We start from the raw sequence: 288,358 nt of genomic DNA on the forward strand, positions 1-288,358 counted from the left end.
CATATATATCTTAAAAAGGCTTTGGGAAATGAGTTCAGGTTATCAGTTAGGAATCCTTATTACCTGGTCACTGCGCATAAGTTGTTTTTGTTTTTTGTTTTGTTTTGTTTTGTTTGAATAGTGTACAATTAGTACCAGAATTAGACTTCCAAGTATTGTTTTTAAATTCAAAGCTAGCAGGCTCTCTTAGTTGAACCACAGATCAACTTCTGCCCCATTCTCTTTATCTTTTGGTGGTAAATAGGACAGAAGTGTCCCACAGGAATTCAAGGGCACTACACAGTATCCTCAAATCTGAGGACTGTGGTTCACAGCCAGCCTGGGCAGGAAAGTCAATGAGCCTCCTATTCCCAACTAATCAGCAAAAAGAAGTGGAACTGTGGCTGAAGTGGCAGAGCAGCAACCTTGAGCATAAAAAAAGCTAAGATAAAGCTAAGAAAAAAAAGTTTTAAAAAAGGTAAGTGAAAAACAGATCTAGCACTAAGACAACCACAAAATAAATTTTTAAAAAAGTACAAGAGAGCACAAAGAGTCTTAAAAATGATAAAAATTAACAAGAAACTGGTGGCTCACACTTGAAATTCTAGCTACTCAAAACACTGAAATTGAGCATTACTATTCCAAGCCAGCCAGGACAGGAAAGCCCATTGTGTGTGTGTGTGTGTGTTTGTGTGTGTGTGTGTGTTTGTGTGTGTGTGTAAAAAGCCCATTGTGTGTGTGTGTGTCTGTGTGTGTCTGTGTGTGTGTGTGTGTGTGTGTATGAGTGTGTGTGTGTTCCTTTCTGGGATATGATCTAGAAGATTTGCTTGACCATTTCCAATCTTTTGGAGGTTAATTTGAGATAAGAATCTCATGAACTTTCCTTGTCCTCTGACAATGAACCGCAATCAGTATAATTCAGGACCTTGTGGGAGTGTCTATACTTACCTCCTACTAACCACCAAAACCAAAAAATGAACCAAATTGCAACTGTTACTAAACTTTTAGAGCATTCTATCCTTCAGCAAGATTGGTGAGGCCCTAAAAACAAGACAGAGAACCAACAAATAAATAAATGTATGTGAAGAAGAAAAGAGCCAATTAGTTTTTTATAATATAGACTCATATCTTTAATCCAAGCTGAAATGTAAAGATTACAGTTCGAATCCAGCCTGGGCAGGAAAGTCCAACTAACTTCTTTTTGAGTGTGCTAGACATGGGCTTGAACTTGAGGGTTTTTACTCAAGTTTAAAAATACTACTTCCTGTCTCATGTGGTTAATTGGAGATGAGTCTGATGGACTTTCTAGCCCAGGCTGGCTTTAAACAGTAATCCTTAGATTTTAGGATACTGTGTAGTGCCTTGGTTCCCATGGGACTCTTATCTACTATTAACCACTAAAAGAAAAATAGAGGCGGAAGTTGAGCTGAGGCTCAAGTAGTAGAGCCTGCTAGCTTTGAAATGAAAAACAAAATACCCAAAATAAAACAAAACAACCCTCATAGAGAGTCACTAGGCCATGAATTCAAGCCTCCCCTCCCCCCCCAAAAAAAAACCCTCAGGAGTTGAGTGTTTGTTCCTGCTAGCTTTGAGCAAAAAACAAAAGGCCAAAAATCTCATGGACAGTGAAGTAGTGTGGCCTAAATGTAGAGCCTGCTAGTTTTGATTTAAAAAAAACAAGCCAGGTGCCTCTGGCTCATGGCTGTAATCCTTGCTACTCAGGAAGCTTAGATCTGAGAATCACATTTGGAAGCCAGCCTCGGCTAAAATGTCCCCTGGTGACTGTTTTTTTTTTTTTTTCCAACTAAATAGAAGTGGCACTGTGTCTGAAAATAGTAGTGTACCTGCTGTGTCCCTGACAGACAGTTCCTAGGCATTGAGTTCAAGCCCCCAACTGACAATATCAATAAATTAATTAATTAAATACTGAGCATAAATGAGTAGGCCCTAATAATAAAGGACATGAACTTTGAAAAAGGGGGAAGGGACAATCAAATAAGTGAAAAGGTGGAAAAGGAGCTATTAAGGCTTTCTAAATCAAAACTGTAAGTCTACCTGCTCAGATTACTGAAAACTGAGGACTGTGGTTCAAAGCCAGCCCAGGCAGGAAAGTACAGGAGACATATTTTACTGTGTTCAGTATGGGGGCTTGAACTTGCTATGTTTTGCTCATGGCTACAGGTCTACTTCTTCCAACCTCTTGGTGGTTATTAGAGATAATTGTCTCATTGACTTTCTTGCCCAAGACTGGCATTGAACCATGATTCTCAGTTTTCAGTCCTTTCTGTAATGCTCTTGACTTTCTATTGATATTCTAATCTCCTATTAACCACAAAAAATGCAAAAGTTGAGCTGTGGCTCAAGTAGTGAAACAAGCTACTATTAAGGTAAAAATAAATAAACCTCAAGGAAAGTCATCTTGACTTAATTTCAAGATCTAAGAACCACCACTCAATTAAAAAAAATAGAACCTCAGTCACTGTGACCTGAGTTTAAGCCCTAGAAAAAGAGCTGCAAAAAAGAAAAACAGCCTGTAGTTTACCTGTGGTCAAAGTTGTAGGGCATGGTAGTTTCAAGGGAAACAAAAAAACAGCATAAGAGCTAGCGCCTAATAACAAATGTCAAAAGGAAAGAAAGAAAGAATAAATAACTGAAAAGGTGAAAGAAGAGGTAATTAAAGACTTGTAAATGTTGACTCACACTTATAATTCTGAATGCTAAGGAAACGGAAATCTGTAGGTCATGGTTCAAAGCCATACTGGACAGGAAAGTCCATGAAACTTGCTTCAGTGTGTTCAGTTGAGGGACTTAAAATTGAAGTGTTTTGCTCAAGGCTACAGCTCTACTATCTTCCACCTCTTAGGTTGACTGGAGATAAGAGTCTCATTGACTTTTCTGCCCAGGCTGACTTTGAACTCTGATCATCAGATTTCAAGCCTTTCTGTACTGCCCTGGACTACCCATGGAATTCTTGCCTCATATTAATCACTTAAAGAAGGCAGAAGTTTAGCTGTGGCTCAAGTAGTAGAGCCACCTACCCTTCAGTTAACTAAGTAAATCAATAAAACCTCAGAAAGAGAGGAGAGGAATGAGAGTGAAAGACAGAACGTCTTACAATAAGCAAAAGGAAAGAAATGTATATATCACCTGGAAGAAATAATTGTATTGTCAAAGCTTATAGAATTGTATTGTCAAAGCTTATAGAATTCACAAACTTTATCGACCATAATAATGACAATTTGCATTGTGAAGGTTAAAATATGTTTGTGACTTCAACTAAATATCACTATTCCACAATATTCTGAAATAAGAGAAATTTAGGTAATCACCTAATCTCAATAATAGTAAAAATCTCAAAAAGAGTCACCAGGCCTTAATTTTAAGCCCTAACACCAACGTGCCTAACTCCGGCCACACACACACACACACACACACACACACACACACACACACACACACACACACACACACACACACACACACACACACACAGAGCAGGAGCTGAGTTCTCATGCTCTGAGCAGAAGCCAAATGAAACAAAAAGTAGACTGTTGTAGACCTATGGCTTAAGTAATAAAGCAAGCTGCTTTTAAGAGAAAAGAAAAGAAAACCTGAGTATGAAGGCAAGGCCCTAAGCCCCTGACTCTTCCCAGAATGGAAATCAGTCATGGAATCCAACAGTTTGTGCTTGTTCTTGGGATCACAGCTGAACGTGCCCCTTCAGTTCTAGGCCCTCCTATCAAAAATAGAAGGTAGGCTTGTTCTTGGCTTCTGGCACAAGTACCTTGTGTAAAGGAAGCCCCTCCTCTTGCTTCCTGGATCCCAGGGTTCAGCCTCTCTTGTGAGTCAGGGTGGGATGTGGATGGCAGTGTGACAAGAGGTTCCAAATAGAGTGGCAGCTGTGCTAATTGACTTGAGGCTGACAGCTGGATGCCAGGGCTAAGTGATAACAGGTAGCTATCTCTGATTACCCAGCAGTAGGGAGAATGAGCTGGAGCACCTACTGGCTCTGCCTATCAAGTCCACCCCATCTCCTCTGCCCCTGTAACAACCAGAGGTTTAAATGGGGATCTGAGTTGGCTGTGTCAGATTCCTGCTCCCCAGCCCTACCTGTTTGCCTCTGTGTACACCACTGCTGAGGACACGCATCCAACTGCTCTGCAGCCCTACACTGTGAGGGAGATCATGTACATACAGGCAAGCCACTGTGGCAACCAGATTGGCGCAAAGGGGAGCATGACACTGGCCTAGGATCCTAGTCTCAAATTTAGGGGGATGAGGAGGAAGAGGATGGGGTTGGAGGGTGCAGGTGGTGGTGGTCATGTCTAGGCTGAGGTAGATGGGGCTCCATAGTAGTCCCTAACCTCCTGGAAATCAAGTCCCCCAGATAATTTCCCCAATTTCCCTAATTTGTGTGGCCCAGGTGGGTGTGGTTTTTTAAGCAAGGCTTGCATGTCTTTGTCTTACCTGAGACTCAAGTCATTGTACTTAGTTTCCTGGGAATAGACTAATGCATTTTTGGTCTGATTTGAATGAAAGGAGTGCAGTGTCTTTGAGCTGACAGATACAGAGGATTCCCTTTTTGTCAACTGATGAGTATCAGATAATTGAGAACAGTTCGTCCACCTTAATGCAAATTTCTCTGAGTTTTCATGCCCTAACTCAGTTCCCTTAAGTTGGGTGTTTTCTAAATCAGTGGTTGTCTAAATCAGTGTATGCTCTGAGGACCCTTGGGGTTCTGGAGACCCTTCTAGCTGAGTCTTCAAGTTACTGCTTTGGCAACTTAATGTTCATATAAGACCAGGTTCTGGTCATAGAATCCAAACAGAATATGGTATCCCATAAGATAGAATACTCATAGGAGAACCCAGATGTCTTCTATTCAGCAAGATAGCAAAGAGATTAACAAAACTAAAATGCTATCAATTTTTGTGCTTTTTTAATTTAAAAAATCTAATTTTTTTACAAAAATAGTTGTGTCAACAGGACTTGGGTTTCTCATAGTTATTTTAAAATCCATTGTTTGGACAGTTAACATTCTAGGCCATAATACACTTATATTTCCATCTCAGTTTGGGGAAATGCTAAGCAATGAGCACAACATTGACTGCACGGGAAACTACTATGTAGACAGCAGCTTACAGCTGCAGAGAATTGAGGCAGCTAGTGAGTGTCTCCTAACTGGCTTCCAATACCGTGGCAGAATAGGTCCCTAGGAATACTAATGACAAGGAAGGAGTTCCTGCCTTTCTTAGGGTGGTATTGTAGTTCGAATTTGGGGCCTCCATCTTGTAAGTCAAGTGCTGTATCCACCTGAGCCACTCCACCATATATTTTGTTTTAATTTTTGAGTATACACTTGTGAATTCCTCAGGAAAGCCTTTTACTGAATTCCCCCTACCTGTACTTGCTGACTAGCCACACCTGGATTTTTTTTTCTTGTCATGGGGTTTCAACTCTGGGCATAGGCATTGTCCTTCATCTCTTCAATCTTTCTTTTCTTTTTATTATCAGGGGTTCCTTTTTTCAGAACTCTCTAGGCTTCTGGGATAACTCCTTCTAGCTTAGTTTAATTCATTAATTCTGCTTGTTGTAACATATTTGGAAATTTTAAGTTTTTATGTTTACTATGCATGAGCTGCAAAACCGCTTGTGAAGTTGTAGGAGTTTTTGGAGGCAGCGTCACATCAGATGATAGATTGATTGGGGCAAGGCCACATTTAATCTTTGGTCCTAGTCTTTATTATTTAGAGAAGTCATCTCCATTGGACTGGAAAGAAACAACATGCTCTGTTCACGGATCAATAGAAAAATAGCCAAAACGAGAATAAAAGCAACGAATGTACAGCCAAGAAGAATATAGTAAGAATAAAGGTAGTAGAGGCTATAAAGGTGCAGCCAAGTGTATGGGATGCCTTGAACCAACACCCTCTTCCTGCAGGCATGCTTCCTTAAAGCTCTTTGTCTAACACGATCTCATGCAGACTCCATAGGAGGTGGCATGGCACCAACTATTTCAGGTAGTTTCTTGGAGATAAGAGTCTCCCAGAATTTCCTGCCCCAGCTGGCTTCAATCTGCGATCCTAAGATCTCAGACTTTTGAGTAGCTAGAATTTCACCCTTCAGCAACCAGAGCCCAGTTGCATTGCCCTCTTTAAAATACAGATTAAATTTCTAAAAAAAATTTTTTTGAAATTGAAAATTTTAAAATTTCAAAGAGGGATGTTCAGTCACTAATATATATGTGAATAGTCCAAATCACAAAGCATAAAGTGTCTCACCCTGAAATCTATAACACTTCTGGACTTCAGCATTTTGAATATGAATACTTAGCCAACAATAAATTCTTTTTAAGGTTTTTAAAGTAAAAAACATTGTTGTGATGTAGAAAAACCCAATAATAATGTGTAAACACTGCTTTTAAATGATTCATATTGTCTTTCCTAATACAAACAACCTTACTGAAGTCTACAGAGTAGATTTTCAGTTTTTGTAACTGTCAATGTGAAATTCATTTAATTTTATATAAAGAGTTTCCGTTCTACATTATTGTATACAAACAGAATCGTAGATAATTGGTTTTCCTGTGTAATAAACCAATGAAAAAGTGCAAACAAAAGGACAGAGCTATTTAATGTATTTGAGTTTTATGGATCTACATTTGGGGATGTCCTCACCTTGGTATTTTGTGTTGATATTGCTTAAGTAAGATATAAGACTTTAATCTTGTGGTTCCTTGGTTGAGAGTTGTTGTGTGGGATTGTGTCACTCCTATGAACAGTATTTTATGTTGTGTCTTTATTAGATCCTGCATATCAGGCTGGTTTGTTGGAAGAGGCAGAAAAATGCTCTGCTTTACCCAAGATTTTGAGATCCCCCTCCCAGGTTAGTTTTCTGGGAGGGTGATCTGCTTTGAGAATCACAAAAGAGGGGGATGTGGTGATGAGGCTAGGTTCTGAGTAGAGTTGAGGCCTTTCAACAAACAGTAGCTTTTCCCTGGGGCTATTTTGTGATAAAGCTCACAGCGCCCAGCCTGGAGCCATTCTCAGGGTTTCTGTTTTTCAATTGATTGTGGTGGCTGCTAGAGGGAGGGGCAGCCTCTGGCTCTGGTTACCCAGTGTGGCGAGCCACTCCAATGGCTGGCGCCTGAGCTGGGTGACTTTTCCCTGGATGGAGCTGAGTCTGGCAGGTCACTTCGCCGTTAAGTTCTTGTGACCTGCTAAATGACTCGTTTTATTCCAAGGCCTGAGCTGGAGCTAGCAGCTCCTCCGAACTTTGTCGGTATCCAAGATGGAGATCACCGGTGCTGGGGGGGGAGGGGTGGCCTTCCCTCCTCTGCTCCCTGAGAAGGGGTGAGGACGTCGGGCTTGTACTCACGCCGAGTCTTGGATCCTGGGTCGTCTCTGGTCTGCAAACAGCAGGATGAAGATGTCCGCTCCTTGTCGGTTCTTGTTGGTGTTGAGTAGAATCCGCTTGTCGGCTGCGTCTGGCTCCTTCATCCTGGACTCTCTGTGTCTCAGGTATGGCCCCACGGCGGTGGTCGCCGTCGCGACTCTGCCGCCGCAGCGGCAGCTGCTGGCTGGCTCAGATGTGTCTCCTTGGTTTCCCCTCTCTTGTCTAACTCTCTGTCCTGTGATGGCACACTTGGTGTGATTCTCTGGCTTAGGACTGTTCACTGGAACTCTAAAACTGCTTTCTATTCGAGAGCTTGTTCAGATTCCAGCTTCTCCTCCGCCATCTTCCCGGAACCCCTGCATATCAGGCTGGATGGCCAGTTTTCTTCATGTGATTGTTTAGGAAGGGGGCAATCTCAAACTCATGTTTATATCATTTTAACTGATATCCCTTTTGAAAAATCAGGTTAAATGGCAAATTGCAAGTAATCGCCCAAGGTTGCTCTGAGTATTTGCATACAGGGAAATGTGCTATTTGATAACAATTATTGAAACATTATAACACAAGAAATATGTATTTTATGTATTTCCCTAGGAAAGCATTATACTTGAATTCCTCTACAAAAGAGCCACACCTGGCTCTTTTGTTTTGTTTGTTTTTTTTTTTTTCGGCAGTGGCGCTTAAACTCTGGGCCTATGCACTGTGCCCCAACTCTTCTGTTCAAGACAAGCAGCCATACCACTTAAGCCACAGTGCCATTTCTGGTTTTCTATTAGTTTATTGGAGATAAGAGTCTCACAGACTTTCCTGCCGAGGCTGGCTTTGAACAGCGATCCTCTGATCTCCAAATCCACAGTTGCTATGATTATAGGCATGAGCCAATGGTGCTGTGCACCTAGCTACTTTTAATTGGGGAAGGAAAGGGAGAACAACAAAGGAGTGGGTAACAATGTTCAACAATAAATGTTCTCTTTTCCTTACTCATGTAACTATAACTCCTCTATACAGCACCTTTACAATAAAAATAAAATTAACAAAAAAAGAGAAAGGTTCTTGCTGTTAGGCAATGATGACTCACACCAGTAATCCTAGCTACTCAGGAGGCTGAGAAATGAGAATCATGGTTCAAATTCAGCCTGGGCAGGAAAGCCCCTGAGACCCTTATCTACAATAAACAACTCAGAAAACTGAAAGTGGGACTGTGGCTCAAGTGATAGAGTGCTAGCCTTGAGCTGAAGAGCTGAGGGACAGTGCCCAGGCTCAGAGTTCAAGCCCCACCATGAACAACAACAACAAGAAAAGGTGTTGTCATCTTTCTTTTGCCCCATTAGACTCAAAGCCTGATGCTCATCTTTGCCTCCTGAGTAGCTGAGATTTCAGCCACCATGCCCAAAGCAAAGGAATGAAATGCATGGAAATAGACAACTGCAAACGTCCTTAAAGTTGCTGAAGCCTCTTGCATGGTGATTCATTCTCAAGATATCTTTTCTGTTTCCATGTCTGAAATGCTGTAATTTCTGTAATGAATGCTGAGAGCCACTTAGAATCATAAGCTCTGCCCCTAAGTTCCTTGTCAAGTATAGGCCTAAGTCAACTCTTGTTCCCACAGGCAACAAATATGTTCCTCGGGCCATCATGGTGGACGTAGAGCCTGGCACCTTAGACTCAGTAAGATTGGAACCATAGAGTTTCAGACCAGACACTTCATATTTAGTAGGTCAGCATGGTCCATGGAAGATGGCTAACAGGCACTCCTCCTTCCTAACATCCAGGCACTCCAGTTCCCAGAGCTGAGCTGAGCCTTTATCCATCTAGATATCATCCTCACCTAACCTACCTATTTCAGTCCATGGGAGTCATGTCCCTGGCCACTCAATCAGCACAGATAAATGCCAGTCTGCAAACAGCCTCTGAAGGGAATGAACAGTGAGCAGGGAATGCCTCCAACAAGGTTTCAGCGCTGCTGGCCATTTCAAATACCTGGCAATAACAGGGAACCACTTCAGGACACCAGAAATCAAAGCACAGCTATGTATGAGCAAGGTGCAGACACGTGCCTGCAGCTTAGCTTCCCTCTTACCATTCTGTTCTCCTGTTCCTCCTGTGAAAGTAAGTACTTTTCCAGTATTGAGGCAGGCTCTGTTCATTTTTTTTTTTGGTTGGTCGTGGGGCTTGAACTCTGGGCCTGAGCACTGTAACTCAGCTCTTCAGCTCAAGGCAAGCACTCTACCGCTTGAACCACAGCATCTCTTCTGGCTTTTTCTGTTTATGTGGTGTTGAGGAATCGATCCCACGGCATTGTGCATGTGAGGCAAGCACTGTACCACTGAGACCCCTTCCCATCCCCAGGCTCTGCTCATTTTTAGAAGTACGCACGTGGTTTGGGTTAAAATGTATCTTCCTCCACATTGTCTTTACTTTCTTTAGAACCTGGGTGATTTGTAGGGTCCCAGACACATTGAAAACATTTCCTGAGGGCTAGGAAGGTGGCTCAGCAGTACAGTGCTTGCCTTGCATGCATGAGGCCCTGGGTTCGATTCCTCAGCACCATATAAGCAGGAAAAAAAAGCCAGAAGTGGTGCTGTGGCTTAAGTGGTAGAGCACTAGCCTTGAGCTGAAGAGCTGAGGGACAGCACCCAGGCCCAGAGTTCAGGCCCATGACTGGACCCAATAAAAGAAAACATTTCCTTTATTTCACCAAAGTGTATCTAAAATAATAGCCAAAGTTGCTCAGAGGAGCCTATAGTCTGCACAATGTATATAGCACAGTCATTATTCCTGGAGTATGTGTCTTTGTGTCTGATAGGCCAGAACAGGGCAGGCAATAACTGGGCCAAGGGCCACTACACAGAGGGAGTTGAGCTGGTGGAGTCAGTGTTGGAAGTGGTGAGCAGAAAGGTGTGGCTGTCTCCAGGGTTTCTAGATGCCCTACTCCCTGGGAGGTGGCACCAGGTCAGGCATGGGCACCCTGATTCTCAATAAGATCCGAGAGGAGTTCCCAGACAGCATCATGAACACCTTCAGTGTCATGCCCTTGCCCAAGATGTTGGACACTGGCACCTTAGACTCAGTGAGATCGGAACCATTTGGCCAGAGTTTCAGACCAGACAACTTCATATTTGATATGTCATCATAGTCCATAGGAGATGGCTAACAGGCACCCCTCCTCCCTAACATCCAGACACTAGTTCCCAGTGCTGGGCTGAGCCTTTATCCACCTAACCCTATCATCCTCACCTAACCCTACAACACCATCTTGTCTGTCCACCAGTTGGTGGAAAATGCAGATGAAACATTCTGCATTGACAACGAGGCCCTGTATGACATCTGCTTTTGCACCCTGAAGCTGCTCATGCCCACCTATGGAGACCTGAACCACCTGGTGTTGGCTACCATGAGCAAGGTCACCACCTGCCTGTGCTTCCCTGCCCAGCTGAATGCAGACCTGCGCAAGCTGGCCGAGAACACGGTGTCCTTCCCCTGCCTGCACTTCTTCATGCCTGGCCTTGCACCCCTGACTAGCCGTGCCAGCCAGCAGTACAATGCTCTTTCACTGCCCAAGCTCACCCAGCAGACGTTTGACACCAAGAACACGATGATCACCTGTGATCCCCACCATGGCTGCTACCTGATAGCGGCTGCCATCTTCCGAGGCCGCATGTCCATGAAGGAGGTGGATGAGCAGATGCTCAACTTGCAGAACAAATACAGCAGCTACTTTGCAGAATGGATCCCCAACAACGTGAAGACACTTGTGTGTGACATCCCCCCACATAGCCTCACGATGTTGGCCACATTCATTGGCAACAACACGGCCATCCAGGAACCCTTCAAGCACACTTCAGAACAGTTCAATGCACAAGGCATTCTTGCACTGGTATACAGGCAAGGGCATGGATGAGATGGAGTTCACTGAGGTTGAGAGCAACATCAACGACCCGGTGTCCAAGTACCAGCAATGCAAAGATGCCACTGCTGATGAACAGGGGGAATTTGAAGAAGTCTTGTGGAAGAAGAGGTTTAAGACTTCCCATTGCTAGCAGTGCAACAGGAATGCCAGAGCATGCCTACTGCTTCTCAAATAAATGGTGCTTTCCTGAGCTACTGTTGTCCTGCAGTGGGACCTTGCTATGTATCATCATGCTCAGCCTTCTCTGTCAGGAACTCACTGATGGTGAATGTAAAAATGCAGATTTCTTTTAAATGATTGTTTTAAAACCCTATTTGTATAAATAAAGAAGTATACATTTTATACCCTGAGCCCTTTTTCTTCTTTAGAATCCTTTTTATTCTTTCAGTGTATTTGAAATATAAATTTGGCCAGAAGGATTTAATCTTAGCAATATAGGACTGGTACTGAAGAGGAGTATTAAATTCATGGTTTTTCTGCTATTTTGAAGAAGAGGATGACAAGTGCCAATGTTGTTGTTTTTCCCCCTGGCCCAGTTTTATAGTTTTCAATATCTCGAAAGCATGCAAGTAGCAAAAAAGCAGTTTGAAGAAAAAGAAAACTAGATCCAGATGCTACTTCTCCTTCAGACAACCACAGGTTCTTGTCTCATGTCCCATCAGAGGGATTTCAGTCACATTCCCCAGAAACAGTATCAGGAACACTGATCCCTGTGTTTAGAGTTCAATTGGCAATGAAGCAGTGCTCACAGGATGAGTGCAAGTTCCTGGTTGCCAGGGAAGTTTCTCAAGTTGTCTGCCAGCTTTAAGTACAGAAGTGACTCTAGCTGTTTGAGGGAGTGAGAGGCTGAGAAGCTGACCAGTCCCATAGTGTATAAAGAACTGCTTGACACAGTACTTCCAAGTCAAGGAGAGGAGGGGAAACATGGCCTGTCCCAATTACCCATTCTCATGTTCATTTTTCCAGCAGTCAAAGCTGTCTGAGGCCCACAGGGTGTTGTAAGGATATAAGGGATGGATGGATCTAGCCTGTTGGGTATGTTTACTTTACATGAGTGAAACAGAAATCTCAATTGCTTAGAATCTACAATAGCCAGGAAGAGGGTAAACACTTCTGTTTTCACTGGAGGCCAAATCAGTCACTGGTTCTTTTTGCCAGAATCTTTCACTCTTCTTTCAGTGAGGCTCCAGGCAGGTTGTCTGTGCCAAGCATTCCTCCATGGCCACCAATAACCTGTAAGAGTACCTTTTTCTTCAGAAACAGGGCTATGGGAATACTGCAACTTATAGAAAGCTCTAAGGAAAAGGTACTTCTGGGTGAGGTGCAAGTCCCTTGTTGCTAGTAAAGTTGGGAGATGGTAAGTTCCGTAAGTTTTCCTCTACCAGGCCTGAGGTTGGGGTAGGGTGGGGAGGGGTGGGATAGAGATCTTTAAGCCAAGCTGATCTCACTCATTAGAAAGTAAACTGTCCCAGAGAGTGATCTGTGACTAGAAGCAGGTTGTTTTGTGTCCTTGCCCCAGGGAGATCAAAGTGCAAATAGCTTCCATTGTGGGAGTTCTAGGGAGGAAGTGTTGACACTCCTGGGTCTCTAGTCCTAGAACTGACCAGGTTGGATGACCTCAAATCTTCTAAGGCTGCTGGGTCAGAACTGAAGGCAGGCCTGGCCAAGGCACTCTCATTCCTCAGTGGGTTAAGGATTGAGGCCAAGCTGTGATGGAGGCACCACCCATCCTTTCTACCAGTGTTTGACTAAGAACATTTTTGTTTTCTCTTAAGTACTCATTTATGAGTCTTTTCATGAGTCTTTTCTGGTGGCTTTGGCTTATTTCTTTACACTTTTGAAGAAGTAGTTCTTGGTTCATAATTAATGACTAATCCCTCACTCCTTAGAAAACTCCTGTTGATAATTTTACCAGTAGACCAACATGTATTTCTCAGGCATGACTTTTGTTTTCTCCTAGCCAGAGCTCTGCATTCATTGCCACACAAGCTAATGTGGAGGTGATTCCTATAGATAGGTGATTTTTTGTCCAATTGCTAAGTGCAGCATCTCCCTTATTCTCATGTACCTTAGTAATTGTATCAAATACTTAATAGAGTTCTTGACAAGTATGATAAACAAAATTCAGAGGTGAAGATGCAGCTCAGTGGTAGAGTACATCCCTGGCATGCACATGACTCTCAGTTCAGTCCCCAGCACCAAAAGGAGGAAAGGCAACAAATGTTAGGCTCAGGAGAGGATACATTAGAACTCATAGAAAAGCAGCACCCAGATTGGCAATGAAGAATTGTGAAATGAGGGGACATTGGTAGAATATTTGTAGGGGGAAAGAAGAGAGCCCCTTGATATGTGTACCTTTTAGAAAGCAGAGGTAGAAACAGGGAATGAACCTCTGGTAGTCAGCCTAGGCCATGGAAGGAAGAAGCCATGACATGTATGTTACTTTAATGGGACCAGAGTGTAAAGTGGCACTACCATACCAGGCCATGGCCCAACAAGAACAGGTTTGTCAGAAAGACATTCTTGCATTGGAGAGATGTCTTTTGACCACTTTGGCCATGTTAATGATATTTCCTTATGCTGTTTCCCTTTTCCTTCCAACTTGTCGTACCTATAGCAGATCCTGTCCAGGAGACCCGTTCTCTCTAATCTTATTCTCTAAAAGTCTCCCAGTTTATAGGTGCACATATCCAAGACCAAAAAAGTATGGGGTAGATACTCTGTCAGACATAGATTGAAACTGAAAGGTATCTTTGAAGTAGACTTTGACAAGGTTCTGGTATTGACAGTCTTGTGTTGATATGTGCGGTGATTGCAACCAGCTTCTGGTCTAATTCTGAGATGACAGTGGGAGAGAAATGGTGATAGGACATCATGGACCACTATGGTTTCAAACCCTTTGCAGGTACATCTCCATTCATGGATGTGCTATCAGCCAACATACAAATGTCTGTTAAAGGGGTGATGGCCGGGAAAAGGAAATTTATTGGCCACAGATGAGACCATCCTTTGGACAAGTGGTTGCCTTTCAGTGTGAGGCAAAGAGTACCTACCTATACAGAGATATTTTTCAGGAAGCAAGATGATTCACTCACATCTTCTTATCCACAAAATAATCTGAGAATAACTCTGGAATCCCAGAGGTGAGAGTCATGTGCTTTGCATTTCTACACGACTGCTTTGCTTCATGGCTCTTTATGCTCTTCTGAAACCTCCTTCTGAGCTGGCCCACAATGTGCCCAGGAGGCAGGAATCAAAGGGGACTTGGAAGCTTGGCTGCTAATCACTCTGGCCACACTGACTTGGGGCTGTAGGCATGTGCTGGGGATCTGCTCTATTCTAATGGTATGGGCTCCAGTGGGAGCTTTGGTTCTTACCAGGAGAAGGTAACAGTGCCTCTGTTTTTGAGCCATCTCCCAGGTTAGTATGTCTTTATATGCAAAGGCTTGAGCTTTGCCATATCTCTCATCATGACAGGTTCTTTCTTTCTTTCTTTCTTTCTTTCTTTCTTTCTTTCTTTCTTTCTTTCTTTCTTCCTTCCTTCCTTCCTTCCTTCCTTCCTTCCTTCCTTCCTTCCTTCCTTTCTTTCTTCCTTTCTTCCTTCCTTTCTTTCTTTCTTTCTTTCTTTCTTTCTTTCTTTCTTTCTTTCTTTCTTTCTTTCTTTCTTTCTTTCTTTCTTTCTTTCTTTTTTTATTTTGTTGGTCATGGGACTTGAAATCTAGGCCTAGGGGCTGTCTCTCTGTTCTTCAACTCAAGTCTAGCTTTCTATCACTTGAGCCACAGTGCCACTTCCAGTTTTCTGGTGGTTTCTTGGAGATAAGTGTCTCAAGGCCTTTCCTGCCCAAGCTGGTTTTTTACTGGCATACTCAGATCTCTGCCTCCTGAGTAGCTAGGTTTACAGTCAAGGGCCACTGGTGCCCAGTTTGACAGGTTAATTATTTGCTAAACATAACAATGGCTGCATTCTGTCCTGGGAGAAGTTTCCCTATCATCCTACAACACTGATGGTCTTAGTGTTGTGGCAGAGCACACAGCAAGGGGGCTTTCTATGCATGCATATTGACTAATACCTGAAAAGGCAGCTTGCAAAGGCCAAGGAGATTGTTGTTGAAGAGATTGTTGTTCAAAAGCCCCTAGTGCTAGGAAGGCTCTGGAAATGCATACATCTCAACTTGCACTGGGCATTTCCAAATTTTAAGTTCTAGTGTTGTTTCTTTTCCTTTGTACACAGCTTGAGTAGGTTGTTCCAGACAAGGAAAGCTACCTACAGAAGGTCTGTGTGCTAGCTACACTCATACAGAACAAGCAGTTCAGGGCTTGATTTTTGGTACATTTTCAGACTTCAATCTCTTCACTAGTGAGGTTTTTTAATGTTTCCAAGATCATTTTAAATGATTTTTTGCCCTCTCACCATATCACTTAGGTTTCTATCCTAAGCTAAATCAGCAACAATAATAACAAAAACAACAGACTGGACTCACTTGTAAAGTAGTTAAAAGTGCCACCTGCTGTTCAAACTGCAGAAATACCCATTTCTTGTAACCTTCAGAGAAACAAAGGCTTTCTTTTTATTATTATGATTATTATTGTGAAAATACCATACAGAGGGGTCTTTAAAATGCTTATAGTAGTCTGTACCCAAAGTGGTCCTTATCATTGGAACTTATGGTGACTTCCCGGTGATAAAAGAAGTCCTGAGTGCCCTGAAAACAGCCACTGCCAATGACAGCAGGTCTATCTCAGTGCACACGGCAGCATCTTCTATTGTGGCCTGGACTTAATTTACTTCATAGACCATCTCACAGATGATAGAAAGAGAAAAGGCACCAAGATGGCAGATGCAATCAGGTTTGCAGAGCCAATGTGTTTGCATCGGGGTTGGGGTTAGTTTTCCAAGTACTAGAACTGAAGATCACAGCCCTGCATAGGCTTCAATGTCAGTCATTTAAGTCAGTTGACTCAATTAACTCATCTGCTCTTTCTATGAGTCTGACATTAATGACTGCTTATCAGAGGCCAACAACTGAAACCCAGCAAGTGCTCGGCATGTTGGATAAGAGTGCTGTATAGATAATGTACAGCTGCATGGTACTTGTGCTGTACACTTCTCCTATGCTTCCCCGAATTCTAAATATTTCTAGTAGAGAGGAAAAAAGCTGAATCAGCTAATGAACACATCTTACATCTGTTGGGTTGTTTTAATAGTACTATGGTTTGATTGGACTCAAAGCCTCATACATGCTAGGCATGCATTCTACCACACCTCCTGCCCCCTTCTTGCTTTAAGTATTTTAAGTAATTTTTGGGCTTTGCTCTTCCCTCACATACACCTCCCACAGAGCTGGGATTTCAGGAATGAACCACCTAGCCAGAATAATTTGTTGAGATAAGGTCTGCTTGCTAAAACTTTGCCTAGACTAGCCTTGGATCTCAGTCCCCCCCATCTCTGTTATTCCCCAAAATAACATACCTATGGTTTGAAATATTATAATCCCATTATTATTCTGAGTTCTCAGATGTGGTGCTAGAAGGCATTGCCTTCTTACTTGACTTGAAATTATAAACCTTCATCAGTGGACATAATTCTGCTCTAGACTATCAGAACCTCATATCAAAGTGTAGACACTGCTCATTGTTAAATCATAGTTCAGGATATGTTGCATGTCTTTAAGCCTCACTTTTTACACACACACACACACACACACACACACACACACACACGCACACACATACACACAAACACACACACATACCATTGTCTTCAGTGGTGACTTTGTACATCTTCTGTGAGACCTCCTGAGTCCTCTCTTATGCATCTTAGAGCTTTTCTTACCAATCTTGCTGCTCTCCAGTCTTCTCCCTCCTCAGGTGTCCAGTCTCTGCCCTTGACAGTGGCTGAGGCTTGTAGTACTGGGATTAGAGAAAGAGAAAAGATAGATACAGATATTTAAGTAGAAACCTCATCTCTTGCACTTTTAGGTGATTTTAGATGCTTGTTTTCATCAGATCCTCACTCCTATTACTTCTCCCAGCCTCCCAATGCCATGTCCTTCTCCTGGATTCCACAGAAGGCTCAGCTGATATTATAGGAAACTGAAACATTGTGCTTCTGTTAAACCTGCATTGCTGCTGCTTTGAGTAAATGTATTTTTATCAGCAATAATTTTGCTTAATGGAATATGGGAGAATCAGAAAAAACTACTTATTTAAAGCAGTTTCACTTAACCTTTCTCTTACTCAGTTTATTTAAATTAACTTTATATGCCTATGAGGGACATTACACAAAACAATCTTTCTATGTATTGTATTTTTGCTTGTTTCTGTGGTATCATGACTCAAATTCCTTAAACTTTTTGAGGCAAAGATCTTCATTGTGGCAAATATTCAGAATGGAAGGAAAGGGAAGTCAGAATGGAGATCAATTAACATCTTACATCATCCCATCATCCACTGTCCAGGGCTGCTATTTCCACTATTGGAATTGATGATACCCAGTTTGCAGATTCATTGTCATGAAATGGCCCTTACATCATTGATAAAACTGAGTATTTTGGGTTCCCTTTATAGCATTGGACTTTTGATGTCTGCATACTATGTGTCTGAAGGACCCAAGAGCAAGCTTATCTCCACAGAAGTGAGGTCTCCTCTCATGATAGAGTGAGATAATGTGCAGACTTTCCAAAGGAAGAGGCTATTACTCAGCACTCCTATATTACAGGATTTGGAGAGAGAACAAAACAAACCCGTAAACTGGCCCTAGAACTTGACCTCTTCCTACTCATTCCTTTCTTCTTCAGATAATAAAGTTGAGTAAGCTGAGGAAGGAAGCACACTACCTCCTAATTCAAATTTTGTTGCCTGGTTTCCCCAGACAATTCCTACACCCTTCCATGAGGGTGTGACCTAACATCTGATCTTGTCAAGTGTCTTCTCAGAAGGAATTCTATTGAATAATAATGTCTTCAAAAACTAACTTTGTGGAAAATCTTTCCTTCCCTTCCATATCTAAGACAGCCTTTAACTCAGTTCACAGATAATCCAGTGGGAACAAATACAAATTGAGTATGCTGCATTGTACACCTATTAATGTTTATGGGCTTTAATATTAAGTTTTAAAAGATAAGTATAAAAACCAGGAGCCTGCTGGTTCATGCCTGTAATCCTAGCTACTCAGGGTGCTGAAATCTGAGGATTGTAGTTTGAAGCCAGCTGAGACAAGAAAGTCCATGAGACTCTTATCTCCAATAAACTACTAAGAAAAAGCTGGAAGTGGTGTTGGGATTTAGTTGGTAGAACACTAGCCTTGAGCACAAAGAGGCTCAGAGACAGTGCACAGGCCCTATGTTCAAGCCCCATGGCTAGCAAACACAACCGTATGTATACTTAACAAAACTGTACACATTTCCTCTTTAGGTCCATCATGATCTCCTACCACTAGCCACACTGCTAGTACATGATCGTACAGCTTTGTGGACTGGAGAGGTCTCTCCTGACAGGTTATTTCTACAAAGATTTGGTGGGTGGCTGTGTTTTAACAAACTGAGTTTCTGTTCAACTCATGTTTACAAATGAGTTTACACATCATCATTGCACCCTTCCTCTGAGCAGGGCTGCTGATGAATTTAGCATGGACCTCTGAAATAGAGACATAATTTCATTTGACATTATTATCATTCCAGGCAAAAATTGAAATTCCAGTTATAAAACAATGTATCAATCCTATTGAAATCCTGGTATTGATTTTCCTCAAAGACTTTGAAACCAGAATTTTTTTTAATCTTGAAAATGTAGTACAGAGGGGTTACAATTACACGAGCAAGGTAATGAGTACATTTCTTTTTGGGGGGGTGGGGAGTCCGGTCGTGGGCCTGAACTCTGGGCCTGGTCGCTGTCCCTCAGCATTTCACCTCAAGGCTAGCGCTCAACCACTTGAGCCACAGCACCACTTCCAGCTTTTTATTTCTGCTTCTGTGGTGCTGAGGAATCAAACCCAGGGCCTCATGCATGCAAGGCAAGCTCTGTACCACTGAGCCGCCTTCCCAGCCCAAATGAGTACATTTCTTATCAAGCATTGTTCCCTCCACCTTTGTTTCCCTTACCATCCCTTCCCATCTCCCTCCCCATACCACGCCAGAGTTGTAAAATTCATTTTTCGACATAACATCTTGTACATCTCATTGTTGCAATGGGTTCACCTGTATCCCTGTTTAAACAATTTGTTTTTTTCCCTTCCCCTCCACAAATTATAGCAACATCAAATACAGTGAAAACAGGGATTATACTGAGGAGGAGGGACATAAAAAAACACAAAGCAATCATCTTATAAATATGTTTAAAACAATAGCAAGAAAGAAAAAATATGAGTCCTTATCTTGGGATTCATTTCACCTAACATCAACTCCTCTGAACATTTCTGCTTGTCTCAGACATATACTAGTCATTGCAAATAAGGGAAACCATGGGACCTGTGTTTCTTTGGGCTTGAGATGAGAATTTTTTATGTATGTACAAATATATCATGGGAGAAGCATGGAATCATGGACAGTTTTTTTATTCTTATGTTTTCATGTACCACAGCTTTATCGTTAAACTCCATTGTGAGCTTTCAAATAATGCCTTGGGCCATCTCATTTAGAAACCTTAGATATTAGTGTGGCTTATTCTTTTAAAGGATCAATTCTTGCATAATGCAAAACATTACTTACCTTGGGGGCAATTGGCAAGGCTGAGATGAGGTTGGCCTCACTTAATGGACTACACCTCACACCAATTGCTGGAATCTGCATCTGCAAGCCCTGTTCTCCTGTGTTCCTTACAAACCTCCCAACCTCCCTCCTTACAATATAATCTAGCTGGAAGCAGTGACTCACATCTGTAATTCTAGCTACTCAAAAATCTGAGATACATCCAGAGGATTTGTGTTAAGACCAGATCAATTAGAAAAGTCTGTTAAAATTGAGCCTCCAATGATTAGTACAAACAGTACTGAAAGTGTGATTCAAGTATTCAAGTGCCAGCCAACTAAGCAGAAGACCCTGAATTCAACTGCAGGACTTGCACATGGGTGGGGGGGGGAAGGGAGGGGGAGGGGAGATGCAGCACTATATTCCATCTTGATAGTATTCAGAGGATGAGGAACTAGTAGGAAGTGCCTCAATAGCTGTTGTCAGTCAAGCTCTGGCTTAGAACTCTGTATATGAAAAGTTTTAGTTATTCTTCAATGGTCAGGCTCAAACTACCTATAAAAAATCACTTTATATGTATGTAGGTATAAGTTTATGCTTTGATCTACTCTGTGAAATCAGAACAAGAGACTACCTCTGAAAACAGAATCAGCTGTATGGTGGGGAGGAAGAAGCAGATTCCCTATATAGTATAGCATCAACCTCCCTGGAACTACAAAGCCTATAAAACAAACTCCAGCAAAGCATTGGTTGTGTTTTATGGCAAGTTCTTGTCCCCTGCAAAGGCCTCCCTCTCCCATGTCTGCTTTGCTCTCCAATTTCCTGTGGCAATAGCATCCAACAACACATAATGGGATACAGGCATTGAGATGCTTGCTGATCTTTATTTCCAACCTTATGTCTTAAATTAGCTTATCTCCATGTCCATAAGTTAATTTAGTCCAGTTTATAAGACCTAAGAAAATACGTGTTTCCAATTCAATGTGTAAAGTCTTCTTGCAGGGGCAGGTTATATCCCTTAGTCAATAACCCTTCAGTCAGTACCAGACAATCTTAGTGCCAAGTTCACTCTGAATTTTCCCTTTTCTTGGATACAAGAACTCCCTAAAGTCAGTATGATCCTTGGGTCTTCAATGAGAGAAAGTTGGAAATGCTATATGCAATAGTCAGAGTGGCCAAGAGCCACTGTAAATATGAAAGCCCTTCTGGCTATGTCACCTACAACTGGTGGTAGCAGCGACACCTGTGTAATATCCAGGCTGTAGGTAAGCCTTTACAACCTGCAGCAGGTAGATCCACAGTCTACCTTTTCTGGGAGGAGGCTTTTTAAGAAATCTTAATTTTTATGATTTGCATAGTTTCTGCTTGGCAACTTCCAATCTAGAATTGATTTTTGTCATCTGCTCACATATGCAATGTTTTTACTTTTCCCTGTGTACTTTTTTAACTTTAGAAACTTAGTAAATACTTTCATCCAGTTTAAGAAGCCTAATTTTGTAGCAGTAAAAGGCCCAGCCATTGGACTAGGAGCATCCACATGGCCTCTTTGTGATGTGGTTTGGACTAAGGAAAAGGCTTGGTTCCAAACACCTTGTACCCCCATAGGACAGAATCCAGATGGCTGCTCTACTGATATCTTTCCCATGGATATGGGAGGCACATCTGTGAGCATCTTGGTTAAAAACTTATTTTAGACAATGTCCTAAGAACCTGTGCTTTGGGTGTTGTTTCACTCAGGGTATCTTGTGTGTTCTCTGGGGACATTTCATCAAACCCACTTGGTTCATGTAGTGCTGTAATACTTCCCAGGAGAAGGCCTTTCCTCCCATGAGGAGCCTCCAGATTTACCTAAATCACACTGATACCCAGTTTTCAATCAAGAATTTTCTTTTACTTCACTTTAAAATCTGCCCTTTTAAAGTGGCAGTGGGAGGCCATGCACTAGTGGCTCACACACTAGCCTTTTGGGAGGCTGATACCAGAATTGCAGTTTGAAGCCATTGTAGGCAGAGAAACCCAAGAGATTCTTATTGCAATTAGCCTGGAAAAAGCCACTAGGGATCAGTGGCTGGAATGGTAGAGTGCCAGCTTTGAACAAAAAAGAGCTAGGTTAAGAGCCAAAGGCCCTGAGTTCAAGTCCTATTATACACAATATCCCCTGCACCCGTACCCACACACCTTCCCCAACAAACACACAAAAGCAATTAGGGAGCAAACTTGCACAAATAAAAGAAGCAGGGGGAGGGGTTCAGTATAATTTTGTGGCTCATTTTTTCACTATTTAAATTGGTCCATTCATGATGAGAGATTGTGTTTGTGTTTTCTCAATTACATATACCTTGTTCCTTAGTTCTAGAGACAGACTGAGAGTGTTGGCAGAGAGGAGAATCCACAAAGATTGAATTCTGTTGAAGAGAGGGACTGGATGTCAGATTGGATAGGGGACAAGTGCAACTCCTCCAGCTCCACCACTGAGTGTCCCATAGTTTGACCTGGCCAATTGGCATGATGCTGTCTTTGTACCCATCAGTGTGGGGAGTTCAGGAAGACCATTGTGTCATGGAAAATGACTGTAGCTGAGGGAGTTGCGGAAGGAACTGACAGCCCACAGCTGAAGTAACAGGATCTCCCTTTGGGGTTCACAGCTAAGTTTACTTCCTCATGTAGAAATATCCAGTATCCAAGGGTATTACTTCCTTGGGGAGCCTACAATGAGGGGAGATAGTACAATTTCAGGCAATCTTGGGAGCAATTAGAGTACAATGAAGAAGAAAATGTGTGTCTCCTCTCTGAAATTCCAGAGGGTAAGAGTAACTGAGGAGAGGAAGCTGTCAGTCACTGCTGAGTTGGTAGGGTTGAGAAGGAAGGCACATTGGAGCTGGGAGTCACATGTGTAATCCTAACTATTTAAGATGCTGAGATTTGGATGATCATTATTCAGGGCCAGCCCAAGCCAAAAACTGGGTGACATCTCCTCTTAAGCTATCAATTAATATCAACTTCACTACAACAGGAAGCTTAAAATAGGTGAGTCCAGGCCCAGGCATGTACCTGGATAGGAAGCAAGACCATAACTAAAAAATGACCAGCACAAAATAGGCATATAGCTCACTTACCTAGCAAGTACAATACTCTGAGTTCTAACACAAGTACCATGAACAAGGTTAAGCATGGTGACCTCGGTGCCCCAGTGTGATTCACTGAGATTGCTGCAGCATCTGTTGCTCTGTAGGCTCCTGCCAAAGAGGAACAGTCCATCGACATCCCTCAATCTATGCCTACCAAGACAGCAAATGCTGAGCAGAACCCCTCACGATGGCCAAGGATGGAGGTTTAGTTGGAACTTTGGCCCCTCAAAGGGGAGGAGAGCAACGATCTGCAGGACCAGATGGACTCCTGAGTGAGAGAAGGGCAGAAGGAGGCAATGTTGAGGTTGGTACGGGGTTTGTGTTTAATGACTAATATGGCTTCAGTGGAAATGTTCTGACTTTGATTAACATGTTTTATGACATGTGAATCAAGGGAGAGCTAGGGCAGTGAGGGAAACACACTTGTGTAAATTTTCCATAGGTTGAAACTTACTCTAAAGTCTAAGTTGTTTTTGAAAACTGAAATGTGGAGAAGTTGATAAAAGAGCACAGCTGCCCAGTACTGGCACTGTTCTCTGTAGATTTACCTGCCCTATCCATCCCTCTACTGGTGGGTACTTGTCCCCAGGGTGCCTCATACCCCATCCCAGTGTGCTGCTCAATCCAGAACAGCTGCTGTTGGGCAGGGAGGATCAGGAAGCCCTGATGCACTCATGTGCCAACAGTGCCTCCTTCCCTTGGAGGCACAACACAATCCAGAGCTCTGCAGCACCCTATCATTGCTATGAATTGGAGTCTCCAACACTTGGGCTTTGCCTGCATTATTCCCCCACACCTCCAGACCAGCCTTTTGGGGACTTCTGAGACCTGGAGGATAAGAAAGGGAGGCCTGGAGGCAGCATCTCTTCCCATTGGAGCACTGAGTTTGCCACAAGGACCTAACAGGCTGAGAATCTTGGGAATGAACAATGCAGGGTGGCTAAACTTTGATACTCTCTGCTAACATGCCAGGCATTTACTGACATTTATATTCTAGCCCTCTGTGTCCACCAAACCATGGCCATTTGGTGTGTGTATATGTCTGATAAGTCAGAAAGTGATTGCTAGCAAACAAGAATGACCAGTGCTAATGGGTTCATATGGTTGACTGTACTGGCCCTTTATGAGAGATCTCTGGTAGATCTGAATGTGATGTTGCAGTTGACAATTCTTTCCATCAACCCATTCCTCTATTTATCATTCAATTCACATCCTACTCCCTACTTTTCCAGCTCTCTGACCAGCAGTCCAGGTTAACACTCAGTACTGTTCAGCCCCAATACTTTGACATCAAGTAGATGACCAGTGCAGTCCCATTTGGGGTTATTTTCCTCTTCTTGTCACTATAGGATGATACTGTAAGGAAGTGGCCAGTCCCCTCCTTGGCTTGCATACCCACACTGTCTGACCACAACAAATCAATTTCTATAAGCTCATAAGTTCTTAGTAAGTATGAAGGTGTCTTCTCAGAAATTGCATGCCATGTTTTAGGCTCCTGTCTTTCTTCACCTGTCGTCTAGCATACCTTCCTTGGGCAGATTACTGAGATTTTCTGAAACTTTGCCAGCAATTTGAGAAGAGTAAGGGTTGGACTCAGGTCTCAGCCTTCTACTTTCCTGATATCCAGGAGTCCTACACGTACAAGAGAGTATTCTGCCCTCACCTGGGATGTCCATGTTTAGCACATGATGGTATCGCATCAGGTCCCATAGCGGTCCACCTGGCATTCAAATGCTTTTTTCTCCATTTTACTATGCTGTGTCCACCTATCCCTACCTGATTAAGGGTAGATCTTTAAGCTCATTGTGAGTTATTACTGAAGAAGGTGACTTGCTAGCAATTAAATGCTAATTCTACCACTAAAGAATCCTTATTTCCAGGAAAATGTTAAGATCATTGTAAACAATAATCTGGGGGAATGTGTGGAGGTGCAATGGTATGGGAGGATGAGGGTCAACTAGAGGAAAGACTAAGTAAATATGGATAGGTAAACACCATCTAACCAAATGGCATTTTGGAAGTGGAATCTTTGTAATGAATGTTGACAGTGGTAGAATTCTTGATGGCTCATTGTGTTTGGAAAGATAAAAATTGGTTTGAAGTCTCTGCAACATAAGCACGTGCAACTTAATATTATCAGTGTACACAACAAGTGCATGAGTACGTGAAGTTGTACACGTACACACACATACACAAAGTTGGAATTGAAGAGATGTTATTAGTACAGACCTGGGACTAAAGGACCTGTGCTACAAGCAGCACAAGGTGACCTATACTATGACAGCTCTTGCTCATATTGTATGCTCACCGTAAGCCATACTTCCAGCCCTTCTTTTGCGATTATTTTGAAGGTGGGATCTCAAGACTTTTCTGCTTAGGCTGGTCTTAGAGCCACCATCCTCCAGATTTAAGCCTACCTATTAGCTAAGATCACAGGTATGAGCCACCAATCCTGGCCCACTGATTGTGTGTTTAAGTGGAAAATGGTTAACAGGGGGCTGGGAAGGTGGTTCAGTGGTAGAGTGCTTGCCTTGCATGCATGAGGCCCTGGGTTCAATTCCCCAGCACCACATAAGCAAAAAGAAAAAAAGCCGAAAGTGGCGCTGTGGCTCAAATGGTAGAGCACTAGCCTTGAGCTGAAGAGCTGAGGGACAGCGCCCAGGCCCAGAGTTCAGGCCCTACAACCGGACCAAAAAAAAAAGAAAGAAAAGAAAAGAAAAGAAAATGGTTAACAGCCTTGAATCAGTCATGTCATTCACACTCTTGGCAAAATTCAGGAACTCCTTTTATTGTCTTGCACATCCAGTCATTTGGAAAAGTGAAAAGCACAAGTCAGGAAAGACTCCCTAGTAACAAACAGATGTGTATGGAGCTAGCTGGGAAGATGGACCACCATGACAGTGTGCTGGCTAGAGACAGATGGCTCCAGTTAGACCAGATGGAGAGAACCAGATAAGGGCATGAATAGAATGTAATGGAAGAGAACGATGTTAGAGCTATTGGCTGACTTTCAAAGGGCAGAAAAAAAAAAGAAGTAATGAGACTAGGCATGGTGGTACATGCCTATGATCTGCATACAAAGGTAGCTTAGCCCAAAGTCTTACTTAGATTAGACCCTATCTCAAAAAAGAGAAGTTACTGAGAGAACAGAGTGGAACCACTATCACTGAGTTATCTGGACCTGAACATGTTGGCATATACCATTGAGAATATACTTCTATTGGCTAGCAGGACTAGGCTGTGGCTTCCCTACTATATGTTGAGAAAGAAAATGATGCTCTAAGATGGGAAAATTCAGTGGTCCTAGGGCCCTTCTCCTTTATCCACTCTCACTTGTCTGCCTTGAAGAACTGACTTAATATAAAGAACAAGGTTTAGTGAGATTTCTGATAAATGTTTACTTATAGTAGATCCTTTTCCCCCCAGGAGAGGCTGCTTAGTCAACCTGTGGATTAGCAGAACATTCCACACTCTTCAGATGCTTATGACCTGTCCAAGACTGTGCTCAAATGCCAGCCTCACTTAGGGTGATGTTCAGAACCTTGCAAGGCTTTCTGCTGAGGAACAGGTCCCCTGCCACTGTGTTCATCCTTCTTGCCTCTCTTGAAGGGTGGTGAGTCAGCCATACCTGTGCCCTCCAGCATTAGCTCGTGTGCTATGTGCACTGCGTGGAAGTAAAAAAGCAGTGGAAACTGTAGTGTCCTGTGGGCAATTTTCATGAAGATTTCATCTCTTGAGAAGGGAGACTCTACCCACTGCTTGTTTACCTGGAGCCCAGAAGCTCTGGGTCTGGTTTTCAGCACTGCCAGGGAAACACAGAAGGAAGTCATCATTTCGACCCATTCTCCCCTCCTCACCCTGCATGTGCATCTGGGAGCCTGTTGTTGGAATGGTAAATCCAGACACTTTCCTCTGAAACCAAAATGAAAACCTGGGACAAAATTAAAGTCAGTGTAAAGTGAATAAGCATGTATCGATTTATGCACTATTACATGTAAAAACAAAAGAATGTTCACTTCCTTCATGCAGTCATTCGAAGTCATGTGTCAGACTCACTCAGCATGGCAATAATTTTGGGAACATCAAAGTCCTGGCTGCTTTGTCTCTTATAGTTATATCCACATGGTGAAATGTGATATCCAGCAGTAATAGCTTAGCCATTAGAACATGGGCTCTGTCTCAGGAACAAGTCACTTTTTGTAACTCAGAGAGGAAAAGAAACCCCAGACAGCCATTCTATGCCTGGCTCACTTCCATAAGATTAACAATTACTTGGCCTTATTTATGGCTCATTTTCTTGCATATGAAGAGTTCACACATGGGAGCTGGCTTTAGAGGATAGAGTGCAGATAAAGGAAGTTAAAACAATAACCTCAAACACAAAGTAGACCTTTTCTAGTTCACATTTTTGGAGTCCATATGATTCTGAATGAGGTTATGTCTTTCTCATAATAGCTCAACCCATCTGCCCATTGGATCATGACTCTACACAATTCATAATTAGTGTCTACTAGCACATGTGCCACAGGATCTGGGGTTTGAGAGTAACCATCCTCATTGTTGACATTGGGGGATGAGGCTCCCTCTGTCTGCTTGCATCATGTTTCACATCTCAACACTCTCCTTCCTTTCAGGCCAATGAAATGATGCTCAGTGGTTGGAAGCTGACCTCACAGGAGACTTGTGGCAAAGGCCTGGTCTCCCAGGTTTCTGGCCAGGGAAGTCATGGTTCTAGTCATGGAGCTTGCTTCCTGTAATACAGTTGTTCATGTAGTTGTTTCTTTTACATGTTAGTTTTTAAAAAAATAAAACCTTGGGTTGGGAAGGTGGCCTAGTGGTAGAGTGCTTGCCTAGCATGCATGAAGCCCTGAGTTTGATTCTTCAGTAACCACATATCCAGAAAAAGCTGGAAGTGTTGCAGTGGCTCAAGTGTTAGTATGCTAGCTTTAAGCAAAAAAATGCTTAGGGACAGTGCACAGGCATTGAGTTCAGGCCCCAGGAATTGCAAAAGTGAACAAATTGTCGATCAGCTTTTACCACTTCAGGCCATAAAAAAGGGTACCAAGGCTCAGGACTGTTGCTACAAGAGTTCATGTCTTCCCACAAACAGAGGGATAAGGCTCCTGTCTCTCACTTTCCAGTACCCAGAAAACCCTAAAATGGTGAATGGATCAATAAAATGTGGTATACATGTATGAGGTTACACACATATATATATATGTATGTATGTATATATGAGGTTACATACATATATATATATGTATGTATGTATGAGGTTACATACATGTATACCACATTTTATATACATATATGTATATATAGATATAAATATATATACATATATATGTGTGTATATGTACATATATACATATATATAAATGTATGTATGAACACACACACACACACACACACACACACACACAGAGAGAAATCCCACTCATCCATCAGAGAGCATGATAGACTACCATTTGTAATAATGTGGAAAGACTGGGAAAGAATTATATTATGGGAAGTAATCCAGACCCAGAGAACACAAGCTGCATGGTTTCCCTTATTTGTGGCTGCTAGAATGTTCCAATAAACCCAAAAGCAAATACATTCAGTTGTATGCTAATAGTTACAGATGAATTAACTGAAGTATAGTAGACTCAATGAAGAGCAGAAATAGTGTGGTATTTTTTCCTCTAAAGAAATGTTTAATGGTCTGCCAAGAAAACAACAACTCTCAAAGTTTGTCTGGCAATCCATTCACTTGTTAATAACTTAGTAATTAAGGATGCTCTCACCAGAGTGGGCAAGAGTAAACGTAGTAGTCACACACATTTTAGTGACTAAAATTCCAAAGCTTACTGACATCACAAATAAATGTATCATGTTTAAAATTTTAATCTATTTCTATTTCCTGACTTGCCACACCAAGAATTATTGTCTTACAAGGGAATATGAAAATAAAAACATCCATTTGTGGAAATGAACATGAGATTAGTTGTTCTTTCTTAGAAGTTTGTCTCAATGAAAACAAAGAATTAAACTTAAATGCTGAGGAAAATAAATGTTATTACTTCATTATACCATAAAAGAATGTAAACTGTGAGCAAGGTAAATATGACAGGCAAAAATAAGGCAAATAATAGAGTTTCAGTGAAGTAAATTTCTTTTTTCTCATTGCTATCTAAAACTCTCCATCTCTGTGTTCTTCTAGTACACAGCTGAGAATCTTGCAGACCTCTTAAGGACCAGAGCAGAATGGACAATCTCCACACAGGCCAGATGAACACAGTGAGTTGACAAGTACCCAAGGAGTGGGTGTTTCAATATGGAAAACTGTTGGAATAATTATTGTTTCCTCATAATCCAGACAAATGTTCACGCCAAGGTCCAAAAATGTCGAAGTCAGGCTTATAAAGGCCACAGGTGAAAAAGAAATAATCTAACATGGAAGTTAAATGTTTCAAACAGGAATGTGGTAATGCATGACTGTAATCCTAGAACTCTGGAATGTGAGGCAGGAGGATCTTCACTTTTAGTCCAGCTAGGCAATAAAGTCAGGTCCTGCCTTAGGAAGCTCAGGTTTCCTACTATCACTTGCCAAAGAATAACTACTTGCACTAGAAGCACCATCTGAAATTTCCATGGCACCCTCTCCATCTTCACATTCACTGCCTTTACTGGTTTCTTCTCTGTCACTGTCCATTTTCTAGTCAATCAACTGCAGTTCATCTCCCTTGGCCCTATCTTCTTTCTGTACACAAATTGTTCCTGCCAATAGTGCCAATCCCATTGTTTCTCTGTATTTTAAACAGTGTCCTATCTTCATCTGATTGATCATTTTCACTGGATCTCCATGGTATACTTGTGAGCTCAATTACTAGATGTGGTTGTTTCTTTGGTCTTGGAGATAATTCAATATTTCAATAATTCAATATTTCAGATGTCTTGAAATTCCTCTCCAAACTTGAGCCATGCTTCAGAGAGGGAAGCATCAGCTGTGCCCATTCTCCTAAGACTTGTTCTTCTGACCTGTGGTGGACTCTTTTGAAAAGGATGGGTACTCTATGTCCCACTTCCTTTTCCACTTGGATCTGCTGGTGCCATCACCAGAGACATAGTATCAGCCTATGAGAGAATAAGACAAAAACCAATAAAGGAATCACAAGGAAAGTATATGGTGTTCAGTGTGAAAATAGAAAATTCATAGTGAAGCAAAACTTATGCAGGTCAAAGCTCCATTTTCAGAGGCCATGAAGGTCAAGCCATCATACTAGTTCTTCATGTCTGTGTGTAACATATATCCTCATGCTCTTCTGTGGTCATGTAGATCATACAGACCACCAGGAGTCACTGGAAGTACAGGACACATTGGTGCAGGGGTGGAGGGGTTCTCCTGGAGGCCTTTTTTGGCACTGACAGGCCAGCGATGAGGGCAAGAAGGAGGCAGCAGTAGTTGCAGGGATTACTGCCAATTATTAGATATTAAATTATGTCTCCATTTAATGATGTGTCCCAGTTGAACAATTAATAAAGCATTAATTAATAATTACTCAATATCCCATTATTGTTTATCATATATGTACATATACACATATATATTTACATACTTTATAGAATGAGACAGATGTCTTATATAATTAAATTATGCATCATGTGTCACTACCTATTATTCGATATTTAATTATGTCTCCATGTAATTTTTTATTCTGGTAATGCTTAATAAAATATTAATAAAACTTAATATACTTCCTATAATTGTTGCATCTAATTTAATATAGAATGATTCACTAATTCAACCCTTTATCATTTATTGTAGTGACAATTATTCCACCTATGACATTTATTACATTTATGACATCCTATTACATAGCATATAGATTTGCATCCAAATTATACATCCTACCTGACACTGAGCACTTTCAAAGAAAAAGAAAATATGTCATGCTTAGCTTCTCACTCCAAGATTATACTTTTGGCAGTGCTGGGAACTAAATTCAGGGCCTAGAAGTTCATGAATGGGTGATAGTAAGCACAGCAGCCAATTCAGCTCCCAGCCAGTTGCCAGACCCTGAAATAGAGCCCCATCTGTTGACTCAATATTGTGCTTAGTGTAGCTATTCATTAAATTTTTTGTTTCATTCATCTATTTGCCATTTATTTTATTGACTGTTATTACACATGGAATATTTATTACATTTATTACAGAGGATATAGATTTGCCTGTGTATGAAACTTCACATCTGACATCCAGGACTTTCACAGAAAAGGAAAACATGTGTCGCCATGGGCTTCTTACTCCACAATTCAATTTTTGTGAGTGCTGGCATCTGAACTCACAGCCTACAAGGCCCAATTCATGAATGGGTGAGTGTCAGCATGCTAGCCTGGTGCATATTGAGCCCACAAGTAGTTTCCATCACCTGAGATCGAGCCCCAGGGTTTGAAAAATAAGAACAGATTAACATGCAGATGGTAGTGCACAAATAAATATAGATCTTTATAGAGTGCCAGAGATGTCTATACAATATTCAGTTATATATGCTACATTCCTACCAATTCTTGGGTACTTATTATGCCTCCATGTAATTAATATTGTTTTCATCCTTAATGAATTATTAATTAAATCAACCACTGTCCCAAAATAATTGCATCCATGTAATTAATAGTATTCTTTTAGTGTGCCAAAAATATTCATTAAACTCCATTGGCCTCCTAAAATCACTCTAACCTTGACATTCATAACCTTCCATCAGTATTCCTATGAATAGGAACGAGACTTTTAGGATCTCCCACCATTGGTAAGGGTCAGGACCGGGCTTCCCACCCAGGGCCTATGTTGCCATGTTGGCCTATGGCTTCCCTGATAGCCCGCCAGCCTTCAGCAATGCTAGGTTACTAACACTTTTCAACTGTGTCATTCAGACCCAGGAAGGTCACCTTGCAAAGAAAACAAATGTAAAACTTGCAGCCATATGCAAGTTGCCGAGTTTTTTTTTCTAGTGTTTTTTTTTTTTTTTTCCTGGCAGCCTTTGGGGCCCAGGAACCCAGGTTTGGCTGTGGGTCCAGTGGCTGCACCCTAGCCTAGAGTGATTGAAGCTGAGGCAGAGTTGCTGCGACCTGAGTCCAAGCCCTGTGCTTGACAAAATAAAAATGCATACATATATACATACATACATACATATATGCATACATACATACATTAAAATATCTAAAATATTTTTTGAGGCTCCTTGGCTTGGAATTCATGCCATTTTTTTCTGCCAGGCCTGGGATTTGAACTCAGGGTCTGGGTAAATCTGCAGCATTGTGGGGGAAGGGGGAGGTCATCATGCTGGAAGACAAGAAAGTCAGGCCTGTCTCCAGAGCCTGAATTCAAGTCCTAGCACTCGTATACATTTTAAATACATGATTTATATTTACATACACATGTTTACTGCATATTGCAGTTAGTGTAGTTATTCATTTTATTTTGTTTTATTTATTATATATTTTAGTGAGTATGATTACACATATAATATTTTTTACATCCTATTACATAGGACATAGATTTGCCTGTGTATTAGACATCATTCCTGAGACCCCGGATTTTCACCAATTAGGAAAACAAGTGGGACAATTGGCTTCTTCCATCAGGATTAAGTTTTTGGCAGTTCTGTGATTTGAACTCTGGGCCTAGAAGGCCCACTTTATGAATGGGTCAATATTAGCACACCAGTCTGATGCAAGTGAAGTTATCGGGCAACTTTGAGGACCTGAGATCAAGCCCTAGGAGTGGCCACTATATAAACACATAGATGTGTAGATTTCAGTGTATGTGTGTATTTACGTATGTATATGCATCCATAAATGTATGCAGAGACAGATAGACATTTATGTAGATTCTAGTGTATAACTCTATATAAAGTGATGTCTATATCTTACTTTTATATATTCTACTACTACCAATTATTTGGTCTAAAATTATGCCTCCATTAATTAATCACAGTACAAAACTTAATAAATATTAAATTAATCAATGACCTGTATTTATTGCATACAAACTTATAGAATGACTAGCTAATCAGTAATTCAATTAGTACATTTCAAACATCCTATTAGTGTTCCTATACATGGAACAATTTTCCTAGGATCTTCAGCAGTGTGTAGGTGCCAGTCCCAGAATCCAACTCAGGGCCTAGGTGTGTGAGTTGAGCTTCACTAACAGCCCACCAGCCTTCAGTCATGCAAGGTCACGTTCAATTTTCAAGCCAAGTCATTGAGACCCAGGATGGTCACAGTGCAAAGGAAACAAGGTAAAACAGTTATGTAAAACCTCCTGGTTTTTTCCTCCTAAATTCGTGTTGGTTTGATTTTTTTTACCAGTGCTGGGAGTTGTACTTGGGTCCTAGGATCCCTGGATCATCTGTGGGTGTAAAAGCTGCACCCCAGCCTAGAGTAATCATGGTTTAAGGCACAATAAAATGCTTCCTTGAGCAAAAAGAGCTCAGGGAAAATGTCTAGGTTCACAGTTCAAGCCTCAGGACCTGCAACACAAAAAAAGAGCCAGTAACTCCATGTGTCTGTGTATGAATGCATGTATTTCTATTGGTGAACATCCAGATTCTCTATGAAGAAAAGCACCCAGCTAGGAAATTTGCTTTGAATAGAATGATTTCATAGCACAGAGAGGGCTTTCAAAACAGTGCATGTGCCGGGGCTCCCCTCACTGTTCCCAGTGTAGCCTGAATGTTTCTGTGCACCCCAGGCTGCTGGAGGAAGTCTGCCTCATTGCTGGAACAGGCAGACAAAAAGCCTCACTCCTGTACAGCTTTGTAACAATTCATCTGGGGGCAATTGGTGAGGATGAATATAGGTGGGCTCTGAAGTCCAGGAGAAAAAGGTCTCTTTGTACCCCAAGGTCTTTCTCTCCCCAGTGCTGTGTTTTGACAGGAAGTTTTCATTTGTGCCACCTCCCATGGCAGGCCTGGGTGATGTCTCTGAGCTCTTCAGCTCAAGCTCTACCACTTGAGCTACAGCACTCCTTCAGGCTTTCTGGTGGTTCACTGGAGATAACCATCTCAAGGAATTTCCTGCCCAGGCTGGTTTGGAATGTGATCCTCAGCTCTCTGCCTCCTGAGTAGCTAGGATGACAGGCACGAGTCAGCAGTGCTGTCTTCCACTTCAAGTTGCTAAGTGGTGAGTAGGAGATAATAGTCTCATGGGACCTTTTGTGTCCGGGATAGTTTTGAACCCAGATCCTCAGATCTCAGCTTCCTGAGTAGGCAGGATGACAGACCTCAGCTACAGATACCTAGGGTCCTTGGCTCTACATGATAGGGCACTAGCCATGAGCCCAATAGGGAAGGGTCAGTGCCTAGACCCTGAGTTCAACATTCACAACCGAGAAAAATAATCCAGGAGAAAACTCATTAGAGTTCAATACATACATAATTTTGGCCCTGACATGGGGACATATTTGAGCCTCAACTTTCTCATGTGCACAATCATCTTACTTGTGGAGCTCTTACAAGGACCAGATGAAAGAATGCACCCTGTGAAGGACTCAGCACAAAATACATCATGAAGTTCTCATCACATAGCTGTATCCCACAAGCTGTCATTAGAATTAGGGTGTTTTCATCAGTATCACCATTCTTTCAGAAACATGTCACAAACTGCACAAAGTTCACATCTAATGGTTTAAAGTGGTGGGGAGTTTTGTGTGTGTGGGGGGGAGTTAGCCATGGGGATTGCACTCAAAGTTGGGGCTACTGTCCTAAGATCTTTAGCTCAAGGCTACAGCTCTAACACTTTGAGCCACAGCTCAGAGTTTCTCAGACTTCCTGCCAGGGCTGGGTTTTAAACCCACCAGTGTCAGATCTCAGACCCCGGGTATCTTAGATGACAGGAGTGAATGAGCCAGTAGCATCTGGTTCCATGGAGCTGGGTTGCAGTGGTTTATCTCTGGCTAAGTCAGGTTAGATGGAAGCTCTCAACACCAGACTGCCAGCTTGCTCTGTGGTGAGGTATTTGCAGTCCTATCCTTATATCATTGTGCTCAGAACATTCTTTTCTTTGGTGCCAGTCTTGGGTCTTGAGTAAGTGTCTAGACACAGTCCCTAAGCTTTTATGCTCAAAGCTAGTGCTCAACTGCTTGAGCGACAGCACGACTTCTGAATTTTTCTGTGCATGTGGTAGTGAGGAATAGAAACCAGGGCTTTGTATGTACTAGGGAGCACTCTACCACTGAGCCCCAGGAGTGACAAGTTTATAAACAAATAAATGTGTAGATTGGTAGATAGATAGATAGATAGATAGATAGATAGATAGATAGATAGATAGATAGATAGATAGATAGATGTATATGTATAAAACAAGAGTGATGCCGGTATATTATGAAATTGCATATATGATATTACTACTAACTATTGGCAACTAAATTATTCCTTCCTTTTTTAAGTATCATGATTGAATACATAATAAAGTAGTAATTGAAAATTAGTTAATGTAGTATAATTGTGTATAATCTTATAATATGAAAATCATACACTAACTTCTAATTTAATTGTTGCTTTCATAACATTCCATTTGTACGGATGTATCATTGGAATGTATTTCTTTGAACCTCCCACCATTCATTAGTGGCAGTCCTGGGATTTGACCTCCAGGCCTAGGTTGCCAGTTTTGGCTATGGCTTCCCTAATAGCCCGCCAAACATCAGCAATGCAAGGTCATTTGCACTTTCTGGGCCTTGTCATTTAGACCCAGGATGGTCACAACACAAAGGAAAAAAATTAGTAAAACCACCTCCTTGAACTTCAAAGTTTTATCCTTCTCCTTAATTTTTTTTTTTTTTTGCCAGCCCCAGATTTGAACTCGGGTCCTAGGATCCCAGAGTCAGCTGTGGCAGAGGTGCCAAGACCTAAGTGCTTGGCCAAAAAAATAAAATAAAATAAAATAAAATAAAATAAAATAAAATAAAAAAATAAATAATAAGGCCCTGGCTTGGAATTTACACCATTTTTCTGGCAGGCCTGGGATTTTAACTCAGGGCCTGGGTAACTCTGTGGCATTGTCCTTGAAGATAAGAAATTCAAATCAGGTCCCAGGGCCTGAATTCAAGCCTCAGCACTGGAAAAAATAATATTCATATGTGAGATCTATTTACATACATGGGTTTACTGCATATGACGTTTACTACCCTTATTTATTTAGTAGTGTTACACATATAGCACTTCATTTATTATATCATATCACCTAGATTATATTTGCATATGGATTATACATTATACTGAGACCCAGGACTTTTACACAAAAGGAAAAAAATGTGTCAAAGTTGGCTTCTTACTCCACGAATAAATATTTGGCCATGCTGGGATTTCAACTCATGGCCTACAATGCCCAATCCATAAATGGGGTCACAGTCTTAGCACACCAGCCTCCAGAAAACAGAGCTGCCAGGAAGTTCTGAAGACCTTTGATCAAGCCACAGTAATGCCCAATATATACATTAATAGATATGTATATGTATATATGTGTGTGTGTGTGTGTGTATATATGTATATAGATATAGATATATACTGAGAGAGAGGGAATGTGATGATATTAAATTATATATATATAATTATCGATTATTAGTTATTACATTATGCCACCATTTAATGAAGTATCATGGTTGAATACTTATATACACATTACTTAAAAATTAGTCAAAATCCTTCAATTAGGGGAATCATACCATGGTGCTAGAATGGAAGATATAAATCCAATAATATTTGTGTGGCATTCTAAAATAGAATCATGAATTAACTGCAAATTTAATTATTACTTTTATAATATTTCATTAGAATTCACACGAATAGGAATGAGTTTGTCAGGATCTCCCTCCATTTGTGGGTGGCAATCCTAGCAATCGAACTCCAGGGTAGTTTACATCGTATGCAAACCATTGGAATGACACAGTGAAGATTTCAGATTGTCATGGTTAAAAAAGAACAAGAAAAGAAAGCTAGGTGTCAGCGGCTTCTGCCTGTAATCCTAGCTCCTCAGGAGGCTCAGATGTAGAGAATGCCAACTTGAATTCAGCCAGGGCAGGAAAGTAGGCGACACTTATTTCTAAGAGATCATAGGGAAAAAAAAAAAACATGAGTGGGATCATGACTCAAGTTGCAGAGTACTGCCCTTGAGCAAAAGGAACTCAGGGACAGGGCCTAGGTTCATAGTTCAACCCCAGACCTGCCCCCTGTCCAAAAAAAGGCAGCAGTAACTCCATGTCTTTGTGTATGGATGGATGATGGGCATTCAGCAGGATGTCCATGCTCAGCCCACCCAACTTGGGCAAGCTGGGACAAGCCCTCAGAGTTCCTAGGCTGTAGGAATGGTCGAAGGTTCTGGATCTATATTATCTATCCCTCTGTAGTATGTGAGCCTAGAACTGTGGGGCCTGGTGGCTCTCATTCATTCATCATTCCTCATTGCCGAGTCACAGACTGGTCCCAAATCTCGGCAAAGATATGAAATAGTCAGCGATTTCTATGCCAAATGGGGTAAGCCAATAAATCCCAACCTCATAACTCTTGTTACAATTCAGCCTTGGGCTGCGAATGTGGCTTAGCGGTAGAGTGCTTACCTAGCACGCACAAAGCTCTGGGTTCGATTTCTCAGTACCACAGAAACAGAGAAAGCCAAAAGTGGCACTGTGGCTAGCCTTGAGCAAAAGAAGCTCAGGAGCATGCCCAGACCCTGAGTTCAAGCCTGATGACCGGCAAAAAAAAAAAAAAAGTGAGCCTGGTGAGACATATTCTTCTGGGACTCAAGTGGTAGAGTGCTAGCCTTGAATGAAAAAAACTGAGGGACAGAGCCCAGGACCTGAGTTCAAGCCCTAGTACCAAGATGCACCCACACACACAGGAAGGTGGTAATGATGAGCTGAGTCAGAACTGGGGGAAGTCCTGAGGCATAGTCATAGTAAACTCTCAAGCCAGATCATGTGGTTTCTCCCTAAGTCCTTCTTGGGCTGAGGGGTCTGGGCCAAGGCAGTAAGTTCCAGGGAACCCGCCCCTCCATCCATGCATGGGGCCACAGGACCAAGGAAAAGAACACTACAAATGATCCTTTGTAGTTGGCCCATGATTGCAGACCTTCATTTGCCCCCAAACACTGGTGAGGAAAGAAGGGCTCTGAGTCCTGGGACTCCAGGTTGCTGCTAGAAGTAGCAGCTAGCTAGCTGTGGATTTGTAAGCACACAAATCTTTCATGAGCCCAACTCAATATCCCCTCCCCCGAGGTGTGCCTGACAGATTTGCACTCTTGTGATCCCTGCATGAGCGGGCATTACCTGCCGTGCCATCTTGCAGCTTTTGCCCCTCCTGGCCCAGATCTCAGCCTCCTGAATAGCTAGGAAAATGAGAGCTTGAGCTATCACTATCCTTCTTGGCAAAAGACAGAGTACCTCTCTACCAGCCTAGCACCCATCTACAGTTACCACTCCTACTCCACCCCTACTCCTCCAGGCTGCAGAGGGGTCATATCCTACCCTGAGGTCGAAGAAATATGATCAGGTTTGAGCTTTATGCTCTCCACATAGTCAGGGTCTTCTGGGAGCTGAAGTGTACTGTAGTTCAAGTGGTAGAGCACCAATCTTATGTAAACAAGCTAAAGGATACAACCTAGGCTCTGAGTTCAAGCCCCGGTAAATTCACAAACACACACACACACACACACACACACACACACACACAAAGCACACACAAAAACATCCTTAGTAGGTCCCAATGTCTTATACCAGCAATCCTAGCTACGTAAGAAGCTGAGCTCTTAGGATGGCAGCTTGAAGCCAGCCCAGGCAGGAAAGTCTGTGAGACTCTTCTCTCCACTAAACTACTAAAAAAGATGAAAGGTGAGCTGTGGTTCAAGTGGTAGAGTGTTAGCTTTGAGCAAGGGAAGCTCAAGGACAGTGCCTAGGCCCTGAGTTCCAAATATAAGATTTTTTTAAGACACACTTTGCCCCCACTCCACCCCCAATCAGGCCATAAATCCAGATTTTGGGCACCCTGGATCTCACTTCCACTCCTGCCACTTTCACAGCACTGCCACAAGGGTCGGTGTGGGGACAGCACTGGATTAAGAAGTGAACGTAGCATTACAAAGAATTCTAAGAGGGGGGACACAACCTGAAGAAAGCAACCAGGAACTGGGGCCTGCCCCAAACAGGCGTTACTCAAAGTCTAACTGAGCAAGCACAGGAGGAAAGGAAAGAAGAAAAACTTAGGAAAACGGAATGGCAGGGACAACAATGCATCTCTCTATACTTTCTCTTAATATAAATGGGCTGAATTCGCCAATTAAAAGAAAACAAACTGAGGACTGGATCAGAAAACAAGACCCATCCATCTGTTGCCTTCAGGAGACCCACCTCTCAGCCAAACATACAAACAAACTCAGAGTGAAGGGGTGGAAAAGGATCTACCAATCAAACGCCCCCAGTAAGAAAGCAGGTGTAGCTATCCTGATATCTGACAAAATAAACTTTTCATTAAAATCAGTACAGAAAGACAAGGACGGACACTACATATTAATAAAGGGAACAATCCAAGAGGAGGATATAACCATCATCAACTTATATGCCCCAAATATTGGTGCACCCAGATATGTCAAACAAATGCTCTCAAACTTACAGAATAAAATAGATCCCAATACGATAATAGTAGGAGACTTTAACACACCACTCTCACCAAAGGACAGGTCTACCAACCAGAGTATTGGCAAAGAAGCCACCGAATTAAGAGAGGCCATACTCCAAGCGGAATTAACTGACATCTACTGAGTATTTCACCCTAAAACAACACAGTACACATTCTTCTCAGCAGCTCACGGAACTTTCTCCAAAATAGACCATATCATAGTTCATGCAAGGAACTTAAGCAAATACAAAGGGATCGACATAATCCCCTGTATCCTATCTGACCACAGTGGAATCAAGCTAGCTCTCAATAACAAAGCATACCGCAGAAATTTCTCTAATACATGGAAATTGAACAGCACACTCCTTTACAATGCCTGGATAACAGAAGAGATCAGAGAAGAAATAAAGCATTTCCTACAACTCAATGAAAATGAAAACACCTCACAAAGAAACTTGTGGGACACAGCAAAAGCAGTCCTGAGGGGCAAATTTATTGCCCTCAGTGCCCACATCAAGAGAATGGAGACCAACCAAGTAAATAATCTCATGTTGCAATTAAAACAGCTAGAAAAACAAGAAAAAATGGGACCTAAAGCTACTAGATGAAGCCAGATAACCAAATTAAAAGCAGAGATTAACCAATTAGAAAATCAGAAAACCATAACCAAAATAAACCAAACAAAAAGCTGGTTCTTTGAAAAAATAAACAAAATTGATGGCCCATTGGCTAGATTAATTAAAAAAAGAAGAGAGGAAACGCATACTAATAGGATTAGGGATGCCACGGGAAACATTACAACACGTACCCAAGATATCCAAACAATTCTAACAGACTATTTTCAAAAGCTATACTCTCTAAAGGAAGAAAATTGGGCAGAAATGGATGCATTTTTAGAGAAATACAAGTTGCCCAAACTGAGCAAAGATGAAGTTAACCAATTAAATAAGCCAATATCCTATAATGAGATACAGGAAGCTATCAAAAGTCTTCCAACAAAAAAAAGCCCAGGACCAGATGGATTCACAGCAGAATTCTATAAGACCTTTAAACAAGAACTAATACCCATACTCCTCAAGCTCTTCAGAGAAATAGAGAAGGAGGGAGCTATCCCAAACTCATTCTACAAAGCCAATATCACACTCATCCCCAAACCAGGCAAAGACCCAACCAAAAAGGAGAACTACAGGCCAATCTCCTTGATGAACACAGATGCAAAGATCCTTAAAAGATTCTAGCTAACAGAATCCAGAAACACATTAAAAAAAAAATTCACTATGACCAGGTAGGCTTCATCCCAGAGACACAGGGATGGTTTAACATACGTAAGTCAATAAATGTAATTCAACATATCAACAGAGCCAAGGTCAAGAATCACATGATTATCGCCACAGATGCAGAAAAGGTCTTTGACAAAATTCAACATTCATTCATGCTAAAAGCTCTGGAGAAAATAGGAATAGAAGGAACATTTCTAAAAACAATAAAAGCCATTTATGACAGACCAATAGCCAATATTATACTTAATGGAGAAAAGCTACAACCAATTCTCCTAAAATCAGGAACAAGGCAAGGATGCCCACTTTCTCCACTCCTCTTCAATATAGTCCTAGAACCCTTAGCCAGGGCAATAAGGCAAGAAAAAGACATTAAAGGGATCCGCATAGGGAAAGAAGAAGTTAAACTATCCCTTTTTGCAGACCACATGATACTATACCTCCACAATCCCAAAAACTCCATCCCCAAACTCTTAGAAATCATAAATCACTTTGGCAAAATAGCAGGATACAAAATAAACCCACAAAAATCAGTTGCCTTCCTATACACTGATAATGTACAGGAAGAGAGGGAAATAAAGGGAGCAACCCCATTCACAATAACCTCCCCAAAAATAAAATATTTAGGAATTAACCTGACCAAAGATGTAAAAGAACTATTTAATGAGAACTATAAAAAGTTAAAGAAAGAAATTGCAGAAGACACTAGGAAATGGAAAGACCTCCCATGCTCTTGGATAGGCCGACTTAATATAGTAAAGATGGTAATACTTCCAAAACTAATATACAAATTCAACGCAATTCCTATTAAAATCCCAATGACGTACATCACTGAAATACAGAAAACAGTCCAAAAATTCATATGGAACAACAAAAGACCTAGAATAGCCAAAACAATTCTAGGGGATAAAGACAATATGGGAGGGCTATCCATGCCGAACTTCAAACTCTACTACAGAGGTATAATAACAAAGATAGCATGGTACTGGCACAAAAACAGACCCGAAGACCAATGAAACAGAATAGAAGATCCAGAAATAAATCCACAGGCCTACAGCCAGCTGATATTCGACAAAGGAGCCAAAGACATACAATGGAAGAAACACAGCCTCTTCAACCGCTGGTGCTGGGAAAACTGGGCAGCCACATGCAGAAAACTAAAAGTGGACCCCAGCCTATCACCATGCACCAACATCAACTCAAAATGGATTAAAGACCTTAACATTAAACCTGAATCTCTGAAACTACTGCAGGACAGAGTAGGAGAGACACTTGAACTAATAGGCACAGGAAGGAACTTCCTGAACAGAGTCCCAGGGTCACAACAAGTTGGAGAGAGACTCGACAAATGGGACTACCTTAAAATAAAAAGCTTCTGCACAGATAAAGCTATTGCAACCAAGCTAGAAAGACAACCAACTAATTGGGAAAAAATATTTACCAGCAATATATCAGACAAGGGGTTAACATCCTGTATATACAGGGAACTCAAGAAACTAATCCCTCCCAAACCTAACAAACCAATTACTAAATGGGCAAGGGAACTAAAGAGGGACTTCTCAAATGAAGAAATAAAAATGGCAAAGAAACACATGAGGAAATGTTCATCATCCCTGGTGGTGAAGGAAATGCAAATAAAGACAACCCTGAGATACCACCTTACCCCAGTCAGAATGTCCCACATCCACAAATCAGCCAACGACAAATGCTGGAGGGGATGTGGAGAACGAGGAACGCTATTACACTGCTGGTGGGAATGTACACTTATACAACCACTTTGGAAAGCAGTCTGGAGTGTCCTTAGAAAGCTAAAGATTGACCTCCCTTACGACCCAGTCATACCACTTCTAGGCATCTACCCTGAACAACAGGAACCAATATACAAGGACACGTGCACCTCCATGTTTATTGCAGCACTGTTTGCAATAGCTAGGATATGGAAACAACCTAGATGCCCCACCACAGATGAATGGATCCAAAAATTGTGGTATCTATACACAATGGAATATTATGCAGCCATTAGAAATGACAAAATAATGGCATTTGCAGGGAAATGGATGGAGCTAGAATTAATTATGTTGAGCGAGGTAAGCCAAGAACGAAGAGACAAACAGTACATGGTCTCCCTGATAAGTGGATGCTAAATCCAAAATGTTAGGTGATATGACAAAACTAACAGGACTTAAGAAACAAAGAACTCCCACTCATCTGGTTGAACCACTACCAAATATCCCCATGCTGCTGATCACATATATGGTATATAACATGTGAGCACCGTTATATATTACAGACTGTGATAGACAATTTGTTCCAGGAAAGTTAGAATGAACTTGTGACTTTAAATGAGCATCATTATTCCACAATACTGTGAATTTCCGGAAATTATGTAATCACTTAATCACAATCAAAAAAAAAAAAGAACCTCGGGGAAGGGAGGGAGGGAGGGGATGGTAGGGGGAAAATAATGGGGGGGGTAACAATGTTCAAGAGGAGGTGTACTCATTACCTCACTCATGTAACTGTAACCCTCTGTATAGTATCTTTACAATAAATTTTTTTTTTTAAAAAAAAGAAGTGAATGTACAACAAGGGGGACATAGCCAGGTCAAGGCTAATGACCCAGAACATTGAGGTATTGGCCATACTAGTCTCTCATGCCCCAGTTCCCTGGACCTAGAATCTAAATGTGTGCATCTGTATTCTGGGCATCCAGAATTCTCTAGAAGGACCTGAGCAGCCAAGCTGTGGGGAGGGGGTGGGGAATAGACTTTCCTGTGACAAGGTATGTTGATATTTCCTAGACACTGACGGATACTTCCAAGCCACCTTGGCCTCACCTCACATGTAGCCCCGGATCCTCCTTGCTTGGATGGCCTTCAATCAGCTATCAAGCTCGAGTTGGCCAGAGCCACCGGAAAACTTCCATCTCCCACACTACTGCCAGCGTGCAGGGAGGGACGTGCAGCCAGAGACCCAGCTGAGGAAAAGGCAAGACATCACATGACTGAGGCCTCCCAGAGGCAGGAGAGACCCTATGCTAGCTGGCCATGCTGATCCAGAATCCAGAATCCCCTGGAGGTGCCCAAAGATTTGGACAGGCCGGACTTGGGCCCCAAAGAAAAACTGGAATGCAGGCCTCTGGCAATTTAGGACTCATTGTAGACCCTGATAGGGGGCTAAAGGGCAAGGTCAGTGTGGAGGAGGGGCACCATCCAAGGTCAGAAAGAGGCAGACAGGCACCCAGGAAGGAGACAGAGAGAGATGAAGGAAAAATACACACACACACACACACACACAGCCCAAGGCCTCAGCAGTCCCTGAGCACCCTGAACATCCCACACCCAAGAAGATGGCACTACCATCCTCAGACCAAGTGTAGACAAAACTCAGGACATCTCACACATCTGGAATGGCTCATAACACATCTTGGTATTTCCTAAATGTACATACCACTATGCAGAAAACTCAGCTACTTTTTTTTTGGTTGTCAGTCATGGGGTTTGAACTCTGGGACTGCACGCAGTCCCTTAGCTCTTGAGCTGAAGGTGGGCGCTCTACCACTGAAGCCACAGTACCACTTCAGGCTTTCTAGTGGTTCACTGGAGATAAAGTCTCACATATTTTCCTGCCCAAGCTGGCTTTGAACCATGATCCTCAGATCTCAGCCTCCTGAGTAGCTAGGATGACAGTTGTGAGCCACGGGCAACGACCGGCTTCAGCCACCTTCTAATACCAAGGGAAAACCCAACTCATCAAGACATAAACCACATGTAACCCTACACTTCAGACTTTGTCACCAGCATCCAAAACCATGAATGGAGAGCATATAATTGACACTGCGATCCCACGCCTGCTCCCATTCACCCACTCCATGCCTGCCACAGGCCACAACCTCTGGTGTTCTTGGTAAGGCACCACCCACCCTGTTACAGCTTCATACTGGAGCAAACCCAGGGAGGCCAGCATCTGGTCTCCCAACCATAGCAACCCCACTGCTTCAACATCTCTTGCAAGCAAGGAAGGGATGCCTTTCTTTCTTTCCTGTTTTTTTTTCTGTTTTCTTTTATTTTTCTTCTTTCTTGTTTGAGGGGCTTGAACTCAGGGCTTGGATACTATCCCTGAGGTCGATTTTTCTTTAAGGCCAGTACTCTACCACTTGAGCCACAGTGCCAATTCCAGTTGGATTGGAGATGAGCCTCTCATGGTACTTTCTTGCCTGGGTTGGGAAATGAGATCCTCTGGATCTCAGCCTCCCGAGTGGCCAGGATGACAGGTGTGGGAGGAGAGGGGTGAGCGACTGGCTTAAGGTGTCTAGACCTTCAGAATTTCCACCTACTCCTCCTAGAAGCTACCACCTAGACACCCCTCTACCTCCCTCAGGGACAGCAAAGGAAGGCTCAGAATCTGGGTGGGGCCATGGGGATTAAAGGGCCCCCTCACATCACTAGCCCTCTCTAAGCTCCCATCTGCCTCCTCCTGATTGCCTGGTCTTCCAGGGCAGATCAGACCCACAAGGAGTTCTGGGGCCTGCCCTATATCCTCCTGCCCCACCCAACCGATACCTGAGGATTTCTAGGGCCAGCTGCTCCATGTGCCAGTGGAAGACCTTGGGAGGTTTGCTGATAACCGGGCACAGGGGTGCCCAGGGAAAAAAGGAGTATCCATCTCCCCTCTGTCAAAGGAGACACAAAGCACAGATGGATCTACTGAGAGCTTCAGGGCATAGCCATCCACCTGTCACCAAGGTCCCTTAGAGAACTGTTTTATGGTGACAGCCCTGGGGCCTGACATTGGGGCCCAGCGATGTCCCCGACTTTCTTTGTCTCAAGGGGAGTGCTCTTTCACCTGAGCCGTGGTGCCACTTCCAGCTTTTTCTGTGTATGCAGAACCTTGGAATCCAACCTGTGCTTTCCTGCGTGCTAGGTGAGCCCTCTACTTTTAAGATACAATCCCAGCCCTGGATAACTGTTCTTCTATGACCCCTCAGAACTATCTCGGGATAGTCTCACACATCTATCCCAAGTCACACATCTATACCGAGTCTCTCACCAGCAGCCCTGGCTGGAAATGAGCATGCTCTGCTGTGTTGTCCATCATATTCAGCACTTTTGCTCTCTGTGCTTCCGGGCAGATCCTCCTTGTTAAGCGAGATCCCCTTTTCAAGTGCTGCCTCCAAGAAGACCATTCTGATCACCTTGGCAGAGCTGCCAGCCTTGTCAGGCTCTGCCTTCCAGCCAGTGTGGGTTGATAGTGCACGAAGGGAAAGGCGTGGATTCCATCACCGGATTTCTGAAGGCCCTGATACACCACCCAGGGACAGGTGTTGTATCACACTCCATGAGTGGGGGCTCATGGCCAGGGCAATCTGTGGGCCATAAGATGGGGCCATTTCTCCATGTGGGCTTGAGCTGAGGATCTGGGAGCTCTCTCTCTGAGTTTTATTGTTCAAGGCTGGTGCTCTACCACTTGAGCCACAGCTCCACTTCTAGCTTTTTGGTGGTTCCATGGAATGTAGAGTCCCACGGGCTTTCCAGCTTATGGCTGGCTTCAAGCTGTGACCCTCAGATCTCAGCCTCCTGAGTAGCCAGGATGACAGGCATGAGCCTGAGCCTCAGGTGATGGGCACCAAAGGCTTTTTGTTTTGCTCCTGTTTATCTCCTGTCAACTAGCAAGCCCAATTTAAAATAATCAGTTACAGGGGATCAAAACTCTCTCCTAGGTCAGTTAATCCAAGGAGATAAAGTGTCTTTGAAAAAGGCTACTCTGAGTTGGCTTAGGGGTGTTTGTGTGTTCATATGTGTTTGTGTGTGTGTGTGTGTGTGTGTGTGTGTGTGTGTGTGTGTGTGTGTGTGTGTGTGTGTGTGTAAAAGTGTCCAGGATACCTACCCTCATCTCTGCGGTGCCTCATCCTCCTAGTAGGGAGTGCATCCAGGATCCTGACCCCAAGGAAGGGGGGGGCAGGGTACCTAAGGTCACATCCAGGGGGATGATCGGAATTCTGTCCTGCAGCCTAAGCCTAGACAGATAAAGGAGAGAAGGAGAGGTTTAGGGGAACAACAAGGGGAGCCCCTTACCTTTGGCTACAAGTACCAGCAGAAGACTGTATCCATCTTTCTTCATAGTCAGATAAAAGGTGTACACTGTTCATTTATTTTATGATGCTTCTTTTGTTCAAGGCTGAGGCTCTACCACTTGAGTCTCAGCACTACATCTGGCTTTTTTGTGTGTGGTTTTGGGGAGCTAGGTGGTTTATGGGAGATAAGATTCTCACGCACTTTCCTGTCCGGGTTACTCTGAGCCACAACCATCAGACCTCAGCCTCCCAAAGAGCCAGGATGATGGGTGGGAGCCATGAGCTCCTGACTGCCACGATCCATTTATAATCCCTTAGGCCCAGGGCTGGGTCACCCACACTACACCTCCTTTGTGGGAGTAGGAAGCAGACATGAGTGGGTTTGATACTTCAACAGCCTACCTATCTTTGAGCATTGTTCTGGGTCAGTCTGATGGAGGCTTTATCCTTATCCACAGCAATGACTTGGCTCTGTCACAAGAACAAATGTCCCCTGGAAGGTGTCAGGTCTGGGGTATTTCCTCTGAACCCCTCCCCCCTAATCAAAATGACACTCTCCAGCAAAGGGTAGTACACTCAGAGTGTTTTTATTGTCTTATAGCCAGGGTCTTGTCAGATAAGTGGGGGTATAGGTCAGAGGCCCTGGATTGTGCTGGGCAGGGGGACAAGGTGACACCTTCTCATCCACTTTCCTTCAACAGTGTAGCAGAGGGATGTGGGGAAGGACTCACGGGATGGACAATGAAAAACCATCATGGTCTAACCGGGGCACAGAAGGGCTTACCTCATGAAACTGGTTCAACAGGCTGAGCAAAACAACTCCTGAATCACAGCCCACCCCCAGAATGAGAGGGTCACTGTGGGTTCCAGCCACATGGGGATGCTGGGCTACCTCCTCCAGCACCCATTCAACCAGTTCCTGAGAGAGAGAAAGAGAGAAGGAGAGAGAGAAAGAGAAGGAGAGGGAGAGAGAGGGGGGAGGGGAAGAGAGAGGGAGAGGGAGAGGGAGAGGGAGAGGGAGAGAGAGAGAGAGAGAGAGAGAGAGAGAGAGAGAGAGGACCAGATTTACACTTAACCCAGGTGCCAGTGGCTCAGGCCTATAATCCTACCTACACAGGAGGCTGAGATATGAAGATCATGGCTCATAGCTGGCCCTGGCAGGAAGATCTGTGAGACACTTATCCTCAAAGAACCAACAGAAAACCGGAAGTGATGCGGTGGCTCATGTGGTAGAGCGCTAGCCTTGATCTGAGGAGCTCAGGGAAAGCATCCAGATCCAGAATTCAAACCCCACAAATGACAAGAAGTGGACTTTGCACGACAAGAAGTGGACTGAATAACACCCACTGTCCTAGGAAGCATGGCAGGTAAATCAGGTCAAGCTTCCTGTCAGCTGGGGGTCATGAGTAGTTCACCTGGCTTCACTATGACTCATTTTCCCCAGCTTCAAGACTGAATACAGTGAAGGATCCCCTTCCTCATGGGAATAGGGTAATGATGACAGAGAGACATGTTTTGTTTCATATTCCCACACCTGTTGCACAATTAAAAACAGACTCCATCTGAGTCCTTTCTGGTAACTTCCTGTCATATAATCACAGAATTGTTGAGAACTGTATCTGACACCTGCTCCCTCTGTGCCTGGCACTGCTCCGAAGATCCCTCCTTATTTCCTCACAACTGTCCCGTGAGGAAACTGAGGGCTGATGGTCAACATCCAACCCAGAGCTTCACCTGTGGTGAAGAATCGGCTGCCGTGAACTAAGAGTTTGGGACAATCCATCTAAAATGATGACACACGCACACAAACACACCTCCACCATCCTTTTCAGGCAAAGATGTTTTACTTTTTTTCTTTTTGTTGGTTGTGGGGCTTGAACTCTGGGCCTGGGTGCTATCCCTGAGCTCTTCGGCTCAAGTCCAGCACTCTACTATTTGAGCCACAGCACCACTTCCGGTTTTCTGGTGCTTTATTGGAGAGAAGAGTTGAGGGTCTTTCCTGCCCAAGCTGGCTTTTACCCATGATCCTAAGATTCAGCTCCTGAGTACTTAGGATGACAGCCATGAGCCACTGGCACCCAGCCAAAGATGCTTTTCCATACCTGTCATCCTATCCCCTCAGGAGACTGAGATCTGATGACTGCAATTAAATGCCACTCTTGGCAGCAAAGTCATTGAGAACTCTTATCTCCAATTAAACACCCAAAAACATTGCAAGTGAAGCTCTGGCTCAAATGGTAGAGTGCTAGCTTTGAGCATGAAAAAGGGATGGGACCCAGGCCCTAGTTTTAAGCTTTTTCTGGCATAGACCCACTAAAAAAGGGAAAAAGGTGAGCACACAGGAGCTCAAAGCTCACACATAATACTCCAGACTCACAGAATAGATCCCATCCTGCTCTGTGTCTCTAGATTCTATGTCCTAGCTCATGGCAGTCTTAAATGGGACTGACCATGCACCAAGTCAGGACATTCAAGTACAATCTCATACTGAGAATCCCGTGACCTCATCCAGGACTCAAGAACTCTCACTGTACTGCCTTGACACTGGGCAGTCAGGTGAGATCTAGTTATCCAACCAAAGGATATAGGAATGAATGAATTTCTCAGCCAAGGAATGCAGACTGGAGGGCTCTAGGTCCCTCTCTCTTGGGAAGGAGGAAAGGGCTGATCCATCTCAGCAATATTCCTGGGTTTGAGTATCCTCAAAGAAACAACCCTGCTCAGAGCCCAGTGCCTCTGGTTTTCTCACCAGCCTCGACCTTCAGTCAACCTTCTCTAAATCCCACATATGCCCTCTAGACTAAAGGCTGAGCCAGCAAGGAGACCCACCTCTACCTCTGAGAATGGCAGTCACGGGGCCCTAGAGTCCCATAGAAGAAGTCTGGGGGCAACACGGGTCTGACTCCTGCCCTCACAGGCTGTCCTGTGCCAGTGGCCTGGTTACCTCTGTCTCTGATCGAGGAATGAGCTCTGGGGTGTCATCTTAAGATTGACCCAGCAAAAATTACAGTCCCCAAGGATGTACTGCACAGGCATACTGCAGAGGACGACAGCAAGGTCGTCAACGGTGAACTCAGAGTGCCAGGACTTTTAATAGCCATGGGGCTGGGTTGAAAGCTCTATCACTGATGGTCTAGGTTATCAGATGAGGTCATGGCTTCAATGGCCTGACACACCTGATCTGAGATTGTCCTCCCTCTTCATCTTCCTGCTTATCCCTTGCTACCACCCTCTGGACACTCCCTCTCCCTATCCTCCCTAGCCTTTGGACACTTTCTTCTTAAATGATCAGAAAATAAACTCAGTGAGCCAGGGGAGATTGAAACTCCATGGCCCACCCTGAGCACTAGGGTCTACCCCAGGCTGTTTCCCTCTGCAGTCAGCGACCACTCAGATCCTGGATGCCATGAAGTTGCTGAGGGAACAGTGGCTTGCTCCTACATACTGGCTTTGGGCTCTGAAAATGTCTCCACAGAGATTGTGAATGGTTGGCTCCCTTGATCCAAGAACTCCAAACCAAGGCCTGCATGATCCCTTCTTCCTTCCTTTCCTCCTTTTCTCCTTCCGTCCTTCCCTCCATTCTCTTTACTCTATTCGTGTCACTCCTGGGCCTTAAAATCAGAGACTGGGTGTTGTCCCTGAGCCTTTTTACTCAAGGCCAACAGTCTATGGCTTGAGCCACTCATCCACTTCTGGCATTTTCTTTTTGGTAGTTAGTTGGAGATAAGAGTCTTATAGGCTTTCCTGCATGGGCTTTAAGCCTAAATTATCCCATCTCAGGCTCCTAAGTAGCTAGGATGACAGGAGTGAAGCAATGGTATCCAGCTCAAACCAAGATTTCTTCATGTGCCTTGGAACCAGCAATGGAACCTTTCATCTTGTATGATCCCCCCCCCCAAGGCTTGGCACACACTATAACGGTTTGTTGGATAAATAAATGAGCATCTGTCTATGACAATACTACAGAAAAGTCCCATCTAATTCAGGTAAGCATCCTGGGTGGGGGCAAAGCCTGATGTACCTCTCCAACAGTTCTTCCTCCTGCCTCTTCCCACCCTCCTGGTGCCACCGCACTTAACTGTTTTGGTTCCAAGGACATGAGCCATGATGTCCTCACTGGATTCCAGGGCCTCTGAGACGCTTATCTTCTTAAAGATCTCTGTCCAGCCACTGACCAGCTCTGTGGCACTCCATTCTCCACTCAGGTGTGAACAAGGTTGCTGAGAGGTAAACACCAGGCTCAAGGGACCTCCACTCCACTCCCTGGGGCAGACAGGATGGTCCACTATATCCGGCCCCCAAGTTTCATGTTGCAGAGAAAGGATCCTTGAGGCATCCTAGGTCTCTGAATCTCCCAGATTCCGGTGCAGGTGCTGGGAATTCTCTGCTCACAGCTGGCTGGCTGTGGATGGTGAGGTCACAATCTCTGCTCCCCAAGACATCCTCAACTGTGGTGGTCACCCTAGAGAGAGCCAGGGAATAATCAGCAGCTGCTGGAGAAAGGTAGTCAAGGCACGACGTTCGTAGCAGGAAACCATCTGTCTCGGAAACTCTGCCTGTGCCGCTTTGAAAGTCATTGTTTGGTGGCTGAAATGGTCCATCTAATTTGACCCAGAATCCCAGGCGTTAGTAGAAATTGCCAGCTTCAAGAAAAAACCCTGGAAAAGCTGGCATTTCACTTGTCCCAATCAAACTTAATGAGTTCCAAAATCAGTAGTCCCCTTTTCCTTCTAGACAGCCTTCAGCAGGTTACAGAAAATGGCATTCAGAGAGCCTTAGCTAACTGCCATGTCCTGATCCCAAGCAGGCTCCAGCAGGGGGAACACACTTGCCTACCATTGCCCAGCTGGAAACAGCTCAGGAGGGACACAGATTGGAGTCTGCAGGACTCCAGGGAGGACTGCCCACCAGTGCACTGCCCTGGGAGGAAATCCATGCCAACATTGGCAGCCCAACACCCCCTGCTCTGATGCCCATGGACACCGTCAATGCCCTGCGTAAGATTCCCCTCTCATCCTCGGTCGTGGTGAACCATCTGCCATGTCACACCGTTCATCACTTTCCAGACCCTCATAGCTTCATAGACCCTGTCCTACTCCCCCTATCTCCTTCCCTATTTATGTTTGGCAGATACATTCCCAACTTTGAATTAGCTCCAACTATACACATGAGAGCAGACTCTCTGGCTGGAAGAGTGTGGCTGTGGTCACAGTAGCCTCTTGAGCCTTCTGGCTAAAGACAGAAGGGCAGGTATCCACGCTGGTCTGCGGTTCACACAGGCCTCCTAGAAGAGACCCACGCAGGCCCAGCAGTTACTTTGGGCTGCAGGAAAGGGGGAGAAAGTGGTGGGAAGGAATATCTATTGAAACCTTCTCTAAAGGAGCCATGAAACGGTGAAAGAGAAAACTAAAATTGTGGCTGGGCTCATACTGGGCATTAATGAAAAAAGAACAACAAATACACACATGCCCACAAATAAAATGCTTTCGCTTGGGCTAGAAAGGTGACTGTGTGGTAGAGCGCTTTCCTTGCATGCACGAGGCTCTGAGTTCCATTCCTCAGCACCACGTAAGCAAAAAGAAAAAGTTGGAAGTGGCGCTGTGGCTCAAGTGGTAGAGTGCTAGCTTGAGCTCAAGAGCTGAGGGACAGGGCACAGGCCCAGAGTTCAGATCCCACAACCAGAACCCCCCCCCAAAAAATGCTTTTGCTCTTTTTAGACATACTGACTGTACAATGAGAAAGATGATCTCTCTCTCTCTCTGTATCTCTCTCTGTCTCTGTCTCTGTCTCTGTCTCTGTCTGTCTCTGTCTCTGTCTCTGTCTCTGTCTCTGTCTCTGTCTCTGTCTCTCTCTCTCTGTCTCTCTCTCTCTGTCTCTCTGTCTCTGTCTCTGTCTCTGTCTCTCTCTCTCTCTCTCTCTCTCTCTCTCTCTCTCTCTCTCTCTCTCTCTCTCTCTCTCTCTCTCTATCTCATACACACTGACTCAGAGCAGTGCCTCTCCTGAATTTGTTGGTTTCTCATCTAGGCAATATACCAGCTCAAGCACTGGGGTTCCCTTGTCAGAACCAGGGGCAACTACCCAAGGGGAACAATGCTCTAATAACACAGAACCACCCTGCCTCCCCCTTTCTCCAGGGCCAGACCCTTCCCATTGGGAACAACCAGCCTTGACTACCCATTCACCAAAACCCTAGTCTAGGACTCTGGGTGAAGGAGTCCTGAGACACGTGGCTCCTCAGAGCCTGGACAGAAAACAAAGCAGGGGGTCATGGTGCCTCCAGAGAGGTATCTGACCTGGGGTGGGGGCGTTGTTGGGGACTTTGATGGGGTCTTAAAGGCTATAGACATGGATGGACTCCCTACTTCCCTCCTACATACTTCTGGGTGACTTGGCAGATTCTTGGCGAGGACAAGGAGACCAGATGGACTGGGAGCACTAGAAGAAGCTGGCAGAACTGGGAAATGTGATCACCCAGTCAGAACTGTTGACAGCTGGGGTTGGGGGTACAGGCCAGTTGTATGTGTGTCAGAGGGGGTGTGTTTTTCTCCCAAATATCCACCTTCTATCTGACCCCAGTGCCCTCACCTCTCTAGTGGGCTCTTCTGGGAATGTCCTCAGGTGAAAGGGTAACTGAGCACAGAAGACAAGGGCTCACACAGCAAGGGGGGCTTATCTTCTGTATCCAACACCCCCCTCCCCAGCAAAAAGGAAAAGACCTAAGAAGGCAGGTGTGGGGTGCAGCTCCCCACCTCTGACTAAAGCCACCAGGTTCCCACCAGGGAGAGAAAGGATGCAGATGCAAGGCTGTGTGGATCCCACTGCTCCAGGCCTGGGGCTCTGTGGTACCCCCTCCTCACCCATCCCTGCAGCTCCCCTTTTCCGGGACACTGGCCACTAGGGATGAGAGTGCGATACCTGGGTGGACACCCACCTCCAAACCCCACCCTTGGGGTGCATTTGTGGCAGAGGCAGGCCATACTATGGGGCATGGAGGAGGCGCAGGCTGGACTGGACTGGGAGGGGAGAGGCAAGGGTCCAGGTCCGAGATAGTGGGGAGGAAGAGTAGAGTGGGGGACGGGATTTACAAGGGGGGTCGTGGAGTGTGGGAGTGCAGGTTGGCCACTCACGTGAGCTGCTGCGAGAAGCTGTAGGTTGGGACTCCGGGTGCGGGCTGGGAGTCTGAGATCCGAGGGCTGGAATCAAGTCGGGGGCACAAGCAGGCCAGGGGCACACCAGCTTGGCGGTTCTGAGCCAGCAGCGCCATGTTTGAAAAGCAGCGCGGGCTAGTGGTGGGGCTGCGCGCAGACTCTGTTCCTCCTCAACTACCACCGCAGCCTCAGCGGCCTCCTAACCTGTGGCCGCCGCTGCCTCAGCAGCCACTGCCTCTGCCGTGCTCCCAGCACCGGGACCTCAGATTCAGGGCGACCATGGCTGGGTGCCTCTGAGGGGCTGCGTGTGGCGATGTGCCTGCCATGCAGGCTCCGCATGCTCTGCACTCCCAGCCAGGACCCACGCTATGATTGGAGCAGCCACCAGCCACTGAAGCCGTTTCCATTGGTGCTTGTGCTCATGCTCGCTCTTCTCCCAGCACTCTCTTGGACCCACACTCCTCTCCTGGGCCACCCCGCCCCTTTTGAGCACAGACCCCTGCCCCCTTGGGCTCCTGGCCATTGCTGCCAATAAAGTGCACTCCTGGGCCCCGCCCCCTCCTCCTCTGGGTCCCGCCCCCCACCCCTGGCAACAATTGCAGCAGTGACTGGGCCCTGAGGTTTCTAGACCATGGCAATTGCAGCCTTACCTCAGCTAAGCACTACCCCCCATCCCCAGTACTGGCTCAGTGGATCCAATCTCCCCTCAGCCCCACCCCTCCATCCCCCTCCACACCACACACCAAGAAGGTGCATGGTGACACTCGTTTGTGTATTTGTGTTTGTGTTTGTGTGTGTGTGTGTGTGTGTGTGTTGGGGATAACCACCACTCAAGGACTCAGAACCTAGCACCCTTTGGAATGACTCAACACACAGCACTCTTCCAAAATCAACACAAAGCACCCTGTGTAAATGACTCAGCACACAGCTCCCTTTGAAGGAATCAGCATGTAGTATGCTGTGTAGAGTACTCAGCACACAGCACCCTTTGAAGGAGGGAGTCCATAGCCCCCAAGGTAAAGGACTCAGTGCATGGCATACTTTGAAAAACTCAGCACATAGCACTATTTCCCAGGGACTCATCACACCCTGTGTTGAAGCACGCCGTGTAAAACACCCAGTGCACAGCATCCTTCAAAAAACTCAGCACACAGAACAATTTTGAAGTACTCAGCACATACACACTGTGGAAGGACCCAGCACACAGCACCATTTGAAGGACAGTACAGAGCACCCTGTGTAAAGGACTCAGCACACAGCACTCAAAAAACACCTCATCCCTCCCTTCTCAAGGGCTCAGAACATAGCAGGAGCCTTTGGGATGTATTAGCACACCACACCTTTTGAAGGACTCAGCATGCAGTGCGTTGTGTAATGGACTCATCACACAGCACACTTTGAAAAACCCAGGACGGCCCACTCTTCTCAGGGACTCAGCACATAGCACCCTTTGGGATGACTCACCAAACAGCACAAAACCCCCATGTGGGAAGGACCCAGTAAATAGCGCCCTGTGAAGGACTCAGCACATAGCTGTATGTCACAAGTTCAGCTGTCATCAGAATTAGGGTGCTTTCTTCAGTATCACCATTCTTCAGAAACACTGCACAAATCCTACTAGTTCACATTTAGACAGCCTATGTTTTATGGGGTAAGGTCAGCTGGGGGTCTTGAACTCAAAGCTTGAGGGCTCTGTCTCTGAGCTCTTTGGTTCAATGCTAGAGCTCTACCACTTGAAGTCACAGCTCCAATTTTGTTTATTTGGAATTATTCTTTGACAGGTCTTATGGTGATAAGTAAGGACAAGTTGGGGTATCTGTGAGAAAAGGCTCTTAGCTCAGCCTGGAGCTGACCTCTTCCTTCCTTGTGAGCCTGGAAAGCTGGGCTTCCTGGAGCTCTCTTGGCCTAGGGTTGAACAGACCTGCTCTGGCATCAGCAATCAGGGTGAGCAAAAGTCAGCTTGGCCCTGGTCACTGCCCCAAATTGAACTCTAGGGGATAATGGCACCGGGCCGCATGTTCCGCGTGTGGCCACCAGGGGGCAAGAGTAGCCCACCATAGGGATAGTACTTGTGAGTTGTGTTTACTCTTGCTTCCCTGGGGCCCCCATTATGATTCAAAGCCACCCTGGAGAGGAAAGTCCTTGAGACTCTTACCTACAATTAACCATCAAAAAGCAAGTGGGGCTGTGGCTCAAGTGGCACAGCACTAGCCTTGAGCAAGAAAACTCAGGGATAGAGGGATAGAGCCTAGGCCCTGAGTTCTCTCTCTCTCTCTCTCTCTCTCTCTCTCTCTCTCTCTCTCTCTCTCTCTCTCTCTCTCTCTCTCCCTCTCTCTCTCTGTCTCTCTCTCTCTGTCTCTCTGTCTCTCTCTCTCTCTCTCTCTCTCTCTCTCTCTCTCTCTCTCTCTCACACACACACACACACACACACACACACCATGCATGCAAAATCAGAGATTTCAACACTACAGTCTTTGGGTATTCTCTACTTTTCCCCCACTAAGCCTGGTGGCTGCTGGCCTAGGTGTTTGGTGCATACAACATCACCTGGCATCTTCAATTTTGGGGGAACAGAATGGCTAGAAGGTCAACCTTCCCCCCTCCCAGCTCCTTGATTGGGTCATGGTCTATCCAGGCCCTTTGGGGCTCCTTTACAGACTCGCCAAGATGCCTTCAAAAGGCATCACATACTGGGCACTGGTGGCTCATGCTTGTTATCCTAGCTACTCAGGAAGCTGAGATCTGAGAATGTGGCGGATGATGACTCTCTATGTGACATACTGACTCTCAAAAGCCTTGGCAGCTACCAGAAATAGGTGGCCAAGTGGCTTTCTCTCAGGCCTCCATCTGTAGGGCAACGGGAAGGTTAAACTGGAGGTAGGGTAAGGCAGAGGCTGCAGGGAGTTGGCCCAAACTCAAGGGACATCTAATGGCCCATTGGTCGCCAGGAAAGAGGCCTGGCTAATCATTGTTCAGGATTATGGCTTCCCCAGTAGCCTGCAAGCCTTCAGCAATGCAAGATGAAGTATCCTTTGGAGCCGGATCACTCAGACCCAGATGGCCACGGTGGAAAGGAAGAAAATGTTAAAATGCCATCCCGCCACTTTTTTTCTGTGCATTCCCCCCACCCCCACCCCCCCCAACCCCCGCACAATGCCTGAAGTTCTATGATCTCAGGATAGGCTGTGTTTCCAGCAGCAGCACCCCAGAATATGGTGATGAAAGCTGAGGCACGGTTGCCATGACCTGAGTTCATGACCGTGTTTGGCAAAAAAAGCAATATATATATATATATATATATATATATATATTGCTATATATATATATATATTGCTATATATATATATATATATATATATATATATATATATATATAGCTCCCTGGCTTGCAATTCACGCCGTTTCTCCTACCTTTGAATTTGAACTTAAGGCCTGGGTAACTCTGAAGCACTGGGGATGAAGGGGAAGCTCACCATGCTTGAAGACAAGAAAGTATGGCCTGGTCCCTAGGCTTGAATTCAAGTACCCACCCAGGAAACATTCTATTTATATACATTATAAAGGTAGGATTTGTACTTATGTATAAATGGTCAGTCCATATCCTGTTTGTTGTGGTTATTTACTGCATTTTTGTTTTATTCGTTTATTTTCCATTTTTTATTTTGCAAATAGTGTACAGAGGGGTTACAATTACATGGGCAAGATAATGAGTACATTTCTTATCAAGCATTGTAGCCTCCTCCTTTGTTTCCCCTTCCCATCCCTTCCCATCCTCCTCCCAGCCCCCCCCACAATCCTTCCCGCTCCCCCCCGCCTCTGCTGCACCAAAGTTGTAAAGTTCATTTTCGACATAATGACTTGTACATCTCAGTTTTGCAATGGGTCCACCTGTATCCCTATTTAAACGATTTGTTTTTCCCCTTCCCCTCCACAAATTATACCAACATCAAATACAGTGAAAGCAGGAGTTATACTGTGGGGAAGGGACGTACAAAGCAACAAAGAAATAATCTTATAAACGTGTTAGAAAAAATCTAAAGAAAGAAAAAAACACATTTGAGTACATATCTTAGGGTTCATTTCACTATCACCACCTAATCTGACCTTTTCTGCTTGATTCAGACATACACTAGATATTACAAATAAGAGAAACAATGGGTTCATTTCCCTATCACCACCTTATCTGAACTTTTCTGCTTGACTCAGACATACACTAGATATTACAAATAAGGGCAACAATGGGACCTATATTTCTTTGGACCTGGCTTACTTCACTTAATATAATTTTTTCCAAGTCTTTCCATTTCCTAATAAATGGGGCAATGTCATTCTTTCTGATGGAGGCATAGAATTCTATTGTGTATATATACCACATTTTCTTGATCCATTCATCTACTGAAGGGCATCTGGGTTGGTTCCATATCTTAGCTATAGTAAATAGTGCTGCAATAAACATAGTCGTGCTGGTAGCTTTAGTGTGGTCTTGTTTGTAAACATTTGGGTAAATGCCCAAAAGTGGGATTGCTGGGTCATAGGGGAGTTCTATGTGGAGTCTTTTGAGGAACCTCCATACTACTTTCCAAAGTGGTTGAACAAGTTTACACTCCCATCAACAATGTAGTAAGGTTCCCTTCTGTCCACATCCTCTCCAGCATCTTTTGTTATTAGAGTTCTTGATTTTTGCCATTCTAACTGGGGTGAGGTGGTATCTCAATGTTGTTTTGATTTGCATTTCTTTTATGGCTATGGAGGTTGAGCATTTCTTCATGTGTCTATTGGCCATGCTTCTTTCCTCTTCAGAGAAATTTCTCTTCAAGTCTTTAGCCCACTTATTTATTGGGCAGTTATTTCTTTGAGGCTTTGTTGTTGGGGGATTTAATTTTTTGAATTCCAAGTATATTTTAGATATGAGATTTTTTATTGACTGTGATGATACATATTACATTTATGATATTGATGACAATGTCAATGTGTTCTCCATCATGTCTGATACCCAGGACTCTCAGAGAAAAGGAAAACAGGTATCACACTCAGCTTCTTACTCCATGATCCAATTGTTGGCAGTGCTGGGATCTGAACTCAGGGCCTGGCAGACCCAATTCAGACCCTGAATGGGTGTGTCAACACGGCAACCTCTAGCCAATGAAGCTGCCAGGGAATTTCCAGACCCTGAGATTGAGCTACAGGGGTGATCAAAATAGCCATACATGGGTAGACAGGTGGTAGAACACCAATAAATATATATTTGTACAGAGTGCCAGAGACATCTACCTAAGATTCAATGACATCAACTACATTCCTACTACCTCTTAGGTCTTTATTATGCCACCATTGAAGGAATAGTATTCTTTTCATGCTTAATAAACCATTCATTCAGATGAATCATTGTCCAAAGATCATTATATCTAATTTTGGACTAGACCAATACATGCAGAAACTTCTCATTCAATCATGAGTTTGCTAACATTTCATTGTTATTCCCATGCATAGGAACAAATATCTTGGGATCTCCCCCCACTGGTAGGTGTCAGGACCAAGATTCAAGCTCAGGGCCTATGTTGCCACATGGGCCTATTTCTTCCCTGATAGCCCATTAGCCTTCACCAATGCAAGGTGAAGTAGCCTTTGCAGCCGTGTAATTCAGACCCAGTATGGTCACCGTACAAAGAAGAAAATATAAAATATAAATATTAAAAAATCTATCCTGTGACATTTTTTCTGTCATTTTTCTGTCATTTGTTCCTGCAAACTTCAGAGCCTAGGATCTCAGGTCCATGGGAGCCCGCCAGCCTAAGGTGATCGAAGCTGAGGCAGAGTTGTCCTGAACTGAGTTCAAATCCCATGCTTGGCAATAATAATAATAATAATAACAACACACCCTGGCTCAGAATTCTCACCATTTTTCTGCCACCTCTGAGATTCCAACTCAAGTCTGGGTAACATTGTTGCACTGTGGGGGAAGGTGAAGCTCACCATCCTTGAAGACTACAAGGTCAGGCCTAGTCCTAGGGCCTGAACTAAAGCCCCAGCACTGTCAAAAATCCTATGCTCACCTGCTTTAAACATAAGATTTCTCTTTACATAGAGATGTGGAATGCATCATGCATTCAGTGTAGTTATTATTTTTATTGTGTGTCTTAGTCATGGATGCCCATTTTGTATTTTATTACATATGATGACAGCTATAACTGTGCTGACATGAATGGCAACTGATTCCCATGAATATAGAGTTGCGTATATAGCATACTGCATCCTAGCTGAGACCCAGTACTTTCACAAGACAGAAAAACAGGTGCAACGATTGGCTTCTCACGTAAGGATTCATCTTTTGGCAGTGCTAGGATCTGACCTCGGGGACTGGCAGGCCCAATAGGGTCCAGGTAAGTGTGGAACACATGGGCAGCAAAGATGGCGCTGGGAGGGGGTTGAGTGGGCAGAGCCTAATTTACTGTAGAGCACATGGCCAGCCAAGATGGCTCTGGGAGAGAGTAGAGTGGGCAGACCTCAATTGACCTGCCAATCAGTGCCTAACCAGCCCATGAAGGCTCAGGTGAATGATAGGGTGTGACCTTGACAGTGATTGGTTCCTCTTCCTCCCTTACCATACCACCCACCCTTTTTGTCTTTAAAAGGGGCTGCTCTCTGTTAATAAATGAGTTTTTCTACCTGCTGGATTTGGCTCCCTGCTGTGTCTGATTGTCTCCTGGGCTGAGGGAGGCTAGGGAATGGGCGAGCGCCGCACTTACCTTTCCTCGGACCCCGTCCGTCTTGTGTGGGACGGACGAAGACCCAACATCTGGCGCCCAACGTGGGGCACGAAAGGAAAAGATACCGGCCGAGGCTAAGCAGTCTCTCGGGGTAAGTGAAACCCTAAATATGGGTAATGATATATCACAGAAGGAGAAGGAAGAGGCAACATTAGGCCTAGAAGGGGTACAGGAGGACTTGGGAAGTGAGAAGGAAAAGGAAAGTGTCAAATCCAATCGAGAACGCACTGAGACGTGCACAGTAGAAGTCAAAACGAGGGTAAAAATTACCCCCTCTGACCCAGCTGATATTACCCCCTCTGACCCAGCTGATACTGATGGTCCTAGGCCCCCTCCCTATTCTCCTGATTGGAGGGGAGGTACGGTGCCCTACAGACCTGTGAGAGGGACTTGCAAGACCCAGACCCCTACCAGCCTTCTATGGAGGGGCCGAGGGCTGGGGAAGTAACCTCCTCGGAGACCTCCTCTGGAAAGGAAGGGCCACCAAAGAGCCCTGGAAAGGAAGGGCCACCCAAGAGCCCAGACTCTCGGCCACAGGATTCGTTTCCCCAAGCATATCCGGTCAATCTGGCACCAGGAGCTAACAGGCCCTTGGAATGGTATCCATGGGAAGCTAAGGATCTTAAAGAGCTACGCAAGGCGGTGGTGGAGGATAGCCCAAACTCTCCCTGGGCCCAGACCCTATTCCAAGACATTGCCTATCACCCTTGTGTCCCTAATGACTGGATGGATGTGGCCAAAGCCGTTCTTACTAGTTCTCAGTTTATTAAATGGTGTGCTTTCTTTAAGGAGGAATGCAGAGTGAGAGCAGAGAGTAACCGGCAGGCTCAACCTGCAATACCTATTACTTATACCATGTTAGCAGGGACGGGAGAAGCCTACTCCACCGGCGTCGAACAGGCCGCAATACCTGGCCCGTACCGTGACCAGGTGAGGCAGGCAGGACTTGCTGCGTGGTACAAACTAGATGATGGGCCTACTGAGTCCCCCATAGCAGGAGTGAGACAAAAACCGGGTGAGTCTCTACCTGATTTCATAGACCGAGTCCAACAGAGTGTTCACCGCAAGCTGCCAGCAGGGAAACTCCGAGATCAGTTTGTAAAGCTGCTGGTCTGGGAAGGGATGAATGCAGACCACCTCATGGCCTGCTCGGGATTGAGAGAGAGTTCCCTGAGCAGATGGGTGGTGGCCTCGCAGGATGTGGGAATGCAACAGCACCAGTCCCAATCACTAGCTTTAGCTTTACAGGCTCAGGCATTTGCAATGACTGAGGCTATTACTCAGGCGCTGGCAGCCCAGGGCCAAGGAACCCCAAGACTATCGGGAAGAGGGACTTGTTTTAAATGCAGGCAGGAGGGGCACTTTAAGAGGGACTGTTTACAACAATCTCCCGCCAACCGGCCTGAGAGCAAACCGCCCCCTACACCCTGCCCCAGGGGCATGGAGGGATACAAGTTTGATTTAGAGGGGAAGTCTTTAAACTTGGGGAGGGGCATCCTCTAGCCCCTTTAACTCAAGGAGGAACCCCCTCTGCTGTGAGGCCCAGGCAGCCTCATGGCGGGGTGACCCAGGCCCATTGGACTATCCCCCGGAGGACGGACTCTGCCCTAAAATGAGTATTCTCATAGGCGGAAAGAGGTTTCACTGCTTAATTGACACTGGGGCAGACCGAACCATACTCAGGGAGGAGGTAGTGCCCTTGGACTGGAAGCTTGCACCTGGGGCTCCAATATTGGGGGTAGGGGGCAACTCCGAGACCAAAGAAACTGTTGCCCTTATGACATGGACTAGCCCAGATGGAGAACAGGGAAAGATACGCCCTTTAGTGGCAAAGAACCTCACTGTCAATTTACTAGGGCAAGACATACTAAGACAAATGGATGCCATGGTCACTACAGACCATCGAGCATCATATGATGATATCCTGGATGGAGAAAAAGCACAAAGGCTTAAACAGGAAGAACATAGGGGACCCTCTCGGGTGCACCCCCAATCCTAAAGACCACTGCCCCCCAAGTACCTCCCATTAGGTGGAAGCCAGGAAGCCCAATCTGGGTGGCCCAGTGGCCATTGACCAAACCTAAACTTGAAGCCCTCCACCTTCTGGTGGAGGAACAGATAAGCCTCGGGCATATCCGCCCTTCTATAAGTCCTTGGAACACACCCGTATTTGTTATTCAAAAAGCCTCTGGGGCTTGGAGGATGCTCCTAGATCTATGAAAGGTAAATGAAAGGATGGAGCTAGTAGGAAAGCCCCTAAGAGGCATGCCCTGGACTCCTGCTATACCTTCAGAATATACCTTGGTTGTGATTGATATTAAAGATTGTTTTTTCTCTATCCCTCTGCATCCACATGACTGCGAGAAGTTTGCTTTCTCTATACCTTCTCTTAATTTTTCCCAGCCTGATCGGAGGTTTGAATGGACAGTGCTGCCACAGGGTGTGGCCAATAGCCCGGCCTTCTGCCAACAATACTTGGCCACACTTTTAGAGCCTGTGCTGGGTTCAGATAACTCCTTTGTCTATGCCTACATGGATGATATAATTCTGGGACACCGAGACCCAAGCTGCCTGGAAGGCCTTCTGGCCCAGGTTCTGGACATATTAAAAAAGGGGGGTTTTACCATAGCCCTTAATAAAATTCAAAAGCTCCTTTTATGGTGCTCGGGACCCACCTTACCTTGACTCAGGCCAGCCCCCTTAAGCCTTTGCTGGATATTCCTGCCACTCTAACCTTAACCCAACTTCAGAGTCTTTTAGGGGAAATAAATTGGCTGTTGCCATGGGTTTCTGTCCCTAAAGGTAGTCTTGTGCCCTTATTTGCCCTGCTAAAAGACAGGACACCACAAGAAGTTATTACAATTACAGACAGCCATAGGGCAATATTTTTGCAGTTCCAAAAAGCCCTGGATAAAGTTTCTCTAAAGAGGTGTTCTATTAGTGAGCCCATTTCCCTTTGGTTGTTTGCAGGGGTCACATTAATATCTGCAGTTTTAACTCAAAGTGGGGAGCCATTAGAGTGGGTTCACACTCCCCTGGGGGCACGCCTCGGGTGTATTCTCAAGCAGACCAACTTGCAGATGCTATTGTGAAGGGAAGGACACAAGCCCAAAGGCATTATGGCCTCGACCCTCACTCCATTGTTTTTCCTTTTCGGATGGGAGACGTTGAGTGGCTCACTCGAGCCAATGCTCGTCTCCTTGGACAGGTTTCTAGGCCAAATTGACTGCCATTATGGGCCATCCAAATGGACTGTCATGTTATGGCGACTTCCCCTCAAAATACCATCTCTATTTTCTCCTACTCCTATTCCTGGCACCCTTCATGTTTTTACTGACGGAGGTAAAGCAGGCTCTGCATATGCAGCCTTTGAGGAACAACAAAAGACCCCGAGCCAACAAAGATTTCAACCTTGTCAAGGGTCAGCACAATATAAAGAAATGCTGGCCATAATTATGGCTCTTCAGGACATTCAAAAACCCTTTAATTTGTATTCTGATAGCCTATATATGATTAACTTGCTCCCTCATATTCCCCAGGCACATATTAAGCTGGATGAAAACCCTATTTCCCCCCTTATGGTTACCCTTAAGGGCCTATTAGAAGGGCGGGGAGCCCCTATTCATATTCAACATTTGAGAGGGCATTCAAAACTTACTGGGTTTTTTCCCCTAGGCAATAAGTGGGCAGACCAGTTAGCTACTGGCCCACAAGCATTAACATTACAAGAGGCTACCTGTTTGCATGATTTAACCCATATTAATTGGAGAGGTCTTCAGCATAGATTTCCTCAGATTCCTGTAAAGGACCTTAAAAGGATAGTACATACCTGTAAAACATGCCAGCCTTTCTTAAAAGTACCCCGTTACAACCCCCGGGGTAAATCCCAGAGGCCTTAAACCTAACGTCCTCTGGCAAATGGATGTCACTCATTTCCTGGCCTTTGGTAAGTTTAAATATATCTTTGTCTCTATAGATACCTACTCAGGAGCATGCTGGGCCACAGCACATACAGGAGAAAGAACTAAACATTCACAAACACATTTTCTTCAATGCTTTGCCACCTTGGGTCTACCAGCACAAGTTAAAACCGATAATGGACCCTCTTTTGTTAGCAAAGCAATGTCAGAGTTTTTTGACAAATGGCATATTAATCATACTACAGGAATTACCTATAATCCCCAAGGCCAAGCAATTATAAAAAGAAATCATCAATGTCTTAAAGAGCAATTATTAAAACAAAAAAGGGGGAGTTAGCCCCCATATACAGTTACAGATAGCTTTGTTTTTAAATTTGTCAAAAGGGGCAACTGAATCCAGATTTCAAAAGCACTGGGGATAACTAAACCCTAAGCCCCAAGTGAAAGTCAGGTGGAAGGACCCCCTGACACAACAATGGAGAGGACCTGACCCCCTAGTTACTATGATCGGGGATTTGGATGTGTTTTTCCCATAGGGGAGTCCGCTCCCATTTGGATCCCTGCCAGGAACCCAAGTTTTTACCCATTTCCTCTATACAGGAGGATGCCCAAGAATAAGCTAACCAACAAGGAAAAAAAACAAAAAACAAAAAAACGGCCATGGCCGAGGCTTGTGTTTTAAAGACAAAAGCCAAAAAGACAATTATTAACCATCCCCAAGGTCAACCAGCAGATGGCGATACTCCAGCTGTTGGCTGTCCTGACTCTCCCGATCCTGTGAATGGCCCTATGGAATCTGCATCAACCTCGACAAGTGACCTGAGCAGTGGTCAACGCTGGCAATGCAGAAATCATCAGGAGCACCACAAGAGAAGCTGTCCCTTCGACCTGGTGGCCTGACCTTCATTTTGATCACCACCCTATGGACTGCTTAATATTTTTGTAGGAGTTAATTATTTTAATGTTACCTGCTTTAATTGTTCTTTTACTAATTGCTTGTATAGCAGCATTGAATCCATACTTAATTGTTAAACAACCACCTTTTGTTATGCTTCCAGCTTAGATTTTGTCCAACCCCACAGGCAAATAGCTGGATTAGAACAATCCCCACCTCTGGACTCTGAAGTGGCAAAGACTGCTATCCCATCCTTCACTAAGGTTAAAGGACTAGTAGTGACATTTCTTGGCCTGGGAATGCTTTTGCTGATGGTTTTTCTATGCCTTCCTTGCATTATACGTGCACTGCAAAACTCTTATGAGCTTAGCCAGCCAGTTAACAAGCTCCAAATGAATGAATTTCCCCCCCCCCCAGAGGAATTGCAGCCAGAGATGGGTAAGAGGGGGTGTCAGTCTGACCAACCTAAGACAGGGCCTTCAGCTTCGCTCTGAAGAAGTTGCCAATGATGGGCAAGGCAGACAAGGCGATCCACCCAACCTAAGACAGGCGGGTTCACTTCTTTAAGCAAAGACAGGGGGAGATGATGTTGGGAGCAATTGGGAGCTGACAGTAAAGCTCAAAGGTGATCTTGACTCCTGTGCTAGCTAAAAGACACGTACAAGGAACTGGCTTACTTAAACGACACCAGGTGCCCAGGAATTAATTGAACTGCTTCGGACATTCTAACTGTGGTGGGACTGATGTTTATTACTGTGCTAGGTGGGTCAGCCATTTAAAAAAAAAAAAGGGGGAATCTGTGGAGCACATGGGCAGCAAAGATGGTGCTTGGAGGGGGTTGAGTGGGCAGAGCCTAATTTACTGTAGAGCACATGGCCAGCCAAGATGGCTCTGGGAGAGAGTAGAGTGGGTAGAGCCCAATTGACCTGCCGATCAGTGTCTAACCAGCCAGGTGAATGATAGGGTATGACCTTGACAGTGATTGGTTCCTCTTCCTCCCTTACCATACTACCCACCCTTTTTGTCTTTAAAAGGGGCTGCTCTCTGTTAATAAACGAGTTTTTCTACCTGCTGGATTTGGCTCCCTGCTGTGTCTGATTGTCTCCTGGGCTGAGGGAGGCTAAGGAACGGGCGAGCGCCACACTTACCTTTCCTCGGACTCCGTCAGTCTTTTGTGGGATGGACGAAGACCCAACAGGTAAGCACACCAGCATGTGAGCCACTAAGAAGCTAGGCCATTCCCAGGACCTGAGATTGAGCCCCACAGTGATGGCGACCAGTGATGGAATCCAATCAACCTTGGAACTAACGATTCTTGGATCTTCCCCCATGCCTCCATTTCATGATTGTGATGATTATGGTCATGTTTCATCAACTCTTCATTAAAAATAATCGATACCCCATGAGTCTTGCCTATGATTTCCTACTCACATCAAGCAAGAACTACTCATTCAAGGATGAGATTGATTGCATTCCACGACTCTTCCAAGGTCTGGAAACAAGTGTCCTAGGATCTCCAGCCATTCCCTCATCGTCACAGGGCTGACTGGGATTCGTCCTCAGGGCCTTCACTGTCTGGTTAGCCTGTGGCTCCCCCAAAAATCAGCAGGTCTTCAGCCATGCCAGGTCAACTTCATTCTGCAGGCAGCCATGTTTGGACCCAGAATGGTCACCATGCAAAGGAAAATAAACATAAAAGAGCCAGGTAGAATTTCCTCTGCTTTTTTTCCCCTCGAAGGTTTTTTTTTTTTTTTTTTTTTTTTTTTTTTTCCAGCAAACCTCAGAGTCCGAGGGTTCGAGGACTTGATGTGGGTCCAGAAGCTGCAGCCTAGGATGATCAGAGCTAAGGCAGAGTTGCCACGACTTGAGTTCAAGCCCCAGATCTGGTAAAAGAAAACAGAAAAAAACTATGAAGGAAGAAACCTAGCTCAGAATTTGTGCCATTTTACAGTGAGAGCTGGGATTTGAACTCAGGTTTGGGTAACTCTGTTGCACTGAGGGGGAAGGTGAAGCTCACCGTCCTTGAAGACTAAAAGGTTAGTCCTGGTACTGGGCCTGATTTGAAGCCCCAGAACTGGACAAGCCTACCTCTTTTAAACCTAGGATCTCAACATACGGGTGTGGTATGCACCTTGTTTTCAGTGTAGTTAATCTTTTTATTTTGTGTCTAATTCATCTATGTATTGTGTATTTTACTGAGTATAGGATGACATATATAACTGTACTCACATGGATGACAACCTTTTCCCATGGGTATAGAGCTGCCTATGCTTTCTAGATCCTAGCTATGACCCAGGACTTGCACAGGATATGAAAACATCTACAAGGTTTGGCATCTCACATCAGGATGAACCTTTTGGCAGTGCTGGAACTTGAACTCAGGGCCTAGCAGAACCAACTGCCAAATGGGTCCACATGAGCACACCAGCTTGTGAGCCACTAAGGAGCTAGACCATACCCAGGACCTGAGATCTAGCCCTGTGGTGGGGGTGGAGAACCATATTCACCCATTCATAAGCTGAAATTAATATGCTAATAAAGGCCTATTTGTATAGAGTTGGAGATGTGGCGAGCTGTGTTGGAATCCTATCTTCCATGTGACTACCGATTCTTGGATCTTTCCCAATGCCTCGATTTCCTAAATGTAATTATTATTGTCACACTTCATGCAGTCTTAATTAAGATCATTTCCTATGCGAATCATGCATGAACTTCTCAACTCTTCCCTAGGCCTGAATTCAAGCACCAGTACTGAAAAACATAACATTTATAGACATTTTAAATATTTGAGTTATATCTCTATATTCATTTCCAATAGTGTTTGTTGGAGTGATTCATTATATTTTATTATTATTGATTCATTGATTGATTTAGCATTTATTTTATGGACTGTGAGTACACCTATAACATTAATTACATTTGTTCCAAGCTATTCCATAGCATATAGCTTTGCAGAGATAATATGTACATCATACCTGACACTCAACACTTGCACAGAAAAGGAAAACAGTTGTCACACATGGAATCTTACTCCAGGAAGAATATTTGGAAATGATGGTACCTTGACTGAGGGACTAGTAGACCCAATTCATGAAGGGGTGAGTGTCAGCACGGCAGCATCTAGCCCATGCAGGTGCCAAGTGGATCCCAAGACCTGGGAACAAGTTTCAGGTTTGGCCAAATTAGCAAAAATGTTCTATGCAGATGATGGTATACAAATAAATATAAATTTAGGACATTTACATACTGCCAGAAATGTCTATTTAGTGTTCAATGATGCATACTACGCTCCTACAGATTCTCAGGTCTTTAGTGAGGACACCATTTAATCAACACTATTCTTTTAGTGTATAATAAACTATGAATTAAAATCAGTCTGTGTCCTGTGATTATTGGGTCTAATTTTCTGCTAGACTGATTGATGAACTACTCATCCAACCATGACACTGTTCACATTCTTCTGGTGCTCCTATGGACAGGCAATAGTTTCTTAGGCTCCCCAGCCCTTTGTAAGTGGCATGACCGGGATTCAAACTAAGGACCTAGGTGTTCAGGTTGGCCTATGGCTTCACTGACAACCTGAAAGCATTCAGCAGTGCCAAGTGACCTACAGGTTGCAGCCGTGTCATTTGGACCCAGATTGGTCACCATGCAAGGAAGGAAAACCAAGAAACCGCCGACCATCCACAGATGGCGTTTTTTTCGGTGCTGTTTTCAATTTGTTTTCTTGTCAGTCCCTGAGGCGTACCATCCCCTGATCGGCTGTGGGCCCAGAGGCTGCAACATCCCAGCCTGGGTGATGGAATCTCAGGCAGTGTTGCCACAACCTCAGTTCAAGTACAGTGATTGGCAATCAATCAATCAAAAAAATATTAAAATATTAAAAATAGCCGGGCGCTGGTGGCTCACACCTGTAATCCTAGCTACTCAAGAGGCTGAGGATTGTGGTTCAATCCAACCAAGGCTGTAAAGCCCATGAGACTCTTATCTCCAATAAAGCATTAGAAAACCAGAAGTGGTGCTGTGGCTCAAGCGGTACTGCACTCGCCTTCAGCTGAAGAGCGCAAGGACAGAGCCCAAGGCCAGAGCTCAAGCCCCACGGAAAAAAAATTGTAAAAATACTAATGAAGCTCACCAGCTTGACATTCGTGCCTTTTTTTTTCCCTGTCAGTCCTGGGATTTGAACTCAGAGTCTGGGTAATTCTAATGCACTATGGAGGATGGGGAAACTCACCGTCTTTGAAGACAAGCAATTCAGGCCTGTTCCCTAGGCCTGAATTCAATCCCCAGCCCTGTTAAAGTAATATTCATCCACATTTGAAATAATGAGTATCTACATACTTATGTTTACTGCATATTTTTTTACTGTGTATTTATTTTATTTTTTGCACTATTCATTCATTCATTATTTATATTGACTATTATTACACTTATAACTTGTATTAAATGGATTACATCTTAGGATAACTATACAGATTAGCATATGTATTATATATCTTACTTCAGACCCAGGACATTCACAGAAATTCTATAGTAGATGATCCCATGCTTAGAAAAACAGAAAGAATACACCAACCAAAGTCGAATTCATCCCTAAGCACCCCAGTGGCTCACATCTGTAATCCCAGCTACTCAAGAGGTGAGAACTGGAAGATGAAGTTTCAAAGCTAATCCAGGCAGAAAAGCCTGAGAGACGACATCTCCAATTAACTGGCAAAAAGCCAGGCTACAGGTATGGCTGAAGTGGTAGAAAATCAGCTATGAACAATCAAGCCAAGAAAGAGCAAGCTGAATTAAAGTGCAGAGAGGGGTGGATAGGGAAAGAAAGCAGAGAGAAATCCTCCAAAAAGAGAGAACAAAACAACAGTACACACATCCCACCTAATTTATGGCACCAACAAACTGAAAATAAAAAAATCAAGCAGTTGTATAACTTTACATGAGCACACATGCTTTTAGGTACACTTCAAAGCTATGTTTTAATAATATACATGTAGATATATTATATATATATATATATATATATATATATATCTTTAAATAAACTAAGAAACTAGCCAATGAATAAATACTTCTGAATTAGTGCCTTAAGGATGGCATTATAAATTATTTATATTAAAAGTGTATTCCAAGTTTCATTCCTCAGAATCAATCTTTGATAAATTTGTTCAAGTTTCATTCCTCAGAATCAATCTTTGATAAATTTGTTCATGCGCTGGGCTTTGGTTGCTCATTCCTACAATCCTAGCTACTCAGGAGGCTGAGATATGAGGATGGCGGTTCAAAGCCAGACTGGAAAGGAATGTCCATGAGACTCTTACCTCCAATAAACCGGAAACGGCACTGTGGCTTATCTCCAACAAACTGGAAATGGCACTGTGGCTCAAGCTGTAGAGCACTTGCCATGAGTTGAAGAGCTGAAGGTGGGCAGCCAAGCCCAGCGTTCAAGCCCCACCATCAAAAAAAAAAAAAAAGAAAGAAAGAAAGAAAGAAATTTGTTCATACAGGTCATAAAATTCTAACCTTCTGAGCTTTAGGAAACTTGTCTTCCTTTTCTTCCAGGGTCTTATGCTCTTTAAGCAAGTACTCCACTACTGAGCTACATCCCCATCCCAATGTTTCAGTTTCTCATTTTAAAATTCACTTTATTCCCATAATGCTTACAAGTACCTCCTGTCCTCACAGAAGTGAGTTTTTATTCAGAAACCCAACCTTTTGTGGTATGAGGACTCCTCTAGTGTATTTTGTGGTAGTCACTGAGGAAAACTCACACGATACAATTGCAGAGAGTTTATAGTTACAGAAATAACTCTAAATAGAATTAACATGAACTGTCCCTCTAGGGAGGAAGGATGTACTGATTTTAATTCTCACTTTTCATGGCAGATGGACAAAATGGAAACACCAATGTGCTATGCTGAAATGTAAACGTTTAAACCCCTTTTTGAAAAACTCTCTTGTTATAAAATCAAAATATATCAAATAAAGGCCAAGTGAACTTTAAAAAATATGAGAAATGCTAATGAAGCTCCCTGGCTTGGAATGTATGCTATTTTTTTTCTGCAAGGCCTGCGATTTGAACTCAGGGTCTGGGTAACTCTGGTGCACTCTGGGGGAAGGGGAAGGTCTCTATGCTTGAAGATCAGAAAGTCAGGCCTCTTCCCTAGGCCTGAATTCAGGCCCCAAACATGGAAAACGTAGTCCTTACATGTATTTTAAAGATAGGATTGAACTTCGAGACAGGTGTTCAGTCTATATTATGTTTGGTGTGGTCATTCATTTTACTTTTTGGTTTATTCATTTATTTACCATTTATTTTATTGACTATGATGACACCTAACTTTGTATTACATTTTTTACACCCTATCACATAGCATTTAGATTTGTAGACTTGTTCTCCATCATGCCTGACATCCCGCACTCTCACAGAAAAGGAAAACAGGTGTCACACTTGGCTTCTTACTCCAGTATGACATTTTTGGCAGGCTCTGAGATTGAACTTCAGGGGTGGCCAAAATAGCTATACATGGATAGACACGTGGTAGTACACCAATAAATACATATTATTACAGAGTGCTGGAGCTGTGTATCTAGTATTCAATGACATTTGCTACCTTCCTACCAAGTCTTAGGTAGTTATTATGCCTCCATTGAAGGAATATTATTCTTTTCATGCCTAAGTAACCATTAATTGAGTTCAATCAGCGTGCTAGGATTATTTCATCTAATTGAGTCCAGACCGCTGCATGAACTATTCAATCATGAGTTGGATACCATTCCATTGGAATTTCTATGCACAGGCAGGAGTCTCTTAGGATCTCCTGCCATTGGTAGGTGACAAGACCAGGATTTGAACTCAGGGACTATGTTGTGGGGTTGGCCTATAGCTTTCCTGACAGTCCGCCAGCCTTCAGCAATGACAGGTCACCTGTGCGTGGTATCCATGTCATTCAGACCTAGGATGGTCACCATGCAAGGAACCAAAGCCAAGAAACCGCCTACCATGTTCGGCTTGAGGCTTGTTTTAATGTCATTTTCATTTTGTTTTCCTGTCAGACATCAGGTCTTAGGATTCCAGGATCGGCTTTGGTTCTGGAGGCTGCATCCCAGGCTAGTGTGATGGAAGCTGAGACAGAGCTGTCATGATCTGAGTGGTATACAATTAATACATATTGGTAGAGTGCCAGAGCCATCTATCTGACTAAATGATGCCTTCTACATTCCTACCAACTCTTAGGTATTTATTATACTGCCTTTGAAGTAATATTATTCTTTTCATGCTTAATAAACTATCAATTAAAATCAATCAGCATCCTAGAATTATTACATCCACTTTTAGATTCGACTGATGCACGAACTACTCTTTCAATCAGTATTTCTATGCATAGGAATGAGTCTCTTGTGATGTCCTGCCATTGGTAGGTGTCAGGACTTAGATTTTTAACCCAGTGCCTATGTTGGCAGGTTTCGCCTATGGCTTCCCTGATGGCCCACCAGCCTTCAGGAATATCAGTTCAGCTCCACTTTGCAGCCGTGTCATTCAGACTCAGTATGATCACCCTGCAAAGAAAAAAATAATGTAAAACCTCCAGTCCTCTGCAGCTGGACACTTTTTGTGCTGTCCCACTTTTTTTTTCTTCCTGCAAGCTCTCAGGGCCTAGGATCCCAAGATTGACTATGGGTGAGAGGCTGCAGCCTAGTCTAAGGCAATCGAAGCTGAGGTAGACTTGCCATGGCCTGATTTCAAGCTCCATGGTTGGCAAAAAGAAAAAGAATGAATAAAAAAATTAATTAATTGTTGAACTAAATTGAAAAAAATCCCCCTGGTTTGGAATTTCTGCCAGTTTTCTTTCCTAGCCTGGGATTTGAACTCAGGATCTTGGTATATCTGTAGCAATGTGACTGAAATTGCAGAGTTTCTACTACTTGAGTTCAAATCCTGTGCCAAGACAAAAACAAAAAATTAAGTCACTGACCTCAGCTGGGGGGAGGGGAATAGCTGTGGAGGTGGGAGGGAAGGGAAGGCAAGGGGAAAACAAAGGAGTAGGCAACAATGCTCAATAGTAAATGTACTCATTACTTTGCTCATATAACTGTAACCCCTCTATACCACATTTTTACAACAAAAAATGTACAAAAAAGGAAACAATTTAGAGCTCAGTGAAGCACTTTGCAGGTAAGGGAAGGATGTCTGAATAGATATACAAAATTATACACTGCATTTTTAAAAATATTCAGTATGGAATTGAATAAAAATAACTCCTTCCATTAAAAATAATTAAGTGACTGTCTTGGAACTGGGGCTAGTATTTCTGCCACTGCTGGGATTTGATCTCACCATCCGGGTAACTCTTTTGCATCGTAGGTGAAGGGGAAGCTCACTGTCCTTGAGGAAAAGAAATTCAGGGTAGAGTTCCCAGGGCCTGAATGAAATCCCTATAATGGAAAATAATATTTATGTACATGTGTAATATATGTAATATATTACATGTGTATGTTTATTACAAATTATGATTTTTTATTATTATATTAGTATCATTATACACATAATATTTATTACATTTTGCACATCTATTATAAAATTATACACATCAATTTAGGACATTGACTCATTTTTCATTAATACTTTATTAAGTGTTGAAACGTGATACATGATTAAATGGAGGCATTTGTCACAGCCTTAACATGTTTGGAGTCACTCCCAAATATGAGCTGTGTCTTGTTTATCTTTAACAACTTCCTACACGGATTTTTTAGATGATTTATACTCAGAAGACTTTCCTTGAGGATAGGCAAGTTGAGGGATAATATTGTAAAGGTGGGACTGGGAATGTGGCTTAGTGGTAGAGAGCTCGCTCAGCATGCATGAATGCCAGGGTTGGAATCCTCAGTGCCACATACTCAGAAAAAGCCAGAAGCTGTGGAGTGCTCAAGTGGTAGAGCACTAGCCTTGAGAAAAAGAAGCACGGAGACAGTACCCAAGCCCTAAGTTCAAGCCCCAGCACTGGCAAAAACAATAGGCCCGATTGCAATGGCTCACACCTGGGACCATTCTTCTCAGGAGGCTGAGATCCAAAGACCACAGTTCAAAGACAGCCTAGGCAAGGAAAGCCTGTTAGATTCTTATAACCAATGAGCCACCAAAAGACCCCATGTGGCACTGTGGCTCAAGTGGTAGCTTGTTCGCCTTGAGAGGAAGAGCTCAGGGACAGTGAGTGCCCAAGCTTGAGTTCGAGACACACAATGGGAAAAATTGAAGGTTAATCAAAGTACTTTTCCTATTTGCTAATTAGGAGAACATTCACTGGAAAAATGAAAGCTGATATACACCAGAATTGGAGTTAGAGCTCAAGGTTCAAGTTTAGCAGATCCATATGCCCAGCCTCTCAGACTCTAGAATTATAACCTTGTGTCCTACAGGGTTCTGAAAGGTCCATTGTTGAAAGGCTTAATATGTTCCCCAAGCCCTTTGTGATAAGCAGTTGACTTGTATTGTCAATGTCATTACACTTCTGACCTAGCAGAGCACCAGTAGCTAAGGCCCATCTCCTAGCTCAGGAGGCTGAGGTCTGAGGATTACATGGTGAAGCCAGCCAGGGCAGGAATGTCTATGACACTCTGACTTCCACTTCTGAAAGGGCAGATGTTCAAGAGCTTCCTGGATTTCCTTTGGTGATGAGAAGTTATTTGTACTTGAGTTGAACTCAAGGCCTGGGCACTGTCTCTAGCACTCTACTACTTGAGCCACAGCACCAATTCTGGCTTTTTCTGTGCATGTGCTACAGAGGGATCAAACTCAGGGCTTCTTGCATGCTAGGCAAGCACTCTCTCACTAATCCACATTCCCAGCCCTATCATCTTTTTCATAATGGTAGTTTCTACCTAAGTATGCTACCATTTTACATCCCCCAAGTTTAATTTTCTGAATACCAGTTATTTCAAAAACGCTGATCTTCCCTTCTCCTGCCTGATTTGTGACTGCTCCTGCCTTGGCCTCATAATAAAATGTAAAAAAGGCTGCTGAGATCTTAAGAGAGCACCATATAAGGAAACAGGCCTGGAACTGTGGAAGAGAAAAGCCACGGGCCTGAAAAAAAGAGAATGATGCAGTATGTGCAACAAGCCTATCTGAAAAATAAATCCGTACATAAAAGGAGAAGCATTGCATACAATCTGTTTGCACTCAGGGAGGTAATATACACACATAAGTAGGTAGGACACTCATACATAAACTTGGCCTTCTCTTTTTGAATTTTTATGGTGGCCATCCCGTGCTTAAACTCAGGGCCCTATATGTTCCTCAGCCGTTTTGCTCAAGGCTGAGACTCTACCACTGCCACAGCTCCACTTCCAACCTTCTGGTTGTTAATTGGACAGAAGCACCTGCCAGACTTTCCTGCCTGGTCTGGCTTGTATCTCCTGTTCGGCTTTCTTTCTCAAAGCTGGATCTCTACCCTCTGGGCCTCTGATTCACTTCTGGTATTCTGGTGGTTTATTGAAATAAGAGTCTCGCAGACTTTCCTGCTCGGGCTGGCTTTGAACAGAGATCTCCTGAGGAGACTTCAAGTGGCTTTCCACAGGGATTCGCCGAGGATCTGCTCCACACAAACCCTTAGTCTAAATCTTGAGAGATACTAGAGCAAAATTGAAACATGAAGATGCTTCTAGTGTGTTCTAGATACTTAAGTTGGAGACACAAAACACTCATAATTATAGATAATTTTATAAGCCTAAGGAACAATGCAGACAGTATGAGGATCGCTCCAGCTTTTGGTCCTCTCATCCTGAGACAGTAAATTCACTGCAGCTCAATGCTAAGTGACTGAACTGGCATGTCCTGTGGACATTTGCTGCCAAAATCATGTGACACTCATTTATCACTTTTGGCTTTAAACCTGTGACCAGAGAATAAGATGAGGAGAGAAATTCCTTCTCAGAGAAAGCACCTATAAAGAACATTGGGTAGATTACTTATAAATTCAAAGCACTGGAATGATGCTGTTAAGTAGTCAGATTGTCCAGATTAAAAAATGAAGAAGAAAAGAAAGGCAGGTGCCAGTGGCTGCTGACTAAAATCCCAGCTCCTCAGAGAATGAGATGTGGAGAATCTGAGTTTGAAACCAGTCAGCATAGGAAAGTCCAAGACACTGTTATTTGTAAGAGATCACAGAAAACCCAAAAGTGGGGCTGTGGCTCAAGGTTAATGCAATACCCTTGAGCAAAAGTAACTCAGGGACAAGGCCTATGCTCATAGTTCAACCCCAGGAACTACTTCCATGTCTTTGTGTATGTGTGGATATATTCCTATAGCTGAAGCTCCAGAGTAGCTATGATGAATGGCACCAAGCTAGAAATTTTGTTTTGAATACAATGATTTCATAACACAGAGACTGCTTTCATGACAGTGCATGTTCCTGGGATCCCCTCACAGTTTCCAGTGCAGCCTGAGGGTTTCTCTGCCTCCCAGGCCTGTTGGAAGAAGTCTCTCTCATTGTCTGGACAGGCAGACAAAAGGCCTCAGTCCTGTACAGCTGTGTAACAAACAACTCCATATGGGACAATTAGTAAGGAGGAGTGTGGATGGGCTCTGAATGTCAGGACAAAAAGGCCTCTTTGTACCCCAAGCTATCTCTCTCCCCAGTGCTCCATTTTAACAGGAAGCCTTCATTTCTGCCACCTCCTTTGGCAGGCCAAGTTCTCAGCACTAATCCTGCCTTTGTAAGACTGTATTCTGGTGATCAGATACAGTGCTCAATATAATTCAGGAGTCCTTCTGGCAGACAACTAGGGCACTTAACCTCAAGAAATGTTTCATTGAGGGAGATGATAGGACTATGATGCCTCTGCTAGGTTTCCAGAAGCTTTAGAAATCCAATCACATGTCTAATCTCACCATGCTTCCTGTCATCTAGGACTGCTGAAGCACATTAGGTTTTGAAACCTTTGACCTCTCCTAGTTGAGCCCTGGGTTGCAAAGTTTTGGGGTTGAACACAATGCCTGGGTGCTGACCATGAGGTCAGTGCAGGAGCCCAATGCTTTAACATTTTGTGTCACAGCTTTTACTTCTGGTCTGTGTGTGGGTTTGTGTGTGTGCGAGCTTGCACAAATACACCAGTCCTGGAGCTTGAACTCAGGACCTGAACACTGTACCTTATTTCTCTTGTACAAGAATATTCCTCTTCCACTTGAGCCACAGAGCCACTTGAGGATTTTTTCTACTGATGTGTTCCAAAGAAATCAAGTCCAGAGTTTCATAGATGCAAAGCACACTACCCCTAAGGCACATACCCAGCCCTCTACTTCAGGTTTGTTATTTTGTTTCTTTTTTGTTGTTGTTGCTTGTAGGAGTTGAAGTCTGGGCCTGGGTGCTGTCCCTCAAGTCTGGTGCTCTACCACTTGAAGCAAAGCACTATTTCAGGTTGTCTCATTGGAGCTAAATGTCTCGAGGACTTTCTTGCGTAGGCTAGCTTTGAACCATGATTCTCAAATCTCATCCTCCTGAGGAGCTAGGATGACAAGCATGAGTGACAAGCATCCAGCTTCTACTTCAGGTTTCTTAGTGGTGAATTGGAGATAATAGTCTCATGGGACCTTTTGTGTCTGCCATAGTTTGGAAACCAGATCCTCAGATCTCAGCTTCCTGAGAAGGCAGGCTGACAGACCTCATCTATAGACCCCTAGACTGTGGCACTCTACTGCAAGGGGGTCCATGGCTCCACATGGTGTAATGCTAGCCATGTGCACAAGAGGTAAGTGTCAGTGGCTATGCCGCGAGTTCAAGGTTCATGACTGAGAAAAAACAAAACAAAACAATTATCTGCAGTAGACAACTCACCCACTCTTCAGTAATACATAATTTTGTCCCTGACATGGGGACATATCTGCATCTCAATATTCTTGTCTGCATAATCATCTCAGTTTTGTAGCTCTTACAAGGACCATATGAAAGAATGCGCTCTGTGAAGGACACAGCAGATGGCACTCTTTGAAGGACTAGCACACAACATCCTGTGAAGAATTAGCACCCAGCACCCAATGCAGGACTCAGCACACTGCACCCTGTGCCAGACTCAGCACAGAGCATCCTATGAAGGACTCAGCACATAGCTGTATTCCACAAGCTGTCATTAGAATTAGGTTGCTTTCATCAGTATCACCATTGTTTGAGGAACATTTCACAAATCACACAAGTTCACATCTAATGGTTTAGTGGGGTGTTTTTTGGAGGGGCAGTCTACCCATAGGGCTTGAACTCAATGCATGGGGATACTGTTCTAATAACATTTGCTCAAGGCTAAGGCTCTACTACTTATTGCCACATCTCCAAGAGTCTCACATACTTCCTACCAGGGCTTGGTTTTAAAGCTCCCAAGCAGCCAGGATGATGGGGTTAAGCCAGCAGCATCTGCTTCTGTGGAGCTGGGTTGCAGCTGTTTACATATGCCTAAGTCAGGTTAAGTGGCAACTGTCAGTGCCAGACTCCTAGCTTGTTCTGTGATGTGGTATTTGAAGTCCTGTCCTTCTATAATTGCAGTTAGAACATTCTGCCTTTTTTTGGTGGCAGTGCTGGGGCTTGAGTAAGGGCTTAGACACTGTCCCTAAGCATTTGTGCTCAAGGCTAGCACTCAATTGATTGAAAGACAGCAGAACTTCCAAGTTTTCTGCTTAGTGGCACTGAGGAGTCGAACCCAGGGCTCATGCTTCCTAGGGGAGCACTCAATCACTGAGCCCCAGGAGTAAAGGAGGTATAAATAGATAGATTGTTGTATATAAATATTATATAGACAAAAGAGAGATGTCTATATTATTACATTATAGATAATGTTGTTATCAATTATTAGGTATTAAGTTATATCTCCATTTAATGATGTGTCCCAGCTAACAATTAATAAAGCATTAATTAGTACTCAATATCCTGTTATTGTTTATCATATACGTACATACATCCATACATATAATTAAATATTTTAGAGAATGAGACAGGTGTCTATATATTCTTAAATTATGCATCATGTGATACTACCAATAATTAGGTATTTATGTCTCTATGCAATTTTTATTCTGTTAATACTTAATAAAATATTAATTAAACTTAATCCACATCCTATAATTACCACATCTAAATTTATCCTAGAATGATTCATTATTAATTCAATCTGTTTATCATTTATTGTAGTGACAATTCTTCCACCTATGACTTTTTTTAACTTTGTGACATTCTACTTACAAAGCATATTGATTTGCATCCAAATTATACATCCTTCCTGACACTGATCACTTTCAAAGAAAAGAAAATCATGTGTCATGCTCGGTTTCCCACTCCATGATTACATTTTTGGCAGTGCTGGAATCTAAACTCAGGGCCTAGAATGCTCAATTCACTTATGTGTGGCTGCCAGCACAGCAGCCTCTAGCCAATTCAGCTGCCAGGTTGTTCCCAGGCCCTGAGATCGAGCCACATATATTGACTCCATATTGTGCTTAGTGTAGCTATTCATTTTTTTTGTTTTATTCATTTATTTACCATTTATTTTATTGACTGTTCTTACACATGGACTATTTATTACATTTATTATATAGGATAGATTTGCCTATGTATGAACTTCACACCTGACATCCAGGACTTTCACAGCAAAGGAAAACCTGTGTCACCAAGGGTTTCTTACTCTATGAATCAATTTTTGTGAGTGCTGGCATCTGAATTCACAACCTACAAGCCCCAATTCATGAATGGGTGAGTGTCAGTATGCCAGCCTGGGGATTATTGAGCTGACAGGTAGTTTCCAGCACCTGAGTTCGAGCCCCAGGGGTTGAGAAAATAAGAACAGATTGACATGCAGATGGTAGTACACAAATAAATATAGATCTTTATAGAGTGCCAGAGATGTCTATACATTATTCATTTAAATAGGCTATATTCCTACCAATATTTGGGTATTTTTAATGCCTCCATGTAATTTATATTATTGTTTTCATCCTTAATGAATTGTTAATTAAATCAACCACTGTCCCGAAACCATTGTGTCCATGTAATTAATAGTATTCTTTTAATGTGTCAAAAATATTCATGAAAATCCATCGGCCTCCTAAAATCACTCTAATTTTATAGTAGCATCATTCAGGAACAACTAATTCAACCTTGACATTCATAACCTTCCATCAGTATTCCTATGAATAGGAAGGAGACTATTAGGATCTCCTGCCATTTGTAGGGGTCAGGACCAGCCTTTGATCCCAGGGCCTATGTTGTCGTGTTGGCCTATGTCTTTCCTGGTAGCCCTCCAGCCTTCAGCAATTCCAGGTTTCCAAGACTTTTCAGCCATGTCATTCAGACCCAGGAAGATCACCTTGCAACGAAAACAAATGTAAAACCGGCAGCCATCTGAAAGTTGCAGGTTTTTATTCTTTGTTTCTGTGTTGTTTTATGTATTTATTTTTCCTGTCAGCATTTGTGCCCTGGGAACTCAGGTTTGGCTGTGGTTTCAGTGGCTGCACGCTAGCCTGGAGTGATTGAAGCTGAGGCAGAGTTGCCATGCCCTGAGTTCAAGCTCTATGCTTGACAATAAACAAACAAACAAACAAACAAACAAACAAATAAATAAATAAACAAATAAATAAATAAATAAATAAATGAATGAATAAACACATTAAAATATTTTAAAAATTAGGAGACTGCTTGGCTTGGAATTCATGCCATTTTTTTCTGCCGGTCCTGGGATTTGAACTCAGGGCCTAGGTACATCTACAGCACTGTGGGAGAAGGGGAAGCTCACCATGCTGGTAGAAAAGAAAGTCAGGCCTGTTCCCTGGGACTGAATTCAAGTCCTAGCTCTTGCAAAAATAATATTTGTATTCATTTTAAATACAGGATTCATATTTACATACACATGTTTACTGCATATTGCAGTTAGTGTGGTTATTCATTTTATTTTGTGTTTTATTTATTTCCTATGTATTTTAGTGAGTATGATTACACACATAACCATTTTTACATCTTATTACATACAACATAGATTTGCCAATGTACTATACATCATTCCTGAGACCCAGGACTTTCACCAATAAGGAAGACAAATGGGACATTTGGCTTCTTCCACCAGGATTACTTACGTTTTGGCAGTTATGTGATTTAAACTCAGGGCCTAGAAAACCCACTTCATGAATGGGGCATGGGTCAATGTTAGCACACCAGTCTGATGCAAATGGAGTTTTCAGTCAAATTTGGCCCTAGGAGTGGATAAGATTTAAACGCATAGATGTGTAAAATGCAGTGTGTGTTTAATTACATATGTATATGCATCTATAAACATATACAGAGGGAGACAGATAGACATTTATGTAGATTCTAGTGTATAACTCTATATAAAGAGTGATGTCTATATCTTACTTTTATATATTCTGTTGCTACTAATTATTTGGTCTAAAATTATTCCTCCATTAATTAATCTCGGTAGAAGATTTAATAAAATATTAATTAAACTAACCAATGACCTATATTTAATGCATACAATTTTATATTAGAAAGACTAGTTAACTAGAAATTCAATTAGCACATTTCAAACATTCTATTAGTGTTCCTAGAGATAGGAACCAGTTTCCTAGGATCTTCAGCCATGTGTATGTGGGAGTCCCAGGATCGAACTCAGGGTGCAGGTGTCAGGGTTAACCTCAGGCTTCACTGACAGCCCACCAGCCTCAGCCATGCAAAGTCATGTACAATTTTTAAGCCAAGTGAGTGAGACCCAGGATGTTGACTGTGCAAAAGAAACAAAGGTAAAACTGTTGTGTAAAACTTTCTGGTTTTTCCTCTTCCATTTTGATTTGTTTGTTTGTTTGTTGGCCAGTGCTGGGAGTTGAAATTGGGTCTTAGGATCCTTGGATCATCTGTGGGTGTAAAACCTGCAACCCAACCTAGGGTAATCAAGGCTGAGACAGAGTTGTGAAGACCTGAGTTCAAGCCCCGTGCCTGCTCCTCCCCCCAAAAGTTAAGGTCCTGGCTTGGAATTTGGGACATTTTATCTGCCATACCTGGGATTTGAAATCAGGGCCTGGGTAACTCTATGTTGCTGTGGGTAAAGTGGAAGCTCACCCTCCTTGAATAAAAGAAAGTCAAGAGCATTTCCCAGGGCATGAATTCTAGCCCCAGGACTGGCAAAATAATATTTATATACATTTATAATATACATCATATATATGTATTTGCATAGGTATTACATATTGTACCTAGGAAACAATATTTTCACAGAGAGCAGAGCAGGTCAACATTGGTTTCTTACCCCACCTATTGTCTTTGGCACTGCTGGGATTTGAACTCAGGGCCTTGAATGCCCAACTCATCAAGGGATCAATGTAAGCACAGCAGCCTCAAACAAATTCACTGCCAGGGAGTTCCCAGGACCTAAGTTTAACCTCCAGGAGTGGCCAATATATAAATAGATAGATGTATAAATTGCTGCCAATACATATATATGCAGGGAGAGTGTGAGAGAGAGATGTATATGTATATCACAGTGTATATTTAAATATATAAATATATATATAGAATGTGAGATGTCTATATATCATTAAATTAAATGTAATATATTACTAATAATTATTAGGTATTAAATTATGCCTTCATTTAATGATGTATCATGGTTTAAGGCATAATAAAGTGCTTCCTTGTGCAAAAGGAGCTCAGGGACAATGTCTAAGCTCACAGTTCAAGCCTCAGGACCTGCACCAAAAAAAAAAAATAGAGCCAGTAACTCCATGTGTCTATGTATGTGTGAATGTATTTCTTTTGGTGAACATCCAGAGTCGCTATGAAGAAAGGCACCCAGCTAGGAAATTTGCTTTGAATAGAATGATTTCATAGCCCAGAGGGTGGTTTCAAGACAGTGCATGTTCCAGGGCTCCCCTCCCTGTTCCCAGTGTAGCCTGAGGGTTTCTTCACACCCCATGCTGCTGGAGGAAGTCTGCCTCTTTGTTAGAACAGGCAGTCAAAAGGCCTCACTCCCTTACAGCTCTCTAACAAACAACTCTATCCGGGCCAACTAGTTATGATGAGTATGGGCAGGCTCTGAAGACCAGGAGAAAAAGGCCTCTTTGTACCCCAAGATATCTCTCTCCCCAGTGCTCTGTTTTGACAGGAAGCCTTCATTTGTGCCACCTCCAGGGACAGGCCATGTTCCCTGCACTTATCCTATCTTTGTTAGAATATGTTCCAGTGTTGAAACAAACTGCTACAATTAATTCAAGATTTATTCTGGCAGACAACAACTAGGGAGCTGAACCTAATGCAATGATTCATTATTGGAAATGGTGCCTCCCCAGGTTTTCCGAAGCTTGCTACATCTAAGCACATTTGCAAAATCACAATGTTCCCTGTTATGTAGGGCTGGTGGAGCTCATCAGGTTTGGAAACCTTTGACCTCTCCTAGTTGGGCCTTGGGTGGCTAGGTATCCAGGTTGAACACAGGGCCTGAGTACTGACCATGAGCTCAGAACAGAAGTTCACTGTGTAGTAGGAAGATTCCTACTCAGGCAGGCAAACCCACCTATTCGTCTGGAGTGACAGAGCAAAGTTAGTAACAAAGAAGCAACTTTATTGAGAAGGTTCCTACACTGACCGGCCAGGGCCACAGCACAGGCTAAGGAGCTGATACTGCCACAATGAGCAGCCCCCATTCTTTGGTTTTTAAAGGCAAAATCCACGAGGTCGAGCCTGGTCAAGCACAGGTGATCAATGAAATCATACCATACAAAAGGATTACATGGTCATACCAGACCACACACAGGTGGCCAATAGGCAGAGTTTACTGTAAGCATGTGTGAAAGGCAGGTAGTTGGAGCCAGATTACAATCTATCTGTTTTATGGGTCAGTCTTTAACTCAACAATCAAAGTAAGTTAGGTTGTTAAGGAGAGGGGGAACTAGAGGCATTCTTTCCATTCTAGATACATTCTTTCCATTCCAGGAGCAGGGCTAGTTGGAGCCAAGGTCTAGTTAACATTGTTTAAAGTTTTTTTTTTTTTTTTTTTTTTTTCTGAAAATCCTTAAAACAAAGGCAAAGCCTGGGAAGAAGCTGTACCAGTTCAAGTCTTCTCTCAGGCCCTACTTCCCAGTGCTTTACCCTTTGATGTCACAGTTTCACTTCTGGTATCTATGTGTGTGTGTGTGGGGGGGGTAATTTGTGTGCATATACCAGTCCTGGAGCTTGAACTCAGGACCTCAGCACTGTACCTGAGTTTCTCCTGTACAAGCATAGCACTCTACCAATTGAGCCACAGAGCCACTACAGGCTTTTTCTAGTGATGTGCCACTGAGGATTCAAAGCCAGGGTTTCAAACATGCAAAGCACTCTACCCCTAAGACCCATTCCCAGCACTGCACTTCAGGTTTCTTTCTTTCTTTTCTTGTAAGTTGGAGGAGTTGAAGTCTGGGCCTGGGTGCTGTCACTCAGCTCTTCAGCTTAAGTGGAGAGCTCTACCACTTGAGCTACAGAACCCATTCAGGCTTTCTGGTGGTTAATTGGAGAGGACCATCTCAAGGAATCTCCTGCTCAGGCTAGCTTTGGAACGTGATCCTGAGCTCTCAGCCTGCTGAGTAAGTAGCTAGGATGACAGGCATGAGTCACCTGCACCCAGCTTCCACTTCAAGTTTCTAAGTGGTGAATAGGAGATGATAGTGTCATGGGACCTTTTGTGTGTGGGATAGTATTGAACCCAGATCCTCAGCTTCCTGAGCAGGCAGGATGATAGACCTCAGCTAAAGACACCAAACCCGTAACACTTTGCTGCAAGGTGGTCCTTGGCTCGGCACAGTAGAGTGTTAGCCATGCGCATAAGAGGAAAATCAGTGTCTAGGCTCTGAGTTCAAGGTTCGTAATGGAGAAAACTAAACCAAAACCATTGTCTGCAGGAGACAACTCAATAGAGTTCAGTACATGCATTAAGTTGGCCCTGCCTTGGGAAATATCTGTGCCTCAAGTTTCTCACCTGCACAATCATCTTACTAGTGGAGCTCTAACAAGGATCAGATGAAACAATACACCCCATGAAGGACTCAGCACCCAGCACCCCAGGAAGGACTCTTCATATAGCTGTATCCCACAAGCTGTCATTAGAATTAGGATGTTTTCATCAGTATCACCATTCCTTCAGAAAAATGTCACGAACCACACAAGTTCACATCTAACAGTTTAGAAGGGTGGTTAGTCGGGGTGGGGGAGGAGGGTCATCAGACTCAGGGGTGGCACTCATAGGGTTGTGGGTACTGTCCTAAGATCTTTTCCTCAAGGCTAGAGCTCTACCACTTTGAGCCAAAGCTCAGAGTCTCACAGACTTCCTGTCAAGGCTGAGTTTTCAACCCACCAATGTCAGATCTCATCCCCTGAGCAGCTAGGGTGAGCAAGCAGCATCTGGTTCGATGGAGTTGGTTTGCAGCTGTTAACCTCTGGCTGTCAGGATAGATGGCAGCCGTCATCTTCAGATTCCCAGCTTGCTCTGTCATGACGTATTTAAAGTCCTGTTCTTGTATAGTTGCAGTTAGAACATTCTAACTTTTCTTTGGTGCTTGAGTGACAACACTTCCGGCTTTTTCTGTGCATGTGATAGTGTGGAAACTAATCCAGGGCTTTATACATACTAGGCAAGCACTCTACCACTGAGCCCCAGGAGTGACAAGTGTAGAAATATATATGTACAGATATATATGTATAAAATAAGAAAAATATCTGTATATTATTAAATTACACATACTATATTACTATCAATTATCCATAATTAAATTATTCCTTCATTTCTCATTGTTGAAAATACAATAATATATTTACTGAAAATTAGTCAATGTACTATGATTATTGTTTTTAAGTTTAAAATATAATCATATACTAACTACTAATGTAATTGTTACTTTTAAACATTCCATTCATATGGATGTATGTCAGAATGCATTTCTTAGGATCTCCCGCCATTCGTAGGTGGCGGTCCCAGAATTTGAACCCTGGGCCTAGGTTGCTGGTTTTGGCTATGGCTTGCCTGATAACCCACCAAACTTTAGCAGTGTAAGGTCACATACTCTTTCCGTGCCCTTTCATTTAGACCCAGGATGGTCACAATGCAAAGGAAAAAACAAAGTAAAACTACCTTCTGGTTTATCCTTATTCTTCCCCCCCTTTCTCTTTTTTTCTTTTTTGTTGGTTGTGGGGCCAGAAATCTGGGTCTGGACACTGTTCCTCAACTATTCAGCTCAAGACTAGTGTTCTACCACTTGAGTCATAGCACCACTTCCAGCTTTTTGTTTATGTGGTGCTGAGGAATCGAGCCCAGGGCCTTATGCAAGCAAGGAAAGCACTCTACTACAGGGCCATCTTCCCTGCCCTTCTCCTTTTTTTTTTTTTATCAGTCCCGAGTTATGAATTTGGGTCCTAGGATCTCAGAATGGGCTGTGGGTCCATTGGCTACACCCCAGGCTAGGGTGATCGAATCTGAGGCAGAAATGCCACAAGCTGAGTTCAAGCCCTGGGCCTGGACAAAATAAATTAAGGCCGTGACTGGGAATTTGCTCCATTTTTCTGACAGGCCTGGTATTTGAACTCAGGGTCTGGGTAACTCTGTGACACTGTGGAGGAAGGGAAGTTCACTGTTGTTGAAGACAAGAATTTCAGATCAGTTTCCAGGCTGAATTTAAGCACCAACACTGGGAAAATTAATATTCATATATGTGATCTTTTTACATACATGGGCTTACTCCATGACATTTATTACACTTATTTATTCATTATTTATTTATTTAGTATTATTACATATATAACATTTATTTCATTTATTACATCTTATCACATGGATATATTTGCATATGGATTATACTTCATACTGAGACTCAGGATTTTTACAGAGAAGGAAAAAAATGTGTCAAAGTAGGCAGGATGACAGATATCAGCCACAGATGCCTAGACTGTAACACTTTTGTATGGGTGTCCTTGGGTCCCCTTGGTAGGGTGCTAGCCATGAGCCCAACAGTGAAGAGTCAGTAGCTAGGCCCTGAGTTTAAGGTTCATGACCGAGAAAAATAAACCAAAACAATTGTCTGCAGGAGACAACTCACTAGAGTTCAGTGCATACATCATTTTGGCCCTGACATGGGGACATATCTGAGCCTCAAGGTTCTCATCTGCACAATAATCTGTGGAGCTCTTACAAGGACCAGATGCAAGAATGCACTCAGTACACCATTCCTCATATAAGACTCATGACATAGCTGTATCCCACACACTGTCATTAGAATTAGGATGCTTTCATCAGTGTCACCAAACTACACAAAGTTCTAATGATTTAGAGGGGTGGGTTTTTTGTAGGGCGGGCGGTGAGTCAGCCACGGGGATTCCACTGAAAGTTTGGGGGTACTGTCCTAAGATCTTTTGTTCAAGGCTAGAGCTCTACCACTTTGAGCCACAGCTCAGAGTTTTGCAGACTTCCTGTCAGGGCTGGATATTAAAACCACCAGTGTCTGATCTCAGCCCCCCCAGTATCTTGGATGACAGGGCTGATTGAGCCAGAAGCATCTGGTTCCGTGTAGCTGGGTTGCAGCAGTTTACCTCTGGCTAAGTCAGGTTAGATGGCAGCTCTCAGCACCAGACTCCTAGCTTGCTCTACAATGATGTATTTGCAGTCCTATTCTTATATCTTTGCAGTCAGAACATTCAATTGTTTTGTTTTGGTGCCAGTCCTGCATCTTGAGTAAGTGTCTAGACACAGTCCCTAAACTTTTATGCTCAAAGCTAGTACTCAACTGCTTGAGCAACAGCATGACTTCTGGATTTTTCTGTGCAAGTGGTAGTGAGGAATGGAACCCAGGACTTTGTACATACTCAGTGAGCACTCTAACACTGAGCCCCAGGAGTGACAAGTGTATAAACAGATAAATGTGTAGATTGGTAGATAGAGATAGATAGATAGATAGATAGACAGATAGGTAGATAGATAGATATAAAACAAGAGATGTCTGTATATTATGAAACTGCATATATGATATTACTACCAATTATTGGCAATTAAATTATTCCTTTCTTTTTTAAGTATCATGATAAATACATAATAAAGTATTAATTGAAAATTAGTCAATGTAGAGTAATTGTTGTGTTTAATTTTAGAATATAATCATATACTAACTACTAATTTAAATGTTACTTTTATAACATTCTATTTGTACGGATGTATATCAGAATGCGTTTCTTAGAACCTCCCACATTCATTAGTGGCAGTTCCAAGATTGGACCTCCAGGTCTAAGTTGCTTGTTTCAGCTATGGCTTCCCTAATAGCCCACCAAATATTAGCAATGCAATGTCATGTACACATTCTGGGGCTTGTCATTTAGACCCAGGATGGTCACAATGCAAAGGAAAAAAAAAAGTAAAACTGCCTTCTTGAACTTCTCAGTTTTATCCTTCTCCTTTTTATTTATTTATTTTTTTGCCAGCTCCGAAATTTGAAGTAAGGTAGTAGGATCCATTGATCAGCTGTGGCAGAGATGCGAAGACCTGAGTTCAAGCCCTGTGCTAGGCCAAAAAAAAGTAATAATAACAATAAGACCCTGGTGAGGAAATTGCACCATTTTTTAGCAGGCCTGGGATTTGAACTCAGGGTCTGGGTAACTCTGTGACACTATGTGTGAAGAGGAAAGCTCACCATCATTAAAGACAAGAAATTCATGGGGCTGGGAAGGTGGCTCAGTGGTAGAGTGCTTGCCTTGCATGCATGAGGCCCCTGGTTCAGTAACTCAGCACCACATAAGCCGAAAAAGCTGGAAGTGGCACTGTAGCTCAAGTGGTAGAGCGTTCACTCACCTTGAACTGAAGAGCTGAGGGACAGTGCTCATGCCCAGATTTCAGGCACCATGACTGGCAAAGAAAATAAAAGAAAAGAAAAAAAGAAAAAAGAAATTCAGACCAGTTCCCAGGGTCTGAATAGATGCCCCAGCACTGGAAAAAATAATATTCATAAATATGAGATCTATTTACATACATACGTTCTACTGTATATGACATTTATTACTCTTACATATTTAGTATTGTTACACATATAACATTTCCTTTTTTATATCATATCTCATAGGATATATTTGCATATGGATTATACATCGTATTGAGACCCAGGACTTTCACAGAGAATGAACAAAAAGTGTAAAATTGGCTTCTTACTCCACAAATAAGTTTTTGGCCATGCTGGAATTTCAACTCAGCCTACATTGCCCAATCCATAAATGGGGTACAGTCTTAGCACACCAGCCTCCAGCAAACTGAGCATCCAGAAAATTCTAAGGAACTGTGACCAAGCCACAGTACTGCTCAATTGATAAATGTGTAGAATGATATTATATATATATGTATATATATATATATATATATATATATATATATATACCTGCATCTATATGTATATATATATATATATATTTACACACACTTACAAAGAGGGAATGTGAAGATGTTATTAAATTATATATATGTTATAACCAATTATTAGTTACAAAATTATGACTCCATTTAATGAAGTATCATATTTGAATATTTACAACAGCATTAATTAAAAATTAGTCAATATCCTTAATCATACCTTGGTGCTAGAATGAAGATATAAATCCAAGAATTTTTGTGTGGCATTCTAAAATACAATCATGAATTAACAGCAAATTTAATTATTACTTTTATAACATTCCATTAGCATTCACATGAACAAGAATGTGTTCATCAGGATCTCCCTCCATTTGTGGGTGATAGTCATAGCATTTGAATTCCAGGCCTGGGTAGATTACTTTGAATGCAAAACATTGGAATGACACTGTGAAGATTTCAGATTGTCACAATTAAAATAAAGAACAACAAGAAGAAAAGAAAGCCAAGTGTCAGTGGCTCCTGCCTATAATCCTAACTCCTCCTGAAACTGAGATGTAGAGAATGCCAATTTGAATGCATCCAGGGCAAAAAAGTCCAAAACAGTCTTCTTTCTAAGAGATCACAGGGGGGAAAAAAAAACCATGAGTGGGGCTGTGGCTCAAAGGCAGAGTGCTATCCTTGAGTAAAAGGAGCTCAGGGACAGGGCCTAGGCTCATATGACAACCCTGGAACTTCCTCACCCCCACCCCAAATAAAGGAGGCAATAACTCCATGTCTCTGTGTATGGATGGATGATGGGCATTCAGCAGGTTGCTCATGTCCATCCCCCCAACCTGGGCAAATCCTCAGAGAGTCCTAAGTCTGAGCCAGCACCTTGAACAAAGCATCCTTCTCTGCCATTTAATAACTGAAGCCACGCTGGCTTTGCCAGGGCAGTGCAACAAGTGCCTTATGTTCTGGTTGAGATGTCCCATCGGGACACCTAGCAGCCAGCCACTGCCTCCAGGGAGACCACAGTTCCTAGGCTGTAGGAGATGTCAAAGGTTCTGGCTCCATATTCTCTATCCCTCTGTAGAATATGTGAGCCTACTCCTCTAGGGCCTGGTGGCTATCCCTCATTCACCATTCCTCATTGCCGAGTCACATCCTGGTCCCAAATCTTGGCAAAGATATGAAATAGCCAGCGATTTCTGCACCAAAAGGGGTAAGCCAATAAAGCCCACCCTCATAGTTCCTGTCAGAAGTGAGCCTTGGGCTGCGAATGTGGCTTAGTGGTAAAGTGCTTACTTAGCACGCACGAAGCCCTGGGTTTGATTCCTCAGTATCACAGAAACAGAAAAAGCCAAAAGTGGCACTGTGGCTTAAGTGATAAGAGTGTTATCCTTGACAAAAAGAAACTCAGGAATATGCCCAGACTCTGATTTCAAGCCCCAAGACTGGCAAAAAAGTGAGCCTGGTGAGACATATTCTTCTGGTACTTATAGAAGAGCCAAGGTTAGAGGTAAGAGGTATGGTAGAGGACAGTTACTGGTGGCTCACACCTGTAATCTTAGCTACTCAGGAGGCTGATATCTGAGGATCACAATTGCAAGCAGGAAAGTCTATATGAGACACTTATCTCCAATTAATCACCCAAAAGTCAGAAGTAGAGCTGTGGTTCAAGTAATAGAGTGCTAGTCTTGAGCACAAAACCTCAGGGATAGTATCCAGGCTATGAATTCAAACCCTAGGACTGGCAAACACACACACACACACACACACACACACACACACACACACACACACACACACACACACACACACACACACACACACACCAAGCTAGAGAATTTGTCAGTCAGCCTGCACAAGTTCCATCTCTAGCAACTCACACACACACACACACACACACACACACACACACACACAAACACACCAAGCTAGAGAATTTGCCAGTCAGCCTGCAAAAGTTCCATCCCTAGCAACTCAATATTAAAAAAAGAGGGAGAAGGGAAGGAAAGACTGGCTCCTGGAGGTGATATAACCAGTGCCAAAATTCCACAGGAGTTCTAATATGTGGAACAAGATAGAGAGCCTCAGGCAGAAGGTACAACATGCACAAAGTTTCCTGAGGTGTGGTGTAGAATAGGTGGTGTGGGTGGAATGAAGGATCTGTGGCTTCACACAAGTCCTGCAGGGCATTCAAGGCTGGGTAAAGGTTTGTACTTGAGCCACAGAGAGGGCAGAGGGTGGAGGTCCCAGAATGGGGCTAAGGGGGAAGATGAGCTTGGCTTTTCACCATGGACCCCAGCAATTTCCTGTGGCTGGAAGACTATTTTTCACAGCTACTTACCCTCAGGCCTCCTTTACATGGAGGAGTCAGGGCAAATGCAGAGAAGAACACTTTCTAGCCCAATGCTACTGGTGGTTCAACCCCTGTAAATCCTAGCTACTGAAAAGACTGAGATCAAAGTCATGGGTCAAAGCCAGCTCAGGGGAGGAAAGTTAGTGAGACTCTTCTTGCCGATGGACTACCAAAAGCCAGAAATGGAGCTGTGGCTCAAGTGATAGAGTGCAGGCCTTGAAGCAAAAATTAAAGAGACCGGAGCCCAGACCCTAAGTTCAAGCCCCAGTACTGGCATAGAAAAAATAAAGAAAAGCTTTCAGGAGTTCCTAGAACACTGTGGTGAAAGTCCAAATAAGTTGGGTGCTGCTGGCTCATGTTTATCCTTCTAGCTCCTCAGGAGGCTGAGATCTAAGGATTATGGTTCAAAGCCAGCCTGGGCAGGAAAGTCCGGGAGACTCTGATCTCCAATGAATCACAGGAAAACTGGAAGTGGTACTGTGGCTCAAGTGGTAAGCTGAAAAGCTGAAGGGACAGTGCCCAGGCCCAGAGTTGTAGCCCCATGAGCAACACCTGTCCTGCTCGAACCTCACTCTGTGGCTCTAGGCAGAGTAATTTCCAGTGGGCCCCTAAGGGTCTCCCAATATCTACATTTCTTACAAGTCTTGAAAGCACCACTCTTTGGGAACCTTTGCCTACAGAGCGGGCCAAAGTATCAGAGAAGGTTTTAGCCTTGGGGCACGGAGGACATGGGCCAGAATGGCATCAGAATGGCAACTGTCATGGGTGCAGTGTGGATCTGAGCAGTAATTCAACATTTCAGACCAGGTTTCTGGGCCAGGAGGGGCAAGATCTGCAAGATGGCACAGCAGGTAATGCCTACTCATGGGGGCAAATTTGTCAAGCACACCTTGGGTGGGTGTTGAGTTGGGCTCATGAAAGACTCATAGGCTCAGGAATCCACAGGTGGCTGGCTGCTGCTTGTAGCAGTGGCTATCCCAAGAGTCCCAGGGCTCAGAGCCCTGCTTTCCATAACAATGTTCAGAGGCAGATGAAGGTCTGCAATCATGCACCGAGTAAAAACGAGTAAAAATGTGTTCTTCCCTTGGTCCTGTACCCTATGCATGGATGGAGGTGCCGGTTCCAAGGAATTTACTGCCATGGCCCAGACCCCTCAGCCCAAGAAGGAGTTGGGGAGAAATAACTTATGTGTCCAGAATTTACTATGACTGTGCCTCTCAACTGCCCCCAGATCTAGCACAACTCATCATTACAATCTACCTCTGTGTGTGTATGTGTGTGTGTGTGTGTGTGTGTGTGTGTGAGTGTGTGTGTGTGTGTGTGTGTGTGTGTGTGTGTGTGTGTGTACATGGGCACATCTTGGTACTAGGGCTGGAACTCAGGACCTGGGCTCAGTCCCTCACTTTTTCATTCAAGGCTAGCAACTCTACCACTTGAGGCAGAGCTTTTCTTCCAGCTTTCAGGTGGTTATTGGGAAAGGAGAGTCTCACACACTTTAGAAAAGTGAGCTGGTGATAAGAAATGTACTCATTATCTTGCCCATGTAATTTTAACCCCTCTGTACAGTATTTTCACACACAAAAAAAGATCCTACTGATACCAGAAAAAAAAAAGAAAAGAAAAGTGAGCTGGGCTGCCTCTGAATGCCAATCCTTAGATCTCAGCCTCCGGAGGAGCTAGGAATATGAGAGCATGAGATATTAACATCTGGCCACATTTTCCATCTTGGCTAAGACAGTGTACCTCTCTCCCAGCCTAGCACCCAGCTACAGCTAACCTTCTTCCTCCTCCCCCTACTCCTCCAGGCTTCAGAGGAAACATAACCTCCGGTGAGAACATAGTAATAGGATACTTGGCAGGTTTGAGCTTTATGTTCTCCACACAGTCAAGGGCTGCTGGGAGCTGATGTGGAGATCAGAGATCTAGGCCAGGGCAAGTAGACAGCTGTTAGAACAGAAGACAGTATGAAGAGACATCCTTGCAGCTGGATGCCAGTGGCTCATGCCTATAATCCTAGCTACTCAAGGCTGACACATGAGGATCAAGCAAGATTCAAAGCTAGCTTGGGTGGGCAGACTCTTATCTCCAATGAATCACCAAAAAGCTGAGAAGCAGAGCTACTATAGTACAACTGGTAGAGCATGAGGCTTGTGCAAACAAGCTAAAGGATACCACCTAGGCTCTGAGCTCAAGCCCTGGTAAACACACACACACACACACACACACACACACACACACACACACTCACTCACACTAACATCCTTAGCAGGTGCGAGTGTCTCATACCAGCAATCCTAGCTACTCAAGAGGCTGAGCTCTTAAGATGGCAGCTTGAAGCCAGCCCAGGCAAAAAAGTTCGTGAGACGCTTATCTCCACTAAACTACTAAAAAAGATGAAATGTGAGCTGTGGTTCAAGTGGTAGAGTGTTAGATTTGAGCAAAGGAAACTCAGTGCCTAGGCCCTGAGTTCCAGCTCTTAGAGATTTTTTTTTAAAAAGACACCTTCACCTCCCCCCCGCCCCCGCCATCAGGCCCTAAATCCAGATATTGGTCATCCGAGATCTCACTTCCACTCTTGCCACTTCTACAGCACCACCACAAGTGGCCTGTTTCTGGCCAGCTCTGGGTTAAGACGTGAACGTACACAATGGGGGCATACCCAGGTCAAGGCTAATGCCCAGAACGTTGAAGTATTGGCCATACCAGTCTCTCCTACCCCAATTCCCTGGCCCTGGAATCTAAAGTCTGTGCCTCAGTGTTCTGGGCATCCAGAATTCTCTAGAAGGATTTGAGAGGCCCAGCTAAGGCTGGAAGATTGACTTGCCTGCGATAATGTATGTTGACATTTCCTAGACACCAACAGACACTTCCAAGCCATCTTGGCCTCACCTTCAATGTAGCACGGAATCCTTCTTGCTTGGGCGGCCTTCAGTCCGCTATGAAGCTGGAGTTGGTGAGAGTCATCGGCAACCCCCTTCCCCCACTCACTGCCAGCCTGCTGAGAGGGACATGCAGCCAGAGGTCTAGAAGAGGAAAAGGGCAGGACATCCCATGTCTAAGTTCCCCACCCACAGACAGGCAAGACTTTATTGCAGCTGGCCTGGCTGACCCAGAATCCCCTGCAGGAGGCCAAAGATTTGGACATCTCGACTTGGGCCCCAAAGAAAAGTGTGAACTCAGGTCTCTGGCAATTTAGGACTCATTGTAGACCCAGATAGGAGGCTAAAGGCAAGGGCGGTGTGGAGAAGGAGCACCATCTGAGGTCAGAAAGAGGCAGACAGGCACCCAGGAAGGGGACAGAGAAAGATGAGGAAAACACACACACACACACACACACACACACACACACACACACAAATATGGCACTGGTGTCTCACACCTGTCATCCTAGCTATTCACGAGTTTGAGGTCAAAGCCAGCCAGCCAGCCCAGAAATGTCTGTGAGGCTCTTATCTCCAATGAACCAACAAATAGCCAGAAATGAGCTGTACCTCAAGTGTTAGAGCACTAGCTTTGAGCACAGAAGCATAGGAATTTCACCTGAGTTCAAGACCCAGGTCTTCTACATCCAAACACACAGACACAGACACACACACGAACACACAGACATACACACTGGTAGCCCAAACCCTCAGCAGTCCCTGAGCACCCTGAATATTCCACCCCAGAGATGATGGCACTACCATCATAGACCAACTGTAGACAAAACTCAGAGCCTCTCACATGTCTGGAATGGTTCACAACACATCATGGCATTTCTACTGTACATTTACGCAGAAAATTCAGCTACCTTTTGTTTGGTTGTAGGTTATGGAGTTTGAGCTTTGGGCCTGCCAGCAGGCCCTCAGCTCTTCAAATGAAGTTGTGTGTTCTACCACAGGAGCCACAGCACCACATCCAATTTTCTGGTGGTTCATTGGAGATAAAGTCTCACAGACTTTCCTGCCCAAGCTGGCTTTGAACCGTGATCCTTAGATATCAGCCTCCTGAGTAGCTAGGATGACAGTTGTGAGCCACTGGCTGTGCCCGGCTAAAACCAACTTCTTTTTTTTTTTTCAGCTCTTTTCTTTCTTTCTTTTTTTATTGTGAAAATACTGTACAGAGGGGTTACAATTACATGGGCAAGATAAGGAGTACATATCTTATCAAGCATTGTAGCCTCCTCCTTTGTTTCCCCTTCCATCCCTTCCCAGCTTTCCCCTATCCCTTAACCAACCCTTCCCCCCCCACGAAAATTGTAAATTTCTTTTTTGATATGACAACTTGTACTTATCATTGATGCAAGGGTCAGCCTGTATCCTCACTTAAATGACTTGTTTTTTCCCCTTCCCCTCCACAAATTATACCACAATTAAATACAGTGAAAGCAGGGGTTGTACTGTGGGCAAGGGACATACAAAGCAACAAAGAAATAATCTTATAAATGCATTAGAAACAAATGCTTGAAAGAAAAAAAAACATTTAAATAAAAACCTTAGGGTTCATTTTCCTAACATCACCTTATCTAACCTTTTCTGCTTGACTCATATATATATACTAAATATTGCAAATAAGGGAAACCATGGGACCTAAGTTTCTTTGGGCTTGGCTTACTTCACTTAATATGATTTTTTCCAAGTCTTTCCATTTCCTAACAAATGAGGCAATGTCATTCTTTCTGATGGAGGCATAGAATTCCATGGTGTATATATACAATATTTTCTTGAACCATTCATCTACTGAGGGGCATCTGGGTTGGTTCCATATCTTAGCTATGGTAAATAATGCTGTAATAAACATAGTTGTGCTGGTAGCTTTAGTGTGGTCTTGTTTGTAAACATTTGGGTAAATGCCCAAAAGTGGGATTCGTGGGTCATAGGGGTGATCTATGTGGAGTCTTTTGAAGAACCTCCATACTACTTTCCAAAGTGGTTGAACAAGTTTACACTCCCACCAACAATGAAGTAAGGTTCCCTTCTGTCCACATCCCCTCCAGCATCTGTTGTTATTAGAGTTCTTGATTTTTGCCATTCTAACGGGTGAGGTAGTATCTTAATGTTGTTTTGATTTGCAACCCTACTACTATCTCTTGCAAGCAAGGAAGGGGTATCTTTCTTTCATGTTTGTTTTTTGTTTTTTATTTTGGTTGAGGGGCTTGAACTCAGGGCTTGGTTACTGTCCCTGATGTCTAATTTTCCTCAAGGCCAGTGCTCTACCATTTGAGCCATAGTGCCACTTCCAGTTAGAGATTGGAGATGAGTTTCTGGAGGGACTTTCCTGCCTGGCTGGGAAATGAGATTCTCTGGATCTCAGCCTCCTGAGTGGCCAGGATGACATGTGTGAGATGACAGGTGTGAGCCACCGGCTCATGGTTTAAGGTGTCTGAAGGACTAGACACCTTAAGCCAAAAATGGCAAAAACTCCTATCCTCTTGGATTGGAAAGATTAACATTGTGAAAATGGCAATACTTCCCAAGGCTATCTACAAATTCAATGTGATACCTATCAAAATTCCAACCTCATTCTTCAAGGAAATAGAAGAGGCAATCCAAAATTTCATATGGAACAATAAAAGACCCCGAATAGCAAAAACGCTCCTCAACGGAAAGAACCCTGCTGGAAGAATATCAATACCAAATTTCAACCTCTACTATTAAGCAATAGTAATCAAAAGAGCATGGTACTGGCACAAGAACAGACCTCAGGACCAATGGAATAGAATTGAAAACCCAGAAATGAACCTAAAGAAGTATAGCTATCTAATCTTTGATAAGGGAGCTAAAAAAATAGAATGGAAGAAAGACAGCCTCTTCAGTAAATGGTGCTGGCAAAATTGGTTAACTACTTGTAGAAAACTAAAGCTAGATCCTTATATATCACCCTGCACCAGAATCAACTCCAAATGGATCAAAGACTTCGGAGTCAAAGCAGACTCTCGGAAAACATTAGAGGATGGAATAGGAGAAACCCTAGGTCTCCTTGGCGCAGGCCAAAATGTTCTTAATAGAGACTCAGAAACACAACAAATCAAAGAAAGGTTGGAGAAATGGGATTGCATGAAGTTGCAGAGCTTTTGCACGGCAAAGGACATAGCTAGCAAGACCAATAGAAAGCCTACGGATTGGGAGAAGATCTTCACTTAGCCATACAATGGACAAGTGTCTCATATCTAAAATATACTTGGAACTCAAAAAATTAGATCCCCCAACAACAAATCCTCAAAGAAACAACTGTCCAATAAATAAGTGGGATAAAGACTTAAAGAGAAACTTTTCTGAAGCAGAAAGAAGTATGGCCAATAGACACATGAAGAAATGCTCAACCTCCCTAACCATAAAAGGAGTACATTTCTTATCAAGCATTGTAGCCTCCTCTGCAGCCAACTTCTTATACCAAGGGAAAACCCAACTCATCAAGACACAAACCAAATGTAACCCTACACTTCAGACTTTGTCACCAGCATCCAAAACCATTCTTCCATGGGTGGAGAGCATATAATTGACACTACCATTCCACCCCAGATCCCATTCACCACTCCCTGCCTGCCATAGCCAAAACCTCTGGAGTTCTTGGTAAGGCACCACCCACCCTGCTTTGGCTTCACACTGGGGTAAATCTGGGGACTTATTAGAAATGTTTGTACTGTGAGGTCAACATCTGGTTCTCACAACCAGAGAAACCCTACTACTTCACCCTCTCTTGCAAGCAAGGAAGGGGTGTCTTTCTTTCTTGTTCGGTTTCTGCATTTTTTGTTTTTTGGTTGAGGGGCTTGAACTCAGGGCTTGGGTACTGTCCCTGATGTCTAATTTTCCTCAAGGCCAGTGCTGTAACACTTGAGCCACAGTGCCACTTCGGGTTGGAGATTGGAGATGAGGCTCTGGAGGGACTTTCCTGCCTGGCTGAGAAATGAGATCCTCTGGATCTCAGCCTCCCGAGTGGGCAGGATGACAGGTGTGAGATGACAGGTATGAGATGACAAGTGTGAGCCACTGGCTCATGGTTTAAGGTGTCTAGTCCTTCAGAATTTCCACCTAGTCCTTCTCTAGACACTACCACCTAGACAGCCCTCTACCTCCTTCAGGGAAAGCAAAGGGAGGCTAGAATCTGGGTGGGGTCATGGGGATTAAAGGGCCCACTCCACATCACTAACCCCCTCGAAGCTCCCATCTGCCTCCTCTGGATCCACCCTCTTCCAGGGTGGATCAGACCCACAAGGAGTTCTGGGGCCTACCCTATGTCCCCCTGCCCCACCCAACCGATACCTGAAGACTTCTTGGGCCAGCTGCTCCATGTCACGGTGGAAGACGTTGGGAGGGTTGCTGATAACCGGGCCCAGGGGTGCGCAGGGCAGAAGGAGTGTCCAGCTCCCCTCTGTCAAAGGAGACACAAAGCACGGATGGATCTACTAAGAGATTCAGTGCATCTACCTCTCACAAAGGTCCCTGGGAAAAGTGTTTTATGGTGACAGCCCTGGGGCCTGACCTCAGGGCCCGGAACTGTCCCTGACTTTCTGTGTCTACAGGGGAGTGCCCTTTCACCTGAGCCATGGTGCCACTTCCAGCTTTTACTGTGTATGCAGGACCTAGGAATCGAACCCATGCTTTCCTGTGTGCTAGGCAGCTCTACCTCTAGGATGCAATCCCAGCCCTGGATAGCTGTTCTTTTGTGATCCCTCGGGCCTGTCTTGGGACAGTCTCGCACATCTATACCAAGTCTCTCACCAGCAGCCCTGGCTGGAAATGAACACGCTCTGCTATGTTGCCCATCATCTGTAGCACCTTTGTACTCTGTGCTTCCTACAGATCCTCCTTGTTAAGCAAGACCCCTTTTCAAGTGCTGGCTCCAAGAAGCCCTTTCTGATCACCTTGGAAAAGCTGGAGCCTCTCCGCTGTGCAGGCTGCCAGCCTTGTCAGACTCTGCCCTCCAGCCAGTGTGGGTTGAGAATGCATGAAGGGGAAGGACTGGATTCCACCACCGGATTTGTGAAGACCCTGATACACCACCCAGGGGCAGGTGTTGTATCACACTCCGTGAGAGGGGCCTCGAGGACTGGGCAATCTGTGGGCAACATGACAGGTCCATTTCTTTTTGTGGGCTTGAACTGAGGATCTGGGAGCTGTTTCTCTGAGTTTTATTGCTCAGGGCTGGTGCTCTACCACTTGAGCCACAGCTCCACTTCTGGCTTTTTGTTGGTTCCATGGAGAGAAGTGTCTCTCTGGCTTTCCAGCTTATGGCTGGCTTTGATCCTTGATCCTCAGATCTCTGCATCCCACGTCGCCAGGATGTCAGGCTTGACCCTGAGCCAGAGGTGACGGGCACCAAAGGCTTTTTGGTTTTTGTTTGCTTCCATTTATCTCCTGTGAACTAGCAAAACCAAGTTAAAATAATCAGTTACAGGGGATCAAATTCCTTCCCAAGTCGGTCAATCCACGGAGATAAAATGTCTTTGGAAAAGGCTAGTCTGAGTTGGCTTAGGGATGTTTGTGTGTGTATGTGTATGGGTGTTGGGGATACCTACCCTCATCTACGTGGTGCCTCCTCCTCCCAGCAGGGAGTGCATCCAGGATCCTGACCCCAAGGGAGGTGGATGAGGGAGGGTACCTAAGGTCACATCCAGGGGGATGATCCGAATTCTGTCCTGCACTGATAAAGCCTGGACAGATAAAGGAGAGAAGGAGAGGGTTATTGGAACATGAAAGTGAGCCCCTACCTTTGGCTACATGTACCAGCAAGAAAACTGAATACATCTTTCTTGGTAGTCAGAAAAAAGATGTACACTATTCATTTATTTTATGTTTGTGTTAGTCCTAGGGATTGGATTCAGGGCCTGGGTGTTATCCCTTAGCTTCTTTTGTTCAAGGTTGAGGCTCTACCACTTGAGCTACAGCACCACATCTGGCTTTTTTGTGTGTGGGTTTGGGGAGGGAGGTGGTTAATAAGAGATAAGAATCTCCTGGACTTTCCTGCCCGGGCTGCTCTGAGTCACATCCATCAGATCTCAGCCTCCCAAAGAGCCAGGATGATGGGTGGGAGCCATGAGCTCCTGACTGCCACCATCCAATTATAATCCCTTAGGCCCAGGGGCAGGCCACCCACACTATACCTCCTTGCTGGGATTAGGAAGCAGATATGAGTGGGTTTGATACTTCAATAGCCTACCTATCTTTGGGCATTGTTCTGGGTCAGTCTGATGGAGGCTTCGTCCTTATCAACAGCAATGACTTGGCTCTGTCACGAGAACAAATGTCCCCCCGGGAGGAATCAGGTCTGGGGTCTTTCCTCTGTACTCCGCCCGCTAACCGAAACAACACTCCCGAGCAAAGGGTAGTACACTTGGAGTGTTTTTATTGTCTTATAGCCAGGGTCTTGTCAGATAGGTGGGGGTATAGGTCAGAGGCCCGGAATTGTGCTGGCAGGGGGACAAGGCAACACCTTCTCATCCACTTTCCTTCAACAATGTAGCAGAGGGATGTGGGGAAGGACTTATGGGATAGACAATGAATAACCATCACCGTCTAGCCAGGGCACAGAGGGGCTTACCTCAAGGGGCTGGTTCAACAGGCTGGGCAAAACAGCTCCTGACCAACAGCCCACCTCCAGAATGAGAGGGCCACCTTGGGTTCCAGCCACATGGGAATGCTGGGCCACCTCCTCCAGCATTCTACCAATTCCTGCGAGAGAGAAAGAGAGAGGGAGAGAAAAGAGACAGAGAGGGAGAGAGAGAGAGACAGAGGTCCAGAACTACACTTAATTAAGGTGCTGGTGGCTCAGACCTATAATCCTACCTACACAAGAGGCTGAGATGTGAAGATGGTGGTTCATAGCTGGCTCCAGAGGAATGTCTGTGAGACTCTTATCCTCAAAGAACCAACAGAAAACCGGAAGTGATGCTGTGGCTCGGGGTAGAGGACTAGCCTTGTTCTGAGGAGCTCAGGGATAGCATCCAGGCCCAGAATTCAATCCCCACAAATGACAAGAAGTGGACTTCCCACCACAAGAAGGGACTGAATAACACACAGGGTCCTATAAGCATGGCAGAGAAATCAGGCCAAGATTCCTGTCAGCTGGGGTCATGAGTAGGTCACCTGGCTTCTCCATGATTCATTTTCCCCAGCTGGAAAAATGAATAGAGTGAAAAATCCCTTCCTCATGGGGACAGGGTAATGATGAAAGCAGCCATGTTTTGTTTCATAATCCCACACCTGTTGCTTGATTAATAACAGACCCCATCTGAGCCCTTTCCCGGCAACTTCCTGTCATATGCTCACAGAATTGTTGAGAACTATATCTGACACCTGCTCCCTCTGTGCCTGGCCCTGCTCCAGAGATCCCTCTGCATTAGTCCCTTATTTACTCACAACTGTCCCATGAGGAGACTGAGGTCCGGTGGTCGACATCCAACCCAGAGCTTCACCTGTGAAGTAAGAGTTTGGGACAATCCGTCTAAAATGATGACTGAGCAGGGCACAAAATGTCTACCGCCACCACTACCTCCCCCCCCCCCACACATACACACAAACACACCTCCACCATCCTTTGCAGGCAAAGATGTTTTACTTTCTTTCTTTTTGTTGTTTCTGGGGCTTGAACTCTGGGCCTGGGTTCTATCCCTGAGCTCTTCAGCTCAAGTCCAGCACTCTACTACTTGAGCCACAGCACCACTTCCGGTTTTCTGGTGCTTTATTGGAGAGAAGAGGCTGAGGGTCTTTCCTGCCCAAGCTGGCTTTTACCCATGATGCTAAGATTCAGCTCCTGAGTACTTAGGATGAGAGCCATGAGCCACTGGCACCCAGCCAAACAGGCTTTTCTATGCGTATCATCCTATCCACTCAGGAGACTGAGATCTGAGGACTGCACTTGGATGCAACCCTTGGCAGCAAAGTCATTGAAAACTCTTATCTCCAATTAACCACCAAAAAACGTTGCAAGTGGAGCTGTGGCTCAAATGGTAGAGTGCTAGCTTTGAGCATGAAACCAGGGATGGGACCCAGGCCCTAGTTTTAAGCTTTTTCTAGCATAGACCCACCCAAGAAAAGGAAGCAGGTGAGCACACGGGAGCTCAAAGCTCACACATAATACTCAAGACTCACAGAATAGACCCCATCCTGCTCTGAGTCTCTAGATTCTATGTACTAGATCATGGCAGGCTGAGATGGGACTGACCATGCACCAAGTCAGGACATTCAAGTACAATCTCATACTCAGGATCCCGTGACCTCATCAAGGACTCAAGATCTCTCACTGTCCTGCCTTGACATTGGGCAGTCAGGTGAGATCTAGTTATCCAAACAAAGGATATGGGAATGAATGAATTTCTCAGCCAAGGGATGCAGACTGGAGGGCTCTAGGTCCCTCTCTCTCAGGGAGGAGAAAGGGGCTCATCCATCTCAGGAATGTTCCTGGGTTGTGAGTATCCTCAAAGAAACAACCTTGCTCCCACCCCAGTGCCTCCTGATTTCCCACTAGCCTCAACCATCAGTCGGCCCCTCCCTCATCTGCCATCTAGACTAAAGGGTGAGCCAGCAAAGAGACCCACCTCTACCTCTGAGAATGGCAGTCAGGGGGCCCTAGAATCCCCTAGAGGAAGTCTGGGGGCAACACGGGTTTGACTCTCGCCCTCATTCCCTGGGTGTCCTGTTCCAGTGGCATGCTTACCTCTGTCTCTGGTCGAGGAATGAACACTGGGGGTGTCATCTTCAGATTGAGCCAGCAAAAGTGCCAGTGCCCATGGATGTACTGCACAGGCATCCTGCAGTAGACGACAGCCAGGTTTTCAATGGTGAACCCAGAGTGCCAGGACTTTTAATAGCCATGTGGCTGGGTCGAAGATTCTATCACTGATGGTCTAGGTTGTCAGTTGAGGTCATGGCTCCAATGGCCTGATCTGGATCTGGGATTGTCCTCCCTCTTCATCTTCCTGCTAATCACTTGCCACCCCCCTCTGGACACTCCCTCAGCCTATACCTCCCTAGCCCTTGGACAGTTTCTTCTTATCTGACCAGAAAATAAACTCCGTGAGCCAGGGGAAATTGAAACTCTGTGACCCACCCTGAGCCCTAGGGTCTACCCTAGGCTGTTTACCTCTGCAGTCAGCGACCACTCAGATTTGTATGTCATGAAGTTGCTGATGTCATGAATGGGTCAGTGGCTTGGTCCTACACACTAGCTTTAGGCACTGGAACTTTCCCCACAGAGATTGTGAATGGTTGGCTCCCTTGATCTAGGGACTCCATACCAAGGCTTGCATGCTCCCTTCTTCCTTCCTTTCCTCCTTTTCTCCCTCCATCCTTCCCTCCTCTCTTTCTCTTTCCTTTCTTTGTGTCACTCCTGGGCATGAACTCAGAGCCTGGGTGCTGTCCCTGAGCCTTTTTACTCAAGGCCAACAGTCTACAGCTTGAGCTGCTAATCCACTTCTGGCATTTTCTTTTTGGTAGTCAGTTGGAGATAAAGAGTCTCAAGCCTCCTAAGTAGCTAGGATGACAGGTGTGAGGCACCAGCATCCAGCTCAAACCAAGATTTCTTCATGTGCTGTTGAACCAGCACTGGAACCTTTCATCTTGTATGACTCGAACTCTCTCCCCCCCAGGAAATGGCACACACTGTAACGTTTTGTTAGATAAATAGATGAGCATCTGTCTATGACAATACTACAGAAAAGTCCCATCCAACTCAGGTAAGCATCCTGGGTGGGGGTAAAGCCTGATGTAGCCCTCCCACTGTTCTCCCTCCTCCCTCTTCCCACCCTCCTGGTGCCACCGCACTTAACTCTTTTGGTTCCAAGGACGTGAGCCATGTACTCACTGTATTCTGGGGCCTCTAGGATGCCTATCTTCTCAAAGATCTCTGTCCAGCCACTGACCAGCTGTATTGCACTCTATTCCCCACTCAGCTGTGAACAAGGTTGTCCTGAGTTGAAAGCTTGGCTCAAGGGGCCTCCTCTTCACTCCCTAGTGCCAGACTGGATGGTCCACCATATCCGGCCCCCAATTTTCATGGTGCAGAAAAGGATCCCTGAGGCATCCTGGGTCTCTAAGTCTCCCAGAGTCCAGTACAGGTCCTGGGAATTGTCTCTGCTCACAGCAATCAGGCTTCAGATGGCAAGGTCACAATCTCTGCTCCCCACAACATTCTCGAATGTAGTGATCACCCTAGAGAGAGCCGGAGGAGAATTGGCAGCTGCCAGAGAAAGCCAGTCAAGGCACGGCGTTCATATCAGGAGACCATTTGGCTCCGCAACTCTGCTTGTACTGCTTGAATATCATTGTTTGGTGGCTGAAATGGTCTTTCTCATTTGACCCATTATCCCAAGCATTAGTAGAAATTGCCAGCTTCAAGGAAAAAAACCTGGAAAAGCTGGCATTTCAACTTGTCCCAATCAAACTTAAAGGGTTCCAAAGTCAGTGGTCCTCTTTTCCTTCCAGACAGCATACAGCAGGTTACAGAAAATGGCATTCAGAGAGCCCTAGCTAACTGCCATGTTCTGATACCAAGCAGGCTCCAGCAGGGGCAAACACTTGCCTACCATTGTCCAGCTGGAAACAGCCCAGGAGGGACACAGATTGGAGTCTGCAGGACTCCAGGGAGGACTACCCACCAGTGCACTGCCCCTAGAGTGAATCCACGCCACCACTGGGGGCCCGGATCCCCCTCCCCAGATGCCCACTTACATGGTCAATACCCTGGGTAAGATTTTCCTCTCATCCTCAGTCGTGGTGAACCATCTGCTATGTCACACCGTTCATCACTTCCCAGACCCTCCTAGATTCAAAGCCCCTGCCCTACTATCTCCCATCTCATTCCCTATTTATGTTTGGCAGACTCATTCCCAACCTTGAATTAGCTCCAACTATACACACCAGAGCAGACTGTCTGGCTGGAAGAGTGCGGCTGTGATCACAGTAGCCTCATGATCCTTCTGGCTAAAGACAGAAGGGCAGGTGTCCACTCTGGTCTGCGGTTCACACAGGCCTCCTAGAAGAGACCCACGCAGGTCCAGCAGCTACTGTGGGCTGCAGAAAAGGGGAAGAAAGAGGTGGAAAGGAACATCTACTGAGACCTTCTCTAAAGGAGCCATGAAACGGTGAAAGAGAAAACAAAAATTATGGCTGGGCTCATACTGGACATTAATTGAAAAAGAATAACAAATACACACATACACACAAATAAAATGCTTTTGCTCTTTTTAGACAAGGTGACTGTACAATGAGAAAGATGATATCTCTCTCTCTCTCTCTCTCTCGCACACACACACACACACACACACACACACACACACACACACACACACACACATATACACAGATTCAGAGCAGTGTCTCTCCTGAGTTTGTTGGTTTCTCACCTGGGCAATGTACTAGCTGGAGCACAGGGGTTCCCTTGTCAGAACCAAGGGATCTCACCCAAGGGGAACAATGCTCTCATAATGCAGACGGGCCAGACCCTTCCCATTGGTAACAACAAGCCTTGACTCACCATTCACCAAAACCCTGGACCAGGATGCTGGGTGAAGGAGTTCCGAGACATGTGGCTTCTCAGAGCCTGGACAGAAAACAAAGCAGGTGCCTCCAGAAAGGTGTCTGACCTGGGGTGGGGGCGTTGTTGGGGACTTTGATGGGGTCCTAAAGGCTATATACATGGATGGACTCCCTACTTCCCTCCTACATACTTCTGGGCAACTTGGCAAATTCTTGGTGAGGACTACGAGACTAGATGGACTGGTAGCACTAGCAGAAGCTGGCAGAACTGGGAAATGTGATCACCCAGTCAGAACTGTTGACAGCTGGGGTTGGGGGTACAGGCCGTTTATATGTGTGTCAGAGGGGGTGTGTTTTTCTCCCAAATACCCACCTTCTATCTGACCCCAGTGCCCTCACCTCTGTAGTGGGCTCTTCTGGGAATGACCTCAGGTGAAAGGGTGACTGAGCGCAGAAGACAAGGGCTCACACAACAACGGGTTCTATCTTCTGCATCCAACAACTCCTGCCCAGCAAAAGGGAAAAGAACCGAGAAGGTAGGTGTGGAGGTGCAGCTCCCCACTTCTGACTAAAGCCACCAGGTTCCCACCAGGGAGAGGAAGGGTGCAGATGCACAGCTGTGTGGTTCCCACTGCTCCAGGCCAGGGGTTCTGTGGTGCCCCCTCCTCCCCATCCCTGCAGCTCCCCTTTTCCTGGAACACTGTCCACTAGGGATGAGGGTGGGATCTCCAGGTGGACACCCACCTCCACCCCCCACCTCTGGGATGCATTTGTGGCAGAGCCAGGACAGACTGTGGGGCACGGGGGAGGCGCAGGCAGGGCAGGATGGGGAGGCAAGAGGCAAGGGTCCGGGTCCTCGAGGGTGGGGAGGAAGGGTAGAGTGGGGGACGGGGTTTACAGGGGGTTTGTGGAGTGCGGGAGCTCAGGTCGGCCACTCACGTGTGCTGCTGGAAGAAGCTGTAGGCTGCGACTCCGCGTGGCGCCAGGAGTCTGAGAACCGAGGGCTGGAACCACGTCAGGGCCACCAGCAGGCCAGGGGCGCAACATCTCCGCCAGGTGACTGCTAGAGGCTCCACGGGTCCCAGCCAGCAGCGCCATGTTTGAAACCCAGCGCGGGCGCGTGGTGTAGCTGTGCGCAGCCTCTGCTCCTCCTCAGCCACCACCGCAGCCTCAGCGGCCTCCTAATCTGTGGCGGCCGCCGCCTCAGCAGCCACTGCCTCTGCCGTGCTCCCCACACTGGGACCTCAGACTCTGGGCCACCATGGCTGGGCGCCTCCGAGGGGCTGGGTGTGGCGATGTGCCTGCCATGCAGCTCCACATGCTCTGCGCTCCCGGCCAGGACCCACACTATGAGCGGAGCAACCGCCAGCCACTGAAGCCGTTTCCACGCGTGCTAGTGCTCATGCTCGCTCTTCTCCCAGCTCTCTCTCTGCCCCACATTCCTTTCCTTGGCCACCCACCCCTGCTGCACACACACCGCTGCCCCTGGAGCTCCTGGCCATTGCTGCCACCAAAGTGTGCTCCTGGGCCCCGCCCCCTCCTCCCCTGGGCCCCACCCCCCACCCCTGGCCACAATTGCAGCCCTGACTGGGCCCTGAGGCTTCTAGACCATGGCAATTGCAGCCTTACCTCAGCTCAAAACTACCCCCACCCCCAGTACCGGCCCAGGGGATCGAATCTCCCCTCAGCCCCACCTCCGGAGGAGACTCTCCTCCATCCCCCTCCACTCCACACACCAAGCAGTTGCATGGTGACACTCCTGTGTGTATGTGTGTTTGTGTTTGTGTCTGTGTGATTGTTGGGGATAACCACCTCTCAAGGCCTCAGAACATAGCACCCTTTGGGATGACTCAGCACACAGCACACTTCCAAAATCAGCACAAACCACCCTGTGTAAATGACTCAGCACACAGCTCCCCTTGAAGGACTCAGCATGTAGTATGCTGAGTACTCTACCCAGCACCCTTTGAAGGAGGGAGTCTATAGCCCACAGTGTAAAGGACTCAGTGAATGGCATGCTTTGAAACACTCAGCACATAGCACTCTTTACCAGGGACTCATCACAATCTGTGTTGAAGCACGCTGTGTAAAACACGCAGTGCACAGCTTCCTTAGGTAAACTCAGCACACAGAACAATTTTGAAGGACTCAGCACATACCACACTGTGGAAGCTCTCAGCACACAGCACCATTTGAAGGACAGTACAGAGCACCCTATGGAAAGGACTTGGCACACAGCACTCAAAATAAACTTCATCCCTCTCTTCTCAAAGGCTCACACATAGCAGGACTCTTTAGGATGCATTAGCACACCACAACTTTTGAAGGACTCAGAGTACAATACTTTTTGTAATGGACTCAGCAAAAAGCCCCCTTTAAAAAAAACCAGGATGGCCCACTCTTCTCAGGGATTCAGCACATAGCACCCTTTGGTATGACTCAGCAAACAGCATCTTTTTAAGGACTCAGCATATAATTCTCATGAGGGAAGGACCCAGTAAATAACGCCCTGTGAAGGACTCAGCACATAGCTGTATGTCACAAGTTCAGCTGTCATTAGAATTAGGGTGCTTTCTTCAGTATCACCATTCTTCAGAAACACTTCACAAATCCTACCAGTTCACATTTAGACAAGCTGTGTTTTATGAGGGAAGTCAACTGGGGGTCTTGAACTCAAAGCTTGGGGGCCCTGTCCCTGAGCTCTTTGATTCAATGCTAGAGCTCTACCACTTTGAGGCACAGATCCAATTTTGTTTTTTGGGGTTGTTCTTTGACAGGTCTTATGGTGATAAGTAAGGCCAAGTTAGGGTATCTGTGGGCAAAGGCTCTTAGCTCAGCCTGGAGCTGACCTCTCCCTTCCCTGTGTCCCTGGAAAGCTGGGCCTCCTGTAGCTCTCTTGGCCTAGGGTGGAACAGACCTGCTCTGGCATCAGCAATCTGGGTAAGCAAAAGTCAGCTTGGCCCTAGTAACTTGCCCAAATTGAACTCTAGAGGATAATGGCATGAGACCGCATGTTCCATGTGTGGCCACTAGGGGGCAGGAGTGGCCCACAATAGGGATTGTACTTGCGACTTGTGTTTACTCTTGCTTCCCTGGGGCCCCCAATCATGATTCAAAGCCACCCTGGACAGAAAAGTCCTTGAGACTCTTACCTACAATTAACCATCGAAAAGGAAGTGGGGCTGCATACACACACACACACACACACACACACACACACACACACACACACACACCACATGAATGCAAAATCAGAGATTTCTACACTGCAGTCTTTGGGTATTCTCTACTTTTTCCCCCACTAAGCCTGGTGGCTGCTGGGCCAGGTGTTTGGTGCATACAACATCACCTGGCATCTTCAATTTTGGAGGAACAGAATGGCTAGAAGGTCAACCTTCCCCCATCCCTGCTCCTTGGTTGGGTCATCGTCTATCCAGGCCCTTTGGGGCTCCTTTACAGACTCGCCAAGATGCCTTCAAAAGGCATCACATACTGGGCACTGGTGGCTCATGCCTGTCATTCTAGCTACGCAGGAAGCTGAGATCTGGAGGATCATGTTGCCAAGCCAGTCTGGGCAGGACAGTGTATGAGACTCTTATCGATGAACCATCAGAAAACAAAAATGGCATTGTGGCTCAAGTGGTAGAGTGCCAGCCTTGAGAAAAAGAGCTCAGGGACAGCCTTCACGACCAACAACACGGAGAGGCATTGCATGATGTCTTTGGGATTGGCATGGGCCAAATATAATTGGAATTAATTATAATTGGAATTAATCAAGTCCTCCAAGACAAAGCAGTACCTCCTTTAGTCCTGTGCTCCTCCATCTCGTCTCACCCCCTGGCCTTGTCCGTGCTTTGGGTCAGCATGGGTCTGGCTGGATGGGAGGGCTCCAAGGAAGATCCCAGAGCAATCACCCCACCTCCTTCTGCCCTGCTCACCCTGATGCTTCTGCTCTTTGCCATAGACCTTCTTCCTGGAATCTATCCATGAGGTTATCACCACCATCATAGTGGTGAGTGGTGGGTGTGGCCTAACTAGGGGCAGTCAGAGGTGGAAGTAGGTCTGGGACTAGGAGCTTCCACTTTGCCTGTGGGCTGAGGCCTGGGCTGACTTTTATTTCATCCTGAGCCTTGCAGTGGTAGGGAGACAGTTTAGACTTTACATTGAGTCAGGTAAGATCAGAATCTGGAGGACCACTTGTGTGGGGAAGGATGTGGGACTCAGGGGGCCACTGTTGTTGGTATTTTCTTGGGACTCCCCTCTCCCTCTCTCATCCCTCAATGTTAGAAGAGAAGCTTCAACTCAGGGTGTGGGAAGAGGAGGCATGGGAATATTTTGGGGTGAACCAGACTTGTGCTTCATATTCATCCTAGCCCCTACTTCCTATTTATCTGAGGAATGGCCATATGGGTTTGGGAGGGGGAAAAATCATCCTAGCTGAGAATGTGGCTCAGTGGTAGAGTGTTTGCCTAGCATGCCAGAAGTCACCAATGGGCCACCAATAGGCAATTAGATGTCCCTTCAGTTTGGGCCCACTCCCTTCAGCCTCTGCCCTACCCTACCCCCAGTTTAACCTTCCCGTTGCCCGGCAGATGGAGGCCTGAGAGAAAGCCATTTAGTCACCTACTTCTGGTGGCTGCCAACGCTTTTGAGAGTCAGTATGTCACATAGAGAGTCATCATCCGCATCAGTCTACCGGAGAAAGTGAGAAAGCACTCCTCCCCTGAGCCTGGAAGCTGTGGGCAGATCTGGATGTGGGGCATCTGGGGCAGGACCTGCTCCTTGGGGGAGTCCACTATGGGGTCGGGAACCCTGACCTCTCCTCTGGCAGTTTCCATGCTGTCTTCAAGTTGCTTCTGAAGCAGTGTTGGGGAGGGGGATGGGAGGCTCAGCCTGTGCTGGCATCTGGAAACTGCTGTCTGTGCTTTCCCTTTCTAGGAGTGACAGCAGCTCCACAACACTCTCCTCTTCTCGATCTTCTCCTGAGACAGCCAGTGCATGCACTGGGCTTTTTCACAACATAGCTCATTCAGGACCAACATCTGCTCTTTACACACCATGAGGGACTCCTTGATAGTTTGGATGTGTGCCAACAGCTGGCTGCATCAATGGTGGAGCTCACCTGCTGGACTCTGGAAGTCCACCTCATCAGGCAGGTCATGGATGAGGGTCTGTGGCTCCAGCTCAGTCTGGCCCTGAGCTGCTGGGTTGGCCATGGGGTGCCTGAAGCTAGCCCACCATTCTTGGGTCAGGAGTTTCCCCCTGTGGATCTCATCCTCCAAGAGCACTCTCAGAGCCATATCACTCTTGGTCTGGGGAACATCTCCATCCTGTGTGATGGTCACATGGGGTGGGGGGGGATTCACCTCCTTAACTTTTGCTTCTCCAGGGCTCATGCCTTCCCCTTCCCCAGGGAAAGCCAGGAAGCTCAGCTGGGCTTGCAGGCATTCCTCCTGTGATCTGGTGGCTTCCAGGCACTTGAGAGTGTCCTGCCACTTCGGGGACACCACCTGGTCCTTCCAGTTTGTTGAGCCCTTCACTTGCTTCAGCTGCTCCAGCAGCTGGATCTGCCTCTCTAAGTGCTGCTGCAGGGCCTCCTTCTCAGACCACAGTCGCTCATTGGAGACAATGTGCCATTCACAGGAGGTTCTGAACTCCTGCACTGGCCCAGGGACTGCTCCTGCTGCTCCTGAGCTGCTTGGCTCTCTCTCGCTCAGCCACCACTATCCATTTCTCTATCTTCTTCTCTGAACAGTCCTACTGCTCCCACAGATGTTTCTTCATCTGCTGCTCTGAGTCCAGGATGCTGGCGAGCTCCTCCTTCTCAGTGCTCACCCTGTGGAGAGCGTTCCACAGCAGGGCCAGCTTTTCCTCCGGTTGTCTATCCCACACACATGCACATCGTGGGGTCTCAGGGGTCTCCTGCTGATCCTAGGCTTTCTCCTCCAGTCTCTGCAGTTGCTCCTGCTGCTCCACGTTCTGAAGACGGAGACTGGTTTTCCTGGACCTGGATGTGAAGTTGTTCCTCCAGGTTATTCAACTCCATCTTCAGTACCTAATGCCCTCCAGCGCTTGTTGGAACTTGCATATTCTCTTCTTCATGTTGCTCCTCTGTATCTACAGCACGTCCACCTTCTCCTGCAACTCTGTGTTCACTTGCTCCAGGTCATCAGAGTTTCTGGTATTTTCCTCGAGCTGAAGGATCACATCATTCAGCTGTGTGAGGAACATTTTGGTCTTCTCCTTTGCAGCAGTGACCAGAGAAGCCACTATCTCCAGCTCTGCCAAACGCCACTCTGTAGCTTGTAGGCAGCTGGTGAGAGCTTCATGCTCCCTTTCTCTGTCATCAGTGGTCTGCTGCACTTGGGCCAGTACACATTGTAAATCGCTTTCTGCTGAAACCAACCGCTGTATGGGTACCTTTTGGATCTATACCTCCATTTTTGTTGCTGCATGTATCTGGGCTATCTTCTCCCTCTCTTACTCCCATTGACCCTGCGGGTCTGTCTTTCCCAGCTTCAGTGGTAGGATCTTGGCAAAGAGTGCCTGGTTTCTTCTTTTCTGTTGTCCAGGGTGGGCACCACATGCAGGTAGCACCTCTGTGGATCCTTGGTGGTATTGGGACCCTTGACACTCTGGACCCTGGTGGCTGTGACTGTGTCCAAAGGCAGGGTAGGCCCATGGTCGACATCACCTTTGGCCGGACTCTCCATTCAATCTGGGTCCCCAGTGGTGTTTATCTTGGGGATCCCTCCCTTTTTCGTGTTCTTTGTTTTCTTGAATGTTTCAGGTCTGTCGGGAGGATACTGCTGGTGTTCTTGTGGCAGTTTCTTGCCCACAGTTCTCTCATTGATTCTTATTGTTTCAGACATCTGAGCAATGGGACGGGAAAGTTGGGCTGGCCACATTCCCAGGCTCTAGGAAATCCTCTATTCTCCCACTCACCGACTAGGACATCATTTCCTACTCTACCTCAAAGTCACCTGGAGTCTCTTGCTCACCACTCAGCCACCTCTACCTTCCTCAACTGCTGGTGTCAACCAACAGAGGGAATCCAGGTGTAACTGGGAAGCATGGAATGTGGGCGTGGCCACTATTCTTGTATCCCATTGGGCAAAAAGAACCATGAAAGAATGGGGGTGTGCCTGGAATCCTGTGATGCAGACAGAATGGACAGAGTCAAGATGACAGCAGCCCCTTCACCAGGAAACTCTGTCCAATCCAGTTGGGGACAAGAGGGAGACCTGCTTTAGCCTGATGGCTGCACAGATTGTTGTGTATGTCTGTTTGTTGCCAAACCTGGACCTTGAACTCAGGATCTGAGCACAGTCCATGAGCTGTTCTTGCTCAAGATTAGCCCTCTACCACTGGAGCCACACAGCTCTACTTTTGCATTGTTGGCATTGAGGTTGGACAGGGGTCTTAAGGATTTTACTTCCTAGGGTGACTTTGACCCTGATCCTCCTATCACAGCCTTTTAAGTATCAAGGAGGACTGCTGAGAGCCACTGGTGCCTGGCTAATCATTGGTCGGGATTATGGCTTCTTCAGTAGCCTGCAAGCCTTCATCAATGCAAGGTGAAGTATCCTTTGGAGTCAGATCACTCAGACCCAGATGGCCATAGTGCAAAGGAAGAAAATGTAAAAACGCCATCACACCACTTTTTTTCTGTGCATTTCCCCCCCCCCCCCTGCACAAGGCCTGAAGTTCTAGGATCCCAGGATAGGCTGTGTTTTCAGCGGCTGCACCCCAGCCTATGGTGATGAAAGCTGAGGCACTGTTGCCATGACCTGAGTTCAAGACCGTGCTTGGCAAAAAAAAAAAAAAAAAAAAAAAAAATAGGGTCCCTGGCTTGCAATTCACGCCTTTTCTCCTACCTTTGAATTTGAACTTAAGGCCTGGGTAACTGAAGCACGGTGGATGAAGGGGAAGCTCACCATGCTTGAAGTCAAGAAAATAAGGCTGGTCCCTAGGCCTGAATTCAAGACCCAGCCCTGGAAACATTCTATTCATATACATTGTAAAGGTATGATTTGTACTTACGTATAAATGTTGAGTCCATGTCCTCTTTGTTGTAGTTATTTATTGCATTTTTGTTTTATTCATATATTTTCCCTTTTTTTTTTTTTTTTGGTCGGTCGTGGGGCTTGAACTTTGGGCCTGGGAGCTTTCCCTCAGCTCTTCAGCTCAACGAGAGCGCTCTACCACTTGAGCTACAGCGCCACTTCCGGTTTTCTGGTGGTTTATTGGAGATAGGAGTGTCACGGTCTCTCCTGCCCGGGTTGGCTTTGAACCGAGATCCTCAGATCTCAGTCTCCTGAGTAGCTAGGATTACACGCATGAGCCACCAGTGCACGGCTTGTTTTCCTTTTTTTATTGTGAATATATTGTACAGAGGGGTTACAATTACATGGGCAAGATAATGAGTACATTTCTTATCAAGCATTGTAGCCTCCTCCTTTGTTTCCCCTTCCCATCCCTTCCCATCCTCCCCTCCGCCCCCACCCAATCCTCCCCACTCACCCCTGCCACCCTGCACCAAAGTTGTGAAGTTCGTTATTGACAAAATGACTTGTACACCTCATTGTTGCAATGGGTCCACATGTATCCCTATTTAAATGAATTGTTTTTCCCCTTCCCCTCCACAAATTATACTGACATCAAATACAGTGAAAGCATGGGTTATACTGTGGGGGAGGGTCATTCAAAGCAACAAAGAAATAGTCTTATAAATGTGTTAGAAACAATCACAAGAAAGAAAAAAACATTTGAGCACATATCTTAAGGTTCATTTCGCTAACTTCACCTTAACTGACCTTTTCTGCTTGACTCAGACATATACTAGATATTGCAAATAAGGGAAACCATGGGACCTATGTTTCTTTGGACCTGGCTTACTTCACATAATATAAGTTTTTCCAAGACTTTCCACTTCGAATAAATGTGGCAATGTCATTCATTCTGATGGAGGCATAGAATTCCATTGTGTATATATACCACATTTTCTTGAACCATTCATCTACTGAGGGGCATCTGGGTTGGTTCCATATCTTAGCTATAGTAAATAGTGCTACAATAAACATAGTCGTGCTGGTAGCTTTAGTGTGGTCTTGTTTGTAAACATTTGGGTAAATGCCCAAAAATGGGATTGCTGAGTTATAGGGGGGCTCTATGTGGAGTCTTTTGAGGAACCTCCATATTACTTTCCAAAGTGGTTGAACAAATTTACACTCCCACCAACAATGCAGTAAGGTTCCCTTCTGTCCACATCCCCTCCAGCATCTGTTGTTATTACAGTTCTTGATTATAGCCATTCTAACTGGGTGAGGTGGTATCTCAATGTTGTTTTGATTTGCATTTCTTTTATGGGTAGGGAGGTTGAGCATCTCTTCATGTGTCTATTGGCCATCCTTCTTTACTCTTCAGAGAAGATTCTCTTTAAGTCTTTTGCCCACTTATTTGTTGGGGAATTATTTCTTTCAGGATTTGTTGTTGGGGGATTTAACTTCTTGAGTTCCAAGTATATTTAAGATGATGTGCTGGCACAAACACACAAACACACAAACACACACACACACACACACACACACACACACACACACACACACACACACACACACACACACACCAAGCCAGAGCATTTGCCAGCCCCCTGCACAAGTTCCATCTCTAGCAAATCAATATTAAAAAAAAAGAGAGAGAAGGGAAGGAAAGATTTGCTCCTGGAGGTGATATAACCAGTGCCAAAATTCCAGTGGAGTTCTAAGATGTGGAACAAGATAGAGAGCCACAGGCAGAAGGTACAACAATGCACAAAGTTCCCTGATGTGTGGTGTAGAATCGGTGGTGTGGGTGGAATGAAAGTTCTGTGGCTTCTGACATATCTGGCAGGACATACAAGGCTGGGTCAAGGTTTGTACTTGAGTCACAGGGAAGGCAGAGGCTAGAGGTCCCAGAATGGTGCCCAGGGGAATATGAGCTTGGCTTTTCATCATGGACCCCAGCCATTTCCTGTGGCTGGAAGACTATTTTTCACAGCTCCTGACCCTCAGGCCTCCTTTACATGGAGGAGTCAGGGCAAATGCAGGGAAGAACACTTGCTTAAGTAAAGCTTCTAGCCCAATGCCAGTGGTGGCTCGACACCTGCAAATCCTAGCTACTCAAATGAATGACTGAGATCAGAAGTCTTGGGTCAAAGCCAGCTCAGGTCAGGAAAGTTAGTGAGACTCTTCTTGCCGATGGACTACCAAAAGCCAGAAATGGAACTGTGGCTCAAGTGGTAGAGTGTCAGCCTTGAAGCAAAAATTAGAGAACAGAGCCCAGACCCTAATTTCCAGCCCCAGTACTGGCACATAAAAAATAAAGAAAAGCTTTCAGGAGTTCCTAGTCCACTGTGGTGAAAGTCCAAATTAGTTGGGTGCTGCTGGCTCATGCTTATCCTCCTAGCTCCTCAGGAGACTGAGATCTGAGGATCATGGTTCAAAGCCAGCCTGGGCAGGAAAGTCCAAGAGACTCTGATATCCAATGAACCACAGGAAAACTGGAAGTGGTACTGTGGCTCAAGTGGTAAGCTGAAGAGCTGAAGGGACAGTTCCCAGTCCCAGAGTTCAAGGCCCACCAGACCTGCTTGAACCTCACTCTGTGGCTCTAGGTAGAGTAATTTCCAGTGGACCACTAAGGGTCTCCCAATATCTAGGTGTCCTACAAGTCTTGAAAGCAGCCTCTTTGGGAGCCTTTGCCTACAGAGTGGGCCAAAGTATCAGAGAAGGTTCTAGCCTTGGGGCCTGGAAGTCATCAGCCAGGTCATCAGAATGCCATCTGTCATGGGTGCAGTGTGGATCTGAGCAGTAATTCAATATTTTAGACCAAGTTTCTGAGTCAGGAGGGGCAAGAGCTGCAAGATGGCACAGCAGGTAATGCCTACTCATGGGGGCAAATTTGTCAGGCACACCTTGGGTGAGTGTTGAGTTGGGCTCATGAAAGACTTGTAGGCTCAGGAATCCACAGCTGACTACCTGCTGCTTGTAGTAGTGGCTATCCCGAGTCCCAGGGCTCAGATCCCTGCTTTGGTCACCACTGTTAAGTGGCAGATGAAGGTCTGCAATCATGTACTGAGTATAAACCAGCATCTATCGTGTTCTTCCCTTGGTCCTGTACCCTATGCATGGATGGAGGTGCAGGTTCCATGGGACTTACAGTCATGGCCCAGACACCTCAGCCCAAGAAGGAGTTGGGGAGAAATAACTTATGTGTCAAGAGTTTACTATGACTATGCCTCTGGACTGCCCCCAGTTCTAGCTCAGCTCATCATTGCTACCTTCCTCTGTGTGTGTGTGTGTGTGTGTGTGTGTGAGTGTGTGTGTGTGTGTGTCCATGGGCACATCTTGGTACTAGGGCTTGAACTCAGGACCTGAGCTCTGTCCCTCACTTTTTTCATTCAAGGCTAGCAACTCTACCACTTGAGCCACAGCTTTTCTTCCAGCTTTCAGGTGGTTATTGGGAAAGGAGAGTCTCACACACTTTAGAAAATTTAGCTGGTGATAAGAAATTTACTCATTATCTTGCCCATGTAATTGTAAGCCCTCTGTACAGAATTTTCACACAGAAAAAAAGATCCCACTGATACTAAAAAAAAAAGAAAAAAAAGAAAAGAAAATGTGAGCTAGGCTGCCTCTGAATGCCAATCCTTAGATCTCAGCCTCCTGAGGAGCTAGGAATATGAGAGCATGAGATATTAACATCTAGCCACACTTTCCTTCTTGGCTAAGACAGTGTACCGCTCTCCCAGCCTAGCACCCAGCTACAGCTAACCTTTCTTCCCCTCCCCCTACTCCTCCAGGCTTCAGAGGAATCCTACCCTCCCCTGAGGACATAGAAATTGGATGCTTGACAGGTTTGAGCTTTATGTTCTCCACACAGTCAAGGGCTGCTGGGAGCTGATGTGGAGATCAGAGATCTAGGCCAGAGCAAGGAGACAGCTGTTAGAACAGAAGACAGTATGAAGAGACATCCTTGCAGCTGGATGCCAGTGGCTCATGCCTATAATCCTAGCTACTCAAGGCTGACACATGAGGATCAAGCAAGATTCAAAGCTAGCCTGGGTGGGCAGACTCTTATCTCCAATGAATCACCAAAAAGCTGGGAAGCAGAGCTACTGTAGTTCAAGTGGTAGAGCATGAGCCTTGTGCAAACAAGCTAAAGGATACCACCTAGGCTGTGAGTACAAGCCATGGTACACACACACAAACACACACACACACACACACATACACACACACACACACACACACACACACTAACATCATTAACAGGTGCCAGTGGCTCATACCAGCAATCCTAGCTACTCAAGAGGCTGAGCTATTAAGATGGCAGCTTGAAGCCAGCTCAGGCAGGAAAGTTCGTGAGACTTTTATCTCCATGAAACTACTAAAAAAGATGAAAGGTGAGCTGTGGTTCAAGTGGTAGAGTGTTAGATTTGAGCAAAGGAAGCTCGGTGCCTAGGGCCTGAGTTCCAGCTCTAAGAGTTGTTTTTAAAGAGACCTTTTGCCCTCCCATCCCTCCTCACGCCATAAATCCAGATGTTGATGATCCTAGATCTCACTTCCACTCCTGCCACTTCCACAGCACCACCACAAGTGGCCTGTTTCTGGCCAGCTCTGGGTTAAGACGTGAACGTACACAAGGGGAGCATACCCAGGTCAAGGCTAATGCCCCAGAACATTGAAGTATTGGCCATACCAGTCTCTCCTCCCCCAATTCCCTGGCTCTGGAATCTAAAGTCTGTGCCTCTGTATTCTGGGCATCTAGAATTCTCTAGAAGGATTTTAGAGGGCCAGCTGGGGCTGGAAAATAGACTTGCCTGAGATAAACTATGTTGACATTTCCTAGACACCAACAGACACTTCCAAGCCACCTTGGCGTCACCTCCAAAGTAGCCCGGAATCCTCCTTGCTTGGGCGGCCTTCAGTCCATTATCAAGCTGGAGTTGGTGAGAGTCATCGGCAACCTCCTTCCCCCACTCACTGCCAGCCTTCTGAGAGGGACATGCAGCCAGAGGTCTAGCTGAGGAAACGGGAAGGACATCCCATGTCTGACTTCCCCACCCAGAGACAGGCAAGACTTTATTGCAGCTGCCCCGGCTGACCCAGAATCCCCTGCAGGCGGCCAAAGATTTGGACAGCTGGACTTGGGCCCCGCCCCAAAGAAAAGCTTGAACTCAGGGCTCTGGTAATTTAGGACTCATTGTAGACCCTGATAGGAGGCTAAAGGCAAGGTCGGTGTGGAGGAGGGGCACCATCTGAGGTCAGAAAGAGGCAGACAGGCACCCAGGAAGGGGACAGAGAGATGAGGAAAACACACACACACAAATATGGCACTGGTGTCTCACACCTGTCATCCTAGCTACTCAGGAGGCTGAGGTCAAAGCCAGCCAGCACAGAAATGTCTGTGAGGCTCTTATCTCCAATGAACCACCAAATAGCTAGTAATGGAGCTGCAGCTCAAGTGTTAGAGCTCTAGCTTTGAGCACAGAAGCATAGGAACTTCACCTAGGCCCTGAGTTCAAGGCCCGGGTCTTCTACATCCAAACACAGAGACACAGATACACACAGACAAAAGATACACAAACAAACAGACATATACAGTGGTAGCCCAAAGCCTCAGCAGTCCCTGAGAACCCTGAATATTCCACTCCAGATATGATGGCACTACCATCATCAGAGCCAATGTAGACAAAACTCAGAGCCTCTCACATGTCTGCAATGGTTCACAACACATCATGGCATTTCTACTGTACACACTGTTATGCAGAAAATTCAGCTATCTTTTGTTTGGTTGTAGGTTATGGGGTTTGAACTTTGGGTCAGCAAGCAGACCCTCAGCTCTTCAGATGAAAGTGTGCACACTACTACTGGAGCCACAGCACCACATCCAATTTTCTGGTGGTTCATTGGAGATAAAGTCTCACAGACTTTCCTGCCCAACCTGGCTTTGAACGGTGATCCTCAGATCTCAGACTCCTGAGTAGCTAGGATGACAGTTATGAACCACTGGCAGCGCCCGGATACACCCGTCTTTTTTTTTTCTTCAGCTCTTTTCTTTCTTTCTTTTTTTATTGTGAAAATACTGTACTGAAGGGTTACACTTACATGGGCAAGATAAGGAGTACATTTCTTATCAAGCATTGTCGCCTCCTCTGCAGCCACCTTCTTTTTTTTTTTTTAATTGTATTTTATTTTATTTGAGAACATACTGTACAGGGGGGCTACAATTACATGGGCAGGATAATGCATACATTTCTTACCAAGCATTGCAGCCTCCTTGCAGCCACCTTCTTATACCAAGGGAAAACCCAACTCATCAAAACAGAAAACACATTTAACCCTGCACTTCAGACTTGGTCACCAGCATCCAAAACCATTCTTCCACAGATTGAGAGCATATAATTGACACTACCATTCCACCCCTGCTCCCATTCACCCACTCCCTGCCTACCACAGGCCATGACCTCTGGAGTTCTTGGTAAGGCACCACCCACCCTATGGCTTCACACTGGGGTAAATCTGGGGACTTCTTAGAAATGTCTGTACTGTGAGGTCAGCATCTGGTCTCACAACCACAGCAACCCTACTACTTCACCATCTCTTGCAAGCAAGGAAGGAGTGTGTTTCTTTCTTGTTAGGTTTTTTTGTTTTTGTTTTGGTTTTGGTTTTTTGGTTGAGGGGCTTGAATGCAGGGCTTGGGTACTGTCCCTGATGTCTAATTTTCCTCAAGGCCAGTGCTCTACCACTTGAGCCACAGTGCCACTTCCGCTTGGAGATTGGACATGAGGCTCTGGAAGAAATTTCCTGCCTAGGCTGGAAATGAGATCCTGTGGATCTCAACCTCCCGAGTGGCCAGGATGACAGGTGTGGTATGACAAGTGTGAGCCACTGGCTCATGGCTTAAGGTATTTAGTCCTGCAGAATTTCCACCTAGTCCTTCTCTAGACACTACCACCTAGACACGCCTCTACCTCCCTCAGGGACAGAAAAGGGATGCTAGAATCTGGGTGGAGCCATGGGGATTAAAGGGCCCCCTCCACATCACTAACCCCCTCTATGCTCCCATCTGCCTCCTCCAGATTTGCTGGTCTTCCTGGGCAGATCGGACCCACAAGGAGTTCTGGGGCATGCCCTATGTCTCCGTGCCCCACCCAACCGATACCTGAGGACTTCTGGGGCCAGCTGCTTCATGTCCTGGTGGAAGACATTGGGAGGGTTGCTGACAAGTGGGCCCAGGGGTGCCCAGGTAAGAAGGACTGTGCAGCTTCCCTCTGTCAGAGGAGACACAAAGCATGGGTGGATCTACTAAGAGCTTCACGGCATAGCCATCCACCTGCCACAAAGGTCACTGTGAGCACTGGGAGAACTGTTTTATGGTGACAGCCCTGGGGCCTGACCTCATGGCCCGGCTCTGTCCCTGACTTGTTTTGTCTCCAGCGGAGTGCTCTTTCACCTGAGCCACCGTGCCACTTCCAGATTTTTCTGTGTATGCAGGACCTAGGAATCGAACCCATGCTTTCCTATGTGCTAGGTGATCCCTCCACCTCTAAGACAAAATCCCAGCCCTAGAGAGCTGTTCTTCTGTGACCCTTCAGGCCTGTTTGGGACAGTCTCGCGCATCTATACCAAGTCTCTCACCAGCAGCCCTGGCTGGAAATGAACATGCTCTGCTATGTTGCCCATCATCTGTAGCACCTTTGCTCTCTGCGCTTCTTTCAGATCCTCCTTGTTAAGCAAGACCCCCTTTTCAAGTGCTGTCTCCAAGAAGCCCTTTCTGATCACCTTGGAAAAGCTGGAGCCTCTCCGCTGTGCAGGCTGCCAGTCTTATCAGGCTCTGACTTCCAGCCAGTGTGGGTTGAGAATGCACGAAGGGGAAGGCATGGATTCCACCACCGGATTTGTGAAGGTCCTGATACACCACCCAGGGGCAGGTGTTGTATCACACTCCGTGAGATGGGGCTCAAGGCCTATGCAATCTGTGGGCAACATGACAGGGCCATTTCTTTGTGTGGGCTTGAACTGAGGATCTGGGAGCCGTCTTTCTGAGTTTTATTGCTCAGGGCTGGTGCTCTACCACTTGAGCCACAGCTCCACTTCTGGCATTTTGGTTGTTCTATGGAGAGTAGAGTTTCATGGGCTTTCCAGCTTATGGCTGGCTTCAAACTATGATCCTCAGATCTCAGCCTCTTGAGTAGCCAGGATGACAGGCATGAGCCCCAGGTGATGGGCACCAAAGGCTTTTTGGATTTTTTTGCTTCTGTTTATCTCCTGTCAACTAGCAAGCCCAAGTTAAAATAATCATTACAGGGGATCAAATTCCTCTCCTAGGTCAGTTAATCCAAGGAGATAAAGTGTCTTTGGAAAAGGCTAGTCTGATTTGGATTAGGGGTGTTTGTGTGTGTGTATGTGGGTGAGTGTTGAGGATACCTACCCTCATCTCTGTGGTACCTCATCCTCCCAGCAGGGAATGCATCCAGGATCCTGACCCCAAGGGAGGTGGATGGGGGAGGGTACCTAAGGTCACATCCAGGGGGATGATCTGAATTCTGTCCTGCAATAGATAAAGCCTGGACAGATAAAGGAGAGAAGGAGACGGTTAGGGGAACATCAAAGGGAGCCCCTTAACTTTGGCTACATGTACCAGCGAGAAAACTGAATACATCTTTCTTGGAAGTCAGATAAAAGGTGGACACTGTTCATTTATTTCATTGTTGTGTTAGTCCTAGGGCTGGGATTCAGGGCCTGGGTGTTATCCCTTAGCTTCTTTTGTTCAAGGCTGAGGCTCTACCACTTGAGTCTCAGCACTACATCTGGCTTTTTTGTGTGTGGTTTTGGGGAGCTAGGTGGTTTATGGGAGATAAGATTCTCACGCACTTTCCTGCCCGGGTTACTCTGAGCCACAACCATCAGACCTCAGCCTCCCAAAGAGCCAGGATGATGGGTGGGAGCCATGAGCTCCTGACTGCCACCATCCAATTATAATCCCTTAGGCCCAGGGGCAGGCCACCCACACTATACCTCCTTGCTGGGATTAGGAAGCAGATATGAGTGGGTTTGATACTTCAATAGCCTACCTATCTTTGGGCATTGTTCTGGGTCAGTCTGATGGAGGCTTCGTCCTTATCAACAGCAATGACTTGGCTCTGTCACGAGAACAAATGTCCCCCCGGGAGGAATCAGGTCTGGGGTCTTTCCTCTGTACTCCGCCCGCTAACCGAAACAACACTCCCGAGCAAAGGGTAGTACACTTGGAGTGTTTTTATTGTCTTATAGCCAGGGTCTTGTCAGATAGGTGGGGGTATAGGTCAGAGGCCCTGGATTGTGCTGGGCAGGGGGACAAGGTGACACCTTTTCATCCACTTTCCTTCAACGGTGTAGCTGAGGGATGTGGGGAAGGACTCATGAGATGGACAATGAATAACCGTCATGGTCTAGCCAGGGTACAGAGGGGCTTAACTCATGAAGCTGCTTCAACAGGCTGAGCAAAACAGCTCCTGACCCACAGCCAACCTCCAGAATGAGAGGGCCACCTTGGGTTCCAGCCACATGGGGATGCTGGGCCACCTCCTCCAACACTCATTCTACCAATTCCTGAGAGAGAGAGAGAGAGAGAGAGAGAGAGAGAGAGAGAGAGAGAGAGAGAGAGAGAGACAGAGACAGAGACAGAGACAGAGACAGAGACAGAGACAGAGACAGAGACAGAGACAGAGACAGAGACAGAGACAGAGACAGAGAGACAGAGACAGAGACAGAGACAGAGACAGAGACACAGAGAGACAGAGAGACAGAGAAAGAGAGAGAGAGAGAGACAGAGACAGAGACAGAGACAGAGACAGAGACAGAGACAGAGGGCCAGAATTACACTTAAGGCAGATGCTGATGGCTCATACCTATAATCCTACCTACACAGGAGGCTGAGATGTGAAGATCTTGGTTCATCGCTGGCTCAGGAGGAATATCTGTGAGACTCTTATCCTCAAAGAACTAACAGAAAATGGTAAGTGATTCTGTGGCTCATGTGGTAGAGTGCTAGCCCTGATCTGATGAGCTCAGGGACAGCATCCAGATCCAGAATTCAAGCCCCACAAAAGACAAGAAGTGGACTTCCCACCACAAGAAGTGGACTGAATAACAACCACTGTCATAGGAAGCATGGCAGAGAAATCAGGCCAAGATTCCTGTCAGCTGGCGATCATGAATAGGTTACCTGGCTGGAAAAATGAATAGAGTGAAGGATCCCTTCTTCATGGTGATAGGGTAATGATGAAAGACAGCAACATTTTGTTTCATGATCCCATACCTGTTGCAGGATTTATAACAGACCCCATCTGAGCCCTTTCCCGGCAACTTCCTGTCATATGCTCACAGAATTGTTGAGAACTGTATCTGACACCTGCTCCCTCTGTTCCTGGCCCTGCTCCAGAGATCCCTCTGTATTAGTCCCTTATTTACTCACAACTGTCCTATGAGGAGACTGAGGTCCGATGGTTGACATCCAACCCAGAGCTCCACCTGTGGTCAAGAATTGGCTGCCATGAACTAAGAGTTTGGGACAATCCATCTAATATGATGACTGAGCTGCGCGATAAATGTCTACCCACCCCCACACCTCCCACACACATACACACAAACACATCTCCACCGTCCTTCGCAGACAAAGATGTTTTAGTTTCTTTTTTTTGTTGTTTGTGGGGCTTGAACTCTGGGCCTGGGTTCTATCCCTGAGCTCTTCAGCTCAAGTCCAGTGCTCTACTACTTGAGCCACAGCACCACTTCTGCTTTTCTGGTGCTTTATTGGAGAGAAGAGTCTGAGGGTCTTTCCTGCCCAAGCTGGATTTCACCAGTGATCCTAAGATTCAGCTCCTGAGTACTTAGGATGACAGCCATGAGCTACTGGCACCCAGCCAAAGATGCTTTTCTATGCCTGTCATCCTATCCCTTCAGGAGACTGAGATCTGAGGACTGCAGTTGAATGCCACCCTCTTATCTCCAATTAAACACCCAAAAACGTTGCAAGTGGAGCTGTGGCTCAAATGGTAGAGTGCTAGCTTTGAGCATAAAACAAGGAATGGGACCCAGGCCCTAGTTTTAAACTTTTTCTAGCATAAATCCACCCAAGAAAGGGAAGCAGGTGAGCACATCGGAGCTCAAAGCTCACACATAATACTCAAGACTCACAGAATAGACTCCATTGTGCTCTGAGTCTCTAAATTCTATGTCCTAGGTCATGGCAGTCTTAGATGGGACTGACCATGCACCAAGTCAGGACATTCAAGTACAATCTAATACTGAGAAACCCGTGACCTCATCAAGGACTCAAGATCTCTCACTGTCCTGCCTTGACACTGGGCAGTCAGGTGAGATCTAGTTATCAAACCAAAGGATATTGGAATGAATGAATTCTCAGCCAAGGGATGCAGACTGGCGGGCTCTAGGTGCCTCTATCTCAGGAGGAGAAAAGGGCTGATCCACCTCAGGAATGATCCTGGGTTGTGAGTATCCTCAAAGAAACAATGCAGCTCAGAGCCCAGTGCCTCTGGTGTTTTCACCAGCCTCGACCTTCAGTCCGCCCTCTCTAAATCCCACATCTTCCATCTAGACTAAAGGCTGAGCCAGCAAGGAGACCCAACTCTAACTCTGAGAATGGCATTCACGGGGCCCTAGAGTCCACTAGAGGAAGTCTTAGAGCAACATGTGTCTGATTCTTTCCCTCATTCCCTGGCTGTCCTGTGCCAGTGGCCTGGTTTCCTCTGTCTGTGGTTGAGGAATGAACACTGGGGGTGTCATCTTCAGATTGAGCCAGCAAAAGTCCCAGTCCCCAAGGATGTACTGCACAGGCATCCTGCAGTGGGCGACAGCGAGGTCGTCAAGGGTGAACCCAGAGTGCTAGGACTTTTAATAGGGATGTGGCTGGGTTGAAGGCTCTATCACTGATGGTCTAGGTTGTCAGGTGAGGTCATGGCTTCAATGGCCTGGCACACCTGATCTGGGATCATCCTCCCTCTTCATCTTCCTGGTTATCTCTTGCCACCCCCCTCTGGACACTCCCTCTCCCTATCCTCCCTAGCTTTTAGACACTTTCTTCTTATCTGACCAAAAAAAAACTCAGTGAGCTAGGGGAGATTGTAACTGGGTGACACACCCTGAGCCCTAGGGTCTACACCAGGCTGTTTCCCTCTGCAGTAAGCAAACAACTCAGATCTTGGATGTCGTGAAGTTGCCAAGGGGACTGTGGCTTGCTCCTACATACTGGCTTCAGGCTCTGAAACTGTCCCCGCAGAGATTGTGAATGGTTGGCTCCCTTGATCCCGGAACTCCAAACCAAGGCCTGCATGATTCCTTCTTCCTTCCTTTCCTTCTTTTCACCCTCCATCCTTCCCTCCTGTCTTTCTCTGTCCTCTCTTTGTGTCACTCCTGGGCCTTAAAATCAGAGACTGGGTGCTGTCCCTGAGCCTTTTTACTCAAGGCCAACAGTCTATGGCTTGAGCCACTCATCCACTTCTGGCATTTTCTTTTTGGTAGTTAGTTGGAGATAAGAGTGTTATACGCTTTCTTTAGCTAGGATGACAGGTATGAAGCAATGGTATCCAACTCAAACCAAGATTTCTTCATGTGCTGTGGAACCAGCACTGGAACCTTTCATCGTGTATGACCCGCCCCCGTCCCCCTGGGCTTGACACACACTGTAATGGTTTGTTGGATAAATAAATGAGCATCTGTCTATGACAATACTACAGAAAAGTCCCATCTAATTCAGGTAAGCATCCTGGGTGGGGGCAAAGCCTGATGTACCTCTCCAACAGTTCTCCCTCCTCCTCTTCCCACCCTCCTGGTGCCACTGGACTTAACTGTTTTGGTTTCAAGGACGAGAGCCATGAGGTCTTCACTGGACTCCAGGGCCTCTGGGATGTCTATCTTCTCAAAGATCTCTGTCCAGCCACTTACCAGTTCTGTGGCACTCCATTCCCCACTCAGGTGTGAACATAGTTGCTGTGAGGTGAATGCCAGGCTCAAGGGGCCTCCTCTCCACTCCCTGGGGCAGACAGGATGGTCCACTATATCTGGCCCCCAAGTTTCATGTTGCAGAGACAGGATCCTTGAGGCATCCCAGGTCTCTGAATCTCCCAGATTCCAGTGCAAGTGCTGGGAATTGTCTCTGCTCACAGCTGACAGGTTGCAGATGGCGAGGTCACAATCTCTGCTCCCCAAGACATCCTCAACTGTGGTGGTCAGCCTAGAGAGAGCCGGTGGAGAATCAGCAGCTGCTGGAGAAAGGCAGTCAAGGCACGACATTCGTAGCAGGAAACCTTCTGGTTTGGGAACTCTGCCTGTGCCGGTTTGAAAGTCATTATTTTCGCCAGGCAATGGTGGCTCACGCCTGTAATCCTAGCTACTCAGAAGGCTGAGATCTGAGGATCGCGGTTCAAAGCCAGCCCGGGCAGGAGAGACTGTGAGACTCCTATCTCCAATAAACCACCAGAAAAGCAGAAGTGGCGCTGTAGCTCAAGTGGTAGAGAGCTCGCCTTGAGCTGAAGAGCTAAGGGACAGCGTCCAGGCCCAGAGTTCAAGCCCCATGACCGACAAAAAAAAAAAAAAAAACTCATCTTTTGGTGGCTGAAATGGTCCACTAATTTGACCCAGAATCCCAGGCGTTAGTAGAAATGCCACCTTCAAAAAAATAACCCTGGAAAAGCTGGCATTTCACTTTTCCCTATTAAACTTAATGGGTTCCAAAATCAGTAGTCCCCTTTTCCTTCCAGACAGCCTTCAGCAGGTTACAGAAATGGCATTCAGAGAGCCTTAGCTAACTGCCATGTCCTGATCCCAAGCAGGCTCCAGCAGGGGGAACACACTTGCCTACCATTGCCTAGCTGGAAACAGCCCAGGAGGGACACAGATTGGAGTCTGCAGGACTCCAGGGAGGACTGCCCACCAGTGCACTGCCCTGGGAGGAAATCCATGGCAACATTGGGGACCTGGAGCCCTCTGCTAAGATGCCCTTGGACACCATCAATGCCCTGGGTAAGATTCCCCTCTCATCCTCTGTCGTGGTGAACCATCTGCCATTTCACACCATTCATCACTTCCCAGACCCTCCTAGATTCACAGCCCCTGCCCTACACCCCCTATCTCGTTCCCTAATTATGTTTAGCAGACATATTCCCAACTTTGAATTAGCTCCAACTATACACGTGAGAGCAGACTGTCTGGCTGGAAGAATGCAGCTGTGGTCACAGTAGCCTCATGAGCCTTCTGGCTAAAGACAGAAGGGCAGGTGTCCACTCTGGTCTGTGTTTCACACAGGCCTCCTAGGATAGACCCACGCAGGCCCAGCAGTTACTGTGGGCTGCAGGAAAGGGGACGAATGTGGTGGGAAGGAACATCTAATGAAACCTTCTCTAAAGAAGACATGAAATGGTGAAAGAGAAAACAAAAATTGTGGCTGTGCTCATACTGGGCATTAATGAAAAAAGAACAACAAATACACACATGCACAAAAATAAAATGCTTTTGCTCAGGCTAGGAAGGTGGCTCAGTGTTAGAGCGCATTCCTTTCATGCACAAGGCCCTGGGTTCCATTCCTCAGCACCACATAAGATAAAAGATAAAAGCCGGAAGTGGTGCTGTGGCTCAAGTGGTAGAGTGCTAGCCTTAAGCTGAAGAGCTGAGGGACAGCACACAGGCCCAGAGTTCAAACCCCACAACTGGACCACCCAAAAAAAAATGCTTGTGCTCTTTTTAGAAATGCTGACTGTACAATGAGAAAGATGGTCTCTCTCTCTCTCTCTCTCTCTCTCTCTCTCTCTCTCTCTCTCTCTCTCTCTCTCTCTCTCTCTCTCTCTCTCTCTCTCTCTCTCTCTCTCTCTCTCTCTCACTCTCATACACACCTAAACACACAGACTCAGTGCAGTGCCTCTCCTGAATTTGTTGGTTTCTCATCTAGGCAATGTACCAGCTCAAGCACGGGGGTTCCCTTGTCAGAACCAGGGGCAACCACCCAAGGGGAACAATGCTCTAATAATGTAGAACTACCCTGCCTCCCCCTTTCTCCAGGGCCAGACCCTTGGGAACAACCAGCCTTGACTCCCCATTCACCAAAACCTAGCCTAGGACTCTGGGTGAACGAGTCCCAAGACATGTGGCTCCTCAGAGCCTGGACAGAAAACAAAGCACGGGGTCATGATGCCTCCAGAGAGGTGTCTGACCTGGGGTGGGGGCGTTGTTGGGGACTTTGATGAGGTCCTAAAGGCTATATACATGGATGGACTCCCTACTTCCAGCCTACGTACTTCTGGGCGACTTGGCAGATTCTTGGGGAGGACAAGGAGACCAGATGGACTGGGAGCACTAGTAGAAGCTGGCAGAACTAGGAAATGTGATCACCCAGTCAGAACTGTTGACAGCTGGAGTTGGGGGTACAGGCTGGTTGTATATGTGTCAGAGGGGGTGTATTTTTCTTCCAAATACCCACTTTCTATCTGACCCCAATTCCCTCACCTCTCTAGTGGGCTCTTCTGGGAATGTCCTCAGGTGAAAGGGTGACTGAGCACAGAAGAAAAGAGCTCACACAGCAAGGGGGGGGGGCTATCTTCTTTATCCAACACCTCCCTCCCCAGCAAAAAGGAAAAGACCTAAGAAGGCAGGTGGTGGGTGCTGCTCGCCACCTCTGACTAAAGCCACCAGGTTCCCACCAGGGAGAGAAAGGATGCAGATGCAAGGCTGTATGGCTCCCACTGCTCCAGGCTAGGGGCTATGTGGTGCCCCCTCCTCACCTAACTCTGAAGCTCCCTTTTCCTGGAACACTGGCCACTAGCGATGAGGATGGGATCCCCGGGTGGACACCCACCTCCACCTCCCACCCCTGGGGTGCATTTGTGGCAGAGCCAGGGCAGACTGTGGCGCATGGGGGAGGTGTATGCATGATGGGTAAGGGGAAGCAAGAGGTGGTGTTCTGGTTCGGCTGGGATGGGGGGAGGGTAGAGTGGGGAGTTGGTAGGGGGTGGGGTCATGGGCTGCTAGCCCGCAGGGCAGCCACTCACGTGTGCTGCTGGAAGAAGCTGTAGGCTGCGATCAGTTGCGCAACCGGCATCTGAGGACCCGGGGCTGGGACCAAGTCAAGGCCACAAGCATGCCAGGGGCGCGCCATCTCCGCCAGGTGACTGCAAGAGGCTCTGTGGTTCAGAGACGGCAGCACCATATTTGAAAAGCAGTGCTGCTGAGAGGGGGCAGGGGCGTCTGCGGGTGCATTTCGGGGCTGTGCGCAGCCTCTGCTCCTTCTCAGCTCCTCCTCCCCTGTGTAGGCAGCTGCTGCTGCCTCCACCTCAGTAGCAATAGCTGCCTCATCGCCACATGCTCTGCACTTCTGGCCAGGACTCACACTATGGACAGAGCAGCCGACAGCCACTGAAGCCGTTTCCACTGTGTTAGGTTTTTTAAAAAGAGGTAGCCGAGTAAGAACTGCACCACGCATGTGGTATTCAGGATAGGGGTAGGTTTATTCAGTAGACCTGCTGGGACCAGGCAAGGTTGGCACTCCACGCAGCTGGCAAAAGAAAAAGAGGGATGTTTGGCCCCAGATTAGGCCTTATATAGGGTAGGGATACGGGGAAGGGTGTGTCCAGGTAAAGGGAAGTGGGATCAGGTGGGAGAAAGGTGTGGCCACATCAGGTTAAGATGTGACCTCAGCAGATGTGGATGTGACCTCTTCCAGGTGTCCCAGTTGCCTAGATAACGCAGGTACTGTGTGAGGTCTGTTCACAGTCCAGGAATGGACCTTACACACTGGTGCTTGTGTAGTAAGAAGACCCCCTACTCAGGCAGGCAAGCCCAACTAGCCGTCCGGAGTGACAGAGCCCACCGCAACAAAGTTATTATTAAAGAAGCAACTTTATTGAGAAGGTTCCTACACTGACAGGCCAGGGCCGCAGCACAGGCTTGGAGATGATACTGCAACCCCGAGCAGCCCACTTGCTTAGGTTTTTAAACGCAAAAATCACAAGGTGAAGCCTGGTCAAGTAGGCAACCAATGAGATTTTCACACACCCAAAAGATTGCACAGTCATACCAGACCACATGCAGGTGGCCAGTGAGGTTACACTTTGTCACATAATGGCTGTTTAAACCAGCCTGTCACTTTTGGTTTAAATGACTCATGAATTCAAGGTAAAGCAGAGCTTAAGGTAAACATACACAAAGGAGTTTAGTGGAGTTTAACATAAACATGTGAAAAAGGTGGAGTTTATAGTAAACTTGGGATGTCCCCAGCATGCCAGCATGAGCCTGATTTCTGGCTACCTGTTTAGTCCCTGAGTCTTTAACAGAACAATGGAGGTGGGTTAAGTTGTTATGGGGAGGGGGACCTAGAGGCATTTTCATTTCAAGAACTGGGCTGGTTGGAGCCAAGGTTTTTTTTTTTTTTTTTCTAAAATCCCTAAAACAAAAACAAAACCTGTAAAGAAGCTGTCCCAGCTCCAGTCTCCTCTCAGGGCCTACTTCACTTGTGCTCCTGCTCGCTCTTCTCTCTGCTCTCTCTCAGCCCCTCTCCTGGGCCTTGCCACCCTGATGCACAAGCCCCTGCTTCCTTGGGCCCCTAGTCATTGCTGCCACCAAAGTGTGCCCCTGAGCCCTGCCCCCTCCTCCCCTGGGCCCCGCTCCCCACCGCTGGCCACAATTGCAGCCCTGACTAGATCCTAAGGCCTCCAGACCATGGCAATTGCAGCCTTACCTCAGCTCAGCATTCTCCACCCCCCCCCCCAGTACCTGCCCAGGGGATTGAATCTCCCCTCAGCCCCACCACTGGAAGAGACTCTCCTCCATTCCCCTTCACTCCACACACCAAGCAGGTGCATGGTGACATGTGTGTATCTGTGTTTGTGTTTGTGTCTGTGTGATTGTTGGGGATAACTACCTCTAAAGGACTCAGAATATAGCACCCTTTGGGATGACTCAGCACACAGTGCACTTCCAAAAACAGCACAAAGCACTCTGTGTAAAGGACTCAGCACACAGCTCCCTTTGAAGGACTCAGCATGTAGTATACTGGGTAGAATACTCCGCACACAGCACCCTTTGAAGGAGGGAGTCCATAGCCTGCAGTATAAAGGACTCAGTGCATGGCATGCTTTGAAAAACTCAGCAGATAGCAATTTTTCCTAGGGACTCATTACATAGCACCCTATAAGACTCCAGACAGCACCTTTGAAGGGCTGAGTATGAAGCACCCTGTAAAAAACACCCAGTGCACAACACCTTTTGAAAAACTCAGCACATAGAACAATTTTGAAGGACTCAGCACATACCACACTGTGGAAGCACTCAGCACACAGCACCATTTGAAGGACAGTACAGAGCACCCTGTGTAAAGGACTCAGCACACAGCACTCAAAAAACTCACCTCATACCTCTCTTCGCAAGAGCTCAGCACATAGCAGGACCCATTGGGATGCATTAGATCACCACACCTTTTGAAGGACTCAGAATACAGTACGTTGTGTAATGGACTCAGCACACAGCACCCTTTGAAAAACCCAGGACGGTCTACTTTTCTCAGGGACTCAGCACATAGCATCCTTTGTGATGACTCAGCAAACAACACCTTTTTGAGGACTTAGCACAAAACCCCCATATAGGAAGGACCCAGCAAATAGCTCCCTGTGAAGGACTCAGCACATAGCTGTATGTCACAAGTTCACCTGTCATTAAAATTAAGGTGCTTTCTTCAGTATCACCATTCTTCAGAAACACTTCACAAACCCTACTACTTCACATTTAGAAAACCTGTGTTTTATGGGGGAAGGTGACTGGGGGTCTTGAACTCAAAGCTTGGGGGCCCTGTCCCTGAGCTCTTTGGTTCAATGCTAGAGCTCTAACACTTGGAGGCACAGTTCCAATTTTGTTTTTTTGGGGTTGTTCTTTCACAGGTCTTATGGTGATAAGTAAGGACAAGTTGGGGTATCTGTGGGCAAAGGCTCTTAGCTCAGCCTGGAGCTGACCACTCTCTTCCTTGTGTCTCTGGAAAGTTGGGTATCCCCTGGAGCTCTCTTGGCCTAGGGTGGAACAGACCTGCTCTGGCATCAGCAATCAGAGTGAGCAAAAGTCATTTTGGCTCTGGTCACTTCCCCAAATTGAACTCTAGAGGATGATGGCACCGGGCCACATGTCCCGCGTGTGGCCACCAGGGGGCAGGAGTGGCCCACCATAGGGATTGTACCTGAGAGTTGTGTTTACTCTTGCTTCCCTAGGGCCCCCATCATGCTTCAAAGCCACACTGGAGAGGAAAGTCCTTGAGACTCTTACCTACAACTAACAATCGAAAAGCAAGTGGGGCTGTGGCTCAAGTGGCACAGCACTAGCCTTGAGCAAGAAAACTCAGGGAAAGCGCCTAGGCCCTGAGTTCACACACACACACACACACACACACACACACACACACACACACACACACACACACATACACCACATGCATGCAAAATCAAAGATTTCTACACTGCAATCTTTGGGTATTCTCTACTTTCCCCCCACTAAGCCTGGTGGCTGCTGGCCTAGGTTTTTGATGCATACAACATCACATGGCATCTTTGATTTTGGGGGAACAGAATGGCTAGAAGGTCAGCCTTCCCCCATCCCGGCTCCTTGATTGGGTCATGGTCTATCCAGGCCCTTTGGGCTCCTTACAGACTTGCCAAGATGCGTTCAAAAGGCATCACATACTTTGCACTGGTGGCACATGCCTGTCATCCTAGCTACTCAGGAAGCTGAGATCTGGAGGATCATGGTGCCAAGCCAGTCTGGACAGGACAGTGAGACTCTGAGCCTCCATGAAACATCCGAAAAAAAAGTGCCATTGTGGCTCAAGTGGTAGAGTGCCAGCCTTGAGAAAAAGAGCTCAGGGACAGAGCTCATGGCCAACAACAACAAGGGGAGGCATTGCATGTTGTCTTTGGGATTGGCATGGGCCAAATATAATTGGAATTAATTGTAATTGGAATTGATCAAGTGCACCAAGACAAAGCAGTACCTCCTTTAGTCCCGAGCTCCTCCATCTCTTCTCACCCCCTGGCCTTGTCCGTGCTTTGGGTCAGCATGTGTCTGGCTGGATAGGAGGGCTCCAAGGAAGATCCCAGAGCAATCACCCCAACTCCTTCTGCTCTGCTGCTTCTGCTCTTTGCCATAGACCTTCTTCCTGGAATCCATCCATGAGGTCATCACCACCAACATAGTGGTGAGTGGTGGGTCTGGCCTAACTAGGGGCAGTCAGAGGTGGAAGTAGGTCTGGGACTAGGAGCCTCCACCTTGGGTGTGGGCTGAGGACAGAGTTGACCTTTATTTCATCCTGAGCCTTGCAGTGGTGGGGAGAAAGTTAGTCTTCACATTGAGTCAGGTAAGATCAGAATCTGGAGGAAAACTTGTGTGTGGGAGGATGTGGGACTCAGGGGGCCACTGTTGTTGGTACTCTCTTGGGACTCCCCTCTCCCTCTCATCCCTCAATGGTAGAATAGAAACTTCAACTAAGGGTATGGGAAGAAGGGGCGGGGGATTATTTTGGTGTGAACCAGACTTGTGTTTCATATTCATACTAGCCCCTACTTCCTATTTATCTGAGGAATGGTCATATGGGTTTGGGAGGGGGGACAATCATCCTAGCTGAGAATGTGGCTCAGTGATAGAGTGGTCACCTAGAATGCCTGAAGCCCTTGGTTCTATTGCACACAGAAAAAGCTGGAAAGGAGGTGGGGCTCAACTGGTAGAGTGCCAGTCTTGATCAAAAAGAGCTCAGGGACAGTGGCCAGGCCCTGATTTCAAGCCCCCAAGACTGGAAGAAAAAATCTTTGTTGGAGGCTTTTTTTTTGCTTTGAAAACAATTTATTCTTTGTGATAAGCATAACATGTGCCTCTTTCCTGGCCACCAATGGGCCATTATATGCCCCTTGAGTTTGGGACAACTCCCTGAAGCCTTTGTCCTCCCTGACCCTCAGTTTAACTTTCCCATCACCCAGCAGATGGAGGCCTGAGAGAAAGCCACCTGGCCACCTACTTCTGGTGGCTGCCAAGGCTTATGAGAGTCAGTATGTCACATAGAGAGTCATCATCTACATCAGTTTACAGGAGAAAGTGGGCGAGCACTCCTCCCCTGAGCCTGGGAGCTGTGGACGGATCTGAATGTGGGGCATCTGGAGCAGGACTTGCTCCTTGGGGGAGTCCTCTATGGGGATGGGAACCCTGACCTCTCCTCTGGCAGTTTCCATGCTCTCTTCAAGTTGCAATTCGTCAAAACCTTTCTGCTCCTCCCTCATTTCACCCACCACAGGCCATGAGGCGTCTGAAGCAGTGCTGGTGGTGGGTGGCATCTGAAGACTGCTGTATGTGCCTTCCCCTGTGAGGAGCAACAGCAGCTCTTGCAGCACTCTCCTCCTTTCCATCTTCTCCTGGGACAGCCAGTGTATGCACTTGGCTTTCTCCCAACACAGCTCATAGGATCTCAGGATAGGCTGTGTTTCCAGCAGCTGCACCCCAGCCTATGGTGATGAAAGCTGAGGCACAGGTGCCATGACCTGAGTTCAAGACCATTCTTGGCAAAAAAAAAAAAAACCAAAAAGGAGAAAAAACAATAGCTCCCTGGCTTGCAATTCACGCCGTTTCTCCGACCTTTGAATTTGAACTTAAGGCCATGGTAACTCTGAAGCACTGTAGACGAAGGGGAAGCTCACCATGCTTGAAGACAAGAAAGTAAGGCCTGGTCCCTAGGCCTGAATTCAAGTCCCAGCCTTGGAAACATTCTATTTATATACATTGTAAAGGTAGGATTTGTACTTACGTATAGATGATCAGTCCATATCCTGTTTGTTGTGGTTATTTATTGTATTTCTATTTTTTTCATTTATTTTCTATTTTTTATTGTGAAAATACTGTACAGAGGGGTTACAATCACATGGGCAAGATAATAAGTATATTTCTTATCAAGCATTGTAGCCTCCTCCTTTGTTTCCCCTTCCCATCTCCTCCCAGCCCCCCCATCCTCCCCACTCCTCCCCCCCCATGGACACCCACCCCCCACCCCACCCCCCCCCGGCACCAAAGTTGTAATGTTAGTTTTTGACATAACGACTTGTACATCTCATTGTTGCAATGAGTCCACATGTATCCCTATTAAACAATTTGTTTTTCTCCTTCCTATCCACAAATTATACTACATCAAATACAGTAAAAGCAGGGGTTATCCTGAGGGGGATGGACATACAAAGAAACAAAGAAACAATCTTATAAATGTGTTAGAAACAATTGCAAGAAAGAAAAAAAAAACATTTGAGTACATATCTTAGGGTTCATTTCTATAACATCACCTTATCTGACCTTTTCTGCTTGACTCAGACATATACTAGATATTGCAAATAACGGAAACCATGGGACCTATGTTTCTTTGGGCCGGGTTTACTTCACTTAATATAATTTTTTCCAAATCTTTCCATTTCCTAATAAGTGGGGCAATGTCATTCTTTCTGATGGAGGCATAGAATTCCATTGTGTATATATACCACATTTTCTTGATCCATTCATCTTCTGAGGGACATCTGGGTTGGTTCCATATCTTAGCTATAGTAAATAGTGCTGCAATAAACATAGTCATGCTGGTAGCTTTAGTGTGGTCTTGTTTGTAAACATTTGGGTAAATGCCCAAAAGTGCAATTGCTGAGTCATAGGGGAGCTCTATGAGGAGTCTTTTGAGAATTCTCCAGACTACTTTCCAAAGTGGTTGAACAAGCTTACACTCCCACCAACAATTGGGTAAGGTTCCCTTCTGTCTACATCCCCTCCAGCATCTGTTGTTATTAGAGTTCTTGATTATAGGCATTCTAACTGGGGTGAGGTGGTATCTCAATGTTGTTTTGATTTGCATTTCTTTTATGGTTAGGGAGGTTGAGCATTTCTTCATGTGTCTATTGGCTATCCTTCTTTCCTCTTCAGAGAAGTTTCTCTTTAAGTCTTTAGCCCAATTATTTATTGGTCAGTTGTTTCTTTCAGGATTTGTTGTTGGGGGATTTAATTTGTTGGGTTCCAAGTAGATTTTACATATGAGATTTTTTATTGACTATGATGACACACATTCTATTTATGATATTGATGATAACCCATCACATAGTGTCTAGATTTGTAGATATGTTCTCCATCATGTCTGACACCCGGGACTCTCAGAGAAAAGGAAAACAGGTATCACACTCAGCTTCGTACTCCATGATACAATTGTTGGCAGTGCTGGGATCTGAACTCAGGGCCTGGCAGACCCAAATCAGACCCTGAATGGGTGTGTCAACACGGCAACCTCTAGCCAATGAAACTGCCAGGGAATTTTCAAGACCCTGAGGTTGAGCTACAGGGGTGGACAAAATAGCCATACATGGATAGACAGGTGATAGAACACCAATAAACATTTATTTGTACAGAGTGCCAGAGACATCTACCTAAGATTCAATGACATCAACTACATTCCTACTACCTCTTAGGTATTTATTATGCCACCATTGAAGGAATAGTATTCTTTTCATGCTTAATAAACCATTCGTTAAGATGAATCATCGTCCTAGGATCATTGCATCTAATTTTGGACTAGACGAATGCACGCAGAAACTTCTCATTCAATCATGAGTTTGCTAACATTTCATTGTTATTCCCATGCATAGGAACAAGTATCTTGGGATCTCACCCACTGGTAGGTGTCAGGACCAGGATTCAAGCTCAGGGCCTATGTTGCTGCATGGGCCTATGTCTTCCCTGATAGTCCGTTAGCCTTCTCCAATGCAAGGTGAAGTACCATTTGCAGCCGTGTAATTCAGACCCAGGATGGTCACCATGCAAAAGAAGAAAATATAAAAAAATCCATCCTGCGACATTTTTTCCATCATTTTTCTGTCATTTGTTCCTGTAAACTTCAGAGCCTAGGATCCCAGGATTGCCTATGGGACATGGGAGCCCGCCAGCCTAAGGTGATCAAAGCTGAGGTAGAGTTGTCATGAACTGAGTTCAAGTCCCATGCTTGGCAATACTACTACTACTACTAATAATAATAATAATACACCCTGACTCAGAATTCTCACCATTTTTCTGCCACCTCTGAGATTCCAACTCAGGTCTGGGTAACTTTGTTGCACTGTGGGGGAAGGTGAAGCTCACCATCCTTGAAGACTACAAAGTCAGGCCTAGTCCCAAGGCCTGAACTGAAGCCCCAGCACTGGCAAAAATCATATGCTCACCTATTTTACACATAGGATCTCTCTTTACATAGAGATTTGGAAGGTATCATGCATTCAGTGTAGTTATTCTTTTTATTGTGTCTTAGTCATGGATGCATTTTGTATTTTATTGAATATGATGGCAGCTATAACTGTGCTGACATGGATGGCAACTGATTCCCATGAATATAGAGTTGCCTGTATAGCATACTGCATCCTAGCTGAGACCCAGGACTTTCACAAGACAGAAATACAGGTGCAACGATTGGCTTCTCACATCAGGATTCATCTTTTGGCAGTGCTGGGATCTGACCTCGGGAACTAGCAGGCCAAATAGGCGAATGAGTCCAGGTAAGCAAACCAGCCTGTGAGCCACTAAGGAGCTCTGGCCGTTCCCAGGACCTGAGATTGAGCCCCATGGGCGGGGGGGGGGGTAGGGAGAGAAGGGGAAGAACAATAGTCATCTATTCATAATCCGAAGGTAGTATGTAAGTAAGTACATATTTGTATAGAGTAGGATGGCGACCAATGATGGAATCCAATCTACCTTGTTACTAACGATTCTTGGATCTTCCCCAATGCCTCCATTTCATGACTGTGATGATTATGGTCATGTTTCATCAACTCTTCATTAAAAATAATCAATACCCCATGAGTCTTGCCTGTCATTTCCTACTCACATCAAGCAGGAAGTACTCATTCAAGGATAAGATTGATTGCATTCCACGACTCTTCCTCGGTCCAGAAACGAGTGTCCCAATATCTCCCACCATTCCCTCATCGTAACAGGGCTGACTGGGATTCGTCCTCAGGGCCTTCATTGTCTGGTTAGCCTGTGGCTCCCCCAAAAACCAGCAGGCCTTCAGCCATGCCAGGTCACCTTCACTCTGCAGGTAGCCATGTTCGGTTCCAGAATGGTCACCATGCAAAGGAAAATAAACATAAAAGAGCCAGGTGGAATTTACCGCTGCTTATTTTCCCCTCAAGGGTTTTTTTTTCCAGCAAGCCCCAGAGTCCGAGGGTTTGAGGATGGGCTGTGGGTCCAGAGGCTGCAGCCTAGGATGATCAGAGCTGAGGCAGAGTTGCCACGACTTGAGTTCAGGCCCCGGGGCTGGTAAAACAAAATGAAAAAACTGTGAATGAAGAACCCTAGCTCAGAATTTGTGCCATTTTAATGCTAGAGCTGGGATTTGAACTCAAGTTTGGGTAACTGTTGCACTGTGGGGGAAGGTGTAGCTCACAGTCCTTGAAAATTAAAATGTCAGGCCTGGTACTGGGCCTGATTTGAAGCCCCAGCACTGGACAAGCCCACCCCTTTTAAACATAGGATCTCTATTTACATACAGGTGTGGTATGCACCTTGTTTTCAGTATAGTTAATCTTTTTATTTTGTGTCTTATTCATCTATGTATTGTGTATTTTATTGAGTATAGGATGACATATATAAATGTGCTCACATGGATGACAACATATTCCCATGGGTATAGAGTTGCCTATGCTTTCTAGATCCTAGCTGTGACCCAGTTCTTGCCTAAGATAGGAAAACATCTGCAAGGTTTGGCATCTCACATCAGGATGAACCTTTTGGCAGTGCTGGAAGTTGAACTCAGGGCCTAGCAGAACCAACTGCCAAATGTCCACATGAGCACACCAGCTTGTGAGCCAATAAAGAGCTAGACCATACCCAGGATCTGAGATCTAGCCCTGGGGTGGGGGTGGAGCACCATATTCATCCATTCATAAGCTGAAATTAGTATGCTAATAAAGGCCTATTTGTATAGAGTAGGAGATGTGGTGAGCTGTGTTGGAATCCTATCTTCCATGTGACTACCGATTCTTGGATCTTTCCCAATGACTCGATTTCCTGAATGTAATTATTATTGTCACACTTCATGCAGTCTTAATTAATATCTTGCCTATCATTTCCTATGCAAATCATGCATGAACTTCTCAACTCTTCTCTCGGCCTGAATTCAAGCACCAGTACTGAAAAACATAACATTTATAGACATTTTAAAAATTTAAGTTATATCTTTATATTCATTTTAAATCATGTTTGTTGGAGTGATTCATTATATTTTATTATTATTAATTGATTGATTGATTTAGCATTAATTTTATCAACTGTGAGTACAACTATAACATTTATTACATTTGTTCCAATCTATTCCATAGCATGTAGCTTTGCAAACATAATATATACATCATACGTGACACCGAGCATTGCACAGAAAAGGAAATCAGGTGTCACACATGGAATGTTACACCAGGAAGAAACTTTTGGCAAAGATGGGACCTTAACTGAGGGACTAGGAGGCCCAATTCATGAAGGGATGAGTGTCAGCACGGCAGCATCTAGCCCATGCAGGTGCCAAGTGGATCCCAAGACTTGGGATCGAGTTCCAGGTTGGGCCAAAATAGCAAACATCTTCTATGCAGATGATGGTATACAAATAAATATAAATTTAGATATTTACATAGTGCCAGAAATGTCTATTTAGTATTCAATGACACATAATTTGCTCCTCCAGATTCTCAGGTCTTTAGTGAGGACTCCATTTAATCAATAGTATTATTTTAGTGCATAATAAACTATGAATTAAAATCAGTCCGTGTCCTGTGATTATTGGGTGTAATATTCTGCTAGACTAATTGATGAACTACTCATCCAACAATGACATTGTTCACATTCCTCTGGTGCTCCTATGGACTAGCAATAGTTTCTTAGGCTCCCCATCCCTTTGTGGCATGACCGCGATTCAAACTCAGGACCAAGGATTCCAGGTTGGCCTATGGCTTCACTGACAGCTTGTCAGCCTTCAGGAGTGCCAGGTGACCTACAGGCTGCAGCTGTGTCATTTGGACCCGGGATGGTCACCATGCAAGGAAGGAAAACCAAGAAACCGCCAACCATCCAAAGATCGCGGTATTTTTAGGTGCTGTTTTCATTTTGTGTTCCTGTCAGTCCACGAGGCCTACCATCCCATGATCGGCTGTGGGTCCAGAGGCTGCACCATCCCAGCCTAGGGTGATGGAAGCTGAGTCAGTGTTGCCACAACCTCAGTTCAAGTCCCGTGATTGGCAATCAATCAATCAATCAATAAATAAAATATTAAAATATTAAAAATAGCCAGGCACCCGTGGCTCACACCTGTAATCCTAGCTACTCAAGAGGCTGAGGATTGTGGTTCAATCCAACCCAAGTTGTAAAACCCATGAGACTCTTATCTCCAATAAAGCACTAGAAAACCAGAAGTGGTGCTGTGGCTCAAGCGGTAGTGCACTCACTAGGGACAGCGCCCAAGGCCAGAGCTCAAGCCCCATGAAAAAAAAAATTGTAAAAATACTAATGAAGCTCCCCAGCTTGGCATTCGTGCATTTTTTTTCCTGTCAGGCCTGGGATTTGAACTCAGAGTCTGGGTAACTCTAATGCACTGTGGGGGATGGGGAAACTCACCATCTTTGAAGACAAGCAATTCAGGCCTGTTCCCTAGGCCTGAATTCAATCCCCAGCCCTGTTAAATTAATATTCATCCACATTTGAAATAATGATTAATATCCACATACTTATTTTTACCACATATTATTTTACTGTGTATTTATTTTTTGCACTATTCATTCATTATTTATATTGACTATTATTACACTTATAACATGTATTAAATTGATTACATCTTATGAGAACTATACAGATTAGCATATGTATTATATATCTTACTTCAGACACAGGATATTCACAGAAATTCTATAGTAGATGATCCCATGCTTAGAAAAACAGAAAGAATACACCCACCAAAGTTGAATTCATACCTAGGCACCCCAGTGGCTCACATCTGTAATCCCAGCTACTCAAGAGGTGAAAACTGGAAGATGAAGTTTCAAAGCCAATCCAGGCAGAAAAGCCTGACTGACGACATCTCCAATTAACAAGGAAAAATCCAGGCTACAGGTATGGCTGAAGTGGTAGAAAATCAGCTATGAACAATTAAGCCTAGAAAGAGCAAGCTGAATTCAAGTGCGGAGAGAGGGGGTAAGGGAAGAAAGATAAGATTGAACTTCCAGACAGGTGTTCAGTCTATATCATGTTTGGTGTGGTTATTCGTTGTATTTTTGTTTTATTCATTTATTTACCGTTTATTTTATTGACTGTGATGACACCTACCCATGTATTACATTGTTTACACGCTATCACATAGCATTTAGATTTGTACACTTGTTCTCCATCATGCCTGACACCCCACACTCTCACAGAAAAGGAAAACAGGTGTCACACTTGGCTTCTTACTCCAGGAGGAAATTTTTGGCTTGCTCTGAGATCAAGCCCCAGGAGTGGCCAAAATAGCCATACATGGATAGGCAGGTGGTAGTACACCAGTAACTATGTATTTGTAAAGAGTTCCAGAGCCGTGTATCTAGTATTCAATGACATCTGCTACATTCCTACCAAGTCTTAGGTAGTTATTATGCCTCCATTGAAGGAATATTATTCTTTTCATGCCTAATTAACCATTCATTAAGTACAATCAGCATCCTAGGATTATTGCGTCTAATTTGAGTCTAGACCGCTGCACAAACTATTCAATCATGAGTTGGATACCATTCCATCGGAATTTCTATGCACAGGCAGGAGTCTCTTGGATCTCCTGCCATTGGTAGGTGTCAGGACCAGGATTTAACTCAGGGACTGTGTTGCCGTGTTGGCCTATAGCTTTCCTGACAGTCCACCAGTCTTCAACAATGACAGGTCACCTGTGCGTGGCATCCATGTCATTCAGACCTAGGATGGTCACTGTGCAAGGAACCAAAGCCAATAAACCGCCTACCATGGGCAGCTGGCGGCTTGTTTTAGTGTCATTTTCATTTTGTTTTCCTGTCAGACATCAGGTCTTAGGATTCCAGGATCAGCTTTGGTTCTGGAAGCTGCACCCCAGGCTAGTGTGATGGAAGCTGAGACAGAGCTGTCATGATCTGAGTTCAAGCCACGTGTATGGCCAAAAACAAACAAAAAAAATTAAATTAAAAAATAAAAACAATTAAAAAATTAAACAATTAAAAAATTTAAAAAATATTTATTTATCTCCCTGTTTTGCAATTCGTGCCATTTTTTCTGCGAGGCCTTGGATTTGAACTCAAGGTCAGTGTAAATAGGCAGCACTGTCAGGCTAGGGGAATCACACCATACATGAAGCCAAGAAAGTCAGGCCTGTTCCCTAGGCCTGAATTCAACCTCAGTCCTGCAAAACATACTCCTCATATACATTTTATTTACATTTTAAAGACAGAATTTATACTTCCATATAGTCAGACAATATCATGTTTGGTATGGTTATTCATTCCATTTCTCATTTTATTCATTTATTTACCAATTATTTTATTGACTCTGATGACACCTATACCGTTTCTTACATTGTTTACTTCCTATCACATAGCATCTAGATTTGTAGATGTGTTCACTATCATACCTGACACTCAGGACTCTCCCAGAAAAGGAAAACCTGTGTAACACTCAGCTTCTTACTCCAAGATTAAATTTTGGCAGTGCTGGGATCCGAACTCGGGGCCTATCAGGCCCAATTCATGAATGGGTAAGGGTGTGCATGGCAGCCTCTAGCCAATAAAGCTGTGAGGTGGTTCCCAGGTGCTGAGATGGAGCCCAGGTTTGGCCAAAACAGTGATACATGGATTGGCAGATGGTGTATACATTTGATATACAATTGATACATATTGGTAAAGAGTGCCAGAGCCATCTATCTGACTGAATGACGCCTACTACATTCCTGCCATCTCTTAGGTATTTATTATACTGCCTTTGAAGTAATATTATTCTTTTTAAGATTAATAAACTATCAATTAAAATCAGTCAGCATCCTAGGATTATTACATCCCCTTTTATACTTGAGTGATGCACGAACTACTCTTTCAATCAGTATTCCTATGCATAGGAATGAGTCTCTTGTGCTGTCCTGCCATTGGTAGGTGTCAGGACTTAGATTTTTAACCCAGGGCCTATGTTGACAGGTTGGCCTATGGCTTCCCTGATGGCCCACAAGCCTTCAGGAATAGCATTTCAACTCCACTTTGCAGCTGTGTCATTCAGACTCAGGATGGTCACCCTGCAAAGAAAAAAATAATGTAAAACCCCCAGTCCTCTGCAGCTCGCTACTTTTTGTGCTGTCGCACATTTTTTTTCTTCCTGCAAGCCCTCTGGGCCTAGGATCCCAGCATCGACTATGGGTGAGAGGCTGCAGCCCAGTCTAAGGCAATCAAAGCTGAGGTAGAATTGCCACGACCTGAGTTCAAGCTCCATGGTTGGCAAAAAAAAAAAAAAAGAATGAATAAAAAAATTAATTAATTATTTAAGTAAATTGAAAAAAGTCCCCATGGTTTGGAATTTCTTCTAGTTTTCTTTCCTAGCCTGCGATTTGAACTCAAGATCTTGGTAAATCTGTAGAAATGTGAGGGAAGGTACAGAGATTCTTCTACTTGAGTTCAAATCCTGTGCCAAGCCAAAAACAAAAAATTAAGTCACTGACCTCAGCTGGGGGTTGGGGGGATAGCTGTGGATGTGGGAGGGAAGGGATGGCAAGGGGAAAACAACGGAGGAGGCAACAATGCTCAATAGTAAATGTACTCATTACTTTGCTCATGTAACTGCATCCCCTCTATACAGCATTTTTACAACAAAAAATGTACACAAATGAAACTATTTAGACCTCGGGGAAGCACCTTGCAGGTAAGGGAAGGATGTCTGAATAGATATACAAAATTATACACTGCTGTTTTTAAAATGTTCAGTATGGAACTGAATAAACATAACTGCTTGCATTAAAACTAATAAAGTCACTGTCTTGGAACTGGAGCTAGTATTTCTGCCACTGCTGGGATTTGATCTCACCATCCGGGTAACTCTTTTGCATCGTAGGTGAAGGGGAAGCTCACTGTCCTTGAGGAAAAGAAATTCAGGGTAGAGTTCCCAGGGCCTGAATGAAATCCCTATAATGGAAAATAATATTTATGTACATGTGTAATATATGTGATGTATTACATGTGTATGTTTATTACAAACTATGATTTTTTATTATTCATTTTGTATTTCTGTATTTATATAATTTATTCATTTACTCATTATTTATTGTATTAGTATTGTTATACACATAAAATTTATTACATTTTACACATCTCTTATAAAATTTTACATAATAATTTAGGACATTGACTCATTTTTCATTAATAATTTATTATGTGTTGAAACATGATACATAATTAAATGGAGGCATTTGTCACAGTCTTCACATGTTTAGAGTCTCTCCCAAAAATGAACTTTGTCTTGTTGATCTTTAACACCTTCCTATAGGAATTTCTTTAGATGATTTATATTCAGGAGCCTTTCCTTGAGGATAGGCAAGTTGAGGGATAAATTTATAAGGATGGGACTGGGAATGTGGCTTAGGGGTAGAGAGCTCTCTCAACATGCATGAATGCCAGGAATTGAATTCTCAGTGCCACATACTCAGAAAAAAAAACACAAGCTGTGGAGTGCTCAAGTGGTAGAGCACTAGCCTTGAGAAAAAGAAGCACACAGACAGTAACCAGGCCATAAGTTCAAGTCCCAACACTGGCAAAAACAATAGGCCAGATGCCAGTGGCTCACACCTGGAACCCTATCTTCTCAGGAGGCTGAGATCCGAAGACTACAGTTCAAAGCAGCATAGGCAAGGAAAGCCTGCTAGACATTTATCTCCAATGAACCACCAAAAGACCCCATGTGGTGCTGTCGTTCAATGGTAGAGTGTTCACCTTGAGATGAAGGGCTCAGGAACAGTGCCCAGGCTTGAGTTCGAGACACACAATGAGCAAAAAGTGAGGGTTAATCAAAGTACTTTTCCTATTTGCTAATTAGGAGAACATTCTCTGGAAAATGAACGCTGATGTACACCAGAACTGGAGTCAGAGCTCAAGGTTCAAGTTTAGCAAATCCATATGCCCAGCCTCTCAGACCCTAGCATTATAACCTTGTGTCCTACAGAGTTCTGAAAGGTCCATTGTTGAAAGGCTTAATATGCTCCCCAAGCCCTTTGTGATAAGCAGTTGACTTATATTGTCAATGTCATTACAATTCTGACCTAGCAGAGCACCAGTAGTAAGGCCCATCACCCTAGCTCAGGAGGCTGAGGTCTGAGGATCACAGGGTGAAGCCAGCCAGGTCAGGAAAGTCTATGACACTCTGAATTCCACTTCTGAAAGGGCAGATGTTCAAGAGCTTCCTGGGTTTCCCTTGGTGATGAGAAGTTACTTGTACTTGAGTTGAACTCAAGGTCTGGGCACTGTCTCTAGCACTCTACTACTTGAGCCACAGCACCAATTCTGGCTTTTTCTCTGCATGTGCTATAGAGTGATCAAATGCCGTGCTTCTTGCATATTAGGCAAGCACTCTCACACAAATCCACATTCCCAGCCCTCTCATCTTTTTCATAATGGTATTTTCTACATAAGTATGCTACCATTTTCCATTCCCCAAGTTTAATTTTCTGAATACTCGTTATTTTAAAAAAAAAAAACAAACCTGATCTTCTGTTCCCCTGCCTGATTTGTGACTGTTCCTGCCTTGGCCTCATAATAAAATGTAAATAAAGGCTGCTGAGACCTTAAGTGTGCATCATATAAGGACACAGGTCTGGAACTATGGAAGAGAAAAGCCATGGGCCTGAAAAGAAGAGAAGGATGCAGTATGTGCATCAAGTCTATCTGAAAAATAAATCTTACATAAAAGGAGAAGCATTGCATACAATCTGTTTGCACTCAGGGAGGTAATATACACACATAAGTAGATAGGACACTGATACATAAACTTGGCCTTCTCTTTTTGAATTTTTTTGGTGGCCATATCAGGGCTTAAACTCAGGGCCCTATGTGTTCCTCAGCTGTTTTGCTCAAGGCTGAGACTCTACCACTGCCACAGCTCCACTTCTACCCATCTGGGTTAATTGGACATACGTGCCTGCCAGGTTTTCCTGCCTGGTCTTGCTTGTATCTCCTGCTCGGCTTTCTTTCTCAAGGCTGGAGCTCTACCCTCTGGGCCACTGATCCACTTATGGTTTTCTGGTGGTTTATTGGAAATAAGAGTCTTGCAGACTTTCCTGCTGGGGCTGGCTTTGAACCGAGATCTCCTGAGGAGACTTCAAGTGGCTTTTCTCAGTGATTCGCCGAGGATCTGCTCCACACAAACTCTTAGTCTAAATCTTGAGAGGTACTAGAGAAAAAAGGAAACATGAAGATGCTTCTAGTATGTTCTAGGTACTTCAGGTTGGAGACACAAAACACTGAAAATTATTAGATGATTTAATAGGCAGAGAGTATGAGGATGGCTCCAGGTTTTGGTCCTCTGGTGCTGAGACAGTAAATTCACTGCAGCTCAATGCTAAGTGACTGAACTGGCATGTCCTGTGGACATTTACTGCCAAAATCATGTGACACTCATTTCTCACTTTTGGCTTCAAACCTGTGACCAGAGAAGAGGAGGAAAAAAAATCCTTCTCAGAGAAAGCACCTATAAAGAACATTGGGTAGTTTACTTATAAATTCAAGGCATTGGAATGATGCTGTTAAGTAGTCAGATTGTCCAGATTAAGAAATGAAGAAGAAAAGAAAGGCAGGTGACAGTGGCTGCTGACTAGAATCCTCGATCCTCAGGAGGCTGAGATGTAGAGAATCTGAGTTTGAATCCAGCCAGCATAGGAAAGTCCATGACATTGTTATTTCTAAGAGATCACAGAAAACCCAAAAGTGGGTCTGTGGCTCAAGGTTAATGCACTACTCTTGAGCAAAAGTAACTCAGGGACAATGCCTATGCTCATAGTTCAACCCCAGGAACTACTTCCATGTCTTTGTGTATGTGTGGATATATTTCTATAGGTGAAGCTCCAGAGTAGCTATGATAAAAGGCATAAAGCTAGAAATTTTGTTTTGAATACAATGATTTCATAACACAGAGACTGCTTTCATGACAGTGCATGTTCCTGGGCTCCCCTCACAGTTCCCAGTGCAGCCTGAGGGTTTCTCTGCCTCCCAGGCCTGTTGGAAGAAGTCTCTCTCATTGTCTGGACAGGCAGACAAAAGGCCTCAGTCCTGTACAGCTGTGTAACAAACAACTGCATCTGGGCCAATTAGTGAGGGTTGAGTGTGGATGGGCTCTGAAGGTCAGTATAAAAATGCCTCTTTATACCCCAAGCTATCTCTCTCCCCAGTGCTCCCTGTTGACTGGCAGCCTTCATTGATGCCACCTCCTTTGGCAGGCCAAGTTCCCAGCACTTATCCTGCCTTTGTGAAACTATATTCTGCTGTTCAGATACAGTGCTCAATATAATTCAGGAGTCCTTCTGGCAGACAACTAGGGCACTTAACCTCAAGAAATGTTTCAATGAGGATGATGATGGGCCTATGATGCCTCTGCTATGTTTCCGGAAGCTTTGGAAATCCAAGCACATGTCTGATCTCACCATGCTTCTTGTCATCTAGGACTGTTGAAGCACATTAAGCTTTGAAACCTTTGACCTCTCCAAGGTGAGCTCTGGGTGGCAAGGTTTTGGGGATGAACACAGGACCTGGGTGCTGACAACGAGCTCAGTGCAGGAGCCCAGTGCTTTACCATTTTGTGTCACAGCTTTTACTTCTAGTCTGTGTGTGTGTGTGTGTGTGTGTGTGTGTGTGTGTGTGTGTGTGCATGCGCGCGTGCACACATACACCAGTCCTGGAGCTTGAAGTCAGAAACTGAGCACTGTACCTAATTTCTCTTGTACAAGAATAGCCCTCTCTCACTTGAGCAACAGAACCACATCAGGCTTTTTTTTTCTAGTGATGTGTTCCTGAGAAATCAAGTCCAGAGTTTCATAGATGAAAAGCACTGTACCACTAAGGCACATTCCCAGCCCTCTACTTCAGGTTTGTTATTTTGTTTCTTTTCTGTTGTTGTTGCTTGTAGGAGTTGAAGTCTGAGCCTGGGTGCTGTCCCTCAAGTCTTGTGCTCTACCACTTAAGCCAAAGTACCATTTCAGGTTTTCTCATGGTTTATTGGAGCTAAATGTCTTGAGGACTTTCCTGCCCAGGCTAGCTTTGAACCATGATCCTCAGATCTCATCCTCCTGAGGCACTAGAATGACAAGCATGAGTGACAAGCATCCAGCTTCCACTTCAGGTTTCTTAGTGGTGAATTGGAGATAGTATTCTCATGGGACCTTTTGTGTCTGGAATAGTTTGGAAGCCAGATCCTCAGATCTCAGCTTCCTGAGAAGGCAGGCTGACAGACCTCAGCTATACATCCCTATGCTGTGACACTGTACTGCAAGGGGGTACTTGGCTGCACATGGTGGAGTAATAGCCATGTGCCCAAGAGGTAAGGGTCAGTACCAATGCCACGAGTGCAAGGTTCATCACTGAGAAAAAACAAAACAAAACAATTGTCTGCAGTAGACAACTCACCCACTCTTCAGTAATACATAATTTTGTCTCTGCCATGGAGACATACCTGTATCTCCATATTCTTGTCTGCATAATCATCTCAGTTGTGTAGCTTTAAAAGGACCATATGAAAGAATGCACTCTGTGAAGGACACAGCAGATGGCACTCTTTGAAGGACTCAGCACACAACATCCTGTGAAGACTTAGCACCAAGCACGCAATGCAGGACTCAGCACACTGCACCCTGTGAAGAACTCAGCACACAGAACCCTGTGCCACACTCAGCACAGAGCACCCTATGAAGGATTCAGCACTTAGCTCTATTCCACAAGCTGTCATTAGAATAAGGATGCTGTCATCAGTATCAGCATTCTTTGAGGAATATTTCACAAATCACACAAGTTCACATCTAATGGTTTAGTGGGGTGTTTTTTTTGGGGGGGGGCAGGATACCCATAGGGCTTGAACTCAACGCATGGGGATACTGTTCTAATAACATTTGCTCAAGGCTAAGGCTCTGCTACTTAGAGCCACATCTCCAAGAATCTCATATACTTCCTACCAGAGCTTTGTTTTAAAGCTCCCAAGCAGCCAGGATGATGGGGGTAAGCCAGCAGCATCTGCTTCTGTGGAGCTCAGTTGCAGCTGTTTACATCTGCTTGAGTCAGGTTAGGTCCAACTGTCAGTGCCAGACTCCTGGCTTGTCCGTGATGTGGTATTTGAAGTCCTGTCCTTCTATAATTGCAGTTAGAACATTCTACCATTTTTTGGTGGCAGTGGTGGGGCTTGAGTAAGGGCTTAGACACTCTCCCTAAGCATTTGTGCTCAAGGCTAGCACTCAATTGATTGAAAGACAGCAGAACTTCCAGGTTTTCTGCTTAAGTGACACTGAGGAATCAAACCAAGGGCTTCATGTTTACTAGGGGAGCACTCAATCACTGAGCCCCAGGCGTAAAGGAGGTATAAATAGATAGATTGTTGTATATAAATATTATATAGACAAAAGAGAGATGTCTATATTATTACATTATAGATAATATTGTTATCAATTATTAGGTATTAAATTATATCTCCATTTATTGATGTGTCCCAGCTAACAATTAATAAAGCATTAATTAATACTCAATATCCTGTTATTGTTTATCATATATGTACATACATCCATACATATAATTAAATATTTTAGAGAATGAGACAGGTGTCTATATGTTATTAAATTATGCATCATGTACTACTACCAATTATTAGGTATTTATGTCTCCATGCAATTTTATTCTGTTAATACTTAATAAAATATTAATTAAACTTAATCCACATCCTATAATTACCGCATCTAATTTTATCCTAGAATGATTCATTACTAATTCAATCTGTTTATCATTTGTTGTAGTGACAAATCTTACCACCTATGACTTTTTTTACCTTTGTGACATTCTACTTACATAGCTTATTGATTTGCATCCAAATTATACATCCTACCTGACACTGAGCATTTTCAAAGAAAAGAAAATCATGTATTACTTTCGGCTTCCCACTCTATGATTACATTATTGTCAGTGTTGTTATCTAAACTCAGGGCCTAGAAAGCTCAATTCATTTATTTGTGGCTCCCAGCACAGCAGCCTCTAGCCAATTCAGCTGCCAGGTTGTTCCCAGGCCCTGAGATCGAGCCCCAAATATTGACTCTATATTGTGCTTAGTGTAGCTATTTATTTTTTAATTCACTTATTTACCATTTATTTTATTGACTGTTCTTACACATGGACTATTTATTTCATTTATTACATAGGATAGATTTGCCTATGTATGACACTTCACACCTGACATCCAGGACATTCACAGCGAAGGAAAACCTGTGTCACCAAGAGTTTCTTACTCTATGAAACAATTTTTGTAAGTGCTGGCATCTGAACTCACAACCTACAAGGCCCAATTCATAAATTGGCGAGTGTCAGTATGCCAGCCTGGGGCATATGGAGTTGACAAGCAGTTTCCAACACCTGAGATCGAGCCCCAGGGGTTGACAAAATAAGAACAGATTGACATACAGATGGTAGTACACAAAAAAATATAGATCCGTAAAGAGTTCCAGAGATGTCTATACATTATTCAGCTAACTAGGCTAAATTCCTACCAATATTTGGGTATTTTAATGCCTCCATGTAATTTATATTATTGTTTTCATCCTTAATGAATTGTTAATTAAATCAACCACTGTCCCAAAACTATTGAGTCCATGTAATTAATAGTATTCTTTTAATGTTTCAAAAATATTCATGAAAATCCATCGGCCTCATAAAATCACTCTAATTTTATGGTAGCATCATTCAGGAACAACTAATTACACCTTGACATTCATAACCTTCCATCAGTATTCCTATGAATAGGAATGAGACTATTAGGATCTCCCGCTGTTTGTAGAGGTCAGGACCAAGTTTGAACCCAGGGCCTATGTTGCCGTGTTGGCCTATGGCTTCCCTGGTAGCCCTCCAGCCTTCAGCAATGCCAGGTTTCCAACACTTTTCAGCCATGTCATTCAGACCCAGGAAGGTAACCTTGCAAAGAAAACAAATGGAAAAACCGGCAGCCATCTGCAAGTTGCAGGTTTTTCTTCTTTGTTTCTGTGTTGTTTTATGTATTTATTATTCCTGTCAGCATTTGGGCCCCGGGAACTCAGGTTTGGCTGTGGGTCCTTTGGCTGCACCCCAGCCTGGAATGATCAAAGCTGAGGCACAGTTGCCATGCCCTGAGTTCAAGCTCTGTGCTTGAGAAAATGAAAATTAAAAAAAGTAAACACATTAAAATATTTTAAAAATTATGAGGCTGCTTGGCTTGGAATTCATGCCATTTTTTCTGCCAGTCCTGGGATTTGAACTCAGGGCCTAGGTACATCTAAAGCACTGTGGCAGAAGGGGAAGCTCACTATGCTGGTAGACAAGAAAGTCAGGCTTTTTCGCAGGGCCTGAATTCAAGTCCTAGCTCTTGCAAAAATAATATTCATATGCATTTTAAATACAGGATTCATATTTACATACACATGTTTACTGCATATTGCAGTTAGTGTGGTTATTCATTTTATTTTGTGTTTTATTTATTTCTTATGTATTTTAGTGAGTATGATTACACACATAACCTTTTTTACATCTTATTACATAGACCATAGATTTGCCAATGTACTATACCTCATTCCTGAGACCCAGGACTTTCACCGATAAGGAAGACAAATGGGACATTTGGCTTCTTCCACCAGGATTACTTAAGTTTTTGGCAGTTCTGTGATTTGAACTCAGGGCATAGAAAGCCCACTTCATGAATGGGACGTGGGTCAATGTTAGCACACCAGTCTGATGCAAATGGAGTTTTCGGTCAAATTTGGTCCTAGGAGTGGCCAATATATGAACACATAGATGTGTAAAATGAAGTATGTGTGTATTTACATATGTATATGCATCTATAAACATATACAGAGAGAGACAGATAGACATTTATGTAGATTCTAGTGTATAACTCTATATGAAGAGTGATGTCTATATCTTAATTTTATATATTCTATTGCTACTAATTATTTGGTCTAAAATTATTCCTCCATTAATTAATCTCGGTAGAAGACTTAATAAAGCATTAATTAAATTAATCAATGACCTATATTTAATGTATACAATCTTATATTAGAAAGACTAGTTAAATAGTAATTCAATTAGCACATTTCAAACATTCTATTAGTGTTCCTAGAGATAGGAACCAGTTTCCTAGGATCTTCAACCATGTGTATGTGGGAGTCCCAGGCTTGAACTCAGTTCGCCGGTGTCTGGGTTAACCTCCCGCTACACTGACCGCCCACCAGCCTCAGCCATGCAAAGTCATGTACAATTTTCAAGCCAAGTCAGTGAGACCCAGGATGGTCACTGTGCAAAAGAAACAAAGTAAAAACTGTTGTGTAAAACTTTCTGGTTTTTCTTCTTCCATTTTGATTTGTTTGTTTGCTGGCCAGTGCTGGGAGTTGAAATTGGGTCCTAGGATCCTTGGATCATCTGTGGGTGTAAAAGCTGCACCCCAGCCTAGGGTAATCAAGGCTGAGGCAGAGATGTGACGAACTGAGTTCAAGACCCGTGCCTGCCCCCCCCCCAAAGTTAAGGTCCTGGCTTGGAATTTGGGACATTTTATCTGCCATACCTGGGATTTGAAATCAGGGCCTGGGTAACTCTATTTTGCTGTGGGTGAAGTGGAAGTTCACCCTCCTTGAATAAAAGAAAGTCAAGAGCATTTCCCAGGGCATGAATTCTAGCCCCAGGACTGGCAAAATAATATTTATATACATTTATAATGTACATCATATATGTATTTGTGTAGGTATTACATATTGTACCTAGAAAACAATATTTTCACAGACAGCAGAACAAGTCAACATTGGCTTCTTACTCCATCTATTGTCTTTGGAGCTGCTAGGATTTGAACTCAGGGCCTCGAAAGCCAATTCATCAAGGGATCAATGTAAGCACAGCAGCATCAAACAAATTCACTGCCAGGGAGTTCCCAGGACCTAAGTTTAACCTCCAGGAGTGGCCAATATATAAATAGATAGATGCATAAATTACTGCAAATACATATATATGCATAGAGAGTGAGAGAGATGTATATGTATATTCCATTGTATATTTAAATATATAAATATATTTATAGAATGTGAGAAGTCTATATATCATTAAATTACAGGTAATATATTACTAATCATTATTAAGTATTAAATTATGCCTTCATTTAATGATGTATCATGGTTTAAGGCACAATAAATTGCTTCCTTTTGAAAAATTAGCTCAGGGACAATGCCTAAGCTCACAGTTCAAGCCTCAGGGCCTGCACCAAAAAAAAATATATATATATAGCCAGTAACTCCATGTGTCTATGGATGTGTGAATGTATTTCTATTAGTGAACATGCAGAGTCACTATGAAGAAAGGCACCCAGTTAGGAAATTTGCTTTGAATAGAATGATTTCATAGCACAGAGGGTGCTTTCAAGACAGTGCATGTTCCAGTGCCCCCCTCCCTGTTCCCAGAATAGCCTGAGGGTTTCTCCACAGCCCAGGTTGCTGGAGGACGTCTGTCTCTTTGTTGGAACAGGCAGACAAAAGGCCTCACTCCCTACAGCTCTCTAACAAACAACTATATCTGGGCCAACTAGTGATGATGATTGTGGGCAGGCCCTGAAGACTAGGAGAAAAGGGCCTCTTTGTACCCCAAGATATCTCTCTCCCCAGTGCTCTGTTTTGACAGGAAGCCTTCATTTGTGCCACCTCCCGGGGCAGGCCAAGTTCCCTGCACTTATCCTGTCTTTGTTAGAATATGTTCTAGTGTTGAAACAAACTGCTACAATTAGTTCAAGATTCCTTCTGGCAGACAACAACCAGGGAGCTGAACCTAATGCAATGATTCATTATTGGCAACATTGCCTCCCTAGGTTTTTGGAAGCTTGCTACATCTAAGCACATTTGCAAAATCACAATGTTCCCTGTTATGTAGGTCTGGTGGAGCTCATCAGGTTTTGAAACATTTGACCTCTCCTAGTTGGGCCTTGGGTGGCTAGGTTTGAACACAGTGCCTGAGTACTGACCATGAGCTCAGAACAGAAGCACAATGTGTGATAGGAAGACCCCTACTCAGGCAGGCAAACCCACCTAGTCGTCTGGAGTGACAGAGCCCACCTCAGCAAAGTTGGTAACAAAGAAGCAACTTTATTGAGAAGGTTTCTACACTGACCAGCCAGGGCCACAGCACAGGCTAAGGAGCTGATACTGCCACCCTGAGCATCCCCCATTCTTTGGTTTTTAAAGGCAAAATCCATGAGATCGAGCCAGGACATGCACAGGTGACCAATGAAATCATACCATACAAAAGGATTGCATGGTCATACCAGACCACACACAGGTGGCTAATAGGCAGAGTTTACTGTAAGCATGTGTGAAAGGTAGGGTTTACCACCATAAGCAGATGGTGTCCGGTAGTTGCAGCCAGATTACATTCTATCTGTTTTATGTGTCAGTCTTTAACTCAACAATCAAGGTAAGTTAGGTTGTTAAGGGGAGGGGAAACTAGAGGCATTCTTTCCATTCTAGAGGCATTCTTTCCATTCCAGGAGCAGGGCTGCTTGGAGCCAAGGTCTAGTTATCCTTGTTTAAAGTTTTTTTTTTTTCTAAAATCTCTAAAACAAAGGCAAATCCTGGAAAGAAGCTGTACCAGCTCAAGTCTCCTCTCAGTGCCTACGTCCCAGTGCTTTACCCTTTGATGTCACAGTTTCACTTCTGGTATCTGTGTGTGTGTGTGGGGGGGGGTAATTTGTGTGCATATAACAGTCCTGGAGCTTAAATTCAGGAACTGCGCACGGTACCTGAGTTTCTCCTGTACAAGGATAGCACTCTACCACTTAAGCCACAGAGCCACTACAGGCTTTTTCTAGTGATGTGCCACTGAGGATTCAAAGCCAGGTTTTCAAACATGCAAAGCACTCTACCGCTAAGACCCATTCCCAGCACTGCACTTCAGGTTTCTTTCTTTCTTTTCTTGTAAGTTGGAGGAGTTGAAGTCTGGGCCTGGGTGCTGTCACTCAGCTCTTCAGCTTAAGTGGAGAGCTCTACCACTTGAGCTACAGAACCCATTCAGGTTTTCTGTTGGTTCACTGTAGATAACCATCTCTAGGAATCTCCTGCTCAGGCTGGCTTTGGACCATGATCCTGTGCTCTCAGCCTGCTGAGTAAGTAGCTAGGATGATAAGCATGAGTCACGGACACCCAGCTTCTACTTCAAGTTTCTAAGTGGTGAATAGGAGATGATAATGTCATGGGACCTTTTGTGTGTGGGATAGTATTGAACCCAGATCCTCAGCTTCCTGAGCAGGCAGGATGATAGACCTCAGCTAAAGACACCTAAGCTGTGACACTTTGCTGCAAGGGGTTCCTTGGCTCGGCACGGTAGAGTGTTAGCCATGAGCATAAGAGGAAAATCTGTGTCTAGGCTCTGAGTTCAAGGTTCATGATGGAGAAAAATAAACCAAAACAATTGTCTGCAGAGACACCTCAATAGAGTTCAGTACATACATAAATTTGGCCTTGCCTTGGGAAATATCTGTGCCTCAAGTTTCTCACCTGCACAATCATCTTACTTGTGGAGCTCTAACCAGGATCAGATGAAAGAATACACCCCGTGAAGGACTCAGCACCCAGCACCCCAGGAAGGACTCTTCATATATATGAAGGACTCTTCATATCCCTCAAGCTGTCATTAGAATTAGGATGTTTTCATCAGTATTTCCATTCCTTCAGAAACATGTCACGAACCACACAAGTTCACATCTAACGGTTTAGACAGGTGGTTAGTCGGGGTTGGGGGGAGAGAAAGGGTCATCAGACTCAGGGTTTGCACTCATAGGGTTGTGGGTACTGTCCTAAGATCTTTTCCTCAAGGGTAGAGCTCTACCACTTTGTGCCTCAGCTCAGAGTCTCACAGACTTCTTGCCAGGACTGAGTTTTCAACCCACCACCTGAGCAGCTAGGGTGAGTAAGCAGCATCTGGTTCGATGGAATTGGTTTGCAGCTGTTAACCTCTGGCTGTCAGGATAGATGGCAGCTGTTATCTTCAGATTCCCAGCTTGCTCTGTCATGAAGTATTTAATGCCCTTGCCTTGTATACTTGCAGTTAGAACCTTCTAACTTTTCTTTGGTGCTTGAGTGACAGCACCACTTCCGGCTTTTCTGTGCATGTGATAGTGTGGAGACAAACCCAGGGTTTCATACCTACTAGGCAAGCACTATACCACTGAGAACCAGGAGTGACAAGTGTAGAAATATATATATATATATATATATATATATATATATATATATGTATAAAATAAGAAAAATATCTGTATATTATTAAATTACATATCCTATATTACTATCAATTATACATAATTAAATTATTCCTTCATTTCTCATTGTTGAAAATATAATAAAATATTAATTGAAAATTAGTCAATGTACTATGATTATTGTTTTTAAGTTTAAAATATAATCATACACTAATTACTAATGTAATTGTTACTTTTACAACATTCCATTCATATGGATGTATGTCAGAATACGTTTCTTAGGATCTCCCGCCATTCGTAGGTGGCGGTCCCAGATTTTGAACACTGGGCCTAGGTTGCTGGTTTTGGCTATGGCTTGCCTGATAGCCCACCAAACTTCAGCAGTATAAGGTCACATACTCTTTCTGGGCCCTTTCATTTAGACCCAGTATGGTCACAATACAAAGAAAAAAAACAAAGTAAAACCGCCTTCTGGAACTTCCCAATTTTAGGCTTATTCTCACCCCCCCTTTTTCTTTTTTTCTTTTTTGTTGTTTGTGGCGCCAGAAATCTGGGTCTGGACACTGTTCCTCAACTATTCATCTCAAGATTAGTGTTCTACCACTTGAGCCATAGCACCAATTCCAGCTTTTTTCTGCATATGTGGTGCTGAGGAATCAAGCCCAGGGCCTTATGCATGCAAAGCAAGGAATCTACTACTGAGCCAACTTCCCTGCCCCACTCCTTTTTTTTTTTTTATCAGTCCCGAGATTTGAACTTGGGTCCTAGGATCTCAGAATGGGCTGTGGGTTCATTGGCTGCACCCCAGCCTAGGGTGATCGAACCTGAGGCAGAATTGCCACAAGATGAGTTCAAGCCCCGGCCCTGAAAAAAATAAATTAAGGCCATGGCTTAGAATTTACTCCATTTTTCTGGCAGGCCTGGATTTGAACTCAGGGTCTGGGAAACTCTGTGACACTGTGGGGGAAGGGAAGTTCACTGTTGTTGAAGACAAGAATTTCAGACCAGTTTCCAGGCCTGAATTTAAGCACCAACACTGGAAAAATTAATATTCATATATGTGATCTTTTTACATACATGGGCTTACTCCATTTGACATTCATTACCCTTATTTATTCATTATTTATTTTATTTAGTATTACTACATACATAACATTTATTTCATTCATTACACCTTATCACATGCATATATTTGAATATGGATTATACTTCATACTGAGACCCAGGATTTTTACAGAGAAGGAAAAAAAATGTGTCAAAGTAGGCAGGATGACAGATATCAGCCACAGATGCCTAGACTGTAACACTTTTGTAAGGGTTTCCTTGGGTCCCCTTGGTAGGGTGCTAACCATGAGCCCAACAGGGAAGGGTCAGTAGCTAGGCCCTGAGTTTAAGGTTCATGAGCGAGAAAAATAAACCAAAACAATTGTCTGCAGGAGAAAACTCACTAGAGTTCAGTACATACATCATTTTGGCCCTGACATGGGGACATATCTGAGCCTCAAGGTTCTCATCAGTACAATAATCTTTGGAGCTCTTACAAGGACCAGATGAAAGAATGTACTCAGTACACCATTCCTCATATAAGACTCATGACAGAGCTGTATCCCACACACTGTCATTAGAATTAGGGTGCTTTCATCAATGTTACCAAACTACACAAAGTTCACATCAAATGATTTAGAGGGGTGGGTTTTTTGTAGGGGAGTGGTGAGTCAGCCACGGGGATTACACTGAAAGTTTGGGGGCACAGTCCTAAGATCATTTGCTCAAGGCTAGAGATCTACCACTTTGAGCCACAGCTCAGAGTTTTGCAGACTTCCTGTCAGGACTGGATTTTAAAACCACCAGTGTCTGATCTCAGCCCTCCAGTATCTTGGATGACAGGGCTGAGCGAGTCAGAAGCATCTGGTTCTAATAAAAGACCCCGAATAGCAAAAACGCGCCTCAACAGAAAGAACACTGCTGGAGGAATATCAATACCAAATTTCAAACTCTACTATAAAGCCATAGTAATCAAAACAGCTTGGTATTGGCATAAGAACAGACCTTAGGACCAATGGAATAGAATTGAAAACCCAGAAATGAACCTACAGACCTATAGCCATCTAATCTTCGATAAGGAAGCTAAAACAATAGAATGGAAGAAAGACAGCCTCTTCAGTAAATGGTGCTGGCAAAATTGGTTAACTACATGTAGAAAACTAAAGCTAGATCCTTATATATCACCCTGCACCAGAATCAACTCCAAATGGATCAAAGACCTTGAACTCAAAGCAGACACTCTGAAAACATTACAGGATGGAATAGGAGAAACATTAGGTCTCCTTGGCTCAGGCCGAAATTTTCTGAATAGAGACCCGGAAGCACAACAAATCAAAGAAAGGTTGGACAAATGGGATTGCATACGGTTGCAGAGCTTCTGCAGGGCAAATGACATAGCTAGCAAGATCAATAGAAAGCCCACCGATTGGGAGAGGATCTTTACTAGCCATACAACGGACAAGGGTCTCATATCTAAAATATACTTGGAACTCAAAAAATTAAACCACCCAACAACAAATCCTCAAAGAAACAACTGCCCAATAAATAAGTGGGCGAAAGACTTAAAGAGAAGCTTCTCTGAAGAAGAAAGAAGGATGGCCAATAGACACATGAAGAAATGTTCAACATCCCTAGCCATAAAAGAAATGCAAATCAAAACAACATTGAGATATCACCTCACTCCAGTTAGAACAGCAAAAATCAAGAACTCTAACAACAACAGATGCTGGAGGGGATGTGGACAGAAAGGAACCTTACTTCATTGTTGGTGGGAATGTAAACTTGTTCAACCACTTTGGAAAGCAGTATGGAGGTTCCTCAAAATACTTCACATAGATCTCCCCTATGATCCAGCAATCCCACTTTTGGGCATTTACCCAAATGTTTACAAACAAGACCACACTAAAGCTACCAGCACAACTATGTTTATTGCAGCATTATTTACCATAGCTAAGATATGGAACCAACCCAGATGCCCTTCAGTAGATGAATGGATCAAGAAAATGTGGTATATATACACAATGGAATTCTATGCCTCCATCAGAAAGAATGACATTTCCCCATTTGTTAGGAAATGGAAAGGCTTGGAAAAAATTATATTAAGTGAAGTAAGCCAGGCCCAAAGAAGCATAGGTCCCATGGTTTCCCTTATTTGCAATATCTAGTATAGGTATGAGTCAAGCGGAAAAGGTCAGATAATGTGATGTTAGGAAAATGAACCCTTAAATATGTATTTTAATGTTTTCGTTTCTTTCATGCATATGTTTCTAACGCATTTATAAGATTATTTCTTTGTTGCTTTGTATGTCCCTCCCCCACAGTGTAACCCCCGCTTTCACTATATTTGATGTCAGTATAAAATGTGGAGGAGATGGGGGCAAACAAGTCGTTTAAGGATTCAGGTGGACCTGTTGCAACAATGAGAAGTACAAAATGTCATGTCAAAACCAGCTTTACAATGTCGGTGGGGGGGGAGGGGGGTATAATTAGGTGGGGGGAGGGGGGAGGCTGGGAAGGGAGGTGAAGGGTAAACAAAGGAGGAGGCTGCAATGCTTGGTAAGAAATGTATGCATTATCCTGCCCATGTAATTGTAGCCCCTCTGTACAGTATGTTCTCAAATAAAATAAAATAATATTAAAAAAAAAGAAAGATATTAAAAAAAAAAAAAAGAAGCATCTGGTTCTGTGTACCTGGGTTGCAGCAGTTTACCTTTGGCTAAGTCAGGTTACATGGCAGCTCACATCACCAGACTCCTAGCTTGCTCTACAATGATGTATTTGCAGTCCTATTCTTATATCTTTGCAGTCAGAACATTCTATTGTTTTGTTTTGGTGCCAGACCTGCATCTTGAGTAAGTGTCTAGAAACAGTCCCTAATCTTTTAAGCTCAAAGCTAGTACTCGACTGTTTGAGCAACAGCATGACTTCTGGATTTTTCTGTGCAAGTGGTAGTGAGGAATGGAACCTAGGACTTTGTACATACTCAGTGAGCACTCTAACACTGACCCCCAGGAGTGACAATTGTATAAACAGATAAATTTGTAGATTGGTAGATAGAGATAGATGGCTCAGTGGTAGAACGCTTGCCTTGCAGGCCTGAGGTCCTGGGTTCGATTCCTCAGCACCACATAAGTAAAAAGAAAAAAGCCAGAATGGTGTTGTGGCCCAAGTGGTAGAGTGCTAGCCTTGAGCTGAAGAGCTGAGGGACAGTACCCAGGCCCAGAGGTCAGGCCCTATGACCGGACCCATAAAAAAAGAAAATTAGTCAATGTAGAGTAATTGTTGTGTATAGTTTTAGAATATAATCATATACCAACTACTAATTTAAATGTTACTTTTATAACATTCTATTTGTACGGATGTATATCAGAATGAATTTCTTAGAACTTCCCACCATTCATTAGTGGCAGTTCCAAGACTGGACCTCCAGGTCTAAGTTGCTTGTTTCAGCTTTGGCTTCCCTAATAGCCCACCAAACATTAGCAATGCAATGTCACGTACACATTCTGGGGCTTGTCATTTAGACCCAGATGGTCACAATACAAAGGAAAAAAAAATAAAACAACCTTCTTGAACTTCTCAGTTTCATCCTTGTCCTTTTTATTGTTTTTTTTTTTTTTTTCTGTCAGCTCCAAAATTTGAAGTAGGGTCGTAGGATCCAGTGAGCAGCTGTGGCAGAGATGCAAAGACCTGAGTTCAAGCCCTGTGCTAGGCCATAAAAAAAGTAATAACAATAAGACACTGGCTAGGAAATTGCATCATTTTTCTAGCAGGCCTGGGATTTGAACTCAGGGTCTGGGTAACTCTGTGACACTATGTGTGAAGAGGAAAACTCACCGTCCTTAAAGACAAGAAATTCATGGGGCTGGGAAGCTGGCTCAGTGGTAGAGTGCTTGCCTTGCATGCATGAGGCCACTGGTTCAATAACTTAGCACCACATAAGCAGAAAAAGCTAGAAGTGGCACTGTAGCTCAAGTGGTAGAGTGCTCGCTCACCTTGAACTGAAGAGCTGAGGGACAGTGCCCACGCCCAGATTTCAGACACCATGACTGGCAAAAAAAAGAAAAGGAAAGAAAAAAGAAATTCAGACCAGTTCCCAGGGCATGAATTGAAGCCCCAGCACAGGAAAAGATAATATTCATATATATGAGATCTATTTACATACATAGGTTCTACTGCACATGACATTTATTACCCTTATTTAGTATTGTTACACATATAACATTTCCTTTATTATATCATATCCCATAGGATATATTTGCATATGGATTATACATCCTATTGAGACCCAGGACTTTCACAGAGAAGAAAAAAAATGTGTCAAATTGGCTTCTTACTCCACAAATAAATTTTTGGCCAGCTGGAATTTCAACTCATCCTACATTGCCCAATCCATAAATGGGGTACAGTCTTAGCACAACAGCCTCCGGCAAACTGAGCATCCAGGAAATTCTGATGAACTGTGATCAAAATGTGCTCAAAAATGTGTAGATTGATATTATATATATATATATATATATATATATATATATATATACCTGCACCTATATGTGTATATATATATATATATATATATATATATATATATATACAAACACTTACAAAGAGGGAATGTGAAGATGTTATTAAATTATATATATATGTTAGAACCAATTATTAGTTACTAAATTATGACTCCATTTAATGAGGTATCATGGTTGAATACTTACAACAGAATTAAAAATTAGTCAATATCCTTAATCATACCTTGGTGCTAGAATGAAGATTTAAATCCAATAATTTTTGTGTGGCATTCTAAAATAGAATCATGAATTAACTGCAAATTTAATTATTACTTTTATAACATTCAATTAGCATTCATCAGGATCTCCCTCCATTTGTGGGTGATAGACATAGCATTCGAATTCCAGGCCTGGCTAGGTTACTTTGAATGCAAAACATTGGAATGACACCATGAAGATTTCAGATTGTCATGATTAAAAAAGAGAACAACAAGAAGAAAAGAAAGCCAGGTGTCAGTGGCTCCTGCCTATAAACCTAACTAATCCTGAGGCTGAGATGTAGAGAATGCCAATTTGAATTCATCCGGGGCAGGAAAGTCCACAACACTCTTCTTTTTCAAACAGATCACAGGGGAAAAAAAATATGAGTGGGGCTGTGGTTCAAGGGCAGAGTGCTATCCTTGAGCAAAAGGAGCTCAGGGACAGGGCCTAGGCTCAAAGTACAAACCTGGACCTGCCTAAACCCCCACCCCCAAAAAAGGAGGCAATAACTCCATGTCTCTGTGTATGGATGGATGATGTATGGATGATGGGCATTCAGCAGGTTGCCCATGCTCATGTCCTTCCCTCAACCTGGGCAAGTCCTCAGAGAGTCCTAAGTCTGAGCCAGCAGCTTGAACAAAGCATCCTTCTCTGCCATTTAATAACTGAAGCCCTGCCAGCTTTGCCTGGGCTGTGCAACAAGTGCCTTATGTTCTGGTTGAGATGTCCCTTCGGGACACCGAGCAGCCAGCCACTGCCTCCAGGGAGACCACAGGTCCTAGGCTGTAGGAGTTGTCAAAGGTTCTGGCTCCATATTCTCTATCCCTCTGTTAAATGTGAGCCTACTCCTCTGGGGCCTGGTGGCTATTCCTCATTCACCATTCTCATTGCCGAGTCACAGGTTGTTCCCAAATCTTGGCAAAGATATGAAGTAGCAAGCGATTTCTGCACCAAAAGGGATAAGCCAATAAAGCCCACCCTCATAGTTCCTGTCAGAAGTGAGCCTTGAGCTGCGAATGTGGCTTAGTGGTAGAGTACTTACCTAGCACACAGAAAGGCTTGGGTTTGATTCCGCAGGATCACAGAAACAGAAAAAGCCAAAAGTGGCACTGTGGCTTAAGTGATAAGAGTGCTAGCCTTGACCAAAAGAAACTCAGGAACATGCCCAGAGTCTGAGTTCAAGCCCCAAGACTGGCAAAAAAGTGAGCCTGGTGAGACATATTCTTCTGGTACTCATAGGAGGGCCAAGGTTAGAGGTAAGAGATAGGGTAGAGGACAGTTGCTGGTGGCTCACACCTGTAATCTTAGCTACTCAGGAGGCTGAGATCTGAGGATCACAATAGCAAGCAGGAAAGTCTATATGAGACACTTTTCTCCTATTAAACACCCCAAAAGTCAGAAGTAGAGCTGTGGTTCAAGTAATAGAGTGCTAACCTTGAGCACAAAACCTCAGGGATAGCATCCAGGTCATGAATTCAAACCCTAGGACTGGCATGAACACACACACACACACACACACACACACACAAACCAAGCTAGAGCATTTGCCAGTCAGCCTGCACAAGTTCCATCTCTAGCAACTCAATATTTAAAAAAAAGAGGGAGAAGGGAATGAAAAACTTGCTCCTGGAGGTGGTATAACCAGTGCCAAAATTCCAGTGGAGTTCTAAGATGTGGAACAAGATAGAGAGCCTCAGGCAGAAGGTACAAACTGCACAAAGTTTCTTGAGTTGTGGTGTAGAATAGGTGGTGTGGGTGGAATGAAGGTTCTGAGGCTTCACACAAGTCCGGTAATACATTCAAGGCTGGGTCAAGGCTTGTATTTGATCCACAGGGAGGGCAGAGGGTGGAAGTCCCAGAATGGGGCCTAGGGGGAAGATTAGCTTGGCTTTTCAAGATGGACCCCAGCCATTTCCTGTGGCTGGTAGCCTTTTTTTCACAGCTCCTGACCCTCAGGCCTCCTTTCCATGGAGGAGTCAGGGCAAATGCACGGAAGAACACTTGCTTAAGAAAAGGTTCTATTTTAATGTTTTCGTTTCTTTCATGCATGTGTTTCTAACGCATTTATAAGATTATTTCTTTGTTGCTTTGTATGTCCCTCCCCCACAGTGTAACCCCCGCTTTCACTATATTTGATGTCAGTATAACATGTGGAGGAGATGGGGACAAACAAGTCGTTTAAGGATTCAGGTGGACCTGTTGCAACAATGAGAAGTACAAAATGTCATGTCAAAACCAGCTTTACAATGTCGGTGTGGGGGGGGAGGGGGATATAATTGGGTGGGGGGAGGGGGGTAAAATTGGGTGGGGGGAGGGGGGAGGCAGGGAAGGGAAGTGAAGGGTAAACAAAGGAGGAGGCTGCAATGCTTGGTAAGAAATGTATGCATTATCCTGCCCATGTAATTGTAGCCCCTCTGTACAGTATGTTCTCAAATAAAATAAAATACAATTAAAAAAAAAAAAAGAAAAGGTTCTAGGGGGCTGGGAAGGTGGCTCAGTGGTAGAGCGCTTGCCTTGCATGCATGAGGCCCTGGGTTCGATTCCTCAGCACCACATAAGCAAAAAAGAAAAAAGCCGGAAGTGGCGCTGTGGCTCAAGTGTTAGAGCGCTAGCCTTGAGCTGAAGAGCTGAGGGACATCGGCCAGGCCCAGAGTTCAGGCCCCACGACTGGATCCAAAAAAAAAAAGAAAAGTTTCTAGCCCAATGCTACTAGTGGCTCAACCCATATAAATCCTAGCTACTGAAAAGACTGAGATCAGAAGTTGTGGGTCAAAGTCAGCTCAGGGGAGGAAAGTTAGTGAGACTTTTCTTGCCGATGTACTACCAGAAATGGAGCTGTGGATCAAGTGCTAGAGTGCCAACCTTGAGGCAAAAGTTAAAGAGACCGGAGCCTAGAACCTAAGTTCAAGCCCCAGTACTGGCACATAAAAAATAAAGCTTTCAGGAGTTCCGAGTCCACTGTGGTGAAAGTCTAAATCAGTTGGGTGCTGGTGGCTCATGCCTATCCTCCTAGCTCATCAGGAGGCTTAGATCTGAGGATCGTCGTTCAAAGCCATCCTGAGCAGCAAAGTAGAGGAGACTCTGATCTCCAATGAACCACAGGAAAACTGGAAGTGGTACTGTGGCTCAATTGGTCAGTTGAAGAGCTGAAGGGACACTGCCCAGGCCCAGAGTTCAAGCCCCACCTGGCCTGCATGAACCTCACTCTGTGGCTCTAGGCAGAGTAATTTCCAGTGGACTGCTAAGGGTCTCCCAATATCTAGGTGTCCTACAAGTCTTGAAAGCAGCCTCTTTGGGAGCCTTTTTCTATAGAGCGGGCCAAAGTATCAGACAACGGTCTAGCCTTGGGGCACTGAGGTCATCAGCCAGGTCATCAGAATGGCATCTGTCATGGGTGCAGTGTGGATCTGAGCAGTAAATCAACATTTCAGACCAGGTTTCTGGGCCAGGAGGGGCAAGAGCTGCAAGATGGCACAGCAGGTAATGCCTACTCACGGGGGCAAATTTGTCAGGCACACCTTAGGTGGGTGTTGAGTTGGGCTCATGAAAGGCTTGTTGGCTCAGGAATCCACAGCTGGCCGTCTGCTGATTGTAGCAGTGGGTATCCCAGGAGTCCCAGGGCTCAGAGGCCTGCTTTCCTCACCAATGTTCAGCGGCAGATGAAGGTCTGCAATCATGCATTGAGTATAAACGAGCATCCATCGTGTTCTTCCCTTGGTCCTGTACCCTATGCATGGATGGAAGTGCAGGTTCCATAGAACTTATTGCCATGGCCCAGAACCCTCAGCCCAAGAAGGAGTTGGGGAGAAATAAATTACATGTCGAGAGTTTACTATGACTATGCCTCTGGACTGCCCCCAGTTCTAGCTCAGCTCATCATTACCACCTTCTTGTGTGTATGTCTGTGTGTGTGTGTGTGTGTGTGTGTGTGTGTGTGTGTGTGTGTGTGTGTGTGTGTGTGTGTGTGTGTGTGCATGGGCACATCTTAGTACTTGGGCTTGAACTCAGAACCCGGGCTCTTTTTTCATTCAAAGCTAGCAATTCTACCACTTGAGTCACAACTTTTCTTCCAGCTTTCAGGTGGTTATTTGAAGAGGAGAGTCTCACACACTTTAGAAAAGTGAGCTGATGATAAGAAATGTACTCATTATTTTGCCCATGTAATTGTAACCCCTCTGTACAGTATTTTCACAATAAAAGATGCTATTGATACAAAAAAAAAAAAAAAGAAAAAACAAAGTGACGTGGGCTGCCTCTGAATGCCAATCCTTAGATCTCAGCCTCCTGAGGAGCTAGGAATGTGAGAGCATGAGCTATTAACATCTGGCCACATTTTCCTTCTTGGCTAAGACAGTGTACCTCTCTCCCAGCCTAGCACCCATTTATACCTAACCTTCTTCCCCCTCCCCCTACTCCTCCAGGCATCAGAGGAAACGTACCCTCCCCTGAGGACATAGAAATTGGATGCTTGAGAGTTTTGAGCTTTATGTTCTCCACACAGTTAAGGGCTGCTGGGAGCTGATGTGGAGATCAGAGATCTAGGCCAAGGTAAGTAGATAGCTGTTCGAACAGAAGACAGTATGAAGAGACATCCTTGCAGCTGGATGCCAGTGGCTCATGCCTATAATCCTAGCTAATCATGGCTGACACTTGAGGATCAAGCAAGATTCAAAGGTAGCCTGGGCAGACTGTTATCTGCAATGAATCACCAAAACGGTGGGAAGCAGAGCTACTGGAGTACAAGAGGTAGAGCACCAACCTTGTGCAAACAAGCTAAAGGATACCACCTAGGCTCTGAGTTCGAGCCCTGGTAAACACACACACACACACACACACACACACACACACACACACACACACACACACACACACACACAAACATCCTTAGCAGGTGCCAGGGGCTCATACCAGCAATCGTAGCTACTCAAGAGGCTGAGCTCTTAAGATGGCAGTTTGAAACTAGCCCAGGCATGAAAGTTCGTGAGATTCTTATATCCACTAAAATACTAAAAAGATGAAATGTGACCGGTGGATCAAGTGATAGAGTGTTAGATTTGAGCAAAGGAAGCTCAGTGCCTAGGCCCTGAGTTCCAGCTCTAGAGTTTTTTTTTAAAGACACATTTTGCCCCCCCCCCCTTAGCCCATCAATCCAGATTTTGGTCATCCTAGATCTCACTTCCACTCCTGCCATTTCTACAGCACCACCACAAGTGGCCTGTTTCTGGCGAGCTCTGGGTTAAGAAGTGAATGTACACAAGGGGGGCATACCTAGGTCAAGGCTAATGCCCCAGAACATTGAGGTATTGGCCATACCAGTCTCTCCTCCACCAATTCCCTGGTCCTGGAATCTAAAGTCTGTGCCTCTGTAATCTGGGCATCCAGAATTCTCTAGAAGGATTGGAGAGGCCCAGATGGGGCTGGAAGATAGACTTGCCTGCGATAAAGTACTTGGACATTTCCTAAGTACCAACAGATATTTCCAAGCCACCTTGGCCTCACCTCCAATGTAGCCTGGAATCTTCCTTGCTTGGGCAGCCTTCAGTCCGCTATCAAGCTGCAGTTGGCCAGAGCCACCGGCAACCCCCTTCCCTCACTCCACTACCAGCCTGCTGAGAGGGACATGCAGCCAGAGGTCTAGCTGAGGAAAAGGGCAGGACATCCCATGTCTGAGTTCCCCACCCAGAGACAGGCAAGGCTCTATTGCAGCTAGCCCAGCAGATGCAGAATCCCCTGCAGGAGGCCAAAGATTTGGACAGATGGACTTGGGCCCCAAAGAAAAGTTGAACTCAGGTCTCTGGCCATTTAGGACTCATGGTAGACCCTGTTAGGAGGCTAAAGGCAAGGTCGATGTGGAGGAGGGGCACCATCCGAGGTGAGAAAGAGGCAGACAGGCACCCAGGAACGGGACAGAGAAAGATGAGGGAAACACACACACACACACACACACACACACACACACACACACACACAAATATGGCACTGGTGTCTCACACCTGTCATCCTAGCTACTCAGGAGGCTGAGGTCAAAGCCAGCCAGCACAGAAATGCCTGTGAGGCTCTTATCTCCAATGAACCACCAAATAGCAAGAAATGGAGCTGCAGCTCAAGTGTTAGAGCACTAGCTTTGAGCACAGAAGCATAGGAACTTCACGTAGACCCTGAGTTCAAGGCCCAGGTCTTCTACATCCAAACTCACAGACACACACACACAGACAAAAGACACACGAACACACAGACACACCCAGTGGTAGCCCAAAGCCTCAGCAGTCCCTGAGCACCCTGAACTTTCCACCCCAGAGAAGATGGCTCTACCATCATCAGACCAACTGCAGACAAAACTCAGAGCCTCTCACATGTCTGGAATGGTTCACAACATATCATCGCATTTCTACTGTACACACTGTTATGCAGAAAATTCAGCTACCTTTTATTTGGTTGTAGGTTATGGGGTTTGAGCTTTGGGCCTGCCAGCAGGCCCTCAGCTGTTCAGATGAAGGTGTGCGCTCCACTACTGGTGCCACAACACCACATCCAATTTTCTGGTGGTTCATTGGAGGTAAAGTCTCACAGACGTTCCTTCCCAAGCTGGCTTTGAACAGTGATCCTCAGATCTCAGCCTCCTGAGTAGCTAGGCTGACAGTTATGAGCCACTGGCAGCGCCAGGCTACACCCAACTTTTTTTTTCTTCAGCTCTTTTCTTTCTTTCTTTTTTTATTGTGAAAATCCTGTACAGAGGGATGACAATTACATGGGCAAGATAAGGAATACATTTCTTATCAAGCATTGTAGCCTCCTCATGTAGCCACCTTCTTATACCAAGGGAAAACCCAACTCATCAAGACACAAACCAAATGTAACCCTACACTTCAGACTTGGTCACCAGCATGCAAACCATTCTTCCATGGATGGAGAGCATATAATTGACACTACCATCCAACACCTGCTCCCATTCACCCACTCCCTGCCTACCACAGGCCATGACCTCTGGAGTTCTTGGTAAGGCACCACCCACCCTGCTATGGCTTCACACTGTGGTAAACCTGGAGAGTTATTAGAAATGTCTGTACAGTGAGGCCAGCACCTAGTCTCACAGCCATAGCAACCATAGTACTTCACTATCTCTTGCAAGCAAAGAAGGGGTGTCTTTCTTTCTTGTTTGTTTTTTTGCTTTTGCTTTTGCTTTTTGGTTGAGGGGCTTGAACTCAGGGCTTGGGTACTCTCCTTGATGTCTAATTTTCCTCAAAGCCAGTGCTCTACCACTTGAGCCACAGTGCCACTTCCGGTTGGAGATTGGAGATGAGGTTCTGGTGGGACTTTCCTGCCTGGGCTATGAAATGAGAGCCTCTGGAACTCAGCCTCCTGAGTGGCCAGCATGACAGGTGTGGGATGACAGGCATGAGCCACCGGCTCATAGCTTAAGGTGTCAAGTCCTTCAGAATGTCCACCTAGTCCTCCTCTAGACACTACCACCTAGACACACCTCTACCTCCCTCAGGGACAGCAAAGGGATGCTACAATCTGGGTGAAGCCATGGGGATTAAAGGGCCCCCTCCACATCACTAACCCCCTTTATCCTCCCATCTGCCTCCTGCAGATTGCCTGGTCTTCCAGGGCAGATCAGACGCCCAAAGAGTTCTTGGGCCTGCCCTATGTCCCCCTGCCCCACCCAAATGATACCTGAGGACTTCTGGGTCCAGCTGCTCCATGTCCTCGTGGAAGACATTAGGAGGGTTGCTGACAAGCGGGCCCAGGGGTACCCAGGGCAGAAGGACTGTCCAGCTCCCCTCTGTCAGAGGAGACACAAAGCACAGATGGATCTACTAAGAGCTTCAGGGCATAGCCATCCACTTGTCACAAAGGTCACTGGGAGAACTGTTTTATGGTGACAGCCCTGGGGCCTGACCTCATGGCCTGGCACTGTCCCTAACTTGCTTTGTCTCCAGGGGAGTGCTCTTACACCTGAGCCACCATGCCACTTCCAGATTTTTCTGTGCATGCAGGACCTAGGAATCGAACCCATGCTTTCCTGTGTGCTAAGCGAGCCCTCCACCTCTGAGACAAAATCCCAGCCCTAGATAGCTGTTCTTCTGTGAAGCCTCAGGCCTGTCTTGGGACAGTTTCGCACATCTATACCAAGTCTCTCACCAGCAGCCCTGGCTGGAAATGAACACGCTCTGCTATGTTGCCCATCATCTGCAGCACCTTTGTTCTCTGTGCGTCTTTCAGATCCTCCTTGTTAAGCAAGACCCCCTTTTCAAGTGCTGTCTCCAAGAACCCTTTCTGATCACCTTGGAAAAGCTGGAGGCTCTCCGCTGTGCAGGCTGCCAGCCTTGTCAGACTCTGCCTTCCAGCCAGTGTGGGTTGAGAATGCATGAATGGGAAGGCTTGGATTCCACCACCGGATTTGTGAAGGCCCTGATACACCACCCAGGGGCAGGTGTTGTATCACACTCCGTGAGAGGGGGCTCGAAGCTTGGGCAATCTGTGGGGAAAAAGACAGGACCATTTCTTTGTGTGGGCTTGAACTGAGGATCTGGGAGCTGTCTTTCTGAGTTTTGTTGCTTAATGCTGGTGCTCTACCACTTGAGCCACAGCACCACTTCTAGCTTTTAGGTGGTTCTATGGAGAGTAGAGTTTCATGGGCTTTCCAGCTTATGGCTGGCTTCAAACTGTGATCCTCAGTTCTCAGCCTCCCGAGTAGCCAGGATGATAGGCATGAGCCCGAACCCCAGGTGATGGGCACCAAAGTCTTTTTGTTTTTTTTTGTTCCTGTTTATCTCCTGTCAACTAGCAAGCCCAAGTTAAAATAATCATTACAGGGGATCAAATTCCTCTCCTAGGTCAGTTAATCCAAGGAGATAAAGTGTCTTTGGAAAAGGCTAGTCTCAGTTGGATTAGGGGTATTTCTGTGTGTGTGTGTGCGTGAGTGTTGGGAATACCTACCCTCATCTCTGTGGTGCCTCATCCTCCCAGCAGGGAGAGCATCCAGGATCCTGACCCCAAGGGAGGTGGATGGGGCAGGGTACCTAAGGTCACAACCAGGGGGATGATCTGAATTCTGTCCTGCAACCTAAGCCTGGACAGATGAAGGAGAGAAGGTGAGGGTTAGGGAAACATGAAAGGGAGCCCCTTACCTTTGGCTACATGTACCAGCAAGAAACCTGAATACATCTTTCTTGGAAGTCAGATAAAAGGTGTACAATGTTCATTTATTTCATGATTGTGTTAGTCCTAGGGCTTGGATTCAGGGCTTGGGTGTTATCCCTGAGCTTCTTTTTTTCAAGGCTGAGGCTCTACCACTTGAGCCACAGCACATCTGGCTTTTTGTGTGTGTTTTTGGGGAGGGAGGTGGTTTATGGGAGATAAGATTCACACGTACTTTCCTGCCTGGGTTACTCTGAGTCACAAAGATCAGAGCTCAGCCTCCCAAAGTGCTAGGATGGTGGGTGGGAGCCATGAGCTCCTGACCGCCACCATCCATTTATAATCCCTTAAACCCAAGGCCAGGCCACCCATACTACACCTCCTTTTTGGGAGTAGGAAGCAGACATGAGTGGGATTGATACTTCAACAGCCTACCTATCTTTGAGCATTGTTCTGGGTCAGTCTGATGGAGGCTTCGTCCTTATCCACAGCAATGATTTGGCTCTGTCACAAGAACAAATGTTCCCTGGGAGGAATCAGGTCTGGGGTCTCTCCTCTGAACCCGCCACCCTAACCAAAACAACACTCCCCAGCAAAGGGTAGTACACACAGAGTGTTTTTATTGTCTTAGAGCCAAGGTCTTGTCAGATAGGTGGGGGTATAGGTCAGAGGCCTGGGATTGTGCTGGGCAGGGGGACAAGGTGACACTTTTTCATCCACTTTCCTCCAATGGTGTAGCAGAGTGATGTGGGGAAGGACTCATGGGATGGACAATGAATAATCATCATGGTCTAGCCAGGGCACAGAGGGGCTTACCTCATGAAGCTGCTTCAACAGGCTGAGCAAAACAGCTCCTGACCCACAGCCCACCTCCAGAATGAGAGGGCCACCTTGCGTTCCAGCCTCATGGGGATGCTGGGCCAACTCCTCCAACACTCATTCTACCAATTCCTGAGAGAGAGAGAGAGAGAGAGAGAGAGAGAGAGAGAGAGAGAGAGAGAGAGAGAGAGAGAGAGAGAGAGACAGAGACAGAGACAGAGACAGAGACAGAGACAGAGACAGAGACAGAGACAGAGACAGAGACAGACAGACAGAGAAAGAGACAGAGACAGAGACAGCGACAGAGTTCCAGAATTACACTTAAGCCAGATGCCGATGGCTCAAACCTATAATCCTAACTACACAGGAGTCTGGGATGTGAAGATCTTGGTTCATAGCTGGCTTGGGAGGAATGCCTGTGAGAATCTTATCCTCAAAGAACTAACAGAAAATGGGAAGTGATGCTGTGACTCCTGTGGTAGAGCGCTAGCCTTTATCTGAGGAGCTCAGGGACAGCATCCAGATCCAGAATTCAAGCCCCACAAATGACAAGAAGTGGACTTCCCATCACAAGAAATGGACTGAATAACACCCACTGTCCTAGGAAGCATGGCAGAGAAATCAGGCCAAGATTCCTTTCAGCTGGTAATCATGAATAGGTCACCTGGCTTCTCCATGACTCATTTTCCCCAGCTGGAAAAATGAATAGAGTGAAGGATCCCTACCTCATGAGGATAGGGTAATGAGAGACAGCCATGTTTTGTTTCATAATCCCACACCTGTTGCATGATTAATAACAGAACCCATCTGAGCCCTTTCCCAGCAACTTCCTGTCATATGCTCACAGAATTGATGAGAAATATATCTGACACCTGCTCCCTCTGTTCCTGGCTCTGCTCCAGAGATCCCTCTGTATTAGTCCCTTATTTCCTCACAACTGTCCCATGAGGAGACTGAGGTCCGATGGTTGACATCCAACCCAGAGCTTTAGCTGTGGTCAAGAATCGGCTGCTGTGAACTAAGAGTTTGAACAATCCGTCTAATGCGAGGAATGAGCTGGGCGATAAATATCTACCAGCCCCCTCCTCCCCACACACATACACACAACACATGTCCATCCTCCTTTGCAAAGATGTTTTACTTTCTTTCTTTTGATTGGTTGTGGGTCTTGAACTCTGGGCCTGGGTTCTATCCCTGAGTTCTTCAGCTCAAGTCCAGCACTCTACTACTTGAGCCACAGCACCACTTCCGGTTTTCTGGTGCTTTATTGGAGAGAAGTGTCTGAGGGTCTTTCCTGCCCAAGCTGGCTTTTACTCTTGATCCTAAGATTCAGCTCCTGAGTACTTAGGATGACGGCCATGAGCCATTGACACACAGCCAAAGATGCATTTCTATGCTTGTCATCCTATCCCCTCAGGAGACTGAGATCTGAAGACTGCAGTTGAATGCCATCCTTGGAAGGAAAGTCATTGAGAACTCTTATCTCCAATTAAAAACCCAAAAACCTTGCAAGTGGAGCTGGAGCTCAAATGGTGGAGTGCTAGCTTTGAGCATAAAACAAGGGATGGGACCCAGGCCCTAGTTTTAAACTTTTTCTAGCATAAACCCACCCAACCAAGGCAAGCAGGTGAGCACACCGGAGCTCAAAGCTCACACATAATACTCAAGACTCACAGAATAGACCCCATCGTGCTCTGAGTCTCTAGATTCTATGCCCTAGATCATGGCAGGCTGAGATGGGACTGACCATGCACCGAGTCAGGACATACAAGTACAATCTCATACTGAGATCCCGTGACCTCATCAAGGACTCAAGATCTCTCACTGTCCTGTCTTGACACTGGGTAGTCAGTTGAGATCTAGTTATCCAACCAAAGGATATTGGAATGAATTAATTTCTCAGCCAAGGGATGCAGACTGGAGGGCTCTAGGTCCCTTTATCTGGGGAAGGAGAAAAGGGCTGATCCACCTCAGGAATGATCCTGGGTTGTGAGTATCCTCAAAGAAACAATGCAGCTCAGAGCCCAGTGCCTCTGGTTTTCTCACCAGCCTCGACCTTCAGTCTGCCCTCTCTAAATCACACATCTGCCATCTAGAGTAAAGGCTGAGCCAGCAAGGAGACCCAACTCTACCTCTGAGAATGGCAGTCATGGGGCCCTAGAGTCCCCTAGAGGAAGACTCAGAGCAACATGCGTCTGACTGTTTCCCTCATTCCCTGGCTGTCCTGTGCCAGTGGCCTGGTTTCCTCTGTCTGTGGTTGAGGAATGAACACTGGGGGTGTCATCTTCAGATTGAGCCAGCAAAAGTCCCAGTACCCAAGGATGTACTGCACAGGCATCCTGCAGTGGACGACAGCGAGGTTGTCAAGGGTGAACCTAGAGTGCCAGGACTTTTAATAGCCATGTGGCTGGGTTGAAGGCTCTATCACTGATGGTCTAGGTTGTAAGGTGAGGTCACGGCTTCAATGGCCTGACACACCTGATCTGGGATCATCCTCCCTCTTCATCTTCCTCCTTATCCCCTGCCTCCCCCCCTCTGGATATCGCACTCCCTATCCTCCCTAACGTTTGGACACTTTCTTCTCATCTGACCAGAAAATAAAGTCGGTGACACATCCTGAGCCCTAGGGTCTACCCCAGGCTGTTTCCCTCAGCAGTAAGCAAATCACTCAGATCCTGGATATCATGAAGTTGCTGAGGGGACAGTCGCTTCGTCCTACATACTGGCTTTAGGCTCTGAAACTGTCCCCACAGAGATTGTGAATGGTTGGCTCCCTTGACTCCAAACCAAGGCCTGCATGATCCCTTCTTCCTTCCTTTCCTCCTTTTCTCCCTCTATTCTTCACTCCTCTCTTTCTCTGTCCTCTCTTTGTGTCACTCCTGGGCCTTAAAATCAGAGACTGGGTACTGTCCCTGAACCTTTTTACTCAAGGTCAACAGCCTATGGCTTGAGCCACTCATCCACTTCTGGCATTTTCTTTTTGGTAGTTAGTTGGAGACAAGAGTCTTAAAGGCTTTCCTGCATGGGCCTTAAGCCTCAATCCTCCCATCTCAGCCTCCTAAGTAGCTAGGATGACAGGAGTGAAGCAATGGTATCCAACTCAAACCAAGATTTCTTCATGTTCTGTGGATCCAGCACTGGAACCTTTCATCGTGTATGACCCGCCCCTCACCCCCTGGGCTTGGCACACACTAATCGTATTTTTGGATAAATAAAGTAGCATCTGTCTATGACAATACTACAGCAAAGTCCCATCTAATTCGTTAAGCATCCTGGGTGGGGACAAATCCTGATGTAGCTCTCCAACAGTTCTCCCTCCTCCCTCTTCCCACCCTCCTGGTACCACTGCACTTAACTGTTTTGGTTCCAAGGACGTGAACCATGTTGTCCTCACTGGATTCCAGGGCCTCTGGGATGCCTATCTTCTCAAAGATCTCTGTCCAGCCACTGACCAGCTCTGTGGCACTCCATTCCCCACTCAGGTGTGAACAAGGTTGCTGTGAGGTGAACGCCAGGCTCAAGGGGCCTCCTTTCCACTCCCTGGTGCAGACAGGATGGTCCACTATCTCTGGCCCCCAAGTTTCATGTTGCAGAGAAAGGATCCTTGAGGCATTCCAGGTCTCTGAATCTCCCAGATTCCAGTGCAGGTTCTGGGAATTGTCTCTGCTCACATCTGACTGGCTGCGGATGGTGAGGTCACAATCTCTGCTCCCCAAGACATCCTCAACTGTGGTGGTCAGCCTAGAGAGAGCCGGTGGAGAATCAGCAGCTGCCAGAGAAAGGCAGTCAAGGCACGACGTTCATAGCAGGAAAACTTCTGGCTTGGGAACTCTGCCTGTGCCGCTTTGAAAGTCATTGTTTGGTGGCTGAAATTGTCCATCTAATTTGACCCAGAATCCCAGACATTAGTAGAAATTGCCAGCTTCAAGAAAAAACCCTGGAAAAGGTAGCATACTTAATGGGTTCCAAAATAAGCAGTCCCTTTTTCCTTCCAGACAGCCTACAGCAGATTACAGAAAATGGCATTCAGAGAGCCTTAGCTAACTGCATGTCCTGATCCCAAGCAGGCTCCAACAGGGGGAACACACTTGCCTACCATTGCCTAGCTGGAAACAGCTCAGGAGTGATATAGCTTGGAGTCTGCAGGACTCCAGGGAGGACTGCCCACCAGTGCACTGCCCTGGGAGGAAATCCATGGCAACATTGGGGAGCCGGAGCCCCCTGTTAAGATGCCCTTGGACACCATCAACGCCCTGGGTAAGATTCCCCCCTCATCCTCGGTCGTGGTGAACCATCTCCCATGTCACACGGTTCATTAATTCCCAGACCCTCCTAGCTTCACAGCCCCTGCCCTACACCCCCTATCTAGTTCCCTAATTATGTTTGGCAGACACATTCCCAACTTTGAATTAGCTCCAACTATACGCATGAGAGCAGACTGTCTGGCTGGAAGAATGCAGATGTGGTCACAGTAGCCTCATGAGCCTTCTGGCTAAAGACAGAAGGGCAGGTATCCACTCTGGTCTGTGGTTCACACAGGCCTCCTAGGAGAGACCCACGCAGGCCCAGCAGTTACTGTGGGCTGCAGGAAAGGGGACGAAAGTGGTGGGAAGGAACATCTAATGAAATCTTCTCTAAAGGAGCCATGACACTGTGAAAGAGAAAACAAAAATTGTGGCTGGGCTCATACTGGGTATTAATGAAAAAAGAACAACAAATACACACATGCACACAAATAAAATGCTTTTGCTTGGGCTAGGAAGGTGGCTCAGTGGTAGAGTGCTTTCCTTGCATGCACAAAGCCCTGGGTTTGATTCTTCAGCACCATGTAAGCAAATAGAAAAAAGTCGGAAGTGGCGCTGTGGCTCAAGTGCTAGAGTGCTAGCCTTGAGCTGAAGAGCTGAGGGACAGAGCACAGGCCCAGAGTTCAGACCCCACAACCAGACCCCCACTCCAAAAAATTATTGTACTCTTTTTAGACATGCTGACTGTACAATGAGAAAGATGATCTCTCTCTCTCTCTCTCTCTCATACACACCTAAACACACAGACTCAAAGCAGTGCCTCTCCTGAATTTGTTGATTTCTCATCTAGGCAACGTACCCTTGTCAGAACCAGGGGCAACCACCCAAGGGGAACAATGCTGTAATATTGCAGAACCACCCTGCCTCCCCCTTTCTCCAGGGCCAGACCCTTCTCCTTGGGAACAACCAGCCTTGACTCCCCATTCACCAAAACCCTAGTTTAGGACTCTGGGTGAAGGAGTCCCGAGACAAGTGGCTTCTCAGAGCCTGGACAGAAAACAAAGCAGGGGGTCATGGTGCCTCCAGAGAGGTGTCTGACCTGGGGTGGGGGTGTCATTGGGGACTTTGATTGGGTCCTAAAGGCTATATACATAGATGGACTCCCTACTTCCCTCCTACATACTTCTGAACAACTTGGCAGATTCTTGGGGAGGATGAGGAGACCAGATGGACTGGGAGCACTAGCAGAAGCTGGCAGAACTGGGAAATGTGATCACCCAGTCAGAACTGTTGACAGCTGCGGTTGGGGGTACAGGCCGGTTGTATGTGTGTCAGAGGGGGTGTGCTTTTCTCCCAAATACCCACCTTCTATCTGACCCCAGTGCCCTCACCTCTCTAGTGGGCTCTTCTGGGAATGTCCTCAGGTGAAAGGGTGACTGAGCACAGAAGACAAGGGCTCACACAGCAAGGGGGGCCTATCTTTTGCATCCAACACCTCCCTCCCCAGCAAAAAGGAAAAGACCTAGAAGGCAGGTGGTGGGGTGTTGCTCCCCATCTCTGATGAAAGCCACCAGGTTCCCACCAGGGAGAGAAAGGATGCACATGCAAGGCTGTGTGGCTCCCACTGCTCCAGGCTAGGGGCTCTGTGGTGCCCCCTCTTCACCCATCCCTGAAGTTCCCCTTTTCCTGGGACACTAACCGCTAGAGATGAGGGTCGGATCCCCGGGTGGACACCCACTTCCACCCCCCCCCCTTGGGTGCATTTGTGGCAGAGCTAGGGCAGACTGTGGCACATGGGGGAGGTGCAGGGGTGATGGGTAAGGGGAAGCAAGAGGCGGGGTTCTGGCTCTGCAGGGGTGGGGGGTTGGGTAGAGTGGGGAGGTTGCTGGGGGTTGGGTCGTGGGGTGCTGGCCCGCAGGGCGGCCACTCACATGTGTTGCTGGAAGAAGCTGTAGGCTGTGATCAGGTGTGCACCTGGCATCTGAGGACCTGGGGCCGGGACCAAGTAAGGGCCACAAGCATGCCAGGGGCACGCCATCTCAGCCAGGTTACTGCAAGAGGCACTGTGGTTCAGAGCTGGCAGGGCCATGTTTGAAAAGCAGCGCTGCTGAGAGGGGGCGGGGCATCTGCGGGCACATGGCGGGGATGTTCGCAGCCTCTGCTCCTTCTCAGCAGCAGTTGACTCAGCGGCCTCCTCCCCTGAGTCTGCCGCCACTGCTGCCTCCACCTCAGCAGCCATAGGTGCCTAATTGTCACATGCTCTGCACTTCTGGCCAGGACCCACGCTATGATCGGAGCAGCCGCCAGCCACTGAAGCCGTTTCCACTGGTGGTTGTGTAGTAGGAAGACCCCTACTCAGGCAGGCAAGCCCTCCTAGTCGACCGGAGTGACAGAGCCCACCGCAACAAAGTTGTTATTAAAGAAGCAACTTTATTGAGAAGATTCCTACACTGACAGGCCAGGGGCACAGCACAGACTCGGGGAGCTGATACTGTGACCCCCAGTGGCCCAAGTACTTAGGTTTTTAAATGCAAAAATCACAAGGTGAAGCCTGGTCACGTAGGCAACCAATGAGATTTTCACACACCCAAAAGATTGCACAGTCATACCAGAACACACCCAGGTGGCCAATGAGGTTACACTTTGTCACATAATGGCTGTTTAAACCAGCCTATCACTTTTGGTTTAAATGACTGGAGAATTCAATGGTAAAGCAGAGCTTAAGGTAAACATACACAAAGGAGTTTAGTGGAGTTTAATATAGGCATGTGAAAAAGGTGGAGTTTATACTAAACTCCGGATGTTGCCAGCATGCCAGCAGGAGCCGGATTACTGGCTAACTGTTTAGTCAGTCTGTCCTTAACAGAACAATGAAGGTGGGTTAAGTTGTTAAGGGGAGGGGGACCTAGAGGTATTCTTTTCATTCCAGGAACTGGGCTGGTTGGAGCCAAGGTTTTTTTTGGTTTTTTATTTTTGTTTTTTTTTCTAAAATCCCTAAAACAAAAACAAAACCTGTAAAGAAGCTGTCCCAGCTCGAGTCTCCTCTCAGGGCCTACTTCACTTGTGCTCCTGCTCACTCTTCTCTCTGCTCTCTTTCAGCCCCACACTCCTCTCCTGGGCCACGCTGCCCTGATGCACACATGCCCCTGCTCCCTTGGGCCCCTGGCCATTGCTGCCACCAAAGTGTGCCCATGAGCCCCGACCTCTACTCCCCTGGGCCCCGCCCCCCACCACTAGCCACAATTGCAGCCCTGACTAGGTCCTAAGGCTTCCAGACCATGGCAATTGCAGCCTTACCTCAGCTCAGCATTCTCCCTCCCACCCCAGAGCCTGCCCTGGGGATCGAATCACCCCTCAGCCCCACAGCTGGAGGAGATTCTCTTCCATTCCCCTTCATTCACACACAAAGCAGGTGCATGGTGACACTCGTGTGTGTATGTGTGTTTGTGTTTGTGTCTGTGTGATTGTTGGGGATAACTACCTCTAAAGGACTCAGAATATAGCACCCTTTGGGATGACTCAGCACACAGCGCACTTCCAAAAATAGCACAAAGCACTCTGTGAAAAGGACACAGCACACAGCTCCCTTTGAAGGACTCAGCATGTAGTACTTTGGGTAGAGTACTCAGCACACACCACCCTTTGAAGGAGGGAGTCCATAGCCTGCAATGTGAAGGACTCAGTGCATGGCATGCTTTGAAAAACTCAGCACATAGCACTTTTTCCCAGTGATTCATCACATAGCACCCTATAAGACTCCACACAGCACCCTTTGAAGGGCTGAGTATGAAGCACCCTGTGTAAAACACCCAGTGCACAGCACCCTTTGAAAAACTCAACACATAGAACAATTTTGAAGGACTCAGAACATACCACACTGGAAGCACTCAGCACACAGCACCATTTGAAGGACAGTACAGAGCAAACTTTGTAAAGGACTTAGCACACAGCACTCAAAATACACCTCATCCCTCTCTTCACAAGGGCTTAGCACATAGAGGACCCTTTGGGATGCAGTAGCTCACTACACCTTTTGAAGGACTCAGCATACAGTACATTATGTAATGGACTCAGCACACAGCATCCTTTGAAAAACCCAGGATGGTCCACTTTTTCAGGGACTCAGCACATAGTATCCTTTGCAATGACTCAGCAAAGGGAACCTTTTTGAGGACTCAGCACAAAACCCCCATGTGGGAAGGACCCAGCAAATAGGTCCCTGTGAAGGAATCAGCACATAGCTGAGTGTCACAAGTTCAGCTGTCATTAGAATTAGGGTGCTTTCTTCAGTATCACCATTCTTCAGAAACACTTCACAAACCATACTAGTTCACATTTAGACAACCTGTGTTTTATGGGGGAACTTGACTGGGGGTCTTGAACTCAAAGATTGGGGGCCCTGTCCCTGAGCCTTTTGGTTCAATGCTAGAGGCCTACCACTTGGAAGCACAGCTCCAAATTTGTTTTTTGGGGTTTGTTCTTTCACAGGTCTTATGGTGATAAGTAAGGACAAGTTGGGGTATTCGTGGGCAAAGGCTCTTAACTCAGCATAGAGCTGACCTCTCCCTTTTTTGTGACCCTGAAAAGCCGGACCTCCTGGAGCTCTCTTGGCCTAGGGTGGAACAGACCTGCTCTGGCATCAGCAATCAGGCTGAGCAAAAGTCAGCTTGGCTCTGGTCACTTCCCCAAATTGAACTCTAGAGGATGATGGCACAGGGCTGCATGTTCCGCCTTTGGCTACGAGGGGGCAAGAGTGGCCCACCATAGGGATTGTACCTGCAAGTTGTGTTTACTCTTGCTTCCTTAGGGTCCCCATCATGATTCAAAGCCACCCTGGAGAGGAAAGTCCTTTAGACTCTTACAATTAACAATCGAAAAACAAGTGGGGCTGTGGAAGTGGCACAACACTAGCCTTGAGCAAGAAAACTCAGGGAAAGAGCCTAGGCCCTGAGTTCACACACACACACACACACACACACACACACACACACACACACACACACACACACCACATGCATGCAAAATCAGAGATTTCTACACTGCAATCTTTGGGTATTCTCTACTTTTCCCCCACTAAGCCTGTTGGCTGCTGGCCTAGGTGTTTGATGCATACAACAGCACCTGGCATCTTTAATTTTGGGGGGACAGAATGGCTAGAAGGTCAACCTTCCCCCATCCCAGCTCCTTGATTGGGTCATGGTCTATCCAGGACCTTTGGGCTCCTTTACAGACTCACCCAGAGGCCTTCAAAAGGCATCACATACTGGGCACTGGTGGCTCATGCCTGTCATCCTAGCTACTCAGGAAGCTGAGATCTGGAGGATCACGGTGCCAAGCCAGTCTGGGCAGGACAGTGTGTGAGAATCTTATCCTCCATGAAACGTCAGAAAACAAAAATGGCATTGTGGCTCAAGTGGTAGACTGCCAGCCTTGAGCAAAAGAGCTCAGGGACAGTGCTCACGGCCAACAACAGCACGGAGAGGCATTGCATGTTGTCTTTGGGATTGGCATGGGCCAAATGTAATTGGAATTAATTATGATTGGAATTAATCAAATCCTCTAAGAGAAAGAAGTACCTCATTTAGTCTTGTGCTCCTCTCTCTCGTCTCACCCCCTGGCCTTGTCCGTGCTTTGGGTCACCACGGGTCTGGCTCGACAGTAGGGCTCGAAGGAAGATCCCAGAGCAATCACCCCACCTCCTTCTGCCCTGCTCACTCTGCTGCTTCTGCTCTTTGCCATAGACCTTCTTCCTGAAATCCATCCATGAGGTCATCACTACCAACATAGTGGTGAGTGGTGGGTCTGGCCTAACTAAGGGCAGTCAGAAGTGGAAGTAGGTCTGCGACTAGGAACTTTCACCTTGGGTGTGGGCTGAGGCCAGGGCTGACTTTTATTTCATCCTGAGCCTTGCAGTGGTGAGAAGAAAGTGTAGACTTTACATTGAGTCAGATAAGATCAGAATGTGGAGGATCACTTGAGTGGGGTAGGATGTGGGACTCAGGGGGCCACTGTTGTTGGTATTTTCTTGGGACTCCCCTCTCCCTCTCTCATCCCTCAATGGTAGAAGAGAAACTTCAACTAAGGCAGTGGGAAAAGGGGGCGGGGGAATATTTTTGTGTGAACCAGACTTGTGTTTCATATTCATCCTAGCCCCTACTTCCTATTGATCTGAGGAATGGCCATATGAGTTTGGAAGGGGGAAGAATCATCCTAGCTGAGAATGTGGCTTAGTGGTAGAGTGTTCGCCTAGCATGCCTGAAGCCCTGGGTTCTATTCCACACAGAAAAAGCTGGAAGGGGAGGTGGGGCCAGCCTTGATCAAAAAGAGCTCAGGAATAGTAGCCAGGTCCTGAGTTCAAGCCTCAGGGCTGGAAGAACAAATCTTTGTTGGAGGCTTTTTTTTTATTTTGATTTGAAAACACTTTATTCTTTGTGATAAGCATAACATGGGCCTCTTTCTTGGCCACCAATGGGCCATTAGATATCCCTTGAGTTTGGGCCAACTCCCTGCAGCCTCTGCCCTACCTTACCCCCAGTTTAACCATCCCGTCATCTGGCATATGGAGGCGTGAGAGAAAGCCACTTGGCCACCTACTTCTGGTGGCTGCCAAGGCTTTTGAGATTCGGTATATCACAGAGTTCTTCATCATCCACATCAGTCTACAGGAGAATGTGAGAGAGCACTCCTCCCCTGAGCCTGGGAGCTGTGGGCGCATCTGGATGTGGGGCATCTGGGGTAGGACCTTCTCCTTGGGGGAGTCCACTATGGGGTTGGGAACCCTGAACTCTCCTCTGGCAGGTTCCATGCTGTCTTCAAGTGGCAATTCTTCAAAACCTTTCTGCTCCTCCCTCATTTCAACCACCACACGTCCTGAGGCGACTGAAGCAGAGTTGGTGGTGGGGAGGAGGGGTTCAGCCTGTGCTGGCATCTGTAGACTGCTGTCTGTGCCTTCCCTTGGGAGGAGTGACAGCAGCTCCCGCAGCACTCTCCTCTTCTCCATCTTGGCCTGGGACAGCCAGTGCATGCACTGGGCTTTCTCCCAACACAGCTCATTCAGGACCAACATCTGCTCTTTACACACCATGAGGGACTCCTCAATGGTTTGCATGTGTGCCGACAGCTGGCTGCATCAATGGTGGAGCTCACCTGCTGGACTCTGGAAGTCCACCTCATCAGGCAGGTCATGGACAAAGCAGATTTTCTTCTTAGATGCCCATGTCTTCCGCTTCTCATCCCCATGCCTACTGTGGTGGCAGTTCATGGTGTTGAGGGTCTCTGGCTCCAGCTTAGTCTGGCACTGAGCTGCTGGGTCGGCCAGAGGGTGCCTGCAGCTGGCCCGCCATTCTTGTGGCAGGAGTTTCCCCCTGTGGATCTCATCCTCCAAGAGCACTCTCAGAGCCATGTCACTCTTGGTATGGGGAACATCTCCATCCTCTGTGATGGTCACATGGGGGGGAGGGAGTCACCTCCTTACCTTTTGTTTCTCCAGGGCTCATGCCTTCCCCTTCCCCAGGGAAAACCAAGGAGCTCAGCTGGACCTGCAGGCACTCCTCCTGTGATCTGCTGGCTTCCAGGCACTTGAGAGTGTCCTGCCACTGGGCAAACCACCTGGTCCCTCCAGTTTGTTGAGCCCTTCACTTGCTTCAGCTGCTCCAGAAGCTGGGTCTGCCTCTCTAAGTCCTGCTGCAGGGCCTCCTTCTCAGAGCACAGCCACTCATTGGAGGCGATGTGCCTCACAGGAAGCTCTGAACTCCTGCACTGTCCCAGGGACTGCTCCTGCTGCTCCTCAGCTGCTTGGCTCACTCTCTCAGCCACCACTATCCATTTCTCTATCTTCTCCTCTGAGCAGTCCAACTGTTCCCACAGATGTTTCTTCATCTACTGCTCTGAGTCCAGGATGCTGGCGAGCTCCTCCTTCTCACTGCTCACCCTGTGGAGAGCGTTCCAAAGCAGGGCCAGCTTTTCCTCGGTTTGTCCATCCCGCACACATGCACATCGTGGGGTCTCAGGGATCTCCTGCCGATCCTAGGATTTCTCCTCCAGTCTCTGCAGTTGCTCCTGCTGCTCCACGTTTTGAAGATGGAGACTGGTTTTCCTGGACCTGGATGTGAAGTTGTTCCTCAAGGTTTTTCAACTCCATCTGGTTGCTGTAGGCCTGGGCTTGCAGCTGCCGCTTGGCCTGATGGTCCTGAGGGGGCCGTGGCTTTACCAGCTTCCTTCTCAGTTCCCACAGCTCATTCCCCAGGTCCAACACATGCCTTGCCCCTCATTCCTTCTCCTCTGTCAGTTGGTTCACCCATTGGGTTCAGCTGCCATGCCTCCTCCTTCCGTGCAGACCTCTCAATGCTCACGGCCTCCATGAAGGTGTCTCTCTCCAGATAAGCTGTGGTCACCAGCCTGCTCAGGTTGTCCAGTAGTCTCTTCAGTACCTCACGTCCTTCCAGTGCTTGTTGGAACTTACATATTCTCTTCTTCATGTTGCTCCTCTGAATCCACAGCACTTCCACCTTCTCCTGCAACTCTGTGTTCACTTGTTCCAGGTCATCGAACCTTCTGGTCTCTTGCTAGAGCTGAAGGGTCACATCATTCAGCTGTGCGAAGAACATTTTGGTCTCCTCCTTTGCAGAGCAGTGACTGCAGAACCCGCTATCTCCAGCTCTGCCACGGGCCACTCTGTAGCTTACAGGCAGCTGGTGAGAGCTTCGTGATCCCTTTCTCTGTCACCAGTGGCCTGCTGCACTTGGGCCAGTGCACATTGTAAATTGCTTTCTGCTGAAACCAACCACTTTATGGTGCCTTGTGGATCTCTACCTCCATTTTTGGTGCTGCATGTATCTAGGCTATCTTCCCCCTCACTTACTCCCATTGATTCTGCAGGTCTCTCTTTCCCAGCTTCAGTGATTGGATTGTGGCATAGAGTGCCTGGTTTCTTCTTTTCTGTGGTCCAGGGTTGACACCACATGAAGGTAGCACCTCTGTGGATCCTTGGTGGGATTGGGACCCTTGACACTCTGGACCATGGTGGCTGTGACTGTGTCCAAAGGCAGGGGAGGACCATGGTCGGCATCACCTTTGGCCAGACTCTCCATTCAATCCGGCTACCCAGTGGTGTTTGTCTTCGTGATCCCTCCCTTTTTCGTGTTCTTTGTTTTCCTGAATGTTTCAGGTCTGTCGGGAGGATACTGCTGGTGTTCTTGTGGCAGTTTCTTGCCCACAGTTCTCTCAATGAGTCTTATGGTTTAAGACATCTGAGCATTGGGACAGGAAAGTTGGGCTGGCTATGTTCCCAGGCTCTAGGAAATCCTCTCTTTTCCCACTCACCAACTAGGACATCATTTCCTAATCTACCTCAAAGTCACCTGGAGTCTCTTGCTCACCACTCAGCCACCTCTACCTTCCTCAACTGCTGGTAGTGGTGTCAACCAACAGAGGGAATCCAGGTGTAACTGGGAAGCATGGAATGTGGGCGTGGCCACTATTCTTGTATCCCATTGGACAAAAAGAACCATGAAAGAATGGGGGTGTGCCTGGAATCCTGTGATGCAGACAGAATGGACAGAGTCAAGATGACAGCAGCCCCTTCACCAGGAAACTCTGTCCAATCCAGTTGGGGACAAGAGGGAGACCTGCTTTAGCCTGATGGCTGCACAGATTGTTGTGTATGTCTGTTTGTTGCCAGTCCTGGACCTTGAACTCAGGACCTGGGCACAGTCTATGAGCTTTTCTTGCTCAAAATGAGCCCTCTACCAGTGGAGCCACACAGCTCTACTTCTGGCTTTGTTGGCATTGAGGTTGGACAAGGGTCTCAAGGACTTTCCTTTCTAGGGGGACTTTGACCTTGATCCTCCTGTCTCAGCCTTGTAAATATCAAGGAGGACTGCTGAAAGCCACTGATGCCTGGTTAATCATTGTTTGGGATTATGTCTTCCCCAGTCTCCTGCAAGCTTTCAGCAATGCAAGGTGAAGTATCATTTGGAGCCAGATCACTCAGACCCAGATGGCCACGGTGCAAAAGAAGAAAATGTAAAAATGCCATCCCGCCACTTTTTTTCTGTGCATTCCCCAAACCCCCTGCACAAGGCCTGGAGTTCTAGGATCCCAGGATGGGCTGTGTTTTCAGCGGCTGCACCCCTGCCTATGGTGATGAAAGCTGAGGCACGGTTGCCATTACCTGAGTTCAAGACCGTGCTTGGCAAAAAAAAAAAAAAAAAAATAGTTCCCTGGCTTGCAATTTACGCCATTCCTCCTACCTTTGAATTTGAACTTAAGGCCATGGTAACTCTGAAGCACTGTGGATGAAGGGGAAGCTCACCATGCTTGAAGACAAGAAAATAAGGCCTGGTCCCTAGGCCTGAATTCAAGTCCCAGCCCTGGAAACATTCTATTTATATACATTGTAAAGGTAGGATGTGTACTTACGTATAGATGTTCAGTCCATGTCCTGTTTGTTGTGGTTGTTTATTGTATTTTTGTTTTATTCATTTATTTTCCATTTTTTATTGTGAAAATACAGTACAGAGGGGTTACAATTACATAGGCAAGATAATGAGTACATTTCTTATCAAGCATTGTAGCCTCCTCCTTTGTTTCCCCTTCCCATCCCTTCCCTTCCTTCCCTCCACCCCCCACCCTATCCTCCACGCTCTCACCTGCCACCCTACACCAACGTTGTAAAGTTCATTTTCAACATAACGACGTGTACATCTCATTGTTGCAATAGGTCCACCTCTATCCATATTTTAACGATTTGTTTTTTCCTCTTCCTCTCCACAAATTATACCGACATCAAATACAGTGAAAGCAGGGGTTATACTGTGGGGCAGAGACATTCAAAGCAACAAAGAAATCATCTTATAAATGTGTTAGAAACAATCCCATGAAAGGAAAAAAAGAACATTTCAATACATATCTTAGGATTCATTTCCTTAACATCACCTTATCTGATCTTTTCTGCTTGACTCAGACATATACTCGAAATTGCAAATAAGGGAAACCCTGGAACCTATGTTTCTTTGGGCCTGGCTTACTTCATTTAATATAATTTTTTCAAGGTATTTCCATTTCCTAACAAATGGGGCAATGTCATTTTTTGTGATGGAGGTATAGAATTCCATTGTGTATATATACCACATTTTCTTGATCCATTCATCTAACGAGGGGCATCTGGGTTGGTTCCATATCTTAGCTATAGTAAATACTGCTGCAATAAACATAGTCATGCTGGTAGCTTTAGTGTGTCTTGTTGTAAACATTTGGGTAAATGCCCAAAAGTGGGATTGCTGGGTCATAGGAGAGCTCTATGTGGAGTCTTTTGAGAATTCTCCAGACTACTTTCCAAAGTGGTTGAACAAGTTCACACTCCCACCAACAATGCAATAAGTTTCCATTCTGTCCACATTTCCTCCAGCATCTGTTGTTATTAGAGTTCTTGATTATAGGCATTCTAACTGGGGTGAGGTGGTATCTCAATGTTGTTTAGATTTGCATTTCTTTATGGCTGGGGAGGTTGAGCATTTCTTCATTTGTGTATTGGCCATCCTTCTTTCTTCTCCAGAGAAGTTTCTCTTTAAGTCTTTTGCCCAGTTATTCATTTGATGGTTGTGTCTTTGAGGATTTGATGTTGGGGGATTTAATGTTTTGAGTTCCAAGTATATTTTAGATATGAGATTTTTTTATTGACTGTGATGACACACATTCCATTTATGATATTGATGACAACCCATCACATAGTGTCTAGATTTGTAGATGTGTTCTTCATCATGAGTGACACCCAGGACTCTCAGAGAAAAGGAAAACAGGTATCACACTCAGCTTCTTACTCCATGATCCAATTGTTGGAAGTGCTGGGATCTGAACTCAGGGCCTGGCAGACCCAATTCAGACCCTGAATGGGTGTGTCAACATGGCAACCTCTAGCCAATGAAGCTGCCAAGGAATATCCAGACCCTGAGATTGAGCCACAGGGATGGACAAAATAACCATACATGGATAGACAGGTGGAAGAACAACAATAAATATATATTTGTACAGAGTGCCAGAGAAATGTACCTAGGATTCAATGGCATCAACTACGTTCCTACTAACTCTTAGGTCTTTTTTATGCCACCATTGAAGGAATAGTATACTTTTCATGCTTAATAAACCATTCATTAAGATGAATCATCGTCCTAGGATCACTGCGTCTAATTTTGGACTAGACCAATACACGCAGAAACTTCTCATTCAATCATGAGTTTGCTAAAATTTCATTGTTATTCCCATGCATAGGAACAAGTATCTTGGGATCTCACTCACTGGTAGGTGTTAGGACCACGATTTAAGCTCAGGGCCTATATTGCCGCATGGGCCTATGGCTTCCCTGATAGCCCATTAGCCTTCGCCAATGCAAGGTGAAATACCCTTTGCAGCGGTGTAATTCAGACCCAGGATGGTCACCGTGAAAAAGAAGAAAATATAAAAAATCAATCCTGCGACATATTTCCCTGTCATTTTTCTGTCATTTTTTCCTGCAAAGCTTTTGAGCCTAGCATTCTAGGATCGGCTACGTGCCCATGGGAGCCTGCCAACTGAGGTGATCAAAGCTGAGGCAGAGTTGTCATGAACTGAGTTCAAATCCTATGCTTGGCAATAATAATAATAATAATAATAATAATAATAATAATAATAATAATAATAATAATAACACACCCTGGCTCAGAATTCTCACCATTTTTCTGCCACCTCTGAGATTCCAACTCAGGTCTGGGTAACTTTGTTGCACTGTGGGGGAAGGTGAAGCTCACCATCCTTGAAACTACAAGGTCAGGCCTAGTCCCAGGGCCTGAACTGAAGCCCCAGCACTGGCAAAAAACATATGCTAACCTATTTTACACATAGGATCTCTCTTTACATAGAGATGTGGAAGGTATCATGCATTCAGTGTTGTTATTCTTTTTATTGTGTGTCTTAGTCATGGATGCATTTTGTATTTCATTGCGTATGATGGCAGCTATAACTGTGCTAACATGGATGGCAACTGATCCCATGAATATAGAGTTGCCTATATAGCATACTGCATCCTAGCTGAGACCCAGGACTTTCACAGAACAGAAAAACAGGTGCAATGATTGGCTTCTCACATCAGGATTCATCTTTTGGTAGTGCTGGGATCTGACCTCGGAGACTGCAGGCCCAATAGGGGAATTGGTCCAGGTAAGCACACCAGCATGTGAGCCACTAAGGAGCTAGGCTGTTACCAGGACCTGAGATGGAGCCCTGCGAGGGGGGAGATGGGAGAGCACAATAGTCATCCATTCATAATCTGAAGGTAGTATGTAAATAAGTACATATTTGTATAGAGTAGGATGGCGACCAGTGATGGAATCCAATCTACCTTGTTACTAACGATTCTTGGATCTTCCCTAATGCCTTCATTTCATGACTGTAATGATTATGGTCATGTTTCATCAACTCTTCATTAAAAATAATCAATACCCCATGAGTCTTGCCTGTCATTTCCTACTCATATCAAGCAGGAACTACTCATTCAAAGATGAGATCCATCGAATTCCATGACTCTTCCTAGGTTCAGAAACGAGTATCTCAGGATCCACTGCCATTCCCTCAATGTATGGTGGCTGACCAGGGTTCGACGTCAGGGCTTCCTTTGCTGGGTCAGCCTCTGGCTCTTCTGATAGCTAACAGGCTATCTGCCACCCCAGGTCACCTTCACTCTGCAGGCCACTGTGTTTGGACCAAGCATTGTCAGCATGCAAAGGACAATAAATGTAAAAGCACTAGGTGGACCTTCCTACCGCTTTTATTCACCCTAGCATTTTTTTTTCCCAGCAAGCCCCGAGATCCTAGGGTCCGAGGATGGGCTGTGGGTCCAGAGGCTGCAGCCTAGGATGATCGGAGCTGAGGCAGAGTTGCCATGACTTGAGTTCAAGCCCCGGGTCTGGGAAAAAAACAAAAATAAAAAATTATGAATGAAGCACCCTAGCTAAGAACTCACACTGTGATACTGCTAGAGCTGGGATTTGAACTCAGGTCTGGGTAACACCATTGCACTGTAGGAGAAGGGGAAGCTCAACATTCTTGAAGACTAGAATGTCAGGCCTGGTCCAGGGCTTGATTTGAAGCCCAAGCACTGGATAAAATAGCAAGCCCAACTCTTTTACACATAAGATATCTATTTACATACAGGTGTGGTATGCATCTTGCATTCAATGTGGTTATCTTTTTTAAATTTTGAGTCTTATTTATGGATGTATTGTGTATTTTATAGAGTATGGTGACAGGTATATCTGTGCTGACATGGATGACAACCTATTCCCATGGCTATAGAGTTGCCTATGCTCTCTAGATCCTAGCTGTGACTCAGGACTTGCACAATATAGGAAAACATCTGCAAGGTTTGGCATCTCACATGGATGAACCTTTTGGCAGTGCCGGAAGTTGAACTCAGGGCTTAGCAGAACCAACTGCCAAATAGGTCCACATGAGCACACCAGCTTGTGAGCCACTAAGGAGCTAGGCCATACCCAGGACCTGAGATCTAGCCCCGGGGTGGGGGTGGAGTACCATATTCATGCATTCATAAGCTGAAATTAATATGCTAGTAAAAGCCTGTTTGTATAGAGTAGGAGATGTGGTGAGCTGTGTTGGAATCCTATCTTCCATGTGACTACCGATTCTTGGATCTTTCCCAATGCCTCGATTTCCTGAATGTAATTATTATTGTCACACTTCATGCATTCTTAATTAAGATCTTGCCTATCATTTCCTATGTGAATCATGCATGAACTTCTCAACTCTTCCCTAGGCCTGAATTCAAGCACCAGTACTGAAAAACATAACATTTATAGACATTTTAAATATTTGAGTTATATCTCTATATTCATTTCCAATAGTGTTTGTTGGAGTGATTCATTATATTTTATTATTATTGATTGATTGATTGATTTAGCATTTATTTTATGGACTGTGAGTACACCTATAACATTTATTACATTTGTTCCAATCTATTCCATAGCATGTAGCGTTGCATACATAACATGTACATCATACCTGACACCGAGCACTTGCACAGAAAAGGAAAACAGGTGTCACACATGGAATGTTACACCAGGAAGAAACTTTTGGCAATGAGACTGAGGGACTAGGAGGCCCAATTCATGAAGGGATGAGTGTCAGCACGGCAGAATCTAGCTCATGTAGGTGCCAAGTGGATCCCAAGACCTGGGATCGAGTTCCAGGTTTGGCCAAAATAGCAAAAATGTTCTATGCAGATGATGGTATACTAATAAATATAAATTTAGATATTTACATACTGCCAGAAATGTCTATTTAGTATTCAATGACATATACTATGCTCCTAAGGATTCTCAGGTCTTTAGTGAGGACTCCATTTAATCAATAGTATTCTTTTAGTGTATAATAAACTATGAATTAAAATCAGTCGGTGTCCTGTGATTATTGGGTCTAATTTTCTGCTAGACTGATTGATGAACTACTTATCCAACCATGACATTGTTCACATTCCTCTGGTGCTCCTATGGACGGGCAATAGTTTCTTAGGCTCCCCAGCCCTTTGTAAGTGGCATGACCAGGATTCAAACTCAGGACCTAGGTGTCCAGGTTGGCCTATGGCTTCACTGATAGCCTGAAAGCATTCAGCATTGTCAGGTGACCTACAGGTTGCGGCCGTGTAATTTGGACCCGGGATGGTCACCATGCAAGGAAGGAAAAGCAAGAAACCGCTGACCATCCACAGATTGCGGTTTTTTTCGGTGCTGTTTTCATTTTGTTTTCCTGTCAGCCCCAATTAACTGACAAAAAGCCAGGCTACAAGTATGGCTGAAGTGGTAGAAAATCAGCTATGAACAATCAAGCCAAGAAAGAGCAAACTGAATTCAAGTGTGGAGAGAGGGGAGTAGGGGAAGAAAGCAGAGAGAAATCCTCCAAAAACAGAGAAAAAACCAACAGTACACACATCCCACCTAATTTAGGGTAGCAGCAAACTGAAAATAAAAAATCAAGCTTGTGCAGTTGTATAACATTACATAAACACATATGCTTTTAGGTACACTTCAAAGCTATGTTTTAATAATATAAATACATATATATTTAAATATATATACATATTATATATATATCTTTAAATAAACTAAGAAAGCAGCCAATGAATAAATACTTCTGAATTAGTGCCTTAACCATGGCATTATAAATTATTTATATTAAAATTGTATTCCAAGTTTCATTCCTCAAAATCAATCTTTAATAAGTTTGTTCATGCACTGGGCATCGGTGGCTCACACCTGTAATCCTAGCTACTCAGGAGGCTGAGTTCTGAGGATGGTGGTTCTAAGCCAGCCTGGGCAGGAAAGTAGTGAGATTCTTATGTCCAATAAACCGGAAATGGCACTGTGGCTTATCTCCAATAAACCAGAAACAGCACTGTGGCTCAAGCTGTAGAGCACTTGCCATGAGTTGAAGAGCTGAAAACGGGCAGCCAAGCCTAGAGTTTAAGCCCCACCACCGACAAAAAAAGAAAGAAAGAAAGAAAGAAGTTTCTTCATACAGACCATAAAATTCTAACCTTCTGAGCTTTAGGAAACTTGTCTTCCTTTTCTTCCAGGGTCTTATGCTCTTTAGGAAAGTACTCCACTACTGAGCTACATCCCAGGCCCATTGTTTTAGTTTTTCATTTTACAATTCACTTTATTCCCAAAATGCTTACAAGTACCTCCTGTCCTTACAGAAGTGAGTTTTTATTCAGAAACCCAACCTTTTGTGGTATGAGAACTCTCCTAGTGTATTTTGTGGTAGGCACTGAGGAAAACTCACATGATGCAATTGCAGAGAGTTTATAGTTATAGAAATAACTCTAAATAGAAATAACATCAACTGTCCCTCTAGGGAGGAATGATGTACTCATTTTCATTCTCACTCTTCATGGCAGATGGTCAAAATGGAAACACCAATGTGCTGTGCTGAAATGTAAACGTTTAAACCCCTTTTTGAAAAACTCTCATGTTATAAAATCAAAATGTATCAAATAAAGGCTAAGTGAACTTTTAAAAATATGAAAAATGCTAATGAACCTCCCTGGCTTGGAATATGTGCAATTTTTTCTGCAAGGCCTGGGATTTGAACTCAGGCTCTGGTAACTCTGTTGCATTCTGGGTCAAGGGGAAGCTCTTTATGCTTGAAGATCAGAAAGTCAGGCCTCTTCCCTAGGCCTGAATTCAGGCCCCAACCCTGGAAAGCATAGTCCTTACATGTATTTAAAGATAGGATTGAACTTCCAGAGAGGTGTTCAGTCTATATCATGTTTGGTCTGGTTATTCATTGTACATTTTGTTGTATTCATTTATTTACTGTTTATTTTATTGACTGGGATGACATCTAACCATGTATTACATTGTTTACACCCTATCACATAGCATTTAGATTTGTAGACATGTTCTCTATCATGCCTGACATCCCGCACTCTCACAGAAAAGGAAAACAGGTGTCACACTTGGCTTCTTACTCCAGGAGGAAATTTTTGGCAGGCTCTGAGATAGAGCCCCAGGGGTGGCCAAAATAGCTATACATGGATAGGCAGGTGGTAGTACATCAATAAATACATATTAGTACAGAGTGCCAGAGCTGTGTATCCAGTATTCAATGACATCTGCTTCATTCCTACCAAGTCTTAGGTAGCTTTTATGCCTCCATTGAAGGAATATTATTCTTTTCATGCCTAATTAACCATTAATTAAGTTCAATTAGCATCCTAGGATTATTTAATTTGAGTCTAGACCGCTGCACGAACTATTCAATCATAAGTTGGATACCATTCCATCGGAATTTCTATGCACAAGCAGGAGTCTCTTGGGATCTCCTGCCATTGGTAGTTGTCAGGACCAGGATTTGAACTCAGGGACTGTGTTGCGGGGTTGGCCTATGGCTTTCCTGACAGTCCACCAGCCTTCAGCAATGACAGGTCACCTGAGTGTGGCATCCATGTCATTCAGACCTAGGATGGTCACCATGCAAGGAACCAAAGCCAAGAAACCGCCTACCATGGGTGGCTCGTGGCTTGTTTTAGTGTCATTTTCATTTTGTTTTCCTGTCAGACATCGGGTCTTAGGATTTCAGGATCGGCTCCCCAGGCTAGTGTGATGGAAGCTGAGACAGAGTTGTCATGATCTGAGTTCAAGCCACGTGCATGGCCAAAAACAAAAAAAAAAAATTAAATTAAAATATTAAAACAATTTAAAAAATCAAACAATTTAAAAAATTTTAACAAACAATTATTTATCTCCCTGTTTTGCAATTTGTGCCATATTTTTTTTGCCAGGCCTGCGATTTGAACTCAAGGTCTGGGTAAATAGGCAGCACTGTCGGGCTAGGGGAATCACACCGTACTTGAAGCCAAAAAAGACAGTCCTGTTCCCTAGGCCTGAATTCAAGCCTCAGTCCTGCAAAACATCTCAGTATATACATTTTATTTACATTTTAAAGACAGGATTTATACTTCCATATAGTCAGACAATATCATGTTTGGTATGGTTATTCATTTCATTTCTTGTTCTATTCATTTATTTACCATGTATTTTTTTGACTCTGAGGACACCTATACCGTTTCTTACATTGTTTACTTCCTATCACATAGCATCTAGATTTGTAGATGTGTTCACTATCATACCTGACACTCAGGACTCTCCCAGAAAAGGAAAACCTGTGTCACACTAGGCTTCTTACTCCAAGATTAAATTTTTGGCAGTGCTGGGATCCAAACTCAGGGCCTAGCAGGCACAATTCATGAATGAGTAAGGGTGAGCATGGCAGCCTCTAGCCAATAAAGCTGTGAGGCGGTTCCCAGGTGCTGCGATGGAGCCCCAGGTTTGGCCAAAACAGTGATACATGGATTGGCAGATGGTGCTAAACAATTAATACATATTGATAGAGTGCCAGAGCCATCAATCTGACTGAATGATGCCTACTACATTCCTACCAACTCTAAGGTATTTATTATACTGCTTTTGAAGTAATATTATTCTTTTCATGCTTAATAACCTATCAATTAAAATCAATCAGCATCCTAGGATTATTACATCCACTTTTAGACTCAAATGATGAACAAACTACACTTTCAATCAGTATTCCTATGCATAGGAACAAATCTCTTGTGATATCCTGCCATTGGTAGATGTGAGGACTTAGATTTTAACCCAGGGCCTATGGTGACATGTTGGGCTATGGTTTCCCTGATGGCCCACCAGCCTTCAAGAATAGCAGTTCAGCTCCACTTTGCAGCCGTGTCATTCAGACTCAGGATGGTCACCCTGTAAAGAAAAAAATAATGTAAAAGCCCTAGATCTTTGCAGCTTGCCACTTTTTGTGCTGTCCAACTTTTATTTTCTTCCTGCAAGCCCTCTGGGCCTAGGATACCAGCATTGACTATGGGTGAGAGGCTGCACCCCAGTCTAAGGCAATCAAAGCTGAGGTAGAGTTGCCACAACCTGAGTTCAAGCTCCATTGTTGGCAAAAAAAGAAAAGAATAAGTAAAAAAATTAATTAATTATTTAACAAAATTGAAAAAAATCCCCCTGGTTTGGAATTTCTGCCAGTCTTTTTCCTAGCCTAGGATTTGAACTCAGGATCTTGGTACATCTGTAACAATGTGAGTGAAGGTGCAGAGTTTCTACTACTTGAGTTCAATTCCTGTGGCAAGCCAAAAACAAAAACTTAAATCACTGACCTCAGCTGGGGTTGGGGGTTAGCTGTGGAGGTGGGAGGGAAGGGATGGCAAGGGGAAAACAAAGGAGGAGGCAACAATGCTCAATAGTAAATGTACTCATTACTTTGCTCATGTAAATGTAACCTCTCTATACAATATTTTTACAACAAAAAATGCACAAAAAAGGAAATAATTTAGAGCTCAGAGAAGCACTTTGCAGGTAAGGGAAGCATGTCTGAATAGATATACAAAATTATACACTGCTGTTTTTAAAATGTTCAGTATGGAACTAAATAAACATAACTGCTTCCATTAAAAATAATTAAGTCACTGTATTAGAACTGGGGCTAGTATTTCTGCCACTGCTGGGATTTGATCTCACCATCCGGGTAACTCTTTTGCATCGTAGGTGAAGGGGAAATTCACTGTCCTTGAGGAAAAGAAATTCAGGGTAGAGTTCCCAGGGCCTGAATGAAGTCCCTATAATGGAAAATAATATTTATGTACATGTGTAATATATGTTACATATTACATGTGTATGTTTAATACAAACTATGATTTTTTATTATTGATTTTGTATTTCTATATTTTATTCATTTACTTATTTTTTATTGTATTAATATTATTATACACATAATATTTATTACATTTTGCACATGTATTATAGAATTATACACAATAATTTAGGACATTGACTCATTTGTCATTAATACTTTATTAAGTGTTGAAACATGATACATAATTAAATGGAGGCATTTGTCACAGTCTTCACAATTTTAGAGTCTCTCGAAAATATGAGATTTTTCTTGTGTATCTTTAACACATTCCTATAGGAATTTCTTTAGATGATTTATACTCAGAAGCCTTTCCTTGAGGATAGGCAAGTTGAGGGATAATATTGTAAAGTTGAGACTGGGAATGCGGCTCAGTGGTAGAGAGCTTTCTCAACATGCATGAATGCTAGGGTTTGAATCCTGAGTGTCACATACTCAGAAAAAGCCAGAAGCTGTGGAGTGCTCAAGTTGTAGAGCACTAGCCTTGAGAAAAAGAAGCACACAGACAGTAACCAGGCCATAAGTTCAAGTCCCAACACTGGCAAAAACAATAGGCCAGATGCCAGTGGCTCACACCTGGAACCCTATCTTCTCAGGAGGCTGAAATCCGAAGACCACAGTTCAAAGACAGTCTGGGCAAGGAAAGCCTGTTAGACTCTTATCACCAATGACCCACCAAAAGACCCCATGTAGGGCTGTGGCTCAAGTGGTAGAGTGTTCACCTTGAGATGAAGGGCTCAGGAACAGTGCCCAAGCTTCAGTTTGAGACACACAATGGGAAAAATTGAGGGTTAATGAAAGTACTTTTCCTATTTCTAATTAGGAGAACATTCTCTGGAAAATTAACCCTGATGCTGATGTACACCAGAATTAGAGTCAGAACTCAAGGTTCAAGTTTAGCAGATCCATATGCCCAGCCGCTCAGACGCTAGCATTATAACTTGTGTCCTACAGGGTTCTGAAAGGTCCATTGTTGAAAGGCTTAATATGCTCCCCAAGCCCTTTGTGATAAGCAGTTGACTTGTATTGTCATTGTCATTACAGTTCTGACCTAGCAGAGCAACAGTAGCTAAGGCCCATCACCATAGCTCAGGAGGCTGAAGTCTTAGGATCACAGGGTGAAGCCAGCCAGGGCAGGAAAGTCAATGACACTCTGACTTCCACTTCTGAAAGGGCAGTTGTTCAAGAACTTCCTGGGGGCCTGGGAGTTTAGCCCAGCGGAAAGGCGCCAGCCTCGCGGGCGCAAGGCCCTGGGTTCGGTTCTCAGCCCTTGTTAAAAAATAAAAAATAAATAAAAAAAAGAACTTCCTGGGTTTCCCTTGGTGATGAGAAGTTACTTGTACTTGAGTTGAACTCAAGGCCTGGGCACTGTCTCTAGCACTCTACAACTTGAGACACAGCACCAATTCTGGCTTTTCTGTGCATGTGCTACAGAGGGATCAAACCCTCTGTAGAGCTTCTTCCATGGCAGGGAAAAGCACTCTCTCACTAATCCACATTCTCAGCCCTATCATCTTTTTCTTAATTATAGTTTCTACCTAAGTATGCTGCCATTTTACATCCCCCAAGTTTAATTTTCTAAATACGGTTATTTCAAAAACCCTGATCTTCTCTTCCCCTGCCTGATTTGTGACTGTTCCTGCCTTGGCCTCATAATAAATTGTAAATAAAAGCCGCTGAGATCTTAAGTGTGCATCATATAATGACACAGGCCTGGAACTCTGGAAGAGAAAAGCCATGGGCCTGAAAAGAAGAGAATGATGCAGAATGTGCAACAAGCCTATATGGAAAATAAATCTGTACATAAAAAGAGAAGCATTGCATACAATCTGTTTGTACTCAGGGAGTTAATATACACACATAAGTAGGTAGGACACTCATACATAAACTTGGCCTTCTCTTTTTGAAATATTTTCATGGCCATCTCAGGACTTAAACTCAGGGCCTTATGTGTTCCTCACCTTTTTTGCTCAAGGCTGAGACTCTACTACTGCCACAGATCCACATCTAGACATCTGGGTTAATTGGACATAAGCACCTGCCAGGCTTTCCTGCCTGGTCTGGCTTGTATCTCCTGCTCGGCTTTCTTTCTCAAAGCTGGAGCTCTACCCTCTGGGCCACTGATTCACTTCTGGTTTTCTGGTGATTTGTTGGAAATAAGAGTCTCGCAGACTTTCCTGCTCAGCCTGGCTTTGAACAGAGATCTCCTTAGGAGACTTCAAGTGGCTTTCCTCAGGGATTCGCCGAGGATCTGCTCCACACAAACCCTTAGTCTAAATCTCGAGAGGTACTAGAGAAAAAAGGAAACATGAAGATGCTTCAAGTGTGTTCTAGAGGGGCTGGGAAGGTGGCTCAGTGGTAGAGCGCTTGCCTTGGAATGCATGAGGCCCTGGGTTCGATTACTCAGCACCACATAAGCAAAAAAACAAAACAAAAAAAAAAAAAACATATGTTCTAGATACTTCAGGTTGGAGACACAAAACACTCAAAATTATTAGATAATTTTATAGGCATACAGTATGAGGATCACTCCAGCTATTGGTCCTCTCATCCTGAGACAGTAAATTCACTGCAGCTCAATGATAAGTGACTGAACTGATATGTCCTGTGGACATTTGCTGTCAAAACGATGTGACACTCATTTCTCACTTTTGGCTTCAAACCTGTATACAGAGAAGATGAGGAGAGAAAATCCTTCTCAGAGAAAGCACCTATAAAGAACATTGGGTAGTTTACTTATAAACTCAAGACATTGGAATGATGCTGTTAAGTAGTCAGATTGTCCAGATTATAAAATGAAGAAGAAAAGAAAGGCACGTGCCAGTGGCTTCTGACTGTAATCCTGCTCCTCAGGAGGCTGAGATGTAGAGAATCTGAGTTTGAATCCAGCCAGCATAGGAAAGTCCATGACACTGTTATTTCTAAGAGATCACAGAAAACCCAAAAGTGGGGCTGTGGCTCCAGGTTAATGCACTACTCTTGAGCAAAAGTAACACAGGGACAATGCCTGTGCTCATAGTTCAACCCCAGGACCTGCTTCCATGTCTTTGTGTATGGTTGGATGTATTCCCATAGGTGAAGCTCCAGAGTAGCTATGATGAAAGGCACCAAGCTAGAAAATTTGTTTTCAATACAATGATTTCATAACACAGAAACTGCTTTCATGACAGTACATGTTCCTGGACTCCTCTCATAGTTCCCAGTGCAGCCTCAGGGTTTCTCTGCTTCCCAGGCCTGCTGGAAGAAGTCTCTCTCATTGTCTGGACAGGCAGACAAAAGGCCTCAGTCCTGTACAGCTGTATAACAAACAACTCCATCTGGGCCAATGAGTGAGGATGAGTGTGGATGGGCTCTGAAGGTCAGGATAAAAAGGACTCTTTGTACCCCAAGCTATCTCTCTCCCCAGTGCTCTGTTTTGACAGGAAGCCTTCATTTGTGCCACCTCCTGTGGCAGGCCAAGTTCCCTGCATTTATCCTGCCTTTGTGAGACTATATTCTGGTGTTCAGATACAGTGCTCAATATAATTCAGGAGTCCTTCTGGCAGACAATTAGAGCACTTAACCTCAAGAAATGTTTCATTGAGGGTGATGATGCGCTTATGATGCCTCTGCTAGGTTTCCAGAAGCTTTGGAAATCCAAGCACATGTCTGATCTCACCATGCTTCCTGTCATCTAGGACTGCTGAAGCACATTAGGTTTTGAAACCTTTGACCTCTCCTAGTTGAGCTCTGGGTGGCAAGGATTTGGGGATGAACATAGGACCTGGGTGCTGACCATGAGCTCAGCGCAGGAGCCCAGTGCTTTACCACTTTGTGTCACAGCTTTACTTCTAGTCTCTGTGTGTGTGTGTGTGAGTGTGTGGGTGTGTGTGTGCGTACATGTGCATGTGCACACATACACCAGTCCTGGAGCTTGAACTCGGGACCTGAGCACTGTACCTAATTTCTCTTTTACAAGAATAGCCCTCTCCCACTTGAGCCACAGAGCCAGTTTAGGCCTTTTTCTAATGATGTGTTCCTGAGAAATCAAGTCCAGAGTTTCATAGATGCAAAGCACTCTACCCCTAAGGCATATTCCCAGCCCTCTATTTCAGGTTTGTTATTTTGTTTCTTTTTTGTTGCTGTTTCTTGTAGGAGTTGAAGTCTGGGCCTGGTGCTGTCCCTCAAGTCTTGTGCTCTACCACTTGAGCCAAAGCACCATTTCAGGTTTTCTCATGGTTTATTGGAGCTATGTGTCTCAAAGACTTTCCTGCCCAGGGAAGCTCCTCAGATCTCATCGTCCTGAGGTGCTAGGATGACAAGCATGAGTGACAAGCATCGAGCTTCCACTTCAGGTTTCTTAGTGGTGAATTGGAGATAATAGTAAAATGGGACCTTTTGTGTCTGGCATAGTTTGGAAGCCAGATCCTCAGATCTCAGCTTCCTGAGAAGGCAGGCTGACAGACCTCAGCTATAGACCACTAGGCTGTGGCACTCTACTGCAAGGGGGTCCTTGGCTCCACATGGTGGAGTAATAGCCATGTGCCCAAGAGGTAAAGTCAATGCCTATGTCGCGAGTACAAGGTTCATGATTGAGAAAAATCAAAACAAAACAATTGTCTGCAGTAGACAACTCACCCACTCTTCAGTAACACATAATTTTGTCCCTGCCATGGGGACATATCTGTATCTCAGTGTTCTTGTCTGTATAAGGATCTCAGTTGTGTAGCTCTTACAAGGACCATATGAAAGAATGCACTCTGTGAATGACACAGCAGATGGCACTCTTTGAAGGACTCAGCACAAACCATCCTGTGAAGACTCAGCACCCAGCATCCAATGCAGGACTCAGCACACTGCACCCTGTGAAGCACACAGCACACAACACCCTGTGCCAGACTCAGCACAGAGCACCCTATAAATGACTCAGCACATAGCACTATTCCACAAGCTGTCATTAGAATTAGGTTGCTTTCATCAGTATCACCATTCTTTGAGGAACATTGAACATTTCACAAATCACACAAATTCACTTCTAATGGTTTAGAGGGGATTTTTTTTTGGGTGGGGCTACCCTTAGGGCTTGAACTCAATGCATGGGGATACTGTTCTAATAACATTTGCTCAAAGCTAAGGCTCTACTACTTAGAGCTACATCTCCAAGAGTGTCACATACTACCTACCAAGGTTTGGTTTTAAAGCTCCCAAGCAGCCAGCATGGTGGGGGTAAGCCAGCAGCATCTGGTTCTGTGGAGCTGGGTTGCAGCTGTTTACATCTGCCTGAGTCAGGTTAGGTGGCAACTGTCATTGCCAACTCCTAGCTTGTTCTGTGATGTGATATTTGAAGTCCTGTCCTTCTATAATTGCAGTTAGAACATTCTACCATTTTTTGGTGGCAGTGCTGGGGCTTGAGTAAGGGCATGGACACTGTCCCTAAGCATTTGTGCTCAAGGCTAGCACACAATTGATTGAAAGACAGCAGAACTTCCAGGTTTTCTGCTTATGTGGCACTGAGGAATCGAACCAGGGCTTTTTGCTTACTAGGGGAGAACTCCATCACTGAGCCCCAGGAGTAAAGGAGGTATAAATAGATAGATTGTTGTATATAAAAATTATATAGTCAAAAGAGAGATTTCTGTATTATTACATTATAGATAATATTATTACTGATTATTAGGTATTAAAGTATATCTCCATTTAATGATTTGTCCCAGCTAATATTTAATAAAGCATTAATGAATACTCAGTATCCTGTTATTGTTTATCACATAGGTACATACATCCATGCATATACTTTATAGAATGACACAGATGTCTATATATTATTAAATTATGTCTATATATTATTAAATATTATTAAATTTATTAAATTAAATTATTAAATTAAATACCAATTATTAGGTATTTATGTCTCCATGCAACTTTTATTCTGTTAATACTTAATAACATATTAATTAAACTTAATCCACATCCTATAATTACTGCATCTAATTTTATCCTAGAATGATTCATTACTAATTCAATCTGTTTATCATTTATTGTAGTGACAATTCTTCCACCTATGACATTTTTTTACCTTTGTGACATTCTATTTACATAGCATATTGATTTGCATCAGAATTATACATCCTACCTGACATTGAGCACTTTCAAAGAAAAGAAAATCATGTGTCACGCTCGGCTTCCCATTCCATGATTACATTTTTGGCAGTGCTGGGATCTGAACTCAGGACCTAGAAGGCTCAATTCATTTATGGGTGGCTGCCTAAACAGCAGCCTCTAGCCAATTCAGCTGCCAGGTTGTTCCCAGGCCCTGAGATCGAGCCGCATATATTGACTCCATATTGTGCTTAGTGTAGCTATTCATTTTTTTTGTTTTATTCATTTATTTACCATTTATTTTATTGACTTCTTACACATGGACTATTTATTATGTTTATTACATAGGATAGATTTGCCTATGTATTAAACTTCACACCTGACATCCAGGACATTCACAGCAAAGGAAAACCTGTGTCACCATGGGCTTCTTACTACATTAATCAATTTTTGTGAGTGCTGGCATCTGAACTCACAACCTACAAGGCCCAATTCATGAATTGGTGAGTGTCAGTATGCCAGCCTGGGGCATATTGAGCTAACAAGCAATTTCCAGCACCTGAGATCGAGACCCAGAGGTTGAGAAAATAAGAACAGATGGACATGAAGATGGTAGTACACAAATAAATATAGATCTTTATAGAGTACCAGAGATGTCTATACATTATTCATTTAAATAGGCTACATTCCTACCAATATTTGGGTATTTTTAATGCCTCCATGTAATTTATATTATTGTTGTCATCCTTAATGAATTGTTAATTAAATCAACCACTGTCCCGAAACTATTGCGTCCATGTAATTAATAGTATTGTTTTGATGTGTCAAAAATATTCTATAAAATCCATTGGCCTGCTAAAATCACTCTAATTTTATTGTAGTACCATTCAGGAACAACTTATTCAACCTTGACATTCTTAACCTTCTATCAGTATTCCTATGAATAGGAATGAGACTATTATGACCTCCCACCATTTGTAGGGGTCAGGACCAGGCTTTGAACCCAGGGCCTATGTTGCCGTGTTGGCCTATGGCTTCCCTGGTAGCCCTCCAGCCTTCAGCAATGCCAGGTTTCCAACACTTTTCAGCCATGTCATTCAGACCCAGGAAGTTCACCTTGCAAAGAAAACAAATGTAAAACCGGCAGCCATCTGCAAGTTGCAGGTTTTTCTTCGTTTCTGTGTTGTTTTATTTATTTATTATTCCTGTCAGCATTTGCGCCCCAGGTACCCAGGTTTGGCTGTGGGTCCAGTGGCTGCACCCAAGCCTGGAGTGATCAAAGCTGAGGCAGTTGCCATGCCGTGAGTTCAAGTTGTGTGCTTGACAAAATAAAAATGAATAAAAATTATAATAAACACATTCAAAATATTTTAAAAATTATGAGGCTGCTTGGCTTAGAATTCATGCCATTTTTTCTGCCAGTCCTGGGATTTGAACTCAGGGCCTAGGTACATCTAAAGCACTGTGGGAGAAGGGGAAGCTCACCGTGCTGGAAGACAAGAAAGTCAGGCCTGTTCCCAGGGCCTGAAGTCCTAGCTCTTGCAAAACTAATATTCTTATGCATTTTAAATACAGGATTCGTATTTACATACACAGGTTTACAGCATATTGCAGTTAGTTTGGTTATTCATTTTATTTTGTGTTTTATTTATTTCTTATGTATTTTAGTGAGTATGATTACACACATAACCCTTTTTACATCTTATTAAATAGGACATAGATTTGCCAATGTACTATACCTCATTCCTGAGACCCAGGACTTTCACTGATAAGGAAAACAAATGGGATATTTGGCTTCTTCCACCAGGATTACTTAAGTTTTGGCAGTTCTGTGACTTGAACTCAGGGCCTAAAATCCCACTTCATGAATGGGGAGTGGGTCAATGTTAGCACACCAGTCTGATGCAAATGAAGTTGTCTGGCAAATTTGGCCCTAGAAGTGGTCAATATATAAACACATAGATGTGTAAAATGCAGTGTGTATGTATTTACATATTTACCTAAATTGATGTAGATTCTAGTGTATAACTCTATAGTTATGTAGATTCCAGTGTATAACTAGATATTTATGTAGATTCTAGTGTATAACTACACATTTATGTAGATTCTAGTGTATAACTCTATATAAAGAGTGATGTCTATATCTTACTTTTGGATATTCTATTACTACTAATTATTTGGTCTAAAATTATTCCTCCATTAATTAATCATGTTAGAAGACTTAATAAAGTATTAATTAAATTAATCAATGACCTATATTTAATGCATACAATCTTACATTAGAAAGACATTAATTAGTAATTCAATTAGTACATTTCAAACATTCTATTAGTGTTCCTAGAGATAGGAACCAGTTTCTTAGGACCTTCAGCCATGTGTATGTGGCAGTCCCAGGATTGAACTCAGGGCCCAGGTGTCTGGGTTAACCTCAGGCTTCACTGACAGCCCACCAGCCTCAGCCATGCAAAGTCATGTACAATTTTCAAGCCAAGTCAGTGAGACCCAGGATGGTCACTGTGCAAAAGAAACAAAGGTAAAACTGTTGTGTAAAATTTTCTGGTTTTTCCTCTTCCATTTTGGTTTGTTTATTGGCCAGTGCTGGGAGTTGAAATTGGGTCCTAGGATCCCTGGATCATCTGTGGGTGTAAAAGCTGCACCCTAACCTAGGGTAATCAAGGCTGAGGCAGAGTTGTGATGACCTGAGTTCAAGCCCCGTGCCTGCCCCCCCCAACAAAGTTAAGGTCCTGGCTTGGAATTTGGAATATTTTATCTGCCATACCTAGGATTTGAAATCAGGCCCTGGGTAAATCTATTTTGCGGTGGGTGAAATGGAAGCTCACCCTCCTTGAATAAAAGAAAGTCAAAAGCATTTTCCAGGGCATGAATTCTAGACCCAATCATGGGAAAATATTTATACATATTTATAATGTACATCATATATATGTATTTGCAAAGGTATTACATATTGTACCTAGGAAACAATATTTTCACAGAGAGCAGAACAGGTCAACATTGGCTTCTTACTCAACCTATTGTCTTTGGCACTGCTGGGAATTGAACTCAGGGCCTAGAATGCCAATTCATCAAGGGAACAATGTAAGCACAGCAGCCTCAAACAAATTCACTGCCAGGGAGTTCCCAGGACCTAAGTTTAACCTCCAGGAGTGGCCAACATATAAATGGATAGATGCGTAAATTGCTGCAAATACATATATATGCATAGAGAGTAAGAGAAAGAGAGATGCATATGTATATTCCAGTGTATATGTAAATGTGTAAATATATTTATAGAATGTGAGATGTCTATATATCATTAAATTACTTGTAATATATTACTAATCATTATTAAGTATTAAATTATGCCTTCATTTAATGATGTATCATGGTTTAAGGCACAATAAAGTGCTTCCTTGTGCAAAAGGAGCTCAGGGACAATGTCTAAGCTCACAGTTCAAGCCTCAGGACCGATCCCCCCCCAAAAAAAATATAGCGAGTAACTCCATGTGTCTGTGTATGTGTGAATGTATTTCTATTGGTGAACATCCAGAGTCGCTATGAAGAAAGGCACCCAGCTAGGAAATTTGCTTTGAATAGAATGATTTCAAGACAGTGCAGGTTCCAGGGCTCCCCTCCCTGTTCCCAGTGTAGCCTGAGTGTTTCTCCACACCCCAAGTTGCTGGAGGAAGTCTGCCTCTTTGTTGGAACAGGCAGACAAAAGGACTCACTGCTGTACAGCTCTGTAACAAACAACTCTATCCAGGCAAACTAGTGATTATGAGTGTGGGCAGGCCCTGAAGACCAGGAGAAAAGGGCCTCTTTGTACCCCAAGATATCTCTCTCCCCAGTGCTCTGGTTTGACAGAAAGCTTTCATTTGTGCCACCTCCCATGGCAGGCCAAGTTCCCTGCACTTATCCTGTCTTTGTTAGACTATGTTCCAGTGTTGAAACAAACTGCTACAATTAATTCAAGATTTCTTCTGGCAGACAACAATTAGGGAGCTGAACCTAATGCAATGATTCATTATTGGCAACGGTGCCTCCCTAGGTTTTCGGAAGCTTGCTACATCTAAGCACATTTGCAAAATCACAATGTTCCCTGTTATGTAGGGCTGGTGAAGCTCATCAGGTTTGGAAACCTTTGACCTCTCCTAGTTGGGCCTTGGATGGCTAGGTTTCCGGGTTGAACACAGGGCCTGGGTACTGACCATGAGCTCAGAACAGAAGCTCAGTGTCTAGTAGGAAGACCCCTACTTAGGCACGCAAACCAACCTAGCCGTCTGGAGTGACAGAGCCAACTGCAACAAATTTGTTAACAAAAGAAGCAACTTTATTGAGAAGGTTCCTACACTGACCGGCCAGGGCCACAGCACAGGCTCAGGAGCTGATACTGCTAAAGTGAGCAGCCCCCATTCTTTGGTTTGTAAAGGCAAAATCCATGAGGTTGAACCTGGTCATGCATAGGTGACCAATGGGATCATACCATACAAAAGGATTGCATGGTCAAGTCTCCTCTCCGGGCCTATTTCCCAGTGCTTTACCCTTTGATGTCACAGTTTCACTTCTGGTATCTGTGTGTAGGGGGTAATTTGTGTGCATATACCAGTCCTGGATCTTGAACTCAGGACCTCAGCACTGTACCTGAGTTTCTCCTGTACAAGGATGCACTCTACCACTTGCACCACAGAGCCACTTCAGGCTTTTTTTCTAGTGATGTGCCACTGAGGATTCAAAGCCAGGGTTTCATACATGCAAATCACTCTACCCCTAAGACCCATTCCCAGCACTGTACTTCAGGTTTCTTTCGTTCTTTTCTTGTAAGTTGGAGGAGTTGAAGTCTGGGCCTGGGTGCTGTCACTCAGCCCTTCAGCTTAAGTGGAGAGTTCTACCACTTGAGCTACAGAGCCCATTCAGGTTTTCTGGTGGTTCATTGGAGATAACCATCTCAAGGAATCTCCTCCTCAGACTGGCTTTGGACCATGATCCTGAGCCCTAAGCCTGCTGAGTAAGTAGCTAGGATGACAGGCATGAGTCACCAGCACCCAGCTTCCACTTCAAGTTTCTAAGTGGTGAATAGGAGATGATAGTGTCATGGGACCTTTTGTGTGTGGGATAGTTTTGAACCCAGATCCTCAGCTTCCTGACCAGGCAGGATGATAGAACTCAGCTAAAGACACCTAACCCGTGACACTTTGCTGCAAGGGGGTCCTTGGCTCCATGTGCTAGAATACTAGCCATGACCATAAGAGAAAAATCAGAGTCTAGGCTCTGAGTTCAAGGTTCATGATGGAGAAAACTAAACCAAAACAATTGTCTGCAGGAGATAAGTCAATAGAGTTCAGTACATTCATCAATTTGGCCCTGCCTTGGGAAATATCTGTGCCTCAAGTTTCTCATCTGCACAATCATCTTACTTGTGGAGCTCTAACAAGGATCAGATGAAAAAATACACCCTGTGAAGGACTCAGCACACAGCACCCCATGAAGGACCTAGTACCCCAGGAAGTACTCTTCATATACCTGTATCCCACAAGCTGTCATTAGAATTAGAATGCTTTCATCAGTATTGCCATTCCTTTAGAAACATGTCAGGAACCACACAAGTTCACTGTAGCGACCGTCTACTCGACCAGCGAGAAAAAACGACCGCCACACCAGGAGTCTTCTCAGATCACGCTTTATTGGAGAGCCTTTTAGTTGTAGGAGAGCTTGGGCGCGAGAGAGCGTGCACCCGAAACACAGCCGCTTATATAGGAGAATCGGAACGCGGGTCTTTCTATTGTTGGTCGCCTGCCTTTCACCGTCACCAGGTGTCATGGGATTGGCTGGGGACTCTACCTGGCTCGTGCATGCGCACAGCCCAGGCGTCCTGCCAAGCACCATCTGGGGTGGTTACCTCAAAGCTGCAAGGGAGTGGGCGGAGTCTCGCCTCGGCTCCCTACAGTTCCCCCTTCTTTGTTTTATGGCAACAGGTAAGAGTAGAGGTTGGGCCTCTGTCTAAAACATTAGGACCTTGCACTGGCCTTCGCCTGAGGGGCGCGCCTTCCCCAGTGATGACCAGGCCCGTCCGATGCCTTTTTTGCAGAGGTGGGATCTTGGGCATCAACCCACTTGCAACCCAGCATGCTCTTCTTGAGGAGATGAGAACCATCTCCTCAAGTGCAGTGCACTTGCCTTGCACCCTGTCCCAAATTGCAAATTGCATACCTGTCCCGGTGCAATGGGATCCCCTGATCCCTCGGGGTGCTAAGGCTATGCAGAATGGTAAGGCTTAACTGCCTCTTAGGGCCGACAGCCAAATCTGGGGTGAGGATCCACTTTCCAAAGCGGCTAATGCTTGCAAGATAACAACCTTGTCCCTTCTGGTTTGGGCTCGAAGGCGACAGACCAACCATAGGCAGACCACGCATCCTCCCAAGCAGCAGGCTAAAAACATTCCGACTCCCACCCGCTCTTTGGAAAAGGACACCGCAGAGGCAATCCAGTCAGTAAATTGTAACAGCCCACAGCATCATTGGTTTAGCTATCACAGGGATTGCTATTAGCACTGTTGCTAACAGCAGGAAGATCAGCTGCATCTTCAAGAGGGGGTTCTGCTGCCGTCTCCACCGGCCTGGTCAGTCTCGTTGGCACCCAGTGAGGTACTTCTTGACTCTGTGGAAAAACACAAACAGCTCCCCTGGATCTCGTTATTACCGGATCCGGTCCATACCATTTATTATTAATAACATCCTTCCACATAACCATGTCTTTAGTATCCATGGAGTCTCTTGTCATATGCCGATCTGCGGCAGACTGATCGTTGTCATTTAGAATTAAAAAATTAAGGGTAAAGAGTGCAAGAGAAAGTCTTTCCCTGGGGGACGTGGACTCAGCAACTCCCCCTTTTTGTTTTTGAAGCATTTCTTTTATGTTTCTATTAGCTCTTTCCACTATACCTTGTCCTTGAGGATTGTAGGGCAATCCGGTGGTGTGGGCAACCTGCATTTGTGTGCAAAAGGCGCGAAAACCATGGGAAGTATAAGCAGGGCCATTATCCGTCTTGAGTCTAAGGGGCTTTCCCCAAGCTGCCCAAGCTTCTAAGCAGTGTATTCTGACGTGAGACACCTTTTCTCCTGCCAGAGGTGTGGCATGAATGACACCGGAAAAGGTGTCCACAGACACATGTAAATATTTCAACTTACCAAATTCCGTCAGATGAGTAACATCCATTTGCCATAGGGCGTTTGGTCTCAACCCCCTGGGGTTTACCCCCACATGGGGAGGATGAAGAAAGGTAACACAAGATTTACAGGCTTTAACAATATCTCTTGCCACATGCCTGGACAAATTATATCTTTTCCTAAGGGTATTAGCAGGTACATGATACAATCTATGAAAGTCTTTTGCCAATTCTACAGGATCAGCAGCGACCAGAGCCACAGCCCGAGTTGCCTGGTCCACCAAATCATTACACTTTGCCATTGGGCCCGGCAACATAGAGTGGGCGCGAATATGTCCAATATAAAAAGGATGTTTTCTGTTTAAGATAAGGGATTGAATCTGTAACAAAACATTAGAAATTGTACTGGCCTGCTTAACTGAAGCAGCAACTTCAAGAGAAGCAACGGCATTTACAACATATAATGAATCAGAAAATAAGTTAAAAGGTTGATCAAATCTTTTAAAAACTTCAAGCACAATTAAACATTCAACAGCCTGTGGGGCATTCGGCCGAAAATTAAAGACTACCGGCTGTTTGTGTCCTTGAACAAAAAAGGCACCTTGTCCAGATTTTGATCCATCCGTAAAAATGGTTAGAGCATCAGCCAAGGGCTCCTTTGAAGTGACAACAGGAAAATACACTAAATTTTTGTTAACTATGGCAAGCAGAGGATGCTTAGGATAATGATTATCAATTACATTTGGAAATGAGCAAACAAGAATTGCCCACATATCCATTGTGGCTGCTAAAATTTCAACTTGTTCACGGGTGTATGGAATAATTAATTTATCTGGAATTTTTGCAAAGTGCATCAAACAATACTTTATACCCAAAATTGCCTCTTTTTTTAATTTTTTTTATTTTTATTTATTTTTTTTTAATTTTTTTTATTGTAAAGATTCTATACAGAGGGTTACAGTTACATGAGTGGGGTAATGAGTACACTTCCTCTTGAACATTGTTACCCCCTCCATTGTTTTCTCCCTACCATCCCCTCCCTCCCTCCCTTCCCCAAGGTTCTTTTTTTTTTTTTTTTTTTTTTTTGATTGTGATTAAGTGATTACTTAATTTCCGGAAATTCACAGTATTGTGGAATAATGATGCTCATTTAAAGTCACAAGTTCATTCTAACTTTCCTGGAGCAAATTGTCTATCACAGTCTGTAATATATAACGGTGTTCATATGTTATATACCATACACGTGATCAGCAGCATGGGGATATTTAGTAGTGGTTCAACCAGATGAGTGGGAGTTCTTTGTTTCTTAAGTCCTGTTAGTTTTGTCATATCACCTAACATTTTGGATTTATCATCCGCTTATCAGGGAGACCATGTACTGTTTATCTCTTCGTTCTTGGCTTACCTCGCTCAACATGATTCCTTCTAGCTCCATCCATTTCCCTGCAAATGCCATTATTTTGTCATTTCTAATGGCTGCATAATATTCCATTGTGTATAGATACCACAATTTTTGGATCCATTCATCTGTGGTGGGGCATCTAGGTTGTTTCCATATCCTAGCTATTGTGAACAGTGCTGCAATAAACATGGAGGTGCACGTGTCCTTGTATATTGGTTCCTGTTGTTTAGGGTAGATGCCTAGAAGTGGTATGACTGGGTCGTAAGGGAGGTCAATCTTTAGCTTTCTAAGGACCCTCCAGACTGCTTTCCAAAGTGGTTGTATGAGTGTACATTCCCACCAGCAGTGTAATAGCGTTCCTCGTTCTCCACATCCCCTCCAGCATTTGTCGTTGGCTGATTTGTGGATGTGGGACATTCTGACTGGGGTAAGGTGGTATCTCAGGGTTGTCTTTATTTGCATTTCCTTCACCACCAGGGATGATGAACATTTCCTCATGTGTTTCTTTGCCATTTTTATTTCTTCATTTGAGAAGTCCCTCTTTAGTTCCCTTGCCCATTTAGTAATTGGTTTGTTAGGTTTGGGAGGGATTAGTTTCTTGAGTTCCCTGTATATACAGGATGTTAACCCCTTGTCTGATATATTGCTGGTAAATATTTTTTCCCAATTAGTTGGTTGTCTTTCTAGCTTGGTTGCGATAGCTTTATCTGTGCAGAAGCTTTTTATTTTAAGGTAGTCCCATTTGTCGAGTCTCTCTCCAATTTGTTGTGACCCTGGGACTCTGTTCAGGAAGTTCCTTCCTGTGCCTATTAGTTCAAGTGTCTCTCCTACTCTGTCCTGCAGTAGTTTCAGAGATTCAGGTTTAATGTTAAGGTCTTTAATCCATTTTGAGTTGATGTTGGTGCATGGTGATAGGCTGGGGTCCACTTTTAGTTTTCTGCATGTGGCTGCCCAGTTTTCCCAGCACCAGCGGTTGAAGAGGCTGTGTTTCTTCCATTGTATGTCTTTGGCTCCTTTGTCGAATATCAGCTGGCTGTAGGCCTGTGGATTTATTTCTGGATCTACTATTCTGTTCCATTGGTCTTCGGGTCTGTTTTTGTGCCAGTACCATGCTGTCTTTGTTATTATAGCTCTGTAGTAGAGTTTGAAGTTCGGCATGGATAGCCCTCCCATATTGTCTTTATCCCCTAGAATTGTTTTGGCTATTCTAGGTCTTTTGTTGTTCCATATGAATTTTTGGACTGTTTTCTGTATTTCAGAGATGTACGTCATTGGGATTTTAATAGGAATTGCGTTGAATTTGTATATTAGTTTTGGAAGTATTACCATCTTTACTATATTAAGTCGGCCTATCCAAGAGCATGGGAGGTCTTTCCATTTCCTAGTGTCTTCTGCAATTTCTTTCTTTAACTTTTTATAGTTCTCATTAAATAGTTCTTTTACATCTTTGGTTAGGTTAATTCCTAAATATTTTATTTTTCGGGAGGTTATTGTGAATGGGGTTGCTCCCTTTATTTCCCTCTCTTCCTGTACATTATCAGTGTATAGGAAGGCAACTGATTTTTGTGGGTTTATTTTGTATCCTGCTATTTTGCCAAAGTGATTTATGATTTCTAAGAGTTTGGGGATGGAGTTTTTGGGATCTTGGAGGTATAGTATCATGTCGTCTGCAAAAAGGGATAGTTTAACTTCTTCTTTCCCTATGCGGATCCCTTTAATGTCTTTTTCTTGCCTTATTGCCCTGGCTAAGGGTTCTAGGACTATATTGAAGAGGAGTGGAGACAGTGGGCATCCTTGCCTTGTTCCTGATTTTAGGAGAATTGGTTGTAGCTTTTCCCCATTAAGTATAATATTGGCTATTGGTCTGTCATAAATGGCTTTTATTGTTTTTAGAAATGTTCCTTCTATTCCTATTTTCTCCAGAGCTTTTAGCATGAATGAATGTTGAATTTTGTCAAAGGCCTTTTCTGCATCTGTAGCGATAATCATGTGATTCTTGACCTTGGCTCTGTTGATATGTTGGATTACATTTATTGACTTACGTATGTTAAACCATCCCTGTGTCTCTGGGATGAAGCCTACCTGGTCATAGTGAATTATTTTTTTTATGTGTTTCTGGATTCTGTTAGCTAGAATCTTGTTAAGGATCTTTGCATCTGTGTTCATCAAGGAGATTGGCCTGTAATTCTCCTTTTTGGTTGGGTCTTTGCCTGGTTTGGGGATGAGTGTGATATTGGCTTCGTAGAATGAGTTTGGGATAGCTCCTTCCTTCTCTGTTTCTCTGAAGAGCTTGAGGAGTGTGGGTATTAGTTCTTGTTTGAAGGTCTTATAGAATTCTGCTGTGAATCCATCTGGTCCTGGGCTTTTTTTTGTTGGAAGACTTTTGATAGCTTCCTGTATCTCATTATAGGATATTGGCTTATTTAATTGGTTAACTTCTTCTTTGCTCAGTTTGGGCAACTTGTATTTCTCTAAAAATGCATCCATTTCTGCCCGATTTTCTTCCTTTAGAGAGTATAGCTTTTGAAAGTAGTCTGTTAGAATTGTTTGGATATCTTGGGTACGTGTGGTGATGTTTCCCGTGGCATCCCTAATCCTATTAATATGGGTTTCCTCTCTTCTTTTTTTAATTAATCTAGCCAATGGGCCATCAATTTTGTTTATTTTTTCAAAGAACCAGCTTTTTGTTTGGTTTATTTTGGTTATGGTTTTCTGATTTTCTAATTGGTTAATCTCTGCTTTTAATTTGGTTATCTGGCTTCTTCTAGTAGCTTTAGGTCCCATTTTTTCCTGTTTTTCTAGCTGTTTTAATTGCAACATGAGATTATTTACTTGGTCTGTCTCCATTCTCTTGATGTGGGCACTGAGGGCAATAAATTTGCCCCTCAGGACTGCTTTTGCTGTGTCCCACAAGTTTCTTTGTGAGGTGTTTTCATTTTCATTGAGTTGTAGGAAATGCTTTATTTCTTCTCTGATCTCTTCTGTTATCCAGGCATTGTTAAGGAGTGTGCTGTTCAATTTCCATGTATTGGAGAAATTTCTGCGGTATGCTTTGTTATTGAGAGCTAGCTTGATTCCACTGTGGTCAGATAGGATACAGGGGATTATGTCGATCCCTTTGTATTTGCTTAAGTTCCTTGCATGAACTATGATATGGTCTATTTTGGAGAAAGTTCCGTGAGCTGCTGAGAAGAATGTGTACTGTGTTGTTTTAGGGTGAAATACTCGGTAGATGTCAGTTAATTCCGCTTGCAGTATGGCCTCTCTTAATTCGGTAGCTTCTTTGCCAATCCTCTGGTTGGTAGACCTGTCCTTTGGTGAGAGTGGTGTGTTAAAGTCTCCTAGTATTATCGTATTGGGATCTATTTTATTCTGTAAGTTTGAGAGCATTTGTTTGACATATCTGGGTGCACCAATATTTGGGGCATATAAGTTGATGATGGTTATATCCTCCTCTTGGATTGTTCCCTTTATTAATATGTAGTGTCCGTCCTTGTCTTTCTGTACTGATTTTAATGAAAAGTTTATTTTGTCAGATATCAGGATAGCTACACCTGCTTTCTTACTGGGGGCGTTTGATTGGTAGATCCTTTTCCACCCCTTCACTCTGAGTTTGTTTGTATGTTTGGCTGAGAGGTGGGTCTCCTGAAGGCAACAAATGGATGGGTCTTGTTTTCTTATCCAGTCCTCAGTTCGTTTTCTTTTAATTGGCGAATTCAGCCCATTTATATTAAGAGAAAGTATAGAGAGATGCATTGTTGTCCCTGCCATTCCGTTTTCCTAAGTTTTTCTTTTTTCCTTTCCTCCTGTGCTTGCTCAGTTAGACTTTGAGTAACGCCTGTTTGGGGCAGGCCCCAGTTCCTGGCTGCTTTCTTCAGGTTGTGTCCCCCCTCTTAGAATTCTTTGTAATGCTGGCTTAATGTTTATGTATTCATTTAGTTTTTCTTTGCTATTAAAAGTTTTCAGTTCTCCATCAAATGTGAATGCTAGCTTTGCCGGGTAGATCAGTCTGGGTTGGCAGTTATTGGCTCTCAGGGCTCGTATGGTGCTTTCCCAGGCTTTTCTTGCATTCATTGTTTGTGTGGAGAGATCTGCAGTAATTCTTATTTTTTTCCCATTGTAGTATAGCTCCTTCTTCATTTTTGCTGCATGCAGGATTGTTTCCTTATTATTCAGATCTATCATTTTTACTATAATGTGTCTAGAAGTGTTTCTCCTGGGGTCTTGCTTGTTGGGTGTTCGATAAGCTTTTGTGATGTAGTTAAGATGGTCGTTTTTGAGGTGGGGAAAATTTTCATTGATTATATTGTTAAATAGGTGGTGCATTCCCTTGCTCTGGAATTCCTCACCTTCGTCCACTCCAATTATGCGAAGGTTAAATTTTTTAGCATTATCTGCTTGCTCTTGAATATCCCTTTGGTTTAATTTGAGTAATTTTTCCATATCTGTCACTTTTTGGTCCAGTTGGTGTATTCTGTCTTCTGTATCTGACACTCGACCTTCCATTTCATTCACTCTGTTGACAGTGGCTTCTATTTTGGTTTGCATGGAGGAAATGGATCCCTTTATGGATTCAATGTTGGTTCTCAGAGTACTGATCTCACCTCTCAATGAGGTATGCATTACCTCTAATTTGGCGTTTATCTCACTTCTTACTGAGGTTTGTGCAGCTTCTATTTTTGCATGCATCTCTTGTTTGATACCCTGTATCTCTTTGGATAGTTCATCCTTGTGCTCTTTCAATTTCTGATCAATTTCTCGCTTTATTTCTTGAGTCATTGCCTCCAGCAACCCTTGGAAGTAGCCTTTGTCTTCCACTCCTGCTTTGCTCCCACTGGGGCTCTCCCCTGTGTGGCTGCTGGCTTTTGAGGTGAGCTTGCTCTCCTGGGTGGTAGTAAACCTTGTGATTTTTCTCTGTGATTTTCGCATGGAGGTTCAGGAGACTGCTCTTCAATTTTGTTTTGGTGTGTCTGTCTTTGCTTGGTTGCTGATTCTGTATTGGTAGAGAGAGTCTGTGCCTGATCTGGGTTCTGTTGGGAGCCTATTTCCAGCTGCTATTCTGACTTACTTAGGATTCTCAGCTCTCTGCTGTAGATTGCTGGCAGTTCCCGCCTTTGGAAGGGTTGAGCAGCCTAGACTGCTTGTGTTTGCTCCTACGGGTGCTCTTGTGAAGAACAGATGCTCTGGATGCACTCTCCCAAATGCTGGAGTCTGCTATGGGCTCCTGATGTGTTTTTGTTTGTTTGTTTTGGGCTGGTTGTGGGCTTGAACTCTAGGTTTGGGTGCTGTCCCTCAGCTTTTCAGCTCAAGGCTGGCACCCTATCGTTTGAGCCACAGCACCACTTCTGACCCTTTTTGCTTTTGTGATGCTGAGGAATCAGATCCAGGGCCTCATACATCCAAGACTATCACTCTATTGCTGAGCCGCCTTAACAGTCTGAGCTCCTGCTTACTATCAGGTGCTGGCAGCCTGTGTTGCCCAATTCCCAGTCTAGGGTATATGGGTGGAGTTTTGGTGGGGTTTGGGCTTCTCTTGTCCTGGGCCTCCAGGTCTTTTGTTGTCACAGGCGTGCTTCCCCGGGGAGTGTTGTTTCCTGGCTTTCTCCCCTCTGTTGAGGCGTATGCTCAGCTTTTTACTTCAATTGGGAGGAGTTGGTTGTGTTGTTCAGGCGCCGGATCCCTGGGCCTGGTTCCGACCCCAGCCTGGAGTGCGCTTGTTAGGCCTGTGCTGATGTGTATACCACCTAGGTTATGCAGCCTGGAGCGCACTCGTTAGGCCTGTGCTGATGTGTATACCACCTAGGTTATACAGCATGGGGGACACAGTTCAAATTTCTTCTACTGTTGGTAGTCTTGACCCAGGGGCGCTGTTCCTGGCTTGGGCATTTAAGCTCCCTTCCAGGGGTGCTCTTGCTCTAGCCTGGCCAGCTGAGTGTGCTCCACGGGCTGGTGGAGCTCTCAAACAGTTCCCAGTTTTAGTGGGTCCTGTGGTCCGGGTGTTAGGGTAGGGAGTCTAGGTCAGGGTCTGGGGATTCCCTCCAGCTCTGGTCTCCCTTGAGGGATACACTTCCCCTGTGGGGTACTCACCCTGGAGCTGGTTGTTTCTGTGTGGTGTAGGTCGTCAGTTGTTGTTGCAATCCGGGCTGGGTTGGGCGGTGGTGGCTCTGTGTGATTCTTTTCTGTCTCTGCCTCTGTCGAAGCTGTCGGGTCAAGAGTGTCCCCGCTCAGACAGCTTCTTCGCGGTACCTCTGGGGCCTCAGTGGCCCCGCCGGGTCGTTGCGATCGTGATCGGGCGGGCGGGTGGGTGGTCTGCAGACAGTTCCCTTTGCGCGCTGCTGGCGGTTTTGGCGGGATGGAACCTCTCTGCTCGGGTGGAGAGTGCCGGGTCGTTGCGATCGCGATCGTGCGGGCGCGCTGCTGGTGCCGAGCGGCTTTGGCGGGATGGAGCCTCTCTGCTCAGGTGGAGAGTGAGGGGTGGGGGTGGGATCCTCGTGGAGACTCCCGGCTGGTAGGCTTCTCTGTTCCTGGCGATCCGCTGTTCTGTAAACCAGTACCTGGTGATCTGAAAGCGGCCCCCTGTGTCTCTGCTGTGTCTCTTGGGGCTCCCGCAGCCCCCGCCGGGGCCGGCTGGCCGGCGGCTTGGCGCACTGCCGCGCGGCCAGTAAAGGTTGGGGGAGGGGTCTTCGCTTTTCTTCTGAAATTCTTCTTTTCCTCTGTTTCTTTTTTGTTATTCTCCGCCTCTGGTTTTTCTCTGAGTGTTCGTCTTTTTGTTGTTGTCGGTCTCTTGGGGAGATTAAGCGTTGGAGCTCGAACTCTCTTTTTGGTTGGAGAGAGCTGTGGCGTTTCCCTACTGCCCCGTCGCCATCTTGGTCCCCCCCTCTATTTTTATTTTTTTAATTTTATTTTTTTTTCTCAGATCAAAATTGCCTGTTTAGCCACTAATTCAGGAAAATATTGAACAGTTTTTGCTCCCACAGAATCATAGCATTAATAGTTAGCCTTTGAAGCAAGGCAGTGGTATAAGTCCTGACTGCCTCAACTAAATCTTTTAACTGGGAGTAGGAAACCGGCTCAAGAATTCTGTCATTAGTAATTGGATTTTCAAAGACTGGAAAAGCGGCCGCTAATGGCGACCAGGTGCTGCCTTTTATAAAGTGACTCTTCCCTGCTGGCGGGCACGGCGGGGGGGGGCCGACGGGTGAGGGCCAGCTCCGTTTCCTCTTCCTGGCTGCTGCGGTACTCCCACCCCTAGGGGGCGCCACCCCCCATATCTGTCTGCCTCGTGCTCCGCCGCAGCCTCTTCTAACTCTTCACTATCAGCTGGATCAAGCTGCTCTCCCTCCTCCTCTAACATTTCTTCCTCTGAGTCACTCACAAGATTACTATATTCTTGGTCCCGCCCTTCCACATGTAGGGCTGAGAACCGGTTTGCTTTTAAAGAAGGGCACGGGGGTCTCCTTGAGACCCCCTCCTCCCTAAAACCCTTCTCCTTTTGTGAGGGCTGCAGCCCCTCTTGCTTTAATTCTTTAGGATACTTTTTTCTTTTTTCCCTTTTTCTTTTAGGCCTATTTTCCTCCCCCTTACTGTATGCTGACTCTGATAGACTATCCTGATGCCGCGTTAGTACTTTGCATCCTTCCTGGATTAAATCAAACCCTCCCTCCTCGAGGCAAGTGCGCACCATCAAAAAGACAAGCCACAAAGGAAGAAGCAATGCAAGCAACAAATAAATATCTAAATCTACAGTGAACAGCATACCGAGGGATATTTCCCGAAGTCCCCTCTCCGCGTGTTGAGTTCTGGCTCCGGTTCAGCCTCTCGCGCGGGTCCCGTCCCAGGTTCGTTCCCGGGTTTCGGCACCAGTTGTAGCGACCGTCTATTGACCAGCGAGAAAAAACGACCGCCACACCAGGAGTCTTCTCAGATCACGCTTTATTGGAGAGCCTTTTAGTTGTAGGAGAGCTTGGGTGCGAGAGAGCGTGCACCCGAAACACAGCCGCTTATATAGGAGAATCGGAACGCTGGTCTTTCTATTGTTGGTCGCCTGCCTTTCACCGTCACCAGGTGTCATGGGATTGGCTGGGGACTCTACCTGGCTCGTGCACGCGCACAGCCCAGGCGTCCTGCCAAGCACCGTCTGGGGTGGTTACCTCAAAGCTGCAAGGGAGTGGGCGGAGTCTCGCCTCGGCTCCCTACAGTTCACATCTAATAGTTTAGACAGGTGGTTAGTCGGGGGGGGGGAAGAGGGGGAAGGGTCATCAGACTCAGGGGTTGCACTAATAGTTTGTGGGTACTGTCCTAAGATCTTTTCCTCAAGGCTTGAGCTCTACCACTTTGAGCCACAGCTCAGAGTCTCACAGACTTCCTGCCAGGGCTGAGTTTTCAACCCACCAGTGTCAGATCTCATCCCCTGAGCAGCTAGAGATGAGCCAGCAGTGTCTGGTTCGATGGAGTTGGTTTGCAGCTGTTAACCTCTGGCTGTTAGGATAGATGGCATCCTTCATCTTCAGATTCCCGGCTTGCTCTGTCATGAAGTATTTAAAGTCCTGGCCTTGTATATTTGCAGTTAGAACATTCTAACTTTTCTTTGGTGCTTGAGTGACAGCACCACTTCCGGCTTTTCTGTGCATGTGATAGTGTGGAAACAAACGCAGGGCATTATACATACTAGGCAAGCACTCTATTACTGAGCCCCAGGAGTGACAAGTGTAAAAATAGATATATAGATAGCTTTTATATATATATATATATATATATATATATATATATATATGTATAAAATAAGAAAGATATCTCTATATTATTAAATTACATATACTATGTTACTACCAATTATCCATAATTAAATTATTCCTTACTTTATTTTTCATTCTTGAAAATATAAAAAGCATTAATTGAAAAATAGTCAATGTACTATGATTATTATTTACAATTTTAAAATATAATCATACACTAATTACTAATGTAATTGTTACTTTTACAACATTCCATTCATATGGATGTATGTCAGAAGTCGTTTCTTAGGATCTCCCTCCATTCGTAGGTGGCGGTCCCGGGATTTGAACCCTGGGCCTCCGTTGCTGGTTTTGGCTATGGCTTGCCTGATAGCCCACCAAACTTCAGCAGTGTAAGGTCACATACTTTTTCCGGGCCCTTTCATTTAGACCCAGTATGGTCACAATGCAAAGGAAAAAACAAAGTAAAACCGCCTTCTGGAACTTCCCAGTTTTAGCCTTATTCTTCCCCCCCCTCTCTTTTTTTTTCTTTTTTTTGGTTGTGAGGCCAGAAATGTGGGTCTGGAAACTGTTCCTCAAGACTAGTGTTCTACCACTTGAGCCATAGCACCACTTACAGATTTTTCTGCTTATGTGGTGCTGAGGAATTGAGCCCAGGGCCTTATTCATGCAAGGCAAGCACTCTACTACTGAGCCACATTCCCTGCCCTTCGCCCTTTTTTTTATCAGTCCCGAGATTTGAACTCGGGTCCTAGGATCCCAGGATGGGCTGTGGATCCATTGGCTGCACCCCAGCCTAGGGTGATAGAAGCTGAGGCAGAATTGCCACAATCCGAGTTCAAGCCCGGGGACTGAACAAAATAAATTGAGGCCATGACTTGGAATTTGCTCCATTTTTCTGGCAGGCCTGGGATTTGAACTCAGGGTCTGGGTAACTCTGTGACACTGTGGGGGAGGGGAAGCTCACTATTGTTGAAGACAAGAATTTCAGACCAGTTTCCAGGCCTGAATTTAAACACTAGCACTGGAAAAAATAATATTTATTTATGCGATCTTTTTACATACATGGGCTTACTCCATATGACATTTATTACCCTTATTTATTCATTATTTATTTTATTTAGTATTATTACATATATTACATTTATTTAATTTATTGCATCTTATCACATGGATATATTTGCATATGGATTATACTTCCTGCTGAGAACCTGGATTTTTACAGAGAAGGAAAAAAATGTGTCAAAGTAGGCAGGATGACAGATATCAGCCACAGATGCCTAGACTGTAACACTTTTGTAAGGGTGTCCTTGGGTCCCCTTGGTAGGATGCTAACCATGAGCCCAACAGGGAAGGGTCAGTGCCTAGACCCTGAGTTCAAGGTTCATGACCGAGAAAAATAAACCAAAACAATTGTCTGCAGGAGACAACTCACTAGAGTTCAGTACATACATCATTTTGGTCCTGACATGGGGACATATCTGAGCCTCAATGTTCTTATCTGCACAATAATCTGTGGAGCTTTTACAAGGACGAGATGCAAGAATGCAGTCAATATACCATTCCTCATATAAGACTCATGACATAGCTGTATTCCACATGCTGTCATTAGAATTACGGTGCTTTCATCAGTGTCACCAATCTACACAAAGTTCACATCTAATGATTTAGAGGGGTGGGTTTTTTTTGGGGGGGCGTGAAGTCAGCCACGGGGATTCCACTGAAAGTTTAGGGGTACTGTCCTAAGATCTTTTTCTCAAGTCTAGAGCTTTACCACTTTGAGCCACAGCTCAGAGTTTTGCATACTTCAATCAGAGTTGGATTTTAAAACCTACAGTGTCTGATCTCAGCCTCCCAGTATCTTGGATTACAGGGCTGAGCGAGCCAGAAGCATCTGGTTCTGTATAGCTGGGTTGCAAGCAATTTACCTCTGGCTAAGTCATGTTAGATGGCAGCTCTCAGCACCAGACTCCTAGCTTGCTCTATGATGATGTATTTGCAGTCCTATCCTTATATCTTTGCAGTCAGAACATTCTATTGTTTTGTTTTGGTGCCGGTTCTGCATCTTGAGTAAGTGTCTAGACACGGTCCCTAAAGTTTTATGCTAAAAGCTAGTACACGACTGCTTGAGCAATATCATGACTTCTGGATTTTTCTGTGCAACTGGTAGTGAGGAATGGAACCCAGGACTTTGGACATACTCGGTGAGCATTCTATCACTGAGCCCCAGGAATGACAAGTGTATAAATAGATAAATGTGTAGATTGGTAGATAGAGATAGATAGATAGATAGATAGATAGATAGATAGATAGATAGATAGATAGATAGACAGATAGATGTATATGTATAAAACAAAAGAGATATCTATATATTATGAAACTGCATATATGATATTGCTACCAATTTTTGGCAATTAAATTATTCCTTCCTTTTTTAAGTATCATGATTGAATACATAATAAAGTATTAATTGAAAATTAGTCAATGTAGAATAATTGTTATGTATAATTTTAGAATATAATCATACATTTACTAATTTAAATGTTACTTTGATAACATTCCATTTGTACGGATGTATATCAGAATTCATTTCTTAGCACCTCCCACCATTCATTGGTGGCAGTTCTAAAATTCGACCTTCAGGCCTAAGTTGCTGGTTTCAGCTTTGGCTTCCCTAAAAGCCCACCAAACATTAGCAATGCAATGTCATGTACACATTCTAGGGCTTGTCATTTAGACCCAGGATGGTCACAATACAAAGGAAAAAAAAAGTAAAACCACCTTCTTGAACTTCTCAGTTTTATCCTTCTCCTTTTTATTTATTTATTTATTTTTTGCCAGCTCCGAAATTTGAAGTAAGGTGGTAGGATCCAATGATCAGCTGTGGCAGAGATGTGAAGACCTTAGTTCAAACCCTGTGCTAGGCCAAATAAAAAGTAATAATAACAATAAGACCCTGGCTAGGAAATTGTACCATTTTTCTAGCAGGCCAGGGATTTGAACTCAGGGTCTGGGTAACTCTGTGACACTGTGTGTGAAGGGGAAAGCTCACCATCATTGAAGACAAGAAATTCATGGGGCTGGGAAAGTGTCTCAGTAGTAGAGTGCTTGCCTTCCTTGCATGAGGCCCTGGGTTCAATTCTTCAGCACCACATAAGCAGAAAAAGCTGGAAGTAGCGCTGTAGCTCAAGTGGTAGAGTGCTCACCTTGAGCTGAAGAGCTGAGGGACAGTGCCCAGGCCCAGAGTTCAGGCACGATGAGTGGCAAAAAGAAAGAAAGAAAGAAAGAAAGAAAGAAAGAAAGAAAGAAAGAAAGAAAGAAAGAAAGAAAGAAAGAAAGAAAGAAAGAAAAAAGAAAGAAAGAAAGAAAGAAAGAGAGAAAGAAAGAAAGAAAGAGAGAAAGAAAGAAAGAAAGAAAAAAGTAAAGAAAGAAAGAAAGAAGTAAAGAAAGAAAGAAAGAAGTAAAGAAAGAAGTAAAGAAAGAGAAAAGAAAGAAAAAAGAAATTTAGACCAGTTCCCAGGGCATGAATTGAAGCCTCAGCCCTGGAAAAAAATAATATTCATATATATGAGATCTATTTACATACATGGGTTCTACTGCATATGACATTTATTACCCTTATTTATTTAGTATTATTACACATATAACATTTTATTTATTATATCATATCACATAGGATATATTTGCATATGGATTATACATCGTATTGAGACCCAGAACTTTCACAGAGAAGGAAACAAATATGTCAAATTGGCTTCTTACTCCACAAATAAATTTTTGGCCTTGCTGGGATTTCAACTCACCTACAATACCCAATCCATGAATGGGGTACAGTCTTAGCACACCAGCCTCCGGCAAACTGAGAATCCAGGAAATTCTGAGGACCTGTAATCAAGCCACAGTAGTGCCAAATAGATAGATGTGTAGATTGATATTATATATATATAAATAATATATATATACAAACATATATACCTGCATATATATGTAAATATGTATACATACATGCACACACATACAAAGAGAGAATGTGAGGACATTATTCAATTACACATATGTCATTACCAATTATTACTTACTAAATTATGACTCCATTTAATAAAGTATCATGGTTGAATACTTATAAGAGCATTAATTAAAAATTAGTCAATATCCTTAATCATACCTTGGTGCTAGAATGAAGATATAAATCCAATAAATTTTGTGTGGCATTCTAAAATAGAATCATGAATTAACTGCAAATTTAATTATTACTTTTATAACATTCCATTAGCATTCACATGAACAGGAATGAGTTAATCAGAATCTCCCTCCATTTGTGTGTGGTAGTAATAGCATTCGAATTCCAGTCCTGGGTAGATTACTTTGAATGCAAACCATTGGAATGACACCGTGAAGATTTCAGATTGTCACGATTAAAAAAGAGAACAACAAGGAGAAAAGAAAGCCAGGTGTCAGTGGCTCCTGCCTATAACCCTAACTCCTCCTGTGGCTGAGATGTAGAGAATGCCAACTTGAATTCATCCAGGGCAGGAAAGTCCACAACACTCTTCTTTCTAAGAGATCACAGGGGGAAAAAAACCATGAGTGGGGCTGTGGCTCAAGGGCAGAGTGCTATCCTTGAGCAAAAGGAGCTCAGGGACAGTCCTAGGCTCATAGTACAACCCTGAACCTGCCTCACCCCCCAAAAAAAAAGGGAGGCAATAACTCCATGTCTCTGTGTATGGATGGATGATGTATGGATGATGGGCATTCAGCAGGTTGCCCATGTCCATCCTCCCAACTTGGGCAAGGCCTCAGAGAGTCCTAAGTCTGAGCCAGCAGCTTGAACAAAGCATTCTTCTCTACTTTAATAACTGAAGCCCCACCGGCTTTGCCTGGGCTGTGCAAAAGGTGCCTTATGTTCTGACTGAGATGTCCCATCGGGACACCTAGCAGCCAGCCACTGCCTCCAGGAAACCACAGTTCCTAGGCTGTAGGAGTTGTCACAGGTTCTGACTCCATATTCTCTATCCCTCTGTAGGATATGTGAGCCTACTCCTCTGGGGTCTGGTGGCTATCCCTCATTCACCATTCCTCATTGCCCAGTCACAGACTGGTCCTAAATCTTGGCAAAGATATGAAATAGCCAGCGATTTCTGCATCAAAATGGGTAAGCCAATAAATCCCGCCCTCATAGTTCCTGTCAGAAGTGAGCCTTGAGCTGCGAATGTGGCTTAGTGGTAGAGTACTTACCTAGCACACAGAAAGGCCTGGGTTTGATTCCTCAGGATCACAGAAACAGAAAAAGCCAAAAGTGGCACTGTGGCTTAAGTGATAAGAGTGCTAGCCTTGACCAAAAGAAACTCAGGAACATGCCCAGACTCTGAGTTCAAGACCCAAGACTGGCAAAAAAGTGAGCCTGGTGAGACATATTCTTCTGGTACTCATAGGAGGGCCAAGGTTAGAGGTAAGAGGTAGGGTAGAGGACAGTTGGTGGTGGCTCACACCTGTAATCTTAGCTACTCAGGAGGCTGAGATCTGAAGATCACAATAGCAAGCAGGAAAGTCTATATGAGACACTTTTCTCCAAATAAACACGCAAAAAGTCAGAAGTAGAGCTGTGGTTCAAGTAATAGAATGCTAGCCTTGAGCACAAAACCTCAGGGATAGCGTCCAGGCCATGAATTCAAACCCCAGGACTGGCACAAACACACACACACCGACACACACCGACAAACACACACACACACACACACACACACACACACACACACACACACACACACACAGCAAGCTAGAACATTTGTCAGTCAGCCTGCCTAAGTTCCATCTCTAGCAACTCAATATTAAAAAAAAAAAAGAGGGAGAAAGGAAGGAAAGACTTGCTCCTGGAGGTGATATAACCAGTGCCAAAATTCCACAGGAGTTCTAAGATGTGGAACAAGATAGAGAGCCTCAGGCAGATGGTACAACACTGCACAAAGTTTCCTGCGGTGTAGTGTAGAATAGGTGGTGTGGGTGGAATGAAGGTTCTGTGGCTTCAGACAAGTCCAGCAGGACATTCATGTCTGGGTCAAGGTTTGTACTTGAGCCACAGGGAGGAAAGAGGGTGGAGGTCCCAGAATGGGGCCCAGGGAGAAGATGAGCTTGGCTTTTCACCATGGACCCCAGCCATTTCCTGTGGCTGGAAGCCTATTTTTCACAGCTCCTGACAGTCAGGCCTCCTTTACATGGAGGAGTCAAGGCAAATGCAGGGAAAAACACTTGTTTAAGAAAAGCTTCTAGCCCAATGTCAGTGGTGCTCAACCCCTGTAAATCCTACCTACTGAAAAGACTGAGATCAGAAGTCGTGGGTCAAAGCCAGCTCAGAGGAGGAAAGATAGTGAGACTCTTCTTGCCAATGAACTACCAAAAGCCAGAAATGGAGCTGTGGCTCAAGTGGTAGAGTGCCAACCTTGAGGCAAAAATTAAAAGACCGGAGCCCAGACCCTAAGTTTAAGCCCCAGTACTGGCACATAAAAAATAAAGAAAAGCTTTCAGGAGTTCCTAGTCCACTATGGTGAAAGTCTAAATCAGTTGGGTGCTGGTGGCTCATGCTTATCCTCCTAGCTCCTCAGGAGGTTGAGATCTGAGGATTATTGTTCAAATCCAGCCCATGCAGGAAAGTCTGGGAGACTCTGATCTGCAATGAACCACAGGAAAACTGGAAGTGGTACTGTCGCTCAAGTGGTAAGCTGAAGAGCTGAAGGGACAGTGCACAGGCCCACAGTTCAAGTCCCACCTGACCTGCTTGAACCTCACTCTGTGGCTCTAGGCAGAGTAATTTCCAGTGGGCCCCTAAGGGTCTCCCAATATCTAGTAGTCCTACAAGTCTTGAAAGCAGCATCTTTGGGAGTCTTTGCCTACAGAGCGGGCCAAAGTATAAGAGAAGGGTCTAGCCTTGGGGCACAGAAGTCATGGGCCTGGTCATCAGAATGGCATCAATCATGGGTGCAGTGTGGATCTGAGCAGTAAATCAACATTTCAGACCAGTTTTCTGGGCCAGGAGGGGCAAGAGCTGCAAGATGGCACGGCAGGTAATGCCTACTCACGGGGGCAAATTTGTCAGGCACACCTTAAGTGGGTGTTGAGTTGGGCTCATGAAAGACTTTTAGGCTCGGTAATCCACAGCTGGCTGGCTGCTGCTTGTAGCAGTGGCTATCCCAGGAGTCCCATGGCTCAGAGCCCTGCTTTCCTCACCAATGTGCAGCGGCAGAGGAAGGTCTGCAATCATGCACTGAGTATAAACGAGCATCCATCTTGTTCTTCCCTGGGTCCTGTACCATATGCATGGATGGAGGTGCAGGTTCCATGGAACTTATTGCCATGGCCCAGACCCCTCAGCCCAAGAAGGAGTTGGGGAGAAATAACTTATGTGTCAAAAGTTTACTATGACTGTGCCTCTCCACTGCCCCCAGTTCTAGCTCAACTCATCATTACCACCTACCTTGGTGTGTGTTTGTGTGTGTGTGCATAGGCACATCTTGGTACTAGGGATTGAACTCAGGACCCGGGCTCTGTCCCTCACTTTTTCATTCAAGGCTAGCAACTCTACCACTTGAGCCAGAGCTTTTCTTCCAGCTTTCAGGTGGTTATTGGTAAAGGAGAGTCTCACACACTTTAGAAAAGTGAGCTGGTGATAAGAAATGTACTCATTATCTTGCCCATGTAATTGTAACCCCTCTGTACAGTATTTTCACACACAAAAAAAGATCCTACTGATACCAGAAAAAAAAAAAGAAAAAAAAAGTGAGCTGGGCTGCCTCTGAATGCCAATCCTTAGATCTCAGTCTCCTGAGGAGCTAGGAATATGAGAGCATGAGCTATTAACATCTAGCCACACTTTCCTTCTTGGCTAAGACAGTGTACGTCTCTCCCAGCCTAGCACCCATCTACAGCTAACCTTCCTTCCCCTCCCCCTACTCCACCAGGCTTCAGAGGAAACATACCCTCCCCTGAGGTCATAGAAATAGGATAATTGACAGGTTTGAGCTTTATGTTCTCCACACAGTCAAGGGCTGCTGGGAGCTGATGTGGAGATCAGAGATCTAGGCCAGGGCAAGTAGATAGCTATTAGAACAGAAGACAGTACAAAGAGACATCCTTGCAGCTGGATGCCAGTGGCTCATGCCTATAATCCTACCTACTCCAGGCTGACACACGAGGATCAATCAAGATTCAAAGCTAGCCTGGGTGAGCAGATTCTTATCTCCAATGAATCACCAAAAAGCTGGGAAGCAGAATTACTAGAGTGCAAGTGCTACAGCACCAACCTTGAGCAAACAAGCTAAAGGATACCATCTCGGCTCTGAATTCAAGCCCTAGTAACACACACACACACACACACACACACACACACACACACACACACACACACACACATACACACACACACACACACAGAGTAACATCCTTAGCAGGTGCCAGTGGCTCATACCAGCAATCCTAGCTACTCAAGAGGCTGAGCTCTTAAGATGGCAGCTTGAAGTCAGCCCAGGCAGAAAAGTTTGTGAGACTTTTATCTCCACTAAACTACTAAAAAAGTTGAAAGGTGAGCTGTGGTTCAAGTGGTAGAGTGTTAGATTTGAGCAAAGGAAGCTCAGTGCCTAGGCCCTGAGTTCCAGCTCTAAGAGATTTTTTTTTTTAAAGACACCTTCCCCCCTCTACCCCCAGCCTTCAGGCCATAAATCCAGATATTGGTCATCCTAGATCTCACTTCCACTCTTGCCACTTCTACAGCACCACCCCAAATGGCCTGTTTCTGGCCAGCTCTGGGTTAAGAAGTGAATGTACACAATGGGGGCAAACCCATGTCAAGGCTAATGCCCCAGAATATTAAAGTATTGGCCATGCCAGTCTCTCATCCCCCAATTCCCTGGTCCTGGAATCTAAAGTCTGTGCCTCTGTATTCTGGGCATCCAGAATTCTCTAGAAGCATTGGAGAGGCCCAGCTGGGGCTGGCAGATAGACTTGCCTGCGATAAAGTATGTTGACAGTTCTTAGACACAAACAGACACTTCCAAGCCACCTTGGCATCACCTCCAATGTAGTCCGGAATCCTCTTTGCTTGGGCAGCCTTCAGTCCGCTATCAAGCTGCAGTTGGCCAGAGCCACTGGCAATCCCCTCCCCCACTCACTGCCAGCCTGCTGAAAGGGACATACAGCCAGAGGTCTAGCTGAGGAAAAGGGCAGGACATCCCATGTCTGAGTTCCCCACCCAGAGACAGGCAAGACTTTATTGCAGCTGACCCGGCTGACCCAGAATCCGCTGCAGGCGGCCAAAGATTTGGATAGCTGGACTTGGGCCCCAAAGAAAAGCTTGAACTCAGGGCTCTGGCAATTTAGGACTCATTGTAGACCCTGATAGGAGGCTAAAGGCAAGGTCGGTGTGGAGGAGGGGCTCCATCCGAGGTGAGAAAGAGGCAGACAGGCACCCAGGAAGGGGACAGAGAAAGATGAGGAAAACACACACACACATACACACACACACACACACACACACACACACACACACACACACACACACACACAAATATGGCACTGTTGTCTGAAACCTGTCATCCTAGCTACTCAGGAGGCTGAGGTCAAAGCCAGCCAGCCCAGAAATTTCTGTGAGGCTCCTATCTCCTATGAACCACCAAATAGACAGAAATGGAGCTGCAGCTCAAGTGTTAGAGCACTAGCTTTGAGCACAGTAGCATAGGAACTTCACCTAGACCCTGAGTTCAAGGCCCAGGTCTTCTACATCCAAACACACAGACACAGACACACACAGACAAAAGACACACAAACACACAGACACACACTGGTAGCCCAAACCCTCAGCAGTCCCTGAATATTCCACCCTGATGGCAATACCATCATCAGACCAACTGTAGACAAAACTCAGAGCCTCTCACATGTCTGGAATGGTTCACAACACATCATGGCATTTCTACTCTACACAGTTATGCAGAAAATTCAGCTACCTTTTGTTTGGTTGTAGGTTATGGGGTTTGAACTTTAGATCTGCCAGCAGGCCCTTATCTCTTCAGATGAAGTTGTGTGCTCTACCACTGGAGCCACAGCACCACATCCAATCCTGCCCTAGCTGGTTTTGAACCGTGATCCTTAGATATCATCCTCCTGAATATCTAGGATGACAGTTGGGAGCCACTGACAGCGCCCGACTGCACCCAACTTTTTTTTTTCTTCAGCTCTTTTCTTTCTTTCTTTTTTTTATTGTGAAAATACTGTACAGAGGGGTTACAATGACATGGGCAAGATAAGGAGTACATATCTTATCAAGCATTGTAGCCTCCTCCTTTTTTCCCCCTCCCATCCCTTCCCAGCTTCCCCCTGTCCCCCAACCAACCCTCCCTCCCCACCAAAGTTGTAAAGTTCGTTTTCGATATGACAATTTGTACTTCTCATTGATGCAAGGGTCAGCCTGTATTGTTATTTAAACTACTTGTTTTTCCCCTTTCCCTCTACAAATTATACCATAATTAAATAGAGTGAAAGCAGAGGTTGTAATGTGGGAGAGGAACATACAAAGCAACAAAGAAATAATCTTATAAATGCATTAGAAACAAATGCTTGAAAGAAAAAAGAGCATTTAAATATAAACCTTAGGGTTCATTGTCCTAACATCACCTTATCTAACCTTTTCTGCTTGACTCATATATATACTAAATATTGCAAATAAGGGAAACCATCGGACCTATGTTTCTTTTGGCTTGGCTTACTTCACTTAATATAATTTTTTCCAAGTCTTTCCATTTCCTAACAAATGGGGCAATGTCATTCTTTCTGATGGAGGCATAGAATTCCATTGTGTATATATACCACATTTTCTTGATCCATTCATCTACTGAGGGGCATATGGGTTGGTTCCATATCTTAGCTATGGTAAATAGTGCTGCAATAAACATAGTCGTGCTGGTAGCTTTAGTGTGGTCTTGTTTGTAAACATTTGGGTAAATGTCCAAAAGTGGGATTGCTCGGTCATTGGGGAGATCTATGTAGAGTCTTTCGAGGAACCTCCATATTACTTTCCAAAGTGGTTGAACAAGTTTACATTCCCACCAACAATGAAGTAAGGTTCCTTTCTGTCCACATCCCCTCCAGCATCTGTTGTTATTAGAGTTCTTGATTTTTGCCATTCTAACTGGGGTGGGGTAGTATCTTAATGTTGTTTTGATTTGCAACTCTACTACTTCACCATTTCTTGCAAGCAAGGAAGGGGTATCTTTCTTTCTTGTTTGGGTTTTTGGTTTTTTTTTTTTTTTTTGGTTGAGTGGCTTGAACTCAGGGCTTGGGTAATGTCCCTGATGTCTAAATTTCCTCAAGGCTGGTGCTCTACCATTTGAGCCACAGTGCCACTTCCAGTTAGACATTGCAGATGAGGCTCTGGTGGGACTTTCCTGCCTGGCTGGGAAATCAGATCCTCGGGATGTCAGCCTCCTGAGTGGCCAGGATGACGTGTGTGAGATGACAGGTGTGAGCCACCGGCTCATGGCTTAAGGTGTCTGAAGGACTAGACACCTTAAGCCAAAACTGGCAAAAACTCCCATGCTCTTGGATTGGAAAGATTAACATTGTGAAAATTGCAATACTTCCCAAGGCTATCTACAAGTTCAATTTGATACCTATCAAAATTCCAACCTCATTCTTCAAGGAAATAGAAGAGGCAATCCAAAAATTCATATGGAACAATAAAAGACCCCGAATAGCAAAAATGCTCCTCAATGGAAAGAACGCTGCTGGAGGAATATCAATACCAAATTTGAAACTCTACATAAAGACATAGTAATCAAAACAGCTTGGTACTGGCACAAGAGCAGACCTCGGGACCAATGGAATTGAATTGAAAACCCAGAAATGAACCTAAAGAACTATAGCCATCTAATCTTTGATAAGGGAGCTAAAAAAATAGAATGGAAGAAAGACAGCCTCTTCAGTAAATGGTGCTGGCAAAATTGGTTAACAACATGTAGAAAACTAAAGCTAGATCCTTATATATCACCCTGCACCAGAATCAACACCAAATGTATCAAAGACCTCGGAGTCAAAGCAGACACTCTGAAAACATTAGAGGATGGAATAGGAGAAACCCTAGGTGTCCTTGGCGCAGGACAAAATGTTCTTAATAGAGACCCGGAAACACAACAAATCAAAGAAAGGTTGGAGAAATGGGATTGCATGAAGTTGCAGAGCTTCTGCATGGCAAAGGACAAAGCTAGCAAGATCAATAGAAAGCCTACGGATTGGGAGAAGGTCTTCACTAGCCATACAGTGGACAAGGGTCTCATATCTAAAATATACATTGAACTCAAAAAATTAGATCCCCCAACAACAAATCCTCAAAGAAACCACTGCCCAATAAATAAGTGGGCTAAAGACTTAAAGAGAAACTTCTCTAAAGAGGAAAGAAGTGTGGCCAATAGACACATGAAGAAATGCTCAACCTCCCTAGCCATAAAAGGAGTACATTTCTTATCAAGCATTGTAGCCTCCTCTGCAGTCAACTTCTTTTTTTTTTTTTTATTTTGGGTCCGGTTGTGGGGCCTGAACTCTGGGTCTGGGCTCTGTCCCTCAGCTCTTCAGCTCAAGGCTAGCACTCTACAACTTGAGCCACAGTGCCATTTAAGGCTTTTTTCTTTTTGCTTATGTGGTGCTGAGGAATCGAACCCAGGGCCTCGAGCATGGAAGGCAAGTTCTCTACCACTGAGCCACCTTCCCAGCCCCTGCAGCAACCTTCTTATACCAAGGGAAAACCCAACTCATCAAGACACAAACCAAATGTAACCCTACACTTCAGACTTGGTCACCAGCATCCAAAACCATTCTTCCATGGATGGAGAGCATAGAATTGACATTACCATTCCGCCCCAGCTCCCATTCACCTACTCCCTGCATGCCATAGCCATAACCTCTGGAGTTCTTGGTAAGGCACCACTCACCCTGCTTTGGCTTCACACAGGAGTAAACCTGGGGACTATTAGAAATATCTGTACTGTGAGGTCAGCATCTAGTCTCACAACCACAGAAACCCTATTACTTCACTATCTCTTGCAAGCAAGGAAGGGGTGTCTTTCTTTCTTGTTTGTTTTTTTAGGTTTTTTTTTTTTGGTTGAGGGGCTTGAACTCAGGGCTTGGGTACTGTCCCTGATGTCGAATTTTCCTCAAGGCCAGTGCTCTACCACTTGAGCCACAGTGCCACTTCTGGTTGGAGATTGGAGATGAGGCTCTGGAGGGACTTTCCTGCCTGGCTGGGAAATGAGATCCTCTGGATCTCAGCCTCCTGAGTGGCCAGGATGACAGGCGTGGAATGACAGGTGTGAGCCACCGGCTCATGGCTTAAGGTGTCTAGTCTTCAGAATTTCCACCTAGTCCTTCTCTACAACCTAGACACCCCTCTACCTCCTTCAGGGACAGCCAAGGGAGGCTGGGAATCTGGGTGGGGCCATGGGGATTAAAGGGCCCCCTCCACATCACTAACACCCTCTAAACTCCCATCTGCCTCCTCCAGATTGCCTGGTCTTCCAGGGTGGATCAGACCCACTAGGAGTTCTGGGGCTTACCCTATGTCCCCATGCCCCATCCAACCGATACCTGAGGGCTTCTGGGGCCAGCTGCTCCATGTCCCCATCGAATATGTTGGGAGGGTTGCTGATAACCAGGCCCAGGGGTGCCCAGGGCAGAAGGAGTGTCCAGCTCCCCTCTGTCAAAGGAGACACAAAGCACGGATGGATCTACTAAGAGCTTCAGGGCATAGCCATCTACCTGTCACAAAGGTCCCTGGGAGAACTGTTTTATGGTGACAGCCCTGGGGCCTGACCTCATGGTCCGGCACTGTCCCTGACTTTCTGTGTCTCCAGGGGAGTGCTCTTTCACCTGAGCCACCGTGCCACTTCCAGCCTTTTCTTTGTATGCAGGACCTAGGAATCGAACCCATGCTTTCCTGTATGCTAGGCGAGCCCTCTACCTCTAGGATGCAATCACAGCCCTGGATAGATATTCTTCTGTGACTCCTCAGGCCTGTCTTGGGACAGTCTCACACCAGCAGCCCTGGCTAGAAATGAACACGTTCTGCTATGTTGCCCATCATCTGTAGCACCTTTGTTCTCTGTGCTTCCTTCAGAAACTCGTTGTTAAGCAAGACCCCTTTTCAAGTGCTGTCTCCAAGAAGCCCTTTCTGATCACCTTGGAAAAGCTGGAGCCTCTCCGCTGTGCAGGCTGCCATCCTTGTCAGGCTCTGCCTTCCAGCCAGTGTGGGTTGAGAATGCACGAAGAGGAAGGCCTGGATTCCACCACCGGATTTCTCAAGGCCTTGATATACCACCCAGGGGCAGGTGTTGTATCACACTCCGTGAGAGGGAGCTCAAGGCCTGGGCAATCTGTGGGCAACATGACAGGTCCATTTCTTTGTGTGGGCTTGAACTGAGGATCTGGGAGCTGTTTCTCTGAGTTTTATTGCTCAGGGCTGGTGCTCTACCACTTGAGCCACAGCTCCACTTCTGGCTTTTTGGTGGTTCCATGGAGAGAAGAATCTCTCTGGCTTTCCAGCCTATGTCTGGCTTTGATCTTTGATCCTCAGATCTCTGCCTCCCAAGTCACCAGGATGTCAGGCTTGGCCCTGAGACTGAGGTGATGGGCACCAAAGGCTTTTTGTTTTTTGTTTGCTTTCATTTATGTCCTGTGAACTAGCAAGCCCAAGTTAAAATAATCAGTTACAGGGGATCAAATTCCTCTCCTAGGTCAGTTAATCTAAGGAGATAAAGTGTCTTTGGAAAGGCTAGTCTGAGTTGGCTTAGGCGTGTTTGTGTGTGTGTATGTGTGTGAGTGTTGGGGATACCTACCCTCATCTCTGTGATGCCTACTCCTCCCAGCAGGGAGTGCATCCAGGATCCTGACCCCAAGGGAGGTGGATGAGGGACGTACCTAAGGTCACATCCAGGGGGATGATCCGAATTCTGTCCTGCAACGATAAAGCCTGGACAGATAAAGGTGAAAAGGAGAGGGTTAGGGGAACATGAAAGGGAGCCCCTTACATTTGGCTACATGTACCAGTGAGAAATCTGAATACATCTTTCTTGATAGTCAGATAAAAGATGTACACTATTCATTTATTTCATTGTTGTGTTCGTGCTAGGGCTTGGATTCAGGGCCTGGGTGTTATGCTTTAGCTTCTTTTGTTCAAGGCTGCGGCTCTACCAATTGAGCCATAGCACCACATCTGGCTTTTTTGTGTGTGGGTTTGGGGAGGAAGGTGCTTTATGGGAGATAAGAATCTCTTGGACTTTCCTGCCCGGGCTGGTCTGAGTCACAACCATCAGACTTCACCCTCCCAAAGATCCAGGATGATGGGTGTGAGCCATGAGCTCCTGACCTCCACCATCCATTTATAATCCCTTAGACCCAGGGCCAGGCCACCCATACTACACCTCATTGTTGGGAGTAGGAAGCAGACAAGAGTGAGTTTGATACTTCAACAGCCTACCTATCTTTGAGCATTGTTCTGGGTCAGTCTGATGGAGGCTTCATCCTTATCCACAGCAATGATGTGGCTCTGTCACAAGAAAAATGTTGCCCCAGGGGGTGTCAGGTCTGGGGTCTTTCCTCTGAACCCCGCCCCCCTAACCGAAACGGCACTCCCCAGCAAAGGGTAGTACAAATGGAGTGTTTTAATTGACTTTTAGCCAGGGTCTTGTCAGATAGGTGGGGGTATAGATCAGAGGTCCGGAATTGTGCTGGGTATGGGGACAAGGGGACACCTTCTCATCCACTTTCCTTCAACGGTGTAGCAGAGGAATGTGGGGAAGGACACATGGGATGGACAATGAATAACTGTCACGGTCTAGCCAGGGCACAGAGGGGCTTACGTCGAGGGGTGGTTCAACAGGCTGAGGAAAACAGCTCCTGACCCACAGCCCACCTCCAGAATGAGAGGGCCACCTTGAATTCCAGCCACATGGGAAGGATTGGCCACCTCCTCCAGCTCTCATTCAACCAATTCCTGAGAGAGAGAAAAAGAGAGAGAGAGGGAGAGGGAGAGGGGGAGAGAGAGAGACAGAGGGAGAGAGAGAGAGAGACAGAGGTCCAGAATTACACTTAAGCCAGGTGCCAGTGGCTCAGACCTATAATCCTACCTACACAGGAGGCTGAGATGTGAAGATCCTGGGTCATAGCTGGCTCGGGAGGAATGTCTGTGAGACACTTATCCTCAAAGAACCAACAGAAAGCGGGAAGTGATGCTGTGGCTCAGGGGGTAGAGTACTAGCCTTGTTCTGAGGAGCTCATAGACAGCATCCAGGCTCAAAAATCAATCCCCACAAATGGCAAGAAGTGAACTTCCCACCACAAGAAGTGGGCTGAATAACACCCACTATCCTAGGAAGCATGGCAGAGAAATCAGGCCAAGATTCCTGTCAGCTGGAGGTCATGAGTATGTCACCTGGCTTCTCCATGACTCATTTTCCCCAGCTGGAAAAATTAATAGAGTGAAGGATCACTTCCTCATGGGGATAGGGTAATGATGAAAGACAGCCACATTTTGTTTCACAATCCCATACCTGTTGCATGATTAATAGCAGACTCCATCTGAGCCCTTTCCAGGCAACTTCCTATCATAAGCTCAGACAATTGTTGAGAACTGTATCTGACACCTGCTCCTTCTGTGCCTGGCCCTGCTCCAGAGGTCCCTCTGTATTAGTCCCTTATGTCCTCACAACTGTCCCATGAGGAGCCTGAGGTCCGATGGTCGACACCCAACCCAGAGCTTCAACTGTGGTCAAGAATCGCATGCCATGAATTAAGAGGTTGGGACAATCCATCTAAAATGATGACTGAGCAGGGAACTAAATGTCTACCACCACCATCACCCCCCCACACACACACACATACACACAAACACACCTCCACTGCCTTTGCAGGCAAAGATGTTTTACTTTCTTTCTTTTTGTTGGTTGTGGGGCTTGAACTCTGGACCTGGGTGCTATCCCTGAGCTCTTCAGCTCAAATCCAGCACTCTACTACTTGAGCCACAGCACCACTTCTGGTTTTCTGGTGCTTTATTGGAGAGAAGAGTCTGAGGGTCTTTCCTGCCCAAGCTGGCTTTCACCCATGATCCTAAGATTCAGCTCCTGAGTACTTAGGATGACAGCCAGGAGCCACTGGCTACGGCCAAAGATGCTTTTCTATGCCTGTCATCCTATCCCTTCAGGAGACTGAGATCTGAGGACTGCAGTTGGATGCCACCCTTGACAGCAAAGTCATTCAGAACTCTTATCTCCAATTAAACACCCAAAAACCTTGCAAGTGGAGTTGTGGCTCAAATGGTAGAGTGCTAGCTTTGAGCATGAAACAAGGGATGGGACCCAGGCCCTAGTTTTAAGCTTTTTCTAGCATAGGCCCACCCAAGAAAAGGAAGCAGGTGAGCACACGGGAGCTCAAAGGTCACACATAATACTACAGACTCACAGAATAGACCCCATCCTGCTCTGATTCTCTAGATTCTATGTCCTAGATCATGGCAGGCTGAGATGAGACTGACCATGCACCAAGTCAGGATATTCAAGTAAAATCTCATACTGAGGATTCCGTGACCTCATCAAGGACTCAAGATCTCTCACTGTCCTGCCTTGACACTGGCAAGTCAGGTGAGATCTAGTTATCCAAACAAAGGATATGGGAATGAAATTCTCAGCCAAGGGATGCAGAGTGGAGGGCTCTAGGACCCTCGCTCTCAGGGAGGAGAAAAGGGCTGATCCATCTCAGGAATGATACTGGGTTGTGAGTATCCTCAAAGAAACAACCCTGCTCCCAGCCCAGTGCCTCCTGTTTTCCCAATAGCCTGGACCTTCAGTCGGCACCTCCCTCATCTGCCATCTAGACTAAACGCTGAGTCAGCAAAGAGACCCACCTCTACCTCTGAGGATGGCAGTCATGGGGCCCTAGAGTCCCCTAGTGGAAGTCTCAGAGCAACATGCGTCTGACTCTCACCCTCATTCCCTGGATGTCCTGTTCCAGTGGCACTCTTACCTCTGTCTCTGGTCGAGGAATGAACACTGGGGGTGTCATCTTCAGATTGAGCCAGCAAAAGTGCCAGTCCCCAAGGATGTACTGCACAGGCATTCTGCAGTGGATGACAGCCAAGTTGTCAATGGTGAACCCAGAGTGCCAGGACTTTTAATAGCCATGTGGCTGGGTTGAAGATTATATCACTGATGGTCTAGGTTGTCAGTTGAGATCATGGTTCCAATGGCCTGACACACTGGATCTGGGATTGTCCTCCTTCTTCATCTTCCTGCTTATCCCTTGCCACCCCCATCTTGCCACTCCCTCACCGCATACCTCCCTAGCCCTTGGACTGTTTCTTCTTATCTGACCAGAAAATAAACACCCTGATCCCTAGGGTCTACCCGAGATTGTTTCCCTCTGTAGTCAGGGACCACTCAGATTAGGATGTTCTGAACTTGCTCATGTCATGAATGGGTCAGTGACTTGGTCCTATGCACTAGCTTTAGGCTCTGAAACTGTCCCCAAAGAGATTGTGAAAGGTTGGCTCCCTTGATCCAGGGACTCCAAACCAAGGCTTCCATGCTCGCTTCTTCCTTTCTTTCCTCCTTTTCTCCCTCCATCCTTCCCTCCTCTCTTTCTCTTTCCTTTCTTGTGTCAATCCTGGGCATGAACTCAGAGCCTGGGTGCTGTGCCTGAGCCTTTGTACTCAAGGCCAACAGTCTACACCTTGAGCTACTCATCCACTTCTGGCATTTTCTTTTTAGTAGTCAGTTGGAGATAAGAGTCTTACAGGCTTTTCTGCCTGGCTCTTAAGCCTCAATCCTCCTATCTCAGCCTCCTAAGTAGCTAGGATGACAGGTGTGAGGCATCAGCATCCAGCTCAAACCAAGATTTCTTCATGTGATGTGGAACCAGGACTGGAACCTTTCATCGTGTATGACCCCCACTCTCTCCCCCCCAGGAACTGGCACACACTGTAATGTTTTGTTAGATAAATAGATGAGCATCTGTCTATGACAATACTACAGAAAAGTCCCATCCAACTCAGGTAAGCATCCTGGGTGGGGGTAAAGCCTGATGTAGCCCTCCCACAGTTCTCCCTCCTCCCTCTTCCCACCCTCCTGGTGCCACCGCACCTAACTCTTTTGGTTCCAAGGACGTGAGCCATGAGGTACTCACTGTATTCTGGGGCCTCTGGGATGCCTATCTTCTCAAAGATCTCTGTCCAGCCACTGACCAGCTGTATGGCACTCAATTCCACACTCAGCTGTGAACAAGGTTGTTATGAGGCGAAAGCTTGGTTCAAGGGGTCTCCTCTGCACTCCCTAGGGCCAGACAGGATGGTCCACCATATCCGGACCCCAATTTTCATGGTGCAGAAAAGGATCCCTGAGGCCTCCTCGGTCTCTGAATCTCCCAGAGTCCAGTACAGGTCCTGGGAATTGTCTCTGCTCACAGCGATCAGGATTCAGATGGCAAGGTCACAATCTCTGCTACCCACAACATTCTCAACTGTAGTGATCACCCTAGAGAGAGCCGGAGGAGAATCGGCAGCTGCTGAAGAAAGGCAGTCAAGGCACGACATTCATAGCAGGAGACCATTTGCTCGGGAACTCTGCTTGTGCTGCTTGAATGTCATTGTTTGGTGGCTGAAATGGTCCATCTCATTTGACCCAGTATCCCAAGCATTAGTAGAAATTGCCAGCTTCAAGGAAAAAAACCTGGAAAAGCTGGCATTTCAACTTGTCCCAATCAAACTTAAAGGGTTCCAAAGTCAGTGGTCTCCTTTTCCTTCCAGACATCCTACAGCAGATTAGAGAAAATGGTATTCAGAGAGCCCTAGCTAACAGCCATGTCCTGATCCCAAGTAGGCTCCAGCAGGGGGAACACACTTGCCTACCATTGCCCCGCTGGAAACAGCCCAGGAGGGACACAGATTGGAGTCTGCGGGACTCCAGGGAGGACTGCCCTCCAGTGCACTTCCCCTAGAGGGAATCCATGCCACCATTGGGGGCCCAGAGCCCCCTGCCCAGATGCCCACTTACACCGTCAATACCATGGGTAAGATTCCCCTCTCATCCCCAGTCGTGGTGAACCGTCTGCTATGTCACACCGTTTGTCACTTCCCAGACCCTCCTAGATTCACAGCCCCTGCCCTACTACCTCCCATCTCGTTCCCTATTTATGTTTGGCAGACTCATTCCCAACCTTGAATTAGCTCTAACTATATACATGAGAGCAGATTGTCTGGCTGGAAGAGCGCGGCTGTGGTCACAGTAGCCTCATGAGCCTTCTGGCTAAAGACAGAAGGGCAGGTGTCCACTCTTGTCGGCGGTTCACACAGGCCTCCTAAGGGAGACCCACGCAGGTCCAGCAGTTACTGTGGGCTACAGGAAAGGGGAAGAAAGAGGTGGAAAGGAACATCTACTGAAACCTTCTCTGAAGGAGCCATGAAACGGCGAAAGAGAAAACAAAAATTATGGCTGGGCTCATACTGGGCATTAATTGAAAAAGAATAACAAATACACACATACACACAAATAAAATGCTTTTGCTCTTTTTAGACATGGTGACTGTACAATGAGAAAGATTCTCTCTCTCTCTCTCCTCTCTCTCTCTCTCTCTCTCTCTCTCTCTCTCTCTCTCTCTCTCTCTCTCTCTCTCTCTCTCTCTCTCTCTCTCTCTCTCTCTCTCTCTCTCTCTCTCTCTCTCTCACACACACACACACACACACAGATTCAGAGCAGTGTCTCTCCTGAGTTTGTTGGTTTCTCACCTGGGCAATGTACTAGCTGGAGTACAGGGGTTCCCTTGTCAGAACCAGGGGATCTCAACCAAAGGGAACAATGCTCTAATAATGCAGAACCACCCTGACTCTCCCTTTCTCCAGGGCCAGATCCTTCCCCTTGGGAACAACCAGCCTTGACTCCCCATTCTCCAAAACCCTAGGCCAGGACGCTGGGTGAAGGAGTTCCGAGACGCGTGGCTTCTCAGAGCCTGGACAGAAAACAAAACAGGTGCCTCCAGAAAGGTGTCTGACCTGGGGTGGGGGCGTTGTTGGGGACTTTGATGGGGTCCTAAAGGCTATATACATTGTTGGACTCCCTGCTTCCCTCCTACATACTTCTGGCCAACTTGGCATATTCTTGGGTAGGACAAGGAGACCAGATGGACTGGTAGCACTAGCAGAAGCTGGCAGAACTGGGAAATGTGATCACCCAGTCAGGACTGTTGACAGCTGGGGTTGGGGGTACAGGCCGGTTGTATGTGTGTCAGAGCGGGTGTGTTTTTCTCCCAAATACCCACCTTCTATCAGACCCCAGTGCCCTCACCTCTGTAGTGGGCTCTTCTGGTAATGTCCTCAGGGTAAAGGGTGACTGAGCACAGAAGACAGGGCTCACACAACAACAGGGTCTATCTTCTGCATCCAACCTCCCCCTGCCCAGCAAAAGGGACCGAGAAGGCAGGTGTGGAGGTCCAGCTCCCCACCTCTGACTACAGCCACCACGTTCCCACCAAGGAGAAGAATGGGCAGATGCACAGCTGTGTGGCTCCCACTGCTCCAGGCCAGGGTCTCTGTGATGCCCCACCTCCCCATCCCTGCAGCTCCCCTTTTCCTGGAACACTGGCCACTAGGGATGAAGGTGGGATCCCCGGGTGGACACCCACCTCCATCCCCCACCCCAGGGGTGCATTTTTGGCAGAGCCAAGACAGACGGTGGGGCACGGGGGAGGGGCTGGCAGGAAGAGAAGGGGAGACAAGAGGCAAGGGTCCAGGTCCGCGAGGGTGGGGAAGAAGGGTAGAGTGGGGGACGGGGTTTACAGTGGGGTGTTGTGGGGGTGCAGGAGTGCAGGTTGTCCAGTCACGTATGCTGCTGGGAGAAGCTGTAGGCTGCGACTCCGGGTGGTGCCGGGAGTCTGAGGACCGAGGGTCAGGGGCGCAACGGCTCCGCCAGGTGACTACTAGAGGCTCCGCGGGTCCAAGCCAGCAGTGCCATGTTTGAAACTCAGCGCGGGCCCATGGTGGAGCTGCGCACAGCCTCTGCTCCTCCTCAGCCACCACCGCAGCCTCAGCGGCCTCCTAACCTGTGGCCGCCGCTGCCTCAGCGGCCACTGCCTCTGCCATACTCCCTGAACCGGGACTTCAGACTCAGGGCCACCATGGCTGGGCGCCTCCAGGGGGCTGCATGTTGCTATGTGTCTGCCGTGCAGGCTCCACATGCTCTGCGCTCCCGGCCAGGACCCACACTATGAGCGGAGCAGCCGCCAGCCACTGAAGCCGTTTCCACGGGTGCTAGCGCTTGTGCTCGCTCTTCTCCCAGCTCTCACTCGGTCCCACACTCCTCTCCTGGGCCACCCTGTCCGTGCTGCACACACAACCCTGCCCCCTTGGGCCCCTGGCCATTGCTGCCACCAAAGTGTGCTCCTGGGCCCCGCCCCCTCCTCCCCTGGGCCCCGCCCCCTCCTCCCCTGGGCCCCGCCCACACCGCTGGCCACAATTGCAGCCCTGACTAGGCCCTGAGGCTTCTAGACCATGGCAATTGCAGCCTTACCTCAGCTTAGCTCTACCCCGCACCCTCCAGTACCGGACCAGGGAATCAAATCTCCCCTCAGCCCCACCAGTGGAGGAGACTCTCCTCCATCCCCCTCCACTCCACACACCAAGCAGGTGCATGGTGACACTCGTGTGTGTATGTGTGTTTGTGTTTGTGTGTGTGTGAGTGTTGGGGATAACCACCTCTCAAGGACTCAGAACATAGCAACCTTTGGGATGACTCAGCACACAGCACACTTTCAACATCAGCACAAAGCACCCTGTGTAAATAACTCAGCACACAGTTCCCTTTGAAGGACTCAGCATGTAGGATGCTACGTATTCTACCCAGCACCCTTTGAAGGAGGGAGTCTATAGCCCACAGTGTAAAGGACTCAGTGAATGGCACGCTTTGAAACACTCAGCACATAGCACTCTTTACCAGGGACTCATCACAATCTGTGTTGAAGCACGCTGTGTAAAACACACAGTGCACAGCTTCCTTAGATAAACTCAGCACACAGAACATTTTTGAAGGACTCAGCACATACCACACTGTGGAAGCTCTCAGCACACAGCACCATTTGAAGGACAGTACAGAGCATCCTATGGAAAGGACTTGGCACACAGCACTCAAAATACACCTCATCCCTCTCTTCTCAATGGCTCACACATAGCAGGACCCTTTAGGATGCATTAGCACACCACAACTTTTGAAGGACTCAGCATACAATACTTTGTGTAATGGACTCAGCACAAACCTCCTTTTAAAAAAAAGCAGGATGGCCCACACTTTTCAAGGACTCAGCACATAGCACCCTTTGGGATGACTCAGTAAACAGCATCTTTTTGAGGACTCAACATATAACTCCCATGAGGGAAGGACCCAGTAAATAGCGCCCTGTGAAGGACTCAGCACATAGCTGAGTGTCACAAGTTCAGCTGTCATTAGAATTAGGGTGCTTTCTTCAGTATCGCCATTCTTCAGAAACACTTCACAAATCCTACTAGTTCACATTTAGACAAGCAGTGTTTTATGGGGGAAGTCAGCTGGGGGTCTTGAACTCAAAGCTTGGGGGCCATGTCCCTGAGCTCTTTGGTTCAATGCTAGAGCTCTACACTTGGAGGCACAGATCCAATTTTGTTTTTTGGGGTTATTCTTTGACAGGTCTTATGGTGATAAGTAAGGACAAGTTGGGGTATCCATGGTCAAAGGCTCTTAGCTCAGCCTGGAGCTGACCTCTCCCTTCCCTGTGTCCCTGGAAAGCTGGGCCTCCTGGAGCTCTCTTGGCCTAGGGTGGAACAGACCTGCTCTGGCATCAGCAATCAGGGTGAGCAAAAAGTCAGCTTGGCTCTGGTCACTTCCCCAAACTGAACTCTAGAGGATAATGGCATGAGACCGCATGTTCTACGTGTGGCCACCAGGGGGCAGGAGTGGCCCACAATAGGGATTGTACTTGCGACTTGTGTTTACTCTTGCTTCCCTGGGGCCCACATCATGATTCAAAGCCACCCTGGACAGGAAAGTCCTTGAGACACTTACCTACAATTAACCATCGAAAAGTAAGTGGGGCTGTGGCTCAAGTGGCACAGCACTATTTTGAGCAAGAAAACTCAGAGATAGAGCCTAGGTCCTGAGTTCACACACACACACACACACACACACACACACACACACACACACACACACACACACACACACACACACACACACACACACACACAACACATGAATGCAAAATCAGAGATTTCTACACTGCAGTCTTTGGGTATTCTCTACTTTTCCCCCCACTAAGCCTGGTGGCTGCTGGCCCAGGTGTTTGGTGCATACAACATCACCTGGCATCTTCAATTTTGGGGGAATAGAATGGCTAGAAGGTCAACCTTCCCCCATCCCAGCTCCTTGATTGGGTCATGGTCTATCCAGCCCCTTTGGGGCTCCTTTACAGCCTCGCCAAAATGCCTTCAAGAGGCATCACATACTGGGCACTGGTGGCTCATGCCTGTCATCCTAGCTACTCAGGAAGCAGAGATCTGGAGGATCACGGTGCCAAGCCAGTCTGGGCAGGAAAGTGTGTGAGACTCTTAGCCTCCACGAAATGTCAGAAAACAAAAGTGGCATTATGGCTCAAGTGGTAGAGTGCCAGCCTTGAGAAAAAGAGCTCATGGACAGTGCTCATGGCCAACAACAACACCGACAGGCATTGCATGTTGTCTTTGGGATTGGCATGGGCCAAATATAATTGGAATTAATTATAATTGGAATTAATCAAGTCCTCTAAGACAAAGCAGTACCTCCTTTAGTCCTGTGCTCCTCCATCTTGTCTCACCCCCTGGCCTTGTCTGGGCTTTGGGTCAGCATGGGTCTGGCTGGACGAGAGGGCTCCAAGGAAGATCCCAGTGCAATCACCCCACACCCTTCTCTTCTGCTCACCCTGCTGCTTCTGCTCTTTACCATAGAACTTCTTCCTGGAATCCATCCATGAGGTCACCACCACCATCATAGTGGTGAATGGTGGGTCTGGCCTAACTAGGGACAGTCAGAGGTGGAAGTAGGTCTGGGACTAGGATCTTCCACCTTGGGTGTGGGCTGAAGCCAGAGCTGACTTTTATTTCATCCTGAGCCTTGCAGTGGTAGGGACACAGTTTAGACTTTACATCAAGTCAGGTAAGAACAGAATCTGGAGGACCACTTGTGTGGGGAAAGATGTGGGACTCAGGGGGCCACTGTTGTTGGTACTCTCTTGGGACTCCCCTCTCACTCAATGGTAAAAGAGAAACTTCAACTCAGGGTGTGGGAAGAGGGGGTGGGAAATATTTGGGGGGGAACCAGACTTGTGCTTCATATTCATCCTAGCCCCTACTTCCTATTTATCTGAGGAATGGCCATATGGGTTTGGGAGGGGGAAAAATCATCCTAGCTGAGAATGTGGCTCAGTGGTAGAGTATTCGCCTAGCATGCCTGAAGCCACGAATGGGCCACCAGTGGGCCATTAGATGTCCCTTGAGTTTGGGCCAACGCCCTTCAGCCTCTACCATACCCTACCCTCAGTTTCATCTTCCCGTTGCCCGGCAGATGGAGGCCTGAGAGAAAGCCACTTGGTCACCTACTTCTGGTGGCTGCCAAGGCTTATGAGAGTCAGTATGTCACATAGAGAGTCATCATCCGCATCAGTCTACAGGAGAAAGTGAGAAAGCACTCCTCCCCTGAGCCTGGGAGCTGTGGGCAGATCTGGATGTGAGGCAACTGGGGCAGGACCTGCTCCTTGGGGGAGTCCACTATGGGGTCGGGAACCCTGACCTCTCCCTAGCAGTTTCCATGCTGTCTTCAAGTTGCTTCTGAAGCAGTGTTGGTGAGAGGGGTGGGAGGCTCAGCCTGTGTTGGCATCTGGAAACTGCTGTCGGTGCCTTCCCTGGCGATGAGTGACAGCAGCTCCGCAACACTCTCCTCTTCTCGATCTTCTCCTGAGACAGCCAGTGCATGCACTGGGCTTTCTCCCAACACAGCTCATTCAGGAACAACATCTGCTCTTTACACACCATGAGGGACTCCTTGATAGTTTGGATGAGTGCCGACAGTTGGCTGCATCAATGGTGGAGCTCACCTGCTGGACTCTGGAAGTTCACCTCATCAGGAAGGTTATGGATGAAGCAGATTTTCTTCTCAGATGCCCGTGTCCTGCTTCCCATCCCCAGGCAGCTCATGGGGTTGAGGGCCTGTGGCTCCAGCTCAGTCTGGCACTGAGCTGCTGGGTTGGCCAGGGGGTGCCTGCAGCTGGCCCGCCATTCTTGTGGTAGGAGTTTCTCCCTGTGGATCTCATCCTCCAAGAGCACTCTCAGAGCCATGTCACTCTTGGTCTGGGGGACATCTCCATCATCTCTGATGGTCACAAGGGGTGGGTGGGATTCGCCTTCTTACGTTTTGCTTCTCCAGGACTCATGCCTTCCCCTTCCCTAGGGAAAGCCAAGAAGGTCAGCTGGGCCTGCAGGCACTCCTCCTGTGATCTGGTGGCTTCCAGGCACTTGAGAGTGTCCTGCCACTTCGGAGACATCACCTGGTCCCTCCAGTTTGGTGAGTCCTGCACTCACTTCAGTTGCTCCAGCAGCTGGGTCTGCCTCTCTAAGTGCTGCTGCAGGGGCTCCTTCTCAGAGCACAGTCACTCTTTGGAGACAATGTGCCATTCACCGGAGGCTCTTAACTCCTGCACTGACCCAGGGACTGCTCCTGCTGCTCCTGAGCTGCTTGGCTCACTCTCTCAGCCACCACTATCCATTTCTCTATCTTCTTCTCTGAGCAGTCCTACTGTTCCTGCAGATGTTTCTTCATCTGCTGCTCTGAGTTCAGGATGCTGACAAGCTCCTCCTTCTCACTGCTCACCCTGTGGAGAGTGCCCCACAGCAGGGCCAGCTTGTCCTCTGGTTGTCCATCCCACACACATGCACATCATGGGGTCTCAGGGATCTCCTGCTGATCCTAGGCTTTCTCCTCCAGTCTCTGCAGTTACTCCTGCTGCTCCACGTTCTGAAGACGGAGACTAGTTTTCCTGGACCTGGATGTGAAGTTGTTCCTCGAGATTTTTCAACTCCATCTTCAGTACCTAATGCACTCCAGCGCTTGTTGGAACTTGCATATTCTCTTTTTCATGTGGCTCCTCTGTATCTGCGGCACTTCCACCTTCTCCAGCAACTTGTGTTCACTTGCTCCAGGTCATCAAAGTTTCTGGTATTTTCCTCAAGCTGAAGGGTCACATCATTCAGCTGTTTGAAGATCATTTTGGTCTCCTCCTTTGCAGCAGTGACCACAGAAGCCGCTATCTCCAGCTCTGCCACATGCCACTCCGTAGCTTGCAGACAGCTGGTGAGAGCTTCGTGATCCCTTTCTCTGTCATCAGTGGCCTGCTGCACTTGGGCCAGTGCACATTGTAAATCGCTTTCTGCTAAAACCAACCACTGTATGGGTGCCTTTTGGATTTCTACCTCCATTTTTGGTGCTGCATGTATCTGCTCTATCTTCTCCCTCTCTTACTCCCATTGACCCTGCGGGTCTGTCTCCCTACTTCAGTGGTTGGATCTTGGCACAGAGTGCCTGGTTTCTTCTTTTCTGTGGTCCAGGGTGGGCACCACATATAGGTAGCAACTCTGTGGATCCTTGGTGGGATTGGGACCCTTGACACTCTGGACCCTGGTGGCTGTGACTGAGTCCAAAGGCAGGGTAGGCCCATGGTTGGCATCACCTTTCGCTGGACTCTCCATTCAATCTCACTCCCCAGTGGTGTTTGTCTTGGGGATCCCTCCCTTTTTCGTGTTTTTTGTTTTCTTGAATGTTTCAGGTCTGTCGGGAGGATACTGCTGGTGTTCTTGTGGCAGCTTTTTGCCCACAGTTCTCTCATTGATTCTTATTGTTTCAGACATCTGAGCGCTGGGACGGGAAAGTTGGGCTGCCCACATTCCTAGGCTCTAGAAAATCTTCTATTCTCCCACTCACCGACTAGGACATCATTTCCTACTCTACCTCAGTCACCTGGAGTCTCTTGCTCACCACTCAGCCATCTCTACATTCCTGAACTGCTGGTAGTGGTGTCACCCAACAGAGGGATTCCAGGTGCTACTGGGAAGCATGTAATATGGGCGTGTCCACTATTCTTGGATCCCATTGGTGAAAAAGAACGATGAAAAAATGGGGGTGTGCCTGGAATCCTGGGATGCAGACCAAATGGGCCTAGTCAACATGACAGCAGCTCCTTTACCAGGAAAGTCTGTGCAAACCAGTTGGGGACATGAGGGAGACCTGCTTTAGCAAGATGGCTGCACAGATTGTGTGTATGTCTGTTTGTTGCCAGTCCTGGACCTTGAACTCAGGATCTGGTCACAGTCCATGAGGTGTTCTTTCTCAAGATTAGACCTCTACCAGTGGAGCCACACAGCTCTACTTCTGGCTTTGTTGGCATTGAGGTTGGACAGGTGTCTCAAGGACTTTCCTGCCTAGGATAACTTTGACCATGATCCTCCTATCACAGCCTTGTAAGTATCAAGGAGGACTGGTGAGAGCCACTGGTGCTTGGCTAATCATTGTTCGGGATTATGGCTTCCTCAGTAGCCTGTAAGCCTTCAGCAATGCGAGGTGAAGTATGCTTTGGAGCCAGATCACTCAGACCCAGATGGCCATACTGCAAAGGAAGAAAATGTAAAAATGCCATCCTGCCACTTTTTTTCTGTGCAATTCCCCCATTGCACAAGGCCTGAAGTTCTAGGATCCCAGGATAGCTTGTGTTTCCAGCGGCTGCACCCCAGCCTATGGTGATGAAAGCTGAGTTCAAGACCATGCTTGGCAAAAAAAGCAGAAAAGCAGAAAAAACTTAGCTCCCTGGCTTGCAATTCACGCTGTTTCTCCTACCTTTGATTTTGAATTTAAGGCCTGGGTAACTCTGAAGCACTGTGGACGAAGGGGAAGCTCACCATGCTTGAAGACAAGAAAGTAAGGCCTGGTCCCTAGGCATGAATTAAAGTCCCAGCCCTGGAAACATTCTATTTATATACATTGTAAAGGTAAGATTTCTACTTACATATAGATTTTCAGTCCATGTCCTGTTTGTATTGGTTATTTATTGTATTTTTGTTTTATTCATTTATTTTCCATTTTTTAATTGTGAAAATAGTGTACATAGGGGATACAATTACTTGGGCAAGATAATGAGTACATTTCATATCAAGCATTGTAGCCTCCTCCTTTGTTTCCACTTCCCATCCCTTCCCATGCTCCCTCTCACCCCCCCCAACCAATCCTCCCTGCTCCTCCCCCGCACTCCCCCTGCACCAATGTTGTAAAGTTCATTTTTGACATAACGACTTGTACATCTCATTGCTGCAATGGGTCCACCTGTATCCCTATTTAAACGATTAATTTTTCCTGTTCCCCTCCACAAATTATACCGACATCAAATACAGTGAAAGCAGGGGTTATACTGTGGGAGAGGGACGTACAAAGCAACAAAGAAATAATATTATACATGTGTTAGAAACAATTTCAAGAAAGAAAAAAAAACATTTGAGTACATATCTTAGTGTTCATTTCCCTAACATCACCTTATCGGACCTATTCTGCTTGACACAGACATACTAGATATTGCAAATAAGGGAAACCATGGGACCTATGTTTCTTTGGGCCTGGCTTACTTCACTTAATATAATTTTTTCCAAGTCTTTCCATTTCCTAACAAATGGGGCAATGTCATTCTTTCTGATGGAGGCATAGAATTCCATTGTGTATATATACCACGTTTTCTTGATGCATTCATCTACTGAGGGGCATCTGGGTTGGTTCCATATCTTAGCTATAGTAAATAGTGCTGCAATAAACATAGTCGTGCTGGTAGCTTTAGTGTGGTCTTGTTTGTAAACATTTGGGTAAATGCTCAGAAGTGGGATTGCTGGGTCATAGGAGAGTTCTATGTGAAGTCTTTTGAGGAACCTCCATACTACTTTCCAAAGTGGTTGAACAAGTTTACACTCCCACCAACAATGCAGTAAGGTTCTCTTCTGTCCACATCCCCTCCAGCATCTGTTGTTATTAAAGTTCTTGATTATAGGCATTCTAACTGCTGTGAGGTGGTATCTCAATGTTGTTTTGATTTGCATTTCTTTTATGGGTAGGGATTTTGAGCATTTCTTCATGTGTCTATTGGCCATGCTTCTTTCCTCTTCAGAGAAGTTTCTCTTTAAGTCTTTTGCCCACTCTTTTATTGGGCAATTGTTTCTTTGAGGATTTGTTGTTGGGCGATTTAATTTTCTGAGTTCCAAGTATATTTTAGATGTGAGATTTTTTATTGACTGTGATGACACACATTCCATTCATGGTATTGATGACAACCCATCACATAGTATCTAGATTTGTACACCTTTGTTCTCTGTGCTTCCTTCAGATCCTCCTTGTTAAGCAAGACCCCTTTTCAAGTGCTGACTCCAAGAAGCCCTTTCTGATTACCTTGGAAAAGCTGGAGCCTCTCCCCTGTGCAGGCTGCCAGCCTTGTCAGACTCTGACCTCCAGCCAGTTTGGGTTGAGAATGCATGAAGGGGAAGGCCTGGATTCCAGCACCGGATTTCTCAAGGCCCTGATACACCACCCAGGCGCAGGTGTTGTATTAAACTCGGTGAGAGGGGGTCGAGGCATGGGCAATCTGTGGGCAACATGACAGGGCCATTTCTTATTGTGGGCTTGAACTGAGGATCTGGGAGCTGTTTCTCTGAGTTTTATTGCTCAAGGCTGGTGCTCTACCACTTGAGCCACAGCTCCACTTCTGGCTTTTTGGTGGTACCATGGAGAGAAGAGTCTCTCTGGCTTTCCAGCTTATGGCTGGCTTTGATCTTTGATCCTCAGATCTCTGCTTCCCAAGTCACCAGGATGTCAGGCTTGACCCTGAGCCAGAGGTGATGGTCACCAAAGGCTTTTTGGTTTTTGTTTGCTTCCATTTATCTCCTGTGAACAAGCAAGCCCAAGTTAAAATAATCAGTTACAGGGGATCAAATTCCTCTCCTAGGTCAGTTAATCCAAGGAGATAAAGTGTCTTTGAAAAGGCTAGTCTGAGTTGACTTAGGGGTGTTTGTGTGTGTGTATGTATGTGAGTGTTGGGGATACCTACCCTCATCTCTGTGATGCCTCCTCCTCCCAGCAGGGAGTGCATCCAGGATCCTGACCCCAAGGGAGGTGGATGAGGGAGGGTACCTAAGGTCACATCCAGTGGGATGATCTGAATTCTGTCTTTCAACCTAAGCCTGGACAGATAAAGGAGAGAAGGAGAGGGTTGGGGAACATGAACGGGAGCCCTTACCTTTGGCTACATGTACAAGCTAGAAAACTGAATACATCTTTCTTGGTAGTCCGATAAAAGATGCACACTATTCATTTATTTTATGATTGTGTTAGTCCTAGGGCTTGGATTAAGGGCCTGGGTGTTATCCCTTAGCTTCTTTTGTTCAAGGCTGAGGCTCTACCAGTTGAGCCTCAGCACCACATCTGGCTGTTTTCTGTGTGGGTTTGGGGAGGGAGGTGGTTTATGGGAGATAAGAATCTCACGGACTTTCCTGCCAGGGCTGCTCTGAGTCACAACCATCAGACCTCAGCCTCCCAAAGAGCCAGGATGATGGGTGGGAGCCATGAGCCTCTGACCGCCACCATCCATTTATAATGCCTTAGGCCCAGGGCTGGGCCACCCATACTACACCTCCTTGTTGGGAGTAGGAAGCAGACATGAGTGGGTTTGATACTTCAACAGCCTACCTATCTTTGAGCATTGTTCTGGCTCAGTCTGATGGAGGGTTCGTCCTTATCCACAGCAACGATGTAGCTCTGTCACAAGAACAAGTGTCCCCAGCGGAGGTGTCAGGTCTGGGGTCTTTCCTCTGAACCCCACCACCGTAACCAAAACGACACTCCCCAGCAAAGGATAGTACATATGGAGTGTTTTTATTTTCTTATGGCCAGGGTATTGTCTGATAGGTGGGGGTATAGGTCAGAGACCCGGGATTGTGCTGGGCAGGGGGACAATGTGACAGCTTCTCATCCAATTTCCTTCAACAGTGTAGCAGAGGGATGTGGGGAAGGACTCATCGGATGGACATTGAATAACCGACACGGTCTAGCCAGGGCACAGAGGGGCTTTCCTCATGAAGCTGCTTCAACAGGCTGAGCAAAATAGCTCCTGACCCACAGCCCACCTCCAGAATGAGAGGGCTACCTTGGTTCCACCCACATGGGTTGCTGGGCCAACTCCTCCAACACTCATTCAACCAGTTCCTGAGGGAGAGAAAGAGAGAGGGACAGAGAGACAGACAGACAGACAGAGAGACAGAGAGGGAGAGAGAGACAGAGGTCCAGAATTACACTTAAACCTGGTGCCGGTGGCTCAGACCTATAATCCTACCTACACAGGAGGCTGAGATGTGAAGATCGTGGTTCATAGCTGGCTCGGGAGGAATGTCTGGGAGACTCTTATCCTCGAAGAACCAACAGAAAACTGGAAGTTATGCTGTGGCACAGGGGGTAGAGTACTAGCCTTGATCTGAGGAGCTCAGGGATTGCATCCAGGCCCAGAATTAAATCCCCACAAATGACAAGAAGTGGACTTCTCACCACAAGAAGTGGACTGAATAACACCCACTGTCCTAGGAAGCATGGCAAAGAAATCAGACCCAGCTTCCTGTCAGCTGGGGTCATGAGTAGGTCACCTGGCTTCTCCATGATTCATTTTCCCAGCTGGAAAAATGAATAGAGTGAAGGATCCCTTCCTCATGGGGACAGGGTAATGATGAAAGACAGCCCTGTTTTGTTTCATAATCCCACACCTGTTGCATGATTAATAACAGACCCCATGTGAGCCCTTTCCTGGCAACTTCCTGTCATATGCTCACAGAATTGTAGAGAACTGTATCTAAAACCTGCTCCATCTGTTCCTGGCCCTGCTCCAGAGATCCTTCTGTATTAGTCCCTTATTCACTCACAACTGTCCCATGAGGAGACTGAGGTCCGATGGACAACATCCAACCCAGAGCTTCACCTGTGGTCAAGAATCGCATGCCATGAATTAAGAGTTTGGGAAAATCCATCTAAAACGATGAATGAGCAGGGCGCTAAATGTCTATCACCCCCCACACACACACACACATACACACAAACACACCTCCACCATCCTTTGCAGGCAAAGACGTTTTACTTTCTTTCTTTTTGTTGGTTTTGGGGCTTGAACTCTGGGCCTGGGTGATATCCCTGAGCTCTTCAGCTCAAGTCCAGCACTGTACTTCTTGAGCCACACCAATTCCAGTTTTCTGGTACTTTATTGGAGAGAAGAGTCTGAGGGTCTTTCCTGCCCAAGCTGGCTTTCACCCGTGATCCTAAGATTCAGCTCCTGAGTACTTAGGATGACAGCCAGGAGCCACTGGCTACGGCCAAAGATGCTTTTCTATGCCTGTCATCCTATCCCCTCAGGAGACTGAGATCTGAGGACTGCAGTTGAATGCCACCCTTGGCATCTAAGTCATTCAGAACTCTTATCTCCAATTAAACACCCAATAACCTTGCAAGTGGAGCTGTGGCTCAAATGATAGAGTGCTAGCTTTGAGCATGAAACAAGGGATGGGACCCAGGCCCTAGTTTTAAGATTTTTCTAGCATAGACCCACCCAAAAAAAGGAAGCAGGTGAGCACACAGGAGCTCAAAGCTCACACATAATACTACGGACTCACAGAATAGACCCCATCCTGCACTGATTCTCTAGATTCTATTTCCTAGATCATGGCAGGCTGAGATGGGACTGACCATGCACCAACTCAGGACATTCAAGTACAATCTCATACTGAGGATCCCGTGACATCAAGGAATCAAGATCTCTCACTGTCGTGCCTTGACACTGGGCAATCAGGTGAGATCTAGTTATTCAAACAAAGGATATGGGAATGAATGAATTTCACAGTCAAGGGATACAGACTGGAGGGCTCTAGGTCCCTCTCTCTCAGCGAGGAGAAAAGGGCTGATCCATCTCAGGAATGATACTGGGTTGTGAAAGAAACAACCCTGCTCCCGGCCCAGTGCCTCCTGTTTTCCCACTAGCCTGGACCTTAATTCGGCCCCTCCCACATCTACCTTCAATACTGAAGGCTGAGCCAGCAAAGAGACCCACCTCTACCTCTGAGGATGGCAGTCATGGGGCCCTAGAATCCCCTAGTGGAAGTCTCAGAGCAACATTCCTCTGACTCTCACCCTCATTCCCTGGGTGACCTGTTCCAGTGGCATGCTTACCTCTGTGTCTGGTCGAGGAATGAACACTGGGGGTGTCATCTTCAGATTGAACCAGCAAAAGTGCCAGTCCCCAAGGATGTACTGCACAGGCATCCTGCAGTGGATGAAAGACAGTTTGTCAACGGTGAACCCAGAGTGCCAGGACTTTTAATAGCCATGTGGCTGGGTTGAAGATTCTATCACTGATGGTCTATGTTGTCAGGTGAGGTCATGGCTCCAATGGCCTGACACACTGGATCTGGGATTGTCCTCCCTCTTCCTCTTCCTGTTTATCCCTTGACACCCCTCCAAACCCCTCTTCACCGTCTTGCCACTCCCTCACCCTACACCTCCCTAGCCCTTGGACAGTTTCTTCTTATCTCACCAGGAAATAAACTCCGTGAGCCAGGGGAGATTGAAACTCTGTGACCCACCCTGAGCCCTAGGGTCTACCCGAGGGTGTTTCCCTCTGCAGTCAGCGACCACTCAGATTTGTATGTCCTGAAGTTGCTGATGTCATGAATGGGTCAGTGACTTGGTCCTATGCACTAGCTTTAGGCTCTGAAACTGTCCCCAAAGAGATTGTGAAAGGTTGGCTCCCTTGATCCAGGGACTCCAAACCAAGGCTTCCATGCTAGCTTCTTCCTTTCTTTCCTCCTTTTCTCCCTCCATCCTTCCCTCCTCTCTTTCTCTTTCCTTTCTTTGTGTCACTCCTGGGCATGAACTCAGAGCCTGGGTGCTATCCCTGAGCCTTTTTACTCAAGGCCAACAGTCTACAGCTTGAGCTACTCATCCACTTCTGGCATTTTCTTTTTGGTAGTAAGTTGGAGATAATAGTCTTACAGGTTTTTCTGCCAGGGCCTTAAGCCTCAATCCTCGTATCTCAGCCTCATAAGTAGCTAGGATGATAGGTGTGAGGCAACAGCATCCAGCTCAAACCAAGATTTCTTCATGTGATGTGGAACCAGCACTGGAACCTTTCATCGTGTATGACCCCCACTCTCTCCCCCCCAGGAACTGGCACACACTGTAATGTTTTGTTAGATAAATAGATGAGCATCTGTCTATGACAATACTACAGAAAAGTCCCATCCAACTCAGGTAAGCATCCTGAGTGGGGGTAAACCTGATGTAGCTCTCCCACAGTTCTCCCTCCTCCCTCTTACCACCCTCCTGGTGCCACTGCACTTAACTGTTCTGGTTCCAAGGACGTGAGCCATGATGTACTCACTATATTCTGGGGCCTCTGGGATTCCTATCTTCTCAAAGATCTCTGTCCAGCCACTGACCAGCTGTATGGCACTCAATTCCACACTCAGCTGTGAACAAGGTTGTTATGAGGCGAAAGCCTGGTTCAAGGGGCCTCCTCTGCACTCCCTAGGGCCAGACAGGATGGTCCACCATATCCGGACCCCAATTTTCATGGTGCAGAAAAGGATCCCTGAGGCCTCCTGCGTCTCTGAATCTCCCAGAGTCCAGTACAGGTCCTGGGAATTGTCTCTGCTCACAGTGATCAGGCTGCAGATGGCAAGGTCACAATCTCTGCTCCCCACAACATTCTCCACTGTAGTGATCACCCTAGAGAGAGCCGGAGGAGAATAGGCAGCTGCCGAAGAAAGGCAGTCAAAGCATGACATTCATAGCAGGAGACCATTTGGCTCGGCAACTCTGCTTGTGCTGCTTGAATGTCATTGTTTGGTGGCTGAAATGGTCCATCTTATTTGACCCAGTATCCCAAGCATTAGTAGAAATTGCCACCTTCAAAGAAAAACCCTGGAAGAGCTGGCATTTCAACTTGTCCCAATCAAACTTAGAGTGTTCCAAAGTCAGTGGTCTCCTTTTCCTTCCAGACATCCTACAGCAGGTTACAGAAAATAGCATTCACAGAGCCCTAGCTAACTGCCATGTCCTGATCCCAAGTAGGCTCCAGCAGGGGGAACACACTTGCCTACCATTGCCCAGCTGGAAACAGCCCAGGAGGGACACAGGTTGGAGTCTGCAGGACTCCAGGGAGGACTACCCACCAGGGCACTGCCCCTAGTGGGAATCCACGCCACCATTGGGAGCCCGGAGCCCCCTGCCCATAGGCCCACTTATACCGTCAATATCCTGGGTAAGATTCCCCTCTCATCCTCAGTCGTGGTGAACCATCTGCTATGTCACACCTTTTCTCACTTCCCAGACCCTCCAAGATTTACAGCCCCTGTCCTACTACCTCCCATCTCGTTCCCTATTTATGTTTGGCAGACTCATTCCCAACCTTGAATTAGCTCCAACTATACACACCAGAGCAGACTGTCTGGCTGGAAGAGTGCAGCTTTGGTCACAGTAGCCTCATGAGCCTTCTGGCTAAAGACAGAAGGGCAGGTGTCCACTCTGGTCTGTGGTTCACATAGGCCTCCTAGGGGAGACCCACGCAAGTCCAGCAGCTCCTGTGGGCTGCAGGAAAGGGGAAGAAAGAGGTGGAAAGGAACATCTACTGAAACATTCCCTAAAGGAGCCATGAAATGGTGAAAGAGAAAACAAAAGTTATGGCTGGGCTCATACTGGGCTTTAATTGAAGAAGAATAACAAATACACACATACACACAAATAAAATGCTTTTGCTCTTTTTAGACAGGGTGACTATACAATGAGAAAGATGATCTCTCTCTCTCTCTCTCTCTCTCTCTCTCTCTCTCTCTCTCTCTCTCTCTCTCTCTCTCTCTCTCTCTCTCTCTCTCTCTCTGTCTCTCTCTCATACATATACACACACACAGATTCAGAGCAGTGTCTCTCCTGAGTTTGTTGGTTTCTCACCTGGGCAATGTACTAGCTGGAGCACAGGGGTTCCCTTGTCAGGACCAGGGGATCTCACACAAGAGGAGCAATGTTCTAATAATGCAGAACCACCCTGACTCTCCCTTTCTCCAGGGCCAGACCCTTCCTATTGGGAACAACCAGCCTTGACTCCCCATTCACCAAAACCTTAGGCCAGGACGCTGGGTGAAGGAGTCCCGAGACACGTGGCTTCTCAGAGCTTGGACAGAAAACAAAGCAGGTGCCTCCAGAAAGGTGTCTGACCTGGGGTTGGGGTGTTTTTGGGGACTTTGATGGGGTCCTAAAGGCTATATACATGGTTGGACTCCCAACTTCCCTCCTACATACTTCTGGGCAACTTGGCAAATTCTTGGGGAAGACTAGTAGACTAGATGGACTGGGAAAACTAGCAGAAGCTGGAAGAACTGGGAAACGTGATCACCCAGTCAGAACTATTATTGACAGCTGGGGTTGGGGGTACAGGAAGGGCATATGTGTGTCAGAGGGAGTGTGTTTTTCTCCCAAATATCCACCTTCTATCTGACCCCAGTGCCCTCACCTCTCTAGTGGGCTCTTCTGGGAATGTCCTCAGGTGAAAGTGTGACTGAGCATAGAAGACAAGGGCTCACACAACAACGTGGTCTATCTTCTGCATCCAACACGCCCCCCCCCCTCAGCAAATGGGAAAAGAACTGAGAAGGCAGGTGTGGAGGTGCTGCTCCCCATCTCTGACTAAAGCCACCAGGTTCCCACCAGGGAGAGGAAGGGTGCAGATGCAAGGCTGTGTAGCTCCCACTGCTCAAGGCCAGGGGCTCTGTGGTGCCCCCTCCTCCCCATCCCTGCAGCTCCCCTTTTCCTGGAACACTGGCCACTAGGGATGAGGGTGGGATCCTCGGGTGGACACCCACCTCCACCCCTCACTCCTGGGGTTCAATTGTGGCAGAGCCAGGACAGACTGTGGGGCACGGGGGAGGCACAGGTAGGAAAGGAGGGGGAGGCAAGAGGCAAGAGTCCCGCTCCACAAGGGTGGGGAGGAAGGGTAGAGTGGGGGATGGGGTGTACAGGGGGGGTTGTGAGGTGCGGGAGCTCAGGTCGGCCACTCACGTATGTTGCTGGGAGAAGCTGTAGGCTGCGACTCTGGGTGCGCACCAGGAGTCTGAGGACCAAGGGCAGGAACCAAGTCAGGGCCACAAGCAGGCCAGGGGCACAACAGCTCCGCCAGGTGACTGCTAGAGACTCTGCGGGTCCCAGCCAGCAGCGCCATGTTTGAAAAGCAGAGTGGGACCATGGTGGAACTGTGCACAGTCTCTGTTCCTCCTCAGCCACCACCGCAGCCTCAGCGGCCTCCTAACTTGTGGCCGCCGCCACCTCAGCAGCCACTGCCTCTGCCGTGCTCCCCGAACCGGGACCTCAGACTCAGGGCCACCATGGTTGGGCGCCTCAGAGGGGCTGCATGTGGCGATGTGCCTGCCATGCAGGCTCCACATGCTCTGCGCTCCAGGCCAGGACCCACACTATGAGTGGAGCAGCCGCCAGCCACTGAAGCCGTTTTCACGCATGATAGTGCTCGTGCTAGTGCTCGTGCTCGCTCTTCTCCCAGCTCTCTCTCGGCCCCACACTCCTCTCCTGGGCTACCCCGCCCAGGCTGTACACATACCCCTGCCCCCTTGGGCTCCTGGCCATTGCTCACACCAAGTGCGCTCCTGGGCCCCGCCCCCTCCTCCCTTGGGCCCCGCCCCCCACCCCTGGCCACAATTGCAGCCTTGACTGGGCCCTGAGGCTTCTAGACCATGGCAATTGCAGCCTTACCTCAGCTCAGCAGTACCCCCCACCCCCAGTACTGGCCCAGGGGATCGAATCTCCCCTCAGCCCCACTGCTGGAGGAGACTCTCCTCCATTCCCCTTCATTCCACAAACCAAGCAGGTGCATGGTGACACTCGTGTGTGTATGTGTGTTTGTGTTTTTGTCTGTGTGATTGTTGGGGATAATCACCTACAAGGACACAGAACATAGCATCCTTTGGGATGATTCAGCACACAGCACACTCCCAAAATTAGCACAAAGCACCCTGTGTAAATGACCCAGCACACAGCTCCTTTTGAAGAACTCAGCATGTAGTATGCTAGGTAGAGTACTCAGCACACAGCACCCTTTGAAGAAGGGAGTCTAGATCCCACAGTGTAAAGGACTCACTGCATGGCCGCTTTGAAGCACTCAGCACATAGCACTCATTTCCAGGGACTCATCACACTCTGTGTTGAAGCACTCTGTGTAAAACACCCAGTGCACAGCTTCCTTAGATAAACTCAGCACACAAAACATTTTTGAAGGACTCAGCACTATGGAAGCTCTCAGCAGACAGCACCATTTGAAGGAGAGTACAGAGCACCCTATGAAAAGGACTTCACACACAGCACACAAAATACACCTCATCCCTCTCTTCTCAAGGGCTCACCCATAGCAGGACCCTTTAGGATACATTAGCACACCACAACTTTTGAAGGACTCAGCATACAATACGTTGTGTAATGGACTCAGCACAAAGCCCCGTTTAAAAACCCCAGGATGGCCCACTCTTCTCAGGGACTCAGCACATAGCACCCTTTGGGATGACTCAGCAAACAGCACCTTTTTGAGGACTTAGCACATAACTCCCATGAGGGAAGGACCCAGTAAATAGTGCCCTGTGAAGGACTCAGCACATAGCCTTATGTCACAAGTTCAGCTGTCATTAGAATTAGGGTGCTTTCTTCAGTATCACCATTCTTCAGAAACACTTCACAAATCCTACTAGTTCACATTTAGACAACCTGTGTTCTATGGGGGAAGGTCAGCTGGAAGTCTTGAACTCAAAGCTTGGGGGCCCTGTCCCCGAGCTCTTTGGTTCATTGCTAGAGCTCTACCACTTTGAGGCACAGATCCAATTTGTTTTTTGGGGGTTGTTCTTTGCCAGGTCTTATGGTGATAAGTAAGGCCAAGTTGGGGTATCTGTGGGCAAAGGCTCTTAGCTCAGCCTGGAGCTGACCTCTCCCTTCCCTGTGTCCCTGGAAAGCTGGGCCTCCTGGAGGTCTCTTGGCCTAGGGTGGAACAGACATGCTCTGGCATCAGCAATCAGGCTGAGCAAAAGTCAGCTTGGCTCTGGTCACTTCCCCAAATTGAACTCTAGAGTATGATGGCACTGGGCGGCATGTTCCATGTTTGGCCACCAGGTGGCAGGAGTGGACCACCATAGGGATTGTACCTGCAAGTTGTATTTACTCTTCCTTCCCTAGGGCCTCCTTCATGCTTCAAAGTATGAAGAGGAAAGTCCTTGAGACTCTTACCTACAATTAACCATCCAAAAGCAAGTGGGGCTGTGGCTCAAGTGGCACAGCACTAGCCATGAGCAAGAAAACTCAGGGATAGAGCCTAGTCCCTTAGTGTACACACACACACACACACACACACACACACACACACACACACACACACACACCACATGCATGCAAAATCAGAGATTTCTACACTGCAGTCTTTGTGTATTCTCTAATTTTTTCCCCCACTAAGCCTTGAAGCTACTGACCTAGCTGTTTGGTGCATAAAACATCACCTGGCATCTTCAATTTTGGGGGTAAAGAATGGCTAGAAGGGCAATCTTCCCGCATCCCAGCTCCTTGATTTGGTAATGGTCTATCCAAGCCCTTTGGAGCTCCTTTACAGACTCGCCAATATGCCTTCAAAAAACATCACATACTGGGCACTAGTGGCTCATGCCTGTCATCCTAGCTACTCAGGAAGCTGACATCTGGAGGATCACGGTGCCAAGCCAGTCTGGGCAGGACAGTGTGTGAGACTCTTATCAATGAACCATCAGAAAACAAAAGTGGCATTGTGGCTTAAGTGGTAGAGTGCTAGCCTTGAGAAAAAGAGCTCAGGGACAGCCTTCACGACCAACAATAACACGGAGAGGCATTGCATGCAGCCTTTGGGATTGGCATGGGCCAAATATAACTGGAATTAATTATAATTGGAATTAATCAAGTCCTACAAGACAAAGCAGTACCTCCTTTAGTCCTGTGCTCCTCCATCTTGTCTCACCCCCTGGCCTTGTCCGTGCTTTGGGTCAGCATGGGTCTGGCTGGATGGGAGGGCTCCAAGGAAGATCCCAGAGCAATCACCCTACCTCCTTCTGCCCTGCTCACCATGCTGCTTCTGCTCTTTGTCATAGACCTTCTTCCTGGAATACATCCATGAGGTCATCAGCACCAACATAGTGGTGAATGGTGGGTCTGGCCTAACTAGGGACAGTCAGAGGTAGAAGTAGGTCTGGGACTAAGAGCTTCCACTTTGGGTGTGGGCTGAGGCCTGGGCTGACTTTTATTTCATCCTGAGCCTTGCAGTGGTGGGGAGACAGTGTAGATTTCACATTGAGTCAGGTAAGATCACAATCTGGAGGACCACTTCTGTGGGGGAGAATGTGGGACTCAGGGGTCCACGGTTTTTGGTACTCTCTTGGGACTCCCCTCTCCCTCTCTCATCCCTCAATGGTAGAAGAGAAACTTCAACCCAGGGTGTGGGAAAAGGGGCCGGGAAATAATTTGGGGGGAACCAGATTTGTGCTTCATATTCATCCTAGCCCCTACTTCCTATTTATCTGAGGAATGGCCATATGGGTTTGGGAGGGGAAAAAATCATCCTACCTGAAAATGTGGATCAGTGGTAGAGTGTTTGCCTAGCATGCCTGAAGTCCTTGGTTCTATTCCACACAGAAAAACCTGGAAGGGAAGGTGGGGCCAGCCTTGATCTAAAAGAGCTCAGGGAGAGTGGCCAGGCCTTGAGTTCAAGCCCCAGGGCTGGTAGAACAAATCTTTGTTTTTAGGCTTTTTATTTTTTGCTTTGAAAACAATTTATTCTTTGTGATATGCAAAACATAGGCCTCTTTCCTGGCCACCAATGGGCGATAAGATGTCCCTTGAGTTTGGGCCAACTCTCTTCAGCTTCTGCCCTACTCTACCCCCGGTTTTACCTTCCCGTTGCCAGGCAGATGGAGGCCTGAGAGAAAGCCCCTTGGTCACCTACTTCTGGTGGCTGCCAAGGCTTTTGAGAGTCATTATCTCACATAGAGAGTCATCATCCACATCAATCTACAGGAGAAAGTGAGAAAGCACTCCTCCCCTGACCTGGGAGCTGTGGGCGGATCTGGATGTGGGGTATCTGGAGCAGGACCTGCTCCTTAAGGGAGTCCAGTATGGGGTCAGGAACCCTGACCTCACCTCTGGCAGTTTCCATGCTGTCTTCTGCCACGGACCGGGTTCTGTCGGGACGAAGGAGGATACCTAGGGGAGGAACCTGGAATAGGATGGGGAGATGGCAAACAGACAACTCACACACATTAGGAGTGGATGCTGAGTGCTGAGTGCTGAGTGCGATTTAATGCAGAGGATAACAAACTTTTATAGCAAAAAGTCTCCATAAGAAAAGGGGCAAAAGGTTACACAATCTTGCTGCAAGGCTTCGTTCTTGGATGGTCACCAGCTGGTCGCCTGAAAGGGCAAAAGTTTACACAATCTTGCTGCAGGGCTTCATTCTTAGGTGGTCACCAGCTGGTTGCCTGAAAGGCACTTGTTTCCGGCTTATCTCTAAGAAATATAATGGGTTTCGACGTTTGTCACCATCTCACCATTACCTTATTTCTATAGAGGCCTTAATTATAAGGTTACGGAGGCCTAGATCTAGCAAGTTTCTTAGTAAATGAGAGTACCAGGAAGTTCTTTCTCCTAAGTAGTTATCTCAGCAACTGCCATACATTCCTTCTGTTCTAGCCGTGCCTACAGCTTCTTGTAAATTTCTTACAATTCCTTCTGCTGGAGTGACTTTGTGAAACCCCCATTACTTTTATATTTGCTTATAACTTGTCTACTAGCCTTCATAAGAGGGGTTTCAGGGTAGCACTTAACTCTGGTGAGTTAGTCATATTTTTAAGACACTCATCAGATATTGGAGTCATCAACACTCTTAAGAAAGAGCGTTGAATAAGGGAACATTGACAATGAGTAAGTACAATGAACAGCAGAAACAGTAAAAGATTGATAGGCACTCTTATGAGGAGAAGAAAGACAGAAACACATTTTTCCCAGGGGTTTTTCCAGCTTTTCCCAGGAGTAGGCCTCTTAGAAGCCCTATTCTCCGAGGTAGACTTCGGTGAAGTCCCAAAACTTGGAGATAGGTTTCTGTAAAGCCCCATTCTCTGAGGTAGACTTCGGTGAAGTCCCAAAACTCAGAGATAGGTCTCGAGGCCCCTATCATGGTCTGATAGATGGTTTCCCATGCTAAGCAGACTCTACTGGGGTCGGCGTGGCAGTCTTCAAGTTGCTTCTGAAGCAGTGTTGGGGAGGAGGGTGGGAGGTTCAGCCTGTGCTGGCATCTGGAGACTGCTGTCTTTGCCTTCCCTGGCAAGGAGTGACAGCAGCTCCACAACACTCTCCTCTTCTCAATCTTCTCCTGGGACAGCCAGTGCATGCACTGGGCTTTCTCCCAACACAGCTCATTCAGGACCAACATCTGCTCTTTACACACCATGAGGGACTCCTCGATAGTTCGGATGTGTGCCGACAGCTGGCTGCATCAATGGTGGAGCTCACCTGCTGGACTCTGGAAGTCCACCTCATCAGGCAGGTCATAGACGAAGCAGATTTTCTTCTCAGATGCCTGTGTCCTGCTTCCCATTCCCAGGCATGCTGTGGTGGCAGCTCATGGGGTTGAGGGCCTGTGGCTCCAGCTCAGTCTGGCACTGAGCTGCTGGGTTGGCCAGGGGGTGCCTGAATCTGGCCCGCCATTCTTGTGTCAGGAGTTTCCCCCTGTGTATCTCATCCTCCAAGAGCCCTCTCAGAGCCATGTCACTCTTGGTCTGGGGAACATCTCCATCCTCTGTGATGGTCACATGGTCGGGTGGGGGGGATTTGTCTCCTTACCTTTTGCTTCTCCAGGGCTCATGCCTTCCCCTTCCCTAGGGAAAGCCAGGATGCTCAGCTGGTCCTGCAGGCACTCCTCCTGTGATCTGGTGGCTTCCAGGAAGTTGAGAGTGTCCTGCCAATTCAAGGACATCACCTGGTCCCTCCAGTTTGTTGAGCCCAACACTTTCTTCAGCTGCTCCAGCAGCTGGGTCTGCCTTTCTAAATGCTGCTGCAGGGCCTCCTTCTCAGAGCACAGTCACTCATTGGAGACAAGGTGCCATTCACAGGAGGCTCTGAACTCCTGCACTGGCCCAGGGACTGCTCCTGCTGCTCCTGAGCTGCTTGACTCTCTCTCTCTCAGCCACCACTATCCATTTCTCTATCTTCTCCTCTGAGCAGTCCTACTGTTCCTGCAGATGTTTCTTCATCTGCTGCTCTGAGTCCAGGATGCTGGTGAGCTCCTCCTTCTCAGTGCTCACCCTGTGGAGAGTGTTCCACAGCAGGGCCAGCTTTTCCTCCGGTTGTCCATCCCACACAAATGTTCAACGTGGGGTCTCAGGGATCTCCTGCCGATCCTAGGCTTTCTCCTCCAGTCTCTGCAGTTGCTCCTGCTGCTCCACGTTCTGAAGACGGAGACTGGTTTTCCTGGACTTCGATGTGAAGTTGTTCCTCCAGGTTTTTCAACTCCATATTCAATACCTAACGCACTACAGCGTTTATTGGAACTTGCATATTCTCTTCTTCATGTTGCTCCTCTGTATCCACAGCATTTCCACCTTCTCCTGCAACACTGTGTTCACTTGCTCCAGGTCATCAAAGTTTCTGGTATTTTCCTCGAGCTGAAGGGTCACATCATTCAGTTGTTTGAAAAACATTTTGGTCTCCTCCTTTGCAGCATTGACCACAGAAGCCGCTACCTCTAGCTCTGCCACACGCCACTCTGTAGCTTGCAGGCAGCTGGTGAGAGCTTAGTGCTCCCTTTCTCTGTCATCAGTGGCCTGCTGCACTTGGGCCAGTGCACATTGTAAATCGCTTTCTGCTGAAACCAACCGCTGTATGGGTGCCTTGCGGATCTCTATCTCCATTTTTGGTGCTGCATGTATCTGGTCTATCTTCTCCCTCTCTTACTCCCATTGACCCTGCGGGTCCGTCTTTCCCTGCTTCAGTGGTTGGATCTTGGCAAAGAGTGCCTGGTTTCTTTTTTCTGTGGTCCAGGGTGGGCACCACATGAAGGTAGCACCTCTGTGGATCCTTGGTGGTATTGGGACCCTTGACACTCTGGACCCTGGTGGCTGTGACTGTGTCCAAAGGCAGCGGAGGCCCATTGTCGGCATCACCTTTCGCCGGACTCTCCATTCATTCCGGCTCCCCAGTGGTGTTTGTCTTGGGGATCCTTCCCTTTTTCGTGTTCTTTGTTTTCTTGAATGGTTCAGGTTTTTCGGGAGGATACTGTTGGTATTCTTGTGGCAGTTTCTTGCCCACAGTTCTCTCATTGATTCTTCTTGTTTCAGACATCTGAGCAATGGGATGGGAAAGTTGGGCTGGCCACATTCCCAGGCTCTAGGAAATCCTCTATTCTCCCATTCACTGACTAGGACATCATTTCCTACTCTACCTCAAAGTCACCTGGAGTCTCTTGCTCACCACTCAGCCAACTCTACCTTCCTCAATTGCTGGTAGTGGTGTCAACCAACAGAGGGAATCCAGGTGTAACTGGGAAGCATGGAATGTGGGCGTGGCCACTATTCTTGATTCCCATTGGTCAAAAAAAACCATGAAAGAATGGGGGTGTGCCTGGAATCCTGGGATGCAGACAGAATGGAGAGAGTGAAGATGACAGCAGCGCCTTTTCCCAGGAAAGTCTGTGCAATACAGTTGGGGACAAGAGGGAGACCTGCTTTAACCAGATGGCTGCACAGATTGTTGTGTATGTCTGTTTGTTGCCATTCCTGGACCTTGAACTCAGGATCAGGGCACAGTCCATTGTTCGGAATTATGGCTTCCTCAGTAGCCTGCAAGCCTTCAGCAATGCAAGGTGAAGTATCCTTTGGAACTGGATCACTCAGATCCAGATGGCCATAGTACAAAGGAAGAAAATATAAAAACGCCATCCTGCCACTTTTTACTGTGCATTCCCCCACCTCACTGCACAAGGCCTGAAGCTCTAGGATCTGAGAATAGGCTGTGTTTTCAGCGGCTGCATGCCAGCCTATGGTGATGAAAGCTGAGGCATGGTTGCCATGACCTGATGTCAAGACCATGCGTGGCAAAAAAAAAAAAAAAAAAAAAGCTACCTGTCTTACAATTCACGCCGTTTCTCCTGCCTTTGAATTTGAACTTTACTCTGAAGCACGGTGGATGAAGGGGAAGTTCACCATGCTTGAAGACAAGAAAGTAAGGACTGGTCCATAGGCCAGAATTCAAGTCCCAGCCCTGGAAACATTCTATACATTTATATACATTGTAAAGGTGTGATTTGTACTTATGTATAAATGTTCAGTCCATGTCCTGTTTGTTGTTGTGATTTATTGTATTTTTGTTTTATTCATTTATTTTCCTTTTTTATTGTGAAAATACTGTACAGAGGGGTTACAATTACATGGGCAAGATAATGAGTACATTTCTTATCAAGCATTGTAGCCACCTCTTTTGTTTCCCCTTCTCATCCCCTTCCCATCCTCCCCTCCACCCTCACCCAATCCTCCCCACTCCACCCAGGCACCCAGCACCGAAGTTGTAAAGTTCGTTTTCGACATAACGACTTGTACATCTCATTGTTGCAATGGGTCCACCTGTATCCCTATTTAAATGAATTGATTTTCCCCTATCCCTTCACAAATTATACAGACATCAAATACAGTGAAAGCAGGGGTTATACTGTGGGGGAGGGTATTTCAAACAACAAAGAAATAATCTTATAAATGTGTTATTAACAATCACAAGAAAGAATAAAACATTTCAGCACATACCTTAGGGTTCGTTTCCCTAACATCACCTTATCTGACCTTTTCTGCTTGTCTCAGATATATACTAGATATTGCAAATAAGGGAAATCATGGGACCTATGTTTCTTTGGGCCTGGCTTACTTCACTTAATAAAATTTTTTCCATGTCTTTCCATATGCTAACAAATGGGGCAATGTCATTCTTTCTGATGGAGGCATAGAATTCCATTGTGTATATATACTACATTTTGTTGATCCATTCATCTACTGAGGGGAATCTGGGTTGGTTCCATATCTTAGCTATAGTAAATAGTGCTACAATAAACATAGTCGTGCTGGTAGCTTTAGTGTGGTCTTGTTTGTAAACATTTGGGAAATGCCCAAAAATGGGATTACTGGGTCATAGGGGAGCTCTGTGTGGAGTCTTTTGAGGAACGTCCATACTACTTTCCAAAGTGGTTGAACAAGTTTACACTCCCACCAACAATGCAGTAAGGTTCCCTTCTGTCCACATCCCCTCCAGCATCTGTTGTTATTAGAGTTCTTGATTATACCCATTCTAACTGGGGTGAGGTGGTATCTCAATGTTGTTTTGATTTGCATTTCTTCTATGGCTAGCGAGGTTGAGCATTTCTTCATGTGTCTATTGGCCAGCCTTCTTTCCTCTTCAGAGAAATTTCTCTTTAAGTCTTTTGTCCACTGATTATTGGGCAATTGTTTCTTTGAGGATTTGTTTTTGGAGGATTTAATTTTTTGAGTTTCAAGTATATTTTAGATATGAGGTTTTTTATTGACTGTGATGACACACATTCCATTCATGATATTGATGACAACCCATTACATATTATCTAGATTTGTACATGTGTTCTCCATCATGTCTGACACCCAGGACTCTCAGAGAAAAGGAAAACAGGTATCACACTCAGCTTTTTACTCCATGATCCAATTGATGGCAGTGCTGGGATCTGAACTCAGGGCCTGGCAGACCCAAATCAGACCCTGAATGGGTGTGTCAAAACTGCAACCTCTAGCCAATGAAGCTGCCAGGGCATTTCCAGACCCTGAGATTGAGCTGCAGGAGTGGACAAAATAGCCATACATGGATAGACAGGTGGTAGAACACTAATAAATATATAATTGTACAGAGTGCCAGAGACATCTACCTAGGATTCAATGACATCAACTACGTTCCTACTAACTCTTAGGTCTTTATTATGCCACCATTGTAGGAATAGTATTCTTTTCATGCTTAATAAACCATTCATTAAGATGAATCATCGTCCTAGTATCATTGCATCTAATTTTGGACTAGACCAATACACGCAGAAACTTCTTATTCAATCATGAGTTTGCTAACATTTCATTGTTATTCCCATGTATAGGAACAAGTATCTTGGAATCTTCCCCCATTGGTAGGTTTCAGGAACAGGATTCAAGCACAGGGCCTATTTTGCCGCATGGGCCTATGGTTTCCCTGAAAGCCCGTTAGCCTTCGCCAATGCAAGGTGAAGTACACTTTGCAGCAGTGTAATTCAGACCCAGGGTGGTCATCGTGCAAAAGAATATATAAAAAATCCATCCTGCGAATTTTTTTCTGTCATTTTTCTGACATTTTTTTCCTGCAAATTTTCAGAGCCTAGGATCCCAGGATCGGCGACGGGCCCATGGCAGCTTGCCAGTCTGAGGTGATTGCAGCTGAGGCAGAGTTGTCATGAACTGAGTTCAAATCCCATGCTTGGCAATAATAAATAATAATAATAATAATAACACAACCCGGCTCAGAATTCTGACCATTTTTCTGCCAACTCTGAGATTCCAACTCAGGTCTGGGTAACTTTGTTGCACTGTGGGGGAAGGTGAACCTCACCATCCTTGAAACTACAAGGTCAGGCCTAGTCCCAAGGCCTTAACTGAAGCCCCAGCACTGGCAAAAATCATATGCTCACCTATTTTACACATAGGATCTCTCTTTACATAGTGATGTGGAATGCATCATGCATTCAGTGTAGTTATTCTTTTTATTGTGTCTTAGTCATGGATGTATTTTGTATTTTATTACATATGATGACAGCTATAAATGTGCTGACATGTATGACAACTGATTCCCATGAATATAGAGTTGCCTGTATAGCATACTGCATCCTAGCTGAGACCCAGGACTTTCACAGGACAGAAAAACAGTTGCAACGATTGGCTTCTCACATCACAATTCATCTTTTGGCAGTGCTGGGATCTGACACGGGGACTGGCAGGACCAATAGGCGAATGGGTACAGGTAAGCACACCAGCATGTGAGCCACTAAGGAGCTAGGTCGTTCCGAGGACCTGAGATTGAGCCCCTCAAGGAGGGGATAGTGGGGTGGACCACAATAGTCATCCATTCAAAATCTGAAGGTAGAATGCAAATAAGTACATATTTGTGTAGAGTAGGAGAGATGGCGACCAGTGATGGAATCCAATCTACCTTGTGACTAACGATTCTTGGATCTTCCCCAATGATTCCATTTCATGGCTGTGATGATTATGGCCATGTTTCATCAACTCTTCATTAAAAACTAATCGATACCCCATGAGTCTTGCCTATCATTTCCACTAGCATCAAGCAGGAACTACTCATTCAAAGATGAGATCAATTGAATTCCATGACTCTTCCTAGGTCTGCAAATGAGTATCTCAGGATCTCCTGCCATTCCCTCAATGTATGGGCACTGACCGGGAATCGAACTCAGGGCATACATTGCTAGGTCGGCCTCTGGCTCTTCTGATATCCAACAGACCATCAGCCACACTAGGTCACCTTCACTCTGCAGGCCACCTTGTTTGGACCCAGCATGGTCAGCATGCAAAGGAAAATAAATGTAAAAGTGCCAGGTGGAACTTCCCACTGCTTTTATTCCCGCTGGCGGATTTTTTTCCCAGCAAACCCCGGGATCCTAGGGTCCGAGGTCTGTGGTTCCAGAGGCTGCAGCCTAGGATGATCGCAGCTGAAGCAGAGTTGCCATGACTTGAGTTCAATCCCGGGTCTGGCAAAAAAAAAAAAATTAAAAATTATGAATGAAGCACTCTAGCTAAGAACTCACACTGTTATACTGCTAGAGCTGGGATTTGAACTCAGGTCTGGGGGACCATATTGCACTGTGGTAGAAGGGCAAGCTAACCATCCTTGAAGACTAGAATGTCAGGCCTGGTTCAGGGCTTGATTTGAAGCCCAAGCACTGGACAAAATAACAAGCCCACGTCATTAACACATAGGATCTCTATCTACATACAGGTGTGGTATGCATCTTGCATTCAATGTAGTTATCTTTTTTTGAGTGTTATTCATGGATGTATTGTGTATTTTATTGAGTATGGTGACAGGTATATCTGTGCTGACAATGATGACAATTATTCCCATGGCTATAGAGTTGCCTATATAGCATTCTCCATCCTCGCTGAGGCCCAGGACTTTCACAGGACAGGAAAACAGGTGGATCGATGGGCTTCTCACATCAGGGTGAAGCTTTTGGCAGTGCTGGGATTTGACCTCAGGGTCTAGCATGCCCAATTGTTGAATGGGTAAAAGTGAGCAAACCAGCCTGTGAGCCACTAAGGAGGTAGGCCAGTCCCAGGACATGAGATACAACCCTAAGAAGAGGGGATTGGGAGGGGTGGGAAATAGTCATGCATTTATAAGTGCAAGTGAGTATGCAAATAAGTACATATTTTTATAGTGTAGGAGAGATGGCAACCTGTGATGAAATCTACCTTGTGACTACTCATTCTTGGATCTTCGCCAATGCCTCCATTTCATGACTGTGATGATTATGGTCACGCTTCATCAATTCTTCATTAAAAATAATCGATACCCCATGAGTCTTGCCTATCATTTCCTACTCATATCAAACAGGAAATACTCATTCAAGGATGAGATTGATTGCATTCCACGACTCTTCCTAGGTCCAGAAACAAATGTCCCAGGATCTCCTGCCATTCCCTCATCTTAACAGGGCTGACTGGGATTTGTCCTCAAGGCCTCCATTGTGTGATTAGCCTGTGGCTCCCCCGAAAACCAGCAGGCCTTCAGCCATGCCAGGTCAACTTCACTCTGCAGGCAGCCATGTTCTGACCCAGAATGGTCACCATGCAAAGGAAAATAAACATAAAAGCGCCAGGTGGAACTTCCCACAGCTTTATTTCCCAGCAAGCCCCAGGTTCCTAGGGTCTGAAGACGGGCTGTGAGTCCAGAGGCTGCAGCCTAGGATGATCAGAGCTGAGGCAGAGTTGCCACGACTTGAGTTCAAGCCCCGGGTCTAGTAAAAAAAAAAAATTAAAAAACTATGAACAAAGAACCCTAGCTCAGAATTTGTGCCATTTTACTGTGAGAGCTGGAATTTGAACTCAGGTTTGGGTAACTCTGTTGCACTGTGGGGAAAGGTTAAACTCACCGTCTTTGAAGACTAAAAGGTAAGGCCTGGTACTGGACCTTATTTGAAGCCCCAGCACTAGACAAGCCCACCTTTTTTAAACATGGGATCTCTATTTACATACAGGTGTGGTATGCATGTTGTTTTTATTTTGTGTCTTATTCATCTATGTATTGTGTATTTTATTGAGTATAGGATGAAATATATAACTGTGCTCACATGGATGACAACCTATTCCCATGACTATAGAGTTGCCCATGCTTTCTAGATCCTAGCTGTGACCCAGGACTTGCACAGGATAGGAAAACATCTGCACGGTTTGGCATCTCACATCAGGATAAATCCTTTGGCAGTGCTGGAAGTTGAATTCAGGGCCTAGCAGAACCAAGTGCCAAATGGTTCCACATGAGCGCAACCTCTTGTGAGCCATTAAGGAGCTAGGCCATACCCAGGACCTGAGATCTAGCCCCGTGGTGGGGGTGGAGCACCATATTTATCCAGTCATAAGCTGAAATTAATATGCTAATAAAGGCCTGTTTGTATAGAGTAGGAGATGTGGCAAGCTGTGTTGGAATCCTATCTTCCATGTGACTACTGATTCTTGGATCTTTCCTAATGCTTCGATTCCTTAATGTAATTATTGTCATACTTCATGCAGTCTTAATTAAGGTCTTGCCTATCATTTCCTATGTGAATCATGCATGAACTTCTCTACTCTTCCCTAGGTCTGAATTCAAGCACCAGTACTGAAAAACATAACATTTATAGACATTTTAAATATTTGAGTTATATCTCTATATTCTTTTTAAATTGTGTTTGCTGGAGTGATTCATTATATTTTATTATTCTTGATTGATTGATTTAGTATTTATATTATGGACTGTGAGTACACCTATAACATTTATTACATTTGTTCCAATCTATTCCATAGCATATAACTTTGAATACATAACATGTACATCATACCTAACACCCAGCACTTGCACAGAAAAGGAAAACAGGTGTCACACATGAAATCTTACACCAGGAAGAAACTTTGGCAATGATGGGACCTTGACTGAGGGACTAGGAGGTCCAATTCATGAAGGGGTGAGTGTCAGCACAGCAGCATCTAGGCCATGCAGGTGCCAATTGGATCTGAAGACCTGGGATCGAGTTCCAGGTTTGGCCAAAATAGCAAAAATGTTCTATGCATATGATGCTATACAAATAAATATAAATTTAGATATTTACATACTGCCAGAAATATCTATTTAGTGTTCAATGACACATACTACCCTCCTACGGATTCTCAGGTCTTTAGTGAGGACTCCATTTAATCAATAGTATTCTTTTAGTGCATAATGAACTATGAATTAAAATCAGTCGGTGTCCTGTGATTATTGGGTCTAATTTTCTGCTAGACTGATTGATGAACTACTCACTGAACCATGACATTGTTCACATTCCTCTGGTGCTCCTATGGACAGGCAATAGTTTCTTAGGCTCCCCAGCCCTTTGGAAGGGGCATGACCGGGATTCAAACTCAGGACCTAGGTGTCCAGGTTGGCCTATGGCTTCGCTGCCAGCCTGCCAGACTTCAGGAGTGCCAGGTAACCTACAGGTTGCAGCCATGTCATTTGAAACCAGGATGGTCACCATGCAAGGAAGGAAAACCAAGAAATCGCCGACCATCCACAGATCGCGGTTTTTTTCGGTGCTGTTTTCATTTTGTTTTTCTGTCAGCCCCCGAGGCGTACCATCCCATGATCAGCTGTGGGTCCAGAGGCTGCACCATCCCAGCCTACGATGATGGAATCTCAGGCAGTGTTGCCACAACTTCAGTGCAAGCCCCGTGACTGGCAATCAATCAATCAATGAAATTTTAAAATATTAGAAATATCCGGGCGCCGGTGGCTCACACCTGTAATACTAGCTACTCAAGAGGCTGAGGATTGTGGTTCAATCCAACCCAGGCTGTAAAGCCCATGAGACTCTTATCTCCAATAAAGCATTAGAAAACCAGAAGTGGTGCTGTGGCTCAAGCGGTAGTGCACTCGCTTTGAGCTGAAGAGTGCATGGACAGTGCCCAAGGCCAGAGCTCAAGCCCCACGAAAAAAAATTGTAAAAATACTAATGAAGCTTCCCAGCTTGGCATTCAAAACTTTTATTTTTCCTCTCAGGCCTGGCATTTGAACTGAGAGTCTGGGTAAATCTAATGCACTGTGGGGGAATGGGGAAACTCACCATCATTGAAGACAAGCAATTCAGGCCTGTTCCCTAGGCCTGAATTCAATCCCAATCCTGTTAAAGTAATATTCATCCACATTTGAAATAATGATTAATATCTACATACTTATGTTTACTGCATATTATTTGCCTGTGTATTTATTTTATTTTTTGCACTATTCATTCATTCATTATTTATATTGACTATTATTACACTTATAACATGTATTAAATTGATTACATCTTATGAGAACTATACAGATTAGCATACATATTCTATATCTTACTTCAGACCCAGGACATTCACAGAAATTCTATAGTAGATGATCCCATGCTTAGAAAAACAGAAAGAATACACCAACCAAAGTAGAATTCATCCCTAGACACCCCAGTGGCTCACATCTGTAATCCCAGCTACTCAAGAGGTGAGAACTGGAAAATTAAGTTTCAAAGCCAATCCAGGCAGATAAGCCTGAGAGACAACCTCTCCAATTAACTGGCAAAAAGCCAGGCTACAAGTATGGCTGAAGTGGTAGAAAATCAGCTATGAACAATCAAGCCAAGAAAGAGCAAGCTGAATTAAAGTGCAGAGAGGGGTGGATAGGGAAAGAAAGCAGAGAGAAATCCTCCAAAAACAGAGAAAAAAACAACACTACACACATCCCACCTAATTTATGGCACCAACAAACTGCAAATAAAAAATCAAGCTTGTGCAGTTTTATAACTTTACATGAGCACATATGCTTTTAGGTACACTTCAAAGCTATGTTTTAATAATATCTATGTAGATATATTAAAAATGTATGTATATATATCTTTAAATAATCTAAGAAACTAGCCAATGAATAAATACTTCTGAATTAGTGCCTTAACCATGGCTTTATAAATTATTTATATTAAAAGTGTATTCCAAGTTTCTTTCCTCAGAATCAATCTTTAATAAGTTTGTTCATGCACCAGGCGACAGTGGCTCATGCCTATAATCCTAGCTACTTAGGAGGCTGAGATCTGAGGATGGGAGTTCAAAGCCAGCCTGGGCAGGAAATTCCGTGAGACCCTTATGTCCAATAAACTGGAAATGGCACTTTGGCTCAAGCTTTAGAGCACTTGCCATGAGTTGAAGAGCTGAAGGTGGGCAGCGAAGCCTAGAGTTCATGCCCCACCAGCGACAAAAAAAAAAAAAAAGAAGAAAGAAGTTTGTTCGTATGGATCATAAAATTCTAACCTTCTGAGCTTTAGGAAACTTGCCTTCCTTTTCTTCCACGGTCTTATGCTCTTTAGGCAAGTACTCCACTACTGAGCTACATCCCAGTCCCAATGTTTTTGTTTTTCAATTTACAATTCACTTTATTCCCAAAATGCTTACAAGTACCTACTGTCCTCACAGAATTAGTATTTATTCAGAAACCCAACCTTTTGTGGTATGAGAACTCTCCTACTGTATTTTGTGGTAGGCACTGAGGAAAACTCACAAGATGCAATTGCAGAGAGTGTATAGTTATAGAAATAACTCTAAATAGAAATAACATCAACTGTCCCTCTAGGGAGGAATGATGTACTCATTTTCATTCTCACTCTTCATGGCAGATGTTCAAAATGGAAACACCAATGTGCTATGCTGAAATGTAAACGTTTAAACCCCTTTTTGAAAAACTCTCATGTTATAAAATCAAAATGTATCAAGTAAAGGTGAACCTTAAAGTGAACTTTAAAAAATATGAAAATTGCTAATGAAGCTCCCTGGCTTGAAATGTGTGCTATTTTTTTTGTCTGCAAGGCCTGGGATTTGAACTCGGGGTCTGGGTAACTCTTGCACTCTGCGTGAAGGGGAAGTTCTCTATGCTTGAAGATCAGAAAGTCAGGCTTCTTCCCTAGGCCTGAATTCAGGCTCCAACCTGGGAAAACGTAGTCTTCACATGTATTTTAAAGATAGGATTGAACTTCCAGACAGGTGTTCAGTCTATATCATGTTTGGTGTGGTTATTCATTGTACTTTTCGTTTTATTCATTTATTTACCGTTTATTTTATTGACTGTGATGACACCTAACCATATATTACATTGTTTACACTCTATCACATAGCATTTAGATTTGTTGACTTGTTCTCCATCATGCCTGACACCCCGCACTCTCACAGAAAAGGAAAACAGGTGTCACACTTGGCTTCTTATTCCAGCAGGAAATTTATGGCTTGCTCTGAGATCGAGCCCCAGGGCGGGCCAAAATAGCCATACATGGATAGGCAGGTGGTAGTACACCAATAAATACATATTAGTACAGAGTGCCAGAGCCATGTATCTAGTATTCAATGACATCTGCTACATTCCTACCAAGTCTTAGGTAGTTACTATGCCTCCATTGAAGTAGTATTATTCTTTTCATGCCTAATTAACCATTAATTAAGTTCAATCAGTGTCCTAGGATTATTGCATCTAATTTGAGTCCAGACTGCCGTACGAACTATTCAATCATGAGTTGCATACCATTCCATTGGAATTTCTTTTATTTTTGGGGGGGGGTGCAGGCATAGGGCCTGAACTCTGGGCCTTGGTGCTGTCCCTCAGCTCTTCAGCTCAAGGCTAGTGCTCTACAACTTGAGCCACAGTGCCACTTCTGGCTTTCTTCTTTTTGCTTATGTGGTGCTGAAGAATCAAACCCAGGGCCTCAGGCATGCAAAGCAAGCACTCTACCACTGAGCCACTTTCGCAGCCCCTCCTTCGGAATTTCTAAGCGCAGGCAGGAGCCTCTTGGGATCTCCTGCCATTGGTAGGTGTCAGGACCAGGATTTGAACTCAGTGCCTGTGTTGCAGTGTTGGCCTATGGCTTTCCTGACAGTCCGCCAGCCTTGAGCAATGACAGGTCACCTGTGTGTGGCATCCATGTCATTCAGACCTAGGATTGTCACCTTGCAAGTAACCATAGCCAAGAAACCGCCTACTATGTATGGCTTGCGGTTTTTTTTACTGTCATTTTCATTTTGTTTTCCTGTCAGACATCAGGTCTTAGGATTCCAGGATGAGCTTTGGTTCTGGAAGCTATACCCCAGGTTAGTGTGATGTAAGCTGAGACAGAGCTGTCACAATCTGAGTTCAAGCCACGTGCATGGTTAAAAGCAAACAAAAAAATTAAATTAAAACAATTAAAAAATTAAAACAATTTAAAAAAAATTTAAAACAATTATTTATCTCCCTTTTTGCAATTCGTGCCATTTTTTCTGCCAGGCCTGGGATTTGAACTCAAGATCTGGGTAAATAAGCAGCACTGTGGGGCTAGAGGAATCACACCATACTTGAAGTCAAGAAAGTCAAGCCTGTTCCTAGGCCTGAATTCAAGCCTCAGTCCTGCAAAGCATACTCCTTATATGCATTTTATTTACATTTTAAAGACAGGATTTATACTTCCATATAGTCAGACAATATCATGTTTGGTATGGTTATTCATTTCATTTCTTGTTTTATTCATTTATTTACCATTTATTTTATTGACTCTTTGAGCCCTATATGGTTTATTACATTGTTTACTTCCTATCACATAGCATCTAGATTTGTAGATGTGTTCACTATAATGCCTGACACCCAAGACTCTCTCAGAAAAGGAAAATATGTGTCACACTCGGCTTCTTACTCCAAGATTAAACTTTTGGCAGTGCTGGGATCCGAACTCGGGGCCTAGCAGGCCCAATTCATGAATGGGTAAGGGTGAGCATGGCAGCCTCTAGCCAATGAAGCTGTGAGGTGGTTCTCAGGCACTGAGATGGAGCCCCAGGTTTGGCCAAAACAGTGATAAATGGATTGGCAGATGGTGGTATACAATTAGTACATATTGATAGAGTGCCAGAGCCATCTATCTGACTGCATGACGCCTACTACATTCCTACCAACTCTAAGGTATTTATTATACTGCCTTTGAAGTAATATTATTCTTTTCATGCTTAATAAACTATCAGTTAAAATCAGTCAGAATCCTAGGATTATTATATCCACTTTTAGGCTCGACTGATGCATGAACTACTCTTTCAATCAGTATTCCTATGCATAGCAACGAGTGTCTTGTGATGTCCTGCCATTGGTAGGTGTCAGGACTTAGATTTTTAACCCAGGGCCTATGTTGACAGGTTGGCCTATGGCTTCCCTGATGGCCCACCAGCCTTCAGGAATAGCAGTTCAGCTCCACTTTGCAGCCATGTCATTCTGACTCAGGATGGTCACCCTGTAAAGAAAAGAATAACTTAAAACCCTAAGTCTTCTGCAGCTAGCCAGTTTTTGTGCTGTCCCAGATTTTTTTTTCTTCCTGCAAACCCTCTGGGATTCCAGGATTGACTATGGGTGAGAGGCTGCAGTCCAGTCTAAGGCAATCAGAGTTGAGGTATATTTGCCACAACCTGAGTTCAAGCTCCATGGTTGGCAAAAAAAAAAAGAATAAATAAATAAATTATTTAAATAAATTGAAAAAAATCCCCCTGGTTTGGAATTTCGGCCAGTTTTCTTTCCTAGCCTGGGATTTGGACTCAGGATCTTGTTAAATCTGTAGCAATGTGAGGGAAGGTGCAGAGTTTCTACTACTTGAGTTCAAATCCTGTGCCTAGCCAAAAACAAAAAATTAAGTCACTGACCTCATCTGGGGAGTGGGAGGGTAGCTGTGGAGGTGGGAGGGAAGGGATGGCAAGGGGAAAACAAAGGAGGAGGCAACAGTGCTCAATAGTAAATGTACTCATTACTTTGCTCATGTAATTGTAATCCCTCTATAAAATATTTTTACAACAAAAAATGTACAAAAAAGGAAACAACTTAGAGCTCAGATAAGCACTTTGCAGGTAAGGGAAGGATGTCTGAATAGCTATACAAGATTATACACTGCTGCTTTTAAAATATTCAGTTTGGAACTGAATAAACATAATTGCATCTATTAAAAGTAATTCTCACTGTCTTGGAACTGGGGTTAGTATTTCTGCCACTGCTGGGATTTGATCTCACCATCCAGGTAACTCATTTGCATCGTAGATGAAGGGGAAGCTCACTGTCCTTGAGGAAAAGAAATTCAGGGTACAATTCCCAGGTTCTAAATTAAGTCCTTATAGTGGAAAATAATATTTATGTACATGTGTAATATATGTTACATTTTACATGTGTATGTTTATTACAAACTATGATTTTTATTATAGATTTTGTATTTCTGAATTTCCAATTTTTTCATTTACTTATTGTTATTGTATTAGTATTATTATACACATAATATTTATTACATTTTGCAGATCTATTATAGAATTATATACAATAATTTAGGACATTGACTCATTTTTCATTAATACTTTATTAAGTGTTGAAACCTGATACAAAATTAAATGGAGGCATTTGTCACAGCCTTCACATGTTTAGAGTCTCTCTCAAATATGAGCTGTGACTTGTTTATCTTTAATACCTTCCTATAGGGATTTCTTTAGATGATTTATACTCAGAAGCCTTTCCTTGAGGATAGGCAAGTTGAGAGATAAAATTGTAAGGGTGGGACTGGGAATGTGGCTTAGTGGTAGAGAGCTTGCTCAGCATGCATGAATGCCAGGGCTTGAATCCTCAGTGCCACAAACTTACAAAAAGCCAGAAGCTGTGGAGTGCTCAAGTGGTAGAGCACAAGCCTTGAGAAAAAGAAGCATGGAGACAGTACCCAGGCCCTAAGTACAAGCCCGAGCACTGGCAAAAACAATAGGCCAGATGTCAGTGGCTCACAGCTGGAACCTCTCTTCTCAGGAGGCTGACATCTGAAGACCACAGTTCAAAGACAGCCTAGGCAAGGAATGCCTGTTATAAACTGATCACCAATGAACCACCAAAAGGCCCCACGTGGCACTGTGGCTCAAGTGGTAGAGTGTTCGCCTTGAGATGAAGGGCTCAGGGACAGTGCCCAAGCTTGAGTTTGAGACACACAATGGGAAAAAGTGAGAGGTAATCAAAGTACTTTTCCTATTTGCTAATTAGGAGAACATTCTCTGGAAAATGAACTCTGATGTACACCCGAATTGGAGTCAGAGCTCAAGGTTCAAGTTTAGCAGATCCATATGCCCAGCCTCTCAGACCCTAGCATTATAACCTTGTGTCCTGCAGGGATCTGAAAGGTCCATTGTTGAAAGGCTTAATATGCTCCCCAAGCCCTTTGTGATAAACAATTGACTTGTATTGTCAATGTCATTACACTTCTGACCTAGCAGAGCACCAGTAGGTAAGACCCATTCCCTAGCTCAGGAGGCTGAGGTCTGAGGATCACAGGGTGAAGCCAGCCAGGGCAGGAAAGTGTATGACACTCTGACTTCCATTTCTGAAAGGGCAGATGTTCAAGAGCTTCCTGGATTTCCCTTGGTGATGAGAAGTTACTTGTACTTGAGTTGAACTCAAGGCCTGGGCAATGTTTCTAGCACTCTACTACTTGAGCCACAGCACCAATTCTGGCTTTTTCTGTGCATGTGCTACAGAGGGATCAAACGCGGTACTTCTTGCATGCTAGACAAGCACACTCACACTAATCCACATTCCCAACCCTCTCATCTTTTTCTTAATGGTAGTTTCTACATAAGTATGCTACCATTTTACATCCCCTAAGTTTAATTTTCTGAATACCGGTTATTTCAAAAACCCTGATCTTCTCTTCCCCTGCCTGATTTGTGACTGTTGCTGCCTTGGTCTCATAATAAAATGTAAATAAAGGCTGATGAGATCTTAAGTGTGCACTATATAAGGACACAGGCCTGGAACTCTGGAAGAGCAAAACCATGGACCTGAAAAAAAGGGAACGATGCAGTATGTGCAACAAGCCTATCTGAAAAATAAATCTGTACATAAAAGGAGAAGCGTTGCATACAATTTGTTTGCACTTAGGGAGGTAATATACACACATAAGTAGGTAGGACACTCATACATAAACTTGGCCTTCTCTTTTTGAATTTTTTTGGTGGCCATCCCAGGGCTTAAACTCAGGGCCCTATGTGTTCCTCAGCTGTTTTGCTCAAGGCTGAGACTCTGCCTCTGCCACAGCTCCACTTCCGGCCATCTGGTCGTTACCTGGACATAAGCGTCTGCCAGGCTTTCCTGCCTGGATTGGCTTGTATCTCCTGCTCGGCTTTCTTTCTCAAAGCTGGAACTCTACCCTCTGGGCCACTGATTCACTTCTGTTTTTCTGGTGGTTTATTGGAAATAAGAGTCTCACAGACTTTCCTGCTCGGGTGGGCTTTGAAATGAGATCTCCTTAGGAGACTTCAAGTGGCTTTCCTCAGGATTCACCAAGGATATGCTCCACACAAAACTTAGTCAAAATCTTGAGGGGTACTAGAGAAAAACGGAAACATGATGATGCTTCTAGTGTGTTCTAGATACTTAAGGAGACAGAAAACACTCACACTTATTAGATAATTTCATAGGCCTAGGGAGCAATGCAGAAATCATGAGGAGCACTCCAGCTTTTGGTCCTCTCATCCTGAGACAGTAAATTCACTGCAGCTCAATGCTAAGTGATTGAACTGGCATGTCCTGTGGACATTTGCTGCCAAAATCATGTCACACTCATTTCTCACTTTTGGCTTCAAACCTGTGGCCAGAGGAGGAGGAGAGAAAATCCTTCTCAGAGAAAGCACCTATAAAGGACATTGGGTAGTTTACATATAAATTCAAAGCATTGGAATGATGCTGTTAAGTAGTCAGATTGTCCAAATTAAAAAAATGAAGAAGAAAAGAAAGGCAGGTGTCAGTGGCTGCTGACTGTAATCCCAGCTCCTCAGGAGGCTGAGATGTAGAGAATCTGAGTTTGAATCCAGCCAGCATAGCAAAGTCCATGACACTGTTATTTCTAAGAGATCACAGAAAACCCAGAAGTGGGGCTTTGGCTCAAGGTTAATGCAATACCCTTGACCAAAAGTAACTCAGGTACAAGGCCTATGCTCATAGTTCAACCCCAGGACCTGGTTCCATGTCTTTGTGTATGGTTGGATGTATTCCCATAGGTGAAGCTCCAGAGTAGCTATGATGAAAGGCACCAAGCTAGAAAATTTGTTTTCAATACAATGATTTCATAACACAGAGACTGCTTTCATGACAGTGCATGTTCCTGGGCTCCCCTCACAGTTCCCAGTGCAGCCTGAGGGTTTCTCTGCCTCCCAGGCCTGCTGGAAGAAGTCTCTCTCATTGTCTGGACAGGCAGACAAAAGGCCTCAATCCTGTACAGCTGTGTAAGAAACAACTACATCTGGGCCAATTAGTGAGGATGAGTGTGGACAGGCTCTGAAGGTCAGGACAAAAAGGCCTCTTTGTACCCCAAACTATCTCTTTCCCCAGTGCTCTGTTTTAACAGGAAGCCTGCATTTGTGCCACCTCCTTTGGTAGGCCAAGTTCTCAGCACTAATCCTGCCTTTGTAAGACTATATTCTGGTGTTCAGATACAGTGCTCAATATAATTCAGGAGTCCTTCTGGCAGACAACTAGGGCACTTAACCTCAAGAAATGTTTCATTGAGCCCGATGATGGCCTATGATGCCTCTGCTAGCTTTCCGGAAGCTTTGGAAATGCAAGCACATGTCTGATCTCACCATGCTTCCTGTCATCTAGGACTGCTGAAGCACATTACGTATTGAAACATTTGACTTCTCCTAATTGACCCCTGGGTGGCAAGGTTTTGGGGTTGAACACAGGGCTTGGGTGCTGACCATGAGCTCAGTGTAGGAGCCCATTCCTTTACCATTTTGTGTCACAGCTTTTACTTCTGGTCTGTGTGTGTGTGTGTGTGTGTGCGTGCGTGCACACATATACCAGTCCTGGAGCTTGAACTCAGGACCTGAGCACTGTACCTAATTTCTCTTGCACAAGAACAGCCCTCTCCCTCTTGAGCCACAGAGACACTTCATGCTTTTTTTTTAGTGATGTGTACCTGAGAAATCAAGTCTAGAGTGTCATAGATGCAAAGCACGCTACCCCTAGGAATATTCCCAGCCCTCTTCTTCAGGTTTGTTATTTTGTTTCTTTTTTGTTGTTGTTGGTTGTAGCAGTTGAAGTCTGGGCCTGGGTGCTGTCCCTCAAGTCTTGTGCTCTACCACTTGAGCCAAAGCACCATTTCAGGTTTTCTCATGGTTCATTGGAGCTAAATGTCTCGAGGACTTTCCTGCCCAGGCTAGCTTTGAACTATGATCCTCAGATTTCATCGTCCTGAGGTGCTAGGATGACAAGCATGAGTGACAAGCATCGAGCTTCCACTTCAGGTTTCTTAGTGGTGAATTGGAGATAATAGTCTCATGGGACTTTTTGTGTCTGGCATAGTTTGGAAGCCAGATCCTCAGATCTCAGCTTCCTGAGAAGGCAGGCTGACAGACCTCAGCTATAGACCCCTAGGCTGTGACACTCTACTGCAAGGGGGTCCTTGGCTGCACATGTTGGAGTGCTAGCCATGTGCCCAAGAGGTAAGGGTTAGTGCCTATGCCGCGAGTTCAAGGTTCATGACTGTGAAAAAAAAAAACAAAACAATTGTCTGCAGTAGACAACTCACCCACTCTTCAGTAATACATAATTTTGTCTCTGCCATGGGGACATACCTGCATCTCAATATTCTTGTCTGCATAATCATCTCAGTTGTGTAGCTCTTACAAGGACCATATGAAAGAATGCACACTGTGAAGGACACAGCAGATGGCACTCTTTGAATGACTCAGCACACAACATCCTTTGAAGACTTAGCACCCAGCATGCAATGCAAGACTCAGCACACTGCACCCTGTGAAGAACTCAGCACACAGCACCCTGTGCCACACTCAGCACAGAGCACCCTATGAAGGATTCAGCACATCGCTCCATTCCACAAGCTGTCATTAGAAATAGGATGCTTTCATCAGTATCACCATTCTTTGAGGAACATTTCACAAATCACACAAGTTCACATCTAATGGTTTAGTGGGGTGGGGTTTTTTTGGGGGAGGGCAGGCTACCCATAGGGCTTGAACTCAACGCATGGGGATACTGTTCTAATAACATTTGCTCAAGGCTAAGGCTCTACTACTTAGGGCCACATCTCCAAGAGTCTCACACACTTCCTACCAGGGCTTGGTTTTAAAGCTCCCAAGCAGCCAGGATGATGGGGGTCAGCCAGCAGCATCTGCTTCTGTGGAGCTGGGTTGCGGCTGTTTACATATGCCTAAGTCAGGTTAGGTGGCAACTGTCAGTGCCAGACTCCTAGCTTGTTCTGTGATGTGGTATTTGAAGTCCTGTCCTTCTATAATTGCAGTTAGAACATTCTACCATTTTTTGGTGGCAGTGGTGGGGCTTGAGTAAGGGCTTAGACACTCTCCCTAAGCATTTGTGCTCAAGGCTAGCACTCAATTGATTGAAAGACAGCAGAACTTCCAGGTTTTCTGCTTATGTGACACTGAGGAATCGAACCAAGGGCTTCGTGTTTACTAGAGGAGCACTCAATCACAGAGCCCCAGGAGTAAAGGAGGTATAAATAGATAGATTGTTGTATATAAATATTATATACACAAAAGAGAGATGTTTATATTATTACATTATTGATAATATTGTTATCAATTATTAGGTATTAAATTATATCTCCATTTATTGATGTGTCCCAGCTAACAATTAATAAAGCATTAATTAATACTCAATATGCTGTTATTGTTTATCATATATGGACATACATCCATACATATAATTAAATATTTTTAGAATGAGACAGATGTCTATTGGTTATTAAATTATGCATCATGTACTACTACCAATTATTAGGTATTTATGTCTCCATGCAATTTTTATTCTGTTAATACTTAATAAAATATTAATTAAACTTAATCCACATCCTATAATTATCGCAGCTAATTTTATCCTAGAATGATTCATTACTAATTCAATCTGTTTATCATTTATTGTAGTGACAATTCTTCCACCTATGACTTTTTTTACCTTTGTGACATTCTACTTACATAGCATATTGATTTGCATCCAAATTATACATCCTACCAGACACTGAGCACTTTCAAAGAAAAGAAATTCATGTGTCACACTCGGCTTCCCACTCTATGATTACATTATTTTCAGTGCTGGGATTTAAACTCAGGGCCTAGAAGGCTCAAGTCATTTATGTGTGGCTGCCAGCACAGCAGCCTCTAGCCAATTCAGCTGCCAGGTTGTTTCCAGGCCCTGAGATTGAGCCCCAAATATTGACACCATATTGTGCTTAGTGTAGCTATTCATTTTTTTATTAATTTATTTACCATTTATTTTATTGACTGTTCTGACACATGGACTATTTATTACATTTATTACATAGGATCGATTTGTCTATATATGAAACTTCACACCTGACAGCGAGGACTTTCACAGCAAAGGAAAACCTGTGTCACCAAGAGTTTCTTACTCTATGAATCAATTTTTGTGAGTGCTGGCATCTGAACTCACAAACTACAAGGCCCAATTCATCCCTGAGCTTCTTTTGTTAAGGCTGAGGCTCTACCACTTGAGCCACAGCACATCTGGCTTATGTGTGGTTTTGGGGAGGGAGGTGGTTATTGGAGATAAGAATCTCACGGACTTTCCTGCCCGGGCTGCTCTGAGTCACAACCATCAGACCTCACCCTTCCAAAGAGCAAGGATGATGGGTGGGAGCCATGAGCTCCTGACCGCCACAATCCATTTATAATTCCTTAGGCCCAGGGCTGGGCCACCCACACTACACCTCCTTGTTGGGAGTAGGAAGCAGACATGAGTGGGTTTGATACTTCAACAGCCTACCTATCTTTGAGCATTGTTCTGGGTCAATCTGATGGAGGCTTCTTCCTTATCCACAGCAATGACATGGCTCTGTCACAAGAACAAATGGCCCCTGGAAGGTGTTAGGTCTGGGGTCTTTCCTCTGAACCCCGCCCCCTAATCAAAATGACACTCCCCATCAAAGGGTAGTACACACAGAGTGTTTTTATTGTCTTATTGCCAGGGTCTTGTCAGATAGGTGAGGGTATAGGTCAGAGGCCCTGGATTGTGCTGGGCAGGGGGACAATGTGACAGCTTCTCATCCACTTTCCTTCAACAGTGTAGCAGAGGGATGTGGGGAAGGACTCACGGGATGGACAATGAATAACCATCATGGTCTAACCGGGGCACAGAAGGGCTTACCTCATGAAACTGGTTCAACAGGATGAGCAAAACAGCTCCTGACCCACAGCCCACCTCCAGAATGAGAGGGTCAATGTGGGTTCAAGCCACATGGGGATGCTGGGCTATCTCCTCCAGCACCCATTCAACCAGTTCCTGAGAGAGAGAAAGAGAGAGGAAGAGAGAGAAAGAGAAGGAGAGGGAGAGAGAGGGATGAGGGGAAGAGAGAGGGAGAGGGAGAAGGAGAGGGAGAGAGAGAGAGAGAGAGAAAGAGAGAGAGAGAGAAAGAGAGAGAGAGAGAGAGAGAGAGAGAGAGAGAGAGAGAGAGACAGAGAGACAGAGAGACAGAGAGACAGAGAGAGAGAGGACCAGAATTACATTTAAGCCAGGTGCCAGTGTCTCAGGCCTATAAT

The 288,358-nt window shown here is 45.3% G+C and overlaps 3 pseudogenes; 2 read left to right on the top strand and 1 right to left on the bottom strand.

Moving 5' to 3' along the window:
- Nucleotides 1-4,083: 4,083 nt before the first annotated feature.
- LOC138821878 (tubulin beta-2 chain-like) lies at nt 4,084-11,414 on the top strand (annotated as a pseudogene).
- Nucleotides 11,415-14,197: 2,783 nt separating this feature from the next.
- On the top strand, nt 14,198-122,211 carry LOC138821879 (chromodomain Y-like protein; annotated as a pseudogene).
- A 1,908-nt stretch (nt 122,212-124,119) lies between these two features.
- Nucleotides 124,120-131,516, bottom strand: LOC138821880 (MTRF1L release factor glutamine methyltransferase-like; annotated as a pseudogene).
- Between the last annotated feature and the right edge of the window lie 156,842 nt (nt 131,517-288,358).

The sequence above is a fragment of the Dipodomys merriami genome, unplaced genomic scaffold (genome assembly GCF_024711535.1).
Source record: "Dipodomys merriami isolate MVZ:Mamm:240054 unplaced genomic scaffold, mDipMer1.0.p SCAF_949, whole genome shotgun sequence".
Taxonomy (NCBI): domain Eukaryota; kingdom Metazoa; phylum Chordata; class Mammalia; order Rodentia; family Heteromyidae; genus Dipodomys; species Dipodomys merriami.